This window comes from Lonchura striata, chromosome 2 (genome assembly GCF_046129695.1).
Source record: "Lonchura striata isolate bLonStr1 chromosome 2, bLonStr1.mat, whole genome shotgun sequence".
NCBI lineage: Eukaryota > Metazoa > Chordata > Aves > Passeriformes > Estrildidae > Lonchura > Lonchura striata.
The window spans coordinates 95,841,160-96,129,517 of record NC_134604.1 but is presented as its reverse complement, the minus strand read 5'-3'; the positions used below and the strand labels follow the sequence as shown (position 1 = coordinate 96,129,517).

General features: G+C 35.9%; 2 protein-coding genes across 2 annotated transcripts; one reads left to right on the top strand and one right to left on the bottom strand.

Moving 5' to 3' along the window:
* Positions 1-80,875: 80,875 nt before the first annotated feature.
* STS (steroid sulfatase) lies at positions 80,876-187,987 on the bottom strand. The gene is made up of 11 exons (XM_077781587.1): positions 187,913-187,987; positions 186,810-187,599; positions 164,337-164,489; positions 162,526-162,647; positions 159,548-159,670; positions 153,546-153,969; positions 143,834-143,970; positions 119,710-119,847; positions 110,637-110,796; positions 107,958-108,079; positions 80,876-82,678 (listed from the first exon to the last, which is right to left on the bottom strand). Exons 3-11 carry the CDS (start codon positions 164,480-164,482, stop codon positions 82,296-82,298), a joined length of 1,755 nt encoding a protein of 584 aa, XP_077637713.1. The 5' UTR covers positions 164,483-164,489; positions 186,810-187,599; positions 187,913-187,987; the 3' UTR covers positions 80,876-82,295.
* On the top strand, positions 187,797-255,390 carry PUDP (pseudouridine 5'-phosphatase). Its single transcript, XM_021540951.3, has 4 exons — positions 187,797-187,943; positions 214,962-215,180; positions 228,527-228,756; positions 254,726-255,390. Exons 1-4 carry the CDS (start codon positions 187,865-187,867, stop codon positions 254,900-254,902), a joined length of 705 nt encoding a protein of 234 aa, XP_021396626.1. The 5' UTR covers positions 187,797-187,864; the 3' UTR covers positions 254,903-255,390.
* Positions 255,391-288,358: the final 32,968 nt, after the last annotated feature.

Genomic DNA, 288,358 nt, shown 5'->3' with positions numbered 1-288,358 from the left:
CTCCCATTATTCTCTAGGCTAGTTGAGAGTTGCACATATATACATATATGCTTGCATCCTGGAAAAATCAATGCAAAATGATTAATCTGATTCTAGGGGTGTTATGAAATCTAAATGATGAAGTGTTAGCTACTATTCTTAAGACACCTTTCCGTGCCAAAAACATTTATTTCAATGTATGGCAACATAGTGTCTTAAAAAGCCTTGGGATATTGCTCTAATCTCTAGTCCAGTGAGAGTGAGTTGATCTCCATCTTCAGTTCCGGGGTTAGCATTTTAAAGTCAGAAGAAACCAAGGTGTTACCATGACCATGCCTGTCTGCCAATATGGAAAACTATCCATAGTATGTTTTCATAGTCCATTTTTCCATACTGCACATCAGGTCAAGTGTCACCCCTTCACATTTCAATGCACATGGACAGACTATGCAGATGCCAAGCATCAGGTTTCAAAGGAACTTTCATCTGATGAGAAACAGTTTTATGGAGAGATGTCTTCAGAATAGTGGATCACATATTTTTAGACCTTGATTTAGCATGTAAGAATGGTTAAGTTTGACTAAGTCTTAGACTTTATGTCCCTGCAATTTCACAGCAAAAAGTCCACAACTTCTTTAAGTGCTTCTTATCCCAGTATCAAATCTTCAGGCATATGAACCTTCATCAATTAGAGCAGCCAGCGTTATTTTCAATGCTGTTTGGATGGCTTTTTTTTTTGGAAATGGCTGCACCCAGACAGCTAAAGTAATCCAGAGTCTAGAGAGTTTTCTGTTCTCATTTACACTGCTTCTGTAGAAGGACAGGGATCTGTGATCTCTCTCATGGTTGTGAGAAGAGCGCTTTGAACAAAGATTAGAGGAGACTTAGCTGATTTTTATATTCAGTAGCCCAGTATTCAGATGTAGGACACTGAAATCCAGTTCTATTCACTGCCAATGTGGAAAAGCAATTAGTGAGCCAAAGATGAAAGATAAACTCTGGCTCATGTCTCTCCAAACATGGCTGAACTAGTGTCTCTTCTCTTCCCCCACACTCTACACACTGCACATAAAGTGTTTCTAATGTTTGCCATTATCACTATTATTCATCTCACATTTATTATAAAGAAAGTTTCAGAACAAAGAAAGACCTCCTGTGTCTTTCTGAGCTCTGTTTTTGTTTACCTAACCATTTGGATCTGAGACAGGATAGTTTTAACAATTACACTGACAGATCTGCATACAGCTGAGCATTGAATTGAACAAATGCTCTCATTCTTTCACTTTTAATCATTTTGATTCTCCATTTGGGCTTCCTGGTATGGCCATATCAAATACTGTTTTGTAAAGCTTGTGATCCATGAGACCTGGGGATTGGTGGCTCTCTACAGGCAACACCTATGATGTAATAATGCAGGTGTTTAACAGGCATCTTGAATAATATCTGAGACATTTTTATCTGTTTTTGAATGCCAACACTTCCTAGTAACACCAAATTATTTTGAAAATGTTTCATGTAGTGAAAGACATGACTTCTAGGCGTTTTGATCTGCTTACAGTATTTTGTTCAGAAGACTATTTTTCAGAAACAAGAAAAGACCAAAACCTCAACTAGATGCTGCATGTTAGAGATACAATTCGTATATGAAAGTGTGGAAGGTTATTCCAAAGGCTGACACTTTGTGTAACTAAAACCTTGTGCTGCTTTTATGGCCTATTGTTTTGTAGTGAGTTTTTTGGTTTGTTTTCTTTGGTTGTTTTGCTTTCTTCCCTATTGAACCACTAAGAATTACTCTTACTCATTCTGAGCCATTTATTTGCTACTGAAAATATGAATGTACAATTTATGGTGTTAAAAATACATGTTTAAGTCTTCCTTATTCATGAATGTAGCTAAAAACATAGATGAGGCTTAATTGCTAAAATGTATGCTACCTTAATTGGGCAATGCTGGACATATTTGGGACACTGAGAAGGTCTTCCAGCTTGGCACCCAATAAACTCATGAAATACTAACCAATTAGTGTTGTACATAAACCAATAAATATGTGCATTTGATATTTCTAGCTATAGTATAGCTAAGTATTCTATCTTAATTGTCAATTTTGATTTGTTATCTAAATTATATTGGTCTGGTAATAATGACAATAAGCATTCATTTATCTAATTTGTTATCTAATTCTCCTATTTCACAATACTTTAATTTCAGAAAGTCAAAATAAAGACACAAATGAGGACTAAGTATGCGCAATTTTCTATTTTGGTATGACAGTTCTCTTAAGAATGTTATATTATTTTACAGTACTGAAACAATACCAAAATGAAAAGTTAAGGGAAATCAGTAATACTTGTAACCATTTAGTACTTTTAGAATTATATACATTAGGAACTGTGAGATCTCCTGGATTGAAAAATGCAGGTATTTCATTTGTATTCTGCTCAGTGTTTGGCACACTGGGTCAAATGACCTAATATGAGGTCTGTAAACAATGTTGGGAAACAGATAATTCTACTAGACAGCCATAACAAGGGAAAATTAATGACACATCTTCACAGACAGTGAAAGAAACATAATCCAGAAAATGTACAAGCCAGTAAACTTATTCTTCCAGGAAGTTTTGTTTTCACATACTTTTGGTGGTAGATAAATTCATGGGCCCTGATGGAATGCATCCATGAGCACTGAGGGAGATAGCAGAAATAATTTTAAGGCCATTGTCCATAATCTTTGATCCATCAGGGAGAATTGGAGAAGCACCACACCAGAAGACTTCAGAAAAGCAAATTTCACTGGTCTCTTCAAGAAGGGCAAGAAGGAGGACCCAGGGAGCTATAGGCTGGTCACCCTCACTCTGATGTCTACAAAGGTGCTGTAGCAGCTAACCTTGAAAATAATTTCCAGGCTCATTAAAGAAAATAAACCACGAGGACCATTCAGAATTCCTTCACTAATGAGAATTCTTGTTTTACCAGCTTGGTAAGCTTCTTTGATGAAGTGACTGTCCTGGTGGACATGGTGAGAGCAGAGGTTATTGTCCACCTGAACTCCAGCAGTGCCTGTCCTCTGGCACTGGACAGACACTGGTGCCGCGCTTCCTCGTCCCCAGGAGCCCGTGAATCTTCAACTCTAGCCCCGGCTAGCTCAATCCTGGGGCGAGTAACGGGCAGAGAGGCGCCTCCTGCTGCTCCCTTGACAGGGGTTTGGGAGGCGTCCTGTGGGTTCCGAATTCACACTAGCGACCCTCGGCAATGATAGAAAAGCCGGAACCAGCTTGGGGTAAAACCTTCTTTATTCTAGGGCCAACGTGGCCAAACGTGTAGAAGTGGCACCAACAAGCTGGAACCCCCCAAGCTGGAACCTCGGGCGGGGTTTGGAACAGACTTTTATGGGGTAGGGGAGGGGAATGGGAGTGGAAAACTGTGAGGGGGGAACCAATGGGGAACAGGGAAGGGAGTGGCTCCAAGGTGGGGTGATTTCGCCTGGTCCAATGGGGAAGGGTTATGGGAGGGGCCCCAGGCCCTCGTCCAATCACTCGGTGCCCTGAGGAGAAGCTTCTGGATAGAGGGGAAGGAACACCGAGTGACGGACAAGGCACCTGGGAGGGGACAGGGGAATGACACAGCACTCTTAGGATGGATTGACAGGTGCTGGTAAGGCGGGAAAGGAGGACCAGGCGGGAAAACAGAACAAAAGGATGTACCAGCTCATCAGTAGGGGGAAACAGGGACAAACCATTGGGGAAATACAATTATAAAAAACCGTACATAAAATATATAAAAACGCACCACCACACACTGGACAGACACTCTGTCCTATAACAGTCCCATAAAGGAGATTGATGAATAATGACTATATAAAGGAATTTATGAATGAGCAAAGAGTGAAGGAGATTGAAAATTAGCTGAATTTGCTGAGGTCAGATGATGGTGATGAGTAGCACAAATCTGGTTGGATGCCAGTGACCAGCAGTGTGTCTTAGGGGTCAATACTGAATCCAGTCCTGTTCATCTTCAAAACGGTAAGGGTGACGGATCAGTGTACCCTCTGCAAATTTGCAGGTGACACCAAACTGGGAGCAGTGACTGATATCATGGCCAGAGGGCCATGCTGCTATCCAGAGGGACCTGAGCAGCTGGAGAAAGGTGGATCAGGAAACTCAGGAAGTTCTGAGTCTGAAAAACAATCCCAGGCACCAATACATGCTGGGGGCAGCCCAACTGCAAAGCAGCCCAGCAGAAAATGACTTGGAGGTGGACACCAGGTTGGATATGAATCAGTAATGGGCTCTTGATGCAAGAAGGCAAATGGGCCACAAGGATCATTAAATACCTCACGTGAAGAAAGGGTGAGAGAGCTGGGGTTCTTCAGCCTGGAGACAAGGGAGGATGCAAAGGAGATGGAGCCAGGCACTGGCAATGGACACAAATTTAACCACAGAAGGTTTCCTATGAACATAAGGAAACTTTTTTTTTCTTTTTTTTTTTCTTTTTTTTTTACTGTAAGGATGACAGAGAGCAGGTACAATTTACTCAGAGGTGTGGTTGAGTCGCCCTCCTCAGAAACATTCAAAAGCTGCGTGTACATGGTCATGGGCAATGTGCTTCAAGCCTTGTTTGAGCAACAGGACCAATCCTGTTTTGTATTGGTTACCAGATTACCTCCAAAAGTCTCTTCCAGCCTCAATCATTTTGAGATTCTGTGTGAGTCAGTGATTTTCTTTTTTTTTTTTTTTTTAATTTTGTCCTTGATATGTCTCACAAAGAAAAAATCCTCATTATTGGATGTGCATGTTAGGCTAAGTAATATGAAGCACAAATAAGTTTCACTGACTGATAGCCCCATTCTGTCCCCCAAATCTTTAAAGTTTATATAAGCTCCTACCTTTTTAAAGTAAACTGAGTAACAAAGGTTATGTGTTTCAGACAGAAAATAAAAATGTCCAAATTGAATTAAAATACAATAACAGAGTTTGATCAGGTAATTTTCTTTTAAACCCTCCCATCTGTGCAACCAATAATTATAACTGGTATAATTATCCAATTGTTGTTCAGTAGATAGCAATCTTATTACTGTAAACAAAATACTGTGTTAACATTAATTGCTTTTTAATGATGCCTTTTGTGAAAACACCTATTCTAAAATTAACAACTTGGAAAATAATGTTCTGTATACCTCAGTTTTACTCACTCTTTTCACCTGGCTGGTGAAGAAATGCAGAGCATATCTATGGCCTTCTAGTTCTCCTCATAACATTCTAAAAGCCTTTATCTATTTGCAGATTGCCCCCCTCATATGAACTAGAAATATGACATCACATAACTCTACAAATATATCTAGTTTATGTCTTCTGAATGATTGCAGTTTCAGTCATGTTTTTCTGACATTTACTGTAAAAAGATCAATAAATCTTTTAGAGTACTGTCTCTTTGTGACATCTACTTTTAATCCTTGTAATGATTTTGGTTTGGTTTGGGTTTTGTGGTTTTTTTGACTCATTAAAAAACTATTTTTCTGTTAGTATGGGCACTGGATGTCCTTCCTGGACAAAAAAAAACTCCAAACAATAAAAAAATATTCAAAGCCATCACCATAGCTTTCTGTCCTGTGAGTATTTTCTGTACATTATTTTATTCTCATTCCATTCTATGCTTGTATTTTATTTCTCTCTCTCACTTCCCTTAAGCTCCTTCAAATTACCAATAGCAATGATACTCTAAACAGGAAACAATACAGGTAAATAGGCCTAATCTTTTGCTAGCTGCTCATCCGGATTGTGCTAACAACTGCTAATGCTGGAACTCTGCTTCTGTAAAGTACTTATTCAAGTTGGTAATTTAAAGGCACTTTGCTAGTTTATAGACCATGAATGCTTTGTACTTAAATAAAAATCTGGTTCACTGATCATGTTAGAGATGGTGTTTTCTTCTAGAACAGAACACATGTCCCCAGCTCATATTAGCTGAAGACTAGATGTGACAGAACTCTTTAGAGAAATCCATGGAAGGTGCTTCACATGTCAACAATGTTTCTTTCATCTTATAATTTACAAATTTTCCAGGGATAACAGTTATTTTTAGGTATGCTTGTCTGACATAATTTTTAAAACTAGAAATAGCTTTACAGTTGCTTGAAATAGTATTCTAGGAAAAGGTGCTTTTTACTGTTGATTGCAGCATTACCATGGTTACTCATTTAACCCCTTACATGTCCTGATACATGTATAACAAATCACTGGTTTTCCCTTAACTCTTTATTGAAGCCAAGTTTTCTAAATATATTTAATTATGCATTTCAACACAATTGCTCAGGTTTGAACTTCTCTCTCCACTTGTCCCAAACTACTTTAAATACTTAAGTGTTTCATTTACACTCTGTCACATGAAAAGGAGAGATTACCTCAACGCTAAGTATAGTGAGATTTACTCAACCCTTAGTGTTTGATTTTTCTGGGGAGCAGAGATCCCTGTGCCTGACCAGGCTCTCAGCATCCCATGATGGGGACCCTTCACTAAGCAGTCCTGATGGTTCAGAGGATGTCTTGATTGCCTTCTTCAGGGATGCACCAACAACATAAGGAAAACTACTTAGCAGGTCTTCCCAATTTATGATCCCTTAGTGGGTCTTCCACTTTATTCAATTACATTACACACTGCCTGCAACTGCCAACACCTATGAAGGACTCACACCAATAGTTTGTGGAATAGCATTCTTTATTAATAGAAAATTGTGACAGGTCACGATTCAAGGATTACTGGTGACAATATCTGACTGCAAAAACATATTCAAAGTAAGACATACACAAGCAGTAATCCCCAATAAAATATTCAGAATACAAAGAGTATGGTTTTTACTCAATAGGTATCCCTATGGGTGAGAAGTTGGTTCAGTCCATTGACTGATCCCAGCAGTTATGAGGAGTCTTCTCTAACTTTTCCCCATTATCAACTTACTTTTATGCTATTTCTTTGTGTTTAGGTGGAGCTTGAGTACCTCTAATCATGTATATGTTTTTTTACTGATTTGTGCAAAATTCTCTCACTTTTATTGTAAAGATACAGTCAATAAAATATAAAGCTTTGGGATGGAGGTGTGCCTTGATATTTGATATGACTATTCGGTTACAAAGAACCAAGCTCATTGGGGGAAAGTGATTTCACCACAGCTGCAGGCTCACAAGCAGGACATCTGCCCTGCCTGCCCTGGCTGACAGGTGCTGGGCCACTTCTCAGCTGCAAAGCACCATCGAGTTGCCCTCCCTGCAAGGATTTCAACAGAGCCTGGCCATGGTGTCTCCACTCTGCTCCCCTCTCTATTCCATCCCCCTTGGCAGGTGCTATGGATGCAGGGTGTGAGGAATTATCATGGAATAGCTTTTGAACATGCCAACTGCATTCCATCCAGGGAGCAGCAACTGCATTTTACCCTATAATTTCTGTGCCATTACAATTCCTTTCAGGATGCACATATAACTTTTCAGTGTCCTCTAGTTTTACCCTCAGCCATCTTTTCATGCACACCTTAACCTGAAGTTCATGAAAACTTTGCAAAGAAGGAGGTACCTTCAAAGGAGTCCTTCACTCAGCTGTGGGATTGTCAATTTAGGAAACTGGGAATCATGCATGTTAGAGTGAATTTTCTGTCTGTGAAGTAATTCATCAAATGATCCATCTCAAATTAGAGCAGTTTGGCCTCATAGTGTGAAAATCAGCACCAAAGACAGAGTTAACACTATGATTATGGAAGTTACCAGAAGTGGGTGAGGGAATGAATATTACTTCCTCTATAAAGGTATTGTTTTTTTGAAATGTAACATTCTCTAAAGAGCAACTTTAGCATTGATAATTTCCCTCAATTTTACTAAATTTAGACAACTGAGCTCCTCTAAACGGTGGGATGAAAAATCAGTTAGAAAATACATATATACCCCCAGGAGGTGTTCAGAGAAGCGATAAGAGTTTTTTTCTCTCTAATTTTGTGTATGTTCCCCTCTTAACCTCATTTGATTGTTGACCATTGCAATTGTGACACTTTTAGTGAGCCTGAAAAGGCAAATTTGGCTTTGTTTTGACTTCTTCTTTAATGATAAAATAAAACAGTAAAAACTCAACTTAGTAAATAATGTATTTATTTTCCTACTGATATGATTAGAAAAAATAAATAATGGATTAAAATAAATGCTATCTATACATACTCATGGAGTATTTAAATTCCTTTAGTTGCTGCATATCAATGAAAAAAATATTTTCTGGGAATTTTCAACCAGTTTTAATGCTTATATTGTCATGTGTATATTGATTTAAGGAATTCTGTCAGAGACAAGTACTGACAATGCCTTTGAAAAGTACTTCAGTATAACTCTAGAGTCCACTTCTAAGGCATGGGAAATAAGATCACGTGTTTAGCTTATTCATGGTTGGATTGTACCAGTAATCTTGGCATTGCACTGTGTAAAAGGAGATAAACATTTTTGAGCCAGATAGGTAACAATTGTACTTATCACTGGTATATGCTAAACATGAACTTTTGACTATGAATATGAACATTGACTATGGAGAAAATTATAATACTGTTTCTAATTCTGAATTCTAAGGCAGCATAATAATTAAATCAATAGACAAAACATCACTTAATTCCTGTTTTGAAGTCAGTTTTATTTAAGAGGATTTAAAAGAAAAGTGCCATATCTTGAGCTTTCTGATTCAGCTGCAGGAGGATAGTTGGGTCTTTGAAACATACATCACCACTAGAAGGTACTGCTGCAAAGAAAGTTTTTAAAAATCCCATTTTCTGAAGTAACAATAATAAAAGGTAAACAAGATTCCTGGAGCGACTGCCACTGTATTTCTATTTGTGAAATTTATCAACACAAGATATGCAGAACACAACCTGGCATTACTTCTCAACTACATATAGTGTACATTCTCTAATTTTAATTCCATGGAACATATTCTCACAGATTAATATGTTCCTCTTGTGTTTAGTCAGGCAAGGCTGTGCTGTGTGGATTCCAGAGTGATATAACACATTACATTAGACAGTAGCCCAATCACAGCAGCTTTTGTTGGGATTGGCTGTCTTTTCAGTACAAACAGTACTCCTGAGGCTTTTCTATATAATCAGATAAATATTACAGTAAACAACAGATTTTTCCTTTGATTATATATATTTTGGTTTAGTCAATTCTGATGAAAAGAGCTAGTTGGGTTTTGATGTGGTCAGCAAAACTGGGTTTTTCCACACAACATGCTGATTAAAGGAATTAGCACTATTCAAGATCAATGTAGCACCTAGTCAATAGATGGCAAAGTGATAACTGGTGGATAACAAAATGTAATCACTAATAGGAAATCACAGAATGAACACAGAGCCTCAATCCAATAAAGCTCAATGTTTCCATCAGAGATGTGAAGAAAATATAAGCAATTTTCCATCAAGGTTTATAGACTACAGAGGACTGGTGAAATGACAGATAAAAGCAGGGGGTATTTTTGAATTGAGGCAAACTATTTGTAAGAGGTTCACAATCAAAGAGGAATAATGGGCTCTGTCTGCTACCATTTTTCCTAGAGTCAGATGAAAAGACATAAATATGGAGGGACAAAAGACTATTGAACATCTTGGGAAGAAGCAATGACCTTGACAAAGATTTAGTGTTTCACCATGGTGGAAAAGCACCTGACCACGAATTTTCAAAACCATTAAAAAATTCAAGGGCTGAAACTAGAGGTAGACAAATTCAAAAGGGAAGAAGGACATATTCTAACAGTGATTAACCTTTTGAGAAACTTCCCTGGAGAAATGATGGAGGCACCTTCATAAAAGTTTTTGAGCTAAGACTATCTATGTAAAATCTGTACTTATTCATCCAAAAATTATTAGATTCATTGAAGGCATTGCAAGGTGAATTTTTATAGTCAATATTATATAGGCGCTTTAAATAAAAAAGCATTAAGGCTCATTTTAACCTCAAGATTGGTGGAAGGAGAAAAATAAAGGACCCACACTATAATCTGGATTTATAATTTTTGTTGAAGCTACTTTTCAAATAAAAAGCTTAATGCAGGGTTCCTCCCTTCCCCCCAAAAATACTGGCTCTGTTTTACATGCTACTTGGGAAAATAGTTAAAAAATCAAAATACAAATGGATGTTATTTTACAAAGTCCGTGTGTTTTTCATGTTACTCCTCTAAGAAAACATCTTGTTTTCACTATTGTGAAACTCTAATTGACTGTGCTCAAAAATACTCTCAATAAAGCCACAGACCTCAGAGTGTAGAAAATAAATATGCAGTGAAAATATCATGTCAGAGAAACTGATAAAAGAATGCAGATAATATTCAGAAGAGAATGAACATATCATCAAGGGCAATTATTAGAGTAGACTTCAGTATCAGTGCCTCATCTTATGTGTCTTTTCCCCATCCTCAGTGAGTGAAGAAGAAACACAGCAAGACACTGGCCTGCCTTACAGGAAGCCTTACTGTACAAATAGATGACTTTTCAAAGTGTAGCTTGTAAACATAGGTCAATGTATGGGTTAGACAAATAAGATATTTTACATATTAAAGTAAAAATCAATAGAGAGGCAGCAGCAACCTCTTATTCACACTTTTCTAGATTATTTTCCTATTTTTTCCCATTCTTTTGATGTAACATATTGCCTCAGTTTAAAAATGACCCATTACTTTACATCACTGCACATCATTTTTCTACTTTTTCTCCTTCAACATGACTTTCAGATTTACAGAGAATCCACTTTAGAACCCTGCTTTAATTAGGTATTGGTTAATTAATCCCTAAAGCTCCTATGTAACTAATCCTCATTAAAAAATCCCTATGAAAAATACGCACACTTTGTTATGTATATTTTATGCTAGCTTCTCTTCTTTTCCTTGCCACATCTCATTCCAGTAGCAAAAGGGAAAAAGAAGAAAAAAGACCAAAATATCCTGAGTTCAAAAAGCTAAATGAATGAATTTTAAAGAAATAGTTCAGAATACCATCAGGAAAACCTTGGCCATGCTGAAACCAGTATGTATTTGTTATAGATTTACTGGGGCCAGACATCCAAACCAGAACTTCCAAAATAGTTTTAGTGTTATCAAATTTCTCACAAACGTTTTACATTCATCTGAGATATGACTCCTGAGTTATATTTATATGATAAGATCATCAGATTTATAGTAGGGAAGGCAGCTTCAGCATTTGGTATGCATCTCATGTCCTAATTCTCTAGCATTCTGTAAAGTTACTTGATTTATTTATTAATAAACAGGTGAAAAACAATGACAGACCAGATGACACTTTTAAGACGTGTACAGTGTGTGCATCACCAGGAGAGTTGTGCATAGAACACTCTCATATACAATAATGAGACTCACTCTTAATCAAATAATTACATTGGCGTGTAGAGGTTGCCTAGAATACAAATGCAGCAAGCCAAGAGATCTATCTTAGTGTAAAATCTCTGGTACCTAAGTGCATGTGTTTATTGCTGCAATGCAAAAACAAACTCTCTGTGCTCCATGGCTGTGTCAGAGCAACAGTTTTAAGAGATCATCTTTCTAAATAAGTACAATATAAAAACATGCCAAGCAGATTCTGTACTAGACAAATACATTTTATTTCTACTAAAATTATTATTGAAGTAAAAAAGAATTTGCATGGTAAAAAATTAAGAAAAAATAAGACAGAAACACGACAGCATGGTTTACAACTTTCTTAGTGAATGATCATGCAGAAATCAGAAATAAAAGGCAATAAAAAAATAAGATGCAAAAACTTTAGAGTAGATTGCAATTTTAGTAGCCTTTTAATTTTAGGCAGCATAACTGTAGATAGAAAATGAGGTAAGAACACAAGTAGGCAATAAAAAAAATTCTAGAACAGGCAACTAAAATTTTTTAGCATCTAAATTATTATTTCATATGTATATGTGATTACCCACATGACACATATAGAATATTTGCATTACGATATATCAGTTCTGATATATACTTAGGAGAATCAATATTAAATGTGCAGCAAAGATGTTTCCTGTAGGATGATATTAGTCAAAATCAGAGCAAACAGCAATATAATATAAATCCGAATATTCAGAAATTATGATTCATCATATTATTACTTTAAAACCTATAGTTATTTTTAATAAGTTGATCCTCCTAAATCTGGAAGAAAAAAAAAGCTTTAAAAAAAACAGTGTAAAAAAGGGAGTGGAAATGACTTGTCAGAAGGATCTGTAGAGAAATGTTGACAGACAGAACTGCAGAAGTCTCAGTAGGTTTTTTCCAGTAAGCAATAAACCGTAAAGAAGAGTGAATGGATGTGTACACTCCAGATTTTTGCTCTTTGTATACACACTTTGAGAGTTCAAAGTCTTTTGTTTTACATAAACTGTTATTTCCTTTAGGAGACTGAACTGTCAAGAGACCAGTTGGTCTATCCCAGAGGGAAAAGAATCACAGAACTGGAGTTAAGGCAGACCACAGAGCTCTGGCTGCAGGCCTGATCACCAGAATTACTCTGGCAGCGGATACTCAGGAAACTTGAATAGAAGGACTAGAGCTTAACCTTCCCTCAGAGGTGGTGACTTTGAGACTGAGATCATGAGAGGATCACATTTGCAGCTCCTAAAGAAATATATTAAATACATCTTTCAAAAACATCTTGCATATGCATGTCAGAATAATATGAGGAATGATACCTTCAGCTGTTCTCATTTAGGAGGTTGGAGTTTTTTAAGGAAAGTGAATAATCAAATGTTGTCTTTTCCAAAGATCTCATCTTCATGATTTTTCTGTGTTCATTAAAGAGCTATAAACAGAATGGCAAATGTTAACTAGGAGTATTTGGTAATTTGAAAAAGTAACTTGAGTATCATCCTTTGAATGAGGACAATAGATTCTTTAGGTAATTGCCTATGTAAGGTGCATCTGTATTTTGTAAGCAGTATTGATGCTGTGCAGTTATTGCACTCCTTTGCTTTGATTTATTGCTCATCTTGAAACCAGCCAAGTCTATTTCAAGAGACAGTATCTTGTGAACAGTGATCAAAGTGTAAATTTATGCAAATTCAATGCTTCACCTTAATTACCTTGATGGTGCTTGTCAGCAGCCTTTTCCATGCTTTCACTGATTAGCAAGCTATCACAAATAATTATTATTTCATCTGCAATTACAATGATGCAGTTCATTGGCTAATTGCCCAGCCACAGTATTGCACCCCACCCCTTGGCCTGTTCTTCTGGAGTTGTGCCACAATGCATGTCTCTGGAATTAGCATCTCTACTTTATTCAGTCAATCACCTAAACTCCTGAACTTTATGATCCCATAAGGCAGGTTCTCTGTAACATTTTACAAGTAGGATTACTACATAAAATTGCTAAATATAGCCTGGAAAAATGTGAGGGCAGGGAAAGGCTGTTTTCTCCATGATAATTTTGAACTAGCTCCACTTTCTCTTTACAACACTCTTCCATTTATCCTGTCCCACTTTTTGGTAAGCCAACACCAAGACAGAATTTTACTTCAGCAGATCAACTGATACTACTGCTGACAACTGAAATATGAAATTTAGAGGTTAACAAATTGTTTCCAGGCAGCCCAAGGTTACCACTGTAAAATGGACACTACAGGATAGAAATGTATTTGGAAGCCTTGAGTCAATCCACATATGAAGTGCAAGAAAAGAACAGCTCAGGAAGTAAATAAGTACCTGTTTGTTCCTTTTTTTCAGCTGACTAATGGAGCAGAAAAACTAACATACCAAAGCCCTGTCCCCATTTCAAACAAACAGTTTATTTTTCATTACAGTGGATATGCTTGCATGTATTAAAAAGGACATGAAGAATGTGGGGAAGTGAATGCCTGGATGGTTTTCTTTATGAATGCTTGTACATCATCTTAAATCACTAGCTATTGCTTACAAGCAAAAAGGAATGCAAATATAAAAGTTTAAAAAAGAGCAATTAAGTAGCAACATATGGTCAAATATGTAATCACTAAAAGCAGGAATATAAAAGAAAAAGAGTCAGAAAATATTGGAACAGAAGTCTAAAGCAATGTTTTCATACTTTTAAAACAGTGTTTTATTGACTCTTCAAGGTCAGAAGAAAAACACCTGAAAGATAAATAAATGCTCTAGCTGCACAAACTCAAACTAAGAAAATAAATTAGAGGATGATGATGATAAAGAGAAGCCAGAGTTAATAGAAGCCACCACCTCTAAAATCATAAATGGCAAGTAGCTGTAAAATATAAACCCTATATTCATTCCATAAATGGAAGGATACATTTTTTAAGTAGTCCGCAGAACATGACACAGGAGCTCAAGCAATAACTTAGAATTACTAACATTATAATGATTAGACCAAAGGAAAGTGCTTTAATTAAACCTGTCATAAATTCAAGAGGAAAAATCCCAACTTTAACCAGAAACATCTGCAAGGTATTAAAGCACATTGCTTACCATCACACATTTTGAAACTACAATATAATGTCCCAGAAAAACAAACTCGGATCAGTAGATAGAAGAGCCAGCATCGATTTAATATGGGAAATTTACACAGAATGCAAGGATGGTAAAAACATACAAATCAGTCTATTTGGGCTAATCAAGTAGGAACAGGTATTTCCAAGAGATGTATAATAGAAAACAGCATCCTGGCTGGATTCAAATCAGAACCAGAAAAACAAGTTTGTAGAAGATTCCTAATTCTGCTTAATATTTTAAAAAGAACAGATACTAAACCCAACATGAAGTAAAGAGGTCAGTACATCTGATGAAAATTTCTCTTTTGAAAGTATGAAGACAAGCAGGTGTTACAAATCAGCTGTTCCAGTATAACATAAAGCAAAATAATACTACTCTCTGGTAACATCTGTGCTCAACTGAGACTAATGAACTCAAGAGAGCTATGCAGTGAAATAGAAGCATCTACAGAAAAATTAGCTGAATAACTTTCTACAATCCAATGACTGTATATACCAGACCTGTGGTGGGTATGATGGGAACTTCTAGCTCACATATGGACATCTAGACTTGAACACATGGGTGCAGTGCCAGCCAAGAAGTTTGTACAGTCTGGCAGATGCAGCACAGGACCTATAGGAGACTTAGGCTTTCTGTTCTGGTATCTACATGTCAGTTGGAATACCCTACATGAGCTTAATAAAACATATGCTATTTAGGCTTAATACCTATTGGATTAATTCAAAGCCTGTACCAAACCAAATTCTAATGGGTATCTGCTGCTCCCATAGTAAAATTTGGTGAAAGGTTTAAAGCAAAAGAAGATTCTCAAATATTAATATAAATTCTCAGTAGAAAAAATATAAGGCCCAAACTCCCAGTCCTCTGTAATTATTCATTGTTAGGAGGAACTCAGAAAAGAATATAACAAAGGGAATCATCATACACTAACTTCTAAAAATCCTTTTTTTTAGCAGAGTAATATTCCTTCAAATTATTTGCTTGTAGGAGGCCACAGACCATTACGCACATCTATTACTACAAAAGAGAAAGATAGCAAAACAATGTAACAAACTGTTGCCACATTATGAATTTAAACCAGTAATAAGCAAAAATTACTATCTCAAATTTGTGTTATTGCCTCATCATTGGAAACCCATGTTCAAATATTATTTGAGAATGTTCCCCTACAAATTAGAAAATCCCTGCAGTCATGACAGAAAGAATACATGGGTATTTATGGAATTGCACAAGGGAAAAAAAATGAACTGGCAATCCAATTCTTTGCCTACTACTGGGAAAAGTGGAAGTATTTCTTTTTCACTGGTGGGGAGAAAAATCCTTCCTACTATTAAAGTGATCCTGAATTAATGAGCTGAAATAGAATGCACTGCCACATGAGCTATATTTTGCAAAATGAAAAATGCAGCAAGGCATGTTTGAAATAATTTACTAAAAGATCAGTAATTCTACCCAATGCCCATAAAGCTGAGGATGTTTGAAATAGAAAAGAACTATATAATCTAATTAAGTTCATTCTGAAGTTTTCTTGATTGTGCATTAACCAGGGCTTTGGTCAGCCTACCTTTTAGTGCATTAATAAGGCTATTTTCTGGGTTGGAAAATGTCCACACCCTACCAGAACATAGGCAGGAAGCTGTTCCAGCTATTTGTGCTTCAGTTATGTCCTCTCACTCGTTCCTGCCCTATCAAATGCCATGAGGTTAAACATGAGGGTGCTGAGTATTACAGTGGTGCAGTAAGCATGGGTAGTATACATTACTGAAGTTATTTTCATCACCTTTTGCAAACAGAAATGTTTACAGCTCCAGTGTTGCATGTGGGCAATCCTACATGCCACAGAATGAGAGGCACACTAATAAACTGTTTTGCCCCACTAGGTTTGATTTGTAAGTCACTTCTACTGACTGATGTTCTTTGCAATCTGTAGCACTGTACTTGTGGAGAAGAATTTTTATTAGCCAGACAATGCAGATGAATATTTAGTTCAGAGTGTATTGATTATATAACAATTTGTACATAATAAAGGTGAGTGAGCATTTGCTAATGGAATTATTTATTTTACTAGTGGAAGAATGCTTCTGACTAAATCTATTTCATATAAATCTATTTACTAAATCAGCTTTAGACTGTCATTTGATCATTGCCCAAGATCAGAAACCCTGCCATTAAAAACCTAGGAGTTCATGTATCCTCTCTTTATACTAATGGGATTTTATCTGTGGTTCACTGGCAGCTTGACATAGTACTATATAAATCCATTTTGCATTCTGTTAGCTTCACCTTTACCTGAAAGCTACAGTAGAAACACATTATGTGGAATTTCTGTTGCATTTGAATTTGACCTGCTGTCTTTATCTTCCCTGATTATCTGAAAAACTTTTCTTACTTACTGCTTTCAATTTCCTTTTTTTATTTTGAAATAATCTCTGAAGTAAAATTCCACTTACTTCTAAGAAAAAAAAAATTAGATTGGGTAAACATAAATATCATGTACTTGGAAACCTGGAGACAAAATGAAGTATCCTTCCACCATGGCTCTAAAGTTCTGTTGATCTTTTTTTGCTGTATCAGCCAGCCTTCAGATTTCTCAATCAGAGGCATTCAATGATTTTATTTAATGCATCCATCTACCTCATTGGCTAGTTTTAAAATCCATTATTAATACATTACTTGACCTATTTGGCTCATGAAACCATTAGTTTTTTCCCTTCTATGCCCTGCACAGGCTGCAAGGTTATGTCTCTTCTACCACACAATCTTGGAGCTTGCTGCACCACATTGCTGTGTGCTGAAGCCCCATCTACTGACCACCTGCACTGCATTTCTACCTCCAAACCCAGGCCAAGGGTGGAGGAGAGGAACAGTTGCCTTGTAGTGAATTGGGCAGAGGAGTACTGTGGATGAGTTAGAGATAAGATTTGTGCACCCAGTGATGTGTTGGCATAGCCTGATGGAGCCTTCCTTCAAAATCAAGCCTGAGTTTGAGCCAGTTTACAAAAGGCAGTGCAGACAAAGGCTCAGTCAGCCCTTGTTCATCATCCCTCAGTTTAAAGTGGTGTCTTCAGTTTCAGATGTTTCAACCAGTGGGCTCAGAGTAGCTTCAAAGCACTCTAGTTCTGCCCAGTCTACTGGAAGATGAGGTTGTCTGGGAATATTCTACATTGTCCCCTGAAAAAACTGTTTCAATAGAAGCACAGCTAAGCACAAAAGAAGCACAGATTCCTACAAGTCTGTCAAAAGGTGCATCAAATACCCTGACCAAATCTTAGAATCATAACACAGATGTTCAGAAATAGCCATCTGTCACAAACAGCTACTGCCACAACAGAAGCAATATTGAACCTGAATTTCTGTTAGCATTTCCTTCTGCTGCACCATCACAAGCGCAGGTGCCTTGTGATGTTGGCCATATTATTTTAGAAAACAAAAACATTTTAAATCACCCTTAACAAAAGCCTTGGGTGAAGACAGCTGCTTTCTAATGAATATTAAATTTCATCTGAGATTATTTCCACTAAATTTTATCAAAACCAAATGTATTTCTCCAGTAATGAGACATTCAAGACCCTCAAGGATGTCTTTCTAGAGGATTTATAGAAAGTAAGTGGTATCCAGGAAAAGAACTACCATTCAAAGAGTTTGCTGGATTTCTTGCTTAATTAACCAAAATGCAGCCCAGGATGACTTTTCTGTGTCATTCCCAACAGCATACCTTGAACTGTTACCATGCTATGGGAGCAGAAGTATAACAAATTAGTTCAGTCTGCAGAGAAATGTTGATTTATACTTAAGCTCAATCACATTCTGGACAGGTTGTGGACCTGTTCATAGGTGATCTTTCTGATAAATTTGAGCTGAGATGACCATGTCAGAAGCAAAAGAAGTAATTTCCTATAATAGACTATTAATATTACTCTAAATGCTTTCTTGTCTTAAAAAGTCTTTCTAAATATGTGCACTTGTGCTATGTAACTCAATAGGGTCCCAATCTCACTAAATTTTGCATTATTAATGCAAATACCTGTAGAAGCATATGGACAGAGAAAGTACTTTTTTTTCAATATAGTCAACAATTATATTGACTTTTTCCTGTGTGTACGTAGTAGTAAAATTATACTTGTCTTTCAAAAATTTGGAATAAATAGACCATCCATCTGATAAGAACAGTCAATCCTCAGTAGACTGTTCCAAAACCAATTCTAAGCAAGCATCTTTATCATTCATCAAATTGAAAACATTTTATTGAGACTATTCAAACTCAATAAATTTTAAAGATCTGTTCTCATAGGTTTTTCAGCCTTTGAGAAACAAAAGTCCTTGTCTCCCTTCCTTTATAATGAAAGACCTTGAAAGTGTAAGGTTGGAAACTCCTATTTTGAAGAAATTGAAGAAAAACTGTGAGTCAAAAACCTGGACTGTGTGAGAACACTGTTCTTCATTTTCATTCTATTCTTAAATTACTTGGCCATTGGTTTGCCAGTTGTTGGGTTTTTTTAACAAAAAGCCTTAAACTTTAGATAAGAAAAAAGTAGAATTTTCAGGCAGCATGAAAAAGTGTACACTGCTATTTCCAGCCTGTTTAATCTTCCCAGTTTCTTTGTACTGGAGGAGACAGTACTTTCTGGGGCCGGATATCCCATAGATAAACAGATAAGTCCAAGCAACTGGTTTATTAATTTAATTTTCTAGTTCCTAAACACACTTGTCATCCTGACAGCTAAATGCTGATTATAGAAAATTAAAACACAAAATTAGAACCAAGCAAAACTAGTTAATCAAATGTTAAACAAAATAAATGGGCTTTGCTTCCTGCCCTGAATTCATTGAAATTAATCTTTGATTATATTCTACTCCATTGCCATTGAAATTAATCTTTGATTATATTCTACTCCATTGCCACCTGCTTGCCAGTTAATAAGCAATCTTTAGTAATCTTAAGTTTTTATGTTTCCATTCCTAGGCATGAGGTACCATAGGCAACAGAAAGCTATTTAGACAGTACCATTATCTACCTTCAGACTAATTTATTAAAGATACTTTCAAACAGGCTCACTTATTTCCCTTAATCCAGTCTTCCCAGAAGAATGAGATTTATATGACTGGGAGAGGTTGGTATTTTAGGGGAAGTGGGAGGAAATGGAAGCATATTTGGGTAGGCCAACTGTTGAACCTGATAGTATCCAAATCCACTCAATTGAAGCTTCACATTGTGAATTACACTGAGAAACAACTAGTAAAAGACAGCAACACTGAGGAAAACTCCTCTCTCCTTGTTCTGTGGGAGGCTTTACAGTTGAAACTCTCATGGTGTTGAACAGCTTAGTTACACTCATATGGAGAGAAGATCTCAGATATTCCAGCTATAGGAAAGCTCCAATTGAGTTCATGACCCTATAAAAAAATGTATATGGATTTCAGTTTAATTCATTTTTACACTCGTGACAGCACTTACCATTAGTGTTTTGGTATTTTGCAGACTCAGAGACTGGTGTAAGAGGTCAGGAAGTCCAATCTTTCAATATGGGTCCAAAGCTGTTTTCTCTGTGTAGTCTGTGGAGAAAACAGGGTTGAGATACACTGGACTTGTAGGAGTCTTATATGCCAGTCATTTAAAAAGTGCCATGAAGACCGCAGTGTTCTGCTTTTGTACATTTAAGATTGACTCTGTGGTGAAGAACATGCTGAGAAAGCTTGATAAATGTAATATAGTGAGAAATTGAACTGGAATTGAAAATCACTTGAAGTTTATTGTGAAAACTGTTTCATTTATGAAAAGCAGAAACAAGGAAGCTCTTGTTTATCAGGCTGAAACCTGTAAGTGGCCATTCCTATGGGGGTCTGAAAGTCTTTTCACCAAAGTGTATTTATGTGCTTATTAATTATATGCTGAGGCAACCTGCATCAAACATAAATTCATGGCATGATACCTCATTAAAATGCCATTAAATTATAAGGTGTCTGTAGTACATTTTTGTCAACACAGTAAGTAATAAAAAGTCTGTATCATAAAGTTTAGCAGTTTTGAAGTATTAGTAAACAGCATGTTATAAGCTAGTAAATTCAGAGACTGTGGTAAAAAGTGCTTTCACATGAGTAAATTTCAATGACTGAAACAAAACTGTAACATTTTGTTAGACAAAAAGAAAGTAATGCATAACAATCTACAGATAAGGTAGATGTTAAATTTATGACTTTTGAAGCAGAACTGTTAAAAATCAGTGCAAATGTAGAAAATCTCCAATATTGTGATCATATCTACCACTAAAATGATCCTTTGTACTGAGATGTCACTGCCAACTACATCTTCTTTTTTCTTTAAAAAATAAAATAACATTTTTATTTTTTTCTATTTATTCCATGGATTTAGTAAAGCTTTAGCCTTCAGAATTTTTATCTTTGGATGTTACCATGCAGCCATAAAAAGATTTGGAGGATAAATTAAATAAAATGAAGTAAATGTATTTAAACAGAAAAAAAAAAAATCTCAAGATTTCAGGCTGATAAGGACTATAATACGTTCGTAGAGTGTAAAATATGCCCAGAAGACCCTATTTTATCCAATGTAGTACAAGTGAGAAGAAGAGAAAAATTTAAAGATAGTGGTGTTCAATAGCTGCTCTATAACTTGAACAATGATCCTCTAATAGCGTTGTTTGATTTATGACTAATAGAACTTTTTTTTTTTTTTTTAACCAGGTAGGTGTTCTGTCTGGAAAAGACAATTATTTAGCATATAACTATTGCAGTTCAGTTTGTTTCTGTGTGTTTCTTTCTGCAATACCTTTACAGCAGGACACCTACATTCCTCAAGTGTGCTGCTGTGTAGAACTGCTCTATGCAAACATGTCATTAAGCAGTGGCCATAAAGGAAAGTGCAATTTGCAAGTCCAAACATTGCTAATACTTGCAAAATCTTTTGCTTTTTTTGATATGACAGCACACACTCCTCTCATGAATGTAATCTAATGTCATCTTTGATTGGAATTTTACTCCCTCTCCCCTCCAATTTCTCTTAGATAATCCTATGAGGTGCAAGGAGGAAGGGGAGCTTGAAATATTTTATGGTAGTTTGACATATGATCTCTAAGGCTGTTGTAGACTGCAATGCATTCTAAATGCTTATTATCTTAAACCCCCTACAATTTCCACCTTTAAAGCAAATCAAAAAGAGGCCTGAAATTCACAGCCACTCAATTTTTCTGTGGCTATATAAGGGAAAAAGATAAGAAGTTATCAATGCTAGATTTTTCACTTGCTGCCTAGATATTCTTAACAGTGACATATAACATTTGGGTGGAAATTCATGGCGTGTTATTCAAGAGCTAAAGCTGGATTGCCTGAAAGGATTCCTATGCAGCCACAGCTGTTATAGCATTGAAATTATCTGTCCAAATCCCACTGCTTATGCGTGGCATGGAGAGATTTGACTTGGTGAGTCACCATGAACAGGGTAGAGATGCAGCTCTAAGACGCCGTGGAAAGTGGACTTGGCACACAGGAAGATGAAATAGGTGGAAAACAAGTGATCGAGTGTGCAAGTTGCTCTGCACAAGTCCTGGTTGTTCTGTGAAGCCAGAGAGAAAACCTGATGATTAAGATGAGGTTCTCCACAGATGTGGTGTAGACAGATGAGTAAGTGTTCCACAATCAGCCTTAAAGACCACAGGAGCACAGCAGACAAATGCCTCCTGCTTGCAATGAGTGTTTTTCTCATTATAACAGGTGTTTCTTTCACTATATCTTTCAGCATTTCTGTTGTAATGCATTGGATTTACATGGCAAGCTTGTTTTTTTTTTTTTGGAGGAGGGGTGCAGGGGAAGGCTATAGGGGTGGCTTCTGTGTGAAGCTACCAGAAGTTTCCCCCATGTCCAGCAGGCCCAACACCATCTGGCTCAAACACAGAAAGACCCACCTCTGGCCAATGCAGAGCTTCCTGAAGATTTGAAAACTTTGTGTAGGTGATACAGTGTTATGGGCTCAGAGAAACCAGTGGGTAGGAGAAAGTGCTCTGGCCTTCATTGATTTCCATTTTTATTGACTATTTTATCACCCTTTTATCAGGAAGTGGTTTCACTGTTGACCTTTCTTATCTGCTACCCTGAGGATAGCAAAATGAAAAACATTAAATGTTATCCTTTTCCTGTAATAAGAGAAATTGGATATTTTGTTTGTAAGAGGGAAACAATCTCAGTCCCAGAGTTCATTTCACAGTGCAACAGAAAATGTTTTGATATGTAATAGAAAGAACATCTGCTTTTACTATTTTCCCATAAAATGATAAAGCATATGATTTGATCATGTATGAGGTTCAGAACCGGCAGCAGCCTTAATCTACACTTTAGAGTACTTAACTTGTATTTCTAGTGCTTAGAAAGATTTAAGAAAAGAAACCTGTATTTAAATATAGATAGCATGTGGTTGGCTAGAAATTATTTGAATTCACATCCTGAAGTGATTTCAATATAAGGTTGACATAATTCACTTTTTCCAGTAGCACTGGGTTTTAGTCAAGTGTCCTTTTCTAATGACCAAACTACAAACTGTAAAACCCAGTGCAGAATTATTTACTAATGTGAATTACTTTCTTCTAAGTGGTATCAGCTTTAAGAAGACATGCAAGCCAATTTAAAATGTAGATAATAGCATATACATGTATTGGGCTCGTGTGGCACTGGTAAAACAGAATTGATTTAAACAACTTATTATAATTTATTACCAATCAAATTGGAGTTGGATACTGAGAAATAAAACCAACCTTTAAAAAAAAAATATTTTCTCCTGTCTTCCTTTCTTCTTGGTCTTAACTTTACTCCCAGTTTTCTCTATCTCCTCCCATCATAGGCTTGAGGAGCTGGGAAAGGGGGGTGCTGTCTGTTCCTCACCCCATTCTGTCACTCAGTCTGCCTCAGTGGGAGGATTCCTCACAGTCTTACTCTCCTCCAGCATGGGGATCCTCCCACGGGACACAGTGTTCCACGAACTCCAGCATAGGTCCTTCACAGACTGCAGCTTTTCACAAACTGCCCCAGCATGGGTCCTCTCTGTGGGGTGCAGTCCTTCAGGAACAAACTGCTCCAACATGGGTCCTTTCTGTGGGGTGCAGTCCTTCAGGAACAAACTGCTCCAACATGGGTCCTTTCTGTGGGGTGCAGTCCTTCAGGAACAAACTGCCCCAGCATGGGTCCTCTCTGTGGGGTACAGTCCTTCAGGAACAAACTGCTCCAGCATGGGTCCTCTCTGTGGGGTGCAGTCCTTCAGGAACAAACTGCCCCAACATGGGTCCTCTCTGTGGGGTGCAGTCCTTCAGGAACAAATTGCCCCATCATGGGTCCTCTCTGTGGGGTGCAGTCCTTCAGGAACAAACTGCCCCAGCATGGGTCCCCCACAGGGTCACAAGTCCTGCCAGCAAGCCTGCTCCAGCATGGCCTCCTCTCTCCATGGGGCCACAGGCCCTGCCAGGAGCCTGTCCTAGAACGGTGACAACTTCAGGCATCCAGGTGCTCCAGGCTACGGTCCTCCATCTGCAGGTGGCTCTGCCCTGCCGTGGGCCTCCAGTGTGAAGGGGCACAGCTGCCTCACCAAGGTCCTCACCAAGGCTGGTGTCTGCTGGGCTGTTTCTCTCACAGATTCTCACTCTTCTCTTCTCTGGTTGCAATTTCTTCCCCACACTAGCTACTTTTCGCTTCTTAAATCTTTTATCCCAAAGGCCAAATTGTGCCCTGGAAAGAAAATAGAAAATACTGTCTGCTTCACAGTCAGGTCCTCAGATGATTCTAGGAAGTCTATCTCTGAAAAAAAAAAAAAAAAAAAAAAAAAAAAAAAAAAAAAGACAGTATTTTTTTTTTTTTAATCAATCCTTGTAGTCTATGTCAGTCTGATCCAAAAGCAATGTTTACTTTCTGCCTTACATCTGGGGAATGGATAAACAATTTGCAACAGCTATCTGGAAGTGGGATAGTATTTGATAATATTTAATTAATTCTTATCTAATTTTTCAGTGAAGGACAAGAATAAACCTTACAAGCTGGGAAAAAATGTCCTTTCACTAGCTGCCTCTTTTAAGAAGAGTGGCAATTTAAAATGTAATTATGCTAAATAGTTAATAGTCTGAGACATGGCACCAGTGTTCATTCAAAGGCTGCCTCACAAAGGGTTAGACTACTTCTCAGGAATCTTTATATCTGGAAATGTTTTTATGTTCTAAATCAGAGATTGCATAGCTGCTTCAGGGATAGTAGTAAGATTTCTAAAAGTAGACATCAGCTTTCCACCACTGAGCTCAAGTTATTAAATAAGAGATATTACTTTCAGAAGGTTGCTTCATGCTGCATATTGAAATGCATTGATCTCAGTCTGTTTTCTAGTGCCTAATTTTCCACATCAGAAAATGAGTAAAAAAAAATAAAAAGGAAAATACTTTAGCAGTTTGCATTTGTTAAAAATTTGGTTAGCTTTCTCAGTACAAAAAGAAAATAAGACAGAATGGGACTAAAGAACAATTTGCTTTCATCTATTCACGGAAGGTCTCATCATCAGGGCAAATCATGGCAGTAGGTCACATGCAAAAATTTCCTTTCCTTGTATTACTTGACAGATTAAAATAAAAATATCTACATGTTCCAATCTGTCTGCTTTAACAGAGAGTGAAAGCTACTTTAAAAACATACAGTAAAAAAGAAGAATTGATGAGCAATTTAGAACTCCATAAAAATGGCACAGTGAGACATCTCAGAAAATTACCAAGGACAGTGGCAGTTGTAATTTATCTGTACCACAGAATTGTATAAGCTATTTCCAGATTTTAGCTTCTGGTTTAACTTATGGCTATATCTTAAAGAATTCCTGAATGAGACAATCAAGCAGTTGCATGTAATTGCTAACAAGGACATTTACACTGCTGTAGTAAAACCTTAAATAACTAAGATATACATTACTTTGGCATGCCAAACATATAAAGGAAGAGAGAAGGGAAAAAACACTTCCCCATGAGTCTCAAAGGACCATTCATGAACTGTCAGAATTTAAATGTTATTGTCTATATGGGTACTACATCACATGAAGCACAAACCCATTTTTTGACTTCTGTGAAAGCATCCAGAAAAATCTGTTACACAGACAAGTGTCACAAATGAAGACAACGAACCTTCATTTTCACATACAATATGCACTTGTCCTTCTCCTCAGAACTTCTTCAGCCCATGCATTAATGCTCTGTGTTGACTCAGTACAAAGGTGTTGCAGTGCCTGAACCAGCTTTTTCTTTTCTCTTCAAAGAAATGTGAGAGAAGTGTTCCTCACTATTCCAAACACCAGATTACAAGTGTAATGAATTATTGATTTCCTTTCATTGGATCTGAGAAACCTTGATGATAATGTTGGTATATACAAGGAACACATGGAATCTGGAAGAATGCTTCTTGCATGATAAATTTTAATCAGTTTGATGGGGTGCCTTGCGACTGTTTTTATTAATGTTCATAAAAATCAACTTTTTCTTGGCAATGAAATACTACTGAAATATATTCTAATAGCTATAATGACCATGTGTAGGCAGCTTTACTGCACAGAGATGGCCAACTTCTCAGCACCCCAAAGGTTATTTTAACAGAAAAGTATGATATAAAGTTAACCTTTAGGTCTTACGAGGCTATACTTTCACAGACACCCAGACACTGCAAACTAAAAATCCTTTTCGAAATTACATGCACTGAATCTCTTTGTTCTTACAGCACTCTGTGGCAGACTGATCCTACAAATCTGAAAGAGATATGAAGCAAAATGTATGCTCCAAATTCTAAATCAATCAACACTGGAAAGCATTCTTTAAAGTTATCTCATCAAGTTACTTTAATGTGTAATAATATCAGTGACTTACTACTTTATCTATAGTTATGTAATTTGTAATATGATCACCTATTTTATCTCATTGATTTTTTATGAGATGTAGTTTGTGAACTTTTATGTAACCAAGAAACATTTCTTGATACAAATCAGATAATGCAGGAAGGAAAAAGACACGTAGTATGTTAATTGCTTAAGCACCTAACCATGTCTAATCTGAGAAATACTGATCATATTTCAATAATAAATTATTGAGGGATTCTTCTGTAATCCTGGATGAACTTGAAACCCTGTCTTAACCTGAATTCTTGTAAATACTTGAGATAATAAAATAAGTAATATGATGAAGCAGCCCACATGTATTAGTGGTGTTAGAAGAGAGTAGAGTAGAAGGAGTAGAGATCCTCAGGAATGACTCTAAAGGCTTGTTTCCATTTTAACATTCCTCATATTTAAGATTATGCAGACATTTTTATTTCTTCTTATGAGCAAATCTATGTCAGGCTATGCTAAAGAAAAAAAAATCTTGGTAAACATAATTTAATAGTATATTTATTGGGGTCCCTAAATTCATAAAAGAATGAGAAATTTTCCAGAAAAAAAATTATTTTGATGAAAAAGGTAAGCCATATTGGCCACACTCTTGGCAGTTTTTCTTTCCTTATTTGCTTTTAGAAAATATTCATAAAGGTAATGAACAAATTAAGTACTTAACACATAGTTAAGTAAAAACAACTAGTACCTAACAATTAGTTAAATAAATCAGAGGCAGAACACGAAATACTAGCAATGCAATTATATCTTCCCTGATGCTTTACTAGTGGACAAGAAAAACTTGCAGATGTACCAAAGGAATTTTCATCTCTGTTTAAGCAGCAGTATCCTGAATGATGCCAGACTTGAACTAAAACTGATGATAAGGAGTCATGGGAAGCTAGAGGGAAATGGTGAAAAGACATACATTTTGTAAGTAAGATATTTGACACCCATTTTCTCAGATTATCTGAGTGAAAAACAATATCCCATACATTACTAGAGCCTCACAATATTTTTTCTTAAAGATTCCTTCATATCCCTTTATTTACCTGTCCTTATCTAGAGATCAAAGATGGAATTCTCCAAAGACAGTTGGGCTTTTCTTCACATTTTCCCCTGATGCATGTGGATGAATAACAAAGGTCTTGAGATCTGCTGGCAGGTGATGCAGTGTATATTTCATTTATTGGGTGGAATGCACTTTGTTAGAGATGCCAGCTTCTTGAGGCAGATAGCCAAAAGGATTTGAAGTGAATAGAACTGTCCTTGATATTAGAGGCTTTTTTCCAAGGGAGGCAGAGTTGGTGAAAGCAGAGTTTTAACCTGTGGTGCACAGTAATAATGGGCAGGTAGCCACTGGCAGCAAAGCAGATTCTGAGTTATCACAGCTTCTGAATGGTGTTACACTGTCAAATGAGTACAATTTCAGCTTTGGATTTGAGTGTCTGTCTGTCAAAAAAAATCTCTATTTCTTCCACCTTGTTCTAGAAGAACTTTCTTCTGTGAATTCTATTGAAGTGTTTGATTTTGTGTTGAGTATTTAATGACAAGATCAGGGTCGATGTCAAAGAGAATAGCTATTCTTCATGAGGGATTGCAAGTAACTATTTGTCCAAAGGTAACTATGCCTGTATGGCTGCAGGCTTTTCTGTTTGCTCTGTTCTTATGCTCTGATTTATTTTTTTAATTTCCTCAAAAAATAGACTGCAATTATTTTATATATATATATAATATTATGGGGAAAATTTAGCCATGGGAATAAACAGGAATTTCTGGATTTTATGATAATTATTCTGTTTTGCAGGAAAATAATCTCAGCGATAATAATGTTTTCTTTTGCTAAGTACATTACTGTTTATTAGATGTGGAGAGTGCCTAGGACTTCAGAAGGCAAAAGTATCTAATAATAGAATGAAGGGATGCAGGCCAACTGCCATAAAAAGGTGGAATCACTGGCAGCTGTGATGGATAACCTAGTAACAAAGTTGAAGAAGTCTTAGCAGGAGTGCATGTATAGAAAATAAAACACAGGGTAAAAGGGGAATTGACAAAAGGAAGAAAATGGATCTGTAGAAGAAAAAAAGGCATTGTTAAATGAGTAGATTAAAAAAAGTATTATTTTTTATTTGCCAATAAAAAATTATCTAAGGAAATGACCAAGATTATTTTAATATTTTTTTTCCCTGAGAAAAAAAAAAAAAACAATGAAGATAGCATTTATGGAATTTAACAACTGAAAAAAATCCATTAATGAGAAATAAAATTAGTTTAGTTGACAAATTGCAGGCTGCGTCTGACAGGCACAATGTTCTTTTGAGAGTCTTAAAAGGACAAATGTGTACCAATTATATTCAATTTAGTAAGATACTGCATCTAACTTCTATGTGACTTGTAAAAAACCCTGGATTCTACTCTTTTCTTGGAAGCAAAATTAAAAGAAATCAAAACCACAGCATATTGCAACAATTAAAAGGTCATACTTCCAAGGAGTGTCTGAATTAAAGCATTATCCTTAAAAAATAATTTCCATATGTGATACTTTTTCATGTAGTTGCAAATAATATAGAGAATAGATCAAGTGAAAATGTTTCAAAAGTAACAAAAAATGAGAATGTTACAGTTGACCACTATGAAAAAGAATTATTTGAAAAAAAAACCAAACCAAAACAAACAAACCCACAAAAAACCTTCTTCGATCAAGGAAAAAACCAAAACAAATTAAAAAAACAGTGATACGTGCAACACAAGAAGCAATAAGCAATATCATACAAAAAGGTGTTAAAGTTGTGTCAGATGAGCATTTTCCCTAGGCTTCACCCCCTCAAGTGGAAGCTTGCATTTACAGTACTAAGTGAAAGGAGCCAAGGAATTTCAGCCTCTGTCTTGCCACCACTTCCCTTCTGTCATGCATCACACATTTGTATCACATCATGCTGCCTTGGCTGTGTGGCTGGTCATCCCTCTATATGGGGATGGAGTCCACCACTAAGACAACATCACACATGTTATTATTATGACCATACATTTTCTCCTAATGATTTGTGTAACATTAGTTTTGTGTCTGTTCCTTTCCAATATTTTTGGCATCCTAAAATATATATTCTTCAGAAGGATACTAAGAAAAATGTAGAAAATCCTATTAAATTATTAGAAAATTCCCTTTTTAGTATTTTAAACCTTCACAAACCTTCAATGTTCTTCCTACCTCGAGTTGCAGAATACAATTATTTTCTCCATTTTCTAGAGGAATATAAACATGGTGAATTGACCATGACCACATGAAAAATCAATGGTGAAGGAAGGTACTGAAATCAATGCCCACAAACCTTAGGTCACTGATTATACTTGTGTAGGTAATTCCCACCAGTAGATAAAATATTAACAGCACAAATAAATTTATGAGAAGATAAATGTGAGATTTATATTCAAATTTGCAGTAACTGAGTCCCTGAGTCCCTGGGTTGTTCTACAAAATGCTTGCTTAGTCCAGAGAGGTGTTTACACTATGCAGTTGCCATAGCACCTGCTTCAGTGTGGTGCTAAATCCTGCTGACAAGACAATGTGTTTATTCAGGCTCGGCTATGTGGCGATGCACCCACACCACTTCCACTCAGCTCAAGATTTAAGTAGGATGGGCTCTTTTTCACCTGCAAAAGCTTGTCTAAACATACATAAATGATTGCAAGAAAAAGATTGTCTCCTTCCAATTTAAGACTTTTTTTCCATGGGATATTTGCCATAGTTTGCCAAGATCTCATTATCTATCTTTCCTCTTACCCCCTAGTACCCTCACATTTCATATCAGACTTCTTTCTTTTTCCTTCTCTGCACTGTATTTTTGTCTGGTGAGACCAAGCTCTGAAATGGGGCTCATCATTTGGACAAGAGTATGAAAGCTTTTGGCAAATAAGATTAGAGGTGGTCTGTGGGAGACAAGTATGTGCAAGAATGTCCTGTATTATTTAGATGTCTTATTTTTAGATATGTTCAGTCTCATCAATTCTGTAACAGAAGAGTGTTCTAATGTATCAGCTTTTCAAAAATGAAAAGTATCAAAGGATGTCTATGACTTTTCTTTCAGTATGCACAGTAAGGAAATGAAAACAAGAACGACAGTAAGAAAATTATACTTATGAGCAAATTGTTATTAATAACAATACAAATACACAAGTTTATAATTTTGCCCAACAGCAGAAATAACAGCACAAATGGAAAAATCAAAAGACATATTCATAAAATGACTTTATAACAATGGCATTATCAAAATAGAGGATCAAAATTTTTAATATTTTTTTATTTTTCTTCCTCTCCAAGGACTTAACAAAGGCATTTTACCTAGATTCCAAGTTCTTCAGTATGACTAAATAAAAGAGACTATAGAAACCTGTGAAAGGTGACTCATATCTCCCAAGTTCTCTGCCTAAAAATAGGTACAGATTTGATCACACCTTTAGTTTTCCAGCTTGCTTTTTAGGTATATTAAGAAATTTTGTTTACCCATGCAAAGCATATCAGAGTAGAGATTTCAGCCATCATCCTGTTAGGACATTATGATCTCCTAAGTATAACAGAATAGAGGTTTCCTTTACATGACCTCCCTGTATGTTATGGCCTTCTACTTTATGTTTTCTTTTTCCTTCGCTGGATGTGCAGAGTATATCTCCTGTGTCAAAAAGTCAGCATCTGTGGTAAAGAAAGCCATTGATTGCAGAATTCTTTCTTGTTGCTGAATTTAGAAAGAGCATACTGAGTGACTAATGTGACTGCAAGCAGAGAGAAAAGGTCTCATTAGTCAAAGCAAACAAATGCTTCTATGGAAAATTCCTATGTCAAGTCAGTTAATCTGCCTCTTCACAGATGATCACTATTATGTATTACTTATTTTCTGAATACTCAGCTTTATGATCTGGTATCTAATTGATGGACCTGCTACTCAGTAACAGTAATAAACAGCAGTGAGTAAGAGCTAATTTTTGGACATAAGAAGTGCTATTCAGTGATAAGTTCTGCTAATAACAGACACAAGAAATGTCAAAACAGGGACCTGATCTTGCACAACATTTTCACACTTACCTGTTCTTCTCTTCCAGTCCAAAATGGAACTGCTTTAACAGAAGAGTTAGGGTAATATATTACAAAAGGTTTACATTCCCAAATCCAGTGGAGATGAATGATAAAGAAAAATGCAGAAGAAAACTTTGGTTAAGGAACCATAAAATAAGGGGTAGAAGCATATGCTGATTGTAAAAGGTGGAAAACAAACACATTCCACTCAATATATAGCATATGATCTTGTTATTACAACTTTTTTTCTCAGTGCACAAGCATTCTTACAAAGGCATTACCTAGCTTTGAGTTTCTTAGCTCAGTGGTTCTAAAATTTAGTCATGATAGGTTAATTTCAGTATGCAACTCATTTTGGAGTTCTAGAGACAATTTTCTAAAACTTACTTTACATGAAATGCTTATTGGATTGCTACATTTTTTGATGTGAGGAGCCAGCATCTTACTGGTTAGTGTTTAATGAAAGTTCCTTGAAAACCAAGTCTTATTATTAAGAGCCTAAACATCAGTTATGCATCCTAACTTCAAGACCCTATTATATGAAATCTTGCCTATCATATATTGTTGTGTGGTTTAAGCCCATCTGGAAATTAGGCACCACACAGCCTCTTGCTCATCCTGCCTTTCCCCTCATCCAACACAGTGATATGGAGGAGAATCAAAGTAAAAATACAGTAATAATGCTATTAATGATAATAATAAGGGGAAAACCAAGTGATGTACAATACAATCGTTTATCATCTGCTGACTGATGACAGACCCATGTTCCCCAAACCCAGATCAGCTTCCCTTCTCAGTAACTCCCCCCAGGTTATATACTGAGCATGACGTTCCATGGTGTGGAATATCCCTTTGGTTAACTTGGGTCACCTGTCCCAGCTATGGTTCCTCCCAGTTTCTTTTGCTACCTCCTCACTGAGAGAGCACAAGACAAAAACAAGTCCTTGACTTATTTTAGCAAAAGACCAAAACATCAGCGTTTACCAACACTTCTCATTCTGAATACCAAATACAGCATTATAACAGTTACTGAGAAGAAATGAGCTCTAGCTGAAACTAGGACATACATAAAGATGGAAAACCACAAAATGCAGATGTATGTGCAAGCATTATAAAAATGTACAAAGACATTTAATTTTAAATATACATTTGAGTGATGATGCTGACATATTTCTTTCAAAATGTCACATCTGTGGTTGCATCTCAATTTTGTGATAACATTCTGCAAATATTAGAGCAGAAATTACATTTTGAACTTAAATATTCAAAGTATAATGTTTATTAATCTTGATCACATGGGTTTACCTCACCATAACCAAGTTCAAAAGTCACTCAAGAAACAGACGTTAATAAAGAATTGGCTGGATGGCCACATCAAAGAGTTTCAATCAATGGCTCAGTGTCCAAAGAGATATCAGTAAGAAGTGGTGTCCCTCAGGGAGCATATTGGGATTGATGTTGATCAGTATCTTTATTGACATGAGAGTGGGATTGAGTGCACCCTCAGCAAGTTATCAGGTGGCTGCATGGGCAACTGATACCCTTGAAGGATGAGATGCCACCCAGAGACACCTTGAAAGGCTTGACGAGCAGGTCATGTGAACCTGATGAACTTCAACAAGACCAAGTTCAAAGATCTACACCTCACTGGAGCAATCCCCAATATTAATATAAGCAGGGAGGTAAATGGATTGTGAGCAGCCCTACAGACAAGGACTTGGAGATGGGTGGATGAAAACTGGGTCATGAAACAGCAATGTGTGCTTGCAGCCCAGAAAGTCAGCTCTGCCCGGGGCTGCATGAAAAGCAGCATGGCCAGCAGGGTGACAGAGGGAATTCTGCACTTTTACTCTGCTCTGGTGGGATTCCCCCTGGAATTCTGCATTCAGCTCCAAGTCCTCAGCACAGGAAAGATGTGGGCTTGTTAAAGCAGGCCCAGAGGAGGCCCATGAAGAAAGGCTGAGAGAAGTGGGTTTGTTTAGTCTGGAAAAAAGGAGGCTCAGGGAGACCTAATTGACATGTTTGATTTCTAAAAGAAAGCTTATAAGAAAGATGGAGATAGTCTTTTTATCAGGAACTCTAGTTACAGGACAAGGGGCAAGGATTTTAGTCTGAAAGATGGGATGTAAAAAAAAACACTGGTAAAAGTTGTGAGATATTAGGCCATTTTGCCCAGAGAAGTTGATGCTTCCTCCATTGAAGTTTTTAAGGCCAGGTTAAATGTGGCCTTCAAACAATCTGATCTAGGGAAAAATGTCCCTGCTCATGTCAGGGGAGTTGAAATAGATGATCTTTGAAGGTCCTTCCAATACAAACCACTCTGTGAATCTGTGATTCTATTATTCTTATTTTATGAAATTGATTTAGTATGACACTTTAAATAGTAGGACATCTAGGACACCACAAAGAACACTGATTTTAAGACTGGTGCCAATTATTGTAATGTTGAAACACAGAGTAGCAATTATACTGTGAATTGTCTTAGCAAAACATATAAAATATACATCATTAGGTATCTTCTGGCAGAATAAGGGAATAAAGAGGGAGGGAAACATTTAACCATAACCATTACTGCTGTTTATTTACAGAATCTTCCTAATATGTCTTTTATGTCCCTCAGGTTTACTTATGCAAAGTTCACATAACAAGTTTACAATCATGAGAATTATCCTCCCTGGTGTGGTTTCCCATTAGGCATTTTAGGTCCTGAAAATTATGCATATGTCTACTTTCACTTAAGGGCTGTCATCACCACACATCTTTCACAGAGCTGGTCAGCAGGAGTTACCTACATCCATTAAGCATTCTTCATTCTGGGTCTGCTGCCAACAAGGATCATTAACTGAACAATGTATTTAATCTCATAAACATTTTCTGTGCTCACAGTTTGCTGATGTTAGCTTGCTAGGGACTGTAAAATTGCTACACTTTCTCCTGGGTTGAGCGAGTCCTTCTCTATTACCTTTGATTCTGAAAGACTAGATAGATGAATGATAAAAGTCTGAGACTATAAAACAGAACCTTTGAATTTTCCTTGACAGATGAATGCCTTAATTATTGGTCTAGTCAGTCTTGCACATGCTCTTGATCTCTGGCAGGTTCAACAGTTTGTGCTTTCTTGGAGAGTAGAATGCCTTCAAAGGAAGAATTTAGAATTAACAGCATCCTTGCACCCTGAATAGAGTCCAGTTTGTAATTTCCAGAACTATCCAGTGAAGGGAAAGACAAGATCTGGTAAAAGAAGGAGTTTCATATGTTTTTCCCTGTATTCAAATCTAGTACTTTATACTTAGAGGTTTAAAAAATTCCATGGCTTCACCTGTCTCCATTTTCCAATGAAATATTTTTGGAAATTACAGACTATAATCCCTGAGTGTAAAAGATAATTTCTGTGGATCGAAAACATGCTGAGTTGCAAGGAAGGGGCATTTATTTGACAGCATTTTTATTTTGCTACCTTAACGCGCTCTAGTTTACCTACTTGGGACAATTTTTCATTACAGCAACTGGAGATGTCTAGGCCTCAAAACTAGAGAGTGGGACTGAAAGTTAGACAGCAGTGACAGATTTTTATTGCTTTTTAACTTGGGGTTTGATTTTTCCTCACTGGAAGACATTCACTTAAATGTGATTATATGAGTTTGCCAGGTTTGTGTATCAGTTGTGATTTTCAAAGTTGTCAGAACTGGTTTGGTGATTAGGCAAAAGCAAGCAGTTTGGGGGTCTAGGTTGCTTTAAAAAAATCTCATTTTATCTCAATGAAGTTTAGCCTGTGGAAACTTTGGTCATAATCCTGTCAAAAGGAGGTGTGCTGTTGACTTTGTTTAAGCCAGTTCTTCCATTCAGACTATTTTTCCTTCAAGATAATCAACCATGACAATGAGTAGGAGAGAGTTTTGGAACAGTCTCCTAATTATACATTAGATGTTTATTTTGCAATAAGCATGGTTCTGGCTGATATTTTAAATAATAATATAATGAGGCTTGGAAACTGCAAAAATCTCATCTGTATTAATACCCCTAAGAAATGCAGATTTTTTCTTATGAAGGAAAAGTAGAGGATACAGTATCATAAAATCATCACAAGACATATAGGAAGGTGGTGCATATGATGGGAAAATGTATTTAAGGAGTTATTTGCACACAGTGGAAGCTGTTTAGAATGAAATAACATTGAAAAAGTGTACGAGCCAAGATTTTTTTAATAAATTATGATTTTAAGTGTTTTAAATAGTTGGCCATGTAGCCTTCTGACTCTAAAACTGGGGTTAAAATAAGATACAATTTACCAGCCTAATTGACAGCTAGAGATGTAAGTAGTTCTTAACAATAGGGGGTTTTTTACTTCTGTTTCCAATGCACTCAAAATTTGCAGTTTAAACCAAAAATTTGCATGATTCTTTACTGAGCCTTTCCAATAAAATTTTCTCAGCAAAAACTATCTGAAAATTAATTCTGAGTACATTTATAATCACATAAAATTTTACTAGCTAAACTAGTTCTTTCTAGTCTCAAGAACTGTACCTCATTCTCAATATTTTTTCCCAGACTGTCAAGTTCTATTCAACTAAACAGCATTTTGACCAGGTTAAGCAATGCCCTGTGTCACTCAAATTCTTTTCTGTAATGTATTTCTAATAGTTTTCATGATTTATTTTAACTTTTCAGTGGTTGATTCATGTAATGACTACAACAAAAGAAAATACTTTGATTTCCAAGTGAAAATCATCCTTAAATAAATGTTTGTTTTAGTCCAGTTACCTCCAGGTCACTATAAAAGGCTAGATTCAACAGGACAAATTTATATTTTAGAGCTCAGTTATAACCAGATTTTTACTTCCTTATGCCTTTTCATCCTGCTCCCTTAATGCAAGAACAAAAAGCAGAGGTTTTTCCTTCCTTGAGCAAGGCCACACAACCTACACTTGGAAAATGAATCCACATCACGCTTGCAGTGAGCAGTGAAGTATGAAATGTGCCCATCTAAGGCAGTTACTGGGGAGTGTATGTGGAGATCCTTTCTACTTGGAGTCATATGGACACCTAGATGAGAGAAAGGCTTGTTCCTTCCCCGAGTATACACATGTCAGAGGCACCACTTTTATGTACTTTACTACAGTTCAACAAACTTTTGTCTTATATGTGTGTATGTACCTTGATGTTACATATTTTTGACCTTTATCAACTGATCTTAGATGTAGTCTTAGAATTTTGACCTTTTAACTTAATTAAAAGTAAAATATTTTTCTATGTAAAATATTTTTCTTCTACAGAAATGAAACTATTGCTATAATTGAACAAGTTCTATGACCCAGGTTTCTTCCATCTTTTAGCAAGGTCTCCAGGTAACTCGTCAAGCTGGCACATAACCTAAAATTGGCTTATAAATATATGTGTATACTTATGTAATAAAAAGTAATGTACATGTTAAATATGCTTAAACATATTTTTTTATCTTCTGAAACTTCATACTATTTTATCTTTTATAAAATATGAGATTGTTTTTCCTTCAATCTTATTTTCAGTAATTTCTTAATATTCTCTTATTAAAATAATAATTACATATATTTTCCAAAAATAAAAATTAAAATAAAATTAATGCTTTTATTTCTTTGATAACTATTATGAATTATATATCTAGGTAGAAAAGATTTTTATATAAAAATCAAGGAACAGCTTCATTCTCTATTTTTTTTTTCTCAGAGATTTACATTGTTTGCCAGAATATATTTTGTCTCAGGTTAGTTTTTGCCTTTTTTAGGACAAAAATTGAAATATAGACATAGTGCAATGTAATCAAGTTGTTATTTTTTCTCAGTTTATGAGTAACTACTAATGACAATGCTTATTTAATTTTCCCCAAATATTATTAACAGTTTTTCTTGATAATAATAACTGTCCCCAGCTTTCAAACTCAATAAAAATTACTTAATACAATTTGTTTGTATTCTCAACTGGAGAGTAATGAGTAAATTGTATCAAAGAAGAGAATCTTGTGTAGGCTCATAGCTGTGCTCTAATATGAGAACAAAATTTGCAGGCTTCCTCTGCTCTCTTCATCAAGAATTCCAGAGACAATCAAACAAAGATGGAGTGTTGTTTTTGACTAGAGAAGAAAGATGAAACAATAGATAATAAAAGTGTATGTCTGTTTTATATATTTTGATTTTTATTACGATTAACAGACAATGCTATCATTAAAAAAATAAATACATTTTAAAAAGAACACTGTCATGATATGATGGAAAATTTCTAATTACAATTTCATGGAGAAATCTAATCCATCAACAATATCTAAATGTACATGGGATAACTGGCCATGTACCTTCAAGTAGTAGTCTGTGGAACTAAGGTTCAGTGGTAAGAATTTTGAAAGAAATCAAGAATTTTGCCTATGTGTGTTTCATTTGATCTAAACCAGGATATTAGACGAGGCCAACAGACTGCATTTTGTATTCAGAAGAATTACACATTTGGTCAGGTGCAAAATAAAAATCTCTTTGTGTCTCTGCTGGGTTATCTCACACGGTCAGCATGAAGAAGCAGAACAAGGAATGGCTAAAGGAACAGCATGACTGAAGCATGTGTAAGAAACCATGGGCAGAAGTAACTCTTACTATAACAGCAGTTTGGCTCAAACTGGGCTTTGTTACCCAGCAAGAACTGAAAATATTATACTTTGACTGAAATTTTATAAATTCATAATTGCATGGGGAATTAGGTAGCATTATCCTGTTTACCTTTTTGGATTTTCTCCTGTTGATGAATATTTTAGCTTTTAAGCTAATTAAAGAATTTCTGAAAAAGGCAAAAAACTGTTAATTGAATGCTGGAAAATTCAGGTTAATTGTTCTGGATTTCTGATATCAGACTTGAGCTAGTCTGTTAGTAGTGACACCTTCAAATGTGAAACTGGCTTTTGTTGCTGCTTGTCATAACCTTAGGAAAATTTGCATATCTTGGTAAAGTCTTTCTGGGGCATATACCCAACTATTATAACACTAAATAATATTATTCCTGTCTCTTTTGTAAATTCCCCTGACAGACAACTCAACACTTGGCAGTACTCTGTCTTCTAAAAGCAAATGTCAGTTACAAAATTAATATTCTCAGATGACTAATTGAAGTACCAGTGTTTGAAACCATGCAAAGTTGATTTCTCCTTGTATCCACAGGAGATATCTGGGTATCTTACAGACAACTGCATTTCATTGACATGTGGTGATCACTGTCTGTCCAACAGCCCTAAAAATAAATTATAAAGGTGGTCTTCTAAGAGGTGTATGATTGCAACAGCACATTGCAGTGGCTCCTATGAGAACCATGGAACAGAAATCTGCCAGCATTAAGAAATACCTAAACAATTGGTGGAATCTATGAAAATAAGTGATTATTGATGAAGTACTCAGGGGAAGACCCCTATATATTATTCCCTTGTTCTTATGCTTATGATCATTGTCAAAACTGTCATACTGGGCTGAAAGGACTGTTGATGCTATGCACACTCACAGTCTTTAATCTCAGGAAGGCTAAAGGCTTGGAACATTTGGGGTTTTTTGAAAAGGATCTGCACTAGAGACTTTTTGACAGAGTACCACCACATATGATGGTATCAGGTACAGATTTCTGTGTGTGAAGTCTTGCTTCCAGGATCAAAGCCTAGTTTTACAATTATGCTGATGAAGGTATGATTTATACTCCCCATGCTTCAAATTACCTTCCTTTACTGCTTTTACTTCCTTCAAGGCACTCAGAACTTAAATAGATCTTGTCAGCCTACCATCTGCTTCCAGTGGCAGCCAAGGGGCAGAAACATTTATATCAACAGCAGTGAGGCTCAGAAGTGGCACATCTTCCTAAAGTACTCACCACTAATTACGGAAAGAGGCCTAAATGACAAAAAGAAATATTTTTGTTCTGAAAAAGAGTAGCTACTCTCCTCCTCTGAGTTCATTGAGACAAGAATAGGAAATGCTTAAGGTACCTTTGTGCAGTGAACAAATGGGTTGATGAAAGAATTTTGGGAAGCTTTGAAGTAATTTAGTGCATGTTTTTATTTTTATCTATATGTGTAAAAGGTTGATGTAAAATGCTATCCAGGATACAATGTAAAGTTCACTTTAGGAGAGACAAATAAGCCTCTGGCCAAGGCAAGTTTAGCTTGAAATGCAAGAGAACACTACGACAAAAAATATATCTTGGAAGTGGAGTTTTCATTTTTCAGCAGAGTCTTAAATTCTAGAAAATAAATATATCTTCCACATTGACATTTAAAATCAACTAAATTCAGAAGAGACTTACACAGAAAGCAAGCAATTTAGAGAGCAAGATGTTCTGGGGGTCTGTGTCAAAGGCTTTACAGAAGTCCAGATAAATGATACCTGTAGCCCTTCTCTTGTTCACTGATGCAGTCACCCCATCACAGAAGGCCAGTAGATTGCTCAGACAGGACTTGTCCATGGTGACACAGCACTGGCTGTCTCAAATCACATCCCAGTGCTCCATGTGCCTTAAGGAAGCTTATAGGAGGAGCAGCTGAGGTCACTTGGTCTTCCAGCCTGGAGGAGACTGAGGGGAGACTTCTCTGCAGTTACAACTTCCTCCTGAGGAAAGAGAAGGGGCAGGCACTGTTCTCTTCTCTCTGGTGACCAGTGACTAGACCTGAGGGAATGGCCTGAAGTTGTGTCGAAGGGGGTTTAGGCTGGTCATTAGAAAAAGGTTTTTCACTCAGAGCGTGGTTAAGCACTGGAAAAGGATCCCTAGGGAGGCAGCAACAGCACCAACACTGACAGAGTTCAAGAAGAATTTGAACAATGGTCTGGGGCACATGGTGCAATTCTTGGGGATGGTCTTGTGCAGGCCAGGAGCTGGACTCCAAGAGTCTTGAGGGTTTCTTCCAATTTAGTTTATTCTGTGATTATACAGAAATGTTTTTCTGATTTTTTTTTTTCAGAATGAGATTATAAACTTATGGGTATTTTAATTAGAAGCTAAATAAATAGGAAGTGTTATCATGTAATGGTTAATAAGAAAATAACTGAGTGATAGGTAGGTAAGCATATTCATCCATAAATAAATTCATAGATGGGTTTCTCAGACACAAGGTATTATTCAATGTGATCACATCTGCTATTTAAAAAGATAGAAAATAAACATATTGACATAAGCAAAACATATAGCTTACTCTTTGATATTTCACATTAGGTCTCTGGATTATGTGAGGTTTTTAGAAGAAAAATACACTCTTGGTTTTTAGACTCTATTTTGTTCTGGCACTGAGGAACGTAATTCATTACTCAGAAAATGGCAACAAATTCCACACTATCGTCTCACCATTGTTTTGTTCAATTATCATGTTACATCTGTTTTGCTAAAACAAGAATTGCTGGTAACATCAATTAAGTCAAACACACAAATATTCAGTTACCCTGTAAAAAATCCAATCTCTGCTCATATATATTTAACTATAAATATCTAAACTACTATAGCACTACTAAAATATAATACTTCCTTTTATCCTTAGAACGTAAGACATTTAAAATTGACTGCAATTCTAGCACAACACATAGCATTGAAGATCTGCCTCAAGGTCGCAAGACTCTTCAAAAAGTTAAATAGTACAAACTGTAGATATTTCATGGGGTTTGAAGGCACTCAAATTATGAAATAAAACAAGTTTCCTAGGAAATCATGTTGTTTAAATGGAATGTCTGCCTCTGTTGTTATAGTAAAATACAGGGGATTGTGACTAGATGTTTGGCATAGTAACTAGGCACAGCAGGACAAAAAAAAAAATTACTGCTTTTCATTCCATTTTCAAACTCAAAAGGAAGTGCTTATTTCAAGTAAAATTCAAAGTATATGCCTTTACTACAATAGGAACAGACTTTATAAATCCTTTGTCTGTGTGTCTAAACAGTTAAGATATGATCATCCATACTCTGTGCCTGAAGGAGAGACCTCAACAAACAAGATCATCAGTTTGATCAGAACATCCAGTCCTATGGTCTGTGCTATGAATTGGTAAATGGCTGCTGCCATACAGTATTACTTCTGGAACTGCAATTCTGTGTCCCCTACAAGTCAAAGAACATTTTGTAACACAGAGAGAAAAATTATTTTCTTTTGATCTGCAGAACCAAATGGACAATTGGAGCCAAAAGCTTTAGCGCAAATTTACCATTTGGTCTGCCCTTCTTCCAGTTTCAGCCACTCAGAGAACACATATGAAGGGATTCTTGTGCTACTCCTGAAAAGAGTGAAAGCCAGAGACTAGTTCCATAATAGGCACAAAAGATAAATATCAAAGGAAAGGGAAATATTGGATTTATGTAATTTGTCATGTACAAAATGATTCCACAAATTATGATTTAACAAAAGAGTTCCTCAAGCTTCTCTATGGATATGAGCCTGGATAACCACAAACATGACAGCCTGGTGCCAGTCCATGGTATAAAAAGCTCAGAGGACAGATTTCTGATGGCTGTATAAGAATTAATTGCAATTAGTTGAAGAAAGCTGCTTTGAAGGGTCCTTTCTAACTTTGTTTATGTCCATATTAGCATGCTGTGGGATAAACTATGTTAAAAAAAAACAGAGGCACAGTCTACAGTACAGAATAACCAAGACTATAACTCAGCTGCGACACTATTTCAAAATCAATACAGAAATGGACCATCCATGGCACAGAATATGTTCCACCACACCCACCAAGTAAATAGGCAAAGCTTTACATCACTCATGTGCTACTTCAGTTGGCCTACTACATGAACATTGATGTGGTGGATAGATAGCTTTACCCTCTTGCCTTACAATTTCTATTTCTGTCATATTCTGTATTGCACAGATGGGATTATGTGGATAAGAAAAAGCATGTCATTTCATGTAAATTATTTTTTTTGTTATTTGCAGAAGACACTTCCATTTTAAGCCTTCAATTTTGCAGAAGGCAGAGCAAAGATTCCAGTTTATTTCAACAGCATCCCCAGGATAGTTTAGGTTCACTGGTACAATCTGATAGGCTTTTTTATAAGATTTGGTTGTTTTTCCCTGCTACTGTTTCTAAATCACATAAGTACATACCATAAAATGGCAATCTAACAGTTTAAAGACAGAGCAAATCTATTGAGATCAAAAAGAACAACTTAGATTCCAATGAGTCACCCTGCTGGGAAAGCCCATAAATAAGATCTAAGGCTCATCAACCCAGTGTTTATGGCTGAGCTGACTTAGGGGTATATCTTCTGCCAAAAACCATGTGACACAGGAAGGGCTTATTCCTATTTTTTGTTTTCCTAGAACTGTTAAGGCACTCAGTTTGTTACACTTGCTCAGATATCCAGTTTATTTAGACTGCTTCAAATCACAATGTTAAGTTTTTAATACTCTCCTAGGATAGACATTTTCAGACAGGTCCTTCCTTGCTAGCCTTGACATGAAGTGTGATGCAACATAAAACTTCACCAAATAGTTTCAATTAATAGATTAAAAGTAAATTGTTTCATATAAGGCCAGAAGCAGCTTTGGACTACTGACTACTTGTGTAGAGACTGGAGTGTCTCAGTATCATCCAGGGTCACAACATGGTGGTGCAGTTCTGCTAAGAATGGAACCCAAAAATCAGCGGCAAATGATCACAAGCAGTAGCAGAAGAGGTAATGTTACAGTCACATAGAGAGGGTGGGAAGGTAACGGGAATCGTACAAAAACTTGCAGAAGAGCTGAAGAAATGGAGAAGGGATCCACAAAGATTATGTGCAAGCCAGATGATGGGAGGAAGGTAAAAAAAAAAAGACATCAGCAGACTGGGGGACTTTGACAAAGCAAACAGGGTAGACTCATAAGTGTTGAAAGCTGCTCGAGGTATGTCCATGTGAACAGTCCCTGGAACAGTTTCCTCTCCAAGCCCAGGAATCTGGGTCCATTCTGGTTTCTGAAAGACACTGTCCACTAATGGTCTCCTAAACAATTTCTAGTCATGGTTCACAACGGGAATGGACCACAGCCCACTCATAGCTTGGTTATGTCTACTCACTGAAAATACAGAATCTCACTAGCATAGATTTGGACTATTTCATGGATCATTGGATCAGCTGTCAACAGTCTGAATTACTTGCAATTTCCTAGACTATCTCTAGCCCACAGCTGTGAAGGACTTGCATCATTTCACTACACTGGGATTTTTTCCCTTTCATAACCATCTCAGATAAAAGAAAAGCTCTCCCTGTTAAGATACTGCTCCTATAATAGGAGACAACCAAACAGAAAAATAGCACAACAATCTTATTTTGTAATTAAATTATGTAGACATAACCATACAGTTTACAAATGATTCTTCATAAGCTGTCTTTAATAATCATAAATGGAGACAACTTTCTTGACTAAGAAATCTTATTTTCCCTCTTCCTCTTTGATGCTCTATTCACACCAGAAATGAGAACCAAACTGTAGATCTGTCCTATGTAGTTACAATGAGTCCTCTTTACTCAGAATGCAATTTTTTCTCTCAAACTATGAAACCTAGCTTCTAACCTAAAATAATCCATGCTTTTCTCTCTTTTTTAGAGTCTGAACAGCATGCCAGGAGGATATTTTGTATGAATGGACAAAATGCAGATGTGATCATAAAGTAAATGCAAATGTTATTTCTTCAATCTAGTTTTCTTTGGTTCCTCTGTAAGCAGGGATGCTTCTATTTCATTTGTAGTAGTTTTCACTGCTGACAGCATATATTGATTCTGGATAGTCAGTCTGTCACTCCTGATCATTTTCTGTCATTTAGAGATGTCAAAAGATCTCTGAGTGTCTGAAGAGATGCTAAAATCAAGAACCATGCTTCTTAAGTACCAGATGTTTTCTCTCCTTTGGGAAAACTTTTGTCTCAGCAAAAAGAATTATGACTTAATGCCTCATTATGTTTTAGTCATTGCTTCATTTATTTCCATGAATGTATATATTTCCTTTCTTGGTTCCATTATCTGTCTTTCATAGACTTTAAAAGGATGAAATTTGTGTGGCACATCCAAGGAAGAATAAGTATGCATACACAGAAACACACATACCTCTATTAAATTCCACATAAAATATGTACAATATGTGATTGTGTTCCAGCATTAAATACCTTGTGTCCTAGATATGTTAGTAAGTATTTTTGAAAATGTTTTCTTTTTTCATTTTCATTTTTATTTTTACTTTGTTACTGATTTCTTTACATTTACATTGTTAAATTTCTTTACATTCTCAGAAAAAGGATATTTATAGACAGAAATATTACACACATTTCAGTAAAATGCTTCCTGCAGGATAACCATTAATTTGATAAATTCATTGTATTTGTCTTCCTTTTAAGCTGGTTATATTTTGTATTTGTTTAAAAATGTAATGTTCTAATCTAACATTATCCTTTATTTTAAGCACAAAGCATCAAGTATAAAAGCTAATTGATTGCTATTTATGATACAGACCTTTGTACTCCTGGCCTCACATGGCTTTGGTTGACAAGATCTGTTACGTCTGGTGTGAGATGTGAAGCATTCTCCTAAATTTTATATTGTCACTACCTAAGACAAAAGATAGTTTGCCATTAAAGCTGTAAGAAATCCAAGAAAAAGTACTTTAAAAGAGTTTCACATAATAGCTATTTCATATACCCTTACACTGAAACTTTTCTTTATTCTCTCTGTTGAAACCATTTTTTGTCAGTCATTAAAGTTCTAGAGTTCATTTTACTCCCTTCTTTACATTCATCAGTCTGAACTGTGAATTCAGGTGTTGACCTACTTTAATACATCGATGTATACTAGCACTAAAGCAAAGAGACATGTATTTTCATTTTTTGTCAACTGTCACTCTCAAGATGACTAATAGTATGAAATGATGCTTGGCTACTGTCAAAAAGCTAAAAATAAAAAAAAAGAAATCTGGTGTTCTCTGCATTCCACTTTTACTTTCTTAGAAGATCTTATGATCCCTGCAATAAGAGTGGTAGGTCCATTTAGAAAACAGACCTTTATATGCCAGTAACATATGTGGGTCTTCTCCACAGCAGACTAACGAGGCATGTGAGATTAGGATGCAGTTATCTGATCAAATGTATATTCAGCTTTACTGTGGAATGAATAAACCTCTGGAGGCCACAGATGCCATTAAGTAAGTGACTGAATAAATTTAAGGTCTAGATATCCTTAAATAAACCTAAACTGGAGATACCTTAAGGTGAGGCGATGCCACTCTGAATGAGATGGGCAAAATTTTAATGCCAAAAGATTTCACAACTCTATAGATATACTGCTTTGGTGGGTCAGCAGCTTACATCTTTATTCATTAGTAGCATGTATTTCACTATTCATTCTTATATTTTCTATATAATATGATGCCATAATATTTAATGAAATAAATTATTTATCATTTTGTTTTGCACCAGATAAAGATGTATTTGTCAGGTATGCAAAGGATTCAAATCACTCATTTGCTATTTTCTCATGATTTAGAAAAAAATTTTTTTGAAGGTAGCAACCTATTTACCAGTGATGGAAAGAAATAAATCCTTTTGCTTGAAAACATATCACATCACTTGTTCAATCAACAGAGTTAATGAAACAAAGAGAAACTGCTTCAATCCATGAGAAGGAAAATTCTTGCCAATTCTTGTTTGCTGGCATTCTTTCAAAATTTTTTTTATGTTAATAGGACTGATAATTATATTACCCTTTACAGAATTTACGGTAGTACAAAAATTCCAAAAAATGCATAATTCCAATTCTGCATATTATTAAAGGCATTTTTCTTTTCTTCAGGGTGCTGATGAAGTCTATGGGTAAAAGTTGACCTGATTTATTAATTCATATATACATACAGTTAAAATTTAAAAATAGTTAATGATTTTAGGAGAGGGGCTTTTCACTAGGGCATGCAGTGATAGAGCAAGAGAGCATGGTTTTAAGCTGAAGGAGAGGAGGCTTAGATTAGATATAGGGAAGAAGTTTTTCGTTAGGAATTGAGGCACTGGAGCAAGTGATCCAGAGAGATTGGGGATACCTCATCTCTGGAGGTGTTCAAGGCCAAGATGTGGCTCTGAGCAACCCAGTCTTAGTGGTTCCCTCCCCACAGCAGCTGAATTGAAATGAAAAGATCTCTAAGGTCCCTTCCAGCTCTAATAATTCTATGATTCAATGATTTCACAGAACAAAGAATTCAGTCCATCCATTTAGAAGGAATTACACATATACATGAATATGTCCCTATAAAATTCTAAAGAGAACCTATGGTAGGGTAAAATACTTACTCCTTTCCTTTGTATCACTTGAATATGAGTACACATTTGGGTGATTACAAATTTTAATTATTTTTAACTTATACAATGCCAACAACATAAATAAACACTGTCTAACTACTTTTGTATGTATATTAGGTTACACATTACACTATACTCCTATCTATGCCACAATCTAGAAAACATAAATATTACTCATGATTGCAGGTTGTGCTCTAGGGGGTAGACACTTTTGCTGCAAGGTTTATCATGAAATGAACCAAGTTGCTTATGTAATATACTAAATTTGTGCTGCTATAACCTTGACATAAATGTATATTGTTAATTTTATAGCAAGGAATGTCAAATGACAACTCATTCTTTTTATTAATTTTCACATGTCCTCCTGCATTGACCTTGCTTTGAAAGAAGAAACTTTTAAGCAAAATAATAATTAGCTGTCAGAGGTATTTTCAAAGATTTTGCTCTCTAACATCTATTTAATCATGGATGACTTTCAAGAACCAGATTTCTGTTCATATCTTCCGATTAAATTTTTCTATTTCAGTTTGATACAAAATTTTATTGTCAGCTTATGTTAAAACAAGGGAAATGGGCTGCTTCTTAATTCTAAGAAAGTTTTTAGAGACTTTCTGCATTAAATCCATTTCACTGACATATAACTTTAAATTTTATTATACAGAGCCATGTGTTTTTCATGGAGTTCCTTTAGTGAAGGAATGCTGCTGCCACCTCCATGTGATCCTTTGGTTAGTGTTAGACCGTAATCTCAATTAACCAGGATCTACATCCCTTCCAATCCACTGAGGACACCACTCCACAGACAGAAAAGTCAGAACACAGGGAAATTTACTCTATGGCTCTTTTTGTTTTGCCCTACTATAAAGTTTTCTTGGGGGAGACAGAAACAGATCATACTGACAGAAGGGCCATCAAACTTCTGTGTGGACAGCAGCAGAGATGCCAGGTTTTGGAGCTTCTACACCACCACGGTCTCTGCCTTCTGAGCTGCAAGGAGGGTCATCTTCTTGCATTCTCTCTCCTTCTACAGCAGCTTCACACATACAGTGATGTAGAATGAAAGAGCTAACAACATTACAGATGTGGCACAAAGAAAGTTCACCCCAGTGAAGTAGAGAAAAACACAAAATGGTCTCTAATATGCTTTAATTAATTTAATCCCACCTTTCAGCATGCTTTACCATGTTTCTGGTGGTAAACAATTTCTCACAAAATTTTGTTTATGAGATTTTGATTACAAGTTGTAATGTCTGTATTTTTGTTTGTAAGTATTTCTGTAGATTACCAGATCTTCTAGGTTTTCATTTAAGTGATTTTTAAAGTGTATTCTCTGTTCGTACCATGATATAGAAATTATTAAATATATTCTTCTGTAATAGCATCACTCTGAATTTCTAATTGCAACACACTGAAAACAGCTTTGATGTGATAATGTCCTGATCAGAAAAACAAAGAAATTCAGGCAGGGATATGGACTTTGGTCAGAAAATCATCTTGGTTTTTTTAGTAAACACTCTTTCAGATGATGTTGTAAATTTTGCCAAAAAGCAGACTTAAGAAATTCAGTTGTGGTGTTTGGTTTTTTTTCTTTTTTCTGAGTACAAGCAGAAAGACAATAACTTTGTCAATCATATGTCATAAGGATCTTTGGTGCCTTTGGTGATGGCAATATCCCAGTGATGACAAAAAGAAAATTAAAACATATTTTTTACTTGACATATTTCCACAAGCTTTTATTTTTTTTTTTTTTTCTTATTTTTCTTTTTTCTTTTTATTCATGAAGTCTCAACCCTGCTATGATTGATAGCAAATCTGTGGATGTAACAGGCACTAGAGTTTTCATCTGCAATTTAATTTATCTTTAATACTCATCAATTTTCTTGATGTCAGTGAGAAAACTCTCAGTTATTAGTTAAAGTACCATAACTAGGTTGAGACTAGTTAAAGGAAAATGAACCTTGTCAATTTGCTGAAAAGAGAAGAATTGCACTTGTTATGGCTGTGATATAACCAGGGGCGATGAGTGATTGCCACAACTACGCCTGTTAGTGGAACTCTACTGGCTTCCAAAGGAGAAATCATCAGGATCAGACTGGATGATTTCTGAAGATAACTGGCACAAATATTCAGTACACATTACCCAGTAAACCAAGTGTAAATAAAAGGTGTGGAAGACCCACACCAAAGGCTTTTTCCCATAAAAATTTACAAGGAGAGCCTTACTCCTGATAGAACAATACCCAAGTGGTCACATTTTGCCTGAAAAACACCAGATCAGGAAACCAAACTGGAATCTGGTGAAAATGTATGTCCACCACATTTAACGTATCTCAAAAAAAACCAGCTTAATCTTGATTAAATTCTTCATTGCTCATTCTCATGACTTGTTCTCATCACTCATTCTCACTGGCAACTCCTTATAGGATAACTGCACATTTGCAAGCCAGTTAAATCACTGTACTGGGAGCAGTATTCAGTACCTATGGTATCTCTCTGTACACTTTTGTAACATCTTTTTCTTTTTTTTTTTTTTTTTTTTTTTTGTAGCATCATCAACATTTGTCCTTTTTATTTTCTGCATCACAGAAGTTCAGGGTTTTCAAGTCAGGACTTGAGAGAGCTTCTTCATTATTCATAAGTGATTTTATTTTAAACCTTGTGCATGATGGTAATGTAATTCACAGATCTCTCCCGGCTTTATTTCTGTAGCAACAAGTATTTGTATAAGGAAAAAAATGTTCACCTCTCTGAGGCTGGGTTAGCTGCAATGTGGTAGGAGGTGCTCCTGTTTTTAATAGTCCATACTGATAGCATTATTCTGGTCCTTATTTTTTAGTCTCCTATGCACCTGCAAGGTAAATTCTTGATGCATTTAGTAACAGTTGGACTTCAGCTGACAGGGCTGGGAAATCACCAACCAAAGATAAAAAAGTATCTTTTTTAGTTGTGATGTTGCAGAAAATAACAAAAATGTTCAGAAGTCAGGATAAATACATTCACTTTCAGATTCTGTGGTTTTGCTTGATACGAAATATTTATTTTGATTAAAATTTAATTTTTGAAGTATGTGCTATTACTAGTAACTCCTCACCACACTTATCTGATATAATTTTGAACCCTAGAAAGAGCTAGCTATTTTTCTTTTTTCTACTCCCAAAGAACTTCACCAGGCCCAAACTCAAGTACTATTTCCTAAATAGAGAGATGTCATCTCATATTTTTCCTTCAAAGCAAGTTGAAATACCTCCTGAAAAACTTCCCCAGGAAGGATGGCACATGTCTGATTTCCCTTTTTATATATTGTTCTCACAGTCTAACAGTACCAAACACACATTTGTAGTAGCTTGCGTTCTCCATCCTGCAGAGTGCAGCAGCAGTCATCAGGGAATGGCAGGAGCCGAAGTAATAGATGATATTTAAGGCTGAGCCTGAGACTTGTATCCATTACTTGTAAAAGTGGATTTTATGATGTTGCTATTTCATAATTTTCTGGTTTGAGAACTCGATACTCTAGATGTTGTTTCCACTTTTAGTAGCCTCTGGAGTGTCCCAGATATTACTTTATGTTATTGATAGCAGATGTGGCCATGGTCTCTGTGGTATATGAACATTTCTGGTGAAACTGCTATCATTTACTCTTAAATCTAATTTGAGAAAAGAAATCAACTGTTACACACTGTGTATGTATTAGAAAAATAAAGAACCAAACACTAATAACTCAAAATAATGGAAGTAGTGGGTTTCCTTCTGTGGATTCCCAGACAACTCAATTGCAAGCCCTCTAAATTGTGCCCAAGCTCTCCAGACACCAGCCGTGTTCAAAAGGTCCCAGTGTGAATTTTTCTGCTGTGAAACACAATGAAGTAATGTTCTAAAAAACAATGAAGCCAATCTATTTCAAAAATTTTAACACAGTAATAAAAACATATTTTATTTTTTTTATGGTTGAAGCATAGCTGTCACTACCATATAGAGACTCATTTGGAGAGTCCATAACTAGTCTTATGCTCTCCTAGAGAATTTTCTGCACTAAATCATATGAATTATCAGCAATATGCGCATGCAAACTTTTGACTTTGAATTCTTACTTTCCCTTACTTGTAGTCCTTCAAAGACTATTAAAAGGCTTAACAAGTATTTGAATCCAATTCATTTACTTCTAGTTTCACTTTCCAATAATCTTGAGAAAAAGCAGCAAAGTTTTAATTATTGCCTTTTCCCAAGAGAACACAGTCTTCTTGATGATGAAAATTAGATATGAACTAGTCCAAATCTAAATGTCCCCCAACACCACTAGAATTTCATCTGTGATTAGACCTGAAATTACCAAGCCTTTAATGAAGGTCTGAAATATTCAAATAACATTTTATTTTTATGTATGCAAATTTGCCTTATGGGTTCCAGATGGAACTAGAAATTATCAAAGACCAACAGGGTTTGTAGCAGCATTTCAGAACCAAAAGCAGAACAGCTCTAAATTTCCCAAGAAAATATTTTCTTCTAAGATCTCCAGATATCTTCTAAAGCTCAAGTTATTCAAATATTTCAACCCAACTCTGTCTAATCATCAAAATTTTCTATATTTAGATGAATGGAACTAAAAATGAACATACAGAAATTTACCTCTTTAATGAAAGCCCATGTCAAATGTACGTTCAATGGCAACCAGGACGAAAAGAGAAAAAATGAGGCATGGAAGACTTGGAAAGATGTGCACTGGGGGAGCGATGAGTATACTAAATATTAGTTTTAGTGATAAAGCTCTGGTAGGTTTAGGAAGGAAAAATGTTCTGTGTGTTGTGATGGTTTAAATGCAAATCAAAATTATTAAGATTTTTTGTGGCTTTTTTTAGGTGCTGGATCATGTTATTAGGGAACAGAAAGAAATAAAAAAAGGTATAGAAAAGTACTGCTATCTACCTTGTAATCAATGAGCTATTACTGAACAAAAATGTTTAAGATTCAAAACCACACCAATACAATCATTTTCCAGAACCAGACTATCAATCTGGCTCTTTAAATTCTCATCCAAAGTGCTAGCAGTTGCTGAAAGAACTTAAGCTTGAAAATCCCATTAATGATGTACCTTATTTCATGACCTGAGAATGAAGAACTTTTTTTCAAAGCACGTGAATACTTTCTACTTTCTTTAGTCAAGGAATTGGAAAAAAAACCCCAAAATATTAAATGTAATAGCAGAGCTTTGTTGCCTTCAACCTACTTATCCAAAAGTGAGGAGGTATGTGGGAATATAAATGAACCAGAGTTAATTTGGTGCAGGCAACCTTGTTAACCATTTAAAAAAAATGTGATAAAGCATTGTACCCTAGAGTGAATCAAGAAATGAATGTAAACATTTTAAAAAATAGGAGTGATACATTCCCAAGAAAATTTTAATAGGACAAGGCTGTAATTTGCTCTTTATAACTCTTAATTCTCTTCCTGCTTTGTCTAAAATTGGACTATCTCCCATTTGCTCTTTGAAACTTGGAATAATTAAAAATCCATTATATCTCCCTCTCTCCAATGACAGTACATAAATTAAGCTTCAGCAGTGTTGAAACATACACAAGAATTGATATGACCCTTTCAAAGTGTCACTTATCTGCAATGCAAATTTCTTCTGAGTGATCACAAATTCAGCAATTTTTTTTCATTTTGAACTCAATCTTTTACAGCTAAGTAGTGTTCATTTGTTGACTCACAGTTCAGAAGTTACTGAGGTGTTTATTTTTGTTAATCAAATGCACACTTCTCTAGTTATTTTTATATTCCAGAACTCCCAGTAGACAGCCTCAAGGATGCCTCAGTGCCTCTCAGCACAGTGAGCTGCAAAAACACGCAAGCCTTTTACTTTAAAAAGTCCCCAGTTTTAGCAACTCCACAAGAAATAATAAGCAACAAGTTCTGCTAAAGTATATATAGTATTTACCTTTAGTCTTCTTTGTGCTTACATATTTTTATTTTAGATAAAATTAACCTATCCCAGAGCTCCCCAGATGTCTTTGGCTCAAATCTTGTACCCACAAAAAGGAAAAAGTAGTTGTAGAGCTAGCCTGATAACATTGCAAGCTGGTAAGCGTGTAATGTTTTGAAAGCATTTGACTATTTATCATGATTAGTGCTTTTCATTTTAAATTTTATTCTGTGAAAAAATATGGTCTTCTAAGATTTTCTGAAGATGCTTGAATGGGCTTTCCATTTATCCTCAAACCTAGTTACAAGGTGTGTATTGAAAATGGTAATGGAAATGTTGGCTGGAAGCAGCTTCTAGCCTCTTCCTCATACAGTGGAACCTTTTGTTCAAGGCATAAAACAAAAATGTTGAAAATTTGCTAATTCTTTGCATAATTTGTCGCTTTTGTATTGAATAAGGTAGGCTTCTGGGAAAAAGAGCAATTTGAATAAATAGGTATAAACTCAATGAATTTTTGTATTAAATAAAAAAAGAAGAAAATCTCTGGCTGCTTAACTTCATGACTGACAACTATGACTGTTTTTAAATTTATTTTGTGTTTTTGCAAAAAATGTGAGCAAATTTATCTCTGCATGAAAGGGACACTTACAAGCAAGTCTTCTATTTTTCCTTTTTATTTCAGTCATTGGCTTGAATGTCCCCCAAGGGGTTTTTTGATTGAAGTCTTCACATTGCTTTCTGATGGCTTGAACTGCTTGTGCTACTGCTGCACAGTGAAATGAATAGATACAAAGGGCAAATCCAAGGGTGCAGACATTCAGTGTAGAGGCACTCACATCACTACAGCGTCTCTGAAACATTAATGTTTGTAAAGTTTACTTGACATTTATTTTAACAGCTGGAAGTCCATTTACTTAGTTTAGGTCAGTTTTTAATTATATTCTAGATTATTTAAAAGCAGATAATTATTTCATTTATTATATGAATAGGGAGAATTTTCATTTACTTTTTCCCATTTTCATGTGTCTACTCACCATCCTCATCATAGTTAATGTCCTGAAATATTTTTTTAAAAAAACTTTGGGCATCTTTAATTTATGTCTATTTATTTTTCATTCCTCTTAATTTTTGGTTTATTTTTTTTTTTTTTTTTTATACTTGAATTGCCTGTGAGATACCAAATAAATCTTGTATGTTTGAGCAGCTGTTGTGATGCTATTGGCTGGTTCTGGATACTATAGGCAAGATTGGTTGGAATTCAGAAATTAGTAAGTCTTAAGAAGTAACATTGTTCTTTCTGTTCTCCTCTAGGTACAACTTGCCAGAGTATATGTAAAGCTCTAGCTATATGTCTTAATTTACTTGAGGCCCCTCCCTAGCTAAGTGAGTGAAGTAGGAAATTCCAGGTTGTGATTAATCTTACTGATTAGCTAAAATAGGCCAGATGAATATAAGTCTAGAAATGTCTCATTTCCTCCACTGAGTGTAGGAGGCAATGAGAATCAGCATAACTTTTTTTTTTTTTTTTTTTTTTTTTTTTTTTTAATGGACATTTAAATGTAGGTTAGAAGAATCTTGCCAGAGATGAGTAAGGTAAAAATTACTTGGAAGCAATGAAGTCTGTGTGGGTGTTTTGTTTCAGTTTTTAAAATTCTCTTTGGAATTAGAGGGAAATTATTTGAGTTAAGACTATTTAGTGAAGTACCAGAAAAGGTACTTAGGCACGTTATAGCATCCCAGTTACTGGAGGATTTCATGACAGGGTAGAAAAATATTTGTTCAGAATAAATTGAGGGACAGAGAAAGCAAAAGCTTCTTATAATTCAGATAAGATGTATAAGGGAAAGATGAGAAAAAATATGTGGGCATGTGTGGGCACTCTTGCACTGGCATAAGGGGAAAGATGCACATATTTCTGCTATTCTTGCCTTGTAATGTGAGAGTAAAAAGACTGGGAAAATGATGATCACTTGGATACAATGTGATCATATCTTTGCACATTGGATACAATGAAATACTTTCTTGTACTGGGTATGAGGTACACCACACTATTTTCTACATTCCTGAATAGATTTTCCTTTTTAATACACTTAAAGTTCCTCAGGGAACCAATATGTTGAACAAATAAAAACACCTTAAAAATGACAACAACATGAATTTTACAATCTACTCACCATCCTACACTTCTAGGATGAAGAAAATACTAAATTTTATCCCTCAAGAAACTAGGACATCCTGAAGCTTGTTTCTATTATGATCTCAAAGCTGCAGCATGGATGTGGTGAAAGGAGGAAATGAATCAGGATTTAGATAAGGATCAGAAACAGGCAGGCTGTTAGACAGTCCAATGTGTTGCCCAATGCCAAACTAGACTATACTGAACTTTTTGACTAATCACTCAGTCAAAATACTTATAAGCACCTATAGCACAGAAAATCTACAGAAAATAATGGAAACAGAGGGAGGGATAGTTTGTAAAGAGGTTATAAATTGGTTTCTGTTTGCCAGTTTAAGGTCTTCATTTTGGGATTACATAGAGCAAATGATTTTTCTCAGCCCTAGCTTAGCAATTTTTGAAGTGGTGACAGAGTGGCAGGAAGGGGATAAAGCAAACTTTGTGAGATAATAAGTGCAACAAGGACTTTGGGAAGAAAGGACATAAAAGAACTTTTAAATGTGAGCATTCCAGTGAGTATGAGAAAAAGACATAAAGGATACTACCCCCTAGTCTTTCCAGCTGAAGGTTTGAAAAGAAGGCAAAATATTTTCTTAGCACTATTTCTTGTTTGTGTCTCTGAGTTTATAGGAACTTGTCACACTCTCCAGTATATAATGCCATGATTCGCAGATATTTCATGTGCTTTATAAAGTAGTTGTCTTCTGTAGAGAATAATCCAATTTCTCAGTTTCAGAGCTACTTTGCTAAAATTTTGTGCCAGTTGAAACCAGGTATCTCCTGAGAAATTATTTTAAGCAAATAATGGCAATGGAAAAAATATCAACAAAAATGGAATCAGTAAAAGCAGACTCTGCATGCTCCACAAAATATGTGTCCTTTTAGGTTATAAAAGAACCCCAGCCATGAATTCCTCTGGCTCCAATTCCTTTCTAAGTTGCCTTTTGCTTTTGTATGCTTTTTTTTTCCTTCCCCTGTGATTGTTACCTACATGTAGCTGTTAAAGATATTTTAAGTACAGACAGAGATTGCCTGTAGCACTGACTAAATGAGACTGTCACATAGGAAGGTTGTAAATGCACACAAATAATAAAGCAAAGTCTAGGACTTTGGCTACCACCACCTGCTCATAATAAGCTCTCATGGCCTCTGGCAAAGCAAGAAAGTGAAGATGAAACAATATTTTCCATTGCATAAAGGAGTTGTTTTTCCTGGGTGGTACTATGCAAAAGGTGTGTCACAGGAATCATTGTTGGAGTGAGTGGAGAAAAGACATAATGGAAATTTTGTTCACTGTGAAATCTCCATAAAATTCAAAAAAGGCTGTGAAGAACTCTCCAAACAAAGTACAAGCATTTGCTCCATTTAAAACTGAATGGTGCAGTTTCCTGATCCAGTGCTGGAAGGAAGAACAGGGCACTTGAAGGAGTGTGGACAGAGACAGAATGACTTTGCTCCTTCATCTGTGGGTACAGCTCTGACCTCTTGGCATAACGATGTGCTGTTTGCTCACGGCCAAAGGAATGGCCAGTGGAGTATCAAAATATTTAACAAAAAAAGAGAACATATATAAGTTGCTATTATCATTGCATAGTCCTTACAATCTCCCTTCTTCTACCTTGTGATGTTTGCCCTGCCCCACTGGCCACTATCTCATCTCCAAGACATTTCATCGTCTCTGCCCTATTTATGTCATACCAGGTGCAGACATTTTTCATTGGCCACAGCTGACTGGTCCAGAGTTTGCATCTAACTCTCTCTTCCTATGGAAACATATTATTATTGACCAGCTTGATATTTCTTTTGCTAATCAGATTTCTTATTCTGAGGATATTTACTGTGGTAAACAAACCTATACATTAGCATTGTGATCAAACAGCACAAAACTGGACCTCCTTGGTCAGTAGTCCAGTGTAAGAATCAAACTCACAATTACTCTTTACAAAAGATTGCCATCTTCCAACATGCATTTAATAACTAGAGAACTAAATTTTGTGTGGTTGGTATGTGCACACACAGCAGCCACTAGTAGCACTCTATTCAGAACACATTATATGTCTTTTGACGGCACATTTGAACTTTTTCCTCCAAAAAGCATCATAGGAGTCTTGTGTAGAGCTTTCTAGTCCTTAGATGATCTACAACCACTTGTTCATTAGACTGTTCTCCAACTATTTGTGAGTCACATTTTCAAAGTATTTTTCAGATATTAGCACTTTGATTTAGCACAGTCATTAAATGAAGGCAACAGGACATTATTATTCCTCAAAGACTACCCTTATTAGAAATTTCTGGATGAGGACAGCAGCAGTATCTGAAATATGCTTATAAGCCTATTTTGGCTCCTCAGACTTGAGTTGTCATAAGTTGAAATACCTGACACTGACACCAGACAACTGTGTCTCATGAAGCTTCATACCTGGCAGGGGTTTCTCCAAAAGAAGTGTAGCTATGTCAAAAACTGAAAGGGGTAGGCTTGAGCTCCCCAGCCATCTGAGGGCTGTCCCAGCTGAGCTGTGAACAGCTCCAGATCTGTGTCTTCCAAGGGGCACCACATGTCTGCGACCAAACTCAAGGGGGAAACAACTTGTTTGAGGGTGTCTGAAACCTGATCTCATAACAACAGAGGCATGTCCTGTCAGATGCTTTGCAGAGTCCTGCTGGGCTCCTGAATGGTGGGGAAAGAAAAAAAAATGTAAATAAATACATTCCCCAAAGCTATACCTTCATAGCACAAAAAGGAGCTGTCAGTCACAGCTGATTGAGCACCTCTTCAGAGAACAAACTCTCTCACTTTCCTGACATGCTTTGATGAACAGTGAAATAGTTAACAATCTTGACATTTATAGATTCTCTAGAAGAAGTACACTTGCTAGACCATACTGCTTCATGGTGAACCAGTTTACACCTTCGCTGTCAGCTTCTATTTACAATCCGGTAAAGCATTGGTATGGGAAAATTTTAGGAAATTAAAGAGAAGAATTAATATAATTTTAAGTGCCTCTGGCAGAAACATTTTATACATGTAAATATATATGCAGTTGTTTTCTGTTAGAAAATGAGAGGCAATGCTTTTTTTTTTTTGTTTTTATATCTTTGTCAGAGATGAATTATCTTAGATCAGAACTCTTCTGTAATCACATGAAAATATGAGAGTAAAAAAAGAGACTATGAAAAATAAGAATCAAAAAAGATCGAATTCCCACATTTCATAATCTTAACTCTCTGCTGGGGAAACAGCAAAACAGACAGCAAGATGAAATAGAAATAATTTGTACCTAAATTGGAAAAGTGTGTGTGTACATGTGACCAAGAGAGACAGAAATCTTTAATGAACACAGAGCTGTTCACTCCTAGCCCAACACTTAATTCTGCCCCTAAGTCTCTCAATCAATATTGTTCTTTTCAGAGTGAACCCAGTAACTCTGTTCCTCCCTTAAGTCTGTTCCTTATGTAGCATCTGGGATTCCTTTACATCCTTCCTAAAGCTGGAATGCTACTCTGTGTCTCAGTTCTCACTCTGCTTTTTTTAGAGTCTCTCGATTTGAGCACTTATTAAGGGTCTGGGTTGTTAATGATCTCTCCTATTGCTGTCAGACAGATGGATGATAGAGGAACAAGTGTCATACTCCTAATTTCTGCTGTATTGTTCCTGTTTTTTTCTTCCATTGTCAATGGAAGAAAGGAAGTGAGCTCACATACTCTTTGTAATGTCTCAGATTGATTGTTCTTCCCCAGAGATATATTTAAAAAAATATTTTTCAAACCAGAGAGAAAGTGGTTTCTTCGGATGACACAACTTGTATTCATAATCTCCAAAAAAGAGGATTATAATGTGATTATTTAATTCCTTTTTCTGTGCTTCTTAAGCACTGAAAATGATCTGCACATTCCTGTGTAGGTACAGGCAGTTCGCCATTCACTTAAACCTTTGTTTTCAGAACTCTAGTATCAGAGCTTTTGTAAAACATGCTCATTTTCAAGTATGGCCATTCAGGAAGCTATTGTTGGCTTGCTACTTTGTTTTTTTTAATAATATGGGATGATAATTTAATCCTTTTAACTGCATGTTGTGGTGTTACTTACCTTTTATATCAGGAGAAATGGACACCTGTTAATGCAGTTCTGCACAGCTATTTGTGAAAGACAAAGTGGGTCAACCACTGCAATGAAAACAGTGTTCTCCTGACCAGACACTCTGATTAAACCTGATGATTAAGCAGATGTATATTCTCTAGTGTCCTCCTAAAACCTACATGAGATCTCAATGTCTTCTTTTTCAAACAGAATTTTAGAGTAAAACCAATATAATTTAGAAACAGAAAAAACAAGTCACAGTCTTAGTTTATCTTGTGCCCACTACAAACAAGCTGGTGCTCTAGTTATCTCATTTAATTTGTGTTCAGTACAAAATGGGAAGTTTTCATTTAAATGACCGTGCAACCACATTGCAATCAAATATGCAAATAAACCTTTAAATATTGCAAAAAAACTCTTTTAACTGATGATTCCTGTAAGCGTTCACTGAAATCTGCAGAAGTTTAGTCCCCAGTTAAAAAGACCCTTGCCTTTGATCATTCAATATACCCAGTGACACAGCACTGCAGAGGTATAAACCAGGTCACAGTAGGTTTGGATGCTTTTAAACCATATTGCAAAATCTGTGTATTAACTCTTATGTCATCACAGACTAATGTGGAGGGCCTCTACTCATAAATGAAAATTTCCAGTGGTTGTTCAGATTTATTTTAAGAAGTCACAAGGATTTTCAGCTGAGCACTAAAAGTAAAATATGTACTGCATTTTGAAGCTTGTGTTTTGAAAGCCCATTTTGTATTAATATTTAATTTCTAATATAACGGTTTTACAATCTGTATTTATATAAAGCAGTAAGAGGTTAGAGTATAATAAAGAACTATGATATGTTTCTAATAAAGACTATTTTAACACATGAAGTTGTGGGCACACTTAAGGGATCACAATGCACATAGATTTTTATGCCTTCAAAAGATGGATAGTGTTTTGTTTAAAAGGACGTTGACTGAATTCCTGAAAATGTGTTCATGCATTTCTGAGCTTATATTTCACCACAATAATTTGCACCTAAAAGTAAAGAAAAAAACTGCAGGTTTTATTATCGAGGAAGAAAAAGCCAATAAATATAATAAAAGGTAACTCAATGGGCAAATAAAATTGTTTCTTAATATTAATTTAATTATCGTACCACTGAATGTTGTACAGACCTTGGGCTGAAGTTTTCCCTTGCCTTCAATATTCCTTATGTTTACTAATGAAATATGGGTCATACCAATTACAGGAGCTAAATTATTTATCAAATTCCATTTATTACATAAATATTTGTTTGCCTTTGTTCTTTTTAATGTTAATTTTCTAACCAAGTTAAATCTATGATATCAAAGCATTTAAAGGATCAGGAGTGATTTTTTTCTTTGAATATAATTTCTTAAGATTTTTTGCAGTTAAAATCCTAGTTTGCATCATTTTTAAAAGTTATGTATTGCAACCACTCAAAAATTATAAAAATGGAAAAATTAATCTAAAATTTACTTTTCAATTTTGTGAAACCCACAGTTCTTGACATGCCCTTTAGACTCCCTCTCAACAGCAACAAATTTTCCAAAATGATGTGGGAGAGTACAAAAGGGCATACCAAGACGTATTTTATTTTCTGAAACATCTGACTTGTGAGTAGGCATTCAGATTACTGACACCTACAATTATGTGTCTGCATGGGGATATTCCCTTTTTTTTTTTCATTAGTTTGATTGGTTATTTTGTTTTTTTTAAATCTAAAAGGTATCTATATATTGAAATAAACATATTTGGTTAGAAAAGATAGGTTTAGATAATTGTTTTCTCTATAAAAAATTGTCAGAGGAAATCTCTATATAATTTATAAGTAGTAGAGAGAGCTGATGAGCTTCTAAGCTCTTTTCTGGGTCTGTGGTCATAAACATCTAGAAAAGCTGTAATTTTTTTTCCCACAATGCCAGCCAAAGAAAATGTCGTGATAAATTAAAGTGACTGAAAACTAACAGGTTGGATGATTAAATTTTATTCTTACTTCTTCACCTGCAGTGGAGATGAGATCATCTGTAGTGGATGAGTCACCTCCCAGTTTCAAAAATTCTGAATCTTAAGAGCCTTTTTTTTATATCTGAGTGATCCAATCAGGAAATCACCTATCTGGAGGCCATCCTGACACCATTCTGCAGTGAACCCTGCTCTGGGTGGTCACAAAGAAGAGAACACTGGCAGACCTTCTTTTTTGTCAGCTGAAATTTGGGCACGTTGATCTTGCTGAACTACAGGGAGCACCTTGCCCTTCTGGGTCATTGTCATCATCATGAATCTCAAACATGACATAGGCTGGGATTGGAACACATACCAAGGGTCAGTCTAATACCCTGAAACTGAAAAAAACACCCAGACTGTAGTTAATATTACATTTTCTAAAATAAGAGTAATTTCACAGGCTATAGTATTCTCTGTGTGTTTCTAAGCTATCTATCATTATACATTTACAAAGAATTCCTTGAAAATCAACTCTACAATAAGAGTGCATAAAATTTCAGTGTATCATTTTTCGTTGGTAGGGTATGGTTTGCTGGATTTTTGTTGGCTTTTCTAGCAGAGATTTTAGAAATTATTCAGAGATTACAAAGCAACAAAAGGACCAGCTTTGAAAGATAGGATATATGGCTCACTATGAGTTGTATGAACTAATCTCTAATGGCTCTTTGGGGAAAAAAATCAACTGAAACTCATATTCCATTGCATATATTAGCAAAGACTACTTATTAATCTTATAAACTCTTCTAATTAACAGAGTAAATTCTAAAATTAATACAAATTGAATGTATCCAAGGGTAAAATATATTCAGCTATGGAATGTGCCCTTACGTTTGCTGAAATATCTATGAAGTAAGTGGTGTGTCACAGAAATAATCTGTTCAATTCCCTTTTTTTTTTTCACTTTTAGTCAAGAAGAAAAGAAGTGCCAGCAGCTGGAACTTTGCAAGTATCAATCTTAGATCTCTTCATAGGCATGGACAGGAAAATTGCATTGTTGCTGGTGCTGTTACTACTGCATCTGTTGCTATTCACTATGTGCTACAGTTCTTTCTTCCACCTATGTGACCAGTGAAAAACAGAAGAGAAATCTGAAGGGCAATTTTAAATCTAACATCCTAAAGTCGTTAAGGTGCAATGTACAAATTGATGCATAGGATGAATAATGCTTATGAAATATATGCTACATATAAACTGACACTGTATGGAAATTCTGCCATGTGTGTTTCAACCAACAATTTGTTCCATCAAACTCAGCACAGACAAAAGGAATGCATTAAGGAATCTTATCCAGAAGATACACAGAAGTCCTAGCGTACCTTACTTTATCTGGAACCTATTTTAGCTCTGGAATAGAAGTATATATATTTTTCATTTGTGGAAAAACAGCTGAAATTTAAGGAAACATCTGCAGAACCAGAATTATTATTTTACTGCAATAATTACTTAGACAAAACAGGAAATATTAAACACATAAGAATAAAAATCATAACTATATTTCATTTATACTTCCCATAACAAAAACTCCAAAATATCCATTTAAGACAATTGTATCAATTCCATGATACATCAAACAAGATAGGCAGCAAGAGGCATAAATCTAGGGTTAATAATTATGGATATATATTTGTCTTCTAAACGTACATTTCTGTGTATAAGAATATATGTGTAAGGCATACAGGCTTCCTTCAGTGATACCCAGTGACAGAAATCAAGTCAGCAGGCACAAAGTGAAACACAGGAGGCTGCCTCTGAGCATCAGGAAACAGTTTATTTTTCCTGTGAGTGTGACTGAGCATTGGCACAGATTGCTCAGGGAGACTAGACTCTCCATCCTTGTAGATATTCAAATACCACAGTACCTGGTTCTTAGCAACTGGCTCTAGGTGTCTGGGCTTGATCAGGGGCTTGGACCAGATGAAATCTGGAGGTCCCTTCCTACCTCAACTGTTCTGTGATTCTGTGATAGCATAATTAAATCATATATGATAAAAAAAAAATCTATGACTTAATGAAGTTGTCTGTTTAATTAAGAAAAGTAACTTCTATAGTAATGCCATAAAGTAAAATTATGACTCCTTTGCAGCTGAGTAAGTTTAGCCCAGAGACATTTTATAGGTGTTAATCTGTGTGACTGAATATAGTTATTAAATATGTTGAGTCTCTTTCACTCACATCCCCAAAGCCATTTAGATGCTAAAGTTTCACGAACTGAAATTGATGTAATTATTATTAAATTGAAATGAAGTGACTTCTAAGTGTCTAAAACTCTTCTAGGTATTTGGTCCTCTCTCTTCAACAGAAAAACATGTCCAACAGGAGACTTCTACCACTACATAGTTTCCTTGGTACAGCTCTTCTTGAGCTGTATGACTGACATTGTGCTCTGTAAAATTAAAAATGAAGACTTATTTTTCACAGAGCTCTCTGTTCTTACTACCACTTCAAATGTATACAAATATTACCAAAAGAATAACTCAAAATTGAAGTGCTGCAGTCAATGTATATATAGTTTTACATTCAATTTTTCTTTCAAGTAAGGCAAGTCCATTATAACTTTCTATAAGTGCTGTAAACACAAAACCAGAGCTTCTATACCAGAAAACATGTTATATTAGCACAGAAAACAAGTAAGATTAGTGAAAGGTGAGAGATAAACATGTAAAACAAAAAACTATTGATTTTTTTACTGCATATGTCTCCAAAAGGCCACAGGATTCTGGGACTCTTTCGATGTCTTGTAAAGATTATATGGTATGGGCAATTTTGTTACCATGATTAGATGAGCAATTCCATACAGACCAATATAATTAATTATTGAAAAAATAATAAAAAATATTTAATCTATGCTTTTAATCTATGTATCATCTCCACGTATTTGCTGTTGATATCCATTCATCAGAAGCTTTCTCTGAGTTTTTATTGCAAGTTAGCATATTGCATCTTATCATCTAGTTTGGGAATACTGGAGATATCTGATATAATTAGAGGAATTTCCTCACATCAAGATTATTTGTGTTATGTAAATGTTATGTATTATAGGATTCAGTATTAATTTGTTGTGTGAATTAAGCAAAGAGACAGAGGGAAATGGAAACATGTTAAGTTCTATTTGAGCAATACTAACCCCACATTTTTGTCCCTTATTTAGTAACATGGTGATTGGCAGACACGAAGCCACCATAGTATGAATTCATTATAGCCATCACTAACTTCTGATATCAGCCCACTTCCTTCTCAGCTAAAACTACATCAACCAACATCACATGGCACCAGTTTTCTTTTTTACTCATTCCAACAAATCTTCACTATAAGAAAAATCCATTTTCTTATTTGGAGATCCTCAGATGCATCTCTTGTAAAATAACAACTGATTTTGTAGTGAGAAGGAAACTTGTCAATGCAGGAAAATCACATCTCTGCAGTGAGTTCTGGTCAGCTCCAGAGGCCATAGGATCCATTGGAAATCTGACCTGTAACATCACAGACAACTCCTACTGTTCAGCAAACAGATGACACAGGTGTTCAAACTGGACAAAAGTATTGGAAGCACTACCAATATCCAAGCATTCTGTTTCAGCACACTCTCCCATCTGCATTCTGCCATCCATTTCTAGGCTACCATTCAAGAATCTGGGTTTTTAAGCTCTTCCCATTTTGCTCTGATTTTATAGGAAAACTATCTCCCTGTGCATACACACATCCCAGTAGCTGTTGTACACTCAGTTGTCTTGTTAGGGCACTTCCAATGACAAACCACACAACTGAAAGATAAATCTCCATGCCTCCATCTGTTTGAAAGTTTCTTAATATTCTGTATATGTTTAATCCTCTTTACTTGCTGCTTCCTCAATTTGTCATACAAATGCATCCTTCCTACTGAGATCAAACTTAAAATAAAATTTGCATTGCATGGGTAATGGCCTCTTCTCAGACACCTGGGAAATTATTCTTCTATATCTGGCATCTTTTATCAGTAAATCTAGTTTCCCTCTTTGTTAGGGTTAGCACCAGTGCAAATTATGACAGTCACAACACAGTCATCCCAGAGTAGTGCATCCCACTGAAATAAAAAACAACTAGTAATTAAAGTTCACACAGATTCCATTCCACCCTGTCTTTTTGAGGAAAGGGGAGTTAAACACAAGCCTGAACTGCTATATAGACCTTGTGACCCACCAGTGCCTGCGTTGCCTCCCTTACTATCTGAATTAATTTTCTTTTTTTGGGATGAAACTAAAGCTGGCATTTTAAACTCTTACCTTTCATAAAGCATTTTGGGTTGTCTTCTTTAGCAAATAGTTTTTCTTTATTCCCTCATGGTTATATTTAAGCCAATTCCTATTCCTCATGTCCTCATTTTCAGGTTTCTTTCATACTTTGATTAACTTGATTGATATCCTTTCAAACATACTATCAAAGTTTAATAAAGCAATGCAAACATCCCCTGGAATATATGCCAGGTCTGTTTAGTATAACATGGTACTTAAAACTTGCCAACTCTCGGGGTGTGACTACAAGAAATAACGCCATTTGGCTATCTCCTGCTGACCTGCTTGCTCCTTGTGATGGGAAAACGCCAACCTCCTCTACTTTAAAACTCTGCCAGTGAGAAATATTTTGGTCTTTCTCCAGTCTGTAGGCGATACATAGCCAATGAAAGGTCTCTTGCAAAGTATTCCTCCTCCACTGAGGAGGTGGCAGACAGGCATGGACATGGGAGAGGGTCAGAGGTATCAGCTGAACCTTTTACAAACAGCTGGTAGGGCAAACCAGAAAAGTCCCATCACCTTAAAGCTACCTTCTTCTTCTCCCCCCTATCCCTCTGTTCTGTCACATGGAGCATTTCTTGAAACATGTGAGGAATGGGTGAAACAGAGAACACTAAAACTTTGGGAAGAGCCAAGAGATTCCTGGAGCTGCCTGCTTCAGTATAATGATGGCAGAGAGAGAGCAAAGTCCCCAGCCTTTGCTCCTAAATACTGTCCTGCTGGGGAATGTGTCCAAAAGTGGCCTACTCCTGGGGAGTAAAGAAACAGGGGAAGGGCGTGATGGTTTGAACGACTAGAAATCACAAGACTGAAGATTGACTTTTGGGCTGAAAAAGCAGCCTTGCCTCCAGTTACTGACTACTAAAGTGACAGATCTGGCAATTCAGGTTCTCCAGGTGGAACAGGGCTGGAAGTTATTCTATTAAAAACAAACAAACAAACAAACAAACAAACAAAAAAAACAACAAGACAACAAACCAACCAAAAAACCCAAGAAAAAACCCATGCCCTAACCTACAATTTTATATTTTTTATCTGTTTTGTTAAGGCTTTATGGCTGTGTTGAAAAAGGATCTCTCCTTTTGAGGAAACCCCAGCTCTGACAGTTCCAGAGTTCCTACTGTTGCATTTATAAGGGGATCCTGTACATTATGTTTGAAGTAAAGGGAGAAAAAAAAAAAAAAGCGGCATGTCATGATGACTTGATTGATGGCAAACAAGCTTCTAGTGAGGAGGCAGAAGAATCAGAGCTCTTGCAACACCACACAGAAGATTAATGCTAAGTATATTAGTATTGATGTGGGCAGTAGATTACACTTAATAAACTGTTTTAAATAGTATCAACAGCCAAAAAAATGCAGATGTAAGGAACTCACACAGACTGATCAACAATGGAATTTCGGATGTTCTTTAAAAGATCACATGCATCCGTAGTAACACAGAATAGTTGGAGTTTAATTTGGAAATTAATCTTCATTGTTTTAGTGTTATTCAGTATTATTTTGGTATTATTTCAGTACTATTTTGCTTTTCAAGGCACGGATAAAACCACCAGAAACACTGGGAAATACTTCTACCAGACTCCCTTTTCTCTCATCATTAGGAATCAGTACTATATCTGATGAGCTCCTCCAGCATGAAGAATATGGTTGCTCCCTATCTTGGACCTTTTATGTGAGAGGCCTTTGAACACCCTATAAATTCAAAGATATGAATGTGGTAAAAGTACTACATATGATAGAGACTAATTTCTCAGCCATATGGTTTTTCTCTGTTTCTGTAATCTGGTTCAAGAATCTGTGTTATCTAACACTGAGCTGAATGGGAGCTATCTGTGCTCTGGCAGTAACAGAGCATCCTGCTGAAACATTGACTGGAACAATAAAGATTCTTGAACACTGAAATAATGCATGCTCCAAAGCCTTAAAAAAAATAAAAAAAAAGACTTTGCAGTGGCAGAGGGCAGGGAAAACTCACAGTGCATTAATAAATATCACAAAAAAAGGTCACCCTTTAGTTTAGATAAAACTTTGTGTTCCTCAGAAAAGAAAAACCTAAACTGGCTGAAAAATATCTTTTTAAGCAATGTTGAACTACAGCAGAATGTTATACTGAATGGCAAGACATAAGGTACCTAATTCTCAGAGTTAAGTCACAGATAGCTGGGAGTTCTTGGTAATTGAAAAATGATTGCCTTCTAGTTATGAGTTGATATATGGATTCACATCCCTGATTGTAGGCATCAGACATACATTCTTCCTTTTACCTTGCAATAATGCTTTCAGGGCATACACAAGATGATTAACCCACACAAAACAGATGAATGACAACACTGACTTAGCAGTAAAATTGTTCTTGTATTTTCCATTAATGAAATGTAGTGAGTTTTTTGTCAGAATTTAAAGTTTTCATTAAAACACATTCATGTTTTTCTCAAAAAAAAAAAGGTGAAAAAGTCCAAATTTTCATAATCTTAAAAAATCTAAATAAAAAGAGGAAGAACAAAAAAGGAAGGAAGAAAGAAAAAGGAATCAATCAAGAAAAATATTTTTTTCAAAATAGTTAATATTTTAAATATAATCCAATTTTATTTCATCTGGTTTTCCTCTCTAATTATGCAACTAAAATTTTCATAATAAAAAGTCAAAATGCCCCATTTCAGATGAAGATTCTGCTTTGTTACAGATAGTTCTTTGAAAATATTGTGATTGCTGGGAACTGTTTGCCACCATGAGTGCATATTGCACAGTTTGAATCTAAACTAATGTGGTAAACATTTGAAAAATAATTTAAAATGTATATTCTGTAGCTAGCAATCATGACTTTTCAAATACTACATCACAAAGCTTTCCATCACTTCCTGCAGCTCCAGCCTTTCATAGAAAAATGTTTTGCTGCTACTCTTTAAATTACCATACTTTTCTGTGAAGAAAAGCTGCTTACATTAGGAATACATTTATGCACCTAGATTCCCAACACAAGACATGTATTGTTATTTGATGTTGTATTTTGTTTATGATATTCCAAAATGCATTTCATGTGATGTGAGAATGTTAAGCCCTTCACCAATTCTTATATTTTACAGAAAGATAGGGGCAATACTTTCTTAGGGGATTGTAATTATTGGTGAAGATTTATTAGAATCACTTTTACCCATTGAGGATGTGGCAAAATGAAGATAATGCCAATGTCACCTGTTCTGACATAATTCAGGAAGCAATTTAACAGCTACTGCAGAAAATATTATCATAAAAGTTAACAGTTTGGAGACCATAACAATTATTTTAATGGAGTTTTAGAAATTCCAGTTACATCCTTTTCTATTTTTTTTCAAAGGGTATTCTGAAGGTTTATAAAGGAGACTTAATGATGTGCATGCTTGTGAATGAAGAGATTTTGTGCATCAGTATTCCAGACCAAAAGCACAACCAAGAAGACCTCTTTGCAAATATGTACATTGTTGGTGTGCCTTTAGGGCAAAATAGTTAGTTATTTAATCTGGGAGCCATGGCAACACAGAGGTGCAAGATCAAGTACAGATTGAGTTCAAAGGATCAGGTTGTCAAGCAACATCTTAAATGAACACAGGTCTCCCATGGATCTCCAGATTTATCTATGCAAGTTAAATCAAGGCTTTTTAACTGTCAGTGTTACTTTATCTTACTCATACAAGGACACAGAAAAAGCTGAGGGCAGACAATGTAGTCAAACATGTAGCAACACACAGTGGCTTCAGGACCTGCTTTCAAAGGTTTCCTAACAATAAATTAGTTTAAATAAATTGGATAATTCTTTTTGCATGAAAGGCACTAGAATGTTTCCTCCAAAATGTTTAGTGTTTAATGACTACCATTGAATGCATTAATCATGAACCATTTATATTTTCGTCATGTACTTTGAGGGATAAGAAGCCTAGGTATGCAAGGAAACCATGTAGTCCAAGTCTATTTATAAAAATTGACCTTCAGAGAACCAATCAAAATTTTCAGTTTACTTTTTAGGGCTGAGATATTACTCTCTTCTCTACTTTGATGAAAGGCGTACTGATACTACTGCTTTGTATTTCTTGTTATTTTGCTCTGATGTTTTGATCATACCTTCAACCCTTTCTTTGCCTCACCATCAACATTTCAGCTGGTAGGTCTTCTCCTCATACAGCTTGTGGGTTACCTCTCTAGCCATGCCTACACCATCCCTTCTTCTGCACATGTGTCCTTTGCTGCCTCTACCTCAGCTTTCCCTCCTGCCAATGCCAGGGTAGTGAAAGACTTAAAAGTCATCAGTATCACTGCTCAGCTTAAGTTTAGCAGGACTTCCCCTGACTAGAGAATTGCTGAATAAAAGAGCAAGGCTAGGCAAGTAGAGGAGACTTACAATAAATTAAATTATTTAAGGGTGTTTTATTAGAGGTATCCAGCAGTTAAGGAAGCTTAGCTGCAGATTCACTTACTTGCTTTGGTGTATCTTCTGAAGTAGTGCTTAAACCTTTTTCCTAAACCTCGTTCCCCCACTTCATTGAATTTTCACCCCGAATATCTTGTGCTAATCACTTTTTAAAGTTAGCAACAGTGTTCATCTCTTCTTTAGAAAATGCTGCTTCTCTTTGATGATGAAAATGAGGCAAATTGCAATGGAATAAAGACTACATGAATTTGATGGACAGAAATAGAACAAAAATACAAAAAACATTTCTGTGAAACTGAAATATTTAGTTTCTGCTGAAATCAGGTTACTGACTTTTTAAGTATTTGATGCACATTTATTCTAATTCATGTCAATTATGCAAAGCAAAATGTAAATTAATATTGGAACATTGATAAAGAAACCATGCTCTTCTGTGATCACTGGGCTTGATTTTCATCAAAGGTGATTAGTAAAAGTTGTAGGCGGTCCACTAAAAATTGCATATTATCTCTTTTAAATAATCAGTTAAATTGGGTAAGCTTCCTAATATGATTCCTTAAATAGATTAATATGCTTTGAATTTTATAATTAATGTTGACAAGTACATGTCACTTTTGTTAAGGCAATTAATAATGCATAAGATTGGAGAGTCTTCTGCTTCAACTCTGAACTTTTCTTTTTTTTCACTATTTTTTGTTCCAAAAAGATTGACACACTAAAATCTTTAGAAATATCTGTCTTTCCTTGGGCTCTTTTTTTTTTTTTTTTTATTTTGTGGGTTCATTGCTAACTTCTCTATTTTGTTCTTCTATGAATTATGAATTGCTAAAAACAGAAACAAGCAATCAGCACCACAGCCCATTCAGACACTTATATGTCCAGAGGAAATCATTACTCTTTGGTTATATTTTTTTCTTGGATATATTGTATCTTGTTGCATTATCAGAGGAAGTCAGTGCCAAAATTTCATTAAGAAGTGCAAGGAAATGTATATGTATGCTTATAGTATTCATCCAGAAAGGCAAGAGAAGTCTTTGAGTCTGAGTCTGATATTTTGCTAATGTCAAATTACTTCAGTTTTGAATATGGCTGTACTTAATATTTTGGTGCAGCTAATGTAGATGGAATGAGACTTTTTTAATGAGCTTACCCAGGTGTTGCTTCGCAGTTTAACCTTGTAAGCATAAAACTGAACAAGGACTAATTTATGATTCTAAGTGATGTTATTCCTTTGGAAGCTTCATTTTAATAGGCTTTAGAGTTTTATTTAGTAGTAGTAGCAATTTGGCATTATATTTGACATATTATTTGACAGTACTTAGGATCATGATGTCACACTGTAATGGAAGTAAGTAAAGAGCAGAGTTACGGCTAGGAAGAAAAATGAGAATGCACAATTCTTGTCTTAGTGATTCATACCAAAACAAACTTACATGCCCCAAAGCACAAATGTAGTTTAAACAGAATTAGAAACATGTATAGCATATATTACATCTTCAGTCTGGGATCACAGCATCTATTCCAACAAACCTAAATTAATTTCTATTAATGTCTTTCATTAACAAAAAAAACAACAAAAAAAATCTAAACAAACCAACAAACCCCACCCCCACAAAAAAAAAATCAAACAAAAAAAAGCATAAATAAAATTTGGATGCTTGTACAAATATAACATATTTTAAATGTAGGTTAAGTAAATAATTATTTCTTCATCGCTAGAGGTAGTCATCATGTTTCTTAAATTTATATGTCTTATCCCCAACACTTACTTTGTCTAAGTATTTGGTAACATTATATTATTGTAACATTGACCAAAATAGTCTGGTGAAATCACACTTAAGTATTTATTTCATTTTATTCAGGGAATAAGAGTAGACTTACCATAAAAGCTGCTGGCAATGCTGGAGGACATCCCTTGTCCCAGATAACAACAGCTTCAAAACCACTACTTCTGTATTGCTTCTTTGAGCTTTGAGCTTTGAGAATTTCTCTTCCAGCACAACTGCAGGGGGAAACCTATGAGTTTAACTTTATTGTTTACGATTAACACAAATATGACATACCTCTGGCAACCTCCAAAGTCATTTTTGCATTAAATTTATGTACAAAAAGTAGGCATTTAGAGGGAATTCCTCCACAAATTTCAGGGCTTCATAGCTGTCCAGGTCAAACAGATCTTTTTATAGGATCACAGAAGGTTTTGGCTTGTAGGGGACCTTAAAGACATCTAGTTCCAAACCTCCAAACTTCCTGCCATAGGCAGGGACACCTTCCACTTGACAAGGTTGCTCAAAGGCCCATCCAACCTGGCCTTGAATACACTCAGGAGTGAAGAATCAACAACTTCTCTGAGCAACCTGTTCCAGTGTCCCAGCATCTTCACAGTAAAGCATTTTAATATCTAATCTAAACCTGCTCTCTTTTAGTTGAAAGTCATTACCCCTTTTCCCATCACTACATGCCTTGCTTAAAGGTCCCTCTCCAGCTTTCTTTTAACCTGCTCTAAGGACTGGAAGGCTGCTCGAAGGTTTGCATAGAGCATTCTACAGGATCAACAGCATCAAATTTCACTCTCTGTCTTCACAGGAGAGCTGCTCCAGCCCTCTTATCATCTTTGTGACCCTTCTCTGGGTCCACCCTAACATGTTCATATCCTACTTTTGCTGAGGGCCCCAGAGCTGGACTCAGTATTACAGGTGGGGTGTCACCAGACAAAAGCAGTGGGGAAGATTCCATTATCTTGCCCTGCTACCCACACTGCTTAGGATGCAGCCCAGGACACGGTTGGTTTCTGTGCTGCAAGTGCACATTGATCAGTCATGTTGAGCTTCCTGTCAGCCAACACTACCAAATCTCTCTCCTCAGAGCTGCTTTCAATCCATTTTCCACCTGTGTTTGTGCTTGAGATTGCCCCAACCCACAGGCAGGACCTTGCACTCAGCCTTGTTGAACTCCATAAGTTTTCTCCTCTCAAGCCTGTCCAGGTCCCTCTGGATGGCACCTCTTCCCTCCAGAATGTTGACCCCACCTGACAGCTTGCTCTTTTTTTGCAGACCTGCTGAGGGTGCACTCAATCCTAGGCCTGGACTCAAGCCCATGATGCCAGCAAAGGTGTTAAACAGAGCTGGTCTGAACACCAGGCCCAGGAACACCACTCATCACTGGTCTCCATCTGAACATTGAATTATTGACCACAACCATTTGAGTGCAACCATCCAGCCAAACCCTTGCCTGCTAAGCGATTCTATCAAATCCACATCTCTCCAGTATGGAGACCAGGATGTTGTGGGGGACAGCATCAAATGTTTTGCACAAGTTCAGGTAGATGAGATCAGTCACTACTCCCTCACCACCAATGATGTAACCCTGTCCCAGGCAACCACCAAACTAAGTGAAGATATCAGCTGTCACCTATCACCTCTTTATTTTCCATGTGCCATAGCATAGTCTCCAGGAGAATCCATTTGCTCCATGAACTTGCTAGGCAAAAATGTGAGACTGAATGACCTGTAGTCCCCTGTATCTTCCTCCTTACCCTTTTTAAAAACAGAGATTGTGTTCCTCCTTTTCCAATCAGTGGAAACATCACCAGACTGCCACAACTTCTCAAACACACTTCCAAGTATACATCAATATACAATATACATCCAAGTATAGGCAGAGCTGGTGTACATTTTTTTCAATATCTTTCTGTGGTTACTTGAAAAATTCATACATTTTATACTTTAATCTATTTTTCCTGGATGTTAGTTTATTTGATATCTTTTCAACAGCATTTTATCTGTGGAGTCATAAGCCAATGTAATAGTTGCTAATGCTGTGCTTAGCTCATTTCTGTTTCCATGTGTAAAAAGCTTCTTTCACCTCTCATTTAAATATTTTTGTCCTCTGTTGTAACAATGGAATCTAACAGATTTTGTGTTGCTTCTTGTGACCCATGTAAAAAGGTACATATTATAGCTGATCAGCAATTCCTTTGGATTTATCCTCTCAGAAAGATTTTCATTGTTCTGCTAGTTTTTTATTTCTTTTTATCCAGTACATTCTACATCATGATCTTTATGGTAAACAGTATCCTAGTAACGGAAGCAATTGGCTGTAGAGCTCAGAAAAAAATATTAACTTGCATTGCATTTTCAAAAAAAAGTAAGGGTGGAGGCAAGCTTACAAACATCTGATGGACATAGCCTAAAATTATGGAACAGAAAAGGTTGGAAACACCTGTCAATTAATACATGCTAAATTATTTTGGTTTAGAGTAAATTAAAGATATTGATAGTATAAGCAAAATGTTATACATTACTTCATCTTCTCTTCAACAGTCTCAATCAGCAAAATTCCGGAATGCAGTGGAAATTGCAAACCTTGTTTAAATGTCCTGCTGAACTAGGATCTTTCTCCTAGTGTTCTTACAAGTCATGTGATAATACAGAATACTAGGAAATAAAATCCATTAAGGTGTTGCAACTAGTTTTATACCTAATATAATGTAGCGTAAACATTTTTAACTTAAGAAACAAGCAGTAATAAATGCCTGGCAGATGGAGCCTTAAAATATTTTTTCATGCATAATTCAGTGCAGTTTATATGTTTTCTTGGCTGCAAAGTATTTCTGAAGATACAAGAAGATAGAAAATGTGTCATATGCATATATGCAAGTAGAGGTTGAAAGCTGTATTTTTATTTCATAACATTTTTTTCAAAGAGGTTCAGTAGTATTCAAGTCCTTTCAATACAATCATAATTAAAGGAAAATGTAAATTGGAAACGATCTTAAGTTACTGTTAAAAAAACTCTATTCTAATTGATATATCTCACCACAGTAAAATAATTAATGCAGCATAAAAATTACTAATATAATCTTAAAAACAAAATGCCTGACCTCTATAATGGTGACACTTCTTTTAAATACTTCCAATAAGATATTTCTTTTCTTACTTGTAGAGCATGGTAGAGATAAAAAGAACAGAAGATCCATGCAAATAAACCTGAAAGAAACAAACAAGTAAACAAGGACATTTATCCTTAAAAAAAAGTGCTTTCAGTGAAAAATAGGTGTTTGGTTGCAAAATTCTGACTATGATGATCCATTTTAAATTTTGTATCTACTTCCCTACTTAAAAAATATTTCAAAGATTCCAAGAGAAAGAAGTAGGATTCTACTTCCTAAAACCAGATATTTTTGGGATTTTATTAAATGTTTAAACTGTTTAATGTTTAAATGTTTAAGCTGTTTGGACTGTAACCCATTTCATTTTTTTCATTTTGTCCGAGAAAAAAAGAAAAAAACAAAACAAAACAAACAAACAAAAAAAAAAACAAAAACCAAAAAAAAACCACACACACAAAAAAAAAAAAAACAAAACCAAAAAAAAACCCAGAGCATTATTAGACAAGACTAATAAAATCTTCTTATAGCCACACAAGCTAGGATTGACCCATTTTGGTTTTGTCTGTCCTGGATAGAAATGGAGACAAACTCAAGTATAGATATCTTCACCATTTAACTTAAATAAATCTCAGATCTATAACTATATTTCTACCTACAGTGGTTTCTAAATTCTTCTTCAGGCAGAGAATACATCCTCCCTATGTCATCTAAGTACTTTGATCCTACTTTCAGAGCACTACTGGCAGTGTGAGAATGAGGTCCTTTCTCCACAAGCAGAGCATTTCTAAGCCTGGGATCAAAGAAGACAGATAATACTTTCAAGCCTTCCCTCCCTGACATTTTTCTAGATGGAACATACAGCTAAAACAAAGCATTCCTAAGCATCTATCTGGGTGTGAAAAGAGGGTGGGCAAGGAGAAGTACACTGTCTTTTGCACTTTTTGCCTTTTGTTGTACGAGCTTTGCTGCTCTGAAGCAAAGACTTCTACCTTCATCAGGTGAGGTAGTGAGTAATGGAGACACAGAGTGACTTCACAGCCAAAAGGTTGCCCTCTCTGCTCCAGAGGCAATATGTGTACCTTATGTGCTTAAAAACACTTAATCCGTCTTGAAGTTTCATAGTAAAGTTGTCATCACAGCCCAAGTGAATGTCCTTACCTCTAGGGAATTTTACCCTCTTCTTAGTTTGCTACATTTAAAATTTTTGACCATGCAGTGGCACAGTCAGATGATGAAGAGTTATTTTTTTCATTGACAGCCTGTACACTTTCCTACATCATGATTTCTACATTCCCCAAAACTGATCTGGAGATCAAAAGGAAAAACACAGGAGACAGCTGAAACAACCATAGATTTAATATGTGAGGATGGAGATTGTCTACATAGCCTGATATTGATTGCTTAAAAAGTGAGCATCTGCAGCATTCCTTTAGTACATATTGCTGCAGCTGCTGGAGCTCTAGCGTTCATTATTGCCATAAGTCCAGAAAGGGCAGAGTGCTTAGTTGCTGGGGTTGGTCTTTTGTGGCTGAATTTTCTTGAAAGATAATCAAAAAGTGTTGTGATTTGGTAGCATATAGCTTAGTATCAGAGAGGATTTCCATTTATTTTTGGTAAATATCATAGAGGAAAAGGACAGGGTATGAGGCAGCTAATTTTGCAGAATAATATGCTTTTTGAAAGCTTGGTCTGTGATGACACATCACTGAATGACTCTGTTTCTCATGAGTATCAGACAGGGAAGTGCTAGGATCTAAAACTCCAATTCTAACAATCTCCCTGAAGTTTAAACAGTCACCAGGAGAATGGCATTAATCAGTTACTTCCCAATGCATTGCATATGACAGTGCAAGGTTGACACTTACAAACCAATCAGCACGTTTTCCTACATCTGAGTATTTAGTCTGTTTGGCAGGAGGAGCTATAACATAAAAGATAACATTAAGGAAAAAAAAAACCTAAAAATTCTCACACATAGCAAAAACTTCAAGTATTCTTTTTATCACTAACATCACAGGCAAACTATTCTTAAAGTTTGAGGATTTATCTTCATTACTTTGTTTTTCATTTTGAGAGCAGGAAAGACCAGATTAAACCAAAGTTATTCTCTTACAGCCCAACTTAAGTCCATAAGGCTTTTGAGATGCTTTGTATCTAATGCTTTGTAATAAATATTGCTACCCAAAGAAACTTCATATGAAATTCTCTTAAAATAAGTGTCACAATGAAGAGCTCTGCCTTATAATTTAAATTATTTCACAGTATTTTTCACATAAATTAGGTACAATAAAATATTATCTGCATAAAAAGGCTTTATTATTGGACAAAGGTAGAATAAAAAGTGTTGGAGGGTTTTTATAACTGAACTGACCCCCACATGCCAAATTTGTTATCTTCAGATATACTTTCTTTTCCAAGGAAAGTACCTGCAACACCATCTTCTAATAGATAAGACTAACACTAATATACATAGGGAACCTACCATGATTTATAATAAAGGGATGTTTTTTAGGCATTCAGGAGATGCTGCATAAACATTGCAAAACCTATAATTCACATCTCCCAAGTTCAGAAATGTTTCATAACCTTGACAGTGTAATTAGAGATGCACAGTTAATCAAGCCAGTCTTTATCTCACTAACCAGTATAGCACAAATTCCAGTGGGGGTCTGGAATTCAGCATCTTCTATATGTATAATAATGCACACCTTCAGTTACTATACCTTGCATTGGTACAATCTCGTTGTTCTACTATACCTTGCATTGGTACAATCTCGTTGTTCTCAGTACTAAACTTGCAAGTTAAAATTATTGGGGGGGGGGGGGGGGCGGCGTGGTTTAAGAAAAAAATTTAAATCCTTTGATTTCTGTACATGTGAAGTTTTAGGCAGGTTCTTATTAGTTTTGATGTAAATAAAAGCTACCAAGAAGAGCATGGAAAAGCCATATTATCTGCCAGGGTGTTTCCAGGACCCTCTGAATTATTTGCCGTTTTAGCAACCTGCAAACTGGGAGTCTCTAGAGCCTGGCTCAGGTCTTCTGGTCCTCCAGCAAAAAAAGTGTGAGACTGTTGCTACCTTAGAGTGTCAGACTAAGATCTGTCACCTCACGTATGATGATTCATGAGCAGTCTGCTTGGTATAATTATTCAGAGGCAAGAGGTGGAACCCATCCTGTGGGTTCCAAACTAATTTCCCCCTGACATCCTGTCACAGAAGGACCCTGTCACAGAACACATGACAGTCCAGCTGGCCACAGAGGGGACCTCATTCCTCCTGGTCACCTGCAGTCTCTGACAGACCCAGAGGAACCAGCAATTTCACAGAATCACAGAATATTCATAGTTGGAAGAGATCCAGAAGGATTATCAAGTCCAACTCTTGAGTGGATGTCCCCTATGGGGATCCAGCCCTGAAGTCTGGTATTAGTACTACCCTCTAACCAGTTTAACCAACTGACCTAATCTCAGTCAATTTCCAGATCTCTGTTTTCAGATTGGAGATAATCCCCAGACACTGTTTGCTTCCTGGTGATTCCCAATGAAGCTTTTTGGTTGCCTAAGCCTTTCCTCCTGCCCACATGTCTGGCACACAGCTTGTAGTGTATATGGGCAGGGTGGCTGCCTCTTGCTCCTTACTGCATATTTTGGATGCTGCACAGGCAATGCCATAGGGAAGGGAAATGACAGAGAAGATGAAAAGATCTGTCCTAAGCACAGAACTATTATGTTCTAATGCAAGTAAAAACTATTATAGTAATGTATGTCAAAACCACAAATTGAAACAATTTTTAATAAACATACTTTAATAGAACATATAATTTTTGTAGCTATGCTCGCACTCTTCTTTTTTTTTTCCATTTTTTCCTATATCAAGCGATATCTTAAGTGAAATTTTTCACATTGTCCACATATCCAAATACCCAGATTTCTCATTACTACGGTGTGAAATAAACGCTTGCTGGCAAGTGATGATTCTCACTGACCTGTGAAGTATACGGAACAGATTCTCTTAGTTCTCTGCAAACTTTCAGTTGGGTTTAAGTGAGCTGACACCTCTCTCCAAAGCTCCTATTTTTCCTTCTTTTTTTTACTTTTGATTTTTCTAACCATAATTGGAGGCAAGTCAGGACATCTCTATATTTAAGAGCTGAGAACCTGTGACATCCAGTCCCTGAGGGAAAAACATTATTTATTATTCCATGTAGCTTTCGGACTGCTAAAAAAGAGAATAAATATAATTATAAAAATGGGGCTTACAACTTTTCTGAATCCCAAGTGTGTATCTTGCTTAGCCATCTATTCTCTCTCCTCCAGATCACAATCCCACATGTGCTAAACTACACACAGAACCCATCTGCAAACCTCAAGTTAAGGGTATCACCTACTGCCTCATACAGGGGGATCTTCTGCATCTTATTTTTCTAGTTTTTAAATTGTGTCTTCTATAGAGAAGGTACTAGAAAGTTCACCTTTACCAGCTCACAACTTTCAGCATTTTCTGTTCTTTCAGTATTCCCAGCAGTTCGAGAAATACTGTTTTTCTTTTCTCAGTGCAACAGAGGAACTGAGAAATGAGTTAAATGACTCGCTCTGGGCTGTACAGGGACTCTGTCACAAATTAGGATATGATACTGTTAAACAATACTGTAGAGGAATACACTACCCTCTGAAGCTGAACTCCCTGTTTAAACTGACATATCTTATAAACAGGTACCATGCTACAAGAGCAGTGCTCATTAAATGACAGATTGAAAGTCAGTTTCCCAGTATCAGAGCACCACATTCTCCTTGAGCCTTCCTTGTTAGTAGGTTGTGAATCACGTATATCTTGTCAATAACCTGTTAAAAACAAAAGTTTTCCTTGTTAGATCAGGCAGTACCATTACACAAATGTTATATTGTCCTTCACATTTTATTTTGCAGATAAACAAGACTACTTTAATTACCCTTATCTGACACACCATCTCCAGAACGGAAGGTATAGTACTGAAAGGTATAATACAGTTGCAATCCAAGGAAGGTTTATTTTAGGTATTAAATGAAATGGTATTAACATAGAGTATGAAAAATACTGCCCTGTTCATACAGAATAATTCTTGAAGGAAAAATTGTAAGAATGGATTTCAGATTTTACTGCTTATGTCAAAATATTAAATGTTGTACTAAATTATATTTTGTAGAATATAAAGTTTGTGCCACAAACAAGAAATATTTCATATTATTTCTATTAAACAACATCCAGGTATATTTTAATTACTTATATTTCATAATGCAAAGTTAATTCTTGTTGGATCTTAAATAAGCAGGAGGTTAGAAGAGTCAAACAGCCCTACAAGTTAAATTTTATGACAAAGACTACTTTTCATTTTCTGATTGATTAGGGCAAAATAGCCATTACAATCAATATGACAAGCAAACAGAAGGTCTGAGTGGCAAATAAATAGATGCAAAAATATTTCAGGGGTGTGGATATTTTAAGAAAGGAGATTAGAAAGAAGGCATTAAAAGCCCAGGGGGTTATGAAAAAACCATCATATTCAGTCAAGAAGAAATCAGAGCAGTAGAAAAGTCATCATTTTTGATACTTGATCAAGCAGCACAGAACAACTGTTGTACCTAGAAGAACAAAGAATTCTTGCATCTGCAAAAAAGATAGAAAAAGAAATAATAGCAACACAGTGTCTTCCTGATGAAAAAAAGTCAATGTGGGTGTCCTTGAGAATATAAATTGAGTACTCTGTAAAGGTCACAGGCCAGAAACTGTGGAAACAAAATAGATCTAATGGCACCAAACCCCTTGTCTAAGTTAGCACTGTATACCGAACATACCACATATTTCTTTTTCCATTTTCTTCAGGAGTACTTCTTTGAAAAGCTTTTGTGTCAGCTGTGGCAGAGCTGTGGGAGCTGGAAAAGCATCCCTCCACACCGCGGTGTTTCAGCACTCTGGCCACAGCTGGGCATGAGTGCTGCCCTTTGCCTGCAAGGAGGGAAATGCTGGCACCAGTGCCATGCCCCAGGGGCTTCTAGGGCCACATGGCGAGGACCAAAAATTTGGGAAGTATGGATCCTGCCATGACATTGAAAGGCAGCCTCTCTCATGAAACAATATTTGTATGCAAATTAGAGGTATTTTTCTTCCTAAGGTTATGTAGTACATCCAGTGATAAATATTGGTCATGGGGCTTTGCCTCCTACAGAGAATTTGTTGAAGACATAATTAAGATCATGAAAATACAGTGAAACATCAAAAATAGGACTTCAAGGAAAAAATACATTTCCTAGGAGAGGCTTCTGGGTATTGTGGAGAATGAAATTTTAAAAGAAACTGCAATGGAAAAATCAAATAAAGCCTAGGTTTTACAGACAGAGAAATATACCATTTATCACAATATATTTTAAAAGGAAAGGCTTCAATAGCTCACAAGAATTGGGTCACAACCTTAATGCTGGCTGACTGAAGCTACTGCATTACTATCATCACAGATCAATTTTGCCCCAAACAGATTTTAATACATTGTAATGTGGGAATTAACTGATGCTTTCTGATAAGGAGCAAGTCACCTTCTATTATCAGGCATCAGATCATTTTAGTGTTTTGCTGATATCTTCTTTTTGGCTCCAATATGCCAAAGAAAATAGTTTGCCTGCCTGTAGAATGGAAAGAAAATGTGTCTGAATAAGACAGAGATAAAAATGGATACAAAAATTAGCCCTCGAGGACAGTAGATTTCCCAAGACCTTGCTGAGAACTCAGAGGCAGTTATATTTGGCTGTAAGTACTCAAGCCCAAGATTATTTTCAGAAAATTATAGATACTATTCAGAGAGCTTAAAAGATGGCAAAGATATTTAAAGGAAGACCAAATTTTATTTATTTGTGATTACCTTCATAAATGGAAATTCTTCCATTGATTATGGAAGACAAATTGACATGGTATGACAAATAAGTAAAGGACAAAATTGTAGAATAATGTAAATTTGGAACTCATATACCAAGTATGGACCAAATATTTTCTTTTTTCAATTGGAATATGGTCTTAAGGGTGTGCCTATATCAGGGGTTGAAGGATTTATGCATATATATATATATATATATATATATGTACATGGAGACTTATGGTACACACTCAAGCACGTAGCTGGTACACTTGGTGTCCTTTTGAAACAAAGGCTGCTGCCATGCAATATGACAGCAGGGATGCTGGGGAGCATCATTTTAATATGGACACAAGGTCTTCTACTACCATAGCTCTGTGCACTTTTACAGCACATTCAAAGTTAGACTGTTGGCAGGCTGTCAGTTTTTTCATATTTGTCATGGCTGTTGACAGAGATCTGTTGCAAGTCTGCTCTTAACCTATCTATCAGTTACCAAATGACTGTCACAGGAGGACCTCTCCACTATTATCTCTCTGTTTGCAATTACTCACTGCTCTGTCCTACTAATGGATAACACTTAGTAAAAAGGACAGGAAAATGCACATTTAGTAGATGTGATTGACAGAACTGATAGGTAAATTCTTTGCTGTGTAAGACAAAAGCTCAAGCTGAAGGCCTAGGAAATTATCTCCCATATAAAATGCCTACAATTCTGCCCATATGTATGAGGATGGTAATGTGTCCTTCATGCTTGTGATAAAGACAGAGAAGGTGTGTCTTGCCTTCCCTCTCTTGTCACGTTTTCTTGACTGAAATTCTCTTCTACTGCAATATGTATTTGAAGACTGGTCGTCCACCAACACAACAAAACCTTCTGAAGGCTTGTACCACAAGTTCAAGTCAGACACTCACACTCTGCTGGTCCAGGTTCTGAAAGGGAATTGCAGCTTATTTATCCCAAATGCACCTGCAGTGGACTCCCTCCTGACTCGTAGTCACAGTAGCAAGACTGAAAGAGAGATGAGCAGCAGAGCTGGAGCCATGGCTTCCAGAGAAGGTTGTCCCATGACAGCTGGTTAGGAACAGCATGCAAGGATCTGGTGTGGTTGTCTACTGCTTGGTGTACGACCCTGAGGATTTTGTAGAAATGGCTCTCAGTTTCTGGAGTCAGTGGGACTTTCTCTTCAGGGTCTCTGGACAGATCGAAGAGCAGTGGAGGATCATGTCGTGTAATGAATCCTTCATGGCAGAAGCAAACGTGGGAATCATAGCAGCCATTGGAGTCCTCAGGACTGAAGTTTGGAGTGAAGAAGAAGACTTTCCAGACAGATTCACCTGCAATTTACAGCCACAAAACAGCTGGTGAGAAAGTGATAAAATTACAAAATGGAAGTTCCCTGGTCTTAGGAAACTCCACCAACATGGGAAGTCAGTCTTTTGGTAAAAAGACTGTACAGACAGTCTGTAACAGAAACTGCAGCATACCAAAAGACTAAAATGAGATTGAACAAAGAAAAAATAAGCAAAACATCATGATTTTCACGCTACACATATTTATGAAGTGACTATGATAATTTCATTCCCTTGGAAGAATTCTGATTAACCAAATTATAGAATACTTTAAATAACATTGGGTTTTACATAAACAGTGCTAAGAAGATTTGCAGAAATATATACTAAGTCTTCTTCAAGGCTTATTAAAATGTATTTTTGCCCCTTGACTGCATTTACCCACTGCTGGGCCCTCTCTGCTTCTCATTTTGCTTATCTAAATAATTTCATTGTTAACTTTTCCCTCTCTTCCTCTCTTTATTGTATTAACCTATTGTTCGCTGCCCCATGTGTTCATTGCAAACACCTGGATGCTCATTTTATTAAATGGGATGATATGAAAATGGCTGCTAAATTCTTGTCTTATGCTTCTATATGATTTTCCAAATATAAATTATATATAACATCTAGAGTAGCACAATTCTTAGGTACATTCTGCTTTGCAAAATAAGAACCAAAATTCTTCATTTATAGACTGGTCACTCTTAGTTTAATTTTCTGTGCACAGAAAACTGAACTGCCCATCCTCATGTAACTTCAGTTGGTATTTTCACTGTCTGAAAATCCTAGTTATTTCTTGGAATAAAAATAGACAAATATCAGTTGTTTCTTTCAAGAAGAACCCTCAAACAAGTCAGTGGAGGATCATAAAACAGTTAACAAGAAAGCTGTGAACAAAAAGTTGTTACTATTTTCCTCAAGTATCACAGAACAGATAGGAAAGGCAGAAACAGACAGAACATAACATCCAGGGAAGGACACCATCCTCCTACAGCCAATGCAGTATATAGTTCTTCAGAAATTGAATAAAGAATAATTAGAATAAGAAAAAATCTGTATTTTATTCTTAATAAAAGCAGGTTACTAAACAACTGAGATCTTATCAGATTAATTGTTCACTTAAGACTATAAAAACATTGGAAAACCGTAGCTATCAGTAATTTATATTTCTCAGCACCCTATTGTGATTTTTTTTTAATCACCTCAAGTTTTTAAATACTGTGTGAAAAATCTCTTTTTGGTATTTTGTTGAATTTTGTTAAGGCCACAGAAAGCTTGTTAACCTAGTAACAGACTTTCAAAGATTTATGTGTGCTGCAGTAGTTAATATTTATTAATCAATTTATCACTACAACAAAGTGGGTGGCACTAGAAAATGTAGGATGGGTAGAGCAGAGATAAAGTGGTATATGCCATGCTGTAACTACATCACACTCAGCTTTTAAAGAATCAAAACAGGTTTAAAGAGAAATGTTTCAACAGACTAAAGAGTCACAGGCTGCAGTTCTAGACTATAGCATGGATATAAAGGACATTAGGTGACCTTAAGATTCTTTACAACTTCTTCTATTCCACAACATTTTTCACATTAGAAGTGATTTTACCTTTAGGAACCAATTCAATGACAGAGCCTGGGGACTACAAGTTCACTTCGTCTCCACTTCAATCGGGGTCGGATAGGTGATGGCTATTATACACATTAGACTGGGAGAACCCTCTAAATGCTTCTTGGAAGTGAGCAAAGGGGATGGACTTTTAAAGGCTGAGTGACTTGCTGGCACAGATAATGGGACGTGGCAGGTTTTAAAAGGCTCTGGCTGTGAGAGCCACAATGGCACAGTCTTACTGGGAAAAAAATGAAAGGAAAATTAAAGGAAGGCAAAGCAAGATAAGGCCAGGTAGAATAAGATGGCATTCCTTCATCTACCTCCAGTAACATTTTGCAAAGTTGATCTAGTACTCGAGTCTCTTGTTTTCTTAGAATTAAAATAAATAAAATCAAATATTGTCACTTAAATTTCTTTGAACTTATGCACAAAACATTTCCCAGAAATATACCTCTTAGTTGCTGAGATTTAGAATTTTTATTCTGAAAAGGCATGTAATTCTGTATTAAGCATTGGTTCAGGCTCCTCAGACATGGTTAATTGGCAAGATGGATGATAAATAACATAAAAAGCCAAAGGGCTTGATTAATAAGTGCACTGTGTGCCATTGTAGACCATGCAACACTTGCCACACCTGAGAATTTGATTCACAATACTATAACAACTTGACAGAAGATCAGCAGAAAAAAATTATATGGCTACTAAAATGTCAGTTAAAAGAAATTCCAATAAGGCCATGCACATGAGAACTTTGTGGTCAAGCTGTCTTACCACACACTGGTCTTTCATGGTACATTTGTGCTGAATGACATTGAAAAGAACATTTTCAGACACTTTTTTTGGTGTTGATCATTGCAGCACCAGGTCAGCTGAAGGGCTTACAGATATCAATACAAAATTGGGAATTCCGAATTAATGGAAGTTGGTACAAGCAGCCCATATAAGTAAGAAATGGGGAAAGAAAGAGATAAGGAAGTTGCACCATGATTCTTTTTTCCCCACATAAAATAAAAACTTGTTTAGGTTCTGTTATATGCAGAGCATACAGCATGTTTCAAAATCATGCATGGGTTTGGGGACAAGGCATGCATGACATCATCTCATGTCTGAGTGACACTGCTAGTGTTCTGAAGAGCTGGTGGTACTTTATCAGATAAGCAGCTATAGAATGTCAGGAAACACTGAGCTCTGGGAGTGCAGAGCCTGTTCCTGTGCAATATTTATCTGTTGCACTGCAGCAGTGTTTCTGGAACTGCATGTTGTGTTGGAGAAGCAGCAGCAGGCTTTAAACACCTCTCTGCTAAGCATTATCAAAACTAAAGCCTGTCTCTCAGTGCCTGTGGCTGAGGAGCAGCCAGTGCAGTATTCCAGGAGGCATTAAGAACTGTCAGGCTGCTAATCAGTAGAACTGATGAACTGTATAAGGCACAATATTAAAAAGAGAGAGCTCTCAGTCTCTCAGCTGACATAAAATCTCATTTTGTCAGAAGGTTAACTACAAGGACCAAATTAATCTCCCAGTAATTAACAGTACCTGTGTTCTCCAAATAATCTGGATAGTAAACCCCTGTTATATAAAAAGATAACTGCATGTCTCTTCCACAGTGAAGTTAGTAGTAAAATTGTCAGGGCTTCCCGAAAGCTAAGTATATCAAGCCCCTTCTGAAACAGCAGGTAGGCTCTAAGCCTGCAGCACCCTTAAAGGTCCTGTCCAAGTGCTCCACAAATAATTTCAGTCCCATTTTTCTCCAATTCTCCAGTTCTGTGAGCTGCCCAATAAGTTTGCTCTCAGAATACCTCTTTCCTTTAAATGTAAGAAAAAAATCAAAGAAGTTGTACTGCTAAATAACTTCAAATTAAGATAGGTTGCCATTATTCCAAGCAAATCTGCTATGAACATAGTTGTTCAGTGTTCAATCTCCCTAGAATGCTCCTTGTATTATCCTTAACCCAGCTATTTATCCTCTCACACCGACTGGTTGCTCCAACAGACCAGTGGAGGCCTTGAGATTAAATATAAGTTACTCAGTAAGATATATTAATATATTCAAGATGAAGTGACACACTGGATAGGGATGCCATCTCTGTTATAAAAACACCCTTCTTAATCATTGATGGCAAACTGTGTTTTCTGATAAGCAGTTCTTGACATGAATAGAAGCTATTGTTGGGTTATTGCCTGGACTTCATTTTCACTGAATTTAATCGATGACAGTAGCTTTATAGGTTTGCAGCTACTGTAATTTCCTTTTCATATATTATTGTGTTCCTTCTTTCTGTAGAAGAACAAGTTAAACAGGGCTGTTCTCCACTGTACATTGGGGAGCTAGTCCCTGCTTGATTTCAGATGCCCATGAGGAGAGCCATTTGGATGCAGCAGACCAACCTAAACTGAGACAGACTTTTCTGTCTCAGATGTGCTCAGTAGCCATTGTCAACTCCCACAGTCTAACTCATGCTTTTCAACATTTCTAGACAGTAGCAGGTGAAAACTGCAACTCACTTGAAAATTACTTTCTTTAGATAACTCTAAAGTTCTCAGCTAATCTTATTCATAGGAGATATCACATATATTCAGCTCTTCAATAATTTAACAATGTAGAAAAGGCTTCAGTCGTGAAATTCTTGTAGAACTATATATAGAACTATATAGAGACTATAGAACTATATATAGAACTATGTATAGAACTATATATAGCAAAGGCAATACCATTTGGTTACTATAATGAAATTATACATATTATTTTTATTATACATATTATTTTTATGACTATGTGCATTCCTCAAACAGCTAATAAAAATATGCCATTTGAATTTAAGAATTTGTAACTTTATTGTTCCTACAATGGAAATTACTTTTTTAAAAATATCTATATATCTATATCTATCTATATCTATATCTATATCTATATCATCTATATCTATATCTATATCTATATCTATATCTATATCTATATCTATATCTATATCTATATCTATATCTATATCTATATCTACATCTATATCTATCTATATCTATATCTATATCTATATCATCTATATCTATATCTATATCTATATCATATATATATATATATATATATATATATATATATCTGTTTTTAAGTGTCTGGGTATCTTAAGGCATTATAATGTTGTATCAGTCAAAAGACAGCACACCATGTCCCAGTGTAGGTGGAGAATAACTGAGTGATATTCAAAGACACAATGTTGGTTTACAACAATCTCTTGTTGCTAGAAGAGGCTTGCATGAAGTACTGTGCAGAATTTAGAGTATTTGTGTGAACCCCATGAAAAAAACAGCAGTAGCAGTGATTTTAAAATATTTGGAATAAATCCTACAGTATCCACTAAACCAGAAAGGAGTGCACATTCCTGAATTTCTAATAATCTTACTGAGCAACTGCTGCAGGAAAAATACAAGACACACTGAAACCATGCCCAGACTGCTGAAGACAGAAATCTCATGACTGAGTTAATTTTCTAGAGTAAGTGCTGTGGTATGAGAAATTCCACTGAATTCTGTTCAAAAGTCAAGATTATATGTTGAATTGTAGTAGATGAAAAGAATTATTTTCCTGAATTCTTCACCATCACCTTCAAAAAGAATTGATCAATCATTTGCAGTGTTTTCTTGTTAAAGAAAGTCCTAAAAGGGAAGAATCTGTGGGTACAGAAATTATGCTGCTAAAGTAGGAAGTGCTATAATGCAATGTTATGCCTCATATTTAAAGGTCTTAGGTGATAGCAACATGGAAGAATACACATTGCTCTGGAAGAAAAATTCCATCTGTGGTAGTTTCATGGAAATAATCCAGACACCTGCTAAAGATTTGTTTCAAGAATATTTACTTGCTGAATGGTCCATGTAATTTTCAGTTCATCTAAGCAGCAGTTGATGGAAAGCTGAAGACAGAAGATAATGTTGGCACACACACACAAAAAAGAAACCTAAACCAAACCAAACCAGAAAAAAAGCCAAACCCAAAAACCTGGTCATTTTCAATCTATATTAAAAGTCCTTTAAAACAGACAAGCTTATTTTATTGCTTATGAAAAAAATAGTCATGATTTTCATGTAATGGTTTTCCATGAGAGTCAGAAAGTGATTAAGAACACCCTTTCAGTAATCAATTATCAGTTAAGAACACCCTTAGGAACAAAGCAGAAACACTTTGCCAAAGATGACAAAACAAAGAGAGAAACCTATTCAGAACTGTGCTTTGTATTTTGATATTTTCCCTGTCCTTTAGGAATGCATTTTACTAACAGAAAATAAATTTAGGACAAAAATTTTCCTCTTTCATGAAGTGTATACAATTTTTCTGAGTGAAAAGAACAGATCTGTAAGATTCAGGGAGCAATTTTTCCGATACTAATCAAACATATGGGACAAAGATGCCATTGAAGTCTTAAACAACTTCTGCAAGTATTTTTATACAAGTTGGTGTCAGCCAAAACCAAACCCATCCCCAGGAATTTTTTTATAAATTATTTTCTTCAGAAAATTTTCAAAATTCAGATGTCAAAAAATAAGTTGTTGACACATGGTATGCTAGTGAAGTACTCAAAATCATTAATATGAAAATTACTGCCATGCCTAACATTTAAGTTACCACATGTACATCTAAAACCAAAGAAATAACTGTTCAAAGTTGCTTTAAAAATGAAAAATAGAAATTTTGGAACTGCAGTTGCCTGAAATTCTGTGCTGTGCCAAAGAATTCAGAATAATAATTTTCTTTAAAAAGTCAAAGAAAAAGGTGAATTACCCTTCCTTACAAGTTTCTTAGTTAGTTTAATTACTTTATCTTTCCTCAATTTTCATAAAATTACTAGGCTGCTTAGACAACGTTTTAAAAAATAATTTTTGAAAATTTATTCAATTAATCATAAATGACAACAGAACAAAGGACTTTCTTTTATGAGACTAAAAAAAAATGGGTTTGAAGAAAATGAACATTTGCAAGTAATTTGGTGCAAAAAATATCAGTATCAGGCAGTCCTAAATATTAAAAAAAGACAAATTACATTGACTGAAAATTGATTTTATTGTAAAGATGTATGTGCAGTTAAGCATCTGAAATATGAGACAGCAGTGTTAGAAAATTCTGCATTTTCCAGAATATGAAACTAGCAAAAGATTACAAACTATGTTAAACCATAAATTTGCAATTTTCCTAATACCGAGCAAACAATGCAAAACCCCTTCAAAATCATGAATTAAAAACCTTAGCATCCAGTTGCAGATGATAAGCAGGGACTCTGGTAAAAATTACAAATTAAAAAATTTTTCCTAAGAACATTCCTGGAAGTGTATTTTCTCTTTCATGTGGACTTGTTCAAGGTAATGATATTTCAGAGAAATCCAAGAATTCTCCAGTTTGGACCTTTATGCAAAAGCCAAATTTAATTTCACAGTTCTTCAAGCAGCAAAAATGTCTGAATTTGAAGAGTTTTAGTAGAGTAATGGGAATATTTTCTTGTTTTGGTTGTATACAAAGCGGATGTAGAAATCTCCAGCTATTCTCCAGATGACAGCAAGTAATGGAAAAAGGAAAGAATCCTGACTCTCTCTTATAGTTTTCAACTTAAAAATGCATGTATACAGTGCAGTGAAAAACAGGCTTTACCCTTCAGAAGTGCAATAACCTGCTAAAATCTCCTTCCTTTGAGAATCAAGAACAGAGAAAGATATCCTGTGGATACAGATGAGAAAAATATGTTTTAGCTGCTCCTTATAGAGGACTTAGATGGAAATATCAGCATTATTTTCATAAAAGGTTACTTAGGTCTGTCTGTCATTCAATTAAAAGAATATAATTTTTGAATTTTCAAGGTTTGTTTGTTGGGTCTTTTGGGGGTTTTACTGGGGCTTTTTGGTGTTTGCTTTTTGTTTGGTTTTTTTTTTTTGGAGGGGAGTTGTTTGGGGTTTTTTGTTTGTGTTTTTGTTTGTGTTATTGTTGTTTTCAGGTTTTTTAGTAAGGAGTCATTAATTGAATTGGTGTACAGGAAGTCTGGCTTGTGCTTTCCAGGCTGCAGCATATCCCTGCCCCTTAGCTTACAATCTAAACCAGGATAAAGGGAAGTGAAAATAAGGCAAGAAGCAGAAAGGGGGAAAAAAAAAGTTTGTTTTATGCTCTTGCTATGATTAGGAGTAGAGATAGTATTTTTTGAAAGGATATTATTTAATTTATTTTCATTCCCTTTATTTCTCTCTCTCTCTCTCATTCTCCCAGAATAAGTAGGGGAATGCTGGTAGGGAACAGAGCACTGCAAATCCCAGGGTATAAATATCTCTGCCTGAGCCTAACAATAACTCTGATGCCACCGACACAGAGTAGAGCAAAGGCAAGAAAATACTTTAACAGTATTTGTCATGCTTGTCAGGGGGAACACTTTCCTACCTAAAAAATTGTGAGCAGAAATGTGTATCATATGATTAGGTCAACTCTCTTGAGCTTGATACACACTGTTTCCTGGTGTCTCTTCATGCTAGAAATGCTTTTCTCTCTTTTGACAGTCACGTTATTTCACACTTATCAAATAATATGTCCATAACTGTGTCACCCAAATTCAACTGCAGCTGCTCTGAGATGAGGCTCAAGATAGCATATTAAAATTCTTAAAGAAATAATTTAGGTAAATGACACTTTATGCTTGTTTCGCTTCCTCCAGTGCTGTGGTTGAAACACTGAACACAGAGAAGGGATTTAGGAGATGATTTGAGATTTTTGGAAGCTTTCCTTGATTGTGACACCTCCATGTCATGGGGAAGATCAGGTAGAGAGGGGGGGGGAAAAACAAAGGGGGCAAACATGGAGTCAAGATGATGCTCATAAAGCAAGTTAGGAAGCAGGGAGACAAAATATCTTTAATAATCAAGTATATTAAAAGGTCGCAATGAACTACAGCAAAAAAAAGTAGTCAGTGATTCAGATGTTTCATGCAGAGCAAAAAGATATTTCTTTTTGATAAAATCAAAATGATTAAAGAAAGAAACCATAAAGATCTTAAAAAAAATCATCATCATCAACAAGAAAACCCAACTCCAAACTCACTTCTAAAATAGGAGGCTTCTCCAGAGAGAACAGTGGAAGTCAAGGAACTCGTGAGACTGAAAAACAAAAGGCAAATGACAGAAAAACTCTCATAAGGGCCAGAGTTCATTATAGTTTCTGCAGCTGCAGAAGGGAGAGTCACACAAGGATTTTATTAATTAAGAGGATTCTCTATCAGTAAGACTAGAAATAAAGAGAGAAAGAGGAATAAACAGAAAGGAAAAGGATGGAAACACTGTAAAAGGACACAGTTTAGAGGGGAGAAAGGGGCTGCTCTCTGTCCAACAAAAATGTGCTGTAAGTAATGTGAAAATTTGTGAGTTACTACTGAAGAAAAACTGAATTTTCTCCCATGATCTTTTTTTATTATGGATCAGACACTTGGTGCTATTTAAGTCCTTCAGTGGAAAATAAACACTAATCCATATCACACTGACACTTCAATGTTTTTCATGAATGGCAGCATTCAAATCCAGAAAAGTGGTCTGCAGAATTTGTCTTCTGTTCTTGAGGAAACCTTTGCCATAAACTATAACATGAAAAAGTCTAATATCAGTGAAAGCTATTTCTGTGTATCTATGGAAGCTTGTTACCTTTTGCTACAAGTTTTTGTGCAATTTCTTTGACAGATTACTTTGCCACTGTGTGTTGCTATTAAATAAAGACTGGTGACAAGGAATGAGGTTTAAACGAGACTAATGAAGTTTTTTAAAGTTATTTTGTGTAGGGACACCTATGCTTCCACAATAAGAGTTACCCCAACACCACCTGCAAGAAAAAGTAAAAAGATTCTTAGAGAGATGATAGCTAACAAACAAAGTAAATTACAATCTTAGTCTTGTGTTAAAAGGAAAATTGAACAAGTAAAGTGAGTAGCACTTTCTTAATTAGATTTTAAATATATTTATGACACTGCCACTCAAGTCAAGATTTGCATTTTAATATCTTTCTGACCATTCTTGTCAGTTCTTTCATGACACTAATGAATTAATAAAATGCTGCTTGTGTTCCAAAACCAATTAACTCTTTGCATTTTATTGCACATTCTAATGACTATTTTATTTATCTATATATGTAGACAGGCCCATTTTTGAATCTCTGCTGATTTAAAAGAAAAGAATTACATTAAATTAATTCCCTGAGTCTAAAATTCCTATTCAACTTCAAATGACTCCTATAGTATTATTCTTCCTGTCACTTAGCACAATAATACTATTTTTCAGACTGTGAAAAAGGTAGCAAGACATCTCCAGTTTTAAATTCATGTTACTAAAATAGGATTTTTTTGCTCATCACTTTGCTGCTACTTAGCATTCAATCTGACAATCTGGTCACCTCACCTAATTTTGGATCACTGCAACCAACGTGCAGGTCTTTATGTAAGCTAGTTACCAGCCTATACTTATCTGCTTAACTTTGCTAGAGGTGTTTAGGATGAGAAGAGTTATGCTTGATTCTCTTCTGATGAGAGCAACTCAGGTTAGCTCAGCTGTAGGCATCTATACCACATACATGCTGTCATACATGTTGTCATCACCATCCTCAGAGTTTGCTAAAAAAAGCAAGGTGTTATGAGTCTTGAAGGCATCAAAAAGCCTCACTGGCCTTGCTCAGACCTCCACGGATGAGGTGGACCCTCATCTGTGCACCCTGCCCATGGACCAGGATTGCCATTTCAGCTCAGTCCAAGGCCATCAGTCCCTGCCTGAGTGGTGCAGCAGTGGCCAGTTCCCAGCCCTGTCTCTGGATGTCTCTAGGCTACAGCCTGCTTCCAGCTCTGTCTGTGCTCTCATCTCCTCCTCCTCCCCACTGCATTTCCTGAGTATATCCTTGAACTTGAGTCACCACTTTGCTCAGACTGGGGCTATTGTGGAGTCTGTTACCAGCACCCTGCTCTGCTCATTCTGCTCAGGTGCTGGAAGTCATTTCTCTGTCAGTAAAGTCACTGTCAGTGCAGGGGTCACTCACAGTTCTGTTGGACTCACCTTCAGGATGAAGTGTCACCCTGCTTATAATGCTGAACTTGTCTCTCCAGTATTCCCTCATCTACCCTCAATTTTATTTTTAAGATCAAATATCTATCAAATATCTAATAGCACTACGAGGTGCTGTTGCTTATGAAAATCCCACAGTGTTCATCCATAGCGTGTTAAAAATTTCCTCCCCTCAAGTACATGTAAAACTCAAAATATCACTGACATGGCCAGAAAATAGAGGTTTGCCTTCCTTTTTCATATGTTACTTCTGCATGCTTTTTAAAACTGAGCCTTACTTATCCTTAATGATCATTCAGTGACCTTTGAAATACAGTCACTAACTACAGTACATCTACATCGACACTGCTTATGAGATGCTGTATCTTGCTCATATAAATGTACAGTTTCCTCTGTTCCAGTTGTAGAAAATAAGAACAAAATCTCATTTCAAGTATTTCAAGTGAATTTTCTTTTTGTCATCTAATTCATTCCCCTGCCACTGCACAATTGTTCTCCACAATGTGTTTTCTAAGAGCTCTCTTGATGTATGGTGTCTTCTATTGTAACTTTTGTGCTACTATCATTCATTTCCTTTATTGCAGAAGACAAAGACATTTTATTGGCATGCTCCTTTCACTTGGTGTTTTATCTACTAACTTTTTCAAATACAAATCCTTCAAAAACTTTTTAAATAAGGATTTTGGTACAGATGTCTGTCTCACAGTTTATTTGGTTTGCTCTATCCCTCAATTACCTGTTGCATTGTCTATTCTAAATTCCATTTCCATACCTTTTGTAAATTCCATTTCCATACCTTTTGTAGAGTTCTGGTGGACTGAAGTGAATGTTAAAATCCCTGTGAATTTACTGACGATTTAATCTTGTTTGCCTTCAGTTCAACAAAGTATTCCTACATTAGCTTAAATAATAAGTCCATGCTTAAATTTAGTAAAGTACAAGTTATTCTATGACTGAAGCTGCTATGTGCCTAACTAATTGTTTAAGCAAGGATGTGCATATGCTGCTCAACTTCCATCAAATCTCCTACTTCAAACAATTTATGAAGAATAATGAGTAAATTATTTTTTGGCCATCTGTGCTATTGCTTAATAAAACAGTTAATAAAAACTGTTTTATTTCTTTGCAACACTGATATATAATAATGGATATACTGTGAGGAGTTTATTTAATGTTGTCTCAAGGCCTAAAGGAATAAGCTACCCGAATCAAGTTTTACCAAATCTAACTGTCCTCTTCACTGGACAACTCTGCCTTGTGGAGAAATCAGTCTTCAGCATTCACATCTTACTACCCTGAAGATTAAACTCATGTCTGCTTAGCAACATCCTCTCCCTCCAAACATACATTCCTAAGTAACTCAGCTCTAATATCTTCTTACCTTTGCTTCTTATGGCATATACATTTATATGTATACCTGGCATACTAAATATATCCAGGTAAATCCAGGTGCTTTTGCTCTGTATGATGTGTGGACCTGGGTGCAGCCTTTGAACAAAGCCCGTCCCAGCTCTTGGGCCTTCTGGAGAGATTCATCAGCACAGGATAGTCCTACACAATGCCCACAGTGCTCAGCTGAGATGGAATCAGCTGTGGAGTGAGTTCATCTCAAACTAGAAGAATGCAGCAATGGACCTCAGAACTTCAGCCACTGTCCTTCATTATCTGTGCTGCACTTTCTTACAGATTTTTGTATAAAAAAGACAAAAGTGATAGAACTTCAGGCAGTGTCAAGAAGGACCAGGGGTTTTGATGATACATCAGTTGGAAAAGGAATACTGGTGGCATTTTTTCCCCTCCAGTTTCTCAAGCACAGTATGTAGACCACTGCTGTGAATGAGGGGATAGAAACCATGTTTCTTGCCTTTGGTTTGATCTTTTATTTTTTACTAACTGTATAATTCAATGTAATGATTTTAACAAGCCTCAAAGTATCTTGGAAGAGGGCACTTATAAATTAATACAAACATCTAATATGACTTCTTGTGGCACTATGAGGTTCAAGAAATGTTAAGCAAGACAATTACAAAGACAAGTTAAACAAAGAAAGCTTTATCCTTGAGCATAAAATACACCTTTTTACTGTTCTAACAGTATGTTGCCATACATTATAGTTTTCTTTAAGGGCTCTAACCTCTTATTTTAAGTGATATAAATAAATAAAATATAAAACTGTTTGCAGTCTGAAGTCATTCAGTTACACATTGTACCTTCTCAGAACAACTGAAAGTGCTTTTGGCACTACATGACAGATATAAATTTTATATATGCCCTCCCTCCTCACTGCAGTTTAGAGTGATGACATGATATTGTGAAATAGAAATATCTGCATACTGGTAGCTGTTTCTGGACTGTTGAATCTTACATTAAATTTTTAATTCATAGTTCTCCAAACTCAGTCTCCACCTCTCAATTTTAGCTGTTTTTTTTGTGAAAATACACCTAATAAAATCTGCGAGAATAGTAATGGCAACAGGAAAGACTCAGCAATGTTTTTCTATTTTATTCGCTACCATGGCCCCTTCTAAGCATTTTTATGTTGTTCTTCACAAAGCAAATAACCTTACACATATTCCTTATCCATTGCAATGGAAAAGAAAATGGATTAAATTAATTATTTTCAGCTGTAAACCAGGTTTAGTTTAGCATTCAGCAGTGGTTTTCAATAATCCTTCCTTCATACTATAGTGCACTGCACACTGACAGTCATTTACCTCTATTTCATCTTGTAATTAATTAAAACACACTTTCTATAACATTTCCAAAGAAGTCTCTAACTAGCTGTCATTTACTCTGAACATGTCCAAGATTAAAGTCTCAAACTTTTTACTGATACTCAGAGGGAATTCCTAACTCAGGTCTTGGCACTTAGACTCTGAAGACAAAAAAAGGAATCTGAAATTCAGTTAGGATTAGAGAACAGGAAATCTACCAACCAAAATGCATTCAAGTGATAGTCAGGCCAGGCAAATGGACCTGCTAAACAATTTACCTGTCATCCAAATCTTCACCCTCACTTTGAAAACTTTGCCTTTCCTGCTGATTCTCATAGATTTGTCTAGTTTTAACTTCAGAACTTTGGATCACTACTCATCTATCAAACATAAGACCTGAAAGGTTAAGCATAAAAAAGACTATCTGCTTCCACAACTAGCTCTGTAAGACCAGATCAAAATTTACAGGAACAGTAAGATACCCATATACAGACATTTTACACAGCTGTACAGATGTCCAAGAATGCAGATAGTTTAAGCCTTCCTAAAGATTCTCCTCTACATCCCTGAGATACAACGTGTCCTCACACAGCTTTTGCAAGTATGTAGCAACTGAAATGCAAAGTCTAACAATGCAGTGTGGCAAAAAAAAATATTTGAGTTCAGTTTGGTCTACAAAGAGAACAAATTGCCTGAAATTACTTAGAAAATACCAAGTATAATTATCATGGGAACTGTTCTTGTGTGTCCAGGCAGAGACTGCATTGTCAGGCTCAGCCAAGCTCTAAGGTTCACATGTTAATGGGGCAGAACCTGTTTCTGACTTTTCCATGCCATGGCAATAAGACAGATTTATCAAGCTTGACATATAGACATTGTCCTTGTAATCACTTGCCAACATCTTAGGCTGAAAAATACCCACTAATGGAATAATACTTTAAAACATTCAAATAATCTATACTTAATTTTCTTGATTAAGAGATACAATCTGTAACTTTTTGTCATGTAAGATGTGTTAAAGAGAGTAATGATGATTTTTTCATATTTTCTATCTTCCAAATACAAACACTTCCTATGGATTAAATGCTCTGAAAGATAAGTACTCAAAAATATTTTCTGAAGTACAAGTGGCACATTTATTTTTTTTAGTTCCACCTGTTCCACTTGTTGCAAAACATTCAAATATACTTCTCAGATCTTAGTTCAGTGTTATTTTTTGGTTTGGCTTGGTTTGGCTAATTTTTTTAAAAAAATCAGTATGTCATCACCATTTAAAACCACTGGTAGATATTAAACACTTCCAATCTGGAGACCTCAAATATTCTGGTAATATAAAAGGGGGGAAAAATTAGGCCTTTGATAATTGTCAGGAGGTACAGGCTTTGTATAATCTATATAGTATCATGTTCCCAAATTCATTTAAAGCATATTTCGCCACCTTTTTCTTGATTATTATAGCCTCTCTGTAAATACCAGAATGGTTTTCTAAGCCAGCCCTCTGTTGCCACAACACAGTCCTGGTATTTGGTGCTACTCAGCATTCTTGAAATCACCAGAACCTTAAAATGAACCAACAGCTCCACTAGAGCAGAGTTGAATGAACTGAAGCATATGAGAAAACAACATGCATTCTTGTACGATTTTTTGTAATTCCCAATTGCTTTTCTACCCACACACTGATTATGTTTCCATTGACCGTGAAACTGAGCTGAGACATTTGTGTTCAGTACTTAATCTTGTGCTAAAATAAGTTTATTAAAGCACTTCGCAGTATTTTCAGGATAAACCTGAAAACTGTAAAAGTATAATATCCAATAGAATATAGTTGCTAAAAACCTGGTAAATTTTGAAAAATTTAAATATCATTATCCAAATATTTCAAATATCATAATTCATTTTTAAATTGATTTAATTTTATTATAATGCCGATTTAAAATCACATAATTTATTTTCTGCTACTAAAGAATGCATCAGATTACTAATATTTTCCTTACTCAAAACATAAAATTAGAGAAGGAAAATTAAAATAATGTATGAAGTTCAGTCTTCCTTCAAAGTTTAAGAGTGACCATTGCAAACAGGACTCAAAAACATTTTTACATGTCCTCTGTATTTGTTTTGAAAAGAAGACAGTTATACAAAATCTCAGTTTCAGCATGATATAATAGCCACATTTTTCTCTCTCCCTTATTTTCTTGGTTCTACCTTTGGTCTTCTTATTCTGATCAGCTCTGTTAGGATAAAAGATTCCATATGATATTTAGGTTTTTTTAAGAAATTTCCAACTTTAAGGCAAAACTTCCCTCTCATAATTAAATTCATCTTCACTTCTGTGAAACATGTATTTGTCCTCATACTTGCACATAAACTCATGCCTTCACAGCATACATACAGATAGACCTCACTGATGAAACTGGCTTTGTCTGGGAAAAAAAGGGTAAGTTTTATTTAATCTCTGGCTTTCTTCTAAGTTGCCTTTTCAAAAGTGACCAGAATGTTCAATAGGTCCAGTTGTTTCTGAATCATAAAGGTCTGTGGTCATAGAGCCTCTGGCTACAGCTAAAATTGATTTTAGTAAAAATTACATTGTTTTTCAGAATAAAAAAATCATTGTCAACTAAAAATACTGCAAGCAATCCACCCTTCAGTGTTATAGAGCTATCAGTATCATCCTCTATGGATATAAGTCAAAATCTAAAACTTTTATATAATATTTTTAATAGGTATATAATATTTCTATAATATAATATTATATATTTATATAATATTTATGAATCATAATTATGTTTGAGAAATCAGACAATAAAACTATGATCTCATATACATATATATTTGCACCTGATGCAAATATATATATATTAACAAAATAGTTGTTTTAGCTTCTAAATTATATATGCTGCATAAAACAGAAAGGGATATCCTACAGCACAGCAAACTCCATTTTTGTATCAATGCCTTAAAACTCACAGTCTGTTTACAGTAGACAAGAATTTACTTTTTCCATGAAACAACCTAACCATGTCTGAGACAGAAAGGTAACAGCTGATCAAAAGCAAACAGCAATGTAGTTGCAACAAAATCCCACTTGCTAGACTGGAATAATTTGAGAGATGAAGAAGTAGAGAAAGCACATGAAAGTGCCTCCATGATCAGCTGTAGGATAAAGTGAACTTAGACCCTGCTGTAACTAAAGGATTTGCAGTCCTAAGACACTGTGGTCATAAAGAACTAATGAATCCTAATTTTAATGCTTTCCAGAGCATCCAAGAACGCTCTAAAATTGCATTCAGAAGAAATTCCAGAGTTTTGAGACACTATTTTCAGAGAATAAGTAAGTCTTCACTCAGGTAGATTTATTGACTCACACTTTCTTGTCTAATATTTCAGTCTTATACTTTCATACTGCTAAAGTCAAAATCTTCATTAAACAATTTATACTTTGTTATTACCTCTCTCTAATTAGCTTTATGTTTATGTATCATGGCACTATTCTAGCAGCTTCACCAAGAGATTAATTGACAATACTGGCTTTTGAAACATAAAGTATTTGGAGTTTGGCATTGGATAGGAATAGGAGGGGAACTTTGTAAAAAAACCCATCAACCAATCAACCAAAAATCAACAACAAAAACCAAACAAAAAACCAAAGCCATGTGAATCAACTAAAATCTTCCAAAATTTCAATTCTGTAAAGAGTTAGAATAGAGAATTCAAAGTGGAATTATCAACAACACAGTAATCAAGAGTGTGGTTTTGAGTCCACACTATAAAGCATTGGGACTAAGTAGTTTTGCTGTCAAGGATATGAACTAATGCTAAGGTAACTAGAATCTTTTAGGACTGAGATTCAGTCTCTGTTTGTCACCAAAAAGGACCATACAGAAAGAGAAGACTTTCAGACTGGAAAATTGCGTGTAAACATCCTATGGCATTGAAGAGAGCCCAGATAATATAATTAAGTTAATCCTGAAGATTCTGTGGAGTCTTGAAGACTGTTCACTGAGCAAGTGAGATGATTGAGAATCTTGCTTCTGTGATATAATACCATTTAAAAATAAATGCTCAACAGACAGGTAACAGGTTGTACATGAAAAATTAGCACTTAATGACAAAATTATCTTAAGGATGACTAATATTTCTTAATACTAAAAGGGTCACCCTTTCTTTATTGCATTAGTGATAATTCTAAGTACTAAATTTTCATTATCTTTATTGAGGTTTTATAGTCTTGTTGACTTTTAATGTTGTGAATGAACCATGATTTCTAACTTCTTCCTTGTACTGTTAATGCTAGAAACCTATTTGGCTCTAAAATGTCAGTCTTGAAGAGGACTGAATAATTGAGTCTCAGAAATGTTTACCTTAGAGTCCTACAAATTTGAGACTATAAAATTCTCCTCAATACAAGTGAATGCATTTGAAGAATTATTTTCAATACATTTGGGGTTAAAACTTTGACTAAATGTGAAAAATGTCACAATGTGAAGGAACCTATTCTATACTATTTCACCTAATTTGCTTTTCTACTAGGAGGTAATTGAAAGAACTATGATAAAAAACTACAAGTGAAAAAGCTTGAAGTTTCAAAAAGCTTTCATGAAAATCCACTACAAAATTTCTGTACTAAGAAAGACACAAGTAACAAGTCATAGAAATCTGTTTGATGCTTTGCTGTGGGCTTTTTCCCCCCCTTATTTTTAGTTTTAGGAAACTATAATTGCCTTAATATACTTGAAAAATTCAATGTGTTACATACCCTGTGATATTTTGAGACCACATAAAATGGTCTGAAAGCAACAAAAAGACCACTCTTTTACTGAGATGTGAGCTTTTCTCAGGCTGAGAACAGTTTCACTGATTACTGAGTAATTCTGCTTGTGTTTTTGGTCCAAAGTACTGATCAGAACTTAAATTTAGAAGCAATTACATGGTACAGAGTGCACATAATCCACAGATTGCACACTGGCCTCCACCATAGCATTGCCCAAGTGCATGTATCCTGCAAATATTCACTGTTTTCTTCTATGTTTATTTCTTCTGCCTTTCATGGCAGGCTCTTTTTATGCCGTACTGAGAAGTCACCTCACTATTGACAGTCAAGTTTCCAGGGAATTTCTTTAATAAACATATGGTTTGCTTTATTTTCTAGGAGGACTAATATGAGGTTAGAGGCTGTGGCACACAGAATGCTTCACGTGGGTTGTGCATACATTAACCACTTCCCTTGAAGAACATTGCCTAAGACAACAGATGCCATTTGAATCCGACTTTAAAATCAGGATGAATCAGCGCTATGTTCTGAATGTAACATGAAAAATGCTGCAGGCTCAAATCCAACATTGAGCTATAGATATTTTTGGAACTATAATGCTCCAGATATTGTTAAAGACTCACTGTTAATGCTACTTGGACTGCTGAAATTAAGTTTTGAAAGTTGTACTGCATTTTTACCTGGTATTTTATATGGTTGTTGTTTTGACTACTGCTAAATTTATATATAAATTAAAATATATCAGACAGTTGCTCTCAGATACCTTTTTTTATTTAAGTGTTGGCTGTGGAGTATGCAGAAAAAATCCATTAAAATTTTTCTTTTGTACACATCACAAGTGTATAATAAAATATCTGAGAGCAAACCATTAAAGCTGAAGTTCAAATAGCACTAAATTATCTACTTTAAATGCCTTTGCTATTATATGATCACTGAAACCTGTCAACCTCTTCATGTTCACTACAAACATTATTAATTTAGGTCAAGATATTTTGAATTCAATAAACCAGTATGTTATGGTTTCTATTTTAATACAAAGAAAAAGTACTCTGATATAATCTATGTGTATAATGCCTCTGTCAAGGGTCATTTACCATGGTCCTTCACTGGGGGAACAGCCCTCTAAACCAAAAATATTCCTGAATCAATTTTACTACAACTGATGAAAAGGTCTATTCTTTCTAACTAGAAATCTAGATTTTTTGTGACAATAAGAAAGTTTTACTCCTTTAAATGTTTATTCTTTCTGTAATATCTTTTCTCATCGCTAATTTTCTGAGAAAAGATACAAGGTTGGTGTGATCAGATGAAAAAGAAGATGTTTCTTTGTAAGGAAACAAAATGTTTCCTTGACAGCAGTGGAAGTCATGTGGTAGTATCTCTCCTTTGAAGATGTTGTGCAAAAGAAGAAATTTCTGGATCAAGCTTCTATTAAATTTATCTTCCTTTGTACTGTTAAGGCAATGAAAGCAACTGTAACTGTTGGCATTTTCAGGGTCAATGTGAGCCTTTACTAATCTGTAACAACTTCTTCTAAGTCCTTTGTTCCCCACAGAGAAATACACTGTAAATGGAAAAAGCTCCTCAGGGAAGCAAGGAAAAAGAGCAGGAAAAAGTTAGGCAAGGGTATGGGTTCTGCCAATGGGTCTTCTGTGTATGACAAGCACATCCCACATCTTACAAATGAAGCTGCTGAAGCATTTGTTCAACCTATGGTAAAGAATACACTGAAAAATTCTTCTGTTATTACTAAGAAAGTAATAAAAAAGAAGCTTATATGGCTTTAGAGAATGCATTATTTGAAATTTCTCATTTATATTCAGAAAGTTGAAGCAATATTAAGACATATCTTTAAAATATCAAGTACTAAGGAAAAACTCTAATATTTTCTAATTCAGAGCAAAGAGAAGTGTTCACATATTTGGTGGATGTTTGCATAATTATATTTCTTAGATGCACTAAGAGGACCAAACAAGGCAGGATAGGCATTTACAAACAAGTGTTTTGGCACCACATAACACTCCAAAATTTCCCTTAAATACACATTAATGCATTTCTGTTTGCTAGAGACAACCACTAGATTCACCCACCCTCACACTGAGAACTTGACAGCAGAGAAAGCACTTCAAGCTGGTTCCAGAGCTTTGTAGAAATTTTCCAGTTTCTTTTACTTGTCTAAACTCCAACTCTTGTGTTTTTACTCTGATTACAATATTGTGCTCTCCAGCCAGTGTTTTAAGCATATGAATTCATTTCACAATTTTTAACTATTAACACTGAATGGGATATTACAAAAAAATAAGCTAAGAATGGCACCATAAATAATGCAAGCCCCCTTAATTTATAAGGTAACCTTTACTACCCTTTAAGGCATTAATAACATTGGGCTTTTGAGATGTTAAGGAAAAGTGGAAGATATTTCTCATGTTTAATTTCTTCAGAAACAGGTCTTATTTTAACTCAGTTTCACAAGAAAGGTTGCACTTGTCCAAACCAGAAAACCAGAAACTGTTACAAAATGACCCTTCTGATTTTTCATGCTTTGTCCTCTTTTTATTATGATTCCAATGTTTTTAGTCAAACTAAATCTGGAGGAACCTCTTTAAAAACTCAAAAAGCTTTTCTGGTACATTTATCCTATATATTCAGTCTGAAAACTACAAACCAAAATATTTCTCTCATTTACTTTTTATTTGTTTTTCACCTTCAATTTTTACAGCTGAAAATGTAGAAAAAGGCTAAATTCATTACTAGGAAGGACCTATAACCCCTAGCCATAGAACAAAATACATCTCATGAAATACTGTTGGATGCTGGAGAATATTGCAACAGCCAAGAATCAGAATAGCTTTGAATTCTGTGATATTACAGAGAGAATCCCTCATTGGTGAATTTGACTGAAATAATTTCAGTAATTGAGGTAGTTCACAACATTCAAGAAAGTCAATATGAACACTAATTGAAATGTATCTTGTTTGTTAATTTCCATATAAATCTTTTCAGCGAATTTCTACTGTCTTTAAAAGTCATTATATTTACACAATAAGCTAGTTTGGTGTTACAGTGTAGTCTGCTTCAATTGAACTTCCCATAGAAAATCTCCTTGTCTTTTGTTTTCTGAATGACATATTCCACTGAATAGCTAAATCCATTTTGAAATAGAAAAAGTGAAGTGCTGCTAGTGAAGTCACTCTAGCATTCATCAGAAACATTAGTATATTTTTATCAGTATGAAAATACTGTGAAGATCATTATTTCTTTATAATGCAGACTGTATTGCATTATATTTCTCAATATTTATTACGCAGTATTACAATATATTTCCTCCTTATCAAATTAAAATTTTGCACACAATCAGTGCAACCTGAAAGATGACATTTCATTCAACTGTAGATTTGCTGTGTATCTGATTAATCCTCCCCTTATAATTAAGTTGTCATAGCAATGCATTTTTAGTAGAACTGATTCATATGCCAGTAATATTCTGAAGACAGAGCTCTTGGTAGTTTTTTAGCGCTCAGTTATGCTAAATTATAAAGTTAGCAAATACAAAAGTACTGGTCAACTTGCTCAAGCAGAAGAACATGTGATCAGACTTAAAACAGGCCAAAGCATCATCTGGCATACATCACAGAAAGCAACACAAAACTTAGGGTGGCTCAGCTGAAGAAAGTAAAGGCAGATCCTACATCTGTTTTATTTCCAATATAAATGCTTAATGATTAAAAGAATTACTCAATGCTTTAAAAAAACAAGGTTATTACACCCTACTAGGAAGAAAGAAAATGCAGTGGGTTTTTTTCATATATTGGTATATTTCTATTATCATATTTCTATGATATACCAAGCAGCTGTGGAGAAGAAGTACTGATAATGGGAAACCACTTTACTTTTTTACATGTCTTCCTCTCTGTCTTTTTAACAGATATATTAAATTACAAGTATTTATAAGGTTTCAAAATAACAGGAAATCATCCTTCAAGAACTAGGACTATATATCATGGCTGCTTCCAAGGAAATTACAAGTTAGACTCAATGATACTTGTGAGTCCTTTCCAATTCAACTTATTCTGTAACTCTGTGATTCTGTGAAGCACCAGCATGCACAAGTCTGTGAGAGCACAAGAAAATTGCCTGATATTTCATTCATTTTTTAAAATTCAGAATGTGAAGAATTATGTGCATTATATTCCAGCATGAGGTGAAATGTGAGTCAAAGTGACATGAAAAAAAATGGTGTTAGCTTATTTCTGTGGTTGATAAAGACAAAGAAAAGAGAAAAAAACCCCAAGAGATTATTTTCCACACAATTCTGTAGAAGGCACAAGGTTTAAATTCTGCAGACTTGTTTGAGAAGATCACTGCATAGCACACATCCTCTAAAAGCTCCTTCAAAGGACTGATCAAGGGGAAAGTACATTGTGAATGCAATAACTGACCTAACTAATATAACTTAATGAAGATGTGTATTGATTTGGTTATGAGGAACTCTTAGCCTCTAAATATATAAATGCAAAATGGTAATTGTTCACTCTGAAGTTTCTGACCTTCCCTCAGTGATGAGAGAAAAATGCTTGCTTAAGTCAGACTAGACTCTTGCAAGGGAAAGATGTTCAGCTAGCAAAATTTTAATGTACACTGCATTTGCCTATTTCATATATATATGTAAAAGTCAAAAATTAAACCAAAAATAACAGGGTCTGGATTGAAGCACAGTGAAAATCTAATAGTGACAAAAATGGAGTTACTAAGGGAAATGTGGGGTGATGGAGTTAAAAAGGAACCAAATAGTTAAGCAGAATTTAGCTGAGTATTTCCTGAGGTTTAAAGCTAATAGTACACTTTCAGCATCTAGAAAAAATAGCATAATATGCAAGCTGTCACTGATATGCAAACTAAGACTTCCCAGAAAATAATTATAGCATGAAATCTCATGATAGATTCATTAATAAGTGCATATACACAATATATGTACCACTACCTTGTACCTTAATCAATAAATACATACATCACATTTTCCTTAACTGTTGTAAGCTTTTTCTTCTAAGCTGTTGTTCCTTTGTTCTTTAAAAAATGCATCTTTGAAATTAATACAAATTACATGTTTAATGAGGGAATGAGCAGTCTAGTTGGACATTTGGGTTAGGGCCCATTACCAGAGAAGTGAAGAAGATGATGAACATGGTGTGAAGCCCTCACACAGGACTGGTACCTAAGACAGTAAAGAGGAATACCTGGCTATTGTCTACTCTCACTACAGTGTAAGCTGATAAGGCAGAATAGCAAAACACTTTGTGCTTGTTTTGTCTGGAGTAGAGCCAATTTTCTTCACAGTAGCTAATATGGGGTTGTGTTTTGCATTTGTGCTGAAAACACTGTTGATAAGAGGGATTTTATTTATTACTGAGAAGACAAGGCTGTTCTGCCTCTCCCCCACCACACCAGTGAGCAGGCTGGGGGTGCACCAGGAGCACTTGGGGGCAGCTCTGCTGGGACAGCTGACCCCAACTGACCCAAGGCATATCCTAGACCAAATAACATCATGTTCAGCATAGAAAGCTGCAAAACTAAGAAGAAAGGGAAGACATTCAGTGATGACATTTGTTTTCCCAAGTCATCATTATGTGTGATGGAGCCCAGCTTTCCCGGAGATGTCTGAAGACCTACCTGTTAGTGGGAAATAATGAATGAATTTCTTGTTTTGCTTTGCTGACACGTGTGGCTTTTGCTTTATCTATTAAAATATCTTTATCTCAGCCAATGAGTTTTCTCACTTTTACCCTTTCAGTTCTCTTCCCCATCCCAGAAAGAGACACACAGTGGCTCTGTTAGACTTAGTTGCTGTCTGGAATTAAACCACAACAACCTTCTATACAAAAGCCAGCTCGTTGTTATGAAAATGTCATTGCCAGGTTCTGAGTGGGCTTTATCATTTGAATGCCTTGGAGAAAGGATGAATCACATTCTACATTGCTGCTGCTCATCAAGTAAATACTAGACTAGTAGACTAGTCCCCCACTGTTGCTCACAATCATTTCCCATCACATTCCCCTTCTGTGAAAAATAAAGGGTTATATAATCTTGCAAAGGTATATGTTTGAGAAAAACAGCTTCTCTGCACACTTGTCTCATTAGGATGCAGAATAACTTCATCCAACACCAGATACAAAATGGTTCTAGGTCAGATTGCTTGGTTATTCCTTATGATTATTTATCAAACACAGAGGCACAGTAATGGTAAATAAATATTATAGGTAATATTTTCCCTTTTCCTAGTTTAAAGTCCAAGATAGGTAGAGAGTCAGCCTACAGATGACCAAGAAGACAGAGTTTCCAAATACTTTAAGTTTGCATATTAGCTATTAAACAGGTCCTTTCCCACAACACTTAAATAAGCCAAAGCTTATTTATTGTTTAGGATCATTATTTTGAAGCTGTAACACAAGTCATCATTTTCAAAGTCAACTGAGATGGGACAAAATGTGTGCTTAACTTCATTCAGCACAGAGATTTCTATAGAAAGGGAAATATGCCTTGGTTAATGTGGAAGGTGCTACTAGAAAGAGTGAGCTCTTAGTTAAAAAAGAACAAATCAGTGAGAAATGCTTTTTTCCTTGGCCTACAAAGTAGAATTATGTCATTCATAAAAAGCATGAAAAGGAACTCTGTAATACTATATTCATTTATTGGATAATTGTGACTTTGACTTAGGGATTCTTCTACATTTTGCTATCTGACTAACAAAAATGGCCAGGCCGACATCATATTTGTGCTGTTATTCAGCAAACCATCCTATTACCTGTGCATTTTTAGGACAATGTAAGAGTCAACCTTGACAACTTCCTTCTGTTGCACAAACTCTCTATCATGAAGATTTAAAAAAAGGACATTTTCGGATACCATAGATCTCAGTGCTGCATTTATATTTAACATTAATACATAACAAAATAATGTCAAACAATGAAATGGTGAGCAGGAATGTAACAGCAAAGACAAAAGTGAAAGAGAAAGAAAAAGGCTAGATATTTTAAACAACTTTTTTGTCACTATAGCCCAAGGCTTCCTCCTGGTTCTTTTCAAGCTGCAATAAAAATTATATTAAATATTTAAAATGTGAACAGGCAAGTTTACTTACTGTTTCCTGGATGCCAGCGCACTGCATTTAAATATGCATTGCAGTAATGGAAGAGAAATTCATGCTTAGATTGAGTAACCTTTCCTTGAAGTAAAGGTAGCAGATCATGTCCATCAATAATCCTGAGTAAGAAAGCATTTCAAAATCAGAAAAATAAATCAAACCTCACTTTCCTAGAAGATATGATAATTCTGCTTATCTGCTGCTTAAAAAACCCAAATCTGAATGGCCACCTCCAATTGGTCAATTCTGAGAAAAACCTTCAGGTGCTCTTCCCTTTGAATTTTACATTACCTAAGGAAACAATTTTACATTTTGCCATTATGAATAGTTCCCTCAACTCTTTTTTTTTTTTTCACTTCTGAGAAAGTGCACAGACATAAGTGAATAAATTGCTACAATAGAGTTCTTCACATATACCTATTCAAGTTTTTGGGAGTAGTCTGGACAAAGTAACTGTAAAACTAGAGAAAAGATGTTGTTCTGTGTTAGGATCCCCAGAAGCAGTGGTAATATCTCTGTTCAGTATATTATGCATACCAGAATTTAAGACAGAAGTGATAATTTAAAATTTGAAAATTAACTGTTTAAATATGTATTTATCAACTAAACACACACGCACATGCACAAATATATGTAAATTCTCTAAATGCTGCTGGACAATTTGATCATGCTTTGAAGGAGTCAGTCCATTTACATAAAAACTGAGTTGTAAAATAAGCAAGACCTTTAGCTGTTTCCCTAAATTAAACCTTTCAATTGCTGACATCAGTTGGCAGGGGAGAAATCATAGTCTGCATTTTTGACCTGGAATGAATTACAAATTTTTCAATAAGTTTTATCAGAAATTACTTTTTGCTGACATAAAGATCAGCAAGTAATTCTTTCTCATTCATTTTGGGTACCATCCCATAAAATCTTTTTGAAACTTATAAAAAGTTTTAAAAGGTCTATGTTGATTTTTATTACCTTTACATACATGCTCATTTCATTGCCATTACATAAAACATTTTTCCTGTTAGTGCAAATACTACAAGTACTAAGCTTACATTTTTAAGTCACATGAGATGATTGAAATCTTGTCAGTAACTGTATGCAACAAAGCCATTCAGAGTAACACTTTTCTCAAAGGATTGGCAGGAAAACTGCCTGGAATTTTGAAAGCTATCTTGTCTGATAACTGCCTTGTGGGTGAATCCCTGTCTGTGGGGATCTGTTAAAACAGAGTCTTTCCCACTTTCAGTTTTTCATGTTCTCTTTCCCAAGTAACAGGCTCTTGTCTTGCGAGCTTGTTCATTAACAGATGCATGTTTAGTGAACACTCCCTGTGCTAGAGCCTGTTGATGGGGAAAAAGGCATCTCCATAAAAATGTCTTCAGTACTCTAGCATTGCTACAGTTGATGGATTCAGAGGAATATATGAGACTTTTCTTTCTAATTTCTCTTCTTTAATTAGGAACATCTCTTCCATTCCTTTTTAACCTGCTCTCTCACAGTGAGAGAATATTAAATTCAGTGGAGCTATAAGAACCCAGCTGCTGGAACAAAAATACTTCAAGCTAGTCCATGATCTAAGATGAAGCAGTACTTATGGCATCAGTCTAGCACAGAAAAATCACAGTGGAGCAACCTACAAGTGAAAGTTACACAACTATATTTGAATTTCTGTGAAGGGGATCAAAAAAAACATCAATACTTAGTATTCACTCAAGCAATAAGAAAACAAAATGCAAAAGATCTGCCACATAAAGAACAGTCAGAAGTTCTGAGGTTTGACATAATTACTGCTTGTAGAGCGTCTCTCAGGACCAACCTGACTAATTTTTAATGTCTTAGACTTGTCCTGCCCTGTCATTTCCTTCAAACACTCAATGAATAATCATTAGCGGAGTGACTGCTCACCACTGGGCTTCCCCATGTGGATTCTTGACACTTAGTGCTCAAAAGCTGTTTGTGAGTGATCAATGTGTTCAAAGCATACACATATCAACAGGTTTCTCTACTTACTGATTTTGGATAACAACAGCATTTAGGCAGAGGCACCTTGCCACTGAGACTGTGTATCTCACAAACAAGATAAAGCCTGGGGATGTAGCAGCATCAGGAAAGCATCTTATGAATTGTGAAGTCCAGTGGCTTTCTTATCAGGCTGCAAAACCCTGTATGGGATTATTTTGACTAACTAGGTATAGAGAAAAAAAAAGGCCAAACAAAACAAAAAACCCCAAACAAAACTGTGAGAAAAGCCTAGTCTAGTTGGCATTTTTATGTGTTTTGTGATATTAAGCAGGTCAAGACTAAACTCATGAAGTTTAAAGTAATTTACACTTATAGTTTCTTTTTCCACCAAATTCACCCATGCAGAACAGAATCTTTTTTGATACATTCATTTTTACTTTTAATAAGTAATTCCAAGTTTGATTTGACTGTACATTGATCTGATGGTGTTTTGTTATCTTTTTGGTGCTTGGTGCTTGTTCTGTGAGTTAAGGTGTATTTACATACAACATTTCTGTAAAATATTATCAGTATGTCAATATGAAAAAGAGACAACATAATATTGCAAGTATAAAACCTAGTTTCATATTTACATTCTCACCTCTATCTTAATAGATATCACCAGAATGAATAAAACACTCATGACACTTCCTCTAAACCAGAGATGACTACAGAGCATACCTGTCAGAGGGTAACTGTGCATCTGCAAGTTGAACAATGGTAGGAAATATATCCATGTTACTCGTTGGCTCATCAATATAGGCACCAGCCTGTACCACTCCAGGCCAACGGAGAAGACCTGGGACACGAATACCTCCTTCCCAGTTTGTTGATTTTCCACCTGAAAAATTTAGTTTTGTTTGCTGAGAAATCAATTTCTTATTTGATAATGCTACCCCATAAGATTCAATTTCCAAATATTAAACATTCTGTCTGGCTAGAATATTTCCATTAGACAAATTTGTCCTATTCTTAATTTTCTGGATTTTCTACCTTCTGTAGTACTCTCTCATTGTAAATTTACTAATATGTCTTTGACAGAGCTTATAAAATTTAAAATTACACCAAAATAAAAAAAATAAATTTAAAATTTAAATTACACCAAATAAAAGTAGTTGTAGCAGATTAAAGAGCACTTCACTGGAATTCTCACATAGGAATTGGCCTAGATAGTGTGTCCCACAGACATATGAACCTGTAACCAATAAACAGGAATCCAAGAAAAGAGCTATACTTAGATGTCTGAGGTATGAACCCAGAGAGGTTGCATGACATTTTATTTAAAATGGTGCTTAATGACTTTATATAGAAGGAAGTACTAATTTAAGTATGTTACTGAATTCTCCACTTCAATGCATTAGAAAGAAATGCACTTCAGTGATGATAACTTTCAGGATACTGTGAAGAACTTTTTGTGTTCTAAACCAACACAATTGCATCAAATGTGCTATCAACTGATTGCCCTCAACAGTGACTTGCAGTCATTTACTGTTTCTACACGATCCATCACTACTGAGTCCTCCCAGCACCTTTTGCAGAAGGGCAATGGGTTTGTTCTCTGACAGCATGTTCACCATTACTGAATAAATAATTGACATGGCTCTGTTTGAAGAGGCATCACAATGCTATTACCTGCACAGTTGTGACTATGTAGAGCATTTCAGGGTGACCTTTGAAATTAATATATCACTTGAAAAAGAAACCTCTGTCAAACAGATGGGTTTTGGATATGGTTAAACACTGTCAGGGCCATTTGGAAATAAATTGAGATTATTTTATACAATTAAAATATCTGGAAAAAACAGGAATATATGGGTTGGACTTCTGCCATTAAGTGAATCAAATAGCAATTAATGGTTCAGTCAAAACTACTACACGACTATTTTTTTTTCTGTATCTCCCTTTTTCAAGTAAAAAAAAGAAAAGAAGAGAAAAGAAAAAAATTATTACAACAAAATATTTCAAAAGTTCTGTTTCTTCAACATCCTAAACACCCAAGATCCCTCATAGATGTCAATACCTTTGGTATTGACCCCAGGCCTTGTTATACATGCTGTGTATTTTACTGACTTCTCCATGATCTTTTCCATTTCAGCAAAGAGGGTTCAGAATCCACCTGGTTTTCTACAGGAATTTCACTGTAAAGATAAGTAGTAACTTCAAGAGAGACAACTCTTTTTTTGTATAAGTTTACCTTTTTCTTTTCTTGTAACCGAAAGGCTATTAGGTCAATATTCTTTGTTATATCAGATTTTTGCTTATTTTTTTTTCATAGGCTTTATCAGAACTCATAATATTGAATAGACAGGGACACATCTAGTCTGATATCAGAAAAGTTGAACTTTTTAATATTAAGCCTTATGTCAAGCAACAATATTTGCTTAAGTTGTTTTTTTTTTAAAGTGTCAAGATCAGATCTCAACTAGATTGTCTGTCTTCTAGAAAACTCTTAAAAGTTTACTGTCATGTCTGAGTTAAATGCAATTCCATTCTCATGATGTAGTTTGTGATTACCTAGGCAAGAATGAGATGCATGTCCTATTTTTGTTTACATTCTAGAAAAATACTATTTTTAAAACACAACTCTGAAGAAAATGTAGATTTAAGTTCATAAAGTGTTATTTGGGGACATGTAGAACACCTGTCACCAGAAAAAAGTATTCACCCAAAAGTATGCTGCTCAGTTGTTAATGTTGCTGGGTCAAGATCAGTGCAGATGGCAATAGACTGTGTCCACCTTCTGTAGAAAAGATGCCTCCACCCCTGTACAACAGCCATTAAGTTTTTCAGCGTTTGGTGGTAATTAGGTGTTACACAGCAGGAAAGACTAGTAACCTGACTGAGCTATGGTACATAGAAAATCCTGACTGGGAGCTGGTTAATCCAAATAAAAATACAAGCATAAGGCCATAAAATTACAGATATCCTCAAATGAACATACTTTTAGTGAACAGATACATCAGGGAGGTGATTTAGTTCACGAGCCAGATCCTAATTCTGTGTATACATGACAGCAGCTCTATGGATGAAGGGTATCAACAAACAGACAACACTAAGAGTTGATCTATGCCTCAGGTAGCTTTAGGCATGATGTTCCTTTCATTTCTGTGTGCCTGTCTGAACCAAGTAAGAGTGCTAGCTAGAGTAGATGTTTAAATAAAGTCTTCATATACTGTTGTCTCCTGTATAATCTGAAGACAGAGAAATTTCAAAGTAGTGGTAAATGTGATTTTCACACATGCTGTGATTCTTAAAACCTAGATATTTGGTCACTTTCACAGTTCTTAGGTTCACAGTACAATTTTCTTGAATCAGCAGAAAAGGACAGAAAAATTGCACATTACCCAAGTACAAAGGAACACTCCACAAACCCTGATGCCCTGCTGTAAGATAGAAAAGCAAAATGGATTCCACAGCAGGGCTTTCTTCCTACTTACGTCTATGAAGAAGTGACTGCTGTTTCCCTTTCAAAAGGCTAATTGGAGCATAATTTTTTTTTACATCTCTGGAGACTGGGAATAGCAGAGAATCAGGGCAGGAATTACAGGTCATTGCAGAAGATTGTCTTCTATTATCTCTGCTTACATGGTGTTCATTTTTATTAGAATTGTGCTTAGCAACTGCAGGTGCTTAATACTCATACCCGATTAAAAATCCCTGGACATTTCTCATCTTTAAAACTCTAGCTGTTAAAACTTTGTTCAAGATATCAGTTTATTTTTTCCTTATTGAAAAAAAATCAAGGTTATACTGCTGATGCTTGAAACATGTAGCAAACATCTGAATGGCTAATAAAATAAAAAATAAATTTTAAAAAAATCATTATTTTGAAACAAAATCTCTTGATATTTAAGGACCTGGTTCATTAGTTTTTTATTTTGGTCAGACTTGACAACATAGAAACAGATAAAAGACTGAAACCTAGTAGCCTATTTGCTTTCAAAATCTAGGCAACCTACCTTTTTGGTATTTTTGTTCTCTTAAAGTCTTCTAAAAGTGTTTCTCAAACAGCACAAAATACACGAGTCTGTATTCTCCTGCTTAGTCATCTATGCTTACTGAGTAGTTGCACCTTTCAGTGTTATATTGAACAATAGCCTACATTCACCTTTCCTGAAAAATCTGCAGGACCAGGCAAAATACAGACATAACTCTCTGCAGTCATCCACAACATGATGTCAAATTTCCATTTTAACCTCATTTCAAATCTTAGCTAAAAGAAGATATATTTTTTCCCCCTCTGGTTTAAATTGACTGCTATTACCTAACCCTGGCAATAGAGCTTTTACAAAGGATGATATATAAAGGAGAACTCTGCAGTAAATCACTATTAACATTATGAATGATCAATGAAAAAACTATTTGAAATAACTTTCTTAAATCACCTGGATTATAACCATACTACCTTTTCCTTCATATATTCTAAAAACAAAGCTTCCAAACTCAATTTATTCTCTTGAATGATAGAGAAACACAACATTAATTACTCTACCCATCTATACTGGACTTAGTGCCACAAATATCAACAATCAAGACTGGTTACTATTGTTTACTTTATAAAATGGTTGAACAACAATTTATTTTCAATGACAACTTTACTCTTACTGATTTTTAACTTGTTTCATGTACTGTTTTTGTTAATTTTATTTATGATAATCTGAGCTATTCTTGTACAGGTGAATGGAATCGATATGGTTTGTTTGGATGTTTCTCATCTAATATTTCTTCCAGTCAAATGAAATTATCTCTGAGGATACTTTTTGTTTCAGTCAAAATTACAATATGGGTTGATTATTTAAAAATCTGGATCACATCAGAGAGACTATAAAAATACAGTACATTTGAAAAAAAAGACAACTACTGCTTTATTTCAAGTCAAAAGAAAACTCCAACAGATGTTACTAGATATGCCATAGCATGATTCCTGGGGTCAAAGTAATGGTCAGCTTGATTTCTCTGTGGTTTACAGGAAGAAAATATTTACTAACAACTTTAAGAAATCCTGCTGAAGTAACTTATCACTGTAATATCTAAACTTGTTTGACAGTAATACATTTTAAAAAACCTGTGTATTCATTTCTTGTTTTAGTTTCACAGACCTATAGCAGATTTTTTAAAAAATCAGGGTCTAAGTCCTTAGGAGACATTAATTATTATTTTTATGGATATTAACAAATAATTATGATATATATATTTCTAAGGCAAAAAAAAAGCACTTAAAATTAATATTCACACAGTCTGGCTTTATCAGTGTTTGGCTCCACTTCCATTATCAGCAGACCCACTCTGCACTCACTCATGACTCTGGCAGCAGGACAGTAGCCAAGTGTCTGTATTGTGCTAAATGCTTCATAAGTACAAAGAAAAACTGTTTCTAATGCAGGTCTGAGGTACATGCAAAATTTACATAGCCAAAAGACAGTAAGATGTAAGGAGATTGAACAGAAAATCCAGTATCTGACAAAGTGGGACAGATGTCAACAAGTGATAGCAAGGGAGGACTTGTACTATCTGCATATGTACCAGTGAAATACTAAAATACTATAGTGAGAAAAAGTGTAGAGAAAAGTTTCTATTGCCTTCCTTGTTTACTGATATAAATTATGTATATGTGTGTATATAAGAATACACACACACACATGTATATATATATATATATATATATATATATATATATATATGATAGCACACTGAGGCTAATTCAAGAAATTACTTACTAAGAAACTAAATAGAAATTACCACAAAGTATTTTGAATCAAAATCTCAGGATATCAAAGAAGAATATAATGGCTTTCTTTAAATCAGCCACTTTACACATCTTGTTAATATAGAAGAAATTCTATTCACTTATTCATTCTACTCCTCTTATTTGAAAGTAGAAATCCAAAGTATATGGAAAAATTAATCTTACTTCTGCTCCTAAAGAAAAGCTATGGCGACTACATCAAATGGACATGCTTCAGTGAAGCAGCTAGTGAAAAATACCTAAGAAGAAGTCAGTGCAGGTATCCTGGAAATCATTTATACAAGCAGTACCTTAATGTTCTACACTTTCAACAGACAAATATTACAGAACTGAAAAAAAACAGACTGGAAAAATTGCATAGAAAATTTTAAAAAGACATTCCAGTTACACCTATTACTTTCCAAATTTCAATATAAAATTGTTAATATTAATGTATTAATTAAGCTGTTAATATTTTTAATTTAATTAAAATTATTTTAATAGTGTCTTGTACAATTCCCAGGAGTATCTAATGAGTTCATGTAAGAAGGCCTTCAGTTGCAAAGAAATTCCTACTAAAATAACCACTATTTTTTGTTTTAGGATCTGTATCTAGATTTAAACCTTTGAAAGACCTTTAGCAAAGACCTTCAGGAAAAGTTACTAAGGAACATTAATCAAGGGTTAGGAGACAAAGGATTGTCATGAATCAAAATCTGACTAGGAAACAAAAACATAAAACAAACAGCCTGTGTCCTTTTGCAAAAATACCTAAAAAAAAATAGTAAGGTACCTTGATACTGCACGTACCATTTTAGTATATTTACTTCAGTTTTGAAAGGGAAGTAATTCACACAGGAAAATAACAAAAAATTATGAACAAGTAAAAACTCATAAATTAAAAATCATAAGAGAGATGAAAGAGAGTTATCTTCTGAATTTTGCCTCTGCCAAGAGCCACAGTAAAAGTATACAAAACAAATCTAAACTAGGGAAAAATTAAAATTTTCCCTCCTTTATGCTATATCAGTGAGAACACGTTATTAAACTTCAAGATGTTCCATGAAATTTGCAACTCTCCCATTTTATACTAGAAAATGAAAGAACTGTGCTCTCATGGATAAGTGCTAGAGGCTATGCTCAGATTTTAGAAGGACTCAAAGTGGGAATTCATCTTTATATGATAAAAAATTATATAATTAATGTTAAGAATCTTGGTAGAATCGAAATTGTCAGGATTCACATTTTAAACCAAGGTCATACTGTCTAGGATTGGGATCTTCTTAGGCATTTTATTTACTACACAGATCCTGATAACCAACCATCAGAAAAAGGCCACTGGAAAGAGATTTTGATCCATCACTTCAGTATTACTATGTAATGTCTTCTGAAAAGGAATACTGCAGAAATAAACCAGATTGTGTAGGACAGCAATTGGTTAGCTCTGATTTCTAACTATCCAAATTTATGGTGGACTGTCTGTAGTTAGAATCCAGAGTAATAAAACCTTCAGACAACAATTTCCCCTTTTTACTTTGAGTTTTGCAGCACTAGCTTAACTCTCCAAACCCCTCTTAATTTTTATTATTGGTACTTATTTGGCAAGGTACCAAGAGAAATTAGTGAGTTAGCATTGCAGAGATCAGTTAAGAGCTTTTGATTTTAGGGCAGAACCAATTATTGCTGAGCATACTGCTCCAGCTCTGATAAGAGGGTCAAGTGGCTTGATTCATATTTGCATTCATACAGCACTCAGAGACAAAAAGATAAATAGTGGAGATGGACTAGCTGAGACAGGGAGGCAGAAAGGATATGTGTGTCTCACAGGTCTTTACACACCAAAGGAAGCAAATTCCTGGTGTGTGGACACATAAGCACAAGCAGCATAAAGATGGTCCTTCTGCTTTTTTAGGCTCATTGCTATTTCTGGGGCTTCACAGGTCTGTTTCTCATAAACTCTGACAGAGATGTACAGACAATTTTCATCACGCACATCACATGACTTTTAATATTAATAAATTCCTATGTATGAAAATTGCTAGTTATGCAACTAATTTATCATTTTTACCTCAGTCCTTTTGAAAATGATGCACAATATACCTGTTAAATTAAGGACTGATTTTGAGATGGAGGGAGTGGAATGTAAAGCAGAATTAATTGTATTTTAAAATGTTAAAAGTATATTCAATTAATTGCATGGATATTTTAATTTTTATTTATTAAAAATGTTTCTCATCAAATAATAATTTTGCTTCTTACATTGTGATTATTTTCTAATCCATTTGTCAGCACAGCAGAGGTGTTAACTGCAAACTACACAATTTTTCATTTTTTTCAAAAAAAAAGCCCCATTATTACCCAACTAAACCTATTCAACCAGATTTTGTTTCTTATTCCAGGTAAGATCTATTTCAACTTTTTCTCTGCACTGTAAGTATGAATACAAAATTTTGCAAGGCTTGAGAGAGACTCCATTTAATCAAAGTTCTTCAAGAAGACATATTCCCAAGTGTATTTTTTTGCTTCCTTATAATTTATCCTGTACCTTATGTCTGGCACACTAGAAGGCAAATATTTTTTAGAGCTTCTAAAACACCTCAGGCTGTGCCTACGGCTACAGATATGTAACCATATGGTTCCTTAATTACTTAAATCACTATGCAAGGCCTATGTGCTAATGTTCAAGATATATTTCACTCTGGTGTTAGCCCAAGGGGACCCATCTGATAGACCTCACCACTTTGGAATTCCTTGTTTTTCTCATGTAGCATTTTCTTTGAAGCTCTCTTAAAATGTAAGGGTCATTTCTCAGTCAGATACCTACTGAGTAAAAACTGTGGGGTCCTCTTGCTTGAAAACCTCTCTGTATGGTTACTGCTTTCTCTAGATGCCTGAATTTTTTTCCTTTTGGAAGTTTTGCAGGTGATACAAATCTGGCAAGACTAGAAGATTGTGTTACCTTTCAAAGGGACTTTGATAGACTTGGAGAAATGGGCCAAAAGGAACCCCATTAATTGCAGCAAAGGAAATATCAAGTCCAGAATCTTCACAGCAGCAACCTCTAGCAAAGCAAAGGCTGAGGAGTAGCTGGCTGGAAAGCAGCTCTGCAGAGAGGGACTGGAGGGTTCTAATGAGCAATCAGCTGAACATGAGACAGCAATGTGCCCTTCTGGCAACGAAGGACAACATCACTCTGCACTGCAGTAGGAAGAACACTTCAGGGCAGTCCTGCTCTCTGCTCAGCACTGCTGAGACATACCTGGAGCACTGGGTTCAAGTGCAGAAATCCCCAGTACAAGGTTCATGGGCATACTGGAATGAGTTTGAACGAAGGTGATGAATGATTAAGTGATTGGAGCATTCAATATATGAGGAGAGGCTGAGAAAAATGTTCATCCTGGAGAAGAAAATGCTTACCAGGATCTTATCCATCTGTAGGGATTACATGGATTTATCTGAGTAAAGAGGACAGAGCTTGACTCCTTTTAGTGGGGGGCCACTGACAGGACAAGAGGCAATGGACACAAACTAAACCACACAAAACTCCATTTAAACATAAGAAAAAGTGGGTTTTTTATGGTGAGTGTGATCCAACACTAGAGAAAGTTGCCCAAGGAGGCTATGAAGTTTCCATCACTGGAGATTTTCATAACTTAACTAGATACAATCCTGAGCAGTATGTTATAGCTGACCCTGCTCTGCAGGGGTTGGGACTGCAGACCTTGGGAGATGCCTTCAGGCTCAACTACTATGAGTTTGCTGGGTTTCTTTGATCTTGACCCTTGAAATATGAGTGGAAAACAAACTACTCAGCCTCTACCTAGTGAAAGAATGAAAATAAATTAATCTCTCATAAAGAAACAAGACGACTCATTGAATTTCATTAGAAAGAATAAAAACAAACATTTTTACTTTATTTTGAATACATGAAAGATTTTGACCTTGGCCACATACTACATTACAGTTTTGGTGCAAACCCAAGGACATGCTTTTTCTTACATTTTTCGAGAACAATCAGAGAATATTCACCTTTATATATGCCATTGTATCCTCCATGGACTTCTCCAGCACTGGATATTTCTTCAACATGAGCCCCTTGGTCAGATGTAAAGTATACAAGACTTTTGTCACTCAGATTATGCCTCTCCAGCACATTCAGAACTTGCCCTAAGTGAAAAAAAAAAAAAAAAAAAAAGAAAAAAAAAGAAAAAAGAAAAAAAAAAGAAAAAATAAAAGAAACAAAGGACAGGCTTAAGAATCACAGAATGAACTAGGCTGGAAAAGACCTTTGGGATCATCAAATTCAACCTATGACCTAACCTAACGCTTCCTCATCAACTAAACCATGGCACTGAGTACTGTGTCCAGTCTATTTTTTAAACATGTCCAAGGATGGTGACTCCACCCTTTCCCTGACCAGACAATTTCAGTGCCCAATCACTCTTTCAGTGAAAAATTTTTTTTCTGATGGCTAACCTAGACTTGACCTTATACAACTTAAACTGTGTCCTCTTGTTCTGTCAGCTGTTGCTTGGAAAAAGACAACAACCCCACCTGAATACAGCCACCATTCAGGGAGTGATAAAGTCACCCCTGAGTCTCCTGTTGTCCAGGCTGAACATCCCAAGCTCCCTCAGCTGTTCTTCACAGGGCTTGTGTTCCAAGCCCCTCACCAGCCTGGTTGCCCTCCTCTGGACACTGGGGACTTTAAATGACTTTTTCATTAGCCTTGGCACATAGAAATATGTGTGTTATGCCTTTTTGAGGCCACTTTTCACATAAACTCTCTTATGTTCAGCAATTGGCACATGCAGCACACAGTAGGGACCAACCACACAGGCCTTGTAGCAATCGGGACCATGACTCAGTTGCTGCAGGGTTTCTTGAAGAACAGAATGACAGGATCTGTGCACATCAGAGAGAAGGGCTAATCCACAGAGAGCAGCTGACTTTTGGAAGCAGTTGCTCCCAGTCAAGGAAACCCCTTAGCAAGAAGATTCAAGCCACTGAAGATATTTAGTAGCACTGAGGAAAGAGTCAGCATGCAGAGCAGATCTCACAGTTTGCTGCCTAGCAACCTATAGAGACAACATGGCAAAAATCTCAGTGCGAATATTAGACAAAACAAAAAGTAAGAGAATGCATGTAGCACCTTTAAAGTATGTATGGTTTCATTATCAAGCCTAATAATTATCCCTTTATATCATATGGAAAAACATCAACTAAACTGAAAACATTCATGGTAATAAACACACCCAGGTGCACACATTTAAAAGAAGCATCCACAGGGATATGTCTTGTACCTCTTAGGCACCATGGACTCATGTTTCATTTTCACAAAGGGCTCCTCACACTACTTTGGCACTGTGGAGGGCCTTGCAGTTATATAAATTACACTGAAACCTATTTAGGCTGAATTCTTTGAAGTGTGTTTCTGTATGAATTAGAGTGAAGCTTCTCTTTGTAACTTGCTCCAGTGAATTTTATACTGATTAGGACCTAAAATTATTGGTCCTGGGAAATGATCAAAGCTTAAGAATATAATTCTTCATATCAGCCTGACAATGAACCTGTCCTTTAGGGATCTCAGAACATATAAAGATAATTCTGTCTTCATAACCATTTTATCTTTATTCTTTTACTTAAGCATCCAAGAATGGTCCAATTTGAATGTTAATTTTGATTTGCTAACCTGACCACTAAGAATGAATTCATCATCTGATGCCCAATTATTGTGTCAAAGAGGATGAGATAAGAACTTTGGAATACAGAGCCTTCTAAATGGTTTTCAGATTACCGTATCTGTTGCTATGCTCTTTTTCTGGATAAGGAGTAATTACCTTACTTTAATGCTACTATTTCTAGTTGCCTCTTAATGCTATATCATTTTAAAACAGTATTTTTAAAATGTTTGACTGTCTTAATTTTTCAAATGACTGGATCAAGAATAAACATCATCTGCTAAATTTAAGTAGATACCTGTTGGTTTTGCTTGTAAAGTAGGAGCAAAGAAGAAATGTAAGAGTAGGAGAATTTGTTTATGTAAATTTTGAAGCCTTGTGGGTGTTGAAATTTCCCAACAGAGCTGAGAAAATCTGTTACAAAGGCTGACATTTTAAAGCTGGTGGGTTGAGGGAAAATCATGCAGATCCATCTGACAAGCCACGCGTTTGCTGCATGAAGTGGATGGACTTAGTGCCAGAAAAGAACGAGGCAATTTCCCATTGGCTTCTGAATCTGTTTGGAGAATATATTGCTAAGTGATTACAATATCTCTTGAAAATGTGCCAATGATGATAAAAACGTAGAGTACAAAGATAAATTAGTAAATTATATGTAGGTATACAGCCTACATGACCTTCAGAGTTCCCTTCCAACCTACATCAAGATATGATTTTATGATAGTGACAATAAATAGTATTGTGCAAAGAAATATATGTGCAGTGATGTGCACAACTTTTTTCTTTTTTACATACATCATGTTCATGATGAAATTGAACTTTCAAATTAATCTTGTATATAAACCAAAATGAAAATAAAATGAGAATGGCACTCAGTATATAACTTTAAATGATCTCTGGTGATTGAAGGCATTGGTAATCATTCAATAATGACCACTTTGATTTCCCAACTAATTTGGGAAGATATGAGAAGCAATGAAAATTGTCTCACTATCACAGATAATTAAATTTAAAAGTTAATATTAAATTTAAATGTAAGACAATATGATTTTTTTAATGATGTTGAGTAACTCAGCTTACTCTGAAAAAAATATTAAATTCTGACACTCAAACATGTCCAATTTTAGAATGCATAGAAATTCTAGTCCGTTGTTAAACTCAATGGTAAAACTTCCATTTCCTACAAAAGGATTTTGAAACACAGAGGATTGCCTACATTAGGTTTAACTAATGAATGCTAAAATGGCTATTTATCTTAGCAGCAATATCTGTATAACTATTAATCCATCTGTACTGTTTTTCAGTACAGATGGACTAATAATGGTAATTCAAAAAACAATACTGTCAGAGTATGGCAGTCACTACACACTCACAAACAAACCTTCAATTTCTATTTTGATCTTGAACACTGGCACCTACTTGAATGAAAACTGTAAACAGCAAAGTGTGTGCTACCAGGAGATGAGACGCATTTAAGTACATTTGAATGTTGTGACTCCTGTTAACACAAGAAAGAGTTTAAATTAAAATACCTTGCTTGAAAGCCACATAATGAAAAATTAACTGCCATACTGATCTATGTGGATGGTACCAGTTATTTCTTTTCTGATTCGAACAGAATATATTTGGAAAGACAACATTTCTGAATATCCAAATCAATCTCGCTGACGGAGCTCCATAATTTCTGCATCTATTTAGCAACTAGAATTTCAGATCAAGCTACTCCTACCACTGCCATTATAGGAATGTATTCTGCAATGTAGGTAACTAACATTGTAGCAAACAAAGGTGTTAGGACATTGGACATTTTTCTTATGTTTATATATTTTTAAGATACAAAACAGATTGAGGACTGCACTAAGATGTTACTTGTTTTAATGAGTACATCAATGTTCCAAAATTTAAATGAAGCTTCTTGTGAAATGTACTGAGGAGTGCTCTCTGAATTCCGCTCTCCATTCTTGCTTCAAGCTGTGTAAAATTATGAAGAATTGTTTCATTCTGAATGTGAAAATGCCAATTTCAGTGGAGTGATAGCCATGTGAAAGTGAGAAGAGCAATTGACTCGGTTCTTTGGAAAGAAACAGAGCGCCATGCTGCTTTTCAACTTCTCCAGCACAGCCGGAATGGTAGCTGAACCAGCCTTGCTAATGATGATCATAATTACTGAGTTTTGACTCATGTAAAGCTGCTACTGTATGCATCTACAAAAAGAGATAGGGTTTATAAAAAATGGCTATTCATTTGTAAACAAGGTAAAAACACTGAAAAACAATAATGTATTTACAAACATGTTAGCGATTTGGAAAAGTGTTTAGTCAAGCAAGCATATGAACAAATGCATTTTATTCAAAAGTTTACTGTCATTTCAAGTCAATGGAAAAGAAATATTATTTGTATGAAATCAAAATAATTTAGAATATTGATGAAATTGTGAATAAGAAGTTAGAGGTAATAGAATACCTCTGTGTAATATAGGCATTAGAAAAAAACAGTCTCTCTACCTGTGACGAAAGCTTTAAAGCAGTTTGCCGGATTCAAAGAAAAAACATGTTTCAGATGGAGGATTAAGGATCTGTATCAAGAAAAGACCATTGACAGTAAAGGAAATTCCTATTAATGTAACACTATTTTCCAACTCCAGTAAACTTTCCCATGCCTCTCTTGTATCCAGAAACTTACATCAGTATTGAGACAATTATTGAAAAAAGATTCCAATAGATCAGTCTGGGAAAATAAGCCATGACATCACTGCCTAGAAGAGGTAATTTGATTATGTTGAGGTTTTATTGTTTTTATTTGCTGTTCAAAATTTGCTACTGCTGCTCATGTTTGGCTTTGAATAGCATCATAAACCAGAATCACAACTTGTAGTCAGCTCCAGGCATTCACCTCTGTGAGTAGTAAGCCTTTGAATAAATGCATAAAATCCTAAAAATTAATGCTACATGCATAAATATTTGGAATACCATATTTCTCCCAGAAAGTATATTGATGTCTTTCGACTATATACCCATAGGTTTACTACATAGCAAACCTCTTGGGAGCCCCTTTCTGCTACAGCATTTTAAGGTTTTGTCACAGTTAATCATCTTTTCAGGGCTCAAAGGCTAAGATTTTCACCTTATGAAAACAGCTTCTGCATACCATCATTCACAAGCTAACAATAATTTTAATCTCTGTGTTGATTTTCTGTGATGAAGAAAAGATAGTTCACTTTAATGCAGTGATCTGATTACAAAATCCACTGACTAAAACCTTTGTATTAAAACAAACTTATAACTAAGATCAAGACACTCCTATCTTAATTTTAGCTTTTGTACATTTCAGGTTATTAATATGCAAATATTCCCATAGTATGCTCAGAGCCATCCAGTTTCTTTTGATAAATATGTAAATCAGTTTGTCTGTGCAGTGGGGAAGTAATTATCACTTTCAGACCTAGTCATTCAGTACAACACTTGAGGTAAAGATGGAAAATAATAAAACCATTGACAGCAACACAAGAAGTGGCTGCACATATGATGAACAGTACATAAACTCTGCACGCAATTTGTTTAACATTCAGAGCTAAAACACAACTACTGCAGAGTGGAAATTCTGGGACAAAGCATTAGAATGTGCTATGGCACATTATCTAGCCAGTCAGCAGAACACATCCACCTTTGAAGACAAGTGATCTCATAAGGAGGACATTAGCATACGAACCTCAAAGGTGAGAGTGAATACTAGGTAGTACGACTCTTTGATGAGAACAAAAAATAGATGCATAACTAATTACAAAATGTATAAGGTTCTTCCTGCATAAAGAAAGTAGAGTGTGTATTCAGTACAAAGCCTTGAATCGGTACTACTGTGCTACTATTTCTAAAGTTACACAATGGAAACAATCCATACAACAAAATCTTCTCCAAAAGTACATAGCTGGAGTCTCAAGTGTGCTAAGCTCCTGGTATGATAACTTAGTGGTGTCTTCAATGTCAACAGGAAATTCTGTCAAAAAGTAGCATCTGGTTCTGAAATAAACCATCTATATAAGTGTTTTAATTTGTAACAGAAATGCATATTTACAGTAAATCCAGTCATGGACAGTTAACATATTTATGTTTCCATAGCAAAACTCTCTTGGATTTTGTGACCTGGATTTCTTTCCAAGTCTAATTTCAAGAACAAATCCTGAGAATGCAACTAAGGCACTCATACTACTAATGGGCATTTAGTCAGGGACCACAGTAGAGTTGATCTGAAGTGGGTTTCTAGTCTCTTCTGGTGTGCTGACAGTCTTTTTCCATCTCCGAAGACACTTCATACCTGCCACTGTTGGCAATTTTAAACATGGTAGGATTGATAAATTCTCCAGTAGAAGTCTAGAGCAGGCACAGTCCAACTCCAGCTGTGTATGCTGTAGATACATTGAGAGTGGGATCTACATACAGTGTAAACAAAGCAAAAAGTATGGATTTTAATACACAGTTCATTGATTCTAAAAATTTGGCCCCAAAAATTCTGAATTTTTTTCATAGCGAAATAAGGTAAGGCAATTGCCCCAAATGCCCCAAATACTACTAGAAATCAGATAAGAAGTTCTTAGGTCCAGACAGTCTGTAGAACAAGAGTTTTTGTTAGATTCCTCTAGACTCAGAGTGGGACAAGTAAATAAACAGAAGCACTCAGAAAAGGGCAGTCTTTTAAACAGAAAACAAGGCAACTTTGGTATGGTCAGCTAAGGTATCAATGTGAACTTGCTTTTTGTTTGGATTTGGATTGCCATGTAGCTGTAAACTTGCAAATAACTTGTGACTGTTTATACAATTTTATAAGTATAATGTGTCTTTCAGACCCTCAGGATAAATTTTCAGCATAGTGCACAGCAGATTAGGTACACACACTGCTTAGCAGCTTTGAATAAAACAACCAAATTTTGACTCATGCATAAGGTTTTTCCTAGAGGTGAGTACCACACCTCTTATTTTTCTTATGCATATAGGCTCAAATTATTTTTTAAATATGAAAGTTGGAATGATATTTTAGATATGTACAATACATGTGCATAATGAAGCACAGAGTTAAGTGTCTGAAGACCTGTAAGTATGGCAGCAATAGAGACAATGCAGGATAAAAAAGTTTCCTGTACTGCAGCACTAATGATGGATTATTACAGGTCAAAAAGTATAACTAATCAGTAGCTATTTCCTTATTAGTATTTAAATTAGCCAATAAATGCATTGCTTGAAATTCACTTTTAGACCTTACATCTGTTGAACATAAGTCAATGTATTTCTAACGCAAATCTTGATATTTAGCCTGCTTAAAATGCTGAAATATGACAAATGGTCACGCAATTTTAGGAGGGTCCACTGAATTTGCATTTTGCATGACAGCTGTGATAACTTTTTAGGTAAATTTTCATCTTCTTTCTGCACATATCAAAAATGCCATTTCACACATACAACTAAGATTAATATTTAAAATGACATTGTCTCATTTCCCACTTTGAGGTCTCCCATGTTTTCTTCCAAATTATGAAAGGGATTTCTTTAGGTGTGACCTTGGCAAGCCATAGTGACAGCTGAGGGATACTATTCAGTTTTGGATTAGACTGTCAGCTGAATTTAAGGCTTCAGTTACTTGACCATTCCAATATATGCTGATTGTGATTGATTGCATAAATGGGGAGTTATAAAAGAAACTCTTTCCTATGTCTTCAAAGGCTTAAACATTTACTAATATCAGACTAAGTTTTAAACTGAATATGTATATGGTCCTAGAACCAAATGCATGACAACATTTTGCCAGACAAAGAGTTATGAAGAATGAAGTATGGAGAATTATGAAGAATATAAAACAGGGAAAAAAATTTAACCCCCCATTTTAATCCTCTGCACTTTTCTAAAAACTTTGAAGCATTTGCCAGTTGTTTATTTCATTTTTATTAAGTAAAATTCAAACTGTAAAAAATTGGCTGACATTAGAGCATAAACATTTATCATCTTTCAGCAGCCAAATTTTTTAATCTTTGCTTTGGAAGGATTTAAACACTTGCTATAAATGACATGCCATATAGTTAAAAGGAGTTTTATCAAGATTGAATTATATTCTGTGGAAAGCCAGGGCACTGGGAATTTTCCTCTGTCTGCTCTAGGGTGTCCTGACCCCCAGGGGGACACTGACTTTGACCCTCACTCATGAAGAAAACTTCCAAAGCCTCAAGGTAAACTAGAAACCACAAAAGTGTGAAATAGATTGTAGAGATTGTAGATAGTGTAGTCACATGGGTGAGAAATTTAGGCTTTAGGATTTTTAGTATGCTATAGATGGGTTCAAGATGGAGGATATAGGGTGTTGTCTCGAGTTCATTGTACTTCCTTCTTCTTCCTTCTTCTTCTTGGGTTTAGGTGGTATCTTGTAACTGGGTAGAAAAATCCACATTGCAGGTTTTTAGGGGTCAGTTATTGGGTTAGAAAGGAAAATAATTTAGGTGTCACTTCTTAATTGGGTAGTTTCGTTTTTTATTAGACTTAAAAGGCCTTGTAACACGAGATTGTTAGCCATTTTTGTGCGGTTTTTCCTGCAAGCAGAGTCTGGTGCAGACAGTGGGCTGAAGTTTTGTAAGCTAACAATAAACAGAAGCTAAAGACCGAAAAAGTTCAATGCATCTCTCGTTCCTGCCAAATAACTGCTCCAGGAGGGTCTCCCCTGCAAGGGGAGCCCCCAGGGAGTTTCTTAACTTGGGGCCCACAAACTCACAATATTCATCATGAAATCTCAATAAATTTAATTTCCTGGTTTTCTGATTTTAATTGTGTAAATCTAATCTAACATGAAAGTAGGTGTGCATTAACTCACTTCCAATACAACTTTTTTTTTCTCCTTGATATGAGGATCACCATGCACTCTTATTAATTCACCTATTTCTCTAACTTTTGTGCCAAAGTGCTACTAGGAACTCAAAGCCGACTGGTAAATCACCATCTCCAAAACATGTTACTGGATAATGAATCTCTGTATAGATACTCTTACTAAGAATAAGAAAGGAAACCTGACTATGAAAATTCTCTCAAGGGATTTTTCTACTAACAATGTTGACTCTACTCTGTGTTCTCTAGATGAGATTCAGAATTTAGGAAAAAAAAAATACAAACTAATACTGCGAGACCCACAAATTATGATTTGGCGTCTTTTTCCCCTGGTATATGTATGTGTGTTAAACATGACAAATATATACTGACTTCAGTTCCAGAGGATCCTGTCTGAAGGGAAGGTAAATTACTTTTCAGGTCATCCTCACTGATGATAGATTACTAGCTCAAAATATTACTCATTATCTCATGAAATGGCACTTTGGTTCTTTAATTCATCTAAGTCCTCTTGAAAAAATATTCAAATATTCACAGCCTATTCAAAAAGAGTTTTTGTTGAAGTTTCAAAGTAGTATTCAGTAGCACAGCAGATGCTTATGAGGAAGAAAAAGAAAATCTACCTTTTTCTGGTCTGGAAAGAAAAATATGTCTTTCTTGTTTTAAATTGGTTTGGAAATACTTGAGGACTCTGCTTAGACCAAAATGTGTTTGATGCCCATAAGACATGGTTGAGTCATGAGATCAGAGAGGGCCCTGAGACCTTTAGGCTCAGTTCTTTGCATTTTCTCTCATTTTCTCTCATATAATAATAAAACAATAACATGAGTATGTTACATGTGAAATTAATAATTAATCTGAGTTTACAAAAGTTTAACACTATGAATGCTATATGTTATTTTGTTTGCAATGACAGGTTACAAAAAATGGATCAATATATTTTTCCTGTGTGAAGGCAAGACAGAATTCTGAAAGGGCTATGCCTTGCATATAAGGATCACAGTGAGATGTGTTTTTTAGGATAAATCTGAAGGCTAAATTTGAGATGAGGAAGGATCATTGACAAAAACACCACAGATCAGCTGAAATATTTACGTAGACACATGGAACAAATTCGTCTAACTGTAATTAGACACTATTTGGGGAAGAGAGGAGTTACTGCCAAGGTAAACTTTCCAAAGAACAGATGGAAAACAACCACTTGAAGGCCCCAAGCAGTATATTTTTTACTTATGGGAATAGCACTATTCCTATGGATAGACAGGCTTCAGATATTTGACCATTCCAATATATGCTGATTGTGATTGATTGCATAAATGGGGAGTATATTTTTTACTTATGGGAATAGCACTATTCCTATGGATAGACAGGCTTCAGATATTTGACCATTCCAATATATGCTGATTGTGATTGATTGCATAAATGGGGAGTGATAAAAGAAACTCTTTCTTATGTCTTCAAAGACACGTCTTAAAACATTTACTAATATCAGACTACATTTTAAACTGAATATGTATATGGTCCTAGAACCAAATGCAAGAGGGTTAGTTCCTCCCTATCAATGTATGTTTTTATGAACTAATCATTTCTGGACCTTTAAAATCAAATTTAAGAATTTATATATAAACAGATGTCTTTGAACAGGAAATGTTTGGAATCTTCACATTTCACATGAATAGCTCTGTAACACACGGTGTTTCAGTATCACATGCACAGAGAAGTAAGTACAACCCATCAAATAAATTTCTGCTCTAGAAGGCACTGGAAAAGTATGGCTGGCTATACACAGGAACTGACTCTATTGTTATCAAGATTCAATAAGTAAATATAGTAACAGTAGGACAGAGTATTTGCATACATTTCCTGATAATATATTGAATATACCAATTCCTCCTATTTAAAAAATTATTTTCTACTATTTTACCACAAATTCCTAAAGATAATATATAACCAGGGCAATAATTAAATGTCTCATCAAAAATCAGTTTACATTCTGAGAGGTAAATGTGGTATTATTGTCTAGTATATTTTGCCAAGGAAGTTCTCAAAGCTCTCTTTAACTAGGCCATCTATTTTTTTACGAGCAGTACCTGGGGGTTATTGTACAAGAAGATTGGCAAACTGCAGCAGAATAACACAAAAGTAGGACTGAGAAATGGAGGATATGGAGCATGACTACCTCAGCTCTAAACAGGCAAGGATATGGCCTGTAGAAAAGTTTTAGGCTTTTTTTGTTTGTTTGTTTGTTTTTTAAGGACAACTGCCAATTTTGTTTCTCTCAAAAAAATGATGGTAAAAAAACCATCATAGTAGGACTTTGCTCATAACATCCTTCTATGATGTCCAAACATTGCTCTGTAGGATGTGCTGGTCACATTGTCTCATTCTGTCTTGATGTTGGTTTGGAATGGGCCTTCCAAGATCATCTAGTCCCACCTCCCTGCCTTAGGAAGGGACATCTGTCACTAGATCAGGTTACTTAAAATCTGGCTTTGAACACTTCCAGTGATGCAGCATTCACAACTTTTTTGGGAAACCTGTTCCAGTGTCTTATTACCTTAATTGTCTAATATTTCTTCCCAATGTCCAATCTAAATCTTTTAGTGAAAACTTTTGTCCCTTGTCCTATCACTACAAGTACTGGTATCAAGTCTTTCTTCAGTCTTTCTTATAATTTATTTTCCTATGTATATTCTCCCTAGAGCCTTCTTTTCTCCAGGCTCTCTCTCAGCCAGCTCTCTCAGTCTGTCTTCATAGGAGAGGCGCTCCAGCCCTCTGCTCATCTTCACCAACCTTCTCTAAGCCAGTCCTGAAAGGCCCACATCTTTCCTGTGCTGAGGACCCCAGAGCTGGATGCAGCACTCCAGGTGGGATCTGCCAAGTGCAGAGTAGTGGGGCAGATTCACCACCCTCATCCTGCTGGCCACGCTGCTTTAGGTGCAGCCCAGGACATGGTTGGCTTTCTGAGCTGCAAATTCACACTGCTGCCTCATGTCCAATTTTTAGTCTGCCAACTGGAAAGGATAAATTATATGTATTTGAATTATAAACAAATAAATAAAAAAGTATTCATTTATTGCTTGCTTAATATATGCTCTGTGATTTTGTGATGTCAAAATCAACTGAACTCTGGATTAGAAGCACTTTGCTACCTTTTACACACCAATATAATATACACTGAACACTCTATATTGGCAATATTTTTCACATTAGCACAACTAGTATCTTCCTTGACTTTACTAGAAATAATGAGGTATCCTGAACTATTAATTTCTTTCAAACATCTGGCATTAAGTTATCTTTGGATTCACAGAAAGACAATGTTTGTACTGTTTTTTAGGGCTAGGCCATTCTTTTCTTTAGGATTAAAATGCAGTTACATTTGTATTATTACTGTTGTATTGTTTCCTGCTTTGTTTTTTGATGCAAGTCTGATTAGGAAATTAAAGTAAGCTTGATTTCTAACCCATAACTATCTCAACCACTGAGATACAAGAGCCTAAAGAGCCAAAGTCCTTTACGCTCACAACAATGAAATGGCAACAGTACTATAAAACCATGTTAACTGAAGGACCTAAGTTAGTCACACTTAACTATGGGCAATGTAAGTGTGTTATTACAGACAAGTCCATCCAGTAGTTTGCTAAAAAGACACTTGCTGAAAAAGGAAGATTCCTCTCTTCTCCTCTTTCTCTTTCTTTCTATTTTCTCTGGAAGCTGGTTAGGAAAAAAAGGAGGTAAGGGAGAGAAAGATGCTCTGCCTCCCCTCTTGTGGAATTATAAGGCTGCAAGATCCACTAAAGCTGTAGAATATAACTTCATGCTGGTCTAAGGCAAGAATGTGATTATCATGGAGTCTTTTTTTGCTCATTCCAAATAAGCAAGCCAGCCCTTAGGGGTCAGGTGTTCCTTTGGATATTGAGCTTACTACTGTATTACAAAATCAGTTCGGTGTTCTCAGGTTTACTGAAATGTGTTCTTCATAAGGAAATGTTATAAAGAAAGTTTAATCGGTATAGAGAGATAATAATTTAAAAATAGAAGTGTGTATACATAGTCAAAAGAAAGCAAAAACAAAAAGAAAGCATTCAAAATAATTAAAAAATAACTGTGAAACACACAAACCTTGCCCCACAAACACCAATATTAAAAAAGAATTATAGAAAAGAAAACTAAAGATTCAGCTTTGGTTTTTCTTAAATAGCATTTTTAATTGAAAAATAAATGTCTTTTTTTACAATCAAGTGGTGAGGGGAAAAGCTCCAGAGCAAAATTACCACTTTACCAGCCTGCCTTTCACTAATCACTGTATCATTACTCTACTACTTCTCCTAGCCCTAAAATATTCATTATTTATCTCATTATTACATTTTGTTATTATACAGAAAGTAATAAAAAAGTTTCTTTAATGCAATATAAACAACTGTTTTTATAAAAATAATGATCTTTAGTAGTATTACCATCCAGCCTATTATATAGTGTGGTTGTTTTAGCAGTCAAATGTACCATTGAAAGATTACCAGCCAGAGTCAATAAAAAGTCAGTTCTATAACCTCATCAATAAGAGCTTATTACCACCTGGAATTTGAGCCTTGTGAACCAGCAGTATGCAATTCTGCATGGAAATTCACTAACAGGAACCAGCCTGTTGATGAAGAGCCTATTGTCATAAACTCTATTGTATGATTACTGCTTTCACTCAGATCACCTTTTTTAAGCAGCACAGTCTCAAAACTATTAACATACATTTTAAAAGAAGCATGAAAAAGTTTCATATCTCTCTCCAAAAAAACATTGTGGATTATTTTAAAAGAATCTGTATTATTCTCAGTATCATCACTGAAACTGAAATGCACATGATCAGTTTTCAGGTTTTTTCCTCAGCTAATTGATATGCAGCCAGCTAGGAAAAAATGGTAAAAGGCTGGAAGATATTCCCTGAGTCATCACAGAAGCTGTTCATATCATTATAGTTCATATATTGGAAATGATATTTAATTATCCTTAAAAAGTCCCCAGGACCAGAAGAAAACCTGAGTTCCTGAGTCCAGGTGCACATTCTAACCATTTCCAACCTCCAACACGGATCAAAACTGTGAAAAAAATTACTTATCTTTTCCCCTTCCTAAATCCCATGCCAACTGAATTGAAGTCCTAATGCTTTACTATAGATCCAGATCTGGATTAGTGGATGACTAGCAACAAAGTTATATCTCAGGAGTTAAAACTGAACATCATCTCTGTGTCTCAGTTTTTCTTCTGGGAAACAGATTAATGAGATTCTCCTATCTTACAAAGGCTTTGTGAAAATGCTTATTTGCAAATCTGTTATACACTGTAGGAAAGTACTGACACAGAAGAGATGAGACATGTCAAAGTATCTGTCTTCAAAACAGAACTTCAATAGCATGTGTTAAATAAAACATGAGAACTCATATTTAACAATGAGGAATATATCTACTGTTGAGAAGCTGCTCATTAAGAAGGCACTCTGATAAGAAGATAGAATTCCAATGGGAAAAGAAATGGCATGTAAACATGTGTTAAAAAACTGTACCACGAGACACAAACATAGCAAGAATGATTTTTTTTTCCACCTTTAGTAATTGACTTCATAGTCTTACAATGTTCACTTGTGCCTTCTGCATGTTTGCATGCATTTATGGGCTGTACCAGCTATAGTAAGGCACTGGGTAATCCACTACAAAACTATCTGAAGGTAGCAGAAAGAAGCGTGGATGAGAAGGTTTAAATACACAGATTAAAAATCCTTGACATTTTCAGGTTTTTTGTTCCTTAGTTTCATGTTGAGGCTTTTTTTGTAGACATGTAACTACTACCAGCAACATCCTTCTCCTTCTCTAACACAGTCACATTCTTTATAAAAGCAGGATTACAAGCTCCATAAATACCTAAACAGATATGCTTTCAGTGTCCAACTATTGAAGAAAAAGGAGGGCAAAAGTCATGTTCCTAGTACAGGACTGAAGGTTAAAGCAGACAACAGTAACACTTCCACCAAAGCTACTAAAGTCTGTCTTTCTGATCTCTTGCTCTGGATAACTAACTTACTAAATTCATATGAAGTTTTTCTAGCACAATGCAAATGTAATTTTTCTTAAAAGCTTCACAGTATCTGTGCTAAAAAGGTTGCTGTGCAAAGGCCCTTGATGTGCAAAACCTTTAGCAGCTTCCTTAGAACAGTTTCTCCAGTCTGTATTTTGGAGATTATCTACAATTTGAATAAAGCTAGCCACATTTTGTTTCCTTATTGCAACCTTTATCTGAATATTCTTACTCAGACCTTTGTCCATATGGACTTGAATTCCTGCAGGTCAATTTTGTCTTAAATCTGTGCTCTTAATTGTTCTCAATTGTTCTTAATCATGCTGTGTTCTTAATCTCACTGATAATGGTTTTCCCTACCCACCTTAAGCAAGGAGCAAAATCCAACCATACTATTTACATGTAAAATTAAACTTCAGAGGCAAAGGTGAAACAAAAGGTTGGTTGCACATTTCATTAGAGAACTTCCTATCCTCACCTGAACTTATACGCATTGCTTGGAGTCATCAGGATTCTCTCCTATTTCTAGTTTATCTAAAACAGCCTTTGAGCTTTCTCTTACTAATGGAAATTAGCTTGTCTAAGAGTAAAGCTAATTTTCTTTCACCGATTACAGCATTTTGATCTAACACAATGTTAGATGTCATGTCGCTGTTTTTGTAATAGACCAAATTTCAAGAGCTTAATAATTAACAGAAAGCCTTTACATTTTTGAACACTACATGATTATATTTTTGTAAAGAAAAATGCACAATGCCCTATCACACGTTGTGCTGGCAATTTAACTTCTGCAATATCAAATGCAAATGAAGCCTCTTAAGCAGCTGGCAGAAAATTTTGAACCACACAGCACTATTACCACAAACTACATTACACTGAATTTTTCCATCATGGAGTACTAAGACATTATTTGAACATGACTGATTAAAAAGTGCTACAGAAATGGCGACTTAAGATGTGCCTTGTAATCTTGTAAATAATGTTCTGAGAAGGAGCTTTGCTGTTTACAAAGATGTGATATATAAAAAGAAACTGTACTTAAGGAGGATTAGGTAGATCAGTGTCATGGTTTGACACAGAAAGAGAATTTTTCCAGAAGGAAGAGGTCAATTTAGATATTGACCAATTGAAGGTGAACACGCCTCTGAGAACACAGAGGGGTTGAAAGCAGAATTCCCAGGGGAACTCGCTCTCTTTGGTTCCGGTCAGCGTGCAGTGCAGACCTTCCCCCGCCCAGCCACGAGCTGGGTGGGGGAGTGGAAGCCCATGGCCTGAGAAAGGTAGGCCGAAAGCCCCAAGGGTGGTGAAAGGACTGGAACCGGGCTGGCCCCTGCAGATGGAAGGGTGGAAGAAATCTGGGATGTCTCCATTTCCCCCCCCAGAGTTCCTCTCCCGAGAGGGAGAGAGAAAGCCGCGAGGAAGGAGAAGCCGGGGGAGCTCCAAGGTGCCCAGTTGTGTGGGAGTTGCTGGATGTCCGGGCATCGAGCCATCCTGGGAGTTCGGACTTTTAACCCTTCCTTGAGAAATGAAAGCTTTGTGAATTTTCCTTTCCCCTCCTCGGTTTGAAAGAGAGGAAGAGGGACACCTTGGACCCTGGGATGTTGGAAGGAGGAATTCTGGATGGGAGGGGGACAAGGAGTGGCTTTTGGCTGGACTTTTCCGTGTTAGCCGCAACCTGAACCAAATCTTCTCCTTCAAGAGGGACTGTGTTTTGGGAGGATGCCAGTGAGTCAAGAGACCTGCTTCAGCTGGAAAAAAGACAAAAGTTGAGTGAACGGAGAAAAGGTTAGGGGGTTTGTGGTGGCACCCCCTTGCCCTGGAAAGGGAAGAGAAGAGAAGAAGATCTCTGTTCTTGAGCCCTCGGCCCCAGGGGAAAATGGGGGGGGACTGTGGTCCCAAACAATGAAAAACTGAACTGTTGTTTTCTCCCCTCTTGGCAGGGCATCCTTGAAAGGAAAAATCCTAAAAACAGTCTGTCCGTCCATGCATTTAGTGGTGAGAGCACTGTGCATGGAAAGGAGAAGGGTCACCATGGCAAACTTTTCTCCGGGCGGTGCCATGTGTGACATGGAAGCACAGGATGTGGAGCTGTGTTTCTTGGGGGGTCTGTGGCACAGGAGAGACTCTGTTCCCTCAATGGACTGAGTATCGATTTTTTGGAGGGTGGAAACCTGATTGGGGTCCAGATTGTGTCTCACTGTGGTTTGTTGGAGTTGGGTGGTGGGGGGAGGAATGTTTTGCAAGGTTTTCATTTGATCTTTGTGTGGTTTTTTTTCCCTTCTTTAGTTTTCTCTTTTCTTTAGTAGTAGTAGTTTAATAAAGGTTTTTTCCTGTTATTAAGCTTGGGCCTGCTTTGCTCTATTCTAGATTCCACTTCACAGCATTCAAGGGAGGGATCACATTTTCATGGGGGCACTGGCATTGTGCCAGTGTCAAACCATGACAATCAGGAAGCTTATCATAGTGGAAACAGGAGCCCTTCATCACCTAGTCACCTCTTAAACTTGGTCCTATTCAGTAGTGACTGAAAGTCATTGCTGCTTAGTGACATATGAAATGGGTTTGGGTTTTAGAGCAGATTGTAACTGGAACACATCCATATCATAAAAGGCAGAACCACAAATGTTTTTAATCTGCACTCACACTGACAATTTTCACAGATGTGACCTAAAGAGTGGATGTGCTTCAAGAGCTTAACTACTGTCTTAGCTGAAGAAACGGTCTCTTAAAGCTAGGATAAGAGCAGAATGGCAAGACAGGGTGGGAAAATTCTATTCTAGTCGCAGAGTACCTGTATTGGCTGAACAGCTTCTTCCTCAGAGGTGCTGGCTGAACATCTTTTATGATAAGAAAACCAGCCTAATATTAAACCTTGTAGATTTGAGATCTACACCGGTATACATTCAGAAAAGCAAGGTCAAGGAATGCACTATTAACATCAGACATCCATCTCCAGATTTTTAATTCTATTTTTTGGTTTTCAGACTCAGCCAACATTATGTCACATTCACAGTAGCTGGATAAGATCGGTGCTTATCTGCTGCTTCTGATCATGTGGCATCATTCTGCTTTGCTTATCTTTTAAATCGATGTTGCACTGTTACAAAGGACTACATGAGGTGAAAAGTCATTATAAATTAGGCTTATTTGGTATGCAGGATTGTTCCTTGGGAAAAAAAAAATAAGGATAGCTCATTAATTTTTTTCTCAAAGCAATAGGAATTTAACCTTTTTTTTTCTTCTCATATGATTAATAATGTTTATTTTGATTTTTAGTACAATTCAGAATTCTCAGAAGATTTATGGTACACTTTTAAGTTGTCCCTTTAGAATAGCTTTCCAAATAAAGATTCAAAGTATACAAACTCTGCAAAGTGATACGAAGATGTGAGAATTCAAAATAACAACCACTAAGAATTATATGTAAAAGAAGAAATATTGATTTCTGATGAAATTTAATAATACTGTGCTGTTTACCAGAAGTAAGATAGTTACTGTTCAGTATTGGAAAAACATTAAAAAAGCCCACAAAAGCCCACTCAACCTCTAGGAATCTAAGTTCAGGCCAGAATAGCTTGAAATAAATATTAAAATTAAATTTTAATTACTTTGTAATTAAAAATAGTAAGTCAACTTTAAGAGCTTAAAGGATTGTAAGTTTAAAACAATGACTTTAAAAAGTAAAAAAAAATTACTCTTTTTTCTCTTTGCTTTGTGAATGTGTTAGACTATGTTACTTTCATCAGAGCAAGACTTCCTATGAGTCTTTTGGGCATAGCTCAGTTTTCTGTCTCCTAAATATATTACATTTTCCAAAGTAATTTTTGTTCTGTTAATGCTTTTGAAAGCATTATTTTCATTTACTAATGAAGTGGTAGTAAATCTATTACTAAAAAGAGAGAAAGATGCCACAGGGGTCATTAAAAATAGTTTATATTAAATTGGAATGGTTTTCACTTAGATCTTTCATTTACATCATTCCAGAGTAGAATAAAGATAAAAAGTAGAGGATGTGATCAAGTTCACATGCTTAGTATATTAACTATTTAAACATGCACAAATTCATCAGAAAAAAAGTATGTAAGGATTTTGTTTTCATCATCTCATAATTGGGTAGTATAGAGATTAGGAGCCACTGCTTCATCCTGCACATGTTACTGATAAAATCTCTTTTACAACACTAGGAAATCTCATTAGGGAATAAATAAATTAGATGTTTTTCACAGAAGTCTGGAGCTGGCTTGGTGGAGCTTCTGCCCTTCTCTTCCTCTTTGAAACTGCTTTGTGAAGATATGTATTTATAGAAAATTCTTAATAATGATAACAGTTAAATGAATTTTAAAAAAATGGTTGAAAAGTGGTCTGACTTTCAGATAGTCCTACTAGATTGTACTCCAGCTGTCCTTCCTCTGTGAAGTAAGTATACTTTACATCTGCCTTGCTACATTTCAGTACAGGCTACATGTTGCCCCAGAGAGTTGTGTTGCAGAGGATTGCATATGCTTCAACAAGTCATAAATGTTCCTCATGCAAGGTTCCATTTCTTCAGATATCTAAGGTTTAATTACAGAGCTGCTTTTACTTTAAAAAAGATTATGGGATATTATTTCCTTGTAAGGAAAATCTACTTAAGATGTCATCAGCATCCTCAAAATTTGTCAATCACTATGGTAATAGAGAATCACAAAATGGTTCTGATTGAAAGGGAACTTCAAAGATCATCTAGTCCAGTCTCCCTGCGACATTGCTCCAAGCCCTGTACAACCTGACCCTGAATACTGCCAGTGATGGGAGAGCCACAGCTTCTCTGGGCAGCTTGGTCCAGTGTCTCACTGCCCCCATCACAAACAATTACTTTGTAATCAGAAACCTGCCCTCTTTCAGTTTAAAACCATTGCCTCTTTTCTTGTCTATACAGTCACTGGCAACAAGTCCCTCTCCACCTTTTCTATAGGCCCCCTTTATATATTGAAAGGCAGCAATAACCCTGGAACATTTCTCTCCCCAAGCTAAACAATCTCAGCTCCCCAAGCTCCCCAACCTCAGCTCTTCCAGCCTTTCTTCAGAGAAAAATGTTTCCAGACCTCTGATCATTTCTTTGGCTCTCCTCTGGACCTGGATACATTACTCCAGGTGGGGTCACACTAGAGAAGAGCAGAGGCATCTGGCTTCTGTTTGTTTCAGAGTTCCTTTGTTCCTCTACACTGACTTTTAAAGGTTGTATCTGATTTTGTTTCAAACATGATTTGACTTTAGTAAACAGATTTTCTTTTTTTTTTTTTTTGTTTTCTCCAGCATCTCACAGAATCACAGAATGATTGATGTTGGAAGGGACCTCAGGAGGCTACCTTGCCCAAGCCTGCTGCTTAAACAGGGACATTTGGAGCCCTAGACCATCTCCACATTCCTCACCCCTATGGCAACCTGTGTTAGTGTGTGATCATTCTCAGAGTAAAAAAGTTTTCCCTGATGTTCAGAGGAAACCTCACATGTTTCAATATGTACCCATTTCTTCTTGCCACTGGGAACAAATGAGAAGAGCCTGAGCCTATTATCTTTGCACCCTTCCTTCAGGTATTTATATAGGACAATAAGATACTCTCTTCTCCAGGCTTCAATCCCCACTCTCCCAGGTTTTTCTCTTAAAAAATGCTCTAATCATTCTTATAACCCTTTGCAGGACACTGTTCAGTAGCTCTCTATCCCTCTGGTACTGGGAATATATTGAGCCATACTCTTCCTATAAAATTCTATAAAACCTTTTCAGATATTTAAAATGAAAGTCAAATATAAGATGTTTTGAGATTTATTTCCCTTCCCTTCCCTTCCCTTCCCTTCCCTTCCAACATCGGATGACTTGTAATATATACTTATAGTATTAACTTGATCCTAAAACAGGTCAAAAGATCATGGGAGAGAGGCAGTTAAGGTTTTTCAGCTTGCAGGACATTCATATAATAAAGACATCCAGACAAGGCCCCCACTTTACAGTTATCCATCCTGTGACAGATTACAATTTCCGAGACATTTTTACATCTAAGCCTTCCAGTTGGGATTATCAGGAAGAAAACCTGATATGTAGTTCTGCTGCTGCTAACAAAATAATAACCAGCCATTTGCAAAAGTGGTGTTGGATTAGTGTCTTCACACAGCCTGCATGCAAGTCTACAGGGGGCTCCAAAACTCTTTGCAGTGATCTGTTTTGGATTAAATTACTGTAATGCAATCTACATCAAAAACACTTTCTAAGCATATCCATTTTTCTTCCTATACTCAATCAGGAATGAAGGAATGAAAGAAGGGAATAGAGGAAGGAAGAAAAGGATGATAGTGCATTCATTAATTCATTCATCATTTCTTTTTCCATTTTTAGACTGTAAGATTATTTCATCTGCTCTCATGTGAATTACAATTAATAGCATTAATAAGGTGCTTAGCCTACATTGAAAGAAAATTAATGTTATTAGCCAGAGAATAATTCTCTAAGGCATGTCACATGCAGTGACATTATAACTGTGAATGCTTTCAACATTAAATTCTCTTATACACACATCAGTATGAAAAAGCAATAGTCATACATGGTCCCAAAGCTTATCAAGAGGCTTTGTATTTTGGATTTTTGACGTGAACTGTAATCATACTCTTCAGTATTGGTTTAACAAGTCACAAGCATGAAATATTAAAAGAAGTATTTTATTCATTCATCTTTTGGGCTTTTCTCTTCCTAGTAGGACGATTGCCTTTCAATTGAATAATTGTCCAATTTGCTATTGATTCTCAATAAATAAACAAATGAAAATTGAACTGTTTTGTATTTAGAATTTTGAGTCTTGAGTGGACTTTTTCCATCTTACAAGAAAAGCTTTTTTTTCTCTCTTGAAAATGGCACCTAAAGTCTTTCTGATTCCATCTGATCTCTCAAATGAGGAATAATATTTCAGTTGCATTCCATTGTTCAATCTTTATGTCATCTTCATCACTGGTACCTGGTAGTACTTCTGCTTGCAACTTCTACTCCCTTTCTACTCCATTTTTTTTTTTAAGTCATTCACAAGGGTCTTCCACAACATGTCTCAGTCAGCAGAAAGCACTGTAAATTTCTTTTAGAACTCAGTGAAAGTTAGTGTATTCTTCCTACTAAAGGTCAAAGATTTATTATGTTGTTCTATTATGTAGTTTTGAACACACTCATATTTTCTTCATATGCTGTGTTGTCTTAGAAAGTCTTGCAGCATAGTGTTGTATATGGGCTATATTGTTCTTACTGCTTTTGCAAGTTACATTCATTTATGCGTAAATACTAATTTCTGTCAAGTGGATGATAAAACTTCCCTTTCTGAAAAGCTCACAGTATTCACTTTTTCATCTTTTCTAGACAATTTTTTAAAGATTTTTTTACTGTAGCATCTTCAGAGGCATTTCCAAGAACATATTGGTTACTGATATCAGCAGTACAGTGAATCAATCTACTTTCTCTGACATAGCTGATGCATTAAAATTGGACTTTTCAGTGGAGGTTAATGGAAATAAGTACTCCCTTCAACTGAAAAAAAGAAAAGCTATAATATTTTTCCAGAGTCATTTCAAGATGACAGGCATGACTTTTATTATTTTTTTATCATGCTAATAATGGAGGAGAAAGTATCAGAGGAACTAAACACATTTTCTACATCCTGGAGGAAATTTGCCATCTCTCATCAACAAGATCTCACAATACATAACCAAAACTGGAAAAAATCAAACCAACTGAAAAAAAAAAAAAACCCAAACAAAAAAAACAACTCTGTTACTTTTATACTAGTAAATAACAGTTGTGGATCTGTGCATCTGTTTCCTGATTAAGCTAGCTCTACTGTCCCTGATGCTCCTGTAATGAACAGGAAATACCTGAGGAATCTTGTGTATCTTCTCTAAATTTGTTCTTATTTCCCGTATTATCTCCATTAAACTTGTATGTCTGATTTAGCCCAAGCTTTTTAAATAGCATGCTTCTGTCCTACAGTTGGTTTATTTGACACATCTCCTAAAAGCCTGTGGTCATTCTGGAAAAGAGCAGTGTTTTTCAACCTGTTACAACCTCTGCATCACTAAATAACCTGAAACAGCAGCATGTCAGCTACCCCATTTTCCAACTTGCTGCTAAACCCTAGAGACGCTCTCTGGGACAGCAAGGAAACAGCAAAATGTAATAGCAGCAGCAAATAACCAATTAGACTGGAATAAGGTAAATATTGCACAACAGAAAAATAAACAGGAAATCAAACACAGAGAGTAAAACCAGCTAGTGCTCAGTAGATTGCGACAATGTAGATGCAAACAAAAATCATAACACATGTATTCTTTTATCTAATGCAAGTACCCAATTGACAAAATGTTGGCGGCCACTGATAGACATGGTAAAGATTCAGGGTTGATAGAACTGGAATAAAACAAAACCTGCTGTCTCTTTACAAAACACAATTTACAAAAGACTATTGTTCTGTTATGTCCTACATTAAACCCTTCTTAAGCACATTACAGTTTCCCACAACAGTTCTCCCCATTCCTGTAAATACTGCAATAAGTACATTACAAATCACTAAGTATGCTGTGCTGCCTTTTGCCCACTGTTTCTGCAACTAGAATTCTTGATGCAAAATATGCAAAGAATACATCTTCAACTGCACATGCTGTCATAACTTATGTATGCACTAAAGCTAAATATCTGTTTATAGCAACTTAGTCAGAAAGCTTTCTTGAAGAAAGCCAATTTGCATTGAGTTGTACTGAGAAGAGAATCAGCTTGGGGTATACAGGAAGGAGGACCATAAAGTCATCTTTAGCACTTACAATACTGCTGTTCTACCATATGATTATTTACAAATGTGAACTGTCACTTGTTTTCCCAGGTGATTATCTGTCGAATCAGAGAAAAACTTCTATACATCCAGAGATACAGGAAGCCTGTTGAAAGATTTAAGGACAAATTCCTCTCCAGCCTCAGAGAGAATGGAAGGCTCTGAAAGGAAAATTCTTTTTTTTTGGACTATTCTTCATAAACAGAAGTGGACCTCATCTTAATTTCAGTGATTCAGAGAACTCACTGAAATAATTAGCAAATTAGTTTTGCCAACACTGCATATTATAGACCTAATTTGAAAATATTTTGATTCTGATATAATATGGTAACTTTTAAAATAATAGATTGTTTTATAAAGATAATCTGAATATGCCAGATGTACTCAGAAGCTCAGAGGGTTAGATTTAACTACTCAGCTTCAAAAGTCCACAGTCAGATGTCCACATCTCTGCTAAGTCCATACTGTATAGACCACCTTCACAGTCAAAGAAGGGACCTGCTTTTGTGGGACACAATAAATTTGGCGATGAAGTAGATATTGCAAAATCTCATATTATTGTGCTTTCTAAATTACTATTTCTTTCCTCTTAGTAGAAAGGACAAGTATGACAGATATACTATAGACACAAATTGCTGGTCTCAATTTGGTGAACATGAACACAAGTCATCAAGAATTCCTTCCACTGCTGTTAGAAGCATATGCAACATACCTACACTCCAGTCCATTTCCTCCACTGCATCACCATATAAGCCATGCTTGCTCTTTCCTTTGAAATTTTCTGAAGCATATAGAGCAGTATGGACATGAAGATAAGACAGGAAGAGAAGAAATGGTGTATCAGTGTTCCTGGAAAACAAAATAAAACCAAAAACCCTTAGTGTATTTTATAAGAAGATTTCTACAGATAAATCTTTCTTCATTAGAGTTTAAAAAAAAAAAGGGTCCCTGTCCACTCTCAAAAAAAAAAAAAAACACCAAAAAAACACCAAAACAAAACAAAAAAAGGTAATTGATTACAGCATAATTCTGAATAAACACAGACTCAGTAAAAATGCCACTCTTTTACTGAATTGACAGCAAAAATAAATTGCAAAATCCATCTAAATACTATTTGTGATATATATCGAAAAAGGACTTGTTTAAAGGCAGGAATCTAGCAGTTTCTGAATCCAAATACCTCTCCACATTTTACAAGTATATTTTTAAAAACCTGAATACAATTTCTGTTCAAAAACATACCCTCAGCACTACATATCCATGAGAAACACAATTTCTTTCCTCACAAAGTCATATGGAAGCTGATCAACTAAACTGTTATGGGGATCTGGGTCTTTATTCTGGAATAAGGTATATGACCAAATCTCTTTTCTTTTAAAGCTCTGTATGTGCATACATGTGACTCTACATAACCTGAAAGTCACACTAACATAAACATTTTTGTTCTCAGAGTAATGAACAGTTTCCATTGTCTTCTATTTTCTAAACAGATTCAAAAGAAAGAGTGCAATAAATAGATTCTGTAAGTTTTGTAGTTCATGTGATCTGTCAACACGATATTTATGATCAATTCCAGCAGGCTGTGAAAGCACAGCTCAAACAAGTACTTCTCCTTATGCATTATTTATACTACTTTACTTAAAATTGTGCCATACTAGCCAAATTTACTGCTATATGCTCTAACAGCACTTGCAGTACATTATATATATTGTAAATATCAGCTGAACCACAAAAGCACTACCCACAAAACTTGTCTGGATGTCACCTTAAAGCACCCAGCTAATTGCAGACTACTTTTAGTTTATCATATTTTCCCTCACCAAGCTGTAGTAGATAACACCTGTGATTCACATCAACCTCAAACAAGAGACCATATATTTCCTCAAGCAGTTGGTTCATCCACCCTTTAAAGAGGAGAGCCCCAAGACAGGCATGCTCATAAAAAAACACTTATTTAACAAAAAAATCCTAACATTTAGAACTTGAAAACAAAGGGGTTTTTAGTAGAAGATACTAATCTGATATCAATGCTTTCCTCTTAAAAAAGATAAATTTAATCTAGTATATTTATGATCCATTTTTCCTCTCTCCTTGGTTGAATCTGTTTTTTCACAAGTTGCATGGTTAAAGCTTTTTTCTACTGGCATATGCAGTAGTAGATAAACACAGAATGGGAAATTTTTATTCATATTACTCACCTGATAAGTGTGTTTCTGTTTCTGATAGAGATTTTTTCTTCATTAAAAAATTCTCATTTTTTAGGAAACCCAGAAGAAAAACAACATTCCTCATATGGAAAATTAATAAAAAATATTTTAATTCTCTTACAAACATTTGTGCATCAATCCTGTATTACTTTTTAATATAAAGTACTGACCCAAAAAACTTAAGACATGTTTTACATAAAAGATACACTTTCTACTTAGTTTGTTGTTATCTGAAAGGTCATATATGTGAGAAATTCTCACAATTTTAGCAGCAAATAATAAGAGATCCCTGAATCAATTAAAAAGGCTGAAAATGTCACCAATTGATGTAAAAAAAGACATATACTTAAATGTTACTTTATTTATATATATATATAGATAGATAGATAGATAGATAGATAGATATGTAAATATAATACTGACCTTTCACTAGAGAACTTTACTGCAAGGCAGATGATTTTTGGTTTACAACTTGCATTTTTTAATGCCTGGGATTATTGTAGATTTATTGCTTAAACAGAGTTCACTGAATTGACATTAATATACAAATTCTAGGGTAAAACGCCACAAAAATTTCTTTTGTACTTTTAGTATTGCAGGCTATATTTAGTTTTCATGCAAACTACCTTGTTCTAATGCCATAGAGACACTGCATTCTCATAACTGCCTACTTGCTTTGCTGAAAGTATCAATAGCTTCCATTACAAATGTTAAATTCAAGACATAATAATTCAAGTTTATTTTGTTTCTTGAACTTAGAAAGATATAACTTTCATGAAGAGCCATCAGATCAATGACTGATATGGAAGGGCACTACATCATTCTCTTTTTTCCAAGTAAAATTGACAGCTTTTGATTGACAGCTTGCTGTTGGTGGAAAAGTGTCTCACCTATTAATACTCTATGAAAGATCAGAGGCAGCTATTTATCTTCTGCCAAAACACCTTGAGGAGAATCATGACTAAATACCTTTACTCTGACCTTGAAAATGGAATAACAATACCAGCTAGTAGGCAGGAGAGAAATTTGACAATGACAGCTTAACATCCTGAACAACTTCAAAAAACAGCTCTTTCAAAAATGCATTTCCACTATCTTTTATACAGCCCAAACACAGAGAATCTCCTTTTCAAAAGATTTGAGATTTTTTATCATTACATGAGTCACACAGTTTTTTCAATTTATTGAGTAGCTAGAGAGATTACATACATCTGACATAAGATATTCTTCAGGGTGTTTTTAATGGATCTTGAAAACATCTTAAAGCATCACATTGCTGGTGACTCGTCTGCATTGCAAAGTACTGGGTTCCTCTTTTTTCTTTATACTATTCAAGGATTCAGCTCAGGTTTGAGCTGTAAAAACAGCTTTAAAGTGCGTGAGAGAGCAATTAAAACTAATCTGACTTTGTGCTTCAAACACAAGTCTTTTAACTTTTTTCCTGCAAAACAGCTCTAAATGCTTGCTGCTTTGAAAACTCCTTGGGCAATCATTTGCTTTTCCATGCAGTTCAGTGCCACAGTTGACACATTGCAGAGAAGGAACACCACCCAGAGGTGCTGGGACAAGCCCAAGAGTTTGGCCCATAAGAATTTAATGAATTTCAACGAAGCCAGGTGCAAAGGTCTGAACCTGAGTCATGTCAATCCCAAGCACAAAAAAATTGCAGACTGGATGAAGAATAGATTGGGAGCAGATCTGAGAAAGATTTGGGGGTGTTGGTTGACAAGAAGCTCCATATTAGCTGGCAAAATATGAGCTTGCAGCCCATAAAGCCAACTGTATCCCAGGTCTCAACAAAACCAGCATGACCAGCAGGTAATCCGTGAAGACTTCCAGGGATGGGGCATCTGCAACTGCTCTACCTGTTCCAGTGCTTCACAGCCCTTGGAGTAATAAATTTCTTCATAACACCTCATCTAAACCTGACCCCTTTCAGTTTAAAAACTATCACCTGTCACTGTCTGTCCTTATGAAAATTCCCTCTCCCTCCTTTTAAAAGCCTCCTCAAGGTACTGGAAGGCTGCAATGAAGTCTCTCTTGAGCCTTCTCTTCTCCATGCTGAACAACTTCAGCTTTTTCAGCCTGTCCTCACAGGAAAGGAGTTTCATCCCATTGATCATCTTCTTGATTCTCCTCTGGACCCACTGTAAGAGGTCCACATCTTTCTTGTGCTGAGAACCTCACACCTAGATGCTTCACTCTAGGTGAAGCAACACTGTGTCAACACAAGGAGATAGAAACATTTCCTTTCCAGTAATTTTCCTTTTACTAAAAAAAGTTCTTATTCAGTATCCCCCCCAGCGAATAAATTAATTAGTGCTTATTCCCCATGGATTGGATGCCTCCTCTACTTCCAGATTAGATCACCAGTAGGACACTGCTCTTTGTGATAGCAGTGTAATGCACTTCATTAAATCTTCTTGTTCCTGCAGGAGGAAAAGCCAAATTTTGGCTTAGTTGTACCAAAGCAGGACTGTTCTACATTATGGATTTTTTTTTGTTCTGACTTCTAACAGTGCTAAAATTCTTGTTAGTCTGAAGGAATTTATGAATGAATGTTTCTGTCCTGTCTTTTAAAATACACAACTTCAAACACAGATGTCATATTTTCATTTTTTTTCAAAATCAGAAAGAGAACTCCAGACCACTGAGGGATAACTTATAAGAACCATAAATGGTGTTGAAAATGTAACAGAGAGAGGGGGAAAAATGTAAATATATAGAAAATCTGACTCCTTCTAGTAGATATTAAAAGTAGAACTTGCAGATACCACTGTATCATTTTTTTATATAATTCTTTATTGCCAATAGACAGGATGCTTCTACTTTTCCAATTTCATGCCTTCATTGCTTCCTTTAAATACATAAGGTAAACAATTCACATATGTGTTTTTATTTCCTTTCTAGATAACCTTTTATTTTCCCTCTCCTAAAGAATATTTGGGAGCATGGAGAAAAAAAAAAAATCTAGCACTCATTACTAAATGCACTCATCCACAAAGCTTTGGAGTCCAGTATACAGATCAACTTCTGTTTCAGAAGTGTTCCACTGACCAGTCTGCCACTCACTGTAGAACTAGTGAGGACCCTAATCATTCTTAAATAATCTAAAGATTTGGTAAAGCCCTATATAAACCCACACCTTCTTCCTCTTACCTTCTCGTTCAAAAGGCATAATCAGAGGTCTGAGAGAAAAGGCATGAAGATCCAGTAGAGTTGCTACTGATTATAAGTTACTAAATTTTTTAATATACGTGCACATATAATTATATGTATACAGAGATACACAAATTCTTCTCTATAGTTTTTATTTTGCTGTAAACTATAAGGAAAATTCTTGTAGGATTCATAAAAACATTGGATTTGAGAACTGTAATTCCAGTACAACATGAGAACTGCTAGATCTTAAGACCTGGTGATATGTGGAAAAACTCTAAACCAGTCTGCTACAGTAGATAACAGGTGTTGCAACAGTGATTCAAGGACTAAAATAGAATAGATAAAGAGGAAATGTATAATCTATTCACTGTTATAAAATTTTGAACATTATGCTTATGCAATCTATGACTGGTAAAACTAGGCAAGAAGATTCTCCAAATTTACCTTCACCACAGCTTTTAAATATAATCATGTTAGTATTTAAATACTGCTTTCCAGAAACTAGATTTCATTAGACTTAAAAAAAAATATTATTACTTGTGATCAGGTATAGAAATTTCTCAGAGCGGTATTCTGTATCACAGAGGGGTATTTTTATGTTGTTAATTTCTGATACACTAGAAAACAGACCATGGCATATTGCAACATTGGATTTTCTGTGCAGCTGGTTATTGAAAGGCTGAAGATGTATGAGTGACAACCACATTGAATTTAACATGAAACAAGTAGCATCCATTTGACATTCAAATACATTGTAATAGCAAGAGAGCATTCTGTTAGGTTTTCGAGATGTAAACACACTTCCTCTCAGGAAAAAGCAATTAGAATTAACATACACAGAGCTGACCTGCCCCCTTACAATTAGGATAAGCAACTAAACTACTACCTGTTTTCACACACCAGATCTGACACTTGTAATTGCATACATTCTTCTTCAGTGCCATTTTTGGGCATTGAATTTTGTATTTGCTTTATTTTAGTCTATTAAAATAACAAACAAAAATTGTAATATGCATGCACTGGACTAAGGAAGGTAAAATACAATACCACCTTTCCAAAAGCCAGACCAAAGTAAGCACAACAGCATGTAGCTGTACACTATGAAGACATGATAAGACTTTAAAAATACAAATTCTAATTATTATTTTGTGGCCTCTGTGCCCAAACAGCCTCCAGCCACCACAGCACCCACCACTCTTTCTCTGTCCACAGAGAGCAGGTCCAGCAGGGCCCCTCCCCAGGCTGGTTCACTCACCAGCTATGTCAGGAAGTTGTCTTCCATACACTCCAAGAACCACTTAAACAGTTTCCTGTACTTGCACTGCATTTCCAGCTCTGGTAAGCTGAAGTCCCCTACATGAACAAAGGCCAGGACTTCTGAGATTCTCCCAGCTGCTTACAGGATATTCTGTCTTCCTCTTCATCCTGTCTGGTTGGTTCATGACATACTCCCACCTTGGTATCTACTTTGTTGGCCTGTCCCCTGATCCTTACCCATAAACACTCAAACTTATCACTACCATCATTAAGCTTTGGATAATCAAAACACCCCTTAACATAAAGGTCTACCCCATTGCCTCTCCTTCTTTGCCCATTCCTTCTGAAGAATTTGATGTTTATACAAGTAATAAAACTGAAAATTATTGAGAAACAGCTAGAAAAGAGAAAGTCTGGAAGTCCATCACCTAAACTCTGAAGAACTTCTAGAGGTAATAAAGAAAATAGGGGAATAAACTTACATAGATTAAACTCGGGAAAATTAATATATATTCATATACATTGCATATAAATATAGTATAAAAAAACTTTACAGGAAATACCAGTGCTGGTGAATATTGGACCTTCATCACATATTTATTGCAAAGTTATTTAACCAACTAAAATACGCATGATATCTGATGATCTTTAGTTTGGTGATGAAATGTGTATTCAGAACCAGGTAAAGTGAAAGCTTGAATTCTTTAACTTCAGGATTGTTTGTACTTGGGTATAATTGTAGACAAGTATTAACAGTGTACATGACTGAGTTTCCTGCTTAATATCTCAGCTAAAGAAAAGGAGACTGTGTGACAAATTCAGTGTTCAAACATGTGGTTAAAGGGCTGAAAAAACTGGAATTACAAGAATGCTGTTAAGCACTGTGACTTTCAAAACCTTGTGACCCTTCACTTCTGCATCCTGGTTAGCTCTTAGTGGCCATTCACCTACAAATGGCCAAAGTTAGTGGATTAGTCACAAAAGCAATGGTCTACTGGTGCTCTGGAGTTAATAGGTATGAACTCTATCATGCCAGAACTAGTGTGTCAAAGCAAATATTGGTTTTGTTGCTCACACTAATACATGGGGCAGATCAGTTCAGTGAATATTAATCCAATTAGTCATATCCCCAGGAGTAAGGTTTATGGTCATATACTTTGCATGTGCATTCATTAAAGGGCACAGTTAAGATTGCTTAAATGCTCTAATTGCTTCTCAATACTTTAACATGTTTGGATATTCTCTAACATAACATTGACTATGAAGAGTCTGGGTTATAATTCTCACTGTAATTGCAGCACTCCTGTTACAAAGTTTGTTGTAAATTATGAATATGTGCTATTAACCTCAACTTCAATTTAACATCAGTGTTGTCTGAAAACTACACTGACATCTGGGGCCAAGTGCCTAAATGATGTAAGGCCACTTACCTCTAGCTGGGTCAACAAAGCTATGCTGACTTAGATTATACATTATTTTGTCAGCTCTAAACACTGGGGTCAAACAACAACACTAATCTACATGGTAACACTGTGCACATTATACATAGTAATATAGTTAAAAGAGTTACTAGCTTTCTATCATTGATTTCCATCTTGAACTCACCTATTTTGAGGCAGCCATTTGATTGTCATGGCGTTGAAATTAGCAAAACATTCATAGATACCCAAAACAGTATCACTACAGGCACTTTATATACTTGTAAATAGTGGAAGAATATACCAACATATAGTTAATGTAATTGAGAGTCTTTTGAAATCACCACATGTTTGGTCACTAAGCATGTAATCTCTCAATAATTTTCAAATGTGTTTGTTCTTGTGTTTGTAATAACAAAGTACTTCACTGTTAAATTAGTTACAATGTAACTGAGAAGACATCTTTATCCCCATCACCAGTAGGAAATAAAGATGGTTTAGTTAATTTATAAATACTTATAAAAATGTTGATTGTTGGGAAGACTTACTCATTTAAGGAAATTTGTTATAAAAACCATTTTTCAGTATATTGTGTAGAAAAGAAACAGCCACATCAAATATTCATAAGGATGGAAATGATAAAAAATTGCAGTATGATTTTAGATAAATATTTTTTCTTGCTAATAGCTAGAAGCAGCTGCACTGTACAGTCATAAAGTCTACAAAATGTAGCTGCAGATTCATGGCATGTGTTTTCATCCAGCAATGACACCATTTGCATGCATTCACAGAAACTAATGCTGCATACTTTAAAGACTAGTAATTCAGGGACGTAGAATAGAAATTCAGGATAATAGTAATTCAATATCTTAGAATATGATTTTACCTTGATTTAGTATTTTTTTAAATGCTGCAAATTGTGTCAAAAGTAGTGGAGAAAAATACATACACATATTTTTTCCAGAAGTCAAATTGATTATTTTTTTAATGTAAATATATTTATTTCTATTTTAGAATATACAGATTTATACTTTTTTGACTTAATCCCACTAAGACCCCTTTGATGACAATTATGGCAAAGTAATTAACTTAGCAAAAATGAACTATGACTTGAGTTTTGTAAACCCAATATTTAGATGGCCCAATATGATGGCTATTAAAAACAGTTTTCAAAACTGTTTATTTCACAGAATCACAGAATACAGAATGGGTTTGAAGGGACAACAGTGGGATCATCTGGTCCATCCTCCCTCAGGATCATCCAAGAGAATGTGGCACAGGATTATGTCCAGACAGCTTTTAAATATCTCCAATGAGGGAGACTACAAAATTCCTCTGGTTAACTGTTCCAAGGCACAGGAAAAAAGTTCTTCCTCATGTTCAGCTGGAACTTCCTGCGCATCAGTTTCTGCCCATTGCCTCTTGTCCTGCTGCTTGGCATTACTGAGCAGAGCCTGGCTCTGTTCTCTTGACACTTCCCTGTAAATACTTATGTACAGTGATGAGGTTTTATCTCAATTATCTCTTCTTGAGGCTAAACAGACCCAGACACCTCAGCCTTTCCTCATAAGACAGAAGCTGCAGTCCCTTAATCAACTTTATTGCTCTCTCTTTTATGCTGGACCTGCTCCAGAAGCTCTGCATCTCTCCTGTCCTCAGGATCCCAGAGCTGGACACAACATTTCAATTGTGGCCTCACCAGGGCTGAACAGGGGGCAGGATCACCTCCCTGCTGGCAGTGCTCTCCCTAATGCCCCCCAGGATCCCACTGACCTTCTTGGCCCTCAGGGCACACTGCTGGCCCATGGACAGATGGTTGTCTACCAGCACCCCCAGGCCCTTCTCCCCAGAGCTGCTTTCCAGCAGGTCACTCTAAGCCTGTCCTGGTGCCTGGGATTACTCTGTCCCAGGTGCAGAAGCTAGCACCCTGATTTCTGAAAATCAGATATTTCAAAATTACTGTTATAAAAGTGGAGTCATCTAAAATGCTAGTATCTTAAAACATTAGCCATATGAATGCCTTTTAATGGATGCATCAACTCAGTGATGAAGAACATCTCTCCATTCCAAAAAAAGTAATGAATTATGACTCTGCATTGTGCTTTCACAGAATTGAGTCACACCACAAAAGATTTTTCACACATCAAGTAACATGAAATTTGTAATAATAAAACATTTCCCTTTTTATAAAGAAATTAATAACATACCTGATAGGAGGAAACCAAACAGTCATTCCTACCAACAAGATTAATTTCAGTCATCTTTTAAAGGAAAAAAATTACAATCATATATAATGACATATTGTGCTCACCAGCTCATTTTCAGAAGCACTTTCATTATGAGATACCAATGTTAACTTACAGCACAGTTAGAAACCTACCTTTCAATAAACTGCATGGCTTCTTTTGTCAGCCTCTGAGTAAGGTTCTCATAGGACAGTGGTTGCTGGATAATCTGATGGTCCCTCATTAAAAAGCAGTTTAGTTGTCGAAAATTATAGAAGAAAAAAATCAAAACCACAAGTGAAATTGTGATTATTAACAAGAAGGAACACAGTGCTTGGAAGGGTACTTTGAGAAGGCCAATGTACTGCACTACTACTAAAGACACAAGGGCAATTCCAGTGATTTGGATTGGGAGGACAAGGCCTTTCTGAACACCTTTTAAAAAGACACTGCCTTGGCCAGGTTTGCAGTCTCTAAAATTGGTCACGGGAAGGCCATAAAAGTAATCAAATCCATGACTGAGGGGGTGGTGACAGAAGTCATTACTGCTTTCACAGTTCATCCCAAGATGCCACTTTCCTAAAAAGAGAGAAGGACAGGGAGTATTTTCATAGTTAAATCATCAAACATACTTTAAATGTGCATTACTTCAAACATGAAAACTATCTGACTGATAGTCAGATAACTGTTCCCAGAATTTATTGTGTGGATCCCTATTTTCTATTTAAACTTTCTTTATGCCTTCATCAAGGATTTTTTTTTTCATGTCTCCCTCTTCAACTCAGTTAGAAATAGCTTAACATGGCTGCTCTGAAGATCATTAAATTCTGAGTGGGTTAACAGGTCATTGAAGAGCAACAGAGTCCTGACATTTAACTTTGGAAATTAAGCATGTGTAGTTGTCATAAGAAAATACTGTTTTGTAGCAGCTACTGATTGAAGAGGAAGAACAAATATGGAAGTACAAAATATATTTTCTGAAGTTTTTCTGGCAAATAATTTGACTAGTTAAAAAAACCACAAATAATCAGAAAACAGTTACAAATAGAAAATAAATCAAGATTATGGAAATTACTAAAGCATTTCTTATTTAAATGATTGCAAAATCTCTGAAATTGCCAATATCCCTTGAAATACCCATATATATATAGAGTAAGGCAAATTATTTTGTATTTATATATTTCATAGATATAAATTAAAAACAACAGTAACAAGTAAATTACTGTCAAATACAATCTCTCACAGCATTTTGTACCACTAGGAAATCACTCTAATTCTGCAATAATGTTGGACACTGTCTGACATAAGAAACCACTGAGCCTGATTTGCATTATACTAATACAATCTATATTCATGCTGATTATGGTAAGTATCTAGATAATTCATTCTATGACTCAGCTACAACCTCTTACCACATGCTTATGCATTGCTTAGCACAACAGACCTAATTGGTAGCTGTTATTTGAATCAAAATGCATAATTATAAAAAAATTCAAATTCAGTTAAGCTTATTGAGATGGATTATTGATAGAGCTATGCCTTTGCTCTCAGCAAGAAAATGTGCTGAATATTTTAAAAAGCATGCTGGCCTTGACAAAACAGATGGCTTTATATAATGCTGGGATAAAATTTATTTATTTTTCTGAATCAAACACCTAAACATGACCAGCATAATTCAGGGGTCGTGACTGCTAAATAAATAAACAAGAAAATCTACGAACCCAGTAAGTCTTCATTCCCATAACTTGCCCTGAGAAAGTTTGAAATACTTGTTTCAGAGAACTGAGAATACTCATGGCAGTAAATGTAAAACAGAAAAAAAGCATACACAGAATTTTCCCCTTTTTCAAACCATCCCAGCTTTAACACATCTATAAGAGTCAAACAGTCCTGAACATCTCCTGGGTCTCCAGAACAGCATATTCATCCTCTACTTTTTCATTTGGCTGTTACAAATGCAGATACTGCAGTACCAAAGAGGGTGAATATGGGGATTAGTTCTGCTTTTTAAAAATTTAGCAAATTAGCTGGGTGTTCTTATTTCTCTTCCACAAATAACACAACTAAGTTAGAGGGTGAGAATATCATATATGCCTAAGTTTGTCTGTCAACAAAGGTGAAGAAAAAACTCAAAATCTTGAATCTGAATGCTTAGTTGAGTCCAGTTGTCCTCATATGTCTCTTGATGGTCCTAAGTTAAAAATAACTTCTGTGTATCATCAAAGCAGGTATGAAACATTTTCAGGTCTGCTTTTGTGCCAGTGAAATGAATGCCTCTACACCCTTCTCATTCCATTCAGAACTTTTTCCTGTCAGATGCCCCCTCACCTGAGGAGGTATTCTGCTGGTGGTATTTTGAACAGAATAGTTCTGGTCACTATTTTTGACATGGTCCAGTAAAAATTATTGTGGTCAATTAAAAAAACAAGCAGTACACACCATTGTACTGAAATTTTAGGAGTTATAATGGTGCTATAAAAGGGCTAGGTAAGGCTGGAACTCTGATTTTCATTCCCAGCACTCAAAGATGCATATTTTTGAAAAGAAATGGTTCAATTTTTCTCTTATGTTTGAATGAGTGTCTTAATGGAATAATCATGAAGTTAGATGTGTAACAGAGTGAGAATAAAACAACTGTCATCAAGCTAGATAAGTGATCTAAAGGTAGAGGCATATAATCAGGAACATAAATGCTCTTCAGGCTTTTTTTTTTTTTTTTTTTGCTATTACATGTTAATCTCAAAGCACCTATAATTCAGTAATAAAATATGAAAAAGAAACTCAAATAAATTAAGTATATCTACAAGATCACTTATGTAGTGGATTTTTTAACTGGATCTCAACTACAGTTCAGGATAGAAAAACCTTGCAATAACAAATTAGGGTGGGGAAAATATAAGTTCTATTTTTATCAAAAGGGCTTCTTTAGCAAGCACAACAAAATTGTTCAATATCAAGACAAACTTGGGCCTCAGAAAAATATTTGGTAAGAAGCAATTTAAGCCAAACAAAGCAGAGACTAGGTCAGCAGGAAAAGCAATGGATGCCCCAGCTCAAACTATATCAGGACCTGTGACAGGATGACACAACTGCCATTCTCAAAGGGCTGGGGAGATGGATGGTTTTGATAGATCCTGCACTACTCTGAAAAAGCATGTGATGGCTGGGTCCACAATGCATGTTTTGTTTCACTCCTTGTGACAATAACCCCTGCCTTGAGCTAGTGCTTGAACAGATTACTGTAATGTGCTTTAGATTCTGGGGCCCTTTTGAATCTGAGAGCAATGCAAAATGCTCTCATCTCTTTGCCAAGTGATGCTTCATAGAATGGACACTTCACACAAGCATCATAGGCATTTCAACAGATTCTACCAAGCTTTTGAGAGAAATTTATGCTGTTAATTGTAAATTATGAGTACCGCAATAATTTGAGACCTAGGCTTATTTCTGTCTCCATCAGCCACAATTAAGACTTCTGCAGAGCAAAAGCAATGCAATGAAAGGCAAGTGGAAGTGAGAGGCAAGCCCTATTCAGCCAAGAAATTTCACTTGAAACTCCATTTTTCAAAATGCAGAATCCTAAGGACACTACAGAAATCCATGATTCCCCTGGATTTTTCCTTCAGATTGTGGAAAAGGGAGCAAAGTGGTTTTGGCACAGACTGATTTTTATATACTGATATATTTATTTTTGAAAGATTTTGTGCTTTATAGATAAATGACAAGATGAAAACAGAAATATTTATATTCTTAGGAAATATATTTATTTGAAGTACATAGCAAAATGTATAAAAAGTGTATGTGCATATGGTATTAACATGGACAGATTTTAGGCTGTTTTGAGTAACTGTTGTACTATCTCCACTTTATAGACTCATTCAATCTTGAACACCTTACTACTGTGATGCCCAAACATTATAATACTTCATTCTGAAAGAAATAAGTACCAGCTACCAATTAGTATTTTAGGTTTGGAGATAAGCTCCATAGGTGGATTTTAAACTTCTCTGGATGCTGGACAACACACTGGATAGCAACAGTGAAGAAAAATTAACCTTTACTCAACTGTAATTGAGTATAGCAGTAATTAAAATACTATCTATCAAATTGAATGGAAATTTTTGCATTATGAATAGCTATTTACAACAAAACATCAGTATTTCTTCCCACTGGTGAAATATTACATATTCTATGCATCTGGGTTTTTTTTGCTAGAACTTAATTTTGTTGATCTGATTGTCTGCTTTCGTGACAGATATATTGGTTGTCACCTTCTTTATGTCACAGGAGAAAACAATGATGGTAGAAAAGTGTATATATAAAATAGGTTCATAGCTAAAATATATTTTGGGACATATCAAACAAAATAAATTATTTATTCAGAAGATAAAAAAATAAAAAATAAACAAAAATGCACCTAGGGAAGAAAAATAATGTCCTCAGAGAGGAGACTGGCAAAAAAGATAAAAATGACACTACAGGCTTGAGGATCAGAAAGGCTTCAAATTAACCTCATGCCAATCCATCACTGGTGCAGGATTTGACAATTAATTCTTTGGGAACTGCTGAGTTAGATTGAACCAAGCAAAGACTCCCTGACCTAGACCAATATGATGTGATAATAACACCAGCAAAAGCAGAAAATGTACTGGTTGTGAATCAAATTGGCTATCTAGTCTTCAAATCTACATAATTTTTCTTTCTGTCATTTACATATGCTTTATCCCTAATTTTAATGCACTTCTTGATTTTTGGAAACCTTCATTATACTCTAAGGATATGGTAATATTACATTTTATGGTCTCATAGCTATCACTCAGGCCACTTGGAAGAATTGTTCATTAAGCATCATGGAGAGAACTTCTGGAGATCTAAGTGGCAAGCTGTCATGTTCTAGCAAAAGTAGTTAAAAAAAGAACATTAACTGGGTCAACTCCAGAAAATGAGTTTTATTACTGTGCTTGCCACAAACAGAAAAAAAACAGCTCTTAACTGAATATGGAGAAATAGAAATCAAGTCCACAAGGAACATGACAAATTCTGAACAGCTTTTTTGTACTAGGGTTCACATACACCTACATAAAATAAATTTCTGATAAGAATTTCTGGTTTTCTATTTTCATTCTTTTAGGACATCATGGTATTTTATGCTTTATAAGATTGGGGTATAGCTAAGTAGGATTTTTAGTTAGAATGATGACACTGGTTTATCTACATAACACAGATGTTTTTTGAACAGTGGAGTGAATTGTTAGCCTTTCTAAACAGCCTGGATTTTTTAAACAAAAATTACTCTCAAAAATGCAAGTTTCTGTTTCATTAAAAAAAAAAAATTGTGTGCATACTTCATCTAATTTAATTTAGTAATATTCCAGTATGATGTTCTCTGCACAACTATTCCCTGGCAATTCCAGTAAAGAAACATATTATATAATACAATTTGAACTTCTCAAGTATCTTCTTAAATATTAGCAGGGTGGAATAAGTCAGTGGCCAAATTAAGAAAAAAAAAAAATCAGAAATCTTTAATGTTATACTTTTATGACATTAATTCCAATTCTATTAAATATTAACCTAATATGATTTTTTTCCCCATCACTGGATATTTATGCTGCAATCAGCTGTCTGAACTATCTTCATAATGAGAGAGAAATATATTTTTATATGAAAATTTTCTATGAAGTATCTACCAAATAATATGAAAAATTTCCTAGAAATGTTCATTTTTGTCTGATGACTAAGATGGTAGCCCAGGTACAGTGTTATTTACTGTATGGGAATTTAAATACTGGTGAAATTAAAACTATCACAGTGCTGACTTGTACCCCTGTGATCAACCCCTCATTGTCTCTCTGATGTAATCTAACTCCTACTTATACTGAAAACTTTTCAAGAGCTTGACTAATTTTCAGTTTGTTCATCATGTTTCTTCTGTACCTTGCAAAATGAGACTATAACTACACAAGTGAATTAGATATACTTACCTGACTAGTGTTTCACACAGGCATGGGAATGTGCTCAGCTTTGTTCCAGAAAAATAAATTCATTATGCTGTGGAGAAAAGCTTAATGCATGCTCTTAAAAGCCTATATGGTAAGATAATGTTCTTTTAATTGAAATAAAAGAAAAAAGTGCTGCGCATATCTGCAGTTTTTACCTATTAGAGCTGTTGCATAACCTTTCTGCTTCAGGAGTTTGGAAAAAGTAATTTCTTCAGAAGGAAGTCCCCCAGAAGAGGCAGAAAATAAGAAGACACCAACTCTTGAAAAGGCAGCCATTCCTGAATACAATAAAAATTAATGAGACCAGGATAATACAAAGAAAGAATTTCCATTCATTAGTTCTGCATGCACTTTTTTGCCTTTGGTGGTATCACTTAAATGACACATTACAATCAGACACTAAGTGTTGCAAGTGGAAGATAGAATCATCCATTTAGCCAAGTGAGGTCTTTCCTGTATTGACACCAGCAACAGACATGGAGAAAAAAAATCTGAGCTTATAACCATGGGCCCAGCCATCACATAAACAGCTGCAGCCCCTTGTGTAGATTTTCTAAGGTATAGCAACATTTTAAGAAGTTGAGCTTGCATAATTTATTTTCTTGTACACAGGGAAGATGTACACAAGGAAGATGAGGACTACGTGAGATCATTCCCAAGTTCTACTTTGAGAATTTCCCCTGTCCTCATATATGGTTTTCTACAAGCCTTTAAGGTTTTTTGAGAGAAGGCATATTGAAATAGGGCAGTCTTGCTGCTGGGCATGTAAATGCCATGAGGTCAGATAGAGCAAGAGGGAATCTGACCCTGTAAATAGAGTGACTTGAGCTGTCAGCATTAATGGGGTGCTCCAGTGGCATGAAGACACATCATCCAATGTACACTGACTGAGTGAGTGCACTAAAGGAGCATCATGTACTGGCTAACAAGACAACAGCTAAATAAGGCACAGTAATTTCTATATGCTAAGAGTCTGAGAAGCACAAATGAGCTTACAAAGTGCTCTCAGGATGAGGAACTTGAGAGCTCAGGTTCATGAAAATTAGATTACTAGGATTCTGGATGACAGCTGGCACTGAAAATAGTAAGAACAGAGAATATCTATGCAAATCTGTGCAGATGTATCTTCAGGAAGTCTAAATTATGCAACTGGATGATTACAGTGCCCAAGTTACATGACTGATGTAGACAACCAGAATCCTCCCTCAGGTAGCCCTTGTGGTTACATGAGAAAATGACTCGTTAGACTGGTTTATTAAAGAGAGCTCAACCTGCCTTTCAAATGATGACTTCAGTTTTTCACCCCAGATAGTTTTGCTGATCAACGCTTCAGATAGTTTAGTCATATACTTATCTATATTTTACTTATTTATATTTATTTTTACATATTTCAAGCTCTTGTAACTGAAATCAGTGTAATTCTGTTAGGTTATCAGAATGAAAGTACAGAAGCATGATTTCTTTTTTTCCCCCCATTACCTTTCTCTGAGCTTGTGTCTTATCCAATACAGCATTTTGGAATCTTTTTCTTCAGCTCTATTAGCAGGAGACTTATATTTCTAACATTTTTTCAACATCATGATTCTAGTGTTGTCTATAATAAGCCTTTACTAGCTCTTCATTGATATTTGGAAAAAATCCATATTTAGAAATTTTGTAACTCAAGTAAGATGAAGTTCAATTTTTGTACTACATGGAAATGATTAAGTATGTCTGAGAGCTGACCAGTGAAGAAAAAAAATAGTTCAAGTCCTAATTTTTCAGAAATAAGAACAAGCAACATAATGGAAAGTGACTTGTGACTTTACCTACAGTAAATATTAATAGCAATATATCTGTAACAGGTATATAAAATTTTCCTTTGCAGATGAATGTAATGGAAAATTTAGCAAGTTATATTAGCTGGCACTTTTGCAGAAGCTTGTTACTTGATTTGAGTGAGCACAAACGTACCAAGTAGGCTCCAGAGTCTTGCTTTGCTTTCATTCCCAGAAGCAAGGGCAGGATGTTTTATCACTAATGAACAAGTGATCTGATTAATGTATAATGATCCTTGCTAAAAATTATGTTAAGGGAATGTTAAAGTTGCATGGCTAAGCACTGAGAGGCTCAGTCCCAGCACACTAAAATAAACAGACTAGATCTTCATAGACTCAGGCTTTGGATCAGGTACTTTAAAAGTAAGAGAAATTAAATGCATGTATTCACAGGGTACTTAATGCTATGTATAGGTAGATATGAAATAACACTTCAAATAGATGAGAAATTTTTTGCTGTCTTCTCCCCAGTTTCCAGGGCAACTTGAGTACCTTAATGAACTGTCCTGCCCCTACCTCCACCCTACAAAATAAAAAATAAAACCAAAACACAAACCAAACAATTTGTCAAAACAAAAGGTTTAGCAGAAATAGAAATGTCTGAGAAGAAATATTTACATTGGTTTCTTTACATTGAGTCTTTCTAGATGCATCTCTGTGGTGTGGCACTTGGGCTGTCCACCAACATAGTGAGAGCAGCCTGAATGCAACTGTGGAGAAAAGCAAAGAGCCTTGGAGTCATTGAACTGTGAAGTAATTTCACAGAATCACACAAAACCACAAGATATGCTTAGTTGGAAGGGACCTACAGGGATCATTGAATTCAACATCCAGCCCTGCACAGGACATCCCCAGGAGTCACACCATGTGTCCTAGAGTATTGTCCAAACTTCTTGAACTCTGTCAGGTTTGGTGCACACAGCGTTTGAGGCAAGGCCACCCTAGCACAGAGCAGTTCAGGACAGTCCCCTCCCTTGCCTGGCTGGTGATGTTGTGCCTGATGCAGCCCAGGACATACCTGGCATTAAATAACCACAGTCAGATTGCTTTGTTGCTATTTAAACTAAAAAATTACTCACTAAAAAAACTTTATGTCAACTCTTCTGAAATGTGAAAATTCCCCATATATATGAAATACTTCTAATGTAGATCAGCTCTGCTGAGCTTGATCAGTCACTGAAAGGACTGATAATTTACCATTACTTAATCTGGAAATGATAAACAAATCAAGGAAGGCCAGACAAAATACCTGCATACAGGCATGTGCTGTAAATAAAATAAAATATTTATATATAAATAAAGTGATGGGATTTTACCTGATCTTATAGGATATCTCCCTGTCAGGAAAGCTGCCCTGCTTGGAGTACAAAGTGGGGATGTTGCTATATGCTGAGTAAGTGTCACTCCTTCCTCTGCTAGCCTGTCAATATTAGGGGTTCTGGAAAAACACAAGAAGGAGAAAAAAAAACAAACCAAAGATGGTTATTGGGATAGATGCATGGTAAGAACAAGGCACCTGAGACAAGAACTATCAGGAAAATCCAGTTAAAATTTACTGTATGTAAATTATCAAAAGTGTGGTGGGTTGCAGTTCCAAATACTATCATGTCAAATATTTTTACATTAGGTGTCTGAACAGACACACCAAAACATTGCAGCAAAAATCTTTTTCTGCACTTTCTTCTATTCTTCATGGCCAGTATTAAACTGCAACCTTTGGACATATAGTACTGCAACACTTTTTAATGTGTTCCTTAACTAGAACTGTAATTTTAAAACATTTTTGCTTCAGTAATGAGGGTAAGGAAGACTAGAGAAAGGTTGCTCCCTACTTGGTGCCTCTTCAGTTTCTCTCCAGCAAAAGATTTTGGGGTAGGGATAATGTCATGTGGCGCTATAAGCCATTAGAAAAGATTGAAATTATTATGACTCTGTGTTATGCTCTATATTAACAATATCTACATGTCTGACATGATTATGTCTGCTATATTAGACCCAGGGGCACAACCTAGCTTCCATATCTGTATGGGAAACTTGTCTCTGACCTGGCTCATCATGCAGATTAAAATTGGATCCTGCAGGAAGAAATCCTGTGTCCTTGGTTCTACAGATAAAACTTACTAATGCAGACTGGCCAGCAGCTGCAGCATGCTCTAATAGCTCTCTGACCCTGGAGATTAATGACTGTGACCTCAAGGCACACTAGTGCTCCCATCATCTAAGTCTGAATAGTCAGAAACATTAGATTTCCAATGGAATTATTTTCTATCTGTAAAGTCACCTACTGATAACAATCACTAAGATGAAAATTCATCACATTCCAAAAATCAAATTCCAAATTCTCTCAGCAGAGAACACAGATCTTGGGGTTGTTCTGGTGCCTGTGAGGGGAGTGATCCAAGTATCAGTGGATATATATTTTTTCCTGGTTTAAAACCAGAAGCTGTAACTTGATTTGCATTTTTTTTCTGAGCTACAAGAAGATTTTACTTCTAAATAACATCAGCAGGAAAAAGAGCATTTAACATTTGACAGACAGTGCTTTTAGTCTGAATGTTTGATTTAATTTTGCCAAAGACTTTGCACCTCTGAAACACAAAGGCTGGATATCACTTGCTCTGTTTATATAACCATCACATCTAAGCTGGTATCAAGAAACATCCCAGGGCACACTGGTGCATTATTCAAGTACATTAACATTTGTTTTAGTTAAGATGTATGAAGATAAATTAAGGGCAGATATCAGCCCTTTATTTCAAATTAGTTAGCAACAAGCTTGTTCCAAATCACGAGCACTTCAAAATACATTTAATTCATAGTATTTGTGTCATATATATTCTAGAAGAAATTTGTTTATTATACTTTAGTTCTCTAGAGCTACTCTTACTTGGTTGGTTGCTCAGTCCTCTGTTTATAATGCAACTTTTCAGCAGGGTAAGTGCATTTGCTAAATTTTTGGTCAAAAAAGGAAAATAATAAGGATTGAATATTCAAATCTCCCAAAAAGTTATTAACTTTGGTTACTCAAGAAAAAAAAACCTAATCAAACCTCTGAATGTTCTAGTATTTTTAATTTTAAAAATCCATTGAAAACTAAGTATAAAGATCCACCAAATTATCATCCTACCTTAAGGTTCTGTTCCCGTAACACCCCAGGTCTCCAATACCAAGATCATCAGCCATCAGTAAAATTATATTGGGCTTTGAAACACTGTGTGTTTTGATAATGTTTATGGCACACTGGCAAATTATTAGAAGTAAAAGGAGCCCCATCTTCTTCCTAGTGTGTAAGAACAGGTGGAAAATATAATAAATAGATTGTTAATCTATTTTATTTTTATTACTATGCTTTGCATAGTAACAGAAAAAAAGAAAGATTGAATGCTTTTAGAAGGTGCTTTTTTTCTTGGAAGTTTTTAAAGCATTTTTTCTCTCATACTTCTTAAAAATAAAAATACATATTTCAGTATATGGCTATTTTTTCCTTCCTTTCACTCCTTTACACAGATGAAGCCTTTAAATAAAGACAAATAAAGAACTGGGTACAACCTCAGTGGCAATTTTTCATATGTAAATGCACTATTTAGCAAGAAATCATAAGAGCTGACAATGCCTGGGGTTTTTTTCTCTTTTTTTGTATGTTTGGGGTTTTTTGTTGTTTGTTTGGTTTGGTATTTTTGTTTGTTTGGGGTTTTTTTCTCAGCTACAAATGTTATTTGAGGAACACAGAATCTGAAATAATTTAGGACCTAAACCTCCAAGGTTCACTGAAGAAAAAAAAGTTAATCAATTCCACTAATGAAGTAAATTACTGATTTTCTCTTCAACAATTTCTCCTTTCAAAAAAAACCCCAGCTGAAGTTTCTGGAAAGGAATAAATACTATGGAAAAGATGGTGAAGATATACACTATGAAATTATTGTAAGGAGTGTTTAAGAAAAAGCTCTTCACAAACATTACAAATACCAGGGTCGATAGCAAAATCAATTAAAAATATTTTATATCATATCACAATGTTCTATAGAGAATGCCCATGTCATATCCAACCTAAAACAGGAAGAAGGATGTATTGTACACAATACAACATACCACTATACACTTTTATAGTAAAAGAAGAGTATTTGCAGATGTGCATGATATGAATGCTGTTTTACCTTAATCAGAACTTGTGTTCCTGTGTTAAACTGCATTGACCCTACCCTGGCTGAAACTGAGTGCCTTCAGGCTGTAATGGACTGTGCCAGGCACACACATTAAAAAGAACAGAGACTCTCTTCTGTCTCTAAGTAAGATTCCCATCTTTTTAAAATGCAGGCAAGGCATGAGTCACACCTGCACTCTGCATTATTCTCAGACAAGAAGTGGAAGAAACCAGGACTAAGGTAGAAATTTCTAAGTGAAAGAGTAGAAAAAGGAGCTAGAGACAATATTTTCCAGAGAGAATGGGGATAGCTGGTCAAGAAAGAATAATCTTGTAAATCAATGAGTTATGGTAGATAATGTAACTGAAGAGAAGATAAAGAAGTCAATACTGAAAGACCTGGTATGAAGAGACTAGACATTAAGGGAGACAGATTCACAAAGAAATGAGGTGGGTAAAATTATTTGTTGAGGAGACAAAATAGACAGAACTAGAAGAGTTTACTCTGACATTAGAAGCAAGAATGGAAGTTGCTAATCAGCTGGAATGAGAATTGCAGGCAGAAATGAGGGCAAATGTCACAGTAATAAAGAAACTGGAAGGGATGACAGTGAACAGGAAAACAAAACTGAGGAACAGAGGTGAAAGAGAACTGGGAATGTCTGAGAGGAAAGAGAAGTTATGATTATGGTCAATGAAGATAACTGATTGGAAAGAACCTGGGAAGATAAGATTTGGGACTAACATAAGTGAGAAGAGACCAAAATAGTAGGGATCAACCGAAACAGACTTTGACTTCTGATTCCCAAATTCATTATTGCTGTTCTGTCAGAAAGTATAGGTACAAAGAGGGCTTTAATTCTTTTAGTATGTTAGCTATTTTTTTATTGCTTAAGATACATTTTATAAACACTTCGGTGATCATAGTTCTGGCTTAGACTTCAGCCAGAAGTCTCTAAAGATCCCAGCTTTATCACTACAGTAAATCGTTCTCTTGTTTATCCCTTGCAAAGCAATCTACTTCATTTCAGACATGGAAAATAAATACACAAACTGTAAGTCTAAAAGAGCAAATGCATTTCTGCACAGGATACATCTAATTCATCCTTCATCAAATAACCATACTAATGAAGCTAGTATGTAGTACTACTACTAGTAGCGTAGCCCCTACTATGGTGCAGACTTACTTTCCTCCCTGAAAAGATAAACAAAAGTGATTTGCTTCCCATGCATTCCAAGAGAACAATTAACAACCAAATTGACCCAAGATGACAGGAACAAACTGCAGCCAGATCTTATGTTCCTACTGTTATGTTCAGACTGCAAAGGTGTCAAAGGCCAATGGCAATGGGCATGTTGAAAATGGGAACATTGTATGTTGGTGACATTATGTAGCGAGTTGCATGGAAGCTTGCAAGACCAGCAGAAGGTAGCCTCATTTAATACATCAATTTCTCATTTTATGAAACAGCTGGTACTTCTCTACTGTGAAGGAATATCTGTATATACTCTCACACATTGAACTATTTGCTTTCACCTGATATCATGTCCCTGAAATGAAATCAACAAGGAAACAGGGAAAAAAATAATCCAAACAACTGTGATTTCTCTGGTGTACTCCTTCTGCAGCAGATTTTCATGTGTCTTGAAAGGATGTGCATAGAAAGCAAGAAAAATCAGATGGATGAAATTGAGTGGAACAGACAACAACAAAGAAATTCAAAGGAGTTAAAAGGGAAGGACGTGAGAAGAATGGAGCTCTGAGAATGCTGAGGGCTGTCTGTATTACACCAGGGTTTCTCCTGGTGAAAACACAGGCATGTGTAAACCTAACAGAAAAATGATAACACAAAATTAGATGAAGCTTCCAGTTAACTAATGTTTCCTCTCTGTCCACAGCAAATTCAAATGCTTAAAAGAAGATTTAAAACAACCTGGCAAAAAATTATTTTACTAGCACTAGCCTTTTAACTTTTGGCAGTCAGCATTAAAGGCATTTTGGAGAAGAGAACATTGTAATGAATATCTCTCCATGGATCTTTTAACCTTCATGGATTTGTTACAGTCTATTTTTAATTTATTAACTTGTGGTTTGGTTTGGTTTCTTGCATTGAAACAATTTGATTCTATTTTTTTTAGTTCTGTAACACTTTTTAGATGTTCCTTCAATAGGCATCAGTTTTGAAAGTTTTTTTCATATTCATCTGGCATCACTTTTCCTTCTTTTTTACATGTGGGACACGTAAGTGCAAGTTTTAACCTCTGCTTCACTTTCCCCATGATATAATAGAACTAAAAGTAGTTTCTTTCTTTCTAAGGTGGGTGATAAGTTTAATAGATTCAAGAGGTGCTTAATGTCCTATTAAAATAGCCACATAAAGATTTGTATTTCACATATCCTATTTCAACCTACAATACTTAAATCACTGTATAGGAACCTATAGACATGAATACATACACACACAGATATGTCAATATGCACATATACACATGTATGTGGGGGCATTTACAAATGTCCTACTTTTTCTACATATCTCCAAATTGTATTTTTGGGATTCTAATACATATTTTCTATTAGCATTAAAAAAACCTAAAGTATAAATATGTAAGAATAAATGAATGAAAGAAAAGTCCCAAATAGATACAATCCACTATTTCACCAAACACTTCTTTTACGTTTTTATTTCCTTCATTTAAAAATGCTGGTCAAAGACTGGTTTTTTGTTTGTTTTTTTTTTTGTGGATTTTGTTTGTTTGTTTGTTTGTGCTTCTTAAGTCAGGATAACTGACTTAAAATATGGCTGTCATAGAATTATAGAATATCCTAAGCTGAGGACCTACAAGGATCATCAATGTCCAACTCCTAGCCCTGCACAGGAAATCCCCAAGAGTCACACCATGTGCCTGTGAGCATTATCCAAAACAGGCTTGATACTGTGACCACTTCCTTGGGGAGCCTGTTCCAGTGCCCAACCACCCTTTTGAGAAGAACCTTTCTCTAATATCCAACATAAACCTTCCCTGGCACAGCTTCAGGCCATTTGCTCGAGTCTTGTCACTGATCACCAGAGAGAAGAGGTCAGTGCCTGCTCCTACTCTTACCCTCAGAAGGAAGTTGTAATTGCAATGAGGTTTGCCCTGTCTCCCCTTCTTCAGGATGAACAAACCAAGTGATCTCAGGCACTCCTCATACGGTTTCTCCTCAAAGCCCTTCACCATCTTTGTTGCCCTCCTGTGGACTCTGATGTGTTCCTTATACTGTGTCACCCAAAACTGCCCCAGCACTGGAGGTGAGGCTGCCCCAGCTCAGAGCAGAGCAGGACAATCCCCTCCCTTGCCCAGCTGGCCATGCTGTGCCCGATGCCCCCAGGACAGGGTTGGCTCTCCTGGCTGCCAGGGCACTGCTGATTCATGGTCAGCTTGCCATCAACGAGGACCCCCAGGTCCCTTTCCTGACACTGCTTTCCAGCCTCTCATTCCCCAGTCTGTCCATACATCCAGGACTGCACCATCCCAGGTGCAGAATCTGTCACCTGCCCTTATTGAACTTCATATGCTTGCCCAGGTGATTGCCCTGTGTTCTAATTTGTTGAGGTCTCTGCAGCATTTCTCTGCCTTCAAAGGAGTGAACACCTCCTCCCAGTTTAGCATCATTGGCAAGCTTATTTAGTATACTTTCCAGTCCTGCATTGTTTATGAAGATGTTGAAGAGTATTGGGCCTACAATGGAGCCCTGACAGGTCACCAGTTACTCCATTCCCTGTAACCCCTGGCACCTGCACCTGAGCCAGCTGCTCACCTGTCACACGATGTGTTTATCCAGCTGTGTGCTGGATAACCATCTGACTACTACAGATACATGCATCTTTACAAGAACAATTAGATGAAACTCTTTCCAACATCTCTTCCCAACTGAATAATCTCAGCATTTTTACTAATTTTGATTAAGCAATTTATCTGCAAACTACTCTTTTAATGTAACAGAACCCTTTGAGAAAATGCTTAATATACTTTATCCTTGAAGGTACAGTATTTTCTGATGAAATAAGCAACCTTTAAAGATACTGACCTCATTAAAAAATGCTGTGTTATCCTTAAGCAGTATGCAAAAAAGAACAAAATTACCTTGCTTAACGGAATGCTCAAACTACAAAAATTTCTCAAAAGTCATAAAAATCACAATGTAAACAAACTAGAGAAAGCCCTGCCCTCCATAAGGTTCTGTAGAGAAAATTCTTCAGCTTAGTGAGAAAAAAAAAAAAGCATAAGCTTGTATCTTTTAGGAAATGGCAAAGTAATATTATGTATAATTTATTATTTTCTGGTATCAGTTTCAGATTTGCTAAATTCTCTCAATTCTTCTCTTACAAGTTGGTAATATCTGTTCAATCTTTGATGAAATATAACTGTTTTTCTGAAACTTTTCATTATATTTCAGTATGCATCTTGACTATATACATATATGAAAATCTGTAATTAATTGACTAAAAGTTTTCTCATTGCAAGAAAGAAATTTCACTTTATATAAGCTGGGAAAAACATTAAAACAAATAATCACATTTCTTAAGTGTGAATAATTATTGAATCTGAATTAAATAGAGATGAAGCTACAAAGCCCCTACCAGATCTAAGTTTAGTTTAGGTATCTTTCTAAAATGGTCTCTCAAGAATTTTCTACTTTTGTCTCAACTAAATTACAGAACTTAAACACAGTATTAATAATTAATAAACATTTTTTTCTGATAGCAAATTATAACCTGGAGTAAAATATATTTTTTTGTGATATGTCATTATTTTATTTGTAATAAAAATCCTATATAATTAGATACACATATTAGAGCACATACATCTTTACTCTTCTACTGTGTCACAATATTCTCCATTAGCCAAATGCTCATTAAAAAGTTGATTTTATTTTTATGGGTTCTGGTCAGCAATAAGAAAAAGATCTTTGAGATGAAACAGGTAGTAATCTTATTTGCCAGTTATGCACCATCCTCAGAATGAAAAATTAAAAAAAAAAAAAAAAAGCTAATCGTGAGTAACTACTTGTGACTATGTTATGGCACTTCCTGGAGACTAGGAAGTGCATCCAAACCAATTAAAAGAAATCTTTCTTACATACTTTGAGGGCTTAGCTAAACTCTGCCATTATATTGAGCTTACTTAGCAGTTTTGAAAGATGCTGAGTCAGGGTTTTTTTAATAACACTAGATGAGTGAAATGACTATTTTTGAAAATGCCTTCTTCAAGAGGGTCAAATGGACATGTAGAAGAACTTATGTGCCTCAAATTTTGCACTTTAGAGTTATGCAAGCAGATAAGGACTGTAAAGCTCTGCAAGACTGTGACTCTTACACATCAAATTAACAATCTTATTTCATCCATTTGGATGAACTGGACAATGTAGAAACCACAGCTTCATCTCACTGACTGGTTACCAGCTCTTCACCTTTGCCCAACTGCAGCCAAACTAGTCTCCTTTGAGTTTCCATTCATATTCATTGAACTGTTAAAAAAAAAATAAATAAAAGTTCTAATTACAAGTAGTATTGGACTAAAACACTCAACTTCACCAACACACTGCCTTCATAGGGATAGTGCACAGATCTGAAGGTTGGTATTTAAGCCCTGCTGTAAGTCACTGAAGGGACAGTAGCACAACCAACCACTTAACACTGAATTTTATTTTCCTTTAATTTGAAAGCAGATTCTAAACCATTTTCACTGAAATGGTAGCCTTTGAATGTCTATCAGAGGAAAACATGAAACCAAACACAAAAAAAAAAACAAAAACAAGAACATAAACAACCCCAACCAAACCCACCTCTCTCCCCTATATTACTTAATGGAATCCTCTGGAGTCTGTCAAGATCAAAGCTTTGGATTTTATAACACCATATTCCACTACCTGCAATCACTTTACTAGACAGAGTGGTTTACCAGAGAAAATTGCAGGGAAATGGCCAGTTAATTTTCTTTGCTACAGAAGGCTAGCAAGTAATACATCAATAAAATGACCCGATATGTTATGCTATTTCCAAAATAATGTTTCATTTAAAGAAAAAAAGACATTTGAATTTGTTCTCAAAGGCTTGTTATTATTTTTATACCAATTCTATTGTTTTTTATTCTTTCATCATGATAACACTTAAGGACTCTCAATATTGTTGATTGTACCAGATAGAAAAATTACAACAAGGCTAAATTCAACCAGTAGAGACTTTACCCATGTAGAATTTAAGTACCTATAAGGCCCACAGCAAATAGTCACTCATGATGCAAACCATGAGTGAAAATCCATGTGAATTTATTCATCGTCAAGTTAGGCATTTAGTCTGAGCTAATTACCTAAGCTTTCTTTTTAATTAATAGGAAGATTCAAGCACCTTAAGAGTGTTTTCTTAAGACTGGTATGAAGAAATTTTGGAAGGAATGCTCATGACCTTTTCCCACAGACTAGAAAGACTTTAGACCTAGTTTAGACTAGATTTATACAAAAATAATAGTTACATGAAATAAATCCCACCCTGATTATGGGTTGTCTGTATGCTGTCAGCATGAAATATGAAAAAAAACCCTTTTTGTAATAAAAAAACATGAACAGTTCAATTAGCATTATGTACTCTACCAACCTTACTGGTGCAATGATTTCTTATTCTGTGAGTAGTAATTCCTACTAGAAATCTAAGAACTGGGGACAATTCCTCAGGAGTATTAGTAGCAAAATTTTCCTCAAATGGATTAATTTAAGTATTTTTCCTTTCTAGACTGTATAGCAATATGATAAATATTCTATCTGAAATATTTTCTTTCATTACTCTAAAACAAAAGAGACAAGAGTGACTGATCCAACAGCAGTGATTATTTTTTGGAATATTGGCAATTCTCTAATTGAAGTCAGCTATAGCCAACATGTTTAGATTGAAGTCACAAATCTGATTGGAGAAATAAACTTTATTTTGACATAGTTCTAGAAGAACTATGGGAAGACTAGGAAAGTGAAAGAGAGGAATCTGAAGCTGAACCTGGGAGAGTGGGAAGAAAACTTTTTCCTGTAAAATTTAATGTTTGTCCTTTTTTTGTTTTGTTTTGTTTCCCAATACTCCAACTAATTAAATATTTATACTACCTATCAATAAATTAACTTGTATTCCCCAAGTGGTTTTGCCTATTACAGGGATTTTCCTGGCTTCATTTCACCACTGGTTTTCTCACTCACATTCCTACTAATTTTTCCCCCCGTATCCCTGGGGAAGGAAGACAAGGAGTGAGCAGCTGTGTGAGTTCTTGGCTGTTAGCCAGGGACATCCCACCACATTTAAAATGAAAAGGAATAGATGAATCCAATGGCAAATTACTTTCATTGATTACCAGGAGCCAGCAATTTCTTTGCTGTTACTGAATCCATCTAGATTTAAAAGTGAATTTTTTACCAGAGAGAGAAATGACAAAGTTTAATAAGCAAAAAAAAAAAAACCAAACTTCAGACCAACTGACTTATGGTGTTGCTGTCACAAGCAGGAGGCACACGGGACATAAACAAACATCTTCTCCTTCCTCTTAATTTGCATGGATAAGAGACATTAAAAATAGAAAACTGGTGGCTTATTAAAGACCAAGCTCCTTCCCTACAGTTTCTAAAACCGGAAAATCTGGTCTGTGTTACTTCTGTCCTGCAGCTAATATTCACAGAATGTTGTCCTCATTCTGCAAATAGTTATGAATTAAATGGTTTAATGTTTTTTTACAAAAGTCATTCTAGCAGGAAAAAAAAAGCGGGTTTAAACAAAAAAAAAAGTATTTTCTTTTTTAAATGAGGCAATTTAAAAATGAAATTACTCTCCCTTACTTTTAAATATGAAAAATAGCCTCTTTAACACTTACAATGTGAAAACAAACCAATCATTTTGTTCTTTTAAGCTAAGAGATATTTTTGCTACATTATTTTGACTTGAGTTAAAAGATTAACTCTCAATATACCCAATGTTTAGCACCTAATGCAAAATTAAAACAAAGATAATTGCTTTATGCATTCACAATTTCTATTTTCCCCACAAATAACATAATGAAAAAAGAGCTTTAGAAAAGGGGAGGGGGGGAGAAAGACAGTAAGTAATATTCTAACCACCTTTAATGACGAGATACTCCATTAGCATTATTCACTAAAAAATAAAATTACAAAACAGCTTAAAAATAAAATGCAATTATTGCAAAACAAAATTGAAAACAATATGTAAGGATCATGAAATTAGGAGGTCTTACAAACCAGGAAAATGTTTTCCCTAGAAAGAACATTTATACAATTAATAAAATTAATTAATTAATTTTATTAATTAAATTATTTATTAATTTTATTAATTAAATTAATTAATAAAAGAAGGATGATGATCTGCATAGTGGCTATATAGCAGTCTAATTGCAAACTACATAGATCAAGAGTCTGCTCAGAAATGTAGCAGACAAAAGGCAGACATTTACAAAACAAGACATGTACATATTAACCAAATCTGTACCCCAATTCCAATGATTTTATCATTTACTAATTTCAATAATTCTACAAAAGAATAACTGACTTTTCTATAAATTAAAAAAATTGTGTCTATACTTATCTTGGCAAAAATACTTGAGGGATAGACCTTTAGTATTTAGTAAAAATACTTTTTAGTATTAAGTAAACATTAAAATGAATGTCTTAAAATGAATTATACTGAAACAGCAAATAATTCTAAGACAAAAAATATGTCTACTGTACAAGAAGAGGATAAGTGGATTCTTAGAGATAGAAAATAAAAATACCTGAATAAACTGTATAAATGCAAATATTGTAGTACAGCAATATAGGAAAAGTAGCAATTTAAGCCAGAGGTATCTAGGTTTGTTCTGTCCTGTGTAAGTAAGAAATTCTTGTTCCTTCTCTTCCTTCCTCCCCTTCTTTTTCTCTAGTTATTTACTCCTTGCTTACATAGGAATTTTATGAAACTTGTAAATTCTTGCTGTTAGAACAGCATTATTTTTGCACATAGAAGTGAGGTAAAATCATAACATGAGAAAACAAAAATTATCAGTAGCTAGAAACTATAGGAATTTATTTCATTTTCACCTTATCTTGTACGACATTTTAAAATCATAAATAAACTAAAAGACATTCAGAAAAGGCATTTTTCTATTTTCTTATGGTACACCTTTTCTTGTGGTACACCACCATTAGCTTTTCCATTAACATTTGAAAGTTTCTCAGTAATAGCTCCAGGGGTCTCATTATCTTTTGGCTTGGTCTAGAGCATGCTGCCAATTTTTCTGGCAAATAATGTGCTTTTCCAACTGTATGAGGATGTTTTTAAATAAGTCTGTAAGAAAAGATGTTTTCATTTGCTTTGTGCTGTTAGGTACAACACAACCTTATGTTTTTAAAGGATGGATTATGCTCATCAATGAGAAAGAACGTATGAATTCCTCTGTCCAAAATGCCTTTTTTCAGGACAATACTGCTACTATTAAACAACTGCTATACTAGAGAACATACCCAGTTGTCTATTATAATAATAGAGGACCTGGAGATGTGATGCTAAGAGTTACTCTTGTAAGTGACTAACTCATGTCAATAGCTTCTAGTTTTCTTCATCATATAGTCACTTCTGTCAGCAGTGCAGAATATAAACAATAACAGAGAAAAACAGATGTGTTTGAGATCTGTACCCTAAGATTTCCTTATGAGTATGACTAGTTATCTGATTCTTTAGCATGGTAGATAGAAAGGCCATTTTTGCACCAAATTTGAAATGCTGGCCAACGATGCAAAAAAATCCCAAATCAGCGTCACTGCATACCTGAAGCTGTTCAAACTTTTGTGTGTTCAAAGCCTAGAGTGCCATAGTCACAATTCTTGTTAAGCACTTCTTCAAAAGCCATCTCAACTGTCCTGTAGTCCTGCTCTCAACTAAACTTCTCATCTAAACTACTTTTATTTCATGCATCCTCATCCCCAAACATCTGCTCATACAACCAAAAAGCCACCCCACAAGCTCTTCTGCAATCCTAATCTTTCTAAACCATGCTCTACCCTATTTCAAATCCCTTCTTACTCAAGAATCCCATATCAGTGTGCCATCGATGTGAACTGAAGCTAAATACCTTTTGGATGCAGTGGCTTGACTCCTCCAATTCTGCTTGCCCAGGTGCTGTTATTGTCCCTGCCTCCCTGGCACTGGTCACTGCTCCAGAGCGGCTGTGCCTCGCTGCCTGCCTCCCCTCGGCACGGGCTCTTCCACAGGCCAGCAGCTGCTCCCTGCTGGCAACGGGGCCCTCCTCTGTGTTAGCACTGCCTCAGCTGTAGGACTGACGGGGCTTTAACACAGAGTTACTAAAAGCCACCTACACTGCATCCTGAGGGCAAAAGCAAAATATATCTTTGTGAGAAAACAGGATGTATGGAATGCATATTATTAATGAGTCAGTACAAAACTGCAGTAATACGTATGGTCAGGTTCCGTTCCAACACTTGTTTTGGTTACACAGGCTTCTCTTTCATCTTCCTTCTTGTCTCAGTATGGTTGCTCAAATGTAATTTTCTTTGTTTAAGCCTGGCAGATAAAACCTATCCAGTAGTGATAATTTTTTTCTTACGTTTTCCCTTACTCTGTTACTCTTTGCCATTCCCCTCTTTCTCAGAGATTCCTCTTACAGATACTGTCCCCTCAGTAGCTTAGTGTTTACTCCCAGCTTGAAAGCTGAATGCATATGAGGTTACAAAGAAAAATATTAGAGTTATTTAATATCCCTTTGAATGTTACTTCCACCTTTGAACAGAATGGACTTTTCCAGATTACATACACTGCACATGAACTAGTCACTTCAAAACTACAAGCTTATTTCAGAACTCACCCCCCTCCAAAACTATTTAACAATTCATTTCCATTTGATCCTTGAAACAGACTCCATAATCAAAATTACATACACTTTTAACATTACTTTTTAAACAGCCAGACCTCAAGTGCTAAGATAAAATTGCTGTGGCACAGCTGGAAAATCTTCCAGTTCATAAAGACCCTGCTTCCTATTTTCTTCAAAATGCTTTCATAATTAAAGTAATGCTTACACTCTTTAAAAATCTGTTCAAAGCAGGGAATGTTCTGCTCCATTGCAATACCCAATAACAAAGTGCATTCTGGTACAAAATAATTTGCCATTATATTTGATAGTATCTTATAGACATAAGTGTATGGTTTCAGCAATCTCTTCTTCATTGTAAAAAATACATTGTATTAAGTTAAGGCAGAAAAGACAACACTGAACATGTTATTATTTTTCATAATTGCTAACTTCTTTCCATGAAGAATTTTTTTGAGCTGTGAAAGAATATGAACTCTAACTATACATTACCCCAATGTTTACAATATAAGCTACATAAGTGACAAACTTTGGGGCAGAAAGGGTGTTTTACCTTGCAGCACAGAATTGTTTCAGTTTTTGCCTCTCCTATACAAACAAGATGGCTGTGCACTTATCAGTATATGGGTACAAAGTCCAGTCATGTGAAGTGAAACAGAAGAGTGGAGGGGAAGAAAGACTACACTGAAAAAGACAATTTATACAACACTGACAGGATTTCTTTTTAAGACACTGCTTCACTAGTACGAAACAATTTCAGCATGTTCTCATAATGGATATATTGATATGCCTAACCAGGATGCTTGTTTTAGTTTGTTACTGAAGATCTCCTGTAAGACTTCTTTGTGAATTTGCACTGTATTTTTGGAAACTGCTATAGATGGATAGTGAGATGATTGGCTCTCACAATTAAGGGATAAATATTGTGTAAATATGAAGAGAAGCTTTATTGCTGTATAGTTGCATTACTGTAGTTTGTTGTTTAGTTGTCCTCTGTTCTCCTCACAGTTCCCTTTTCCACCTCCTCTGTATTTTTGCCATCAGACAGCCTGGGCTGTCTAGGACAGGTAGAAGGAAGGTGTGCACATGTGCCCCTTACAAGGGACAGTTGGGAACAGAAAAGCTTGTTGCTGGGGGGGCATGGCATGACAACACCTAACCCTCCAATCAAGTTGCAAAAAAGCAGACTCCACTGATAAATGGCAGAGAAGAGTTGCCTGACAGACTTCAGGAAGGGTCAAGTTTGGCTGATGCAACCTCCAGGAGTGGAAAAGACTGAGCATCCATCTTAAGGATGAACCGGCCACGTGGTGCCCACAAGGGCAGTTCCCAGCACTGTAAATTTTTTCCTTATGTAGTCCTTTTGTTGTATTTTAGTTAAGGTTTAATAAACCTTTTAAATTTTCCAAGTGAGAAGTTGTCTCTTACAGAAAACAAGGGCTGCACCAGAATCTCAAGTACATTTCTGCCTTTTGTACACAAGGGAAGCATTCCTACAGAATATCTAAATAGCAATTTTATACAAACTACACTGAAACACCTTTTAAAGTATAATTTCAGAGCAGCATTTTTCAAACTTTTCCACTGGAGGCACAGAATATTTTGAGATTGTCTCTTTATAAATACACTACAGCCCATCCTGGTTTCTCTAATATGCATTGTCTCAGAAACCATATGTGCACCCAGAAATTGACTGCTTCCAGAAAGCCCAAGGACCCTAACGTGAAAAATCATTCATTAAAGGACTTCAAAAAGTCCTACCTAGTTGACATATTACCTTCCTTCTCAGCTATTGTCCTCCTCACCCCAATTTATGTATTTGTCATGAGAAAATTTGATCAGGAAGAGAAAGATGGATGTCCAAAGATGTGTGACAACCACTGTTGATGAAACTTAATGGAATCCAAACCTTAAAACCAAAGTATGAAATTTTACTTTTCTTCCAGACAAAACCTAAGAGCTCACGATAACTGTGAGAAATCAAATTGAATGAAGATTTTGTTAAGAGCTGCTTAAATGCAAAGTTTAAATTATATTTTTCTGTGGTTCGGGAAATCAGTACAGCTTGTCCTGAGCTTTCATCTGCATTTTTCTTCTATTTTAATATAACATTCCACTTTAACAAATTTAAAAGAATTTTAAATTGCCAACCTTTTCTCTATCTCAAATGCTGGTAGGAAATGCTAGCCCTATCTTAAGCCTTTGAAAAACTGCACTATTGTCTTGCATTTATTCAGAGCTTTAGTAAGTGAATATAAAAAACATTTTTAAAAAATCTTCTCACTCTCTCTAAAATAAACAGCCAATTAATTTTTAATCCCTTTGATTAATTCTATTTTGAGATTAATAATATTTTAGAAGGTATTAAAAAATCCCAGTACATGGACAAAAGGAGCAGTACTAGAGATACAACAGATGAGAAGCAACATCCACTGACAAAACACATTTGTTACATACATACACTGCAGCTCTTAAATGAATAATAATAACTACTTACAGTAAATTTTATTAAAACAAATTATTATTTACATTCGTTCAAAACCTTATGATTTGTAAATTAGAAGAAAATAATGACAAAACAAGGATATGTATGACAAAATATGGATAAAATTAATTAAAAGCGGACTTGTCTATGCGAATTAGCATGACAATTTAAGGCATTCAATATGGAAAACCAAAATGCAGTGTATAAAGATCTATTCATTCTAACTATAACAGTATGCAAAAAATTACAATGAGGTAATGAGTACAAAAACATCCTCTCATGTTTAAATTTGAGTACTGAATGAAGACTGAATAGAGGGGGTTTGTTTGTTTGGGTTTCTTTTCTGTGTTTGATTAAACATCACTAAAGGGTGCTAAAGTGACAATTATTTGCTGACTTCAAAGTGTAAGCAGGAATGAAAACTGAAATGCCAACAGGGAGGCTGCATTTAGGCATGGCCAACAGAGCACTATGTCACCCAATACCCAATAATGTATTCTCCAATGATCCATGTTACTTAATGGATTATATTCTCTAATTTGGCCAACAGGTGTTTTTGTGGTTTGGGTTTCTTTTTCCACACAGAAACACACACAGAGTCGGATATGAACAGAGTCCATTTTTTTTTTTTCTTTTATAATATGTTAGAAACATTATTTTTTAAGGTACTTCGGACTTCTGGTCACAAATTGGGAGTCAGTATCTAGTGATTTATTTATAAATTTTCATATGTATAAAGAGTTCAATTCATTGAACAGGTAAAGGAAATTATGGTTTTAATTAGTGTTTGGGATGAAAAGGAGGAGAAGGATGCATGACTCAATTTACTGGAATTTAGTGGTAAAATAGAGCTGCATCAAGTCAGACCTTTTGTTTCAGTTCATCAAAACATCTCTGCCAAAGTTTTAGAAGTTTAGGATCCAACTTTACCACACTACTAAATGTTCATCTACATGTACAATACAAAGTCTTGGTAAAAACAAAGCATGATACACTGCTATCTTAGCCTGCTTGGATGTTGGTGCATGTGTAAATGCTTCGGCTTCTGCATAAATCTAATACAAACTTGTATTTTACTTAGATTGAAATGAACCATAGCAGCAACAGAGCTAAGATGAAACAAAGGGTATTTGCTAATTTCTCTTATCATAGTGAAGCCCAAGGAATAAAGCTAATTTCAAAGGATATTTTTGAAAGACACTTTAACATAACATAACAGTTTTGCTGTTCTAGGGACTATGTACAAATAGGGTTATAGAATTCTAGAGAACATTAAAAAAAAACCTTCAGTGAGAAAAGATGCTTAAACTTCATTCTTCAGCTTAGTCCAAAAAAACATTGGCAAGTTTCCCTTTGAAAATTGTGTAGTCATGTAGGTATCTTGATAGAAAATCACTGCATGAACTTGTGAAATCAGTGGATTGCAGAGGACTTTATACAGGTCTGAGGAAGTCCCAAAAGCTTTTGTACATAGAACTCTATGACACTGTCTAAAGGTTTTGGTCTAAAGGTTTTTTAAATGGTTGTGATTAACTTTTGTTAAGACTTACATATGGGAGTTTAGCTGAAGAACATGTTGGCTATGCCATGCAAGAATAAAGATGCAGGTTTTTTAGTTGCTATAACCATAGTTTCTGACTATCAAATAATACTGGTCTAAGCTACTGTGAGTCATAAACAGAACAAGATTTTTAAACAAATATGGGCTTAAACAGGTAGGAAAAATATTTTTCATTTATCTACAAGATCATTTATTTTATTTCCTGGAGGTAATGAAGTCAGAAAAAGCACACGGATTTTAATTTCCCCACACTTTGTCAGGTCCTTCAAGAATCAACAATCATCCGAATACTGAAAAATTGAAATCAGCCAAAGTTTTAGCTTATTTCCACCAACTTCAGAAAGTTCACCTAGTTGATGCTTGCTGACAAAAATGCCACATCCTGAGTGAAGCCCTATGCCCTCTGAAACCTATAGGCTTTCCTCCATGATCTGCAACTCCAGAATACATCCTAACCATGCCCCATTACATGACCACAACAAAAGCTTAGTTTTGGCATGGCACATTAGGATACATAGCCATCTTAATATTAAAAGTCTTGTTAATGGCTTTTGAAAAATTGTATTAGTCTAATTTTTCCAGATGAGAGCATAACTATTAGCATAAAAAGGAAAAATCAGTGAAAAACAGATTATGAAGCCAGGCTGTCAAACATAGTCATTAATATAACACTTATTCTGTTCTGCTTGTAGCAGTCACTGGTCTAAATGACACATATAACATTTCTGAAACAAGGATACAACACTTCATTCTGTAGCACAGATTCTTGCAGATATCTGCCTCATTAGGCTTACAAGATAGTAGTTTTTCATACTTAAAAATGCGCAAAGAGATTTTGAACTGTATGAAGAGGTAATAAGTTCTTAATGGGCTAGAGATACTGTCCCTGATCTCTTTCACTGAAGCATGATACTGACTCCTCTTAATTAGTGAAACTACATATAGAAGTGAACCATAAAGAAAATTTTAAATGGGACAAACAGCAACAAAAGTTTTGAGCTTTTGGCATGGCACAACATGGGGAACAACCTGACTAATCAGCAGTAAAAACCAAACTACGACAAAAACAGTAATTCAGCTCTTATGTTAATTCAAAGATGTTGATCTAGATGGGACTAAGAAGGCAGTCTAATAGCAAAAATTTACTTTCTATTTGTCATTTATAAACCCCATAGCTACAATAAATATACCCACATGCAGGACTGCTCCAAGGATACAGAAAACCTAAAATGCTGAAGAGCAATCAAACTACTAAAAGCTTCAGAAAGCGTAACTTACAACAAGAGAATAAAGAAATGAAATTTGTAAAATAAAAAAAAAAAAAAAAAGAAGAGTAGAGGAAAAACACAGGCTATCCTAACAGAGCAAAAGATTCAGAAAGATTCAGAAAATTTTAAGCATAATGTCTGGACAAATATTTTAAGCCTATACAATTCTATTGCAAAGAATTCATCTAGATCTTGAATGTCTCTTGTGGTCTTACCTATATGTAAGTACATGAAATGGAAATATAGGACTCTTTCAAACCTGTAGTATCAGTGTAAGCAATCATTCACCATACAGAAATCAAGGTGAAATGTTTGAGATTACCTGATTAAGTGGAGCCATCTGTCTTAGGGGAAAAAGTCAGGGCCTGATTGGCTTGACAATACTTGCACTTCATTGCATTCTTCTAGGTATCCCTAATATCTATCCATCTAACTGTATCAGTATTTACAAGTGGTATTCCTTGTTTTTAAATGCTTTATGAAAACAAGTGTCTGTTACTGGTCTTCTACAAAGAACATTTCAATTTAAAGTCTAAAATAAGAAATTAAGCTATATCATTTCCTTATCTGTTTTGCTACAATACACTGAACCTCACTCCTTAAGAAAAGTAAGCATAAGCTGAACTTAAAGTAAGTAGACAGCCTAGTAATGGAACTATTTACTCACCCAAAAATTATTCAGTGCCTTACATAGTGGTCACAAAGCCTATTTGCCATTGCCTGTACACAAGAGCATGTTCTGAGGTATGCTACCAGTACATTTGTGTGTCTGTACATGGGAGGAGAAAAGGGCAGTAGCTTCTGGGGCAAGAGAATTCAAAAAATTAAATTATGACTGGGTTGAGAAGCACACTAGCTCCAGGAGCCAAAGAAGACCCAACTCCCATGGTAAGGAACAGCCTGGATGTCTAATACAATTCTGTGGCAATAGGGACTCAAGAAGCTGGCTAACTCTGCTTGGCATTGCCCCTCTGCACCATTTCTGCTTCCTGATCAGAGTTGCTATTTCATACGTATCAGTACAGTACTATTGCTTTTCTGCCTAGATAACTCTAGAAGCTGAGAAATACTTCAAAGAAAGAAAGGTCAGAGTACTGTATGATAGCTGGCCTCCAGCTGCCTCCCTGCACTTCCCAGGCTGTCAGCATGTTCTTCCTGATCATGCAGCCATTCTGGGCTGAGTGTCAGCCAGTTCATTTTTTTCTACTCAACTCGTCTCAATGGATACACATTTTTAAGGGCACACAGCTCCAGAGTAGGCAGAATGTCTGAGCTCTGCAGATTCAACTCCCCAGCTTGTTGCATCCCAAGCAGGGAACATGCATATGAAACCCAAACATGAAGCAAGCAGGATTACAGATCAGTGGATTTGAGACCTTGTGACCCTGAGAATCACAATTACTTCTCTCTCTTCTCCATCGGAAGATCTAATTACCACGGCCTTTGAAATGTTTGAGCTTATGAACCCAAGGCTGAAAGGAACCACTGGAAGGGTGACTGCATTCAGTTTCACCTTTACTGCCAGCAACCAAGTGATAGATGACTTGCTCAGAAAGGTTCACAGAATGTGCATTCCACATGAACATGACAGCAGAAATACAAAACATTTTGATTAATCTGTAACAATCAAACTAGTAAAATGAACAAAAAAGCAATTAAATCCACACGCAGACAAGACAAGACAAGACAAAACCAAGTTAATAAAAAATATTTCAGGTTCCAGAAACAATGAGAGGTTAGATAAATAAAGTTGCACCATAACAAAAAAAAAGTTACAGCAAACCCATATCACAGGAAAAATAAAGCAGGATACAATACTTCATATCATATAATACCTAATGTTTCTGATAGTTTAAAGCTAAGCAGAACCTAGCCATTAGGAACTTTAGGATTTTCATTACAATGACACTGCTAATTACCTGAAGTTTGCCTGTGTGCAGCCAATATTTTATTAGAATACCAAATAGTATGTCAACAAGCTAAATCACAATCCATAAAGGAGAGTAAATGGTTCTCAGTGACCTTAACAAAAGCAATAATGGCCCTAAAGCAGGATATTAAGGCTTCCTTTCCCAGATTCAGAAACTTTTTTCTGTTGTACAATCCCACCAATAAGTACAGCAATAGGCACATAAAAATGAACAGTGCCTCATCTAAATTTACTGAGATGAACACATGTAACACATATCTTCACTTCATTCTCCTGCAGCATAACACATCATCTTCCTTGCCTTTGTAACTATCTCACTTGTAACTGGTTGTCAATATCAAAATCTAGAAAACAGATGGCTCTCCTACCCCTGCTTGCTTGGCTGAGAGAAGACACATGTGATTGATTAAAAGAGCATATACACCCTTTTAACTTATGTAATCAATAAAACATGAACTAGATCAGAAGTTCCATGGTACTATTTAATTGCTTTAAGATATATGGTCATCTTCCATTTTGAACCTATAAAAACACGAACTGAAACAATACAATTTACCTAAGTCATAATCTTAAGGTCAAAAGCTCATGTTTGGTGATATCCAGCACTGAGAGGGGTTTCATTTTCTTAAGGCTTATAGGCTTAACTATAGCAACTGTTGAGAATCTCAGCTGATACTGATTTTACATTAAATTCTAAATAATTCTAAGTAATTTGTTACTAATAGTGGGTTTAACAGCTGTTTATGTAAATCATTATGAAAGCTTTTAAATTAGTGGATTCATTCAAATCTTTAGATTATTTTTTAATATTCAAACCAAAACAATTATAATCTGTTTATTCTCTTTGTCAAGGTGCCTGCAGAAAAAGAGAAATAAAATCAGTCATTTCTGTGTGAAACACATAGTGCCTGATGCTCCTATGAATGGCATATGGCATAAAAAAATAGGTAAGTGAATCCATGCTTTGAGCACTATAAGAAATAGTGAAAAAGGAAACTGCAATTATTGAATCAAATGTATTACCTATGAAAACACTTAAGCATATTCTGAAGCTTTTACTCTCCAAGAACACAGTCACATACATTTCAGTAAGGTACAAAACTTCCAGTCTCAAAGTAAAGAAAACTCAAACAAATATAGAAGTTAAAAAATGGTTAAGAGAACCTAGTACATAAAACACTGTGTTGAGTACTTAATAACCCCACAGCACCTGAGTATTTTCACTTTATCTCACATTCAAGAACAATAAACCTATGAGATTTTAGCATATTATTACAAAACCAGAGAAAATAGACTTGTTTGGCATTAAGTGGGGCTACCTACAGGCAGCTAATTTACAGGTGTTTAAAAACCTGGACATCCAGATATATATGTATCTTACAACAGCATATATCTGCTTTGTTGTATGCCCAGACAGCAACATTAATTTTAAAAATTTACATGAAGTTAAAATTGTGTTCTTCAGACTTTCCAGGATTCAAGTTTAGTTATAGAATTACATCTTAATTATTGCATCCAAGTTCATTCTTCTCAATAGGCATACATCAGGTTTGTAGGAATATAATTAATTATTGGTGTTCATGGTTACTGCACCTCAACTACAATATGCTTCCCACAACTCTAAAGTTACTGAAATCCTCATAACTCAAAGTCAGCTTCAAATAAGTAATACAAAACGGTAGTAAACAAAAAGTCAATTCCACAATTCTTAATATCAAAGTCTCAAAATCAAATTTTCACTCCCTTTCAAGAAAAAAATAACAACAAAACAAAATACTGCTAGTGAGTCATTAGATACAGATATTTAAGACAGCTGAAACAAAACTTAGATCAGCACAATTTCTTATGTATTTAGAAAATTATGCTCCACCATGTTGCTTGGACTTTTCATTTCATTCTGTTAGTAAAAAGACTTAATTACATAGAGTAAACCTAAACAGTTTTCTATCTTGGGAAGATTTTCCTGTGTTTGAACACAGCTTTGAAGAATCAAGTAAGCTAACATTACACTGATTATCACTGATGAGCCAGAGCAAAGGAAAGCAAATTGAGGTCATCAGCCTGTCAGCAATGTGACAGTCTTGAAACGTGTACCTCAGAATTTATAACCCAGACCATTTAACCCTAAAAATGTTTGGCTTATGTATTATACTTTAATTTTGTGGGCTACTTTCACATAGATTGCCTATTACTTATTTCCACTGTAAATACTCAAAAGTTTTGCAAAACCCTTGTTTTCTCAGATGAACTGGGAATTTACATACTAAAAATAGTGATTTTTCCCCTTTTTTAGGAGCTAGAAGCAATGGAAGTTGTGATCAAATACTTTTTTCTAATTAGAATAATAGATAAAGGTAACAAGAAAAATCTACATCTATTGAGTAACAAATAAAGGTTTTACTCTGTCACCACATATACAATTAAAAAACAGATTTTTAGAATACCTGCTAATTAGAAAGTTAATAAATTTACCTCAGGTATCATTGTCATACAACATCATTACCCATCCTCTTTAAATGTTTGTCTCTTAGAGCAGATTCACATTCTTTCTTAGGACAGCACAATACCATTATAACTATCGAAATTACTGATTTTTAATTATCTTTAAGAGGTTAACACCTTTTTTGACCTACTGTATTTATGATTTTACCTCTATTGATTCTAGCTATGCTCCCACCTAAGTGTGCTACAAAAGAAACTATAAATGTTTGCTGGAAACAAAACTGGATTATTGACTTGTTGCACAGTGTTTATTGCAGAAACAAAACAGCCGTAGGCATTTTTAACACTCATATATTGTAAGGTTACAAAAAAAAACCCCTCAAAGCTCAGAAGCCATTTTCTTAAATCTACACAGGAACCAATTTCATGACTACACACGGAATTTTTAAAAGACATTGAAGGTACTGTGCACAATCCTCTTCCTATCCCTACACAGACATGGCCTAAGCAGCATTATCATTACAGAATGAGACAAGAAAGAGAAAATCAACCCAAAGCTCAAAAAATATTGTTTGAAAGTCAAGTTTTATTATTCAAAAGTTACAAGTAAAGGCTAAGGATGTTTTGTCTTATTTCGCAAATAGGAGAAGGTGTCAGGAGAATTCTGTATCTACATTTCACATACATGTGGAGTGAATGTACTTGCAAGGGATAGGTTTTGGGGGTAGGTAAGATGCTTAACAAGCCTAAATTAAAATTCAAATATAGCTACGTGACACCTATAGTTAAGGCTTTCAAAGCCCCCACTAAATGATAGAATGATGAAGCATTGCCAATTCAAATGAAGGCACTGTTAGGAAAAAGGAATTGCTGCAAGGCCTACCTACAAATGAGACAGGACTCCCCATGTGAGGCTGCAACTAACCACTGCCCTCACACAGAATGGCATGGCAGTACACATCTTCAAGCCAGTATGTCACCTTGGGAGCCCGATACTGCTCTTTTCATGTCTGCCTCTGCAACTGCTGCTTCAATGATCTTGATGCCCAGTGGAGAGTTACCTGCATGAAAAAATACAAAAGGGAAAACTGAGGCAGTAGGGGCCCTCTTTCCCTCCCAACTGCCCAGTAAAAATCGGTTTATGTGTCCATGCAGGAAGATTTTATTTCAATTTAAGAACAGTCTTGTTTCTTGAACTTCAGAATTCCTTGAATGTTCAGAAAAAAACATACAACACCCAAACCATCTTTCAATTAACCATTCTTGCACTCAGCAGCCTGTAAGAAAGAGATAGATTACCTTCTTCCTCACAGATTTTTTTCTCTCCATTACTTTACTCTTCCCTCGCAATTTTAGACAGATTTACATCTTTTTGTTTCAACTATAGCCTGGTGGTAATAGCACGCCTGCAAATCTCTACACAGGCACATAGAAGAGACACTGCCTAACAGGTCAACTTGAGAGCAGCTGTTCTGTACTTCCCGCCAGCAGCACCAAATAGGATTTAGGAATCACAAAATAGGTCTGGTTGGAAGGGACCACCGTGGGTCGTCTGGGCCGACCTCCCTGCTTAAGCAGGGTCATCCCAGAGCGCACTGCACAGGATTGCATCCCGATGGTTCTTGAATGTTTCAGAGGAGACTCCACAACCTCTCTGGGCAAGAAGCGCTGTTCTGCAAGAGACGAGGCCCCAAGAAGAGAAATGGACTTTGCTTAAAAAAGTAGAAAAATGGACTTTGCTTAAAAAGCAGAACAATGGACTTTGCTTAAAAAGCAGAACAAGCCAGAACAAAGGTCCCGCAGGCCCGGCCCGGCCCGCCCCGGGTGCTGCTATAAACCGCAGTCCCAGCCCGACCTCCCCGGCAGCTTCCCGGCCTGGCCAGTCCCGCAGGGCTCCATCCGCCCCGGCTCCGCTGCGCTCCGCCCGCTCCGCCCGCCATGGCCGCCTCCTCCTGCTCGGCGGCCGCGCTGCGCCCGGTCACTCACGTCATCTTTGACATGGACGGGCTGCTGCTGGGTGCGTAGCGCGAACCCCGCTCCCCTGCACGGCCGGTCCCACTCCGCTCCGCCCCGCCCGCCCGCCCCGACGGCGAGGGGCTGCAGCTGGCGGCGGGCAGCCTCCTTCCCTTCCCTTTCCCCTCCGCCTCCCGCCGGCTGTGGCTGCTCATTCACGGCCTCCCCGCTCCGGGCGAGCAGCCAGAACGCCCCGGGCGGCGCTGCTAAAAGGAGAGTGAAGGGATTGAAGCAACAGGAAACCAGTTAATGCCTTCTCCTGCTTCCGCTACTTGCTGCCTTGCGGGGGCAGATTTCGCCTTAGAGTAGCGGAGCCGGGGCTGAGCGAGAGCTTGCTCTGGCTGGCGGAGGCTGAGCGAGGCGGGGGTGGCCGTGGGCAGGCTGGGGCTGAAAGCCAGGGAAAGCGGGCAGGGAGCAGGACGGGCATGCAGCGTGGGGCTGAGAGCCAGGGAAAGCGGGCAGGGAGCAGGACGGGCATGCAGCGTGGGGCTGAGAGCCAGGGAAAGCGGGCAGGGAGCAGGACGGGCATGCAGCGTGGGGCTGAGAACCAGGGAAAGCGGGCAGGGAGCAGGACGGGCATGCAGCGTGGGGCTGAGAGCCAGGGAAAGCGGGCAGGGAGCAGGACGGGCATGCAGCGTGGGGCTGAGAGCCAGGGAAAGCGGGCAGGGAGCAGGACGGGCGTGCAGCGTGGGGCTGAGAGCCAGGGAAAGCGGGCAGGGAGCAGGACGGGCATGCAGCGTGGGGCTGAGAATCCCCCGGGCCGGGAGCAGCGTGTCTCGGAGGGCAGGACAGCGCTCGGCAGCCTGTAGCGCTGCCTTCTCCAGCTGATGAGCCTGTAAACCACTCTGATAGTTTTCTCTTAGTTTTGGTATCAGTAGACTTTCTGCTTTGCAGGGTTACTCTGTAGCTTGATGATTCCCGTGCTGCAGCTCGATTAGATCTTGATGTTTGGATAGTCGCTATAACTAGGACAGTTTTTAAGTCTGCTCTTAACTATTTGCTGAATCAGAACTCTCTGGTGAGGAATAATGGAATATTTAGGCATGGGACTTAGTTTTTGAAATAGTTAATGTGAGTTATCACACAGGAAACAGTTCTGGATATAGGTGAATCCCTAAAAGGTGTGAGATGTGTGCCTTCTTTCTGCGAAACCTGAATTGTTGCAGAACTGCAACAATTGTTGCACCTGAAGACTGCTGTGAAGTTTGATGAATTACATTGTGTTTCCAAGAAACGTGAGCTTTTCCCTCCTTCAGGGCTATAAGAGGTGAAGGTCATCTACGTTTACTTTTTAAAACAAAAATGGCTATGCTATGCAAAACAGTGAGTGATTTGCATTTAGATTTTAGTTGCATTTTTAACTTAATCACTGAAATCTCAAACAGCCTGGGAGTACGTGTGTGTAATCTTATAATCTAGAACCAGTTATTTTAATTTTGTTCTTAGAAGTTTCAGGGAAGCTTTTTTTTTAGTTACTGCTGCTCTTTATCAGAAGCTGGAAATCATCTTCACACAGACAATAGTCACCTTAACAGGACAGTAATGACAATGATACATGTATGTGATTTCTTCTATTTTAAAAAGTTACATATAAAGTATATATTGTATTTCAGAAATCTTTCAGCTGCTAGGAATTAGACTAAAAATACTCTTCAAGTACTTTCTAGTACAGAGGTGTAAAAGCGACACTACCTTGGTGATTTTCATTATGTGCACTTCATTTCAGAGGAATTCAGTATGTTTCAGCCTCTGAATACTATGAAATGTTTAACAATCTTGGTGAGCCTATTTGTTTCATGATGAGCAGTGACACTTGGGAGGCAAATAGGCAGTCAGGAGACTGCTTGGACTTTCCCAAAATGCCTAAATGTTTCAAGAAATTTGGAATAATTTGGGAGAAAGAGTGATACAAGACATACACAAATTAGATTCCCTCTGCCCAACCTTCCTACTGTAAATCATCTGAATGAGACAAATGTTCATATTGATGTTAACCTGTGTAAGAACCCCATAATTTTCTTATTAAATTTTTAATGTGTCACATTGGTGGTGATAAAATGAATAACATACATATTTCAAGATGCTACAGAAATGGCCCAAATGTACTTCCTTTCAAAGGGCACAAATAAAAGTTTTGGTATTGAATATCTATTATGACACTTTTTTAGTGGTTGGTTTTTTGCATAGTTTAGAATCAAATTTAGAAATCTGATTGCAATTTTTAGAATCTGAAACTTCAGGTTTGGCAAAATTTTTTCTGAACAAAGTAGTGTCTGCAAATGTACGTGACTATTTTTAGATGTTTTTACCTAAACCATACTGATTTTACAGAACAAATATAAATTTATCTATAAATAATGAGAAAAATTGAGCATTAAATGCATCATGATGTAAAGTGCCATGAACTTGCTTTCTGTAATTGACATACTTCCTTCTGATTAAGGGAGGTAGGATATCTTCTGATAGAAAGATTTCCAAAATCCTTGTCAGTGTCAAGTCCTTAAACGAGGTCTGAGGTGTTCACAAGGTTCTGACTTTGGAAACAATCCCAAGTGTTACCGTATAAAACCTGCAGCCTATCTGTGTGAAAGTGTTACTGAGTCTGATCAGCTGATATTTAATCTCCCCCCTCCCTCTATAACATAATTGAGGCTGATTAAGTTGTCCTTGAGTTGCACCTTGATGTATCAGCTTGCTTTCAACACAGAAGTTACTGCCTCTGAACTGCCTGTGGAACTCCTTCAACCCTTCCATTCAGAGTCCTTCTGTATCATTGTTTCAAAGGTTATTTAACACTGTTTTTTTCCCTGCATTTCTAATCAATGCAATCTACACTTCTTTTTTTTTTTTTTTTTTTTTATTACCTAATTTTTCCCTTTGAGCTCTTGGATGAAATCTTAGGGGTGATCACGCACTGTTCACCCGTCTGTCAGCCGCCTTGTTCTGCATTTCTAATCAATGCAATCTACCCTTCCCTTTTTTTTTTTTTTTTATTACCTAATCTTTCCCTTTGAGCTCTCGGATAGAATCTTAGGAGTGATCACGCGCTGTTCACCCGGCTGTCAGCTACCAGCAGGCTCCACTCTGTAAGGGTCTGTCTGATACCTCCTCCCAAGGTCAGGTCAGCTCTGTGCTGCCATGTGCTTCTGCAGGTGCATGCCTCAGCCTGCAGCTCAGCTCCATCCCATCTCTTCCCACAACATGAGGACCATTGAGTCCAGTTCCTCACAGGACTTCTGAAAGCTAGAACAGAGGACTAAGAGCATTGTCCAAATGTTCCTTGTACTCTAACAGCCTTGGTGCCATGATGACTGCTGGTTCCAGTGACTGATCACCCTCTCATGCAGCTTCATTAATTATCATAGTTGATTAGTGGTGCATTGTGTAGTAGAAATCAGAGGAAAGGGAATAACTACTTCTTAAATTTTGTTGTACTGCTGTACTTTTTAAAAAAACAACCCAAAACAACAACAAAAAACCACAACAAAACCTCTCAGCACTTCAATTAAAGCATTACATTTCTTAAGTAAATTTTCTACTTGATTTCCTACAGCAAATAATGACATTAAATGCTGAGAATAGTAGATTGCTTTTTCTTAAAATGTAGTAGTCTGTTCCTACAGAAGAGTACTGTTCTAACTGCTAGTGTGTGGTATAGTTAAAAATATTAAAATATTTTAAATTTTAATAAATTAAATATAATAATAAATAAATTAAATAAAAATAATTAAATATTTAATAATATTAAATATATTAAACCTACTTATGCACTTATCCAACACATAGTGCAGGGATAACAGATAATAATAATAGCAACAACAACAACTAGAGATATTTGATTCCTAAATAAACCCTATTGTTACAGTTGTACGGTTTAGATCCTGGCATTTTAGCATATTGTAAAAGCATAAAAAATCAGTGCTAAAGATATAGAAGGAAAAATCTATTTAACTTGTATAAAATATACAAATAAATAGTAATTCCCTCCAGGATCTATCGTATAAACTTACTGCATTGGTTTATTTTTAAGCTATGAAAAGTAGTTTTGTTATATACTTGTAGCCAATAGCTACCCTAGTATCAAAAAACAAATAGGATTGAATGTTGCCTTTGATGATCAGTGCTTAAACTTATAGGGGTCTGAAAACATTTAAAATTCTCTACAAGCTACATGTGTAGTATTAACCTTTCCCAACTGACAAATGAACTTAGGAAAATGGCTGTAAAGATAAGATATTTCTTAGTATTATGCTTAAAGCTTAGCTAGAGCTAAACTAACATGCAATGAGCATGACACTTTAGTATAGGAAGTTTACTCATGTGTTTATTTTTGTTTAAATTTCTCTTTGGAGTAGGGATCATTTAATGTAAATTATTATACTTGTCAGTGCCCCTTAGTGTTGGAAAAGTGTATCTTTACATGAGAAAAATCAGTGTGTTCAAATATGAGAGATGGTTCCTAAAGTAGCTTAGTTTTGCAAGATAGCTTCACCATAACTCAAAGTCATGTTGGACTGCACAGGCACAGATATGCCAGCTTGTGACCATTTCCAGAGGGATGAAAAGTAGTTAAGGCAACTGAGATCAGAAGTTGCTACTTTTGTAGCCACTGTCTCCTTTGTGTGAAGACTGCTGTGTTTTGTGCCACTTCTAAGGCACTTCTGCATGGCTGGCCAGACAGGTCATCTCTGGTCTATAATACAGAAGAAATTAGCTTGCAGTTAAATTTGTTGTAGTGTTGTGAGATTCAGAAGAATTTCAGCATGTTTTCTTTCTCCCCAGTGTTACCTACTCATTGTCACAAGGTTAGAAGTCAAAAATGTACTCTTACTTTCATTTTATTGCACGTTGCCTAGGAGATGGCTGTTACAAGAAAACTGATGAGAGTTCCATGGTGGAGTTTGCTTATGTGAATCCTCTCTTTTATTTAAAACAACTTTCTTTTTCTTCTTCATCCAAGCAAATAACCCCAATTCAATTAAACGTCACTCCTCTCTAGATTGATCTATGTTATGCCATAAGTGCAGGAATTAACCTTCTTAGGCTATAACCTGGCAATCTTTGTAAGCCTATTTTCTGCTTCTGTGTAATGGAAACTTACTTTCCTGTCATTCTCACTTACCATCTGATTTTGGGAACAAAGAGGGAAGGGAAATATTCTCTTGCCCCTGTGTTCAGTATTTGAAATTTGTTGCAAAAGTAGAGATTAATGATATTATTGGATTAGAATACCCTATTGATGCTTCATGATCAAATCTTGGACATAAGCAAAACAACTCCTCATTGAGAATTAACTAACCATAAATACAGTAAATAAAATTTGTCATAATGCTTGAAAGCTAACATTTTAACAGCAAGAACATAACAAACATACTAACCCAGCGTCTGACTTCTCTTATTCCCGTGATTGATTTGCCTGTCCACATGGTTGCTTGTTGTTTGTGGTTAGAAAAATCCAGAATCAGAGTAAGCTCAGCATTCTACAGGGTTTTTTTTCTGGGATTTTGGTTTTGATTTCTGTAGTGGCTACCACATTTCAAAATGCCATGGGCAGCATTAACAATGATTTTTTTTTTTTCTTGAGAAATTAACCAAGGAATGCTCCCAAGATGAAAGATCATTGATTTGGTTTTAATGGTGTACAGGAATTACACACAAATGCAATGTATTTTTGGTGCTTGTTTATGAGTTGCCCCAGACCCAAAATATTTGGTTGTAAAGTAAGAACAAAAATAAATAAAAAAGAGAAACTGCATGCCAAACAAGTTAATACCAAGAATTTTCCAATTTCCCTTTCAATTGTTTTCTGTTACACACCTGAAATTATATAGAGAGCCTGTAGTAAGTGGAGAGGAATGTGTTGAAAATGCTGGGAGTGTAAAGGTTCTGTTTAGTGATTTTAGAGGTGCATGCAGCAGTTTGACCATTTATAAAAATTAGTTTCTTCCTATGCTTAAAAGATTTTCAAATCTGTTTGTAGGTGATAAGGATTTGTTGCATACGTAAACTGTCATGTGTATAAAGTTCCAATTATTTTGCTTTGAATGTAAATAATAAGGTGTCATAAAGGGAACACAATTTCACACAAAGAAAAGGTGCATAGAATTTTCCATTATAATAACACAATTTCTAGCTGCTGTATTCCAATTTTCTTTTTACTTAAGAAGAAAAACAGCATTAACAACCCAGGATTTATTATTCTACATACTGGCAAGAGTTATACTCTGTACCATCTTGGACCCAGTTCTGCAGCTCTTGTTCTGAGTAGCTGTAATTCATTTATGTAGCCTTGTTGTGAGTTGGCTAATTGGACTCTTGAGAGTGGAATTTTTCAGAACATCTTAATTTGGGCAAGGTGGTTTCTGGTCTCTGAATTCTGTTGGTATATTTTCTCTGAGACACAATCCTGCTCTTCAATACTGCTGTTTATGCTTCTAATAGAGGATGAGGAAGGGTGATTGTGGTTGCTATTATTTTTATCTTTTTTTCTTCTATATTGGCAACAGACATTAATGGAGATGATAATTTTCACACTATGACCATTGCTCTTTTTAAGGCCAGGAGCTATGCTAACTAAAAATACAGAAGCAATTAAGTCAAATATCTTCTCTCAAACTTTATTTGCATTCATTAAGGACATCTTTGGCATGAAGTAGATACTGCTAATGATTGTTGCTGCTCCTATTATATGTTTATGTACATCTTTGTATTGATACTAATTTCCTTCACAGGACTACTGAGAATTATATAACCAAGATAATTTTTGTGGCTTACGGTGGTTCTCTCAGAGGCTTCTGACCTTGACTTATCCCTTTTTGCCTTTGATAATAATAATAAAAAAATCGTTCTGACCTGAAGTTTCTTGAGGTAGTGTTAACCTTCATCAAGATTTTTTTGTATTTAGGGGAAAACCATCCTGTATTTTTTAATCTCTGTTTTTTGCTTCTTTTGCTTCAATAACTGGTGAAGAATGTATCTTTTGTAGTTCGTTTTTTTAATGGCTGAAAACTTTTTTGAATTTTTTTAAGCAATATTTTTTTTCTTGAAGGGTTGCATACCTGTTGACAGTATCAATTGTTGCTGTCTCTATGTATGTTTCCTGTTCTTGTGCAGCTTTTAATAATCTTTTTATTCCTCTTATAATGAATATCATATTCAGTAGTAGTTTGGCAATATATCTGATGCTGCATTTTTAAAAAACTTTCATCTAGCATACATTGCTCTTTCTCATGTACTTTTCCAAACTATTGTTATATATAATAGCTGATTTCTTGTTAAAATGTATTCTTACTTTTCTTCCTCTTCCATTTTCTCTTTAGAGATATATGACATATTTTTGTAAAAATCATCAAATAAATACTGATAGACTGTGTCTCATGAAGCAAGTTTATTTCTAGTTCTTGAATTATTTCCTTTGGGCACTGTGGGAAGAGATAGGATAGAATTGAGTTACATGCTGTGGCACGTGCCTGCAGAATGCCATGGTGGCACAAAGGAGCACAGGGTGGCACAAAGGAGCACAGGGTGGCACAGAGAGGCTTTCTCCACCTGACCTTGGGGGAGTAGGTGCCACATGGCAGAGCCCTATGGAGAGGAGCCTGCCAGAAGCTGACAGACGGGTGAACAGCACATGATCACTCCATAGAAGGACATTCGGAAAGTGTGCTGCTGACATGGCAACATAGGCTAAGTCACATAGTGAGAATTACCATGTAAGGAGATACTGTGCCTTGACAAAGTGTACAAAACCAGCTTGTTTCTTTGAATAAAGGATTCAGATTCCCTGTCGGTCTGGGTCCATGCGTCAGTTGTTACAGGGCACCACTTACGGGTTAGCACTCCAAACATTGCTTTTTTCTCCGCTGCTTGTTTTTTGGATTGCCTCTGCCTGTGTGTGGTTCTTTTGGATAAGTTTCACAGTTTGTCTCAGGGTAATGTAAGGCATTTAAGAGGAAAGCCCACTTTATTATTTGTCAGTCCAGTCTTTCTGTCTAACATCGATGTGAATGCGCTCATGACCTTTGTCATTATATAATATGGGCAGTGTCACAGTGTCTCATTCTTCCAGCTCATTAATGTGTGCTCTCTGACCTGCTGTAATAGGGGCCCGTGTCACCTTTGCTCTCCACAGGATGGGCTCGTTCTAGCCCTTTGCAGCAGCCCTGTGCTTGCACGTGCTGCACTCACTGGGTTTGCTGCCAAGCTGCTCAGCCCTGGGCATGGATTGTCTGCTGTGCATAAATGAGTTCACTCAGGTTCTCTTTCACACTGTCAGTGTACAGAAAATAGCCTGTTTATGTCAGGGCATCTTTTGAAACATTGTGTCTTCAAAATTATCTTCTGCTTTAATTGCTGCATTTGTCTTTAATGTAAGCTGACACGGAGTACCTATTCAAACTAATAGAATATTCCTTTCTTTGATTACTGACTAGTAATAAGTGGGATTATATTTTTTGGATTGAGATGTTTTATGAGTTTGACACTGGTACCGGTCATTTGGGAACATTTCTAAGCAAGCAAAAAAAAATTGTACTAGAAGGATAAAGTGAAAGATAATGTGTGTTTAATGACAATAATAGGATTATAGTGTATCAGAAAGTTTGAAGTACAAGAAATTAATGGGTTAAGGTGGAGCATGAGTATACTGAGATATATTTCATTTGAATAAATTGTTCTATGGTAAAGATATTTTTCTTTCTTTGTTTTGTCATTTACATATAGTAACCTCCTTTCAGCTATCTCTTCAGGGCAGAAGAGTATAATCATGCATGCCTGTAAAGTGACATAACCTTGGATAAAGTCAGCATTCCACTACAAGATCATTATTAGGAAAAATTACACCATGTGAAATGGTGGAACTTTTCATGCTAGGACTGAGTCTTCTCCATAGCATTATATTACTACTGGGCTAACAAAATGTTCTTTGCTTTATGGCTCAGGGGAGATGGAGCCATAAAGAGCTTATCACAGTGTAATAAATTTCTAGTCTTTAAAAATTAAAAACAGTGTTTCATGGGGAAAATGAAAGTATTTGGGCCACTAAGGTATTGTAGTCTCTCTAATTGCTATTCTGCTGCCTAATAACTTTCACTGTTATTATTGTTGTAGATCATATTTTTATTATATTTATCCTTCTACCATTTTTAATTTAAATGTTTTTGTTTTTCATGGATGAAGGCATCTAGGAGTAAAGAGCAAGAAGAGGTGTTGCTGTTCTGGTTTGTGTATTCCAAGATGTCAAATGTTTTATGTGTCAGTTGATTGCAAGTTCTAGAGTACTGCAAAATTTAATTCCTTGTAATGTTTGAATCAGAGTTCATTTTGCATAGTTTACTGCTTATTATGGCTTTGCCTTTCTCAAAATGGAAGTGAACTATTCCCCTTCATTCTTTTGCAAGTTGTTTTAGAGAGCAGGTAGTGAGTATATGGAATTAACAGCAACAAGATAAAATTCTAAGTTCTTAGGTTAAAAAAATTGCATCTATACCTTTTCTCATAAAGTGTCAATTGTACTATTTAAAAATAATAATAATAAAAAAAGAGTTCTATTTTAGGGATTAAAAAAAAACAGCTTTACTTCCTAATTATATTCTAAGTTTTAAAGAACTTTTGATGTATGATTTAGCTGCCTATTACAGGAGTCTTCATACCTTTACAAACATCTGTATCTTTCAATAACCTCACATTGTACCACTGCAAAATTTTTGGGTGGCTGTGACCTGTCACACACAGCCTCCCTGGCCCAGGCTGGCCCCTGAGCTGCTGTCAAAGGAGAGCTTCCTGCAGTCTGCTGTGGCACCACTCCTGCTGTCTTGACCACCCCTCTCCTAGGGAAAGCAGGATGGTGGAGAAAGGTGGCAGTCTGCACAGATATTGGGAGAAGACTTGAAATAGCATGTGATGTGAATGTTTCTAGGTCCTAGGGTGCACATATAGCCTGTGATTTCCAAAATCTATACACTGGACCCCAAGGAGTAACTGCACTTAGTAATGGCAGTGTTAAGTGTCTTAAGAGTTTATACTTCCACATGTATGCAAATATACTTTATACAGCAGTTTTCATATGGCATCTTGGTCTCCTTGGGAATGTTTTGCCTTTGCTTGCTTCTTGGGAGGTGTCATAACATCAGATTTTTTTTTAAATTTTATATTTATTGTTAAGTTTTTATGGAGATTGCTCTAAATTCTACAGTTATTAGATATGGATATATGGATATCACTCCTTGGATATGTTATGTTAGTGTGGATTTTGTCTCAAATACTTTTCAAAAATAGAAGGTCTTTGAAATGTTCATTATAGAGTTAGGTTTTCTATATTGTTCATTCCTTTTTTGTTCTAGGTATCTCTTTCTTTTACACACTCTAGAGCTTTTTAAATAATATTCCTTATGTTTGGAAATTTTCCAGTGCTATACAAAACCCTACAATTCCTGTTTAAAGCTTTAGAGATACAGGGGATGTCTTTTCATGTGTGTGAATGTATATAAAGGACAGGATTCTTTCAACTTAAATAAATTTTGAGATAATGAGGAGCTCTTCAGTAACTCTGAAGTTGTCAAAGAAAAATGCCTTAAAGATATGTCAAAAATTTGTTGAAGAAGTCTCTTAGCATAGTGGAGATCTAACAGTAAAACTAGATTATAGGGATTATGTTTATTAAACCAGGCCTTGTTTTTCCCTAATCAAAACTCCTGGCCTCAAGAGTTGACATTTCAGGATCTGTAGCTGGTACCTGTCTGCATTATACTGGTTAAAGTGCTCTTGATGTAAATACCCTGCCTCTCCCATAGGCAATAATGCAAGATGTGTTAGCATATTTTTTCTCTCCTTATTCCCCTGGCTCATTGAGAAGTGGCTCTATGTTCTAACCTAGAAGTTTCTATTAAGTGGAGAAAAAGGGAACAGTATTCTTTATCACAAAACTGTGGAAGTTACTCCTCTCTTAACGCATTCCCTTTTCTAATACTGTAGATCAACATGGAAGAGATTAATGTTTCCTTTTTCTTTGTTCTGTTATAATTTCAGCTTTCAGGGACTAATGTGAGTATTCCTGTTTGATCCAGATGTTTCTGTATTTGTATGTAAGAAAAAAGAAGGCATAGTACCTTTTTTCCCCTGGGTACTTTTCAGTAGATATTTAGTTTACCTTTCTCTTCATACTATCTTACATACTGAAATTGTGAGTGTCAGTTCTCTGCTCTACATTCTAATTCTATGTATGAGAAACTACATTGATAGTCTAAAATTCCTAAATATGGCTCAGGAGACTTAAAATGTGAAAAATACTTTCAGTACCCATTCATTCTTTCAGTGTTGGATCCTACGTGTACCTTTCTTCTTTCATCCTGTTCCTTTAAAGTGTTCTTGTGTTGTGAATTAAAAACAGGCTTGATTTAGAGAAACAAAAAAACCTCTATAAGTTTAGGTTCAACTGAGATTTGATCTGATTTTCCTAGAAATTATTCTCACTACTATCTTGAAATTCTCATTTTATCTGGGTCATCTTGATTTGGCAGCTGACTTGATAGTGCATATAAATAACTTTTCCCAAATCCCTTGTTCTTTCTGCCATTCTTTTTTTTAGAGAAGAGCATCATAAAAATACATAATTCATAAAGATTTTATTTATGACTCGTTACAAAGTGCCCAATATCTAGGTGGTGTAGGATATCCAAGGTGTAATATGGAGTACCTTACAGATGCTTCATTTTCCATGGGTAGAAGTAAAGGAATTGGTTACAATATCCTGTAGTTCTGCTTAAATAACAGTAGCTACTCCCTTCTTTCAATCTATTAAAAAATGGTATTGATAATGTAAGCCCAGAAGCACAAATCATATATTCAACAAAATAATTTACAATTATCTGTGATTACAGCTATTGTATAACTGTATTTAATGGCAGTCTAATTTTAGAAAATGTATTATCCACTTTAATTGTCTATAGTGGAGCCTTGGAAACAATTGCAGACTACCAAAGAAATTATTTTTTCACAGAATAATGATCATGATGCAATTTAATCGCTTTAGTACTGACAGTATAGATGCTTCCTATTCCCAGTTCAAGAGCTACTTAAGCTCCTCTGTGAGCCTAGTTTAGGGAGTTAAAATCTCAAGAGACGTGCTAGATTTTCTATAATTAATAATTAGGGTAGAGAGTAATGGGAAGAAGAAACCCCTGTCCTGAAGAAAACAGCTCTATTTTTTCTGTAATTTCAACTTTATTTGTTAGTGGAAAGATTTAAAACTTGTATAGAACACAAGTTCATAACAGAAGTGAGAGCCTGACAGCCCTGTAGCAATACCACCATGGTCTGTGTCAACCTAACACAAGGAGAAAATCTCCAATCTCCTTGCTTATGACAAGGTCAATGACTAAAGCAACCCTTTGGATTAGAGAGTGTAGACAGCAGTGTGTAGTCAGCAGTGTGTAGTTCTCTTTTCCCTGATTGCAATGCTCTATACAATTGGATTATTTTATTAATCGTTAGATTTGCTTTTCAGAAAATAGAAGAAAAAAAAGATATTTCTGTTTGTTGATGGATTACCAAATTTGCCTTTTTGTGCAAAGTTCTTAATCTCTTTGAAAACTACTACCCAGAGGTTGTTAGAAAGATGTGGCCTAGAGTCTGTGCAGCTCTTGCAGAAAATAAAGGTCTTTGGCTGACCAAGTGTTTTATTATTATTGAATCTGTACACCTCATAGTTATTTTTTCCTTACATTTAGGAAACATGTAAGCTACCCTCTTTAACTGGTCATGCAGCTCTAACTATATGCCTAGGATGTATTCTAACAGTTTAAAAACATAATGGGTCAAAAAGTATAGGACTTTTTATCTAAAAGTCATTAAGTTCAGTGGCTCAGTTGAATGTATTCAGCAAATAAATCAGATGCTTTTCCTTTTGCTGATTGTGGGAGAAAGGTACTGGATTTTTTTTTCCTTCTTTAGTTTTTAGATAGAGTGAAGCTTTTTTACTTTATTTTTGTAAATAAAGTAAAAAAGTCTCTTCTATCTGCTTATTGAGCATATAATTTCCCAGCCTGTCTTTTGCAAGCAATGTTACAGTGAAACTAAGAGCACCCCAGTGTAGTAACTCCTGTGTCAGGCTTATAAAATTTCAGCCACTGGAGAGTGAAGCTGTTTGTGTCTCAAGGTGTAGACTTGCACCTCAGCTTGCAGAACTGAGGCAGAAGGAAAGAAAGATTGAGGGGAAATGGAATGACTTCTAGTTCAGTTCTCAGTATCTCTTTTTATTTTTGTCACATTACTCATATGGAAGAATGAAATAATGGACTGAAATTTCTTGCACTTTTTCAGTCTCTGAAGACATTTTTTAAATTTTATTTAGTAGGATACACAGCAGCGTTTCTTGTAACTCTAAGCTCTCACTCAAAACAGAATCATATCATATTTCCATTATGCCCAGAACCACTCTTTCCAAAAGAAGATTCAGCCTCTCCCCTTTGAGATACCTAAAAATGTAACCCTAAGAGCTACTGTCAGAGTCTCCTTCTAGGTTTCCATTTCTTCTGTAGTCCTCATGTGAATTGGGTTCACTGACATGTTAGTGAGATTCTCTCTCTGAACCTTTTTGTAATTACAGTATTCTTTCAGGATTATACTGTAAATAAGTTTTATGTCTTTGTGTAAAACATCTTTGATACTGTTTTATTATTTTTTTCCAGTTTAAACAAAATATAGTAGTATTTAGGTTAAATGCATTTTGATATTTGAACACCTTATGCTACTTCAAAGTTTTCATAATGTGCTAAAATAATACAAGGTCAGTTTGACGCAAGCATGGGAGTCAAGATTTCTTGATCATCTCCTCTTTGCCAAGAAAGGGACACTCTCAGAAAAGCTTTAAAAGCTAAAGTATTTTACTTGAAAGTGGTGATTGGATCCAGTATTTAATCCTTTAAGTACCTGACACAGGCCAAACTTTTAAGTGTTGTCTGTGTCACTTTCTCTACAATAAAATAATTGTGTGCAGTTGTTAAGATCTGATTATTGAGAGATACCTCTATCCAAATTAAGGTGCAAGCAGGATCATACACCCAAATCAATAGCATGAATTTTATTTAACAGTGAAATGTGAGGTAGAAAGATAAAAAAGAGAGGAGGGAGAGACAGACAGACCTACAGACAGATTAAGCAGAATGTAAAATGGGTGGTGGCCCATGAATCCAGCATCATCTCATTGGTCCTTCTTCATCCTGGGCTTCTTGGTGGTGAGGGTCCCAAAGTTGTTGAAAAATTTTCACTATTTATACATTTTAGCAAACAAAGGAATTGGTGTTCATTGGCTACATAGTTCCTCTTATTCTATAGGTTAAATGATTCCTTCACTTCTAATGCTAATTAATCTCATGCTCAATCTTTCTGAGTTTTGAGTCAGTGGGTTCTAATATCCCCCTGCTGGATTTAGTCTGAGCTGATTTTAGCAGTGTTGCTCAGTTGGCTTTCCTTGTCCATTACCAGTGATATAGTCTTCTCCTCCAGCTTTTTTTACCTCCCTATAGTCTGAGATAACACTCAGACAACAGTACCACCTTTATCTTTTCTCAAGTCCCTGTCAGGTGGCTTAATTTACCATCCAAGTTCCAGGAATCAATGCAGGTATATTTGGGGGATACACCTTCACTGGCTGCAGATGAGCATTTACTTATTTACACAGTTTGCCACAATGGGTGAAGTCCTTCAGTGATAACTGTTTGAGGCAGGCAACCAAAATTTTTAAATCCTTACAGCAGCATGGAGGTTGATTAAATTTTTTGCAGATGAATCTCCCTGGGATGGTTTGAAATGGAGGTGATTTGGAATCCTTTCACAGGTATTTTACATCTGATATTTAATTTTGAAATGTTTCTTCCATCACTTACTTGAACTGTAGTTGATGCTATTTGCTATTGTTTTTCAGGCTTCCTAATCAATCTACATCTGCTGTATTAAGTAGATATTTTATATGATGGTGGGTAAAAATTTTGGGTAGTAATTTTTTTTCATGACAGAAGGCTAACTTAAAATATTCTGGTAAAATATTCCAGTTAATCTGGTAAAATTTTCTAGTTAATGAAAAATAACTCAATCTATTTTTAGTGATGTAATACCTAAACTAGTTGTAGTTCTCACTATAGAACTGTAATTAGAATTAAGATTAATAAATAACTAGGATAAGTTCTATAGACTAAAACATGTCTGCAGAGAGGCTAAAGCTTTTCAGCAAAATTTCAGATACATACTGTGAGGAAAACTATGCAGCTCTTCAGCACTGGGACTGAGAACTAGTGTGTAAATACTCATGAAGAAAATGAATGCTGTTAAAAATCTGTTATTGTGTACCAAACTCTGGAAGTGGCAGTTTGTTGGGGAATATTGTTACAAAGATTTAGTACTGACACTGTGACTGCACTTGAGTGACTGGCCTAATTTCCTATGAACAGACATTCTTTTTGCCATATGAGGTGTTCTCAGTGCACAGCATCTGCCAGCCTGTGGTTTATGTTCTGGAGTACAAATGGTATTTTCCTCAGAAGCACAAAAGCATTGTGTGTTGGATGGGGGCTATGAGCAACCCAATCTAGTGAAAAGTGTCCCTGCCCCTGTCAGGGGGATTGGAACAGGTTGTATTTGAAGGGTCCCTTTCAACCCAAACCATTCTATGGTTTATGTACCTATCTCTCACTGGGTTCAATAGGGCTTAGTTAAAAGTTTATATGACCAAATATAAGTTTTATTTCATCCAATCTTAAGCAAGCTAATTACATTCTAAAGCAAATTGCAGTCTTCTAGTATTTCTGTGCTTTTACCAATGGTGTTGGGAAGCAAAGAGGCCATCATTTATGACAGTTTTAATTTTGGGTGGTCTTTCTCTGGACTATAGGCTGTATTTGATCTAAGACTCGGTTAGAACTTGCCTCTGGTTTACTGTCAGAGTCTGGAGGCAGGACAACTCTTGCTGTTGTGTGAGGCCTTTGAGTACTCTGTGAGACTAGCCCTCTATTCTGATCCTCAGTCCCACATGGGAAGTGAGGGCTGTGGTCACACATCTTCAGAGAAGCCTATGGCTTTCCTGCATGGAAGTTCCCTGTTGTGTTGTGTTGGAAGTTCCTTTTATTGTATCTATAGAATGGATTAGAATTTTCTTCTACAGTTTTCAACCAGTCATTGCAGCTCATAAAACAATTTTCAGTTAACTGTATCATACTTGCCTCATGAATCTCAAAGGTCTGATTCTTTTTTGTGTATTTTGGATTATGGAGTAATTTTTGGATTTTGGTATAAGGAGTGCTTAGTATGCAACTACTAAAGAATTATTGTGACCAGGTCTTCTGCAGTATTTCTGTCACTTTGCTCTTGTATGTAGATAACCATTATGAAATATCCTCGGTCTTGGAAAACCAAGCATTTTGATGATGTGTGGTTTTCTTCTCTTAGTGTTATTACCACAGAGAAATCACTCCATCAACAGATTTATCTCAAAAATTTTAGGCATTCTTGAGTGGTGGACTCAAGTAGAGATTGTCTTTATTAATCTGTAGTTCTCTATGCCTTCTCTGTGGTAGTATGTTTGATACATTGCCACCATTAAATTTAGGACATTGTCCAAGGCCACAGTAAAAATGTAATGTTTTGGTTTTGGGTTTTTTTTCTGTTGAAGTCACTCTGTCTTTTAAAATGTTTCCACTGTTGATGAAACAGACATTTTGAAAGTATTACAGAAAGTGGTTTAGAAACATGTAACACTGAAAGTCAAACATCTTGAATTTGCAGCTTGATCAAGTCTATATATATATATATATATATATAAAATCTCTCTGAGAATATATGTATATATTCTTGGAAAGACAAAAGCTTTCTGAGAATAAGGAAATTGGTATTAGGAGAGACCTGTCGTGTGCTGAAGAGAATTTTCCCTATGGCCTCATTTTGTTGAATTTCTTTTTGAGGAAGGAATAAAGTTTTCTGACCTGTTTTTTTCCCCTTTCATAACAATTTTTTTTTTTTCCATTTCTGCTCTTTCAGGTTGTGGGTTAAACAGAACAGCTCTGGGATGTCTGTTTAAGGAAGGTTATGTTTCTTATAGATAGCTCTTCCCAGAGAAAGTATGTATTTGTATTTGGCTTTGTGTGGCAAGGTTTTGGTAGCAAAGGAGTTGTGTGGAAGGGTGGGCTACAGGGCTGGCTTCTGTGAGAAGATGCCAGAAGCTTCCCCAATGTCCAATGGAGCCAATGCCAGCCAGATCCAAGAGAGACATGCTTCTGGTCAAGGCTGAGCTCATCAGTGACAGTGAAAGCACCTCTGGGATAACAGATTTAAGAAGGTGAAGAACACCTGCTGAACAACAGCAGCTAGGACAGAGGAGCTAGAATATGTGAGAGAAACAGGCCTGCAGGCTTCAAGGTTGGTGAAGGAGTCCTACTCCTGCAGAGGAAGGAGCAGAAGAGATGTGTGATGAACTGACCACAACCCTTCTCTGTTCACCTGTGCTGCTGTAAGAGAGGAGGTAGAGATGTTAGGAATAAAGCTAAGCCCAGGATGATGGGATGGTGTAAAGGAAGGTTTTTTAAAATGTGATGTTATTTCTTATTCCTCTGCTTAGATATAATTTCCCCAAATTGTGTCTGTTTTGCCTCTGATGGTAATTGGTGAGTGATCTCTCTCTGCTCTCATTTAACCTGTGAATCTTCGATTATATTTTCATTCCCTTGTCCAGCTGAGGAGGAGAATGACAGAGTAGACTGGGGCTTGGCTGGCTGCCTGGCCCAACCAGGGCCAACCCATCAGACTTAATAAAGAAGAATTAGCTATTCTTCTGCTGACTTTGATAGCACAGTGACCGTTCCGGTTTCATCTACCTTGAGGGGGTGTGGTTTTATAGAAACACCTTGGAGCATCTAATTTCAAAACAACTTTTTAAACCTTGTTTTGCATTCCTTGGGCCAGTGAACAGCTGCTGTTTTCCCCAACATCTCGAGAAGATGAGGTACTCCCTTGGTGAAAGGCAAACTTCCTTGTGAATATGCTATAAACTGATAGGGTGTTCAGAGCTGGTAATTGCTCCCCTGGTTGAGACCATTGCTTGCATAAATTTCCATGATACAGTAGCACATATACTAATGACAGTGTAGCTGTTGCCTGACTTGAGTCTCACCAAACACATTTTAAGAAGCTGTGTCTCTGTAAACTGTAGATTTCCACCCAACAGGGTTTTGCAGGCACCACATCAAGTGCTGTTTGCACAGTTCTGTCTTTAATAGTTAAGAGCCTAAGAAAGTGTATCAGGCAGTTTCTATGAATCAATAGCTTGTCTATTTTTAAAATAATGAGATGCTGTCACATAGATGATGCTTAATAAGTACGGTTTTAGAATGTTTTGTATTAAGTCATGTATATTGCCTTTATATTTCAAAATTTGATTCCCTCATGCTCTGGAATGGAAATACAGATTTCTCCTTATGTTTTCATATGTTGTTTTGCATTGGTGCCAGAGTATTGTTTACAGCTCCACATAAAAAAAATTTGCATACTTTAGTTGTGAACTGTTTATTTCACTTCACTGTGGCATTAAAAAAGAAGGATAAGGTGTATATATGAATGCAAGATAGCATTAAGATATGTCTGCAGTATAAATGTAAACTAAAAGGCTTTTGAATTTGTTCAGAAGTTTTTTCTTTTCCCCATAGAAGTACCATGTTTCTCTGCTTGTAAAATTAGAAATTGTCTTCCTCTGTAGCTGCCATTGAAAAATTCTCCTAGAAATATAGGCCCCCCAGGGGAAATACTTGATACTCATTTGGGAACAGTTTCATGAAGCTGCTGTTGTTTGAGAATCAAATTTACTTTCTTTTTAAACTGCTTAGCAATAACTTGAATTCATGGTAGGATCTCTCAGGTAAGGGCAAGCAGACTGACAGCTCTGAATTAGCCAGTAGCAACATGTTTCTCTAGACTTAGTAAAGTAATCACAATGCAACATGTTTGTCTACCTTGGAGTGTACTAATATTAACATGCAAATGCAAGAAAAATAAGAAGCAGGTTTGCAAAAATTAAAGCTCCAGAATAGCTGTATACCTGCTTCTTACTAAAATGAATAATGGATCTTTTCAATGAGTTTTTCTAAGTGCTAATCAAAAATGTAATGGTTTACAAATCATTACTCAGTAAAATTGGAAGCAGTAATTTTAATTTTCAGCGATTTTTTTTCTGTATCTTTGGAAGTTATGGTTTATCAATCATGTAAAATGGTTTCATAAATAACTTGTTCTTTGTAAGTAGCTTATGATTTTGAAGTAGCCATTATTTGGTGCTTGATGTTTATTTTAATAGATACTTCATCCTTTAACTTCCAGGTAACAGTAAGATGAATTTAAGTGGTACTGGTTTTGAGAGTGGAAAGGTACAAGACATGAATATGACAGCAGCATTTCCCTTGGTTTGGTGGTCCAGACTGCCTTTAGGTTCAGTTTGCCTGGTTGGGTACATCAGCCTTGACATTTAGGTATGGGTTAAATGTTTCACTTGAGCATGTGACCCAGACCCAGGTCAGCATGGGTTTACAAAGGGTAGGTCATGTCTGACCAACCTGGTCTTCTATGACCAGGTGACCTGACTGGTGGATGCAGGAAAGGCTGTGGATGTTGTCTATTCAGACTTCAGCAAGACCTTTGATATTGTTTTCCATAGGATACTCCTGGAAAAGCTGCAGCCCAAGGCTTGGACAGGAGCACCCTTCACTGAGTTAGGAACTGGCTGGATGGCCGGGCCCAGAGAGTGCTGGTAAACAGTGCTGCATCCAGATGGGGGCTGGTCAGCAGTGGTGTCCCTCAAGGGTCTGTGCTGGGACCAGTTCTATTTAATATTTTTACAGATGACATAGATGAGGGCATTGAATCCTTCATTAGTAAATTTGCACTACGACACTAAGCTGGGAGCTTGTGTTGATCTGTTGGAAGGAAGGAGGACTCTGCAGATAGATTTGGATTGATTGGACAGATGGGCAGAGTCCAACAGCATGAAGTTTAATAAGTCTAAGTGCCGAGTTCTACATTTTGGCCACAAAAATCCCCTACAACGTTACAAACTGGGGACAGTGTCCAGACAGAAAGGGACCTGGGGGTACTGGTCGACAGCCGTTTGGATATGAGCCAGCAATGTGCCTCAGTGGCCAAGAAGGCCAATGGCATTCTGGCCTGCATTAGGAATTGTGTGACCAGTAGGAGTAGGGAGGTTATTCTTCCCCTATACTCAGTGCTGGTGAGACCACATCTTGAGTGCTGTGTCCAGTTCTGGCCCCTCACTTCAGGAAGGACATTGAGATGCTTGAGTGCGTCCAGAGGAGGGCAATGAGGCTGGTGAGGGGCTTGGAACACAAGCTCTATGAGGAACGTTTGAGGGAGTTGGGGTTGTTTAGCCTGGAGAAGAGGAGGCTTAGAGGTGACCTTATTGCTCTCTACAACTTCCTGAAGGGAGGTTGTAGACAGGTGGGAGTTGATCTCTTCCACCGGGCAGCAACTGGCAGAACAAGAGGACACAGTCTCAAGCTACGTCAGGGAAGGTACAGATTGGAATTAGGAACAAATTTTTCACCAAAAGAATAATAAAGTACTGGAATTGTCTTCCCAGGGAGGTGATAGAATCACCATCTCTGGATGTGTTTAAAAAAAGACTGGACATGGTGCTTGGTGCTATACTCTAGTTGAGGTGTTAGGACATAGGTTGGACTTGATGATCTTAGAGGTCTCTTCCAATCTCATTATTCTGTGATTGTATGTATGAAAGCAGCACTTATTTCCTCCTGTGGCAGTGAAGTGGGTATGTCTAAGATGATAAATTTAGATTACATTTTTCTTCCTAAAAAAGTTCATGGAAGAAATGGGGGAATACAACAGTAAAGAACTGAACATTCCTTTTCCTTGTGTACTTTCAGTGCTAAACATTTTGAACCACATTCCTTTAATGAGCCTTTAAGTCAAGAGGCTCCAGGTTGATTTGTATTAATTGGCTAGTACTCATCTTGAGTTTCATTCTTTAAAGGACACTTTTGCTGTAAAACACAGTTCTATACATACACCAGATAAAAGTAAATATATAAAAAATAAATGCCTGTATGCTCTATATATATATATGTACAAGCAAATAAATGGTTTATCTGTATACAAGTGTATGTATGTACATAACATAATAGCATAAAAATGTCAGGGTATGTTAGAAAAACATCCATACGCCCTTAGGATGGACTGAAGAACTAAGTTTCATTTTCTGAGTTAGTGCTCTAACAGTTAGGCTAAAAGGTAATTTCTGTTGCCTGCCTTCCTCATCTCTACTTTTACTGGGCTGTTGTAAGTGATTTTGAGGTCAGCTGTAAAACTGCTGGGTTTTTTTCCTTTTAACCATCATGGGTGACCATAGTCATGCATTTTAAACTAGGTTTCAAAGTAATGAAGGTGTGAATGGAAGAATGTTGAGGGGAAAGTTCAAAACTGACCTTTTGACACAAATGGCAAGACACTTGTCAGCTACAGATTGTTTATTTTAAAAAAAGAAACCTCCTTTATTTTCTGTTTGCTTGGCTAATCAGGAAACTTCAGCTCTAATTCTTAAGTGATTCTGGTGGTTTAAACTAACTTTTTCAATTTCGGACCTGTTTCGGCAGCAGTTGTATGCTTGCTACTCTTTTGCACTGATCATATTGGTTTTATCTGTCTTATTTGACCACTGATACTGTAAGAGGAAAGTCTCAGATTCTCTCTGAAAGAAATAAGGGAGAAAAAAAGAATGGGGAATGAGTTATGAACAAACCTTTATTCAGTGATGTAGACTATTGGTTCCTCAGTGACCATTTTTGGTTTTGTGGGTTTTTGGGTCTTTTTTGAGATGGAGCTGTCATTTATAAATTGTGGATAATGACTACTTCTTTGTGTTGAGAGGATGTTCCTTGTTCTGTTCTAAGTTTGCTGTTCAGAGGCCATTGGTTTCCCATTCTTTTCTCTTTTCCTGCTTATCAAAATCACCAGTAGAATCTTGCAAATCTGTGGATATCCATGTGGCTTTTATCTTGCCAGTGATGCTTCCTAAAATTTGTGATAGTCCACATACCATTTGGAGATGTGTTGAATGGCTCATTGTTTTGTTTGATACTCACATCCTCAGTTGTTGAAATCCATGTATTTCAAGAACTGGTTCATTTGTGTAACTGAATGAGCTAAGAACAGGTACTGTCTGTGGGTAGAGAGGTTGTAGAATGGGAAGATTGATGAGAGATCTCTCTAAAGTACAGAGGCTTAGCTAAAAGACGTCCATTCCCTGGCTTTCATGCAGTGCTGCAGCATTTTTTTATTCCTGAGTTTCACAGACTTGACACAACTGGTCCATGAGCTACTCAGCTGTGTCTTTTGTGCTTGGGAGAGGGCGAGGAAGAAGAACTCTGAGTACATGATTTTGCTGATATTGAAACAGGTGGGCAAAAGGATCAATGACTGAGCACATGATGCTCTGAACTAGACAAACCTAGTGTTTCTGATGGGAAACCTGTCACTAATTTAGCTTTGCCTCTGCTGTGTTTAAATCCCATGTTCTTTAACATTGTTCAGTTGATACAATGCGGAGAATAAACATACAACACAAAGGCCTCTGTTATATCCTAATCCAGAAGTGAGAGAAAATGTAAATGTCATTACTATAAGTCTATATGTAGAGGAAATATCTAATCTTGATTGATCTAGTCCCAGTTGTCCCCATTTCATCCCTTGTATAGATTTGTTTGCAAGTTAACAGTTTCTACTGTACTAAATACCACCAAATTAGTTGCAAAAAGGAAAGTAAAAATTCACACTTCTATAATTATATTCTGGTTTGTGATTATATTTGTTTCTTGTACCAAAGCTGAGCATTTTAGTAATTTGTATGTTTTTTTACACTGTTGCATACTCTAAAGAGATTATTGGAATAATATGAAAGACTGATATGAAAGCCAAATCATAGTTTTTAACACCTGTGTATTCATTCAGTATTGATGGTGCCAAAATCTAATGAGTCTTTCTCAGTCCTGGGCCAAAATGTTGGTGAAAATGACTGACTGTGTCTAAATTTGGCTAAATTGAATACTGAAAATTCTGCATGTGAGTAGAAATCTGCCACACAGGTATGGACACAAGAAACCTGTTGCTTAACTTAAAATTCTTCTCTTTGGATACTTTTCTATCAAAAATAAAAATAATAATTAAAAAAAAATCCTGCCATTTAGTTGTCAGGGGTCTGGTTTTGAATTACTGAAATATATTGAATGCACACAATTAAAACTCTTTTTAAGATGATTTAGGCTTCTAGCAGAAGGATAAGTCATAGGTGTGTTTCATCTGGGAAGCTTAGTGCAAAACTGAGATGAGTTATTCAAACAAAGAACTCAAAACTAGTGATTAAGATGAGCTATGGCTAGAAGGAGGTTTCATGCCTACAAATCTCATCTACTTGATAAACTAGAGATTATTTTAGAATAACAATAACATAATATTCAATTAGAAGGTGTATAGCCTTCTAAAAAAATGTTCTGTATGCATGAAGTTGTAATTTTCTGTCTTAAACTCTCTTTATAAGTGATAAATGTGAGGCTTACATACTGTTTTGATGTTTGCTGTACCCCCAGCTTAGCTAGATCTGCACATCTAATTGTGACTCTGCAGAGCAGATCATGCACTCCATATATTTACTGTGAGGTGTTTCCAAGTGACCCACAGCTCTTCCTGAATACATGTCAGCATATTTTTGTGCCAGATCACAAATTGAATCATCCAGTGCCTCTGTCATTTTGGTCACTTTATTTGTATTTATTGTGGCTGGCTTTTACACACTCTAAACAACACCAGTGGAGCTGACTGTGCTTTTATATTGAAGAAGGGTCACTATAAAAATGACTAGAAGATGATATGTGACTAGGGACTGAATATTACTCATTCCCAGTGAAATGTAGCAAGCAGATGGACAGTACATTGTGCTGATAATGTCCATGTAAAAGATATTTCAAGAGATGAGAGCTAGAAATAAAAAGAGTATTTTGAAAACTTAAGCATTGCAGGAGCTAAGAATTCTTGCTTTTCCTTTCCATTATTAGATGAGGCCACTGCCACATATGTCCTGTTGTGTCCTTAGTTTGTATTCTTGATGGAGGCTAGCAGCTGGGGCTGGATTCACTTGCTGAAATATGTTAGTGTGACACACTTGGGATGCTGTAGGACATCATCTGGCTACTTATGCCATGAAGTGTGAGTCTTGCCCAAATTACCTTTTTAACATTAGATGTGTGTGGATGTCTTGGACATACCAGAGTAAATAATACCAGTAGGTGCTTGTAATTAGGTACTTGAATTGAACATCTAATTCTTCTTGCTTGTGTCATTTCATCAATGGGTTTTATTCATGTATGGGAGCTTGATATGGTTTGGTTTGTATAGTAGATTTATAGCAGTATGAAATTATACTTCACTGATAAACTCTGATCAGTCCTTTGAACTGTGTGTGATTTCTTTCCTGTTACAATGGTGAAAAAGCTAGCCTTTTATTTTGAGATTGCTCCTTTCCAATAGGAATAAGAAATCTGAAGTTATATTATTTAGTATTAATTTAATGCTCTTTAATTATTAAGGAAACATATAGATCTTCCTTTGTCTTCAGTCAAAAGAAACATGTTCTTATCTGTTATACATTTGTGTAGGAAATGCAGCTTTATCAGCAGTGATCTTCTCAGATTCCAGTTGGATTTTACAGTGTATGTGTACATAACCTTTTCCTCGGATTTCAGATTTTATTCATGTACTGTAGTGAAGCATGTCTATTTGAGCAAGTAAAAAGCCTACATCCATGCTTTTGTCATCTACTCATGAAAATAAAAATAATATCGATTTTTTTAAGGAAAATAAATTAAATTGCATTTAAAAGTCAGCTATGTAATATTTAAAATGCAGGACACTATTAAAGTAGTATATTTAGCTATAAAGTTGAACTTTTCACATCAAATAGATTAACTTGTAATTATTGTAGAGACCCATAGGAAAATTTTCATGTCCAAGAATTTTTTATTTCCTTGATTTAATTCTACTTAGCTTGTACTATTGAATAGGATGAGGATTGATTTTCAGTTTCAAATTTAAACTTAGTATAAGAATTTTATGTCCTTCACCTGGTGAATCTAAGATATAGAAGAAAAACTGGTTTATAAATAAAAAAAGAAAGTGAGAGCTGTGAATTTAAGAAATTGTATTCTTAATTTACATTCCTAGCTTGCAGTGTACCAGATGGCATTTTTAAGCAAAATTGAGGAATTTTTGTTATTGTTCTTTTTTCTTTTCTCCTTTATTGTGTCAGCCAGCTTAACACTTTTCAGAGCCCATTTGCCTGCGTTTCTGTTGTGATACCTTTCCTGTGTGTTCGAGGGGTCTCCAAGATCCCTTATAATTTTTTCCCTTATGTGTAGTTGTTTAAGGAGCATTCACAAAGAGTAGTACAGGTGTTTTTGCCTCTATTTTTAAGGTAAGAGGTTTTTGTGAACCCTTTGGTGCTCTGTTAAATATTCCTGACAAGTATGTTGGATTGTCATCTGATCTTTTGGACCAACATCCCCTCTAGTTACTGAGAGGAGACATGGACTAGAGCACTCTGACAGGTGACAGAGAATCTATTCTGCACTGCTGGAGGTTCACACAATGGTGAAATGGCCCCTGTGTTTCTTATTTGCTTTCAGATGAGACTCATCTACTGATCTCAGGATGACATTACTGTGGTGAAGGAGGGAATGTTTGTCAGACTGCAGGGAAGATCTTGGCATCTGTTGTAGTCATGGGCTCTGTGCTTCTTTCTTCAGACTGTGTTCTCCATAATATCTTTGTTAAAGCTTAACATTTAATCATTCCTGCATAATTCTTATGTATTCAGAAAGTGACACAATATCCGCATGAATAATTTCACTATTTTATTATCTCCATTAAAAATATTTTACATGGCAAAGGACATGTAAGTGAAGTCCCTAGTTTAAATAAATCTCGTAAGAGCAACTTTTTTCTTTCCTTGCTTTTGCCTTTTATTTCTAAAGTGATGGCAATAGACATATCTTTAGAGATCCAGAAGGCAGAGACATGCCTGAGGAGGAAATTAAAGCATGGTTAACAGCAGTGGCTGGCTTTTCAGAGGAGACTACTTAAAAATATAAACAGACTGGCAGAAAAGCCAGTGTTTGACATCTTTCTTGAAATGAAGACAAGAGCTGGAAGTACATGTCATCCCCATATTAGCAATGTTGATGACCTTCTTTTTAAAAAGTTTGTAGGGGTAGGAGGGAAGGAAAGGATGAATTGTTTGTTTATATGCAAAAAATAGCTTTAAACCAAAAACCACCTTTAACATATAAGCTGATAGCATCATTGCCAAAATTCAGTCTGAAGTTTGCTCTTGTCTGAAATCCACTGGAAATACGAGTGTGCTTTGCTTGAGTAATCTCTTGTAAATGCAGTAGTGCCAGCAGCTCTGTAATAATGACCATAATGTCTTTGAAGGCACTTAGAAACTTCCTCTCAAAGACACTCTTAAATAATTAAATCTTTTTTCTTTTTTCATTTTACATGGAATATGGAATGACATGCCCCCAAAGTATCAGATTTCCTTCCTTCCTTTCTTTTTATTTTTTTTTTTCATGAAAAGCATAAAATAGAGTATTTAAATTAAGACACTGCTTGCTAACCTGGATAATGAAGAAAGGTGATGAAAGAGCAGGTCCATATAGTTATTTGTTGAGGCCCTAAGATACATTTTCTTAATGTAGAAATGACAGCTTGAAAAATGAGGTAGCTCTGAGGTGATGGTAGAAGCCTTGGTCCCCTCCTGCAAATAAAGGGAGGCATTTTATCCACTCTGCTACATGCCCTCTGGCTCCTGGCAGCTCATGCCCTGAACTTTTATGTGGTCTCTTAGCAAGACCAGCTGCCTACTTGTTTGTACATAGGTTTAAATTTCCTTTTTTTTTTTTCTTTTCAGATACTGAGAATCTCTATACAGAAGTGTATGATGAGATCTGCAGGCGTTATGGGAAGTCCTATACCTGGGATGTGAAATCCATGGTTCTAGGCAGACAAGCCCCAGAAGCAGCAGGGATTATTCGAGATGCTCTAAATCTTCCAATAACCAAAGAAGAATTATTCCTTGAAAGTAAAACAAAGCTGGAGAAGGTATTCCATACTGCTGGGTTAATGCCAGGTATGTTTCATTGCAGCATTTGTAAACTCTTTATGGAATTATTTAAATGCTAATCAAGGTAAAAGTTTGTTATCTGCCTTTCATAAAGCAGTCAGTCTTACAGATTATGTTTCATTGCTCTTGTTTTAGAAAATTTACTAAATCTACCTGTTTATTTCCCTGTTTCTTATGATATTTTGCCTATTAAAGTTGACATATTTCTTTTTTCCCCTGTTTGTTTGGAGAAAAGCTTTTTTTCATGTTTTAAAAGAACAAAAAAGACTAGATACCTGTGCATGAATTCTATTTGGTAAACTAGACATTTTTTGTAACTGTTTTTGTCGGCTGTGTCTTACGTGGCTATGAGCATAGTCTGACTTTGCTAAGCACAGATGCATTTGCCTGCACATATAAAAGTATGTGAGCCCATGGGTTCTTTCTGTTGGAACTATTCTCACCTAACCCAAAAATTGTAATTCAAGTGCAGTGTCTGAGTGTGTCAGTGGAGAAGGAGGATTTTTCAGGTTATCCTAAGACAGGGGAATTTCCTTAGCTGCTGAAGCTATATCTTTTAACAGTGATTGTGTATGATGCTCAAGTGAGTAGCTTCAATGAGGTAACTCAAGATAAGCAAGAGGATGAATCTTACCTGTAGTGTGAATGCATTCTTTTGTATTGAATTACATTTAGATTTGAAATGCTTAGAGAGAAATCTTCAGCTATTCAACACTATCAGTACCTAAATCTAGGATTGCTGCTAACTTTATGTATATAACTTTATGGAGCAAGTATCAATAATTTATGATGGGAAGAAAAAACAAAAACAGAAGGAATGAACTATAAAAAAAAGTATTAGAAGTGAAATAACTGCATGCCACTGTACATGTTTAACAGTTACATTTTTTTCTCTTTGAACATGTGCTTGTTTGTTCTGACAATTTCTACAGTGCATTAATATTTTAATTTTTAGACCAATTTTTTTATACTTGGTTTCATAATGCATTAAGAAGATAAAAGTTAAAAATATGTGATATGTTAGGAGTAAGTAACAAGTAGCAAAAATAAAAAAGTGTGATTTTTTTCAGCAGCTTAAAAAACTTTAGTTTATTTTGTGTCCAACTTAGTTCTCACTCTTAGTCTTTTTTAGGCAAGATTTTTCAAATTGTATCTTTCTCACTTATAGATCCACCTGACACTGTAAGCCTAGTTAAACTTCCCAGAAAAACAAGAAAGTTGGATTGATGTGGTTTTTGCTTTTTATCTCAAGCTTCTGGGACTGACTTTTCAAATATATCTTTTGCAAGCCAAACAAAAAAAACATTGCATCCGTTTAGAAAATGCCAGATGAACAGACTGTTAAAGTGTTGGGTAGCATGGAGGAGATAGTCCATGCCTGCTGAAGACTGTGGTGATGTGGCTGAGGTGGCTTGAAAGGAGTTAGAAAGGTGATGGAACAGATTAGTCAAAGGAAACATGAAGTTTTCTACTGTTCCTGCCTTTAGGAAGGGAATTTTGTCCTTACTGAAGCTGGATTATGAGATGAAACTAGGAGAAGCAAGTAAACATTTTCATCATCACCAAAATTGTTCAATTGATTATCTTTTCTGTTCAACTAAATAGACATGATAACTTTTTTCAGTCCATATTCTAAAGTGGAATTGATGTGAACTAGGATACAAGCTGAATTGCCATGAATTTTTGGAAACCTGGTTGATTATAGCTAATGAGCTAGAGGGAAATGTCTCCAGCTACTTACTATTTACTTTAAGAACTATTCTCCAGTTAACCAGATTTTTTTAATCAAATTCTGTCTTTTTGTATCTTCTGAGGATGTTTACTAATGGATTGTGGATTTATTCTACAGTCACTTAATGTTCTTAAATTAAGAATGGGCTTCTTGCACGTGTTGTGCAAAATGTAAGATTGTGGTAATGTTTTGAGTTTGCCAATTTTTCTCTGACTAAACTGATCTTTCAGATGGTTACAGGTAAATACAGGAAAGTGAAAGTTAATTGTCATATTAACAGTGTAAAAGGATTCTTAAGTGCTGTGTCTCTGGTCATCTTTTGACAGTCAATAGATGGGTGATGTTCTATTTTTCAATCAGTTTCTACAAGTTGTGGAAAAAATTGGATTGAAATTTTATTTGGTGGAAACACTTTTAAACAGTGGCCAATGATGTTTGAAGAAGTGATTCAAACAAAGTGACACATGTTTCTGGATGAGCTATGCACATGATCTTGCCAAAGATGATAGTCTGTAAATTCCTAAATCAAGTAAATTACAGGTATGTCAGTGATGGTTAAGGATAGTGTGGAAGTTGAACGAACATTTAATTGGCAAAGCAGTTCTTCATCTGACAAGTTGGAAGCTGGTCCTGGTTCTCACTGAGATAGAGTTTATTTTCTTCCTAGTACCAGGTGCAGTGCTGTGTTTTGGATTCAGTACGAGAATAAAGTTGATAACATACTGATGTTTAAGTAGTGCTTACCCCAAATCAAGGATTTTTTCATTTTTGCATGCTTTGCCAGTGAATAGGTGCACAATAAGCCAGGGGAAAGCATAGCCAAGACAGTTTTTCTGAACTGGCCAAAAGGATATTCCATACCATAGCACATCATGCCCAGTATATAAACTGGAGTTGTTACCCAGGAGAGGGACCAGCTGTGGGTTGAGGATGGTCTGAGCATCAGTCAACAGGTGGTGAGCAGTTGTATTGTGTATCACCCTTCTTAGATTTTATCGGTTTCTCCCCCTCTCCCTTTAATTTTATAACTGGTAGTATTCATATTATCATTATTATGTTGTTTTTATTATTAATCTGTTATTATCTCAACCCACAAATTGTTTTCTTTCCTGATTCTTCCTGATCCACCAGGTAGGAACACACACAAAATGAGAATCTGTGTGGTACTTAGTTTCCTGCTGGGGTTAAACCATGGCATAGGCTATATGACAGGCATACCACTTAGAGTATAACACCTCTGAGACAAAAGTGGCTAAAGACAGAATTTGGGCTGTTTCAGTATGGCCAAACTGACAGACTAGCTTCAATACATCAGGCTGCAGTCAAAATACAAATTTCATTTAAGAAGAAGCAGCATCCATTTCTAATGTGGAATTTTCTGGTAACTATATGAGACCTTTTCACAGTTAGATTTATTTTTAGTTCTGAAAGAATCTTTAGGAATGGTAATTTTGATTCATGTAGAATGAAATTAATCCAAGATGACACTTAAAAAAATGACAGACCTGCCACTGTGCTGCTTTTCTAAATATTTCTGTCAGAGTACAGACATTGTTATCTACAAGAGTAATGCAGTAGGCTTTCTGTTTCTGCAAATGCCTTTTGAGTGTTTTTATGTTGCAGGGAATTGCTTAGTCAGAAGATAAGGGAATGACCAGCAGAACAGAAGAAAACCATGCATATGTATGTTTACCTATACATATATGTGTATGCTTTTGCATAAACCTAGAATATATGCAGAGTGAGAAAAACTGAACTCCAAATTATGCAACTACCAACAGCTGCTATAATCATGTCAGGATTATAAAACTACTGTTATTCTTTCATTGCAGTCTCTGGGTTTTGGCTCATCATCATTATCACAAAGCACAGATCTTTAAGGATTGTGTGCCTGTGTATGCCTTTCAGACATTTTCCATTCCTGGGCCATTTTCATGATAACTGGGATTTAGTTGTTGCATTTCCTCTTTAGCCAGTGTGGAATGTCATGTGCAAACTATTTTCCAGTTCAAGTACAGTTGACTGTCCTTTGCAGCCATGAGAAGATAATTTCATACCTCAATTTTAGGACCAAATGAAGTGAGCCAGAAAGCACAAAAAGAGAAGAAAGGATAACCATTCAAATGTCAATGGCTACTCACTCCAAATTTCTTTTTTCCTGAACAGTTAAATTCAACCAAATGTCTAGTTTGCTTAACCATTTCTTCCTTGATTCATATAGTGCCCTTGACAATTAAACAGACTTCCTACCATGATCTTTTCTTTTCCTTGTTGTTTTTGTTTTAATGGTAGCAAACTCTAGTGAGTCCATGCTGGGCTCAGTGAGCCCGTAACCCCTAGAGATTAGCCAGTTAGCTGCAAACTTGGAATGATACTTCCTGTTAGGCTGATATCAAACATTTGACCTTTACATCAAGTCCTAAAAGACTGCATCCCAAACATGCTTTTAGCAGGAAATCAGCAACAAATTTGATGCAGGTTTTTAATTATGTAAAATTTAGTACTTATGTTCCTTCTATGGTCATGCATGTGTCATATGTCCAGATTCAAGTGAGAATAATAATTTGATGAATAGGAAATCTCTCTGATCAGAAGGTCTCTGATACTTTTTAGGGAGCAATAAAATGAGAAGACAAAATTTCTTATTAATAGTCATGGTTTTCCAAAGTGAGGAGGTAGGCTGGTAGTTCCCACCTCCACTGTTGTAGCTTAATGAAAGAATGCTATACCATTGCAAAAAGTATTTTTAAATAGTGTGTCATAACAAATAATGAAGCAGGTTGATCTGAGAATTGTGTTTCCATAGTTTCATGAGATTTAGAAATAGAATAGAGTAGAATAGAACTATTTCAGTTGGAAGGGACCTACAAATGTCATCTAGTCCAAATGCCTGTTCAGGGCTGACCAATTTAAAGCATTCTTGACAATTAAACCAAGCTGTGGATAACCCCACCTCTGTCACAGTGTCACCTTCATAGCAGCAATCCTGGCTCCATCTGAGGATTGAGAGCAAATGTATAAAATCAATAACATTGGTGATGGCTTTGCCATTGTTGTAGCACACCAGACTTCATAAAAATATTTTTTAATAATTTTATTACTTAAGAAACAGCATCTTCTTTTCCTAAGTGAGGTTGTTTTGTTTTGCTGAGTGCTCTTAGTGTTCAGAGGCTGCTGAGGTTTCTTTTGTTTGTGAACTTAAGGGTTATCATTGAATTGGTTAGAAATCTGATCAACGTGACAGAGCTGAGTGCTAATGTTAACTTTTCTTTGATTAAAGAAAGTGATGAAATCTTGAAAAGCTCTACCACATACCACATTCAGTAAATGTTGTATTCAGTAAATATTAGTGTGGGAACTGTAAATGATTTTGGAAAGAAGGACTAGTCTTTTTAATACACAAGATATATTTATCCTTGAGATTTCCATTTGTGTACAAGTGGACATAAATTATCAAGACATGCATAATGTATGCACAGTTAATTTAAACACTGCATGGACCACTTTGGTTTCCTTTAGTCTTTTTCTCAGCAGTAAATCTTTTCTTCTGGATATACACCAAACACTCTTGGTTTTGTGCAACATTACAGCAAAATGAAGTGGACTTGAATATGTGTGTCTAAAGAGCCTTGATTTTGGCACAGAGGTCAGGTGTCTTCTCTTCTTGTGCTGCTTAGTGTGAGTAGAAAAGTAACTGTATCTACACAGTGGTGAATGAAGAGCAATGCTGTGATAGATGTACATGTGGGAGTACTCAATGTGAGACAAGCACAAAGTTGTATTTGACCATTGCCATTTAACATTTCTTTTGGCAACATGGACAGTGGGATTGAGTGCACCCTTAACAGATTTGCTGATGATACTGGGCTGTGTGGCCCAGTCAGGATGCTGAAGGGAATGGGTGCCATCCAGAGGGATTTGGACAGGCTTGAGAGTTGTGTTGAGGAAAAGCTCATGAAGGTCAACAAGGCCAAGTGCAAGGTCCTGCACCTTAGTTGAGGTAATCCCAAGCATCAGGGAAGAGAATGGATTAAGAGCAGGCCTAACAAAGAGGCTTGCAGGTGTTGATTGACAAGAAGCTCAACACAAGCTGGCAAAGTCTGCTCACATCCCAGAAAGCCAACTGTGAACTGGGCTGCATCCAAAGGAGCATGGCCAGTGGGTCATGGGAGGCGATTCTGCCCTTCTATTCTGTTGTCTTTGAGACCCCACCTGGACTGCTGCATCCAGCTGTGGGGCACCTAGCATGAGAAGGATGTTGGAATGAGTTCAGAGGAGGACCAGTGGTGATCTGATCAGAGGAATGAAGCATCTCTCCTTGAAGGCTGACTGAGAGAATAGGTGTTGTTCAGCCTGGAGAAGAGAAGATTTAAGGGAGGCCTGATAGCACCTTTCAGTATCTCATAAAGAATCTGGACCAGGACTTTTTACAAGGACCTAACAAAAGTTGACCCACACATGGCAGGGGATTGGAACTAGATGATCTTCAAGGTCCTTTCCAATGAAAAACATTATACAAATTTGTGCACAAACTACATGAGGAAAGACTATGGTGACCAGTACAGTTATTATAATAAATATTTCTGTGCACAGGTCTGAAAATCTGTTTATTAATACTGTGTTCTTTTTAAAAGTCTGTAGCCATTTTTTCAGAATACGCTGCATCTCAGCTACAAGACTTAGCAAGTGTAGTTGTATTAGCATGAGCTACATGGCGTAGACAAGCTCCAAAAGTATAGTAGGGAAACAGAAACAAACCATACATGTACATCAGCAAAGGAAAAGGGAAACTGAATAAAAGAGGTAGCAGACTAACAGATTAGTCAAAGATGATATGAAAATAAAAATAAAAACAATTGTGTTTTTTGAATGAGAGTAAGAAGTCAGATTAAATACATAAGTTACACTACCCCCAGATACTCTTCCCAAGAAAGCATAAGCATAGATAAAATATACAGAAGGAAAGATCTGGTTGCTTATGAAATACAGTTTTTGTTCTCTATTAAAAATAACTTTGTAATATATTTCCATACTCTATTTTTTCAAACCACTACATTTCTTATGAAAAAGTTTGGAAAGAAAACCTTTTGTTTGGTTTATAATTACAGTTGACATTAAAATAAATATGACTAATAATATTTATTAGTACATAGTACAAACAAAAGTGATCTTCAAAACTTAAATAAGGAGAATGAGTATCTTTTCAACAATGAAAATTAACTGGGAACCAAATGATTGTGATTATAAAATACAAACATAGCACAGGATTGTGACTGGATCACTTACCAGATACCAGTAACTACATGGGGAGAGGGATAAGACCATCTGTAAAATTTCCTAAATACCTCACTTCTGAAGTATTTTTGTAGACCCCAAAACTATGTCAAAGGATACCTAGCAGCAGTGGGTAGCACTAAAGTTGTTACTTTAATCATGACTATTTGAGGCCTGTGTGAGTAAAGGTTGTTGGATTCGATGATCCTTGTGGAACTCTTCCAAATCAGCTTATTTTGTGAAATGAGAAGTAGTATTTTTATTAAACTAATTAAAGTGTGGAGAAACTTTTGAGCATATTAAGTCATCTTCATTTCACTTTTAAAATACACATTTTCTATTTTGAGTTTTCAGAGAACACATGTGTTTACTTTCTAAGAAAAACAGCTATGAAGAGAAAGACACAGAATACTCACCCTAAGCCTACCTAAAGTTTTCATTATTTCCATACATGTAGCCTTTTGCTTTCTGTAACAATTTAATAAGAATTTCCACTTGAATTCTGAAGAATACACAGAATCTATGGAAACTTCACCATATAATCTGATTTCATCGACTACTTGGTGCTTGCATTTAATTAGGTTAAGAAATATATTGTATTTGTGGTGTTTTGTTTGTATGGGATTATTATTATTATTATTAATAATAATATTACTATTAATTGTCTTGAACTAAAATAATCCTATGTTATATTGTTTCTTAGATTATTAGATGTCTGACACTGTAATTACTTTAATAAGGACAGTGATCATTTAGAAGAATATGAGGTATTATTGTATATGATGATTCTCTCTTCCAGCCTGCTCAAAATGTTTTTCAGTTGCTTAACACTTTAGCTAAATTATTTGTAAATTATAAAGCAATATTATGTATGATAGTTGGGGCAGATCTGAAAGCCCTGTGAGCTGTTTGGATTTTGTTTAAGGGTGGGAAAATGTGGATATGTCTGCTACATGTTCTTCCTAGCAGAGAGTGCTAGCTTTCAGATAAATTAAGAGCAGCAGCATGGACACACATTTGCTATTTCTCAATTTCCTGTTGATTTCTTGGCTTTCTTTCTGAGATTGCATTGTGAATAAAATACTATTTATCAGAAATAAGATGTAATTGGTACCTAGGTGCCAAATGGGAAAGAACTAAGCAGTGGCAAGAGGGGTATAGTACACTATGGTGTTTGTGAAAGCATATGCCACTAAAAATTACACTGTTTATTTGAGGCCTTCTCAGCCATGTAGGAGATCCTGCAATGTAATTTCAAAGCCTAGTTTTCATAGAATCTACCTTATAAATGCTAGGTGTTTGACTTATTATGGTCCTATTTGTAATGTATACTTTCTTGAGAAAAGGTCTTGTGAAGTTCATTTTTATTTTCATTTACATAGCTTATATTAATCTTTTTAGGATTGAGGCATTAGAGAAGACAGGGGGGCTGTCTGTTTAAGTCTGAGTATTTATGTGCTCCTGCACTCTGTGCTGACAGTACACAAAACAGCTGTTTTCCTGAAGCTGGAAGACTACAGGACTTCAGCTGTGTGTATAAAACATCAAACAGTGGATTTTCAGGCTAAGGTACTGTCAGAGCTTGCTGTGTGATTGTCTGTATGATGGTGTTCTGCCTTCAAATCAATCAACTGCAAGCAGAAATATAAACACCAGTGTGGGTGAGCGAGGGTCTGTAGTGACACAGAGTCTCCAGGCAGGTGCAAAGGAGAACTGCTGAATTGCAAAAACCAGGCCTTTTTAAGCAGTTAGCCCATTATCAGCTGCAAACTTTTAAACATAATCCAACCACCATACACCAGGATGTGAACACGCCATGGTTACATAGCTTGTTTTTCTACCCCTAATTCAGCTGAGTCTTTCCCTCAGTCCTTTTCTATTTAGCCAAAGTAACAGGTCTGAGCCATGAATTTACAAGGCCTTCCCTTTGTAAGGTTTTACCAACATGCAACACAAGAGACATTCAGTTGGGGAACACAGGAAACTGAAATTAGGGTTCAGTCCTGAAGTCATGTGTATAATTCTTTTCCTAATCTCATGTGTTCTTCCAGTTTATCGTGGAGATCACTTTCTTGTTTATCTTGAAAAGCATTCTTATATACTACTGTATTATGTTAATAGATTAAAGTTTGGTTAGAAATTAACATTTGAAAAAAATAGAAGAGCTTTTATAGTCTTTCCTTCTTTATCTGAAAGCATTTTAAAATAAATAAATCTGATTCTGTATATACGGAAGTGGTACAAGTTAAGAACAGTGTTTTGTTCAGGCATAGCTATATACAAGAAAAGGGATAGTACAAAATTTTGAAATAATATAAAATGAAATGTAGCAAAAATGTATGTGCTGTTCACTGTTCTGAACTATTGTGCATGACACAGAGATTATGTTTATATGAAGCTAAAAGGAAAATAAAAATTCCCTTTGCTTTCAATCAATTTGAGTTAGCTTTCAGGAATTTCATCTTGTTAATTTTCACTTCATGAACAATAATGTCATTTGATTATAAAATGTGATAGCTTAAAAGGAATAATGTACAAACAGTGTTGTAATAGCTTGTAAATAATTAGGGATTCTCATTAGATCATTTTAGTGTAACATTATTTGATTTCCCAAACTCTTGGTGTACATGTATGTATTAGTCAATTAGAAGGAAAATGTGACAGTTAGCCCAAGGGTTTTGTTGTTCATTATAAGTCTTATTTTTAGTTTGGCAGTTGATCCAGTGCATTAGTCACCATGATATCAGCTGAACCTAAGGAGAACACCACATCTGGAATCTAATGGAAGGATAAAAGTTCATTTTTCAAAAAAAAAAAAAAAAAAATGTATATGCTTTTCTGCAAGTTTCAGAACAAAAAAGCCATGTTCTTTCTTTTAAATATGTCTGTGGTCTCAGAAGAAATGGGTCCTTTCTGTTTGTTTAATTTGTTTTCTTTTTTCCCTCAAAGTTGATAACTTCATTGACATTTGTCATTAATTGTGATTTAAAGATTCTGATATTTAAAGTTGATCCTCCTTCTTTGCAGTTTCTGTAACAAAACTCTGCTTACAATTCTTTTCACCTATTTTTCTGTGCAACAGTCACTGATGCTAAACTAGCAGTTAGTGTATATTAAGGTTCTGTGTCAATCTAAAACTTCTTATTTAAAGAGGTAGTGTAAAGATACAGTACTTACCTCTTTTACTATCTAAAAGCAAAAGTGCATTTGGAAGAAAAATCATAGTAATGTGGGATATTTATTCCTAATTCTTTTCTAACTATTTGAAGAATTTCTGTTGTTCTGCATAAGATATTTATTGCTTGTGGGCATATTTATTGCCTGTGTGCCACATTTGGAGTGTATTCTTATGATGAAAAAAAACAGAGAACCTTATTTCTTTTTATATTTCTTGAATTTTTATTCTTGCTCTATATTACTAAGCTTTCAGTAGGAGTGGAGGAAGGGAGTCCCAAGTCTAGCAGAGGGGTCCCTCTGGGATGGGTGGGCCATGATCCCTTACATGTTGCCACAAGTAAGTTAGAAGTTAGGGAGATCATGGGAATTTTCACTATACTTCTTCATTGCCATTGAGTTTTGAATTGGTTGGTTTTGATTGTCATTTCATTGAAAAATCTTTATAGCTATAGAAGATATAATGACATAGTACTTTCCAGGGGAAGTTTCTTACAGATCTTTAAAAAAGTTCTTCAATTCCCCTTCTGGTGATGTTTTCTTTAAAAAAAATAGCATTAGAAAGATACTAAGGAAGATATTATCTTCTTAATGAAGAATTATATGCTGAATTAGTAAAATAATTCTCAGTAATTTGATGTGGTGGCAAAGTGTCTAGAACTAAACTGGTGGTAATTGATGCAAACAAAAATGGATTTTCCCAATCTATAGCTTTTACAAAGAGGAAAGCAAACATGAAATTAAAATATTTTTTCAGCTGCTACTGTTCTGAGCTTGTCAAGTTATGCTAGCTATTCTTCCAAATGCAGTTTAATTTTTTTTCTGGGCAGTTGATTTGGCCCCTGATTTTTTTTTTTTTTCTATATTGCTCTATTTACATGTATGCAAATAATACTTTTTTTTAAGTGGCATCTTCTCTGAATAATATAAATATTTTCTCTCTGGAGATATTAGGGACAACTGCATTTTAGCTCCCTTGTTTTGAGGGAAGCCAAAAAGAGAAATCAAACACACATGCATACACATTTACACACTGAAATCATGGCATGCTCGAGGAATACATGAGAGAACCCTGGAGAAATAACCTTTCTGCAACAGTGCTTCTCTCTAGCTGGCTACCTTCAATAGAAACATAGAATAAGCATACCCAGTGAGAGATGAACTGAAGCTGTGATGCAGTGGGACTGAAGAAAATTAGCTATTTGAAAAGAGCACAGCTTTAGAGAAAATTAACCATATCATAGCAAGGGCATAGGAGATAGGAAGAGTCTTCTGCTTGTGTAATCTTTGGACTACTTTATGTTACAACATTTATGTATGCTAGCCTTGCTAAACATCCCAGTTTATTAAATTTCTTAGAATGAATGCATTTTATTTTAGGGAAAAGACACTTATACTACTGCTTTACATTAAGGAATCAGTGCTTCTATTAATGTAATATAGACTTACTTCACATGATTCAGAATGAAGATATAAACGATCTGGAATAAAAAACTGGCTTGTATTTAACATCGTATTTTACTGAGAGGACATAGTAGCATCATTTGGGAAAAAGTGCACTTGCTTAGCATAACCACTTAACGGAGCATAAGAAGGCTTTTAAACAGCTGATGTATTGACCTTAGAGGAACAGTAGTGCTTGTTATATCTGGCCATCTCAAAATCTAACATTAGAGAAGTGCATGTATTTAAAGTTTAAAGGCCATCTTCAAATACAAGCACGGAGCTGGAAATGTCAGTTATTAATTGTTTGATTCAATTCTGGAGAGTAAATGAGAAATCTGCAGAGAGTCATACCTACAGGTCCTATTTCCAGATAGATTACTTACTGCACCTATTCACTAATCTACACACTTTTTTATCAGTGGTACATACAGCTTGTCAAAGTTGAGCATATGACTATACTTGGGAAAAATGTATGGCAGATAACAGGTTGTTTATAGAATTGAATGGCTGGATAAAAAGGGAAATACAAATCAGAGGTGCTGAGGTGCAAAGGAGGAGTAGGAATGGCTTAAGGGAGTGGAGACCAGCTATAACGATGACAGTGAATCAGGAGGAAGGGAATAAGATTATTTTTGTATAACCAGGCATAAAAAATAGGATAAGAATTAATGTAGTTGGAACATGAAAATAGAATTGTGCGCAAGTTGTTTCAAGGAGCCAAAATTCCACTGGACTCTACTTGAACCTAAACTACCTGAAACTAATATCCTGTGTCTGGTACAGTTGGGATTAATGCCAAAAGCACAGCTGAAATGATTTTACAGCTATGGAGGATTTTCTCTTGGGAATTGATAAAGACCAGACATCCACACTTGTTCTTCATAAGATAATGCTAATTGTTTTGTCTGGGGAAGGTATCCATCACTTAGGATGCTTCAGCAAAGGAGCATTAAAACCCCTTCAGCGAAAACACAAAACATGCGCTGAATAACAAAGTATGTTTCCCTCTTACACAGAGTGGTTGTGTTTTCACTGTTCACTGCATTAACCTTCCCTAGAAGACTGGATCAGATTGAAGTTTCTGCCCATTAGGCTTGAGGTGTTCATTACTCTGGGTTCACAGCATCAATAGATAAAGCTCTAGTATTAAGAACTGTGATTGACAGCTGCTCTCCTCTGCCTAGTGTTACTTGCTTTAGTAATTGCAAAAGAGAGAAACTGAGCTCTCTTATGGACTGGTTTGAGCCAGCTGCATACCTACTTCAGGAATTAAAACTCTGCAATCCAGTGAGAAGAGTATACTTCTTTGATTTTTTTTTTTTCCCCAGGAGTATAACTGTGTATGAATGAAAATGTTCTCCCAAACTCTTGGAGTTTTAACTAATAAACTTACATAATGTCGGGACATTGCTTAATGATTTTCTAGTGGGTCTCATTATGTAGTGATCTTAATTACATTTTTGACAGATTTTGAGAAAAGCATTGTTTGATAACAGAAAATGTATGTATATAACTTTACAGAATGTTCCATGATTTTTGAGTATAGAAGGAACATTTCAGATATAGCAAGAATTTTCTTTTACACTGGCTGTTTGAAATAGGTTTATTACATTCAGTAAAACAGCATTGTTGAAGTAAATGCTTTGTAATTAGGTATAAAGGTTAATACATATACCAATTTATATGCATATTTATAAAAACTAAAATGTGTATATTTGTTTTGCAGGAGTGAATAAGCTGATCCATCATTTACACAAACACAAGATACCCATAGGTGTTGCCACCAGCGCGAGTGTTGTGTCATTTGAGATAAAAACAACCAGACACAAAGACTTATTTAGTCTTTTTCATCATATTGTGTTGGGAGAGGATCCTGAGTTGAAGCGTGGCAAGCCACATCCTGATCCATTTTTACTTTGTGCAAAGAGATTTCAACCTCCTGCACCACCAGAGAAGGTAAGAGGGGGAGGGCACAAATCAAATTTAGGAATTTTCTGTTTGGGCTATATAAGGATTTTTTTTTTTTTAATGTGATAAAGACTTAGATTAATATAAGCACTATTAAAATCAGCAAGCCCCATTTTCAAAGATGTTTGTGCTATCAAAGAGAGGAATTTCCATCCACTGCATCTAGAGTTCATTATGCAGATTGCTCTGATTTGCTACCTGGTAGCATGCAGTAACAGAAAAGTGTAATGATTTTCTGCTGTATAAATAAATCTGGAAGCTTAACTTCACTATTCAGAGTTTGGACACATTCACGGCTGATTTACCTCTTATATGTAGAATCATTAAGTATAGTTCTTTGTGATGAGGACATACATCTGAAGCTATATCTTTCCCCTAGCAGTCTAAATCTCTGAGATTATAGTCCTTGTTTCCAATTTAAAATTATCAGTTTGAGCAATCTTTCCCAAATAGTAGATGTGTTTATTTTTCCTGTCTTATATATAACTTTACAAACTATTCTGAAGTAGAAATCTGTAGGGAGAAAAGTTCACGTAAACTGAGAATTAAAACAATGTCTTCATTTATATTTTAAATTAAATTGCCTTTATCCTCAGAATATTTTTCTCACTTCTTCTCTGTCCCAAGTGGAATGCAAGTTCTGAAGTTTTGGAGTTGTTTTCATTACTGCAGAAAAATGTGTTTCATGCTAATTTTAAGGAAGAAATTTAGGTAGATTAGACTGTGATTACTGTCCTCTCAGGTAAAAAAAAAGGCTACACAAGTACATATGGAATTACTAGCTAAGATTCATAACCTTTCATACTTCAAGTTCTCACCCAGAGTCTAAATAGTTTTTTATTTGCCTGGGAATACAAAATGAATTAATTTTGGTGCAGTATGGTTTACTTTTGAGCAGTTAACCAAACTGGGTTTGGGTTTTTGGTTTGGTTTGATTTCTTGCAATTTATCTTGATGTTCTGTATGTATGAATCTGCTTCATTTGTAAGCTTGCATGTTCAGAAATGATACATCAAATGTTCATAACCAAGGAAATTGAATGCCAGCTGTGTTAATGGCAAATTAAATTATAATTTCATGGGAGGAGCAGGACAGCTTTTCCAAAATTCTTAGTTTATGTGGTTCTAGTTTAGAAAACCCACAGGATGGTAATAGATAAAAAGAATAAAAAATTTAAAACCAAACCAAAAGGAAGCAACAAAACCAGTGAACCAGTGACACTGTGTAGATACTTGTATTCTTTAGTTGTGTTAGCATTGAAAAAAATATATTAAGAAATAGTAGCATCTGTATGACACTTAATATTTTTAAACTTTAAAGGTATGTTAGACAAAGTCACGGATCGTTAATAGTAGTTGTATATTTTTAATTTTGTTAGCTTTTCTATGAAGAGGGGCATACATGTTTGAGTCCATTTTTTTCCTTTGTAAGTTTACAGCATCAAATTTCCTTAGTGCAGAAAATTCAGGTGAACTTTTACTTTTGTTTCATCTACAAAAGCCACAAATGTTAAAGTGTGGGAAATTCATAAATGCCCAGAATTCTCAAGAGGAAGGAAGTGAAAACAGTGCATGAGAAACTATCCAAAACTTTTGTGACCAGTTGCAGTGTAATAGTGTCATCTGCAGTGTTTTGTCCCAAGCAGTGAACTAATAGAGCTACAGGTTTGGGTTTCATGCCAACAATTATTAACATGCAAGGCTGCAGCAAAGTATCAGGAGGTAAAGCTAATGTCTACATAAGCAAATATTTGGACTCAAGCAAAACAGATTGTTAGAGTACAGTAGGTAGTGCTTAGGCCCATATATCTGTGCTATATATTTCCATTGGATTTTACTGTGATCCCAGGCTGAGATAAGGTTCTTTGGAACTTTATGTATTCTTAAATATTGGAGGTTGCTTGATGAGTGCCTGCAGGGAATTTTCACCGGAGCTGCTGGCTAGAGCAACCCAGTACATACCGAAACTACACAACGAACTATCAGGGAGAAAGTGAGAACTTTCAAGTTTGCTTCAAAACTTTGTTGCTGCTGTTAAAAATAAGTACAATGTCGACATAGGGAAAACCAAACCTCAACATAGAGAAAACCAAACCCAGAATTTAGCTGTCATATCATATCAGCCAGTGGCTACTGCTTCTGCTACTTGCAGAAGTATCATAATCATATGATACTTCTGCAAGTAGACCACTATTTAAGTGATACATAAATGGATATGATATCTTCTTTGCTATCAGTGAAGGATGTCATAAATATACATTTTTAAATTTCTTAAATGTTGACCTCTTGATTTGCTGTCTTTGCTTAACTAGGAACTTAATAAGCATAATGATGAAATGATAGCACAGGAATTTCAAAAAAGGTACACTCTGCAAATTCAGCCTGTGTCTCCTATCTTGTGCTGCATGAAGCATCATATGATCTTCCAACACTAGTAACAATGCACAGATATATAATTAATTAATTAAATCAGTCAGTTAATCAAAATATGATCTGGAAATTAAATACTAGAAAGTTTGTATTTTAAGAAAATTTACTTTTTAAATATATTCCAAATTCTTCTGTCAAATGCACAGATTCAACTTATGAAAATTATGAAACATATGAAAATTATCTGGAGCTGTACATGTGTAGAAATTATGGTGTTCTTGAATATATTTATAATTTATACATATATCTGTATATCAACTATAACTTTTCAGTGCTATCTTGAAGAAGTTTTGTTTCACAATAGCAAAAATGGTATGCGAATAAATTTATTTTAAATATGGCTCTGAATCAGAGGGTTTCTAACATCTGCATGCCAACATTTATACATATTTCTGATATACTTCTCTTATCAAAACTGCACAGATTAATTAACTTCCTGATGAAGGGGTGAAGGCTAAGGCATTTCTTTCCAGTATTTTGGTTGATTTGCCTTTAGCTTTTCTGTAAAATAAGGGACCTTAGTAGTAGCTTAAGAGCAAATAAATCCACTTATATTCACTTTTTAAAAAGAGGGATAGATGGTAATAATACAAATGGCCGTAACTCTCTTATGAAGAATCAATCTGTTCTATTTTAAAAGTTCCAAGTGACGTAAATCATTGCCTTAATTTAAAACACTATTTCTTTGCAGTTTCTTCCATTTCTAATTAATTAATTGATCCCATAGTTACAAATAATCTCTGTACCAAATCTAGAGAGAGCTCATTAAAATTTTTTCAGACTGATTAAATGGCATTAGGATTTATGAGTCTCAGTGGGCATTTTGTCATAGAATGGAGAAGTTCAAAGAGAAATTTTCTGTGCCTTTTTTGTTCTAGAAGATATAAGGAAAGAACAGTAGATTCAGAACATTATGACATTCAAATATTTTGTGATTTTATTCTATATTTTACAACTAAAACTGGATAAAGAAGGCTAATTTAGCACTTAATGTGACCATTGTTATTGTGAGCTTTTGTAAAAAAAGGATGCTAAAACTGGTTTTTTGTATTATCTGCTTCATTTTTAAACTTTTTCTACTTTTTTCCCCCACTCAACTCCTTCATTTTGGCTGTATGCATGCAGTGTATATATTTTACTCTGGTTTTCAGACAAGCAGGTATTTAATTAGTGATGTTGCTGTTATTCCTTATGCATACCTGGAGGTTGAATGTATTAGGAGTATTTTATTTAAAGTACAGAAATTACAGACATGAAGACCATTCTAAGTGGTGCAGTGAGCTGTAAATTGGAATCCCTGCTGTTCAAATCAAATGTTTTAGTCACCATAAATCTGTCACTTTTCAATTTTATTGGTTTATACACTTTCCTGAATGTTTGCAATTCACAAATCTTTTATTTTAGAAATAAAGACATTAAGTATAAAACCACTGACATTTTTGAGCTTAGTTCAAATATACATCAATGGCTTTTTCTTCAAGCTTGGCTCTAGTTTTCCTTTGCATAGGCCTAGATTACCAATTTTTTCTCACCTGAAACAACCTTCTAAATAGCTGTTCATTGTATAAACCATTCTGATTTATCCAAGCCCTGCTGTCTTATTTCCTTGGGCTCACATTTCTTACCAGCTGTTTTAGCATACTGTTAGATATTTGGTTTTTTCCAGTGGATATAACCTGTGATGGTAATTGTCAGAGTATAAAGTGCTAGGGTGCATTTAGGAAGAGAGATGACAAAGAATTTGTAGATGATCACTGTTCTTCTCAGACAGTGTGGTCTGACAGAGGCAGATACAGCGCAGGCCAGTGGCTGCTTATTATGAAGAGTGATCAATGTTACTCCGCAACTCTTTCTGGCTGAAGGTGCATCTTGAGGTAGAAAGCAGAATTTAGTCTTTCTTTTCAGAAGCCACTGGACTTTCTTGTCTCTACTTATGTATTACAGTTCATTAATTAATTAGGCATTTGATGGGTTAGGGTCAATAAAGAACTTTATGCCTTGTCTGATCTGTTGATGCTAACTCCAGTGTAGCCATATGGTTAGTAGACTGAATGAAGGTCTCGGATGTTTGAGTGCTCCTGGAGTGTGTTTTCTTGTTGTCCCTCATCTGTCAGTGTCCCTGTTAGCCTTGCATACTGTGCTACACAGTGACCAGCTTCCAAACACAGCAGAGAGGATTCTCCCATGACAGAAGTGTGTCCTGTTGGGGATGGTATATCCTGGGAGATGGGAGGACAGCTGAGCAACTGATTCAGTGCCATGAGAGGTTGAAACCACTGCTCCTGAGTACACACACCTCACCTAAGTGTTTTGCAGCAAAAGTAGAGTTCACTCCCTTAAAATAGATTATGAATTACAGATTAAATATAGATTACATAGGTTTTGTTCTTATTGTACATGAAGTGATTAAAAGGCAAATAGACTATGTCCTAGCATTTCTGTGTACCCAGATTAGTTGAGTTCTGTCATGTAAAACATGCCCTGAAATGTTGAAAGTGGATAGTAGTTGAAATCTGAAAGGGTGTATCCATGGACTAGGGAAGAGAATATTTCAAATTGTCTGCCTTCTAACCAAGGTGAGGTGCTAAGATCAAGGAACCTCCCTTTTCCTGATTTTGTAGCTTTTTGGAGAAATGGTGTTTTTTACTTCTATGTATGCACCCAAAATTGCCCAGTCTTAGCAGCTTGTGTCTTTTTATCAGGAACTAAAAATATCTAGCAGTTAGTCTTTTGTAAAGCATAATTGGAAAAGTGGTTCCAGCACATTTCTACACTGCCAAGAATAATTCTCCACAGAGAACATAACAGCAAACAGGAACTTCTATATTCTTTATAAAGAAGATCAGAAGAGAATTTTATCTTTGTTTTGTCCGCTGTGTAGACCACTTCCTGAAAAGAATGGAGGAAAACATCTTTTTGCATACTTTTGAACCTGAGAAATTCAGTCTTCCAACCTTTTTTGCTTCCTTGGGAATTGTCCTAGTTACCACATGATATATCAGCTCTTTGCTCAGAAAGGTTCTTGGCTAGAACATTTTCCTGAATTACTGAAGCCTTTACTTTTCTTGTTCTTCAATGTGCTGAAGGCATTTCTAAATGGCAAGTTGTTTTTTTGATTATTTAGTATATGTTGCTGGGTTAGTTCTTGAATTCCTGCTATTATGAGGCACTGGAAAATAATAAAGAGCATAATTTTTTTAATGGGTTCCTCTCCCTGCTGGAGAAGCTATTGATATCAGACAAACACTGGAGAAATTTGAAGGAATAAATTATTAATAAATCATACTTTTAAATTGTGTACTAAGCAATTTAAAGCAATTAGGTATCAAACAATATAGTTTATATCCATTTCTAGAAGCTTTACAGCTTGGGAAGCAAAGAAAACAGCACTCCAGTGGAATGTACTTCTATTGTACTTCTACTGGTGAACAGCTGGTTGGCTGAATCCTGCACCTTCCTCAGCTGCTACGTAGTCTAAGCATGTAGCCCTTACTTGTGTCTTCCAGGCTGGATGATGAAGCCTGTTGTTAGGAAGCTTGTCTTCCAGCTGTAGAGAAAAGAATATGAGATATTTCATCATGTCTCACAGTCTAGAACTTCTGAAGATCTACTTGTCACAACCCATGGGTAGAGGGTGTGATGTTGGTTATAGGTTCTTGTCAGGTGGGACAAAGGCACTGGACCACATATCAGGAAACTTTTATGTTTTATTATACAGTTGTCTTAACTGTGGCAACCAGCCCAATGTTTGTACTCAAAAGGTATTGGCTAAAATGCCCTTAAATTCATAGAATACATTTCCACAAAAAGTATCAGCTAACAAGCCCTTAGTTTTGCACAGTACACTTCACAACTCCCACAAAAACATCTTAATAAAGTGCTGGCTCACAAACAAGCCACCACACCACTACACAAAGGTAATGGGTTGAGGTGGGGGAACTGAGCACAAGTCTGAAAGGGGAGCAGGAAGGTGGCTCAGGACAGAACTGCCACACCTCCATGGGACTCTCTACTCTGATCACCTTTCTTGTAGCAATACTCTGAATATTTGAGACAAAACAGGCTTAGGCCTGGTCCTCTACACTACTATACACAATCATATTTTCCCTAAATTCATAATAAGCCACTATTTTGTACTTAAAAGATAATTAAAGGAAGGAGATTTTTTGTTTGTTTTCAGGTTTTTTTCAATTATCGTGCTCTCAGTTCCTATGGTTGATTTACTCCCTCCCTTTTCTTCTGAAGCATGTGTTACTTGTGTATTCACATATGCACTCACCCACTTGCCCAACAGAGCCTTCCCCATGCTGGCAGTCTTTATTATATATTTGTGGAAGAAAAATGAGATGTTGTATGGCTGGCAAGTAATTTAACTTTTAAGTGTTCCAGACATTGTCCTTGTTACTGCAGTGCATGTTTATTTATAGATGCATTTGTCTTACGGAGATGAAAAAAGTCATTGAAATTCCATGCAAAAAGTAACCTGGTCAAGGTTTGCTTTCCCTAGAAGTATCTTAATGACTGGAAGGGGAAAGAAGGATTATAATTAGTTCTTAGTCTTTGGGGTACTCTACTTGGGAGGGTGGAGAGGTAGGAATACTTTTTTTTTTCCTTGCATTTGTCTTGATAATGTATCAAGTAGCTGCTAAGGGACTTGATGAAATGTGATGCAGAATAATAAATTATGCTCTGCAGCCTTCTTTGCTTCTACGTGAGGTGAGTGTGTAAACACAAAAAGGCTGGTGCACCTCCAAATTCAAAAAGCATTATATTCAGATTAGCAGGTCACTGGAGATGTGTTGCTAATTGTTTTAGGGAACTCATTATGGGTATTATCACATAATAATTATGCATGGTAAGTAGGAAAAAAGAGGGGGAAAATCCTTGTTTTATGATAACTTGCTCACTGATTTATCTTTTCTTTCATTCAAGACCTTGAGCGTTTTCTTAGAGATGCCAAACAGCAGTCATTGAATAATTAGATTTTAATTAACAAGAATTTTCACAAAAAATGTTTTTATAGTCTTTTGAGTTATAGCAAGCATGAATAAATCCTCTTTCAATAAGATCTAGTGCACTGATTTTCTCTGTATCTGGAGTTACCTTTGTAATCATCCAGAGCTTGTTGTAAAAGTGGTTTTCAACCATTTCAGAACAAAGAATGAAGACTGAAAGAAGGAATTGCATTGTTGGCAATATTTTTTGGTTGTTTCTTTTTAAATTAATATCCTAGGGGAACCTCTGGAAACCTTTGAAAGACTACATTTAGCTATGTGTTGTTTTAATGCACTAGGGCAAGGGAATGGTACATTGGTTTTTGGTTGTTTTGTTTTTGGGTTTTTTTTGCACTTAGTTTGTTTAAATTACTTGTTCTTTGTGTAGATGTGGTTGTAGGCAAATTTCAGAGAGCTGGTATTACATGGTAGGGTTCTTCTCATTCTGTTGTGTGATAAAGAATTTGTAAGAGTCTGTCTTTTTGGCACGATTGCAGAAAACCTACATATAGAACCATCAATTAACACTGGTAAATTATTTATAGTCTAAACAGGGCAAAGCTTTTTGCTCAGACTGATTGCTGCATCACAAATAACTGTGCTTAGAAGGTGATTACAAAGTGTACTCCATAAAGCAGTACTGGAGATTTTTTTTTCATTATTATTGTGATAGGTGTTATCAAGATAAAAGACCTTGTAGTATACAAAAGAACTGAAAATATGAAGACTTGTCGCTAAAAAAGGATGCTTGGCATTTCCATTTCAGCATCTTTTTATCTTAGCATAGTAGCATAATTCAAAGCCAAGAAGAAAATGGTTCAAGTTAAACTTCAGTAAGACTGGAGTGATTCTGATTTAAAGTAGAATACAATTCCAAGCAATGGTAGAAATGCTGCCCTTCTATTCCATTAAAAAAAAAAACAAAACAAAACAAACAAAAAAAAAACCCAAAAAAAACCAAAACAAAACAAAAAAAAACCTTTTTAATTTTTGCCTAAATGATACTAAATACAGGAATTGCTCTTCATGCTCAGATTCAGTGTCTGGCTTATTTGGTACCATCTCTGATGACAGCTAATAATCACAGCTTAATAATCACCTTTTAGCTAGTGGGTGTTAATTTATCCACTTAAATTCAATTGCTCCCATATCAAGTTGCTTTTAACAAAAACAGACAAAAAATAGGCCATAGTAACCCTTCCACAGGATCTGCGTTTTTTTCTTTATACTGATGTGTGCCTGGGACAATGAATTCTGTATATGTTGCATATGTTCCAGTGTCAGCTTTTATACATTATGAGTGAGAAAGATAAGAAGTAATTGATCTGCCACTCAGTATTGTAAATGCTGTTTGTCACATCTTATTTTTTATCTGAAAGGGTTGTGTTTGGGATTTTTTGTGGGGGTGGAGGCAGTAATATGGTTGTTTGTTTGGGTTTTTTCTCTTCATACGCATTCTGATTGCATTTCTTCAGACTTTTTAACATAGAATAATGTCTGTGGGATATAGTACATAGAGCATTTCAGATAAGACCATTTTATATATATCTGTGAATATAAACAATATCAGCCAAGCTCTAAGTTTTTACTGAGCTGGTCTCCCTAGTCCTGAGTTTTCACTGAGCTGATAACAGTGATGTCCAGTATTTAAACCAAATATTAGAAAATGTATATGTAATTTATTTTCTTCCAGCTAATGTGTACTGCCACATTTCTTGACCATTTCATTTAATTTGACACTTGACTGCCTAGTAGCTACTTTGTCACTCCAAAGTTTTTACAGATGTTATCCCAGATGATCTACAAAATTTTGTGTTATCAGCAGATTTTACTAAATATAGAGATAAGGATTACTAGTCAATACTTCCCTGAATAGCACCAGAATTATTTTAAAATACAACTGTAACTATTTTCTAATATAGTGGCATGGTAATGGAAATGGTTTTTGATATTAGTGACTCCTTCATAGGTAAGTTGCTTCAAAGCCTTAAGGTTTTGCTGAGTAGCATAGAGTCATTGATGAGATTTCATCCATTACTGAAAATATCTTCTGTTACAGAACATGTTTTCTTCCATTAGGAAATTATCTTATTTCTCCTGAACAGATATCTGGTTACAGTGATCTATTCAGTTTGTCTCCAGAAAATATTATTTCTTCCTGTAGCTCAGTCTGGAGATATTACAGAATGCCTATTGTCCTGAACTTCAGAACTATTGAAGATTCAAATTACTTCTGATTCAAAAAAGTGACATGGGCACTTTTAGCATAATAGTATGTAACCCACCTTACTGCTTTTCACTTTCAGTAATGCAGTTATCCCAAGCAAACTAAACCAGAACCTTTCATTTTAGGAAGAATGATCATGTATCTGAGGTAGAAGGCATTTGCAAGCTTTAGATAAGCTATAGTAAATAATTTGAAAACTGATAACAGTTGTGAGTTTTTAAATTTTTCAGGCCAAACATTTTAATTGTGAGGACTTTTTTAAAATTTCAGCAAAAAAAGTTTGCGTTTTTTTTAAGGTGTTCCTCAGAAGGTAATATTTTTTCAGTTGTAGTAATAACTAGTACAATGGTCATATGATAATTCCATGAAGAGTTATATTGTGTAGAGTAGGTGTTTGAAGTTTGGAAAGGTGTAATTCCTGTAGTCAGGTGTTCTAGAAGGCAGGAGTAATGCTATGACTCTACCATACTATGACTAATACTGCATCTGGGAATGCTTCCCTGGTTTCCTGATGTTTGTGTGCTGCTCAGGGTGGTCATCATATTTACACTTAAGTGCACATTAAACCATGAGGGGATAAAAAGCATCATATTCATGTATGCTGGATCACAGGCATCACTATAAGCACACACTGATTGCAAATTTTTAATGAATATTGTGGCTTTTTTAGTGAGCAAGATTCCAATTTCATATTTTAGATGGCAAATGAGTATTGTCCCTCAATCTCCTCAGAGTGAGAGTTAACAGAGGTCATTCCTAATAGAAATGAGAAGGAAATCAGACAAATCTGCTTTCATCTGTGTTCTCTTCTGCCCTGGTCCAACAAGGAGCAAAAGTGATTTAAGCAAGATAAATTTTAGCTAATAGCCCAGCAATAAGAAAGGGAAGAAGAAGAGCACGTACCAATGATTCCAGAGTGTATTTTTAAATACACTGCTGGAGAAGGATGAAGAATGTAGGCATGAAGATTGTGCAAGGCACAGAGGTCAGCATGATATAAGACATACAGCTGGAAGTGGGAGAAAGAGATAAAAAATGCAATTAAGTGAAAGAATAGAAGATGTCTAGGGAGTAGAAGGAAATAAAAGCAAGACATAAGTAATTGTAGGTAAGATAATATAGGGCCTTGAAGGTGAAAATAAAAACTTTAATTTGTAACTGCACTAAGTAATCTATATACCTTCATTATAAATAATAAAGAGTTAATACTGTGCAGTAGCCCATTTGTCCTTATGGCTTTCTCAAGCATTTTTAGGGAGTGTAGCTGAAGTGTGAGGAAATAGTCTATAAGTTAATGATGTATATACTGAAATAGTAGAAACATTTTCCTTTTTGAGGCTAAGCATTCTGTCTCATGAGGATTTACCAATGATGATGTGACAGACCTAACATTACAGCAAAAACTCTTCAAATATTTAGGATGCTACATGTCTGAATATAAAACCTCATGAAGATAGTGGAAAGAATAATCAGCTGGAAATGTGCACTTTGGCATGTCTCTCAAAGTAAAGAAGTTTTCTTTAGAAACACTGATGACAGAGTTTCATTGCATTAACTAGTAATTCTGAAGTGTTTGGACAATTTATTTCTTTCTCTTTCTTCTTTGGGAAAATTGATTTTTTTTTTCCCTTATAATCTTAGCAATCTTAGTTGAAGAGCAAGTATGCTTAAATAATTATTGTTGACTTTAAGTAGGCTGGTGGAAGACTGTTTTAGTGATATCTTCATATTTACAGCTCCTCTTTGTAGCTGATATTTGTCAGCCTTAATTTTCTTTAAGATGATTAATATTTAGTGCAGTAACTTTCTTGTTTCTTTGATTTTGTTTAAATAATACAATGCTAATGAATGGTGAATAAAATGTTCCATAAGTAGGATACTTTGAAAAGGCCTTAAGTGTAATTTTTCTCACAAATTTTGAAATGTGTCTATTATTTGCTAGAACAATTCAGTCTCACCAGCTTTCACACCATTTTAAAAATCTGTCAATTGAATCCTTAGCTTCTCTGTCTGAGTTGAGTATGTGATCTGGCTTTGTGTAAAGTGATTACTAGTAAGAGCTTCAGGCTCAATGTCAGTCCAAGGATGAAGAAATCCATCACAGAATGCTGTATTTTAATAAAAGGATTTCAGTTACTCGGCAGTATAAAGACATAATAATGCGTGTGACATGCTGTGGTGTATTGCTTTAGGATCAAACTGAACATTGGAATAATAGCAGCATTGAGAAGAAAGGAAAAATAGGATGTCTGATTTGAGCATCATTTTTTCTTCTATTGATTTCTATAATTAGCATAGTGGATGGCATGTCAAGCCCTGGTTATAAAGACATGTAAAAGAAAGTACTTGGATACCTGGTCTTGCATGTTAGGAATCAAGCAGCATGTGATGCATAAACTTGCACAGAGTTGGATGGATCCTAAGGAAGACCTGCTACCAGATGCAGATGTTGGGGTTTGTGTTGAGTTTGTTTGCAGACCCACAAAAGAGCTGAGAGAGGTGACAGCAGGTGGGGGATCCCCAGTCACACCTTCCCAACAGTTCCCACATCTGTCACAGAAGTCATCATCCATCTCCACATGGTAGCAGCACAGAGTCCCAAAGGTAGACAGAAGCTCAGATTAAGAACTCTAAAGGAGGGACAGCCTGTTCAGGCCCTCCCAGAGCTGTCCCAGAAGCGCTATGAAGGTAAATCAGTGCTGGACCATGCCTTTTGGACTGAGGAGAGATGCTGCCTAGGGTGTGGCACTCAGTATGGGATGCAGAGGAAGAGAATTTGGGGTTTCATTAGGATTTATTACAGGGAGGTAAAGGGATAAGAGAACAAAAAGCATTGGATGTGTGACACATTTGTCTGGCCATGCACAGCTCCTTACCAGTGTAGTGTAGATGCCCTTTCTGGCTGAAGGGCATCGAGTCTGTGGCCTCTGTGTGTGTGGCCAGCAGCCAGACCCAGGCAGAGGCCCATGTGCTCATGGTGCCAGCAGCTGGAGTGAGCACAGATCTGGGTGCTGGCAACTGGGCAAAATGAGGTGCCAGCCCACAGCCTGGGACTGCAGGTCACAGGGGCCCAGCCCAGGCATCTGCAGAGCCAGTGGCCAGGCTGAAGTGCAAGACTGTGAGCACTAGAGAAGAGGCAACTGAATGATCCTGTGGGTTCTTGGGAGTATAACTATTAATCTGTGTGTCTAGCCTTATGTGTGTGTGTGTGTGTGTGTGTGTGTGTGTGTGTGTGTGTGTGTGTGTGTGTGTGTATATATTTATGTATGTGTTTTCTGGTGTCTGCTGGGAGATAATGTGCCCAGTCTTGCTGCTGTTTGGTCTGGGGGCATGGAGCTGTGGCTGCCTCCCCTTTGTCAGGCTATTAGAGGAGGCTTTATCCCCAAATAGCAGTAACCTATTCCCTAGCATCACATGTTTCTCTCTATAAAGGGATATTTGATAACCTGGTTGTGTTCCAGGTAGGTATCATGCTCCTTCTGTTTCAGTCTCCTAATGAACTGCCTCCTTTCTAAACATCTCTCACAGCCATTTGAGCTGAGCTGCATAGCACAAAATATGCAAAGCAGCATGGAGCTGTGCCCCTATTCTGATTGCCCTTCCCCTCTCTATACTACCAAAAATTGGGGATGTTTTCTCATTTGAGGTAGTCACCATAAAAGTCTATTTTAATTTCTAACTTTATGGTTTTTATATATTTGTGAATATAAATTTGTAAATACTTCTTTCTTTTTCACTTAGAATTTCTCTTACTACCGTGCCTTCCTTCTTTCTTCAAGAGGAAGAAAAGGAATAGATTGTTTAAGCAGAATCTGGATTTTCTGTTTACAGAGCAATAAATGTTCTGAAATGAACTGCAGTTGTATATGTTATAAAATTACTTTTGTTTTATGGGTTAATAAATCTTAGTCAAAGGTCTGAATGACTAGAGATATTAAAAGCTTGTGTTGCCTGATAAAACCAAGCAAGCCAACCATCTTTTTGCATTTCTTTATAAATACAGCAAAGGGATCAGTATTATTTAGATTGACCATGGCTCTCATTGTATTTGCAAAGCCTTTTTCTGTGGGTCTTCCACCATTTGTGTGGCATTTTCGAGTGAATTTTGTTTGTTTGGTATGGAAAACATAAACCAAAATCAAGTTAATTGGCAAATGTTTAAAATGCTGTATTTCTTCAAAAAGCACCCATGTGCATGGTGTAGACACCTTCCATTAATTTTTGCAGCTATGAATAAGCCTAAGAATTTTAGAGAATTTAAATCAGTGTTTTCAAAACAATGCCTACATTGTTCTTGTGGGATTACTGTTATGTCACTTGCATGCATAGATGTACTAGACAAGTCTACCCTATATTCCCCCTGCAGTGAGGATCCTTCCAGCAGCTAGATTTAGGTACTCAGTTGTCCCTGGATCCCAGTCTTGTGTTTCCGTCATTCTGCAGAGTCTCTCCTGTGCACACACAGACAGATCTCTTGGAAAGCCCCATATGCCACAACCTTTACAGCAGCTGGCCAAGGCTGGACTATCTGTGCTCTTGCCCATAGGGTCATGCCTGGCTTTCAGGATCCTTCACGTGCTTGCCAGCTGCTCCAGAATGCTCTTTGCTAGCCCTCATACCCTCACTTGCCCACCTGTCATCACCGCGCTGTTGCACTGTGGGCACATGGGACTCCTGGTCCCGTGGCAGGACTGACACTCCATGCACATGTGTGTGCACAACAGTAAGCCCTTACCCTCAAAAACTGTTAGAAATGGAATTTAATTGGAGGAGACAGGACAGACTAACAGAGTGATGCAAGAATGGCCAAGGATGGATGGCCCCTACTGACACCCCACCAGCCCCTTCTATCTGACATTCCCACAGGGTGCCATGGAGCTTCCCCTGTTGACTGGTCTCTGTGGTTCTGGCCTTGTGGCACCAGGAGTGGCTGGACCAGGGCCTCACAGGCTGCTGGGGCTCACCCTGCCCCATCAGGCAGCACAGGAGTGAATTTCTGGTTGGCTGATGGGGTGTGTGGCTGATGGGGTGTGTCTGCAAGCAGCTGGTGCAGGGTGTTTCAAACTGCCCCCATCTGCCCTTGTTTCTGCTATTCTACTTCCCCTGTTCAGTTCTATCACGTAAACTAATGTGTGTGTGCATATATGTATGTATTTCTGCATATGCAAATGTTTAGATCCCTCACCGTAGAATCTTGTCAATTTTAAGTGCTTATGTTCCGTACATGCTCTTTGAAAATAGTATTAATATGTTTCATAACCACAGAGTATTTTGAAGGAGAGATTCTTATTAATTAAGATCAGCTTACCTGAACTTTTCTTTTCTTCAAGGAAGGTAGTCAGTAAGGCAACCAAAGCAGAGAGAAAACTTTTTTTGTTTATAGGGAAAGTAGAAAAACATGGCAAGAGAACCTTGGCTGGAAGCCTGCAGCACTAGCTTTGCAAAGCACAGGAACATCTGATTTAGAAAAACATTTTGAGTGTCATGAGCAACATTGTCACTTTTCATTGAAATGTAAGATACTGGGTATCTATGTGAACTCCCTCAAAAGGTTAATTGTCACTTGATTTTGTAAGATTTTCTTCTTGTTACTTTTTGTAACAAAGTTAAAATGTGACCTAATTGAGCATATAATAATAGTGTTTCTAGACAGAGTAATTGTTTCTTTCCAGTTTTAATTCATCACCTAAATATCCAGTAGAAGTACCTAACCCTACTTTTGTTGTCAATGGGGAGGCTTTTCTCTATGGCTTTAAAAGCATTGAAGTGGTCAGTGGAGAAATAAGAATTTTTAGTGTCTTTTCTCACAATGTTCTGCTTGCTAAGACTAGAAATAATAAACCTTTGAAGACTATAAAACAGATATTTTAACCTCACCTTCAAGACCTGCAGACCCAGAACATAAATCCCAGATTCAGTTTTTATGTGTGGATGAGATTTTCAGTCCTCAATCTTTAGACATATTTGCTATTTGACTTATCAATTTTCTTCATTCTATAAGCTCACTAGAAGCAGCTGGAATCAATTAGCAAAGACTTGAAATATAATAGAAATAGAATATAATGGACCACTGCAACTTCTTAAAAAAAAAAAAAAAAAAAAAAAGATTCTCTTTTGCTTGTTCATCTGACAGGCAGCCTATCCTCTTTTTTTTTTTTTTTTTTTTTTTTTTTTTTTTTTTTTTTTTTTTAGTCACAGCATATGGTAGTCAGAACATATAATTTAGTGGACTGTATGGTGGCAGTGATACTTTTCACCTTGACACACCTGCCGCAGTCTGGTTTCCCTAGGGAATCTTTATATAATGTCTGGGGGCTGAAGCTTCCAAGTTATCACTAAAATGATGTTTCTATCACTCAGTTGCTTATCAATTCATCCAGCATCTCTGAACTGATTGTATTAGTGTATTAGAGGTACTTTCTTGGTACTTTCTTTCAGGTCATGTGTTTATACAGAGAAAACTCAGATTTTTTTTCCAAAGGAGTGTGTCTTATAAGCACATTAACTCTCATTCAGGTGCTTCTCTGTAATTTGACTGCAGGCATTTGCAGAGAAGGCAATTTGTCTTTAACTATGAAGAAATGTGTTTATATCAGTGTTGGGGTGACTGAGACACTTCTTAATGGAGTGCTTTGTATTCTCATCATAGGTTCCTAATGGTCACTTAGCATTAAGTTTTGTCTGTATTTTTTGCACATTTTTCATTCAGACATTTAAATTTACAAGTTCCATTACAGTGCCGTCTGTCTCTGCAATGAATCTGACTGCACACTTTTGAACAGGAAAGAAAACCCAATTGATTTATTTCCTGTGGTCAGAAAAAAAAGGTAATTACAATGTCTGGTGGACACTGAGTTGAGCATGAGCCAGCAATGTGCCATTGCAGCAAAGGTGGCTGATGAGGAGGAATCTTGCCAGCAGATTGAGGGAATTGATCTTACCTCTCTAGTCAGCACTGGTAAGGCCACACATGGAAAATACTGGGAGCAGTTCTACACTTCCCAGTACAAGAGACATTGACCTGCTGGAGGGAGTCCAGCAATGGGACACCAAGATAATTAAAGGATTTCAGCATATTGCATTTGAGGAAAGGCAAAGTGAGCTCGGAGAATAGAAGGCTCAGGGAAACATTAATGCAAGTAATTGAATTCACCTGAAAGGACACTGCAACGAGCCAGACACTCTTTAGTGGTCAGAGGCAATGGACACAAACTGAAAGACAGGAGGTTCCCTCTGAGCATCAGGAAACACTTTTTCACCATGAGGTTGACTGAGCACTGTTGCAGGTTACCCAGAGAGGGCCAGAGTCTTGCTCCTCAGACACTGTCTAGAGCTTGTCCTGGGTTTTAGGGGTCCCTGCTTGAGCAGGAAGTTGGCCCAGGTGAGCTTCAGAGGTTGCTTCCAATCTCAGTCATGGAATCACAGAATATTCTGGGTTGGAAGGGATCCATAAGGAACATGAGCTCACCTCTTAAGTGAATGGCCCATACAGGGATCAAACACACAACCTTGGCATTATTAACACCATAGTATAACCAACCATCCTGGAATCATGTGATTCTGAGCCCATACAATACTTATATATCATTTCCACATTTTCTGTGTATATACATGTCTCTTATGTGGAGTTCATTAAAAAGCAATTATTAGGTAATGATTGCATAGCAAAATAAAGGCAACAAGCTTTAAAGTAATGATTCAAAAAGTTTCAGAGACATGGGCAGCTTAAATGGGAAATTAGCCACCCTCATCCCTTTTCTAAAGACTCACTTAAACTGTTTAAGGTCAGCAAATGCAGGATATTTCAGATCAGCAGTTTCATTTAGTGATTCTTACTTTTTATATGAAGTCATTATTATGTAGGATGAGCAAGTAGTTTTCACTTAGGCATATGTCCTGATGAAGTGTTTTGGGGACTTTGCCCATGAGAGGTTGTTTTACAGGCAAATATGTGGTAGTTTTCCTTTTGAATTAGTCTGCCATCTGTCAGTTTTATACCCTGTTGAAACTGAACATTATTTGTGGCTGAACTATACAGAATGGGAGGGTTTTTTAGATAAAAATTATATTAAGAAAAGCTAATGAGAAACAAGATAATGATAAAGTTGTTTCATTGAAAAACTGAGTACCGAAAAGAAGTTAGGGCAGAAGTTGTGTGACAAGCATAGTAACGAGTTGCTGATACCATGGCTAGTATTCCCAAAATAATGTTAATGTTAAGCCAGTGTCATGGCTCTGTTAGTTACTGATCTAATGTATTTTGTAAACTGAATAAGCCTTATGCCACAGAGAGAGAGATATCTGTATGGAGATTATATACACCATGTATTTATCCACACATATACAAACACAGAGTTAAATAAACCTGTTTTGCTATTTTCATTCATTGTTTACTCTTATGCATTCCTTTATATGCACACCTTATTCCTTTCATGGAAAATGACCTGTTACTCTTCCTATAAGCGTGCCTGAGTCAAAAATAAGAACTGAGAGCCCTTGAAGTGACTGTTAGCATTCCCTTATCTGGTAGAGCTGGTCTAATAGAAAAATAAGGACAGCTTGATAACTGTGTCATCAATGCATTTTAAAAAGTGTTTCTATATAGTATATAAAATAGCTAGATCATATCAGGGGAATTTCAACAAAAGCATGTTGAAAGATTTTGGGGTTAAGACAACTTTCTACATGTGAATTCATTTTTAAGAGTATATTAATTTTCTTATTTACAGAAATATGTGGGCTTGGAGTTTACAGTAGAAAGAAATTTTCTAGAGGAGCAGTCTGTTGTAATGGTTGATATTCACTGGCTTTTCTTCTCTGCATTTTTCTTAGATCAAAATACTTAGGTAATTCTTGCTTCCCTAAAATAAACAAAGGAAGCTGATAAAAACAAGCTAGAGATTAATGTCAGAAATACAACTTCTCTACTGGAATCTAAAAAAAAAGAAATATTACTTTTTTTTAAAACTTTCCTCTTAATACATAATACATTCTTATTAAAAATTTTGGTTTTACCAATAATAATTGGTAAATAATAAATAAATAAATAATACCAATAATAAGAATTGTAGTAGAACTTGAGTGCACTTACAGTTAATCCCTCATTCAGGGTTAGGAGAGTGGGTCCATTGAATTAATTATTTCTCATAATAAATAGTTCCAAAAAGTCCTATATCATTTGTAGTGCATGTAGAAATAGGGGTTTTGTAATGAATTCTTTTACTTTTGGTGGTAGATTTCATATTCTTTAGAAATGTTGTATTTAAAACACAGAAATAATTTCTCAGGTAAAGAGAATTACAAAAGAAATTTTGAGTTCTGAGTTTCATTTTCTTGCAGAGTCAAAACAGCTTTACAATCTAAGAGATTGAGAAATCATCCTTTGAAATCACAAAACCATTGCTTAAACAGATCTGGTTATTGATATAATGAGACTTTTCATTTCAGATGTTGCAAAAATAAATTGTGGAATTATGACATTCCTTACTATAACTCAATGGCCACAGGTGGGGTACTGTTGAAGGAGCACGTTCATAAGTTTTGTGGGTTTACCTGTACAATCAGCTTTAGGCATGCCAAGTATAAGACGGTAGGTTAAAGGGATGAACCTGTATGATTCAGATACTGCCCAACAGGAACATTTATATTCCTCTTAACTTTAGGAGTAAATATTTTTTAAAACTTAGTTTTGTACATTCTTCTCCACTTTCCTATGAAAATCTATATTGAGAAGAGAGAATTGCCATTTTTTATGAGGTTTGGGGTTTTTTTTCTGTAGTTGAAATACATAGAAAATATTTATTGGAATTTTGTTAATGTTTTGTTTGTTTTATTTTAAGGTGGTAGTTTTTGGTTTTGTGCTTGGACTTTTATGCTAATAATTGTAAATATTTTCTATAATAACTTTCAGCTTTGAACTTTGAAGGAAAGGCTCTTGTCTTCCTGCTCAGGAAGAGTTAAATTGTAATGCAGCTATATCTCACCAAGTCACTCCAGAACGGTGACACTCTTTTGTACAGTTCAGTGAGAAGCTTGTACTGAATAGGATAGAAAGGATCTTTTCCATGATGTTTTTGCACTCCCAATGAAAACCTGTTTAAAGGTTAATGCCTTTTCTGACTCTTTCTCTCTTTACTGAAGAAATTAGGAAATGACCTTATGTCTGAAGCATATGTGGGCTGTTATTAACACTTCCATCAGAGATTATACAAACATTAAATAATGTTTAGATCAAATTCATCTAAATTTCACTATGCAAGCTGATATTTCTGTGTTGGAAAATAACACTGGTCAAGGAGGCATTATAGAACAAACTATTGCCAAAATAGATTTTTAAAAAATTAGCTTGCTCTATGAGAATCAAGTGCCTTCTGCAGTGCTGCCTGAGGCAGTTGTAGGCAAGTGATGATGTCCAGTTACCCAAAACAAACAGGAAGGGTACCAGCTCTGGCAGCCTGCACCTGTGGGTTTATCCACATTCCCTGTGGCAAAAAGTTCATTGCTTTTATTCAGGAAATACTTTTGGTGCCTACTTGCAGTTTCAGTTTGAGACCTAAAATTTGGATGCATCCAAACAGTTCCTCCTTTGGGTGTACCTGGCTTGTATCTCTGATATGTTTGCTATGAGATGGGCCCAGCCTCTTCTCCAAGGTGTAGAGTGATTGTGCAGTAGGCAGCAGGCTGGAGGTGGAACACAAGAAATTCCTAGATTCTTGGAAAACCATTTTCACCATAGAGCTGGTTTCACCATATGGTTCCACAGTATGGGAACAGGTGTCCAGGAGGTGTGTGGAATCTGCATGCTTGAAAATGCCCTCAAATCTCACCTGGCCAAGGACCTGAGCAGCCTGCTTTGGCTGGATATGTGTTGAATAGGGTGTTTCTAAATGGTCTTCAGGCATCCATTCAGTGTATTTGGTCCTACAGTTCTGAAATCTGCATGCAAGTTGCATTCCTTGAATGTGCTGTGTCAAGGAAAAATTGCATGTCAAGGAAGTCAGTGCATGTGATATAGTTCTCTGTGGAAGGGAAGGCAGAACAAATTAACTATTTCATTGTATAGAATTACTTTTTAGGCCAGTTTTAGAGATAAGTGACATAAAACTCCAGCATGTTATACAATATGAGTAGCCTCAGTAGCTAATATCATGAGTATTTGCCTTGTGTTCTCCATAAAAGAACAAAACCTTTCTATGGCTAACCCAAGCTGCAGTAGATTGAGTTAGATTTCTGCTGCTGGGATAATTGGACACTGTTTCAGAAACGCCTGAGAATTTCTTGAGTCCTGTAACACAAGTTACCATACAAAGTTCCCAGTGTGCTGTCCTCTAAACACACAGTGCTCTGTGAAAAGAGTGCTCCAGCCATCTGGAATGATCAGAGTAACCCTGCATGTAAATGTGACCTTCTCCCTGCCTCACAGAGCCACTGTGTCTGGGGCTGACTGTCACTCACAGAAACACTTTCGTTCACTTGATCAAGTCTTGAAAACAAGAAATACGAAATTTCTCCTCCTTCTCCATCCAAACCATTTTATTCCTTCTGGCCTTCCTTGAGATAATGTTCTGTGAACTGGTTTGTGAGATAGGAACTGCTGGTGTGGTCTGAAATGTAAAATGGCATTTTTGTGAGAGCTAGAAACCCAGAGTAATCTAATTATGTGCAGATGTAACATTTTTTTTCTTTTTTGAAATTATGCTAATGATTTTTTGTTTTGTATGTTTTATGGTAAATAATTTGATTCTTATATTGGTCTGCAATATACTCCTAGTAGTGAGTTAATAAAAATCTGAATTAAAAAGCATATGTGTATGTAATTTCCAAACAGTTCTTAATATGAATCATTGACTCATAAAGAATCGTTGCTGTAGTTAGTGTTCTGAATATTCTGGTGCTTAATTAAGTTGATTTTTAGTTTCCAGTTTATTCATTTGTTATAGAATTTAAAAATATCTTGGCTTACTTCTCATTTTCCTTAATGGAACTAAGTTGTGGGGCTGTAAACTGCATTACTTTCTTAACAGCATATTATGATTCTGTTATCATATTGGCACATGGTCAAATTAACACGTCCTTAAAATAAAATGAAATTTAATTTATTATTTGTCTTCACTATTGGAATTTTTCCCAACTATTTCTGGAAGGAGTGTAAGTCCAAAGATTAGGAGAGAAACATTAAATACATTATTTCATTATTGGTTTTTTCTTAATTCATCAGAGAATTAACACAGGAGGAGACCAAAGCTGCACATAATGCAGCTGCTTAAAATGGATTCATTCAATAATGTTTAAGTAACTCTGATGTCAAATGGGTCACCCGGAAATACATTTTCCCCTTGTTCCCAGGTATTTGGACAATGGAAAAAAGAAAATATAAGTTGAGTTAAAAAATAACCCAGCATCTGTTTTATGATGTTAAAATGGTTGTTTCCTCTCTCTTTTTGTGAGTTTCCACTACTTCCCATAAATGACAAACAGCCCCTTTTAAGCATCTCAGTATTTCGTATGGGATATGAATGGATCTGTGTTGTATTCTGAATTATATTATGGTTCTTAAAAATGTATAGGTCCTCACATGACTAACACAATTGGTTAGTACTGGAATTATGTTGAAAATCTAAAAAAAAATTGAGCAAGGGAAAATTACAAAGGTTGTTGAACAAACCACAAACCATGATTGCAGTAGTAATACCTTTCAGACTGATAATATACTTCTTAGATGCTACTTCATTTTGAATTTTAACCATATATTATGGGCTAGTTTTTCACAAAGAAAATAATAAAAACACTTCTGGCAATGGGCAGTCAGCAATTTATCTGTAGAAATTAAAGGCCTGAGCACCTTTTGGTTTACAGAAGTCAAGTGTCATTCTGATGTCCATGTGACCTGGCTGTGCTTGGCAAATTTCTTCCTGCAGCCTTCTGCAGTCTTGGGGCTTTTTTAATAGATATAATGAAATTTAAATTAGTCTTTAAACATTTATAGAAGACTGTATTGTGCATATATACATAAAGTAATGTATACGGGTACCAAATATTTCTACTGTGCAAATTTTACAAATCACCCATCATGCTTTTGACCAGTTGATTAGATTAGGAAGGAGGAAAACATCAATTTAAAATTAAGAAGTTACAGAGTATGAGGTGCAATCCATAAGAAGCCCAAAACATAGTATTTCACATTCTGATACCAAATGTTTCTGTGTCATTTGAGGACAGGTGATGAAAATTTTATTTTCATTCTTTCCTTACAGAACAATAGATGGTAATGTTAAACTTGCAGATGAATTCTGTACATATAAATCATGGCATCTTTAGTCTCATCCTTCAGTCTGTTTTAGAGCTGATATAGTAGTGTCATATGTGGTCAAGGATACTTGTTAGATAAGCAGTCCCTATGCATATATATTATTTTCACTGGTCTTCCGAAATCTTAATTTTAAAACTGATTTTAATCTTTCATCCTTCCAGCCTTCGTGGTTATCACTAACTGCAGTAACACTTACAGATATCCCTGTTAGTCACATAATTATTCCATCCAGACTTGCTGTATATAGGGTAGAGAGGGCCTGCTGTACATACCAGGTGCCTAACACTTTTTTCTTATATTCGTGCATTTAATGTAGGAGGATGAGGTAATGAGGTGCTGCAGTAATATTATTTCTTTTTCTGGTTACATGATTAATCTTTCCTTTTCTAGATTCATAGAGTGAACTATAAATTAATATACTTTGCTATACTTTTTTAAGCATTTAGTTCATTCCAAAGTGAGAACTGTCCTATATTAGTATGACCTTTTGAGAGATCTTATAGAAGTAGTATTGATCAGTGACACAAGTTTTAGAAATAATGCACAGAAGCAGCCAGAATCTCAGCTGAAGTCTGTATAAATCTCATCTGTCTCTCAGTTGGAATGATGCTGATGTTGCAATACTTATGCAAAATGGGAAAGAACTTGGCTGCTTTCATATCTCTAAATTTAGTGTTTGGGTGGTCCAGGACAGTGAAGATTTTATAACATCTCTATGTATTAATAAATTCATTTTTTGTGTGAACCTCTGTAAACCTTTCATCATCCATTAAAAATGTGACTGTGCTGTTGACAATAAGTTTCAGTAAAAAGAAAGACTTAAGGAAGACCTAGTTCACTTACTTCCTGTAACATGCAAGACGCTGTAATTATGGGTCATTTGCCTGGTTTCTTTGGTAATTAAGAGTTTTAATTGTGTCCAGTTCCAGGGAATTAGTTAAGCTTTTCGTTATGCATATTGCCTTCCATAACCATCATCTCCTCTCATACAGTAAGCTTTGTGACATCATGGAAGTCAATTAGGTCTTTCAAGGCAGAGCAGTGAAGTACATTCTTTTGTAAGAGCTGGATCAGAAAAGGTTTCTGAAAGGCCTTGATAATGCTCTTCTGTGCAACATTTAAGCTTATTCTTCAAAAAGCAAAGCCTGTCAGAGTTTCATTTATTGTTCTCAGAGTGCTTAAGGTCATGAACTAAGCTATTGTTGAAAAAAAAAAAACCTATAAACAGAGCCATGCTTCCGTTCTAATAGCAATTGTATGAAGCTTTCCAGGATAAGCTGGTTACATATTTGTAGTTAGTAATAGTAACAATGATCAACTTTTGAAAGTATCACATTGTTCAAACAGGAATGCAATGACTGTATGAAGGAAATGAGCACAAAAGAGATTGGTATGATTCCTTTGGCTCACTAGAAATTATTAATTAGGTTTTATTTTATTACATGCAAGGTAGAAAGTACCTTTTACTTTTCACTTCACAGACTCCAAGGTGTTGCTGATATGTTGAAAGGCAAGAATCAATATTTTTAAAAGAAAGTAAATCAGGAGAGGGTTCTTTCATTTTTCTCCTTCCACAGTCCATATATACCTTCTACAGTCCCATATCTACCATAGATGAATGTTTATAGGTCAGACATTTAATACATCTTGCAAAATTTTTTTCTTTGAATGTAATAAGGGTTTTGCAAGTTGCAACTTGGTTCCATTAGAGCACAGCCAGAACAAACACTGTGCATTCTTTATGTTCTACAGTGAAATAGTTGTGTGTTTCAGAACCTAAAAGGTACAGTAGGATGTTGTATGTTCATAGAATCATAGAATATTCTGATTTGAAAAGACTCACAAGAATCATCAAAGTTCAACTCCTGGCCCTGCACAGGACAGGCTCAGGAATCACACCATGTGCCTGAGAGCATTGATTACTAGATGCAAGGAAAATTGCCCCAACCATCCCAGCATCTGTTTTCAATTACTAAATTTGCTTGATGCAGTAATTTTGGCATTAGTAGAAGTAGCAGTGTTAATAATATTGATAATGCAGAATGAATTGGAGAAGTGTTAAAAATTATGTGTCAGAATCCTTGGATGCCAAAAGTTGCTTTGGGTTATCCATGACTAAAAGTCCAAACTGAATTTGCAGGTCATGGAAGGAAGAGGTAGGAAGAGATGCTTCATTATATAAATTCTGGAATGAACTACAGAAACATTATCTTTCATTATATAAAATTTCAGACCATATGATTTTTATAAGTTTATCTTATTTATTATTCATTATTCTGACATTAAATTTAAAAATCCACATAAATAATGTATGATTAACAATTTTAGCTGTGCTTCCAAACTGCAATCTGGAATGATTCTGACTATTGTAAGGCATGGAAGTTCTACCTGAGTAAACTCTTTCTTCTCTAAATGTAACCTTAGAATATAATTGCTTGTTTTCTTTCTCATCATTGATTTGGAAGAATTAAGTAAATAGAGTATGACTTTGACAGCACTCTTCTGATAAGTAGTGTCTGTCTCCACTAATCTGAAGTTCTACTGTTTACCTAGGTAGTTTAGTGCTCCCCATATCTTGTGTATATAGGAAATGCCATACCAGAGAGTAAAAACACTGCTTTTGCCATTTTTCTAGTTTTAAAGTTGGTTTGGAAAAGTTAAATTGCCTGCTTATTTAGGCACTTGCTTAATTTTACTTTAAGCTTGTGATTAAACATGTCCTTATTAAAGCACTTAGCAACATCTGGATAACCACTTTCTGGGATTTAACTAAGTGTATTGATGTTTTTTGAATTGAAATTAATTAAAGGTTAATTACCATGCAGATGTTCAAACTGAGGGGCTTGCTCTTGTTCTAATTAGGGGTGTCTAAGACAAGAACAAAATTTAGTTGTCCTACTAAGTTTCATTCAGGATCATTCTCTCTTTTAAAACGAGCTATTAGAAGTTCATAGTAACATTATAATTATTTTTTTCTCCTCACCTTCTTGTTTTTCAGTGTCTTGTGTTTGAAGATTCACCACAGGGAGTCAGAGGAGCCCTGGAAGCAGGAATGCAAGTGGTTATGATTCCAGATGAACAATTAAGTCCAGATCTTAAAAAGGATGCAACACTGGTGCTGAAGTCCATGGAAGATTTCAAACCAGAACTGTTTGGTTTACCAGCATATGATTGATGCCTAATGCCTATGAGCATATTCTTGGCTGGAGATAAATTTAAAGTGAAATGAAATTTGATTTTGGTTTTATGATTTTTTTTCATCTTCTACTTTCTTCCTCAAAACTAGAGCACAAAACATTGTTAACATTCAGTCTTTTAACATTCTGAAAGGCTGTTAAAAGACAGTCAGTTAAACTGTCAGTTAAAATACACTCAGTCTGTTAACATTTAGTCTTTTAAACATTACCTTTGATAAATTATCTGGAATGTTTATGATTAGTCCTTTTGATAAATGCAAAATTAAAGCAGAATCTTTCTGTTAAATGAATCCAGCCTTATCCTATTAATATCATCATGTTTATGGAACTATTATGGAACTATTTAGACAATAACAGCATCGGAAGCTTCTTTTTCTGTTTCCACTTGAATTACTTACTGTTTACATCTTAATCAGAAATCTGTTCTGTATTGCCTTTTATTCCATTAAAATATTTTTGATACTGTTATTGTTGTATGTTTATCCTTTTTCTCCTCCCATTGATGCCTTGGAGTGATTACCTAAAACAGAGGCTAGACAAAGTTAAGAAAATAAAGTGGGTATCCATTATTTATTATATCCATTATTTATCTAAAATAAACCTTGGACAGTCAAAAGCCACACAGGGGCTACACCCAAGGTGGATGGCAGTCATGTGTTTTTCAGACAGATACAAGTTTGGTCTATGCATATCAGGGGTTAACTGTCCAATTCCAGCTTCAGGTAATGAAGTCATATTCTCCCAGCTCATTCTCCATCCCCTCTTCCCCCCCTATTCACTTTTGTTTATACTTTTTGGAGCCTGTGGCTGTAGGGTGTCCTTAAATGCCAGGCCCAGAGGAATAGTTTTGTCTGACCACACTGTGAAGATAGTAGTTGACACTTTATATGAAGTTTAGATATACTTCATACTTGCCCATCTATTCCACTTGTATTGTGTTGTTTTTTTCCTTTTTCCTCTCCTTTGCAACAGGGATTCTGTTGTACTTTCTGTGTTTTTTTGTTTTCTTAGATATTGAATGAGATGACTTCCAGACATCACTCAAAACCTCCATTATTCTGTAATTCTGTAGTTATATTTTCTGATATTTTGATCACCTACTAGGAGCTATACAAGTTTATATCATCTTAGAATTGAAAATGCTTTGCATCTTGTTTCTTTCATTTCCTTATATCCTTCTTGTAGTCCATGTGTCATGTAGCCTTCTCTTTCATTCTTGTGAAATAAATGTTTTCTGTCTTTGTGCTTCAATTCTGATAAAGTTATGGCCCTAACTCTTTTATCCAAATAACTTTCAGTAGGCTGTCTTAATTTCCAATCTTACCTTGTCTGTGAGTCCTTGTTTTTCACCAATTTTCCTACAGAGAGTTTTGCTATGTATTTTTAAAGTGCAGAAATTTCAGATTTGGTTTAGATAAATACTTAAAAATTCTTTTTTTGGCTACCATCATTTCCACTAAATATTTATGTTGTCAGCTGTCCTTACATCTGTCTCTTTCTGGTATTTTGTCAGTACAAGGGTAAGGGCCTCTTTATAAAATGCTAGATACATAGACAGGTTTTGGTGGAGTCCACAGTTTCATGTATGACATGATGGAAGAAGTGTCTTTTACCTTGTTTAAAGAAAGGTGTAGTATTTATGTAGCTTTATGACAGTTTTATAAAATTAATCATTGTATTCAGCACTTAAATCCCTACATTTCTAGTGAATATCCATGAGGTACTTCACAGTCTTGGTAAAATACCAAACTCCAATAAGACAAGAGGCCTGAAATATGTCAAATCAGATAATTTCCGTGTATTATGAGAAGGCTGCTCTGATCTTGGGTTTTTTTAATATTATATGTTTATATATGATCTTCCTCACAAAAATATTTTCTAGGCATTCCTGGTGTTAAACTGTTTTAGATTTAAGGGTGTTTATTCAGGAACAGAAATTAATGAGTTATGGATTCTTCAGTATTCATGGTGAATTTCCTTAGATTTTCTTCCTTCTGTATTTATAAAAACCTCAAAATTTTACATCTTTTATGTAGACTGTTATTATTTTCTTTTATAGTTGTCTGTTTATACGTCAAGAAATTAAGGACATTTTATTCTATATGGTCAGTCAGATATGAGCTAGATTATACCAGAATCTTTTCATACATACAGTATAATGCTTTGCAGTTAAATGCTTTTGATTCTAAGGATTTAGAGGCATTTTTTTTTTCAAAAAAGAGTAAATTTTGATTTAGTGTAAGTATTCTCCATATTATGTTGTTTCTTTTGGCCATGGATATTGCAGTCAGAACTGTTTGCATAGTGGCAACAAGCTGTCCCATCCAACCTGAACTCCGTTTCTGATCTTCCCAGACAAGATAACAGAACTACTGCTGTATAATTCCTCCTGACTTACGTTTCACAACAGAATGTTTTAATGTAGAGCAATAATACTGAGATTTCAAGTGTAAAACAGGTGCCTGTTGGGATCCCCTTCATTCATAACTACTGTATTTCAACAAGGAAGTTACTATGCAGAAGAAGTTTTAATAACCTGTAATTAGTAACTTTATCAAAGTTTTGCATATATTTAATTTAACTGGTGAGTTTTGCTAAAAAATACAGTGAGACGTCTCATTTATACTTTAATTTGAAGGAATTGCCATCAAAGTAATGAATTTTGGTTTTTTTAAAGATGTAGATGCAAAATCAGAATTACTTCATCATGACCACCATGGTAAGATCAGCATAGTTCTAATTTAATAGCCTTATCTTTATGAAAATTACTAATCAGAAAAACACTGCTCCTCAACTCATCAGCAAATCTTATTGTATACAATTATTTTTCCATTTATTTAGTATCCCACCTGACAGTTATCAGTGAAATTATGGCCCCAAACTGAAGTCTGTGTACCTGAGCCATAAGCCATAACCTTCCCATCATTCCGGTTCTAAAATCATTCCATCATTCATTCTAAAATTTCTTCCACATACTTTTCAGCTTATTGTCCTGTGCTGAACCATTTAACTGTTACTAAAGAAATTTTCACTGTGTTTGGTAGCTTTTCTCTTGACTAAATGAAAAATCAAAACAACACATGAAATGTTTTTCTACAAAACATAGCCCTAAAACAGAGCTGTTTCTACAAAACGTAGCCCTAAAAATCCTGTCATCTCCATTATGTGCAAGGGAGATATTCATGTCAGCAGTAGATGACTGTAGACTGCCTGATTAACCATGTACCAAGTATCAACATATGTTTGTATATATTTCTTTACCCAGTTTTTGGTTGGATTTGTGGCTCTGTAGCTCGATCATCTCAACAACATCTGTTCAGAAAAGAAAAAAAAAGAAAAAAGGATTAAAAACTTGGATCCCCTCCCTTCCTTCCATCTGCTGCTTTCCAGATGAAGTCCTGTTCTGACTGAACTGAAAAAAATCCATAACAGATCCTGGCTACAGATCATGAGAACATGTGAGCAATCAGGACATTTGAATGCTCCATCTGTGTTTTTATGAAGAGGACTGTTAAAAACTAATCCAAAAAGTCTATCCTCTAACTCAGCAAGCAGACTTCAATCCCAGTAAATAATTAACACATGCTTAATTAATTTTTATTAAGCAAAGAATAAGCACCAGCTTAATTTTAAGGATAGATTTCATTTTATTTGGCATAATATAGAACATGTGCTTTAGGCATATCCTGACAAGGATTCCAGCCTCCAGAAAATAAAGGCAAAAATTCATGACCAAGTTTTTACCATTGGAAAATAGGATCAGTGCAACAAGATGGAGCAAAATTCAGTCATGAAAATAAATTTAAAAAAAAAAAAAAAAAAGCCTTTGATGTACAAACTATTGTACTGAAACTTAAACTTCTTTCTACCTCACAAGTGAATTAAGATTTACATTTTACTGGAACTTCAACAGGATTAATTTTGCTAGAATTTCCAGGTTGAAAAGATCTACATAAATGGAGTTTCACTGAATATATTCAAATAAAAATTCATTGCCTTGAAACAGGATTAATTTTAAAATGCAGTCTGACTTCTGTGAAGCTTGGCATTTGCCTTCTACAAATAAAGATCAGAAAAAGCTCAGATATTCATTCTCATTTGGATTGGATATCTTTCTAAAGAATGTTATATTAAACTAAAGAAACTTCTGCCCAGAATCACACATGTTGCATATATTAAAAAAAAAATATCTTCAGTAGAATCCAAATTAGCAAAAATAATTATAAGAAAATTCATAAGAAAAATTGCAATTATTTTCTACTACTTTAAAATTCCTATGTGTCTTTAACAAATAGAGAATGAAGCTTGAATTTTGCTGCTTTCTTGCTAGCTCTAGATACTGGTTATCCATACAGAAATCTGATTTTTTTAAATCTAGATAAATTTAGATGCCAAAAACACTAGCTAGGCAGTAAATTCCACAATTCCACAGGCCATATCAAAAATTTACTACTAATTTTTTAATATTAGAATAATGTTAAACAACAAAAATTTAGCAACCCCTTTTTTTTTCTAATTAATTTGTTTCCATACATTTGTTCCTAATTTAACCAGTTTGTATCTTTACTGAATTTACTGACACTGAGAAGGTAGGACTGCTTTTTTTGTAAAACTAATGAAAATAAATGGAAATAGTGGAATGGAGGAAAACAAGTTCTCTCAGAACACTTCTCTGTCCCAAGGGAAACATGACTCTCATCAACACTTTTTTTTAATCTTCCCTTTGGCCAACAAGTCTAAGTTGTAGGTCTAATTACCATATTACGATGAAGGACAGAAGAAGGTCAAGGTCTCAAACTAAACCCCTTCCAGAACTTCAAGAGCCAAGGAAGCCTTGGCTCCATCTCTAGCAGGAGGGCTCACTGCATGTGCCAGTGGCTGTGTTTACACCAGGTAGCTCAGTGTAAAAAAATTATATGTATATACTAGAGGGCAGGGGCAGTGTAAGAAAATCTGTTGATCTCTTCTGCTCTTCAGCGCTTTGATTTATGGGCTCTAAGCAATCATATTCAAAATGCTAGGTGCTGGCTCACACTGGTGATTAAAATGAGCTTCAGCAGAAAGTGAGCACTTTCCAACTCTCTTCTCTCTTTGTGGCTCTTTCTCCAGAATATCTCCAATATGAAACTGGAATATGAAATAAAACATTAACAGGATCATTACTAATATCCAAAGTTCCTGTGATTCAAAAAGTAGCAGAGAGGGCATTATTTAGTGGAGAAGAACAGAATGGTAGAAGAAGGGAGCTGGAGACCAGGGCTTGATCCATGATAGAAGCCATCTAGGACCTAGCACTCCAATGAAATGAAAGAAGAGAAACAGTAAAACCTTCCACTTGTCCTTAGCAAAACTGTAAAAGCAGTGATTATGACAGGAATTTTTTGCATTAACGGAAGCAAAACTCAACTCAAAAACATACACAAAGGCACTCTGTTATGAAACACAGGTTTCTACAGATAAGAGTCGCCCCCAATGGCAACTAGAGCAATTTGCCCATAGGAGGCGATATTGATTTTTACTGCATTTCATCCATGCTATCATGGTTACTTAAGGAAAATGTATTATATTGGTCTTCCTGACTACTCTTTGACAGACAACTTTTCCTCATTTAGAGAACTTTGGAAGCTGGATAACCAAGGTTAATTAAGTTTCCTGTAAATTTGACAAAGCAGTTCCCACTGTATCATCTCAATGTCTTGCTAGTAATTGAATTAATTACTTCTACCTATATACCTAGAGTGTGGGCAATGTGTCTAATAGTAACAGTATCTAATCCAAATCACTATATGCCTGCAGGTACAACTGCTATCTTACTCTCCAATGTGATAAAATAAACATTAGGAATTTCAAACTAGAGGTTCTTTGCTCGGATAACCATCTTACTTTCTGTGAAAAGGAAGTGTTTGGTAGGAGATCACACATATCTACAACTGATAGAAAAATACTCTTGCCACCAGCTCCTTACAAAATAATGCAACTTGTTTGGGGAAGAATGTAAATATGGTATTTCTACAAAATAGTTTTATTTCCAATTACTATTTCCAGAGGTAGAGTAGATAGAAACATGTGGGGAAAGGGGAAGATAAACACAGATCAATCATTCTGAGCCTCCTCTGATTCTCTGCCTGAGACCATGAAAAAGAGGAGTCATTCTAGCTGTTAACCAAACAAATTCAGAAACGCACAAGTTCTCAGTTTTACCTATTGTACATGAACATTAGAGGTAAACAAAAATATGTGAAATGCGGTTATGCTTAATTTGCAGAAAAATCTCTGTAAACTTTGCCAGAAATACAGAGAAGTGACTTTGTGACGTACCAGAACATCTGCTTTTCTCAGAGGTTATCTCAGCTGCTGCTTCTCATGCTCCTGAGTTAATCAGCTGAAACATGGTTGAGCACTGGACCATGGTAGTTGTGCTGAAGAAAGAGAAGGTAGGTGCTACTCTAGGGAATAATTTTCCTTTTCAGAAAATGCTGAAAGATGTTCAATAGTGCTGCACCTTGGGAAGTGTCTTTTTGCTGTAGCAGAATGTAATTTCAGTAAACACCAGTTTTGTGGCATAGAAATATTTCATGTATTTAACGAGCTGCATAATATCTGCAGAGACAAAGATATCATAACCTGTTTTTAAGCATGGAGAGAAGAATTTTCATTATAGTACCCAAAAAAATGGGGTGGAACAGGGAACATGAGGGAAAACAAGTGTTAATGCTTGCTAAAATACCATCTTGATTTAAAATTGTGAAGACTATGCAAAATGTATTGAATCTTTTTTATTACTATGTCTTCATTCTTGGACATGATCCAGAACTGCTACATTTTACCTGAAAAATTGGAAAGCTGATTAAGTAAAAATGGATTTCCTGGAGGCCTATGACTGCAGCCTTGTAAACTGATCCATTATAGCCCTCAACATTGTTCTTATTTCAGATGGCTGCATCTGAAACTTTGTAAAAAAATTTGGTTTTTTCAGATCAAACATATTAGGTAACTGATTTTATGTTTTTTGGTGTAATATGAGACAGAAAAACATGGTGGATTTTCCATCTCTTTAAAGCAAATCTCACTGTAAGGAGATGTATTAATAATGTAATTTCATCCTGTCATATATCCTTAACCTATGTTATATAACTCTTAGTAATGATTTTATCAATGTTATGGAGTACATATGTGACTGAAATCCATGTTTGAAATTAATTAATTTGTCTGGAGTGTCCTAAATACTTTCCACATGTCCTAAACACATTCCGTGCATCCTAAACACATTTCATTCATCAAATAATTGTTATTTATGTTGGTTGAAAGAATTTGGTTTGCAAAATTGTCTAAAGGGCACAGGTCCTTTCAGTGCTGACTTTCTAGTGAAGACTCAATAGTATCAGGAACAGGTTGCAAACTTCTTCTGCTACAAAGGAACTTTCTGACATCTACATGAAGGGAGCTGGTGCACAGCTGTCATCTGTGCTCTTCTTAAAGCCAATTCTCTATCTGATAGGAAATTAATACCCCTTATGACCTCAGCAGAGACTGCTGTATCCTTAAGTGAAGTTCACACCTGTGTGAAATTTTGAAAAGGGGAAGGGGAAGGAAGGAAGTAAAGCAGGAAGGAAGGAAGGAAGGAAGGAAGGGATCATAAGGCCAGCCTATTCACTGCATTAATGTGGAAGACATTTCTCATTATAAGGTCTGTTTGGCTCTTCTTCATCCGAGCTTTAAAACCTGGATATTTCTCAATGATATTTACTTTTACTATTGACTGCATTGTGTCCACAATTAACCCCTGCAAGGTTATAAGCTGGGAGTGGTTTGACTGGACATGCTCAGGCAGAAAGGGACCTGGGGGCACTGGTCAACAGCCAGCTGAACATGAGCCAGCAGTGTGCCTTGGTGGCCAAGAAGGCCAAGGCATCCTGGCCTGTGTCAGGAATGGTGTGGCCAGCAGGAGCAGGGAGGTCATTCTCCCCCTGTACTCGGCCCTGGTGAGGCTGCACTGTGAGTGCTGTGTCCAGTTCTGGCCCCTCAGTTTGGGAAGGACCTTGAGACGCTTGAGCACATCCAGAGGAGGGCAACAACACTCATGGGGGGCTTGGAACACAAGCCCTGTGAGGAACGAACGACTGAGGGAGCTGGGGTTGTTTAGCCTGGAGAAAAGGAGACTCAGGGGTGACCTTATCACTCTCTACAACTACCTGAAAGGCAGCTGTAGTCAGGTGGGGTTGGTCTCTATCACCAAGCAACTGACAGAAAGAGAGGTCAAAGTCTCAAGTTGCATCTAGAGAAATATAGGCTGGATATTAGGAAAAAGTTTTTCACAGAAAGAATGATAAAGTACTGGAATTGTCTGCCCAGGGAGGTAGTGGAATCACCATCCCTGGATGTGTGTAAAAAAAGACTGGATGTGGCACTCAGTGCCATGGTTTACTTGAGGTCTTGGGGCATGGGTTGGGCTCGATGATCTTGAAGGTCTCTTCCAACCTAGTGATTCTGTGATTCTGTGATACTTAGGTTACCAACCTTCCCCAGAAAACTCTGCTTTAAAGAGACACTGCTTAAATGACTAAACAGTGTGAACACTCCATGGGGAGGTTTACATTTCCTTTTCCAGTGATAGTGTAGGTGGCACTTCCAGGTGTAGACTACCTAGACTGATGTTTAGCAAATAACAGCACCCAACATTAAGTATCCTATGCAGAGAAAGCTGACTGCATTAACATTTACGTCAGTCATGGACTAAGATTCACAGGTACCTCTACCTCTAATCTTTTGTGGTAGTATCAGTACCCAATATAACTAATCTGTAAATAATAAATAATCTGTAATTCTATTGTATCTGCTTCTAATTGATGTATTTAGCATACCAGAAATTAAATTGCATATTTAGGACTGCCTGTATGGGAGGGAATGCATACTGGATATCTGAGATGTGTTCTTACAAAGGTGACTGAGACCATCCTTTGGGAACTCTCACAGTTATTGATTCTAGTCTTCCTGTTATTTTTACACAATACCCTGCATTCTTAATTCATTAATTTACAAACATTTTTGCTTGCACTTTTCCTTACCTTAAACCTGGTTGTTATTAAAATATCTTTTTTATAGGCGTATAAGTTGGTTTCTTTTTTTTGTGAGGGGTTTGGTTTTGTTTTATTCTGTTTTTTGTTGCTGTTATTTGGTTCATTTTTGGCATTTGGTTACCCAAGTTAAGTAACTGCCAAACAGAATAGTCACTTCAGAGACATGCAAGTGGTCATGATTTAGGAATGGTATTCTCCAATTTAGTGCTCCCACTAAACTCATGCTACCACTCACTCCACCCAATTTTTTCCTCCCTTTCTCCTTTAGAGGGTGGGAGACAAGAACTAGAGGCACAAAAAGTAAAGATCGTGTGTTGAGATAAGAGCAATTTCCTGGCAACAACAATGAGACAAGAAAACAAACAGTAACAGCAACAGTATTAATAACAGATGGTATAAGAAAAAGAATTATTCACACAGAACTCCCTGATAATTGACAATATTGGATGTCTCCCTCTGCCACATTTTCTCCACCGGAAGAAAACACCTTCTCCCTGGAAGAGAGAATCCTCTCCTCCTGCCCCCAGCAATAACATGAGGTGGGTTTCAGCCATGCCCCCTCCTGGGTACTGCAAAAATTAACGCTGTCTTGTTTGGAACCAGGACAGAATAAAACTATTTTCCCAGATGTGCTTTTTCTAAGACCTTGATAAGGACAAATTAACATTTGAGACTAGAAAAACATCTGGCTTTAGGAGGGTTGTGATTTGCTGAAGGACTTCCATTAGTTCTGTGCACTGAATTTGTTATATAGCTAAGTAGCCAATCCACTTTGTGCCATCAGGCTAGGCAACGTTCATCAGCAATTATTTGATGTGAACAATTCTATAGAAAATTTTAAAAAATACTGCAAAATATAATGATTTATAGCAAATTACAATAGCATCTTCCTACCTGCTTTGGTGGCAGTGATAAGACTAAAAGTGTGCCACACACATTTTTTGTTTGAGTAGGATGGCTAGAATGAAGGAAAAATGTCTCTCATGAGAGGTATGGGTAATTGCAGCTCATAAAATCCTCTGTTAAATGGGCTATACATCACACAAGTATAGGCAGGCAATCTCCTTTTAGCCCATCTCTCTCCCCTGTTACCTTCCTCTTCCCATCCCCCTACCAGGTAAAAACATTTGGGCTTAGCATGTGTTTCAAGTTAAATGCAAGGACTAATATATGCTTAAACTCCTAACAATAGGTTAATATATTTGGCAAGATTGAACACTATGCTTCATATGAGCTCATCTTTGAAGAAAAGAGGTCATCAACATGTACATATATTACTTTAATACTGGTGATTAAATACCATCATCCTTGCTGGGTTTCATGACTGAGGTGTCATTGTTGGTATGGTATCTTTAAGTTCTGTTAGGTTTATATAAAAAGAAATAAGATAAATGCTGTCTTCAAATGTATATGGCTATAGATCTGAATTAATGTTGTTTGCCTTGATAACTGAAAATATTCAACTGTTCTTGCCAAATTAATATTATTTTAATAGTTGAGGTTTGTGCCCACAGAAAAAGCAAACAATTGTTGTTCTTATCTGTTTTGCTCAGTAACTTTTCTTCTTAAAACTAAAATATCCAAACAAATGTCTGATAAAATTTTATATAATCCATTCAAAATCAAAAAGTTCAAGAACTCTGAGTTGCCATGCTTGTTTGGACTTATTAATTAGGCAGAATCCTCATCTTTGATAACAGACTCTGACCTAAAAGTTACCCAGGGAAAACACAAGCTACTTCAAATGTGAAGAGGGAAAATGTGCATTCTACTAATTAAATTAAAAACAGCCTGAGATTTATTTGTCAAAAGGTAAAATTTATCACCCCATCAAGGATTTTGATGGGGAAACACCACCTAGATCTTTGTTTTACAGTGAATCTTATCCTCGTATTTCTCAGTTTACAGGCCAGCATGCTGACACATTTATCACTAGTGATTTGAACAAAAATCCATTTTGATGTTAAAGATTAAAGCTAATTCACTGGGATTCCTGAAACGCAAAGCCAACCCATTGCACAGATCATGTTTACCATGTACATTTAGAATTAAAAACTAAACTGTTGTAAGCTAGGAGAGCTTCTGTGACATAAAGTATCTGACATTAATCACGTTATCCCAAGGGAAAGATAGGAAAAAGGTATCAATGGCCGCGAACAAAATGTGCATATAAACAGTGATCATGTAACAGTTGCAGAGAGTGCAGATGGAAATTCAGACCTCACTGAATCCCCTTTGGTGTCAGGAGCCTCCTTCAGTGCCCAGAGCACCTTGCACCAGCAATGCAGAACTGCCTGTGTATTCAAAATGCTTGCAGTAAGCACCATCACCACTGCAAAGCCTTACCCCTTTCTAGAGTCCAACGCAGAGCTGACAAGTCTTCAATTATCATTTATTAATTGATAGGATGTTACTCCCCCCACCCCATACCTGAAGGTTTTTTTGGAAATGCTTGCAAACTAATTGAGTTATTCAATTCTTTTACATGTCTGATTGCACAGCTGATAAGCGATATAAACAATCAGCAGATGTGAGCTTTGCAGATGAAATTAATCACAAAACACAAACATAAAAGTATACCTGTGATAAATTAAAAACTTACAAGACAGAGTGCAAACAACATTTGAAATATTGGAAACATATCAGTGATGCATTTCAGCTTTTAAAAGGAAAGTTTCTTTAATATTATTATATTATATTTTAAGCAAAGGGTTTGCAATTATTTTTATAAGACCACTAGTATCAGAAATATTATATCTGTAACTTCACAACTTAATGACCATTGAAAAGAAGATGTCAGATCTACTAAAATGCAGTATTTTCCTATTTAATTTTACAATTATGGCTGTAAATTTTACAAATAAAAATTTCTGTTTAAGATCTAAAATTAAGACAAAATAAAGTAAAACAAACCTGTAATAGCAAACAAAAAAGTGGATTCTGAGTAGAACACACATTAAGCCCTAGCTGTCCATTTTATCTTTAAAAAGAATCCACTCTTTTATCCCTCTTTTTCTGTTGTTCTCTTTTATCCCTTCAAATATGGAGCTTAATAACTCAGGATTACTAAGTGTATTCCCTCTGATCAATACAGTAAGAAGTCAGCAACTCAGAATTATAAACAAGTATTACAGAGAAAAAAAAAATTTCCCTACATTAAGCCAGAGTAAGTGGAAGCAGTGTTTTTGAGCTATCTTTGCACACTGTGGATGAGAGCAATAGCCACATCAAGTCTAAGCTGTATGGAATAGGGTTAAGATATCCATCAAGTAGATTTTGTTTGGATTATTGATTCTGCTTCTTTTTCACTTTTATTCTCGTGTAAATGTGACCAATCACCATGTAAAAGTAAGGACATAGTAAAATGTAATATGTAATAGCAACCCTTCAGCTACTTAGTGAAATTAATATCTCTATGCCTTTTCCTGTTATGTGTTTTCTTGAGTTAATGTAGCTGTAGAGAGAGCATCAGGAGGCCTCCTGGGAATCCTCCCATCCATGCCCATTATGGAAAACCTGTTTCAACACACTGACCCAAGTTATGGACCCAAAGCTTCCAGGGTAGCAAATAAACAATGAAAAGATGGGGTTAGTTTTTCTCTTTGAGGCATGGCTTCTTTGTGTTTGAACATGAAATAAAATAAAATATAATGAATCCACAATGATTATAAGTGGACAAAGTAAAAGGCTTCCTTCAGTATCTGTGTTCTTTTTTGGGAAACATCCAGATAATATAGTCCCTTCATAGTTCACAATAAAAAAATTCCATTACAAAAGTTACTCTGAAGGATGTTAAACTCTAGCTCTCCCTCTCATTTGGATGTACCATCAGCATGTCTGTATAATTTGCATCAAAGAATTATAACAGAATTATCAGAGGAATTCCCTACACTGTCAAGGTTGATTTTCAAAAGTATTGAAACGTGAAGAATATTCAGGAAACATCTGGAACAAAAATAAATGTTATGCCAATATATTAAAAAAGATTAAATAGAATAACCTATTTAGTATAAGCTTGTCATAATATTTTTTGTTTTAATTAAATTCGTGGTATGGGACTGGGGATAAATTAGAGGAAACTGAGAAGCTATATTTGCATCTTAACATAAGTTATAATGGTACAGGAATTATAGGGTAAAATGCAGTTGTTGCTCTCTGGATGGAATGCAGTTGGCATGCTCAAAAGCTATTCCATGATAATTCCTCACACCCTGCATCCATAGCACCTGCCAAGGGGGATGGAATAGAGAGGGGAGCAGAGTGGAGACACCATGGCCAGGCTCTGTTGAAATCCTTGCAGGGAGGGCAACTCGATGGTGCTTTGCAGCTGAGAAGTGGCCCAGCACCTGTCAGCCAGGGCAGGCAGGGCAGATGTCCTGCTTGTGAGCCTGCAGCTGTGGTGAAATCGCTGTCCCCCAATGAGCTTGGTTCTTTGTAACCTAATAGTCATATCAAGGCACACCTCCATCCCAAACTTACCCCCATTCAGGATACAACCACTCCTCCCTTGGGCATGTGCATTATATTTTATTGACTATATCTTAGAGAGAAAAGTGAGAGAATTGTGCACCAATCAGTAACAAAAGTGACTAAAAGTGACTCCTAAACATAAGGAGTCCTTTCACATGGAATAAATACTTGGAAATTTGAAAATACTTGGAAACATACAGGATGAGTCCACAGGAAATGAGTTTCCAGGGCAGAAGCAAATAATGCTTGTTTGGAATTGGAAAATCTTACAGACAGGAGGCATATGCTGTATTCCACCCAGCAGTGTGCGTGCCTGCAGGCCTCACACGCACAGCACATTGCTCAGCACATTATTGTTCAGTAAACATTATTGTTCAGTTGCACAGGTAGTGCAGACAGACACATAGAGGCCTCACATAGACACAGGCAGCGCCAAGCAACTCAGCCTGCCTGCCCCAGTCTGCCTGAGCAGGTGAGGGCTGGCTGCTGAGAATATAGAAATATATGTCAGCATTGAGGGTCTTTCCCACAGCTGGGCTTAGACAGCTGGGTTGCCCACAAGACAGTTTATCACACACCCAGACCATATCCTCAGTCTGGACAAGTTAATTTCAGACATGTTAAATTTTGAGGCAGAACTAGGAACATGCCATTGTAGCAGTCCACAGCTTCCTCAAGAGGGGAAGCAGAGGAGCAGTACTGGTCTCTCCAGTGATCAGTGGCTGGTTTTGGGTTGGGTTTTTTTTTGTATGGTGGTTGTTGTTTTTAATTAATGCTTAATTCATGTGAGACCTAATTCGGGGAAATATTTCATTGTCTGTCAAAAAGAAGTTAGGATGTGAAGACCATGGTAATTTTACATTGCCTTGTACTTAGTGAAGACAAGCTTTAGGAGCTGTTAGATCCTAGCTGAAAAATGCTTCCAGTCTTTCATGCCATTGAAACATTGAGTTGCAATATCATTTTACATTGTGTCCAGGTCTGCTACGTGAAGGGTTTTCTTTTAATAAAAAACAGCCAGACATAACATTTCATGCATTTTTAGTACCCGATGTATAAATCTCAAAAGCAATTCATCATTTTTTAGAAACCATAAGATAGCTATCAGGACAACTGTCATTCTTTAAGGACTTTAGGGACATATGGCTCTGTTGTGAAATTTTCACTATAAAGTACAATCTCACTTTTCCAAATTTGATTCAGTATTTAATCTCCTAAGGTAGAAAGGTATAATATGTCAAACATATTCTCCCAGGAAGTGTATTGAAAATGAATTTTCATAGTTTGGGGTTTTGTGGGGTTTCTTTGTCTAAGTAGGAATTTCAGACACACCCCTTCTCACTAGAATGCTGAGAACAGTGGTGGCAATGCAACCATCAACTTTGCCTTCCTAGAGAAAAACAAACCATTATTTTCTCAGTTCAGAGAAAGAAATAAAAAGGTAAATGAATGAGTTGCCCCCATAGTGATCTCATGCAAGTACTAACATAAAAGCACTATGAAAATATTAATCATTTTGCTGCTGCTTTTAATAGGATGTTAACAAAATCTGAAAAGTGTGACCCAAGGGAGGGAAGGCAAAGACTCCAGGGATAATTTTCTTATTTTGCTTAAAAGCAAAAATCTCCCAAACCTCTTATTTATTTCTATTACAGTAGATATAATTTAAAAATACATTAGAAGGTCATTAAATAGTTGTTGAGAAAAGGAAAATATTTTGTCTAGCACATCCACAATGATTTTTAAACTCTTGATGAATTTGGAAACCTGTTTCTCAATATTATCAAATTCACAGTATTGTATTCAAATTAGTGAGGTTAACATAACATTAAATAATAATTCATCAATTAAATAAATAATTCATAGTTCAAAATATTATCTATATACTTAGGGGAAAAAATGGGATTTTACAATCTTTAGAAGAAGGGCCAGGCAATTTGAAAGGAGTACAAGGATATCAAGAGATTATGCAGGGAGAAAATTAAAAGGGCCCAAGCTTAACTACAACTTAATCTCACTATTGGCATAAAAGGCAATAAAAAACTCTTCTATAAATGCATCAGAAAAAAAAAAAAAAGGAGGACTAGGGAAAATCTCCCTCTTTTATTGGATGTGGGAGAAAACATAGTGACAAAGAATGAGGAAAAGGCTTGATTTAATTAATGCTTTCTTTACCTCAATCTTTAACAGTAAGAGCAACTGTTCTTGGGTTACCCTGCCCCTGAGCTGGAACGAAATGGATGGGGACCAGCATGAAACCTCCATAATCCAATAAATCTATGGGAATGGATGGGATCCATCCACCCTGAGGTACTGAGGAAGCTGGTGTAAGTGCCATAGAGCCATTTTCCATTATTTACCGGGAATCCTGTTTGACTGGGGAGGTGTCAGTTAACTGGATGTTAAAAATTGTGACAACAACCTCCAATAAGGGTGGAACAGTGGATTCTGGAAACTAAAGGCCTGACCTTGGTGCCAGGGATGGTCATGGAGGAGATCATTTTGAGTGTCGTCACATGGCATGTCCAGGACAACTAGGGGATCAGACCCAGCCAGCATGGGTTTAAGACGGGCACGTCCTGCTTGACCAGCCTTATCTCCTTCTACAACAGGGTGGTGTGCTTCATAGATGAGGGGAAGGCTGTAACTATCATCTACATAGCCTTAGTAAAGTATTTCACACTCTTTCCCACAGCATGCTGCTGGAAAAGCGAGCAGCCCATGGCTTAGACAATCTTTTTGCTGGTTAAAAAACTGGCTGGATGCTCAGGCCCAGAAAGTGGTGGTGAATGTTCTCCAGGGCTCAGTGTTGGGGCCAGTCCTGTCTAGCATCTTCATCAATGATCTGGACAAGGAGGTCAAGCAAACCCTCTGTCAGTTTGAAGATGACACCAAGTTGGGCAAAGATGTTTGTTCTGTGGAAGGGAAGGAAGGGTTTGATGAGTCAATGGGCTGAGGCCAATTGTATGAGGTTCAACAAGGCCAAGAGCCAGGTCCTTCCACCGAGTCACAACAAGTCACAAGAGTGGCTGGAAAGATCCTCAGTGGAAAAGGACCTGGGGGTGCTGTTTGACAGTGGTTGAACATTACCCAGCTGTGCCCAGGTGGACAAGAAGGCCAAAGGCAGCCTGGCCTGTGTCAGAAGCAGAGTGGTTGGCAGGACCAGGGCAATGATCATCCCCTCATACTCAGTATTGCTGTGGCCCCACCTCTAGTACTGTGTTCAGTTTTGGGCCCCTGACTACAAGGACATTGAGGCTCTGGACCATGTGCAGAAAAATGTAGTGGAGGCGGAGGAGTTTGGAGCACAAATCTTAAGAGGAGCAGCTGAGGAAGCTGGGATTTTCTTAGGCTGAAGAAAAGAAGGTTCAGGGGAGACTTTATTGCTCCCTGCAACTACGTAAAAGGAGGACATATTGAACTGGACGGTCAATCTCTTGTCCTAGGTAATAAGTGATAACACAAGAGAAACAAACTCAATTAGAGCCAGAAGACTTCCAGATTGTATATTGGGAAAAATTTCTTCACTGAAAGGGTTGTCAAGCGCTGGAACAGGCTGCCCAGATCAGTGGTAAAATTGCCACCCTTGGAGGTGTTTCACAGACATGTGGGACTTAGGGATGTGACTTAGTGGTGTTTCACAGACGTGGGACTTAGGGATGTGACTTAGTGGTGGACTTGCATTTCTGGGTTTACTCAATGATTTCAAGGGTCTTTTCCAACTCAGTGATTCTATGTATATAGGCATGCATTATATACATGTGTGTTTTCATAATATACCCATTATGCGTGTTTTCATATTATACCAATTTTGCATCTATATATATATGCATATTTCTCCATATTTATTAAAGATGAAAAAAGCAATTATTGGACTTTCAAAAGTAAACATTTCATTCCAGACAGTTTTGAGTGCTAAAGATATAGACTTGAAAGAATGGAACAAACACTGAGAGAAAAACAGATTGTCTAGCTGAATAGCTCTAGACTGCTAGACCAAAATGACCTTTTGATATAAAATTTGCCTCCCACTCCACCTCCTCCAGATTGAAAGATTTTAAGAGAATAACCTCTAGTAACCTCTTTGTGCTACAGTGACATTTCTCTTTTATTCCATCATGCATACATTATGTCTTCAGTACGTACCTGCCTCATGTATTTTAATCTAATAGTGTAACACAGATTTCCATAGAAAATGTCATCTTCCTCCAAAAGGCTAAGGACTCAAAAACATTCAGGTGAGGGATCTTTCTCCACATTTTGATGAAATAGAAATTATTGGTTTTAGTCTCACCAGTGGAAACATAAAATATAACTTTCTCTAGTGGATCTTCTAAGATCTACATTTTTTTGAGGTGCTTGAATTGTCAGCTTGAATATTCATGGGTCCAAACCAGCTACAAGATCCTCATTGCTCGTAACTCTCTAAACTGAGAGATTTGAGATCTGAATCTGTGCTTTGGGAATCATGTGGCTTAGAGATACCACCACTAATCTTGCCCTTCCTGGTGACAGATACCCCATATTTGCCCAAATCTTCAGCTAAATTTCTACTAGCCAGACAATGCTTCAGCAATTAAAATAATTGCATTTTCTCCCATTATTACATTTCCTAAGTAAAACCACCCTCATTTAATACAATGCTGTTCATTCTTTAAAAGTGAAGAAAGATAAAAAAGTCAGTGTTATTGCTGATTTATATTACTGAAATAATACAGATTCACAATCAAATATGCTTTATTTGAAATATATAAACTTGAGTTTATAGTAACATTCCCATGAAGCATTTAATTCTTCAGTGTTTCCTTAGAAAAGAGGCTATATTTGCAAATTTGGTTGAAGATATAGACACTAGAAAGCAAGATAAAACAACCCTCTATGAAATTATTTTAATAATGTAAAAAAGATAACAAGGGTTTGAAATTTTCCTAGGATAAAATTTATTTATAGAATTCATAGCAAAAAAAATAAGGTATGAAATCTTTAAAAAGTAATTTGATTGGAAAGCTAAAAGAAATTAGATTTTGGTGTGCCCAAGTTTACAGAAGTTAAATCTAAAAGTAATTATAATAGTATGTTGCAGTTGGAAAATATGTTCTTCAATGCATAAAAGGGGTAACTTTTGTTGGTCGTTCTTGCTGACACAATATCTGCTTAGTAAAAGAGATGGGGTTCTGTGCTTTTGTAAACACACTAGTTACCTTCAGTGATAGTCCATAGTTTTCATGGTCCTTTTTTCCTTCATCACATGTCTAGACCTAAACTCAGGCATTTGATAAATGTACGGATTTATAGACTTGCTCATAATACTGTGTATCCTTACCTTGGTGCATTTTATGCATTTGTGATGACAATTTTTAATGATTCAGCTTGAGAAGACAAGAATCCTTCTCAATACATAATTAATTCTTTTTGACCTGAAAATCAATGTAACTAATTAATCTACTATCATACCTGCTAAAGGCTTTGTACCTGTAAGTTTCCAGGCACTACTTAAGCTTTTTTTGTTGGATGAGGAGTTTAAAATTCACTTACTCTGAGTTTAGAACATGCCATTTCTAACGGAGGTGTTCTAAAGCTAAGATTTTTGGAAGTATCACTCTTCCATTAAGACAGATGTTCATTCTGTCACTTAGAGAAAGCAAATGATCTCTATCCTTGTCCTTACTTTGCAGAACAATTATTTGAGAAGGCAGTGTAAGTCTAAATTATCATACACCCATTGATGTAGTTCTTTTAACTCAACTACTCTGTCTTGGCCTACATTAGCTGTGTGTGACATCAAGTGTTTAGCAGTAGCATTATAACTAAGCTAACAAAGATTCCCATATGTATTAGATCTATAAGCAATTAGAAGAATTGAAGGTAATGAGCCAACACACTTTCAAAGTTCACAGCCACATTCTCTTTGTTTATCTTAGTATCGGGGCTCATTTTACTTTGCAAAATGTGCACAAACCCATGTTCCATTGCTAGGAGTAAAGCACTCTGAGGTGTTGGTGCAATCTGAGAATGCCATACAGGATATACAAACCTTTAATTTAAACAGTGCACTCTGAGGGAGTCAGGATGCACTTATAAATTAGGCTTATAAAGTATTCATCAGATTCCTTTTGTGCATTGAACTGCTGCATATGCATTATACATTTGCTTTGCCTTCTACATCTCTCTCTTGATCCTTCTGTATGCAGTTCATGCAAACTTAGTCTCAAGTTCAGTTAGAATCACTGAACAAATCTTATATTTTAGAAATCTACAAGCTATATTTCCCTACATGCCTGTTATTTCAGTGTAAGGTCCAAAAATATAATTGTTTACAAACTTCATGCATCTATTATGGAACTCTTACAATTTACACATGCTGAGCATAATGTTCTCAAGAACAAAGATCTGTGCAGACAAAGTAAAAGGACTAAAAGATTACAATTATTCAGATTTAAAATAAATATAGTTTTGGACTTTTGACCATAAAGTTAAACATGTAAAATACAAACAGAAGTGCATGTACTGTTTCTGACATGTTTTTTCATTTTCCTCCTCATCTCCTCCTCTTCTTTTCAGTTCCTCCCTGGAAAGTGATTGGCAGATTTTACAACACAGGAAAAACAATCCTGAAGATTGTTCTTTCCTTGTGTTTCAAAGATCTTCTTTCTTTGACAGAGAATCTAAGGAATCAAGGTAATTGCTTCTACTCAAGAGACTCTAATCCAATTTAAGAAGAAAAATTGAGTGAAGTGTGGGAGTTGACAGAGGAACAAAAATTATTACCTTACATATTGTGGCCATGACTGAAATTTAAAAAAGAGTAAGTTATGCTTACAGTGGTTATGCTGATATAATTATTCAAAGAAACCTACTTTCTAATTCTTCTTAATAGCTCCAGTTTTAATGTGAGGGTTTATCCATAAATATATATCTAAAAAAGGCAATATTTCTGATTAAAATAGCTACAATTATTTATAAAATATATCAAATATATTCCAATAAATTTTCTTTTGGAATTGCCACTTCTCTATATATATGGCATATGAACGCATCACATGTGAGAGTGTGTGTCAAGGAAGCAAAAGGATCACTAGCTTAATTGCAAGACATAATATAATTACCATATATCTGATGGCCATAATGAACACACCTCAGCTTAAAGGAAATACAAAGATGCAACTGAATGCAGTGCTACTTGCCTACAAAGGAAATGTACAGTGATACCAAAAACTTCACTGGTATAACAAAAATCATGAAAAATAAGTTCTCAATGGAGCTATAAAACACACTGTATATAAAATAATGTATAGCCATGAACTGAATATTGACATCAAAATATGAGAAACAGGGGAAAACTATATAGGAATAAATAAGTATGAGTTTTACTAAACAGCAAGGAACCCAACAGTTTTGTATTAGTCTGCAGGTCATAAGTGTGACTCTAGTAATCTCCACTGGGATTTAAAAGGAAACAAACCAAAACCAAACTCATCTGTAAACAAGTCAAAAGTAGCTGCTGTTCACTGTATACCTGTGATAAAAGCTCTATTATATGAAATAAATTGCATGCTACCAAGAGACACTCTTCATGCTCTGAAGACATGAGGGACATTTCAGTTCCGCCTGTGTGCTTGTATGGATGAGAGAAAGAGGTAGGGCATGACTCATTGTAACAGACAAAACTTATTCCCAGAATAAATGTTCAGGCCCTAAAAATAGCAAGAGAAACAAAATGTGCAAAAGAGAAAAAGGAGTAAACATCTTACATAAATAAAGGAGTGGAAGAAGAGATAGCCATCTGAGATATCAGTTAAGTATAAAATAATGCATTGGTATGCACACAAGGAAAAGTAATCATTCAGAGCTTAATGTCTTATGCCATTAATATCATGCATGCATAAGTTGTCTCTTACAATATTTCTTCTAAAAATATCACATTTTTGTCTTCCACAATTTGCAAAAAGAAGTGCACTTCACAACCATTAGCCATATCTCATTTCTGTGATAGATTCTCAGTTGATGTCAACCACTGTGACTTCATCCATGGCAATGGAGCTTTATTATATTAATTAAAGATTTTAATATTTTCCTGAGATATTCTATGGAATGTAGAATTTTGTGCAAGTAAGAAAGTTATGGAAGAAAGAAATGTTCTTAGTATTCAAATTCTAATAAGATTCAAAACTGAATAAGCACCCACAATAAGAATGCTAAAAAAAAATATGGTTTTATGACTATCCATGGAAAAGGTCCTCTCTCATTTCATCCTCTGGTATAACCTCCTTCAGGCAACATATTGCAATATCTATTTTTCATCCAACAGCAGTCCTCAGTTCCTAGACTGGCCAGAAGACCATTAGTGGGGAGAAAAATTATCTATCACAGGCATAATACACTATTTATTTATCATAAATACTTGATTAATTTAGAAGACTCCAAGTCCTCTAGAGACTAGCAAATCTAAAAGCTGTTCCTAAATGATAAAGTAAATGTTTGAGTTTCTGAGCTGCCTAGATACTAGGTAATAAAAAACCTACAAAAATACTGATTACAATTTGTTACATGAGACATATACTTGTCTACTCCACATCAGGGCTGGCATGCACCCCAAATTTTGCCAAGAGTAATGCACTAGATGTCAGTGCAAATTGGCACAATGCTGCCAAATCAGCACATACAAAGTCTGGTTGGAGGGTTTTGTGCGAGGACTAATGTCTTGAAGTCACTGAAAAATAATGAATTTTGTTTTAGATTAAAATTACTCAGCATCTTTCTCTGTTGCTTTTTCTTCAGCAGTGCTTCAAGACATTTGAAAATGGCTATGACAGTAAGAAAGAATGGAAGATGCAGATAGGTAGAGACAATAAAATGCAGATAGGTAGAGACAATATACTCACAGATCAAAGCTTATACTTTTTCCTGCATTGATAGTGATTCTGATCTCTAGTTTTTAGAGGAACTAGCATTTAGCAGCTCATTGGAAGATGGCCAAGCAGTGTTTCAGTTTGATTTATTTTTTAGATGCAATGCCTTGGAAGAGAAATCTGATTTGGCTCTCAGATTAAGAAAGCAGTACTGAGTGAAAATGTTAATTAGGCTCCTAGTGGCCACTTAACATAGTAGTCTTCTGTTTCAAAGAACAGTTCTTTCTGTGCCACAAGGACCTGCACCAGCACACAGTGGTACCTTTCCTTGCAGGTTTCCAGAAGCAAAATTGTATTAGAAGATGGCAAAAAATCTGTTTATCTCCTAATATTAATTTTCCATGTGAGCAGTTGTTTCATTTGTCATAGTAATGCTATATAATTGTATTTTGATGGTGGTCATTTGAGTATTTGAGTCATTAATGAGTAGAAAAAAGTCAACATTATGAAGAATTCAGAGGGCTATGGCAGACCTAAAGGACTTTTGCAAGTGTAAAATGGAATTCCTTGGAACAGATTCAAATGGTAACATAAATATTGCACATAATATACCCAATGCACAATCTCTTTATCCCAAGGCATAGTTTTCTTTTCTCCTGAAAAACAAATAAGCATTTTTTCTATGCCTGCATCCAGTTTACAGTCAATTTTGGGTGCAATGTTATGTTCATGTCATGGTGACTCTACTGTGCTCTTTTGGCATGTAATTCATTCATCAAACTGGCCTGCATTGTTTGTAACATGCTATGAATGTGGAAACACGACTCATTTGACAGATTTCAGAATGCACTAAGGGATTTGGGATAAAAATGCAACATCACCTTTGTAATAAAATTCCATGAAGACAGACTCAAACAGTAAACATTGTTAGGTAACACAAAGGACAGTCCTGAGATTCAATAATTAGTACAGAATTCAAAGAAAATGGACCCAACTTCAGGTTTGCCTGGGAACCTCATTTTCTTATGGTCTAAGCACCAAAAATTTGTGACTGCTGAATTCTGTGATGCCAGAAATATGTGTTGGAAGAGGGACAAGAACATAGCCCTGTTTCTTTAACAGTAAATACATAAATCTGACCCAAAAGTAAGAAGTGATCAATCCCAGATCACCAAAGATGGGAAAAGGTGAAGGAAGATTAAATTTTTGGTTCAGTTCCTAAGTGACTATAACTGCACTAATGTATGAAAACCTTGCAAATCCTGTTCTGTGGCCCTGGCAGAGCAGAGTTTGTGTCTGTGACTAAACCCTCATGTTTCCTCGGGTTTTGCTGTTTGCATACTGGGAAGCATCTCTGGCTTGTGCTATCTTTTGAACAGGAGCCAGGCAGAGGTTATTTGGCACAAGCTGCAGCCATGCCTGAAAGCAAGCTGACCTCTGCATGAGATGCTTTCATGCCTTACTTCAGACCATGCTTCTGCCAGATTTAATTTCCTAGGATAGATCTAACTAACAATAAGCTGCTGTGACAGTAAGGTTTACCAATATGATGAGGGACTGTACGTCTCAAGAAAGAACAAAATGCAGGAACAGCAGGAAGAATTTTTTTTTTTTTTTTGGCATCTCAGTACTGCTACACCAGCTCCACCTGTTGCATCCTCTCAATGGACCCTGCCTTTGGGCCAGGGAATGGACTAGTTGACATCCAGATATCTTTATTAACATGTTTTCTATAAATCGAAATAAACTACTGCTCCTGCCTAGATTAGCTTGAATGGATTTTGAGATATGTTTTAGTTCTCTGCATAATTGCATATGGTATAACAGGACACAGAAAACCAATTGCAACAAGGATCTTGTTCTTGTTCTTTTGAGTGTTCCCACATGCATTTTTCCACTGCCACTGCTTTTTGGTCCAGCATATTGAATCCATCACACACATCGAGATTAAAAGGAGATGACATGGCTGAGCTGAGTGAAAACTTGCTTTTCAGGTTCAACTGTTCAGGAAGTGGCTTTCTGATCAAAGTCTCCTTCCTCCCTCATATTCCCTGAGGAAATTTGGATGAAAAGTTATTGAGAGACGATCAGTATGCTGCTACATTCTCAGCCTGGCTTTTCTGACTGAAACAACCAATTTTGCTTACAAACAGAATTGCAATGCCAGAGTTAGCATTGCCTGTGTCACCAGCTCAATAAACAGAGCAAAGAAATCCTGGCACAATGCACAGCACAGAACTGGAGCAAAGTTATTGTTAGCTACTGTGTCCAGTGAGAGAAAACACATTGAAGATTTCCCAGTCTGTGGATTTTTCCACTGGCTTTATTCCAGATGATGGAACACCAAGAATGATGCATGCAAAATTGCAATGGCTTTGTGAAAAAATGTGGATTTTTATGATATTACTTTCCAGTGGATATACTCTGACAGCTTCTTATGGGTGATGGTTGTTTCAGATGGCTTCTGTTGTATCTGTTTATCTATGTCTTGCATTTATTTTAAGCTGATATGTTTTTTAACTGTCCATGTAGCATAAGTGCTGTAGTTCAAGAAAGTCAATGTGGAAACAATGAAAATAAAATCAAGTCAAAAATATAAATGTATTGATTTTTAATACACCAGAAAGTAAGACTGATGGTCACAAGAAGTTCTAAATATGTCTCTTGAGTCCTCTTAAAATAGTGTCTGTATCCTCATAGCATATATAGATATAAATAGATGCTTATATACCCTTTAAAATAAAGAAATCTGAAGATTCCAGAGGAAAAAATATATCTATTTTATTCAACAAACATCAAACAGCAACACCTCCACAAAGGAATTAAATTGTACAGTTCTTTGAATATATGAGCAATGAAAAAGTCTTCAGAGTTTCATCTGATTTATGACTGACACATTTTTATGTCCACTTTCAGGTAAGAAAATGGTTTGAAGCTTTGCCATACCACCAGTATCTATAAGACACAAATGAGACTGCTATGTATGATGTAAAAAAAAAAAGATTCTGTTCTCTAAATATATACATTAACTTGTTTCTTTTGCCATCTTCCAAGCCCTAGATTTCAGTGTTGACAAAGTAACTAAGTATTGAAAAATACGTATTTTTACCTGCATGCAAAATATGACTTAGCTACAGTAGTAGGAGGACTCAGAGCAGTGTACCAGTATATTTTATGGGCAGAAAGCTGAAACATACAAAACTAAGATTTTGTAAGTATATAATTAGTTTTTGAATATGCCAGAATAAAATATATTCACAAATTATTCACAATTTCAATTACTTACATGGAAAAAATACTTGAAAATTGACAATTTTGTTGTTGGTTTTATTGAGATTTTACTTCTGCATTCAAATATCATTTAATATTTCCTACCTGAAATAAAAAAAAGTATCCCAACTGGAATTCCTTTTTATTTTTTTGCTTTAATTAGTCAAGTCAAAATGTGTAAGATTTGTACAATTAAGTAAACTTAAAAGCTGAATATTGAATTCTAAATCCATTGTAATATTATTCCACATAAACTCATATTTTTTCTAGAGTGAAGTTGATTTTTTGATTTTCCTGGGAAAAACAGATAATTAACATTGGGAAAAAAAATACCACAGCTATTTCCATACCCTGTAGATTTATTGTAAAACATAGAGATGTAATTCAGTTATTTGAAATGCATGAAGATTTTGATCAACACCATTTATTAATGATATCTGCTTTTCATCATTTATTTGTGTAATATAAATATTATTGTGTCTTTACAGAGAACTCTGTGATTGCTTTTGCTTTGTTTTTCAAAATATTTGTGTTAGGAAGCCCTTATATGATAGATTATAAAATACTTATGGAAAAAAATGTATCAGAGCAATTGGCATCAAATTTACCCTTTTGCTAATGAAGATATGAAGGAGGCTGTAATGAACTCTTGGAAAAAAAAAAAAAAAAGAATGGTTTCTTTGCAAGGGAACAAGCTTTCTGACCAATCAGTTCAGAAAGAATGTGCATAACTAATACATACAGTATTAGTTAATACATACAGTATTAGTCCCTTGAATTAGTTTGCAGTGCTCAGGCATATCCTTGAATCTGTGAGTAAATCAACATCAAATTATTGCTCTATTTGTTTAAGTCTTCATATGTGTTTTTCATATGCGGCAATATGATTTTCCACATGGCTGCAGTTTTCTCTTAATCAACTCAGAATTTTACTAAGATATTCTGTCTTTCCTCATGTACTTAAAATCTTCAGAAGCCAGATGTGAATTACATTTTTAAGCAGTATGCCATACCATAAAGATTTCAAACCTCAAAGTGGTAATGGGAGAAAAGCCACTTCCTGCTGGACTAGGCTTTCATGTTATTGAAAAATGTAACAGCACTTTCCACATGTGGCCACATGAGGGACATAAGTCTGACATACAGAAATGCTTATTTTTATTTAATGAAAGTGGCTGTTCTGAAGAAAATTATTTTTGAACAGTCACAATATTTTGGCTTTGCTTGTTTGTTTCAAAGTTTTTAAATACAGCATCTTTGGTGTAATTTTAAACAACTGTATAGCTTTCACTTTATGTATATGTGAGGAAAAAAAAATCTTATTTCCCTTCCTTCTGCCAGAAGATACTTAAATTTTCCTCACTTGTCAATTACTAGTGGAATGAAAAATAACAGAAAAAAAAAAATTTCTCCATGCAAATGAACAGATGTTGTTCTTCAAAGTATTGCAAAGTTTTGCATTTCTCATTGAAAAAGAAAATTGTTGGGAAAATTGATTAAAACAAAAAGGAAATGTTGCTACAGACTTCTAAAACAGAACAAACCGGTGTAAAATCACATAAAAATTCCAGTAAGAGAATGCCTAGAGGAAGAGACTGATTCCAAGAAATGTTTGAGAAAACAATCGTCACCCTGCAGGGCATCTGAGGAAGGCACAGTGCTCAACTTGAGTGATTTACAAGCTCACTATGGGGAACAAACAGCGTTATAAGCAAAGATGACTTAGTAATAATACTTAATTGAGGTGCAGACAGTTACTATTTTATCTGAATACAGGCAACAAGCTAAATGGGAAGGAATGAAGATTCATAATTTAAAAGATACTTCCCCTTTCACTATGACAATTTGAAAAAGAAAAAACAGTAAAACATAGCAGTCAGCTCTTTCTTAAGATTTGCTTATTTTATTTGGCTTTTTATCTTGTTACGTTCAAGTACTTTGAAACAGGATTATCCCCTCCTGTTCCTTTTGCACTCCTGGGATATTTCCTAAACACAGTTTTTTTCCTATTCTCATGCTAATTAATACATGGCAGGGTACTATCTTGTGCAGTGTACATTAGTGCTACTAACATTCTGCTTTTTCTCTCAGTAATTAGCATGAGATGATGAAAGGAGACATTTTTCACTAATGACTGCTCATACAGTACTTTGAACATGTAAGGCCCTATAGAAGGATGAAGCTCAAAATTTTCCTGTTCTTTCCCTCAAAGTCCAAGTCCATGTTTGCTTGGCTTCATCTTTTCTCCTGTGGCTAAAACTTTTCATTTACATATTGAATTGATGTTAAATTTCATGTTAATTTGATGTAAATTGATAAACTTAAAAGATTGATAATACAGGAGGATTACTGTTTGTATTAATAGGAAAAATTTGTGTGAAAAAACAAGGGGATTGATTTATTTATAATTATTGTAATGCTAACTTCCATACACCTCATATTTAGCAATATTACCTAAGTATTATTTATATCTTTCATTACATTGACTACACTTCTGAATACTCATTTCTGAAGGAACTCAGCTAGAAATATGAGTCTGACATAGTCAGTATGGCATTCTCCTGGGATCTCTTTCCTACTTAGATTTTGCAATTTTTTTATTGTTTTTCCTGAATTTATAATAATTTCTTTCAGCTCACAGTCATTCCAACTATCTTTTCATTCATCAGCTTATTTTTATGCAATTAATATTACCAACATGAATCATAGTATATGTCCCCAGGAATAAGTTATCCTTATATATATCAGAAGAGTAGACTGCAAACTTTTTTATTACTCTCATATTACAAATATATTGGAATCTGACTAAAACAATATTGTGATCTCAATAGAAAATATAAGTATTAGTAAGGTATCTGATCTTTTTTCCTATTTGATTCATAGAAACTTAAAAAAGAGGCAGTACCAGTATTTTCTTCAACAAAAGAGTAATAGCTCAACAGTTTTATTGGTGAACTCCTGTTCAGTGAAAGATTTACAAGATATGACATGCTCTTTTCCTGTAATCACAATGATCTGCACTAATGCTTTATTTTTCTAAGTCATTGTCTCTGGCCCAATCTCTTCACTGTGGGTTTTTTTTCAGAAGCTGAATTGTTTTGTTCCTTTCATTATGGAAGACTCATAGTTTCTTTGTCTGCATTTTCTTCCTCCAAGAGCTTTACCATGACCCATGGTTTAAGTAAGAGTTGTATGTAGTTCTAAAGCTTGGTTATTTCCTTCTTGAATGTCCTTCAGATTTTGTCAATAACCATCTGGCAACATAATGTTCTGGCTATATAATAACTCCTCAGGTATTGTTTCAAAGGCTGATGTCTTTTGTGCTGTAGTTTTTATGGAGTTTCAAAATATTTTTCTAAAGATTTTTTGCATAGTTCTACATCACCTTTTCTCTAAGATCCTCATTAATGAGTTTAATATACTAGTAATGTAATTTTTTGCCCCATTTCTACAATTTATCATCTGTATGATTTATTTTCATAATTTTGTTTAGAATATTTCTATGCATTAGTGATTGCATGTAGCTGATCTAGCAGAAACCTGGTTTAGCATGTTGTCTTCATTATTACTGCTGTGTCAAGAGCAGCTAAGCAGGATAGTGAAAATTTTCTATAAGCCTAATGGTTCCCAGATTGTTTGATAAATTGGATGTGATGTTTTGAACATGAAAAATTATCATGGGCTGATGGGATATACAATGTTAGGCAGAAATGTAAAATTTATATTTTAAGTACAAAATTTATAAACAAAAATCATAGAAATGGGGAAGGGGGGGTGGGGGAGGGGAAGCCAAAACAAAAGCAAACAGCCTCCCCTTGAAAGATTATTTACTTTCTTGTTTTGAGATAATTCAAGTATAGCCAGTCTGTCCGTGTCAGAAACTTGTGTGACTTCTTTTAAATCTTGAATTTATACTGTTTATATAGCCTATTAAATAGCCCATTCTAGCAAGTCTTATATTAGCACATTTTCCTGAGCACATTTTCCTGATCTATCCAGAATATATTTGCCGTAAATTAAGCTGAACACTTAATGCACTGCATTCATGGGACATGATGAACAATTGATCATGCTCATTAATAGCAACTTCTTATACTGGAAAATTCAGTCACAGTCTTTTCTAGTCAGAGGCAAATTCCTTTAACGTATCCTGACATTCAAATTTTCAAAGTGTTTTTGGTGTCATTTTGATGATGTAATTTTCAGTCTAAAATTTTCATAAATGCCTTGTGAAAATAATGTCTTATACAGATCAAAGGCTTTTCTATTGCTACTAGTGATTATTATCTACCTCTACCAGAAATCCTGCTTCCTTTTACTTGCCTACCTAGCAAGTACTGTCTGTTTGGTGTCATCATTAGTATCAAGACAACTGATGACCATTCTGAACTCCCAAGCTGTCTTCCAAAGATGGAGCCTGAGCTCCCTTTCTGATCAATGTGATTTTAACATTTTCTCATCATTTTCTACATTATCCAGTTTTCTAATGAACACACTGAGCACTACCAGACTTATAAAAAATGCATATCCATAGTCCTGCAATAGCTAGACCCTATTCTGTAACTTGGCTGCCAATATTTATCACTTTTAGTAGATGCTGTACTTGGTCTTAGCCAATTTAATCTATTTTCCCCTTTGCTGCTGCTACTGTTGCTACTACTACTACTAATAAATGTATCTTGAATCTTTACTGCTCCTTCCCCCCCCCTTATTATAGAAATGCATTGAGTTGCTACACATCTCTTAGTAAATGACCCTTTAATAGGAAATCAATGGGCATCATCCTCAAGGCACCTTCTGCAGGCATCTGAGGTGTTACTAGCTCTGCAGAAATTCTCAAAGACAACCTGTAACATTCAGTGCTTGCCTTAAACTTTTTTTAGGCCACATTTCATCACACAATATCCTCACTGCTGTGTTAGATGAAAGCCAGTTTTCTTGGTCTTGGCTGAGATAATTTCTTCCCAGTAGCTGATATAGTGCTGTGTTTCAGATTAGAATGAGAATGATGTTGATAACACATTGACCTTTTGGGTTTTGCTAAATTTTGTTTTTCCTAAGTCAATGACATTTTTATGTGTATGTGTCTCATGCTGTACTGGCGAGAAGATATGCAAAAGAAATAGAGAGGAAGCACAACTGGGACAAATGATCTGAACTGGCCAAAGGGATAATCCACATTATACAATGTCATACCCAGTAGATAAACTGGGGTGAGTTACCCAGAAGAGGGGACTGATCAGAGTTTGGGAAGAGGGGCCTGGCATTGGTCAGTGGATGGTGAGTGATTGTATGGCACACCACTAGTTTGTTTGCATCCATTATTATTATTATTAACCATTATTATTGTCTTTTACCTTGTTTTTAATTATTAAGCTATTCTTATCTGAACCTATGAGTTTTACTTTTGATTCTCCTCCTCATTCCACCGGGGTGAGGGGAAAAGAGGAGGGTTGAATGAGTGGCCACACGGTGCCTAATTTCTGGCTGGGCTTAAATCACACTACCAGTAAAAAATTAAGTCTGTATTTGTTTCATTCTTCTGTAATACTTAAAATTGAGGAAAACCTTCAACCTTTTGAGCAGTAACAAGCATGCTTGGAAATTATTAACCTTATTACTATATTTGGTAACTTCTAGTCAGTATAATGAAAAGTATATTTGGAGGGAAGTGGTATTTTAGTCTGCTTACTAAAATGAAGCATTGTTGAATGGAGAGATGTTGCTCCCATCTTCAGCATTGTTGAATGGAGAGATGTTGCTCCCATCTTCCATTTTTATATTTTTGAGTAGGACTATCTGTATAATTAATTCAATAACTTCCCTGTATCCTACTAGTATGTAAGCAGAAGCTGAATACCACTTAGGTTCCTTAGGACCTTCCCAAGTGTTAACCTGTGAAAGAAAACCAAACCTACACATACCAAGGAATTCCATAACAATTTCTACTAGACTTCTGGAAGATTCATGCAAAATTTATGAGGGGACACTCCCTGTAAGAACATGACAATAAAAGGACTTCTGAAGTAATTTTTCAGATAGCTGTCTTTCCTATAGTATGAGTACTTATTTAAGTAGGATAAGGTCAGCTCACCAGGTACCCTGACACCCTTCTGAATAGTTTTGGGCTTGTTTATTAAAAGTTTGTCTCATCATCATGTTCTTGGATGAAATGCTGATTTTTATTTTTTTTCCTGTGGAAATCTCCAGCCTAGGCAGTGTTATTTATCACAGTTTCTGACATAGCAAACATCTATATGAAAGCAGAATAGAGGCTGGCTTTCAAGGTATAGTACATAAAACATGTTTTAATATCAAATAATGGCTAGAAGTAACATTTAAAGATGTCCCTTTTGTCAGCTCCAGACAGCTTTTAAATGCATTCCAAAATGTACCTTGTTCTGGATAAACATTTTTTATGGCTGCATTTAAATTAGGCATCTGGGTCAAACTCTTTTATAATAATAAATATAGTTGCAGACTCTACCTATAATACGTGATTTATATCTTGGGGGTGATTTACATTGTCTTGGGGGTACACTGATTTAGACGTTACTTAGAAAACCTAAAGAAAGGTAGAAAGTGAAACAATGTAGACCATAAAAACATATAAACCAAATATCTAGAGATCCATTCACTGTGACAGAAAAAAGGAATGCAAAATATGATCACATTAGAGAAAGTATCTTTTGCAGACACTGTTTGGGACCATAAATAACCATACAAAAATACAAATAATGAATCATCATACCCATGGTTAACAAAACAACATGGAAGAAAAGCTATGATATAATGGACTCTGATAAATAATTCAGATTGTATTCAAAGATATTTTTTGTCACAATTTATGAAGACTGTTGACTGGTCTGGTGCCTTGCTGAGCTCAGCACACAGCTGACGAGGAGTTAATTGAAACTAAATTCAAGGAAAAAAGAGGTTATGCCTGCAGGCAGAAGAAACCCCCTAGGGAGATTTCCATCATATTTGCTTCTTCATTTGAAGACATGTTGCACAAATCATCAAAGCAGCCTTTGGTTTCTAGACTCCCCTCTGAACTTGGACTTATAAATAGCATGAGCACCAGGGCTAAGAGACAACTTCTCACTTTTTGTTTGGTGATGAAATGACCTTAATCTTATATACCTTCCTTACCTCATGAATTAATTATCATGATGAAGCTTACTGAAGCCTGAACACGATAAATATCTACACCCACGGTTGTGCTTTTGGCAACAGCTCCTTATAGGAAGAACAGAGTCACATTTAATGTTTCATGTACTGTTTTCCAGTTGTTGACTGAGCAGGGCCATAGTTACTCTGACCTTCAGGATTTAACTACCTAACATCATGAGAAAGCGGGTAAGTCATCATATATGTGAAGATTAAAATAAAATAATGGAATTCATTGATTGAAAACACAGAAAAAGACCATGCTATTCATTACTTTCTAATACAAATGTGAAGCACAGCACTTAGAGGTTTCTTATAAAAAAAGTTGAAACTATATAAATATTTAAGAAAAATTGTCCTTAAAAGACAAGATTTTATGAATGTCAATTTAATATAGAAAAATAATGGAATTTTTCCCCCTCTGAAAAATGAGAATGATGACTAGTGGCAATATGTTAGGTTTGTGTAAAAAATATTCAGGAAGACCTGAAAAGAATGAAAGAATTAAAGAAGTTCCACTTCAGTCTAAACTTTGTTTCCTTATCATTAAAACATTTAAAATTTAATGATCTACGATATTTTTTTTTTTCTTCTACCC

Excerpts from the sequence above, each read along its gene's own strand:
- STS (XM_077781587.1), bottom strand. The coding sequence starts at position 164,482 with ATGGGGCTCCTTTTACTTCTAATAATTTGCCAGTGTGCCATAAACATT. Across the intron at positions 162,648-164,336 it reads TACGGGAACAGAACCTTAAG|AACCCCTAATATTGACAGGC; the intron begins GTAGGATGATAA and ends GTGTTTTTCCAG. Across the intron at positions 153,970-159,547 it reads TTATGCAACAGCTCTAATAG|GAAAGTGGCATCTTGGGATG; the intron begins GTAAAAACTGCA and ends CTCTCTTTTTAG.
- PUDP (XM_021540951.3), top strand. The coding sequence starts at position 187,865 with ATGGCCGCCTCCTCCTGCTCGGCGGCCGCGCTGCGCCCGGTCACTCAC. Across the intron at positions 187,944-214,961 it reads CATGGACGGGCTGCTGCTGG|ATACTGAGAATCTCTATACA; the intron begins GTGCGTAGCGCG and ends TTTTCTTTTCAG. Across the intron at positions 215,181-228,526 it reads TACTGCTGGGTTAATGCCAG|GAGTGAATAAGCTGATCCAT; the intron begins GTATGTTTCATT and ends TTTGTTTTGCAG.